Raw genomic sequence first — 288,358 nt, forward strand, 5'->3', positions numbered from 1 at the left:
CACTGCTGGACACGCGCCTCCTTTACTACTGAGACGGATATTACCATATGAATATTTAAATATGCTAGATCTAAATAATCAAATCCTAAATGTCAAAAGGCTATTGTCACATTGAATGAAGTACATTTTCGTTAAGACCATCCATGCCATGGATGCCATGCTATTTGATCTTAGAGTGACCCATCACCAAATAGTTCTAAGATTATATAGAGCGTATATTGAGAAGATTGTCATACAATAATTATGAGCTCATGTGATGGTTATTCAATCTACCGTAAAATACTTCATATTTTTCCGTATGTTTGCACGTTTTTAATGCGAATATTAGCATATTTTCTGTAAATATATTATTTTGTATTAATATCTAAGGACGCTGTGATCTTGTCATACGGACATTTCAAATAACACAGCGACTTATTACCAATTAGTAATAACTTTTGGAGTACAAATTTGGTTCTGATGTCCGCTCTATAACTAACTATATAGTTTAACGTCTTTGCCCGTCACTAACTCATCTCAAATCTAAACATCAAAAGGCATTTTTTAACAAATTGGAACTACGTAAGACGCGAACCAACTCAACTTTCTGATCAAAAGAAACAGTGATCCCAAACTCGACGGTATCTTCTAGCCAATTGGTGCCGCAGTTTCGGATTTATTTCATTTATGTGCCAAGTGAAGTTATTTTCCGCCCATTGTCCGGTACTGACACAGGAAACATTGTACAGAAGGTTCAAAATGATTTATTTGGTACGTATTAACTATGCGGCAAAAGAGTTTTGTCTGTGTTTATTTATATCTTTTGTACACCATAAGTGTTAAAAACTAACAAATATGTCGACATATGATGGCAATAGTATAAACATCGGTGGTACAAATGGCGGTCTTATCGAGGCGATCTCCACCAAACCATTGGATGGAGATGATAAAAATAGTTGAAAGGGCAGTTTAAGGTGTACGTAAAAATAATAACAATGAGATTAACGACATGTGGGATGTGGAAAATTATTGTCTCGATTGTCGTTTCTGCGCATGGGTTGATACCAAAGAGCCTCGACCAACATCTTCAAAAGCTGTCAATTGGCCGTTGGGTTGGAGGTTAGAACCAGAAGGCAGTATTGCTGGACACGGCGCGCATTGTGAGGAGATTCCTCACTTTGAATCCCTAAGCGCCGGTGGCCAGGGTCTTAAGCTTCGCCATCGGATGGTCATTTTGTTTTTAATATTTTTATATGCATGTTTTTTTTAAATATATATGTAGAAATGAAAAAAATCTTCAAAATAAAGAGAATTGACACATAATAATAATAATAGAATTTAGATACGATAAGATTTAGAACATACTACACAATTATACACATACGCTAATACAAATAATTTACAAACATCATATACATACATATATATTTAATATGAATTACATAAATAGATGAGTCGTTTACAACAGGTTCAAGAAATATGTTTTTTCTGCGGACCAATAAATTAATTCATAATGTTATAATTATGTCTTTATAATCGATTTGCAATGTCGCTTAGCATTCGGAATAATTCTATGGGTAGCCATAATCATTTAATTTTGACGACCGTCGAGAAACTTTCTCATTCATCAAAATTATATGGATTGTATTATCGAATTTGATATCTTAATTGCCGTGTCAAAGTAAAACGTGGGACAGACGCTCATGTTAATATGAGTACTTGGGGCTCGATGATCCTTTTATCTTGTGTCATCGTAAGTACGCGTACTTATAATCTCAGAGCAAGTTTTTTGGCGATCAGATCGATTTGAAATTTTGATTGTAGCTCGTCTAGGTTACAAGCAAAATTTCAAATTTTCTCGGTTTTTTTATTGCTTTGAATGAGAAACGAGCTTGCCATTTGCCTGATGGTAAGTGATACGACCGCCCATAAACAGTAGAAACACCATCTAACACCTTGAATTACAAAGTATTGTTTGGTAGTCCAGCGCTCGCCATCCTGAGACATGAGATGTTAAGTCTATTATGTCCAGTATTACACTGGCTACTTGCTCACTTTAGCGTACCCAGCGTAGTCGCTATGTCAATGAAGAAAATATTCTGTTAAGTTCTAGCGTAGTCAACGCCATGACAAAGTAAAAAACATCATAACTTCTGTACTACTTGTGTTGTGGCAGCGGTCACGCTCCCAGCCCTACACCGTTAGCTTGAAGTGTTTGGAAGTGTTATTCTTGTTCGGATACTTTTACTCTATTGTATATATGTGCGGATACAGTTCGATACGTTTCCAATTCTTTGTTATACGAACTAGTTGTTCATGACACTATCGGGAAAGTTCTGGAATTGAAAGTTGAGTATACGTTAAGGACAGCGTGGTCAATTTGTGTCAAATATCGTCAGGATATCCGAATGGTTGTGGTCAATAAACATTACAAACTTACGTAATAATAATATCAGCCTTGTATTTATATACTGTCCCATTGCTGAACACGGGCCTCCTCTACTACTGAGAGGGATTAGGCCTTAGTCCACCACGCTGGCCTAGTGCGGATTGGTAGATTCACACACCCTCAAAACTCCTATAGAGTTTCTTTACGATGTTTTCCTTCATCGTTAAAGTAAGCGATAATTCACAAAGAATACAAATAATTATGGAAAAGTCAGAGGTGTGTGCTCTTAGGTTTTGAACCTGTGGACATTCATCACAGCAGTCCGTTCCACACCCAACTAGGCAACCGTCGCTTTTTTTACGTACAATAGTCGGCATGAAATATAAGACGAACTATAGAAAATAATACTAGTAAGTGAAGATCATGGCTGGCTTAGTTTTCTAGAACGTTCTTTCTATGACAGCATTGTGAGAATACCTATTCAATAAGAATTCTCCTTAAGAATTTTTAAGGTATGTGATGTCTACAATCCCACACTAATCGTGGTGGACTCGAGAGACTTTTACCATCACATCCACCGCTACAACTCCTGTAAGCCAGAATCAGTGTCAGTATCATTATCCCGCAGCGAATTAATCAAAGCGGGAGACAAAGTAATGAAGTAGGGAATCATTTTAACCTCAAGTATAGAGAGGTTGACAACTAGAAAAGCCAAAAATTAAATGCAAGGGTCTTATCATTTGAGTTGCTAGATTTGATTACAATAATAGGTATGGCAAAAATGTCGAAGAACATGGAAATTCCGTCTTGTCTCTACAAGGTCCATGTAGTATACAACCTTAAATATAACTTGGTGCTGAACTAATCCCCAAGTCCTTTCAATAGCAAAGATACCAGTTGTGGGACAGTATATAACACAAGGCTGGTATTTTATTATATACTAGCTTTTGCCCGCGGCTCCGCTCGCGTTATAAAGTTTTTCAGGCTAAAGTTTACCGTTATAAAAGTAGTAGTTTCCCGGGAGCCTATGTTCTTCCCAGGGTCCCAAACTGTCTCCATACCAAATTTCCTCTTAATACGTTGGGTAGTTTTTGAGTTTAACACGTTCAGGCAGACAGATGCAGCGGGGGACTTTGTTTTATAATATATTTTTATAGAACTTTTTAAGAGGAACAATCACGTCATACATTATTGTTGAATTACTTTAAACGTTTACGCAGCGCACGCAACGGATGCTCTAAAAACTAATTAATAAATTTTCCCCGTTTTTGCAACATGTTTCATTACTGCTACGCTCCTATTGGTCATACTGTGATGATATATAGCCTATAGCACTCCAGAAACAAAGGGCTATTCAACACAAAAAGAATTTTTCAGTTCGAACCAGTAGTTCATGAGATTAGCTACTACTGCTCCGCTCCCATTGGGTATAGCGTGATGATATATAGCCTATAGCACTCCATGACCAAAGGGCTATTCAACACAAAAAGAATTTTTCAGTTCGAATCGGTAGTTCCTGAGATTAGTCATTACTGCTCCGCTCTTATTAGTCATAGCGTGATGATATATAACTTAGAGTACTCCACAAACAAAGGGCTATTCAACTCAAAAAGAATTTTTCAGTTCGAATCGGTAGTTCCTGAGATTAGCCATTACTGCTCCGCTCCTATTGGGTATAGCGTGATGATATATAGCCTATAGCACTCCACGAACAAAGGGCTATCCAACGCAAAAAGATTTTTTCAGTTTAGGCCGGTAGTTCCTGAGATTAGCGCAATCGAACAAACAAACAAAATCTTCAGCTTTATATAATAGTATGGATTAGACCAACTCTAATCTGTCTCATCAATATATTTAATACACTATGTGTTAATAAAATAGCTGATATTACATTGTACGTTCCTTTTGTTTGTAACAATGCCCGCTGGGTACATGTCTGAATGTAGCGCGTTTAATTTTATATGATTAGGTAAATCCCGTCTGATCGTTCTACTAAACACAATGGGGCGTCACTTCTGGCGGATATTGTATCCGTATATGAAAAGAACTAATATTTTTATTGACGCATGCACACTATTCTGAGGTGGCCTTTACGGGAGGCGAATTGCGCAATTGTCTAGATCCTCGCGTATACAGGGGTCTCATGCGATGCCTTGAAGGACCTTATTTAGAAATTGTTAATACCGGGGAATCTTATTTTGGTCCACCCGGGGCCACGTGTCGTCTTTTTTGCTTTTGTCTAGTGTTTCGCGTCGTTTAGGGCCACCATTGATACAGCTATATAATAAATTGTATTGTATATACATATTATATCTATATACCTACTCTGGTGTTGGTATTTCAAAAATAATAGCAATATATGCATTTGCGTTTATGCAAAAATTAGCAGTGCAATTCTTCCGCTAATAAAAACTTGTGGAAGCATTGTTTTGTTCCGGCTTGAAGGATATTGTAGCTTGTCTACTTATTAGGCATTGCAAGACTTGACATATAATGACTTAGAGACGACTTCAGTGAAGATCTATGCGGTATTGCATTACGAAGTTCGAACGGAGTTTTGCTTCCTCATATCGTCATTTAATTTTATATTAAAAATATCCGAAAACTCATCACATTTTTTCTATATTGTGGGTGTTTATGAGAAATCAGGGAACCTTAAGGTGCATTCGCTAGCAATGGCGAAAGAAAAATATCCGAAAAGGGACCGACATAACATATAAGTACTAATATGTATAAATACGATCTGCAAATCGTTCTGATAATAAATAGTATCTGCAGAAATTTTACATAAAGGAAAGCAGGTATCTAGTTATAAGGACTTACTTACTTGGTAGTACTCCAGTCTATGTAATAAAAAAATAAACCCGCGAAGTATGTGTTAAGAGAACCGATGCAGCGTATACAGGGTCATTATGACATTGCGTTACAAAATGAAACCACATACTCGTCTTCACCTTTGCTGACATTGTGCCAAAAATCATCCATTAATAACGAATATTTTCACCAAAAATCCTGGTTTTGCTTTCAGATTTTTTGAGCATTTTGTAGTTTAATGCGAATATGGCGGGTGCATGGACTGTATTTCTATTTAAAGTATGATGTAGCACTGCGATAAATTCTCTTAATAGTAGTAGTGACATTAGAGCGTGTAAAATTAATTTTTATTAATATTTATTTTGTTCGAAACTTGCACTTGTTTTTACATCTACAGCTAAAATAACTTATTGTAAAGTGTTATTTCCAAGTAGATAAGTATTTGGTTTCATTTAACAACGCAATTTCAAAATTACCCTGTATATTGTCACTGAATAAAAACTATCCGAATGAAAGTAGTATATTTTCGGATAATCGTCGGACACTGGCATCACTAATGTAAAATTAATAGGTAAAATAGCACGTACAGTTTGGAATGATACCAAAATTACGTACAAAGCAATTGACCTACTGAATCGACCAGAATATATTAAAACGTATTTAGTATTACGAAAAACATTGCATAGTTAACAACTTTGTGTGATTTGAATATTTATTCATTGGTGGTAGGTCTCTCATATGTGAGAGTCCGCCTGGGTAGGTACCACTGCAATGTCTATTTCTGCTGCCGGCAGTGTTGTGTTACAGATTGAAGAATATTGAAGCCAGTGTAACTACTGGACATAATGAGACTTAACATCTCATGTCTCAGGATGGCGAGCGCAGTGGAATACCAAACAATACTTTGAAATTCAATGTTGGATGGCGTTTCTACTGTTTATGGGCGGTCGTATCGCTTACCATCAGGCGAACGGCAAGCTCGTCTCGTCATTCAAAGTAATAAACTATTTACAGATTCTATTGCGGTTATTTATTTTCTCCCGACGTTTCGAAGACTGCAGCCTTCATGGTCACGAAGTGGACTGAGGTGTTGGTCTTCCGAAAGTGAAAGTTATATCTACCTACATTTTATAACTACATATTTTTTTAAATTTTAGCTGTTGACAAAACGTCGGGTGAAAATAATAATATGAATAACCGTAATAAAATCTGTAAATAGTTTTACTTCAATGTGTAACATTCGCGTAAACGTAAGAAATCATTATGTTTATATTGTTGTACTTTTACAAGGCTTTGCTTGTATTACAGTCTTTACTTTGAATAATAAGTACCTATAGCATATAACAATGAAGTCTTCTATTGGTCAAAGAATTTTGGGAATCGTATAAATTGCTTCAGAGATTAGCTCCTACGAACTTTAAACGTCACGCCTTTATCTTCAAAGGGGTAGGCAGAGATGCAACTAAGGCACCCATTATTCGCCTGTCTGTCCCGTTCTGATTTTGCCGTATCGGGCACAATTTCCAGACTCCGGGCTAATATTGCTTACAAAACCTCAATATCACTTTGCCCGACCTAGGATTCGAACTCAGGACTTCGTAGCAGTGTCGTACTGCACATGCAATACACGGAAGCAATCAAACTTTATCTTTTTATAATATTGGTATAGATACCAGATTTTGAATGCAGCTTCACTTGCATTGATGTTCGTTTTTAGAAAAATAAAAAATGAGCTCCTTGCAGGGCGAAAGGTAAAATTTTTCAAAAGGTAACTCAAGACAATATAATGCCTTGGTTAACATATCGCGGCCAATTTAACGGAAAACAAAAACTAAGACAAACGAAAATAAACCTAAAAGGGAAGCCGGTAGGAATCGAGTTATATGGACACTTCACCACTAGCGTAGAGTTCAGCCCGTTCAATTAAGACTTTTTTCTTTTTGAGTTATTCCAGCATTTGCTTACGTTTCGTTTTGTCTTTTATTGCTTTGAATGACAAGACGAGCTTGCCGTTCGCCTGATTGTAAGCGACACGACTACCCGTAAACAGTAGAAACACCATCCAACACCTTGAATTACTAAGTATTCCACTGCGCTCGCCATCTTCAGACACGAGATGTTAAGTCTTATTATGTCCAGTATTTACACTAGCTACAATGTACTTCAAATCGGAATACAACAGTGACTACACTGCTGCTTAGCGACAGAAATAGACATTGCAGTGGTAGCTACCCAGGCTCTCACATATGAGAGACCTACCACCAGTATATTAAAGTACGTAATACTTAAAAGACATTAGTACGTTAAAGGTATTGTACCCGGGCGAAGTCGCGAACAACTAGTAGTAAATAAAAGAGTGTATTGATATGACCCACATGTTTATTAGTGTGTAAAGAGTTTTAAATCATATTTTCTAGAACGAGGCCGCGCAATCATCCGGATATCCGGCCCATATACACCCGGGTGTAATGTGATAAAAATGTATTTAAACATGTACATCATTTACCCGCAAAAAAGGGATAATTCGTTTGCGAGAGTCCTAGGTACCGTCTTATTTATTTTTGCCGTCAAGCCGTCATCTAGTCTATTTCCTCCAAGAATCATAATTGTGTTGACCTTTTCTCATATGGGCACTGCAAATTACCCCATTACACCTGATGGTGAGTGCTGTGGGCTCCAATAAAATGTCGACGGACGAGAGACGATTATCCCTCGGCAGTTGACACAATTATGTCGGCCTGTTGGAACTTCTTCGTCGGAACGGCTTCACTTTCGGAAAACTTCACCCTTCGCAACTGAGTTAGTATACCATAACACTAGCAGCTTGTTGGTCTCGCAGCTATTTCTTCTAAAATAAAAGGTGTCTATCCTCCTACGTCCGAGTCGTGAAGGTTTAAGGGACTACTGAAATCTGATTTAATACGGACCCGCAATTTGTGTCAAAAAGATAAATAACTTTTCCAGTAAGTCGAAAAGCCTTATTATTTGTAAAGATTATTCTAAGAAATATAATAAGTGTATCATATTCGATTCGTACTCCTATGGTTTAGTGGCGGTGACTTAGACTTCGCAACCTTGGGTTTGATTGCATTTTTTTACACTAGCATTTTTTAAATATTGGACACTGTATAGGCCTTTCATTAGGGTTTCTAAGTAGCCTTTAGGTACCGACTACTCAAAAAACCCCTATCTCTATATAGTTTGCATTTACAAGTCATAACTGTTACGAGGTTTTTATTTTCTTTTTTTATACGTGCACTCTAATAGAGTGTCGATTGACGAGTGATGATTACCCCTCGACAGTTGACTCAATTATGCCGGCCTGTAGCCGGATATACACAGGCTGATCCCGGAACGCGACACTTACGTGGGCCACTATGGCGGGTTTTAACACCTTGTGTTTCGCTATCCGGGCGGATATAAAATATATCCTACCACCAAAGTATGGACATTTTGCGTTTAATTTAAAAAATGTAAAGGAACCTAAGTACATATTAAGCCAACTTGAGCTCGGAAACTCATCAAGTACTTTTATTTGGTCCTTTTATTTTCATATAATTTACAATTGATTTCCAGAGATAGAAGGACAAAAATGAACTTTAATGGACTAACGAAAGAATCCAATTTGCAATACATTGGCTACTCATTAATAGTTCCCATTTTCTTGAGATTGCTCTGATTTAAAAGGCAAAATTAATTCTTAATAGGAATCCAAGATCAGGGACGTAGTCGGGAACTTGTTTGGGGGACAAAATAAAATTGACTTTTCTTCGCCTAGAGTTACAAATAACTAAAGATATTTATTTTATATTGAGCTTTTTGATTTGAAGTATAATATTTATATCATCGTACGGTTTTTTTAAGTGTTTTATAAGGACATCAATTGAAATGCTTTGAAATAAATATAGGTAATGAAACAATTATTGGGACTTGTAGGTAAGGAATAAACAGATAGTTAATATGTCGGTTAATGTAAAAATAGGATCTTCTCCAATCACCTTTAACGAAATTATACTACAGTTTTGAATATTCCTTCCCCTAACTATTAGTCCTTTCGTACAATTATTATTGACGCCGCAACGGTGCTCGACGAATCAAATTCCTGTAATAGACATTGCAATGTATTGAATTTTTCAATAGTTGTGTGAATGTTAAAGCTTCTTGCGGGGCCCAAGCCCCCATTTTACCCTAAATACACACCTGTCTAAGTCAATAGAGCTTCTATAATGGATTTTAGTCTGAGGTAATGAGCTCCTATTTTTGATGTCAAAGGAGAGTAGAGAGTATTGATTTCTTTGTTTCAAAGACTTTGAAGTTAATTTAATTAAATTTAGTAATGGAGGCGGAAATGGTTCGTCTATTTGATAGTTTTAATAGATTTAATCGCAATCGTCCCCTTTGAACTGATTTCTATGTATATTATAAAACAAAGTCCCCTTTTCTGTCTGTCTGTTTGTTATAGATTTTTTCAAAATCGGAACGGATTTTTATGAAATTTGGTATAGAGATAGTTTAAGATCCTGGGAAGGTTATAGACTACATGCTATGCTATAAAAATGTATAGCGGAACTTTTGTACCGAAAAACTCCTTCACGCAGGCGAAGTCGCGAGTAAAAGCTATTTTCAATATATATTTAAATAATTGGTTTGGAAATAAGTATTATAAAATTGTAATTGAGTATTAAAAATACATGTACGTAAAGAACAATAATATATTTTTATTTTGTATATGTCGGAGTGAAAACTCTTTACTTGGTTATTTTTTTACATGACCGGTAAAGTATCACCGGTCTATATTTATTTTCCAGACAGTTATTCAATTATTGAAACACTTCTTTACTTCACTAACAATTTACTGCATAGTAACACTAGCGGAATACACAATGTGCTCGGTTCGAGCGTCCAAATAAGACTCGTACAAAAACTTCTACAAGATTCTTCTTCGTCGTTGTTCGGCCGGTCCTTATATTGACAGCAGTCGACCTCCCTCCTTTTCTAATACTTCCTCGATGTAATGATAGATGGCGCCACTATCGCTCCGGAAATTCACCAATTCAACGAATAACGAGGTGCTGCGGCGACACGGCCATTCTGAAATGCGATGCGTGCTCTGCATCGCTGGGTCATTCTCTTTCTGTAACAGAAACTCATAGCCAAGGTGTTTACTTCCACAGTATACCTCAGTCAATTTACTTGTAAGCAACATAGCTTTGGATATGGAACATGGGTTTCACGAGTATAAAAGACGCCGCTCACTCCACGCGAGTACTGGTCAAATAAAATGTGATGAACTGTTGTATTTGCGCCAGCATGGCCATACCGACAGGGGTGCAGCATGCTCTGCACCGACCTCGTTGATTCTCGAAAGTAGATTTTGATTCTGTAAGATTAGAAAGAACTTCCTCTTATTAGACAACTGTGAGCAACCCATGTTGCTTATTTTGAAAGCATTATTGCTGTAAAGCCAGTACACAAAGACATCTTTAATGCACCATTTTATTAATTTAGAATCTGTGGTGAGCACATGTCTAATCACAGTTCCACAAGGCGTCCCAACGGTATCTCAGGGTTCACTTGTGGATACATCAAGGACCCGTGGTTAGCTCAAGGGTAACACATGATTTAGCTCAGAGGTACCACTCTCCAGATATTTTATTCTCGCAGATTATTGTAAAGTACAGTACACAAAGACATCCCTAATGCACGGTTTTGTCAATTTAGAATCTGTGGTGAGCACATGTCTAACCACAGTTCCACAAAGCGTCCCAACGGTATCTCAGGGTTCACATGTGGATACATCAAGGACCCGTGGTTAGCACAAGGGTAACACATGATTAAGCTCAGAGGTACCACTCTCCAGATATTTTACTCTCATAGATTATTGTAAAAGTGTAGTTGTAAGCATTATGAAAATAATAAATGAATAATTGAATTTTAACTCAAAGCAACTTGCGTTGTTTTGTCACAGTTGTTACATAAGCAGAACTGCTAAGAAAATCAATTTTGCAAGGTTAGTAGGTTCTCGGAGGTTCTCGCAGGTTCTTCCCAATTTTGATGCTTGTACCCGCGCAGCCTGGAGCGGGTAGTTTTGCATCCGCACCCCCTGATGCGCGTACCCGCACCGCATGAGGCGCGTCTGCGCACGCCCTGAGTCGCGAACATATTTCTGCACATAAAAAAAAAACAAAAACCAAGACAGCATCATCGTTTGGCCTATTCCGACCTCAATCTCATTCATGTCGGACTTTTCAAACCCTCCCTTTTTTTTTGTATGCTGAGACGAGCTTGCCGTTCGCCTGATGGTAAGCGATACGACCGCCCATAAACAGTAAAAACACCATCCAGCACCTTGAATTACAAAGTATTCTTTGTCAACAGCAATTTTATTGCATCACAAACAAATCTACCTACAAAGTAAATCGGATATCACTTCCAATAACACATGGTAAAACTAATTCTCCTGAGATTACGGGAAAATAACTTACCCTCAAATAAGTGTTTAATTAATGAATGAATTCCTCATAGCCGAATTTTGCCACAGTGGCCAATAATCCGGTGAGACGGCAATCAGACATGACCGGAGAGTGATCAAGCCCAAGACCAACGGCTTTACGTGCTTTCCGGGGCACGGAGTTGTTACACTACTAACTACCCGACTCCGAGTTGCGACTAAAGAATTATTATTAGCTCGACCCGGAATTCGAATCCAGGACTTCAGCGCAGTAGTCGTACTCGTACTGTGTACGCATTACAATTATGCTACGAAGGTAGTTAAATAAAATAAGGGTTATGGGTCATACGATACCACACTTTCCAGGCGTCGATAAATATACTCTGCGATAGGCCAGTTAGCATCAACCGCCATTCGTCACTCACGTAGTTTAACCAAGACGCCTCCGTAGAATTTTCACACCATGCGCGGCACCCATACAGGAACGCTGTAGCAATTGGATCGCGGTACCCGCAGACATTTTATCATTCGAAGTTGCTTACACATAGCATGGTATGCTACATAGCGTAGGTATGTAGTGAACACAATCCAATTTTATGGGCATCGATTACTTATCCCAATTCTGATGTCGGAGTGAAAACTCTTTACTTGGTTATTTTTTTACATGACCGGTAAAGTATCACCGGTCTATATTTATTTTCCAGACAGTTATTCAATTATTGAAACACTTCTTTACTTCACTAACAATTTACTGCATAGTAACACTAGCGGAATACACAATGTGCTCGGTTCGAGCGTCCAAATAAGACTCGTACAAAAACTTCTACAAGATTCTTCTTCGTCGTTGTTCGGCCGGTCCTTATATTGACAGCAGTCGACCTCCCTCCTTTTCTAATACTTCCTCGATGTAATGATAGATGGCGCCACTATCGCTCCGGAAATTCACCAATTCAACGAATAACGAGGTGCTGCGGCGACATATATGACAAAGTTAAATTTAATTTTACGAATACACATTACACTAAGCTGCTAGATTCAAATGAAAATTGCATGAAGGCCATTTTAGTTATGTCGACATCTGTAAGATTATAAATTTAAAAAAATGGCGGATGTTATTAAAAAATATATTTATCTAGCACAACAGGTGTTGAACTATATTATGAAAATACAGGAAATCTTGTTTTGACTGCACAATAATAAATTATCACATACTGCATTGAGAAGCAGGATTGTAAAGAAATATAAAAGTGAAATTTTGGCTGTATGTTTGTTCTATTCTACCCTCCAGGGTAAAGGCGTGAGGATATAATATATTTAATCTCGCATCTATAGAAATGATTAACGAAGTGAGCAACTGGCTCGTCTAAGCGACACGACTGTTCAACAGTAACTACTTGATCTTTGAATTACAAAGTACTGCGTCACCCTACACTCTTCATCTTGAGACACCGTCACCACGAGACATTAGATGTTAGGTGTTAACATGGGCATATTTTTTTTTAATTTATTTATTATGGCTCTGGAAACAAATCCATTGAGCCCGTCTTCCATAAAATACAATTTCTTAGAATTATTCATGTTACAAGTTTTCTAATTTCAAACTAAAAATTACAATTCTTCAATCGTAGATCGCACATATTGGAACATTGGTCGATAAAATATCTTCTTCTTCAATAATTCTGGTACTGATTTAGAAAAAAAATATTCTGCTTCCAACATGGGCATAACTTCAAATAGTGTTGCCCCCTCACCTCCTACCACTATCGAAACACAAATAGTGATGTTCCCAAAGAATCGACTCGAAAAACACATACAACCCAAATCGAACCATTTGGAAAAAAAACATGGGCATAACTGTCGGTGGAAAGGTTGGGGAGTTGTGGTGTCGTTATTAGGGTTGAAGCTTCCCCCTCCCAAAAATAGTTTTATCGAGTAATAATTTTTATTACAAATTTTGATGATGACGACCTTTTGTTATATTTTTTCAATGATAGCGACAACTAGCTAGCTACTCTCAACTAGCGACCCGCCCCGGCTTCGCATGGGTGCAATATTTCTCCACTATTTAATGGATGTTATTATCTATTCTATATCTTCTATCTATCTATCTTCTATATCTATACTTATAATAAATTTGTAGAGAGGTCAATTCTGTACATGAAATATATTTCCAAATCAACTATCAGGGGGTGATTAGGGATCGATACTGATGCCAAAAATGCAATTAGTAAAATTTTTGTCTATCTGTCTGTCTGTCTGTATAACCATTATAGAAACAAAAACTACTCGACGGATTTTAACGAAACTTGGTACAATTATTTGTCATACTCCTGTGCTGGTTATAATATACTTTTCATCACGCTACAATTAATAGGAGCAGAGCAGTGAAGGGAAATGTTGGGAAAGCGGGAGAAGTTACTCCATTTTTTAAGCTTCCGTCGCGTGTGCAACCTTAATGGTTAAAGCTACACAGAAATCATGTATGACGGAAATGTTCTCCTTAAAATTATGTAAAAAATATCCCACGACAGCATATGTCTATCTTTTATGGTTGACTCACAATAAAACGTGTAACTCCCGATAGCTTAGCAGTTCGAAGCTTTCTCATTATATTTGTCTACTCTTACATTTATAACACTCTCAGTTATCCTTAATTAAAAAAGTTAACATTATTAAATATTCCTTAAAAAAGAATCATAAAAATCGGTATAGAAACACCAAAGTTATACATGAAATACGCTAATAATAAGCCATCACGCGTGAATACTGAATCATGCTATAAGGATTATTTTTGTATATATATATAAGGTCGCGAACGCACAGGCAGGCGGCTTGCTTGGCACCTAGAGGCTAGCGAATCACCTAGGGAGTAGCTTCGTAAAACGGACATTCTCGACCGTTCGCGACCGGCTCCATTTTTGAAGTCCGAAATCCACGCGGGCGAAGCTGCGGGCGAAGCTGCGGGCGGAAGCTGGTTATATATATAAATTCCTCTTGAATCACTCTATCTATTAAAAAAAACTGCATCAAAATCCGTTGCGTAGTTTTAAAGATTTAAGCACACATAGGGACAGAGAAAGCTACTTTGTTTTATACTATGTAGTGATACACATTTTTGTTGTTTTATTCTTTAGACTCCTGATAGTAAACCCAGTGTACTTTCATATTTATATCGTTAAATTTGGATGTTTTGTACACGGGTTATGAAGAAATTTTGGTGCTATTGGCAGGATATTTGCATCAGAATAGCGGGCGTACACAAGGTGTACTCGCCATAGTGGCCCGCGTGAGTTGTGTTCCGGGTTCAGCCTGTATATACCCAGTTTCAACAGACCGGCATAATTGTGTCGATTACGAAGGGGTAATCATCACTCGCCAATAACATTGTGTCTGGACCTCGCTATACTTATCTCGTAAAACTCTGCGTTGGAAAAATAGATAGACAATGCATATGTATTATTGACTATGCATTTCAAAAAAGCGCAATTTAAAAAAATAAAGTTCTATGTTCTATCCATACAGTTAATGATCCTGTAAAATTCTCAAAATAATTAGAATGTAAGTAAAACCGCGTGCAAAGTCTAGTCAAACCTAATTTCATAATCGTAAAGAGGGATTTGCTGTGACGGAAATGACATTCGGTACAGTTGTGAGGAAATTAAAGAAAAAACGTGCTCGATGTAGCGATAAAAATATTCAAGAAAATTTATTACACTTAGACATTTAATATAATTAGCTACATAGTTTGTTAGCGGGTGTTTTTGTACGATGACGTCGAAGTAAAACTACTATGGTTACTGGAATCACGTCCAAATAGAGTGTAGCTAGACAAAAAATGATTAACATCAGCCAATCAATACAATTATGCCGGCCTGTTCAAAATCGGATATAAATAGGGCAATAATGGAAAGCGAGACGGGTTTTACACCTTGTGTACGGTGGTTATCGAAACTTATACAAATATCTACCATCAACATTTACTTAGTATATTTACTACCAAGCAGGTATGATAGTCATCATTCTATTGCTTGAGGATTATAATTGTTAGGTATTATAATATCACCCCTGTATTATATACTGTCCTACTACTGGGCACGGGCCTCCACTACTATTGAGAGGGATTAGGCCCTAGTCCACCACGCTGGCCTAGTGCGGATTGGTACACTTCACACACCCTCGAAATTCCTACAGAGAACTTCTCAGGTATGTAGGTTTCCTCACGATGTTTTCCTTCATCGTTAAAGCAAGCGATAATTCACAAAGAATTCAAATATATTTTTTTTTAGAAAAGTCAGAGGTGTGTGCCCTTGTGTTTTGAACCTGTGGACATTCGTCTTGGCAGCTCGTTCCACAACCAACTAGACTATCGCCGCTCAGTAAATATTAGGTATGTTAGGTAAAAATATTTGGTAATTCATAAAATAATAAAATTTGAATTATGAAATGAATATATTTTTTTATGATATTACAATTCAACAGTTAAGGAAACAATATTAAATAAGTGGAACGGAGCTAATGGGAGGGATAATATAATTTAGACGATTGTCGAAATATGGAGAGTAAAGCGTGAGCTACGGTGGAGGTCAAATGCCTTGGAATCAAAAAGAATTATAGGTTTGTGTAATTTAAAAGCAATATATAGGTACTTACTAAAAATAAACAAATTTTGTTATTAAAATTAAACTATTTTTTGGATATTATGGCGGTTATAATATTTTCGTTTTCTCTCGACGTTTAGAAGACTTTGCAGCCTTCGTAGTCACGCGGGGTTCGACGACCGACAAAAAATAATTTAATTTTAATGTCTAAAATTCGCGTAAAAAAAATAATTAATTTTGTTATTCTGGAATGTGAGTGTTACTCAATGATTAAAGAGTATAGAGGATGGGTAATATGGTCACGTGACATGCGGCACATTTAATGCATAAAATGGCGCCGACTCCGCCCCTTACAATAGTGATATGCTAGTACCGAAAATTTTGTATCGACATCGAAGAATTAAAAGAGAGACAAACAAGCCCAAAAAGATCAAATACGAAAAGGGTTAGGTTCTACCATAATATAAATATAACAAACCATAATATAAACAAACAAACTGAAACTGATTTATAAGTAACAATTGTTAAAGAAAGCAGTACCTGTTGTGACAAACATCCAGTTGTGTTTGATCTATATTTGTATGTTGCACTATTCCTTGCTAAAAATTTAAGTTACAGATTAACATATTTACTTAATACATGATAAATGGAATAAGATAGCGTAGTCAGCAATTATTTGGTTGGTTTTATTTTATTTTATTATTATGCTCTTTGATCGAGAAACATAACCATGTTTCAGCAAACTAAAATCAATGAGCGTAAAGATGGTGGTTAAGATAATCAATTATAATAATTATTTGCAATAACAACAATATGATTATGTATCTATTTCCGTGCATGCAAAGGTTGCTCGAAACATAAGACCGCCAATTGTAAAAATATATCTTACATTTCATCTTTATGTTGTTTCTTTTATGTTTATCTATTCTTTTATGTAACAATTCTAATTTTATTCATAGCAATATATTAAAGTAATATTACTATTAGGTGAAGTATAATAATCATTACTATTTTACTTATCGGGAATATTGTTGGAAAACAGTTATCTTTACTCGCGTTAATTAAACGTGTGGTTTATGCATATCTTCTAAGAAATATGTAAAGAAATATGTATTTGGTGTAGGATTCCAATCACGTCGCTCAATATTCTCAATTCATTTTGCCTTGGTTTTTTAAATTTTTGGTTATCTTAAAAAAATATTCTAATTTCACTTAGTTTGTCGTTCTGGATAATACAATATTGATGTGTGCTCTAACATTCTTTCAAAGACAAAAACCGTAACTGATAAACGGGCGTCTGTTAAAATATCGATATCAATAATTTCTAAACAAATCCACCCACCCATCCCTAAGCTCGTGTGTAAACAAACATAATGATTTTAATGTGTATAAATCACGCCTAAAAGGGTCCAAAGCTTAACAAACCAGATCCACATATCATTTTAATTGATAAAAACAAATCCAAAAAGTAAATATACAAAGATATTTGCTAATTTTCGGTAAAAACAGTTACTAACCTATGAAAAGATATTTCGGGGTCTTTCTTGCGTGAATTCGATTTGCATCCTTTCACACAACACTGAGTCATTTTCGAAACTTAACAAATACACTAATAAACACACTGAACCTTTTTTTGTTGCGTTCCAAATAAGCTTTGAGTAAAAGAGATAGACATATATATTGACAATTCTGCGTCGATTTCCCTGACATAAATATAACTTATTCATATAGCTAATTTTTGAGGCCTGTCCTCTTTATATTTAGTCATTGGTGTTACTACATTTTGGTGTTACTGAAGATGAGTATGGTTCAACAACACAGGTTTAAATTCAAAGTTCTGTCTGCTTACAATGTGGTAACAAAACACGAAATGACTCCATATCGTTTTATTGTGATTGGTTGATAGAGTAACACGTGACTGACGCATTGATCTCTCCATCAATCCCAAATATCGAAACTGTACGACATCTACTTATTGTGTTGTTTTGGGACATTCTAAGGGGCTGTAGGGTGTAGAAAATTTACAGTCTTATACACTTGTTTTAGCGTTAAAATGCGCTTAATAATTGTTGGAAGAATGTTAAACATAATGTTTGTGGCATAATGTTCTTATTGCCTTTGTCTTGAGAATATAGTTTTATAGTTTTTTCTCTTTGGTAATTGGTAATGGCTGTATAGAATTTAAATTTAAATTTAAAAAGCTTTCTGTTGTTTCTTGTTCTTAGAATAAAACAGTTCGTTTGTTTGGTATCCGTGTATAATTTCAACAATAATAGTTTAAATGGCTGTCAAAAAGTCTTCGATTTCCTAGTTTAAACCCTATTAAGAGGCAAAATGGCGGGTTTTGACTTACAGCTGATCGAGTAAATTTGTGTTTTAACTGAGCATAGCTTTGTCATATCTTTATAAGTAAAACTGCAGTTGCGGCGTTTATTCTGAAGCGATCTAAATTGCTTGTCTATTAATTGACTATATCAAATGAAATTATATCATGACCACAGTCTATTAGATCTTTATTCACCTTCAAAAATTGAGGCATACCTGTATGCCGTGGTTTGAACGAATAAAATGTACAGGCAATTTTTTCGGAGAAGAAAAAAAATATTTTTACGATTATCGCTATAGAATAATTGAGCCGACATAAAACATTTCTGTTTCACTTTTACGATTATGTGTGCTGTTGCGATGATACTTCGATGGCGCAAACGTTATAAAGTCTATTTAGTAATTCATTAATACATGTCGTAGCTGCCGTGCCGTACTGACAGCCAGACGTATGATTTTTATATACGCGTGTAGTGGTGATGCGCGGAATAAGACTTTTCTAGTGTTAACTATTTTTTTTACATTTTTTTGTTTAACCTTAGTTGACTTGATAACCTTTTTTTAAGTTAATATATTATGGCAGGCTCAAAACATAATAACAAAATAATACCTAATTGTATACCACATCAGTCAAATGAATGCAAATATGTTTAAAGCTAAAAAGTAATCCCTTCCAGATAACTCCTACTTATAGAGATACCAAATATAAAAAGCTGAATAGGAAAACGTATACTTAAAAACGAAACTAAAAAAAATATAAAAAGTATATAAATAAGCATCGATGAAAAAGGCAACTATACGAAATTACGCAGTAATTGAAAAAATCTATTAAATTTTGTACTTGTTTAAACACATTTAGTGATGGAGTTTATTTTATAGATGAGGGTAACGCGTTCCACAATACAATAATCTATTTATTCTCATAATTATTGTTTATACTTACGCGAATGTTAGACATTAAAATAAAACTATATTTCTAGATTTTATCTCGGTTTTTATGTTATAATTTGCCAGACTTCAAGACACTGCGAGCTTATTCTGCGTAGATTCTCATCTAAATCCGTAAACAGTTAAATAAAAAAAAAACAAAATTGAATAATTTTAAAATGTAGGTAAATTTTGTAATGATCTCTCTTCGGATGACCAACACCTTAGTCCGCCCCGTGGCTACGAAGGATGCTAAGTCTTTAAAATATCGTGTGAAAATAATATTATAAAAAAACGCGATAAAATCCGGCATAATGATTTTATTTTAATATCTATTTATTCTCCTGAATCTCTAAAATTTGCCTATTTATTTGTTCAGAATTTAATATATTTTATTTATTTATTTTACATTTTGTACACATGGTATACAGGCGGACTTAATGCCATCGGCATTCTGTCCCAGTCAACCTTGGGGTGGTGTTTATCGCTCAGAGATTAGGATTTGGCCGGGTAACTGGAGATTCTTAGCTCTATAATAGAAACCAACATAGCTAGCAAAATGTGGCTGTAAAAAACTCTACTTGAAAAAGGTGCAAATATGTAGGTCTATTTTATAGAGATGTTTTAAAAATATGGGCCAACTCGAATATGCAATGTCGAAAACATAAATTCATGTTTTTTTATCAAAAATATAAAGGGTTCGAACCAATCGCCGACGATGGAAAAAATACAAACCTAAAACAAATTCTACATTTGTTTTTAGAATTTTTGGGTTTGGATTTCGTTTCGTAGCCATACTTCAGGCATTTTCAATATGCATTACAAAAAAATAACTTAAAAATTTATCTTTATAGATAGATGCACAAAAGAAATAAAGAAAATAAACCGCAGCAATATTTCACGTCCGACGAAAAATTAGGGTACATTTTACTCCATTCACAAAAACATTCCTGAACTAAACAGGTTTTTCTTTTAAAATAAATCCACCCGAAAAGTCACCGACGCGCACCTAAATCTCAAACGTCCATTTAAGATAAATCGGCCTTATTACAAAATGAATGAATTCAAAACTTATTGGCGACGTTTAGAAACGTTTGTTGGACTTTTGCCAAAATATTTTACGTAATGTCAAACGTTTGTTATAAAACACTTATTCAATACTTTTTATATTTTAATGGAGATATTCGGTTACAGCTTATGCCATTTGGTTTGAAGTTATATAACATCTGAGACTTTTAAAACGGTGACGCTGACACCAATAGAAGGGTCAAAGTATATTCCCTCTTATTCATAGCCGTTTTTTTATCCAAGGACAGAGTAAAGCTGTGATAACAAGTCTGTTTCTCAGTGCTGACGTCATGGCAGCCTCGCAGTGCCTAGACATAGGGCCGTTGTGATTGGCTAATATTGAGATACAAATTGAATCTAGTTGGCTGTCAGATAAAAAAAGCTGAACAAAGAGCAAGCTGTCAGATAAAGCTGAGAAACAGACTTGTTATCACAGCAATGCTCCGTCCTTAGATAAATAACGTCTATGAATAAGGGGGATTGACCATATAATAATAATAATATCGGCCATATATATACTGTGCCACTGTTGAGCACGGGCCTCCTCTACTACTGAGAGGGATTAGACCTTAGTCCACCACGCTGGCCTAGTACGGATTGGTAGACTTCACACACCCTCGAAAATTCCAATAGAGAAGTTTTTAGTTATGCAGGTTTTCTAATGGTGTGTTCCTTCACCGTTAAAGCAAGCGATAATTCACAAAGAATACACACATAATATTTTAGAAATGTCAGAGGTGTGTGCCCTTAGTATTTGAACCTGCGGACATTCGTCTCGGCAGTCCTTTCCAGAACCAACTAGGCTATCGCCGCTATTGATCATAGGCGTAGACATTATATTATTTTATTGCTTTCTAGCTTTTGCTTGCGGCTCCGCACACGTGAAAATTCCAGAATAAAAATCCCGCTTTATAGTTTCCCGGGATAAAATTGAGCCTATATTAAACTTAGACATGTAGTTATACAACGGTGAAAACTACATTCAATTCCATGCTGCGTGATGCGTGTACAAACATATTAACAGACAAAAATTCTAAAAACTAGTTTTGCCTTCTGCTTTCTAACAAAGACCCCTTATATTCATTATCCTTCAATATCAATAATATAGAGACATCGGCCTGTTTTATTATATTATGATGCAACGACCGTCTTGGCGTCGTAGTTGCATTAGGGCTGCAGTGCTGAGGCCTCAGGTTCGATCCAAGGGTCGGGCAGTGATATTGGGCTTTCTGCTCAGTATCAGCCCGGAGTCTGGAATTTGTGATGTGGCGATAGAGTCGCCCCTGTCACAAGGGACGAAATATACATGGCGGAAAGTCCAACAGTTGTATAGTAGAGAGTGGTCACTATTACAGTTCATTGCCTTCTAATCTTATATTAATAGACACTATATTTATTGATATATATCAAATTCTATGGACTGAAAGGCATGCAAATAGTAATATATTTGAAAACCCTCATACTCATATTTGCGGCGAATTTAAGTTCGTAAAATGTATACAGCATTTGAAAAGGGAATTTTGTAAGATCAAATAAAAAAAATCATACATATTATCATTTTCAAAATTAAATTAATTCACCGTCTCATTTGCGGCAAAAATCAAATAAATTTAAAGACGAAAAATAACTTGGACAATGCGCAAGAAACTGGCAATTAATTACATCGCCTGCGAATAAAGCGACACCAATTGGACATTAATAAAATACCAGTATTTATCATTCGATTGAATGAAATAAATTTAAATTGCGAACAGTAACAACTGAAATATAATATAATAATATCAGCCCTGTATTATATACTTGTCCACTGCTGAGCACGGGCCTCCTCTACTACTGAGAGGGATTAGGCCTTAGTCCACCACGCTGGCCTAGTGCGGATTGGTAGATTTCACACATCCTCGAAATTCCTATACAGAACCACTCTGTTATGCAGGTTTCGTCATTCCTTTACTGTTAAAGCAAGAGATTATTCGCAAAGAATACACATATAATTTTAGAAAAAATCAAAGGTGGGTGCCCTTGGGATTTGAACCTGCGGACATTCGTCTCGGCAGTCCGTTCCACACACAAGGCTATCGCCGCTATGAAATCTAGAGCAGTATTTAAATATTTGAGAACAAATCAAATTAATTGAAGAAATCATATTTATCGGAATAATTATCCAATCATTAACATTAATTTCATATTATTTAAATTAAGAATAAATAAATCAATTTAGGTCTGATTTTTCAATAATCAAATAAAAAAATATTAACAGAATAAATTATAACCTAAATATGAAAGTTTTTTTAATTTATTACTATTGTTTTATACAAGTAAGCTTTATATAATAGAAAATTAAGCCCTCAATATCAAACATGCAGTTAAAATACGCGGAAATAAGACATTATAAATAAAATAGCAATAACAAAAAGCCCTTAATCTTAATTATCCATTGAAATTGTTTAACTAAATATTTGAGATTGTGTGGACATTTATTATTTTCGTTGTTGGCTGTGAGCCAGAAGAATTGGGTTTAAACTAATGCGCCGTTTACGCTTGTCTCCGACGCGAATTTAAATTTGGAATATTTTAAATTGAATGTTATGGCTTCTTTTATTTTATTTCGGTTGCGTATGCTGATTTAGTTCTTACTAATAAAATTTGCAATCAAATAATTTGTGAAATCGATTTTGCAAATTATTGTGAAAATGTTTGGATATTAGATTTCTGCTATAAGACAAAATTATGTTTCTACATAAATTTTTATATGGAGAAAAAATATTTTGTTACATTTGTTTATTTTTAACTGATGAAGAATATGACGTATTTAACAAAATTTTAAAGATCGTTTTAGTTAGAGTCCGTTGAAGTATTACGTAAGTAAGCAAAGGTCCTTTCCAAATCCCTTTTCCCATGCAAACACAATAATACGGTAGAACATCGATATATATATACTACGTACTACATTTGGCGTTCCAAACATTCCCTGGGTTCAACTGAATTGAACTGCGATCCATTCAAACTGACTTTAGTATGGTCAATATTGACAGCTTGCGGTTGTGTACGGAGTGGCGCTCATGATATAAAAACTCGAATCTAAGTGTAAACCTGGATTTGAATAAAAAATATTAGTCAAATAAATAAAACTATTTGTTGTTCAAGGTAATAAATAGGTTATAACAGTGACGTTTTAGTTGCCATTTTAGTTCAGATTTTGAACAAATAGTTTATATGGACGTTCGTGTCTATAGAATATACGTCAATGCGGTATAACGTTTAAAAAATCTGTTAAAATTACTTTTTTTTATTTAATTATCAGAACATTATAAGAAATGTGAAATAAATATTGCTGAAGTAGCCACTGTACATATCCCCCTGTTAATGCTAACGTCATACTTGAACGTCCATACGTATATTTTCCCTATGTCAGCAGTAGAAATAAATGCAAAAATGCTACAGAGATATGGATAAAATTTTGTATACAGATAGATCACATCTTGGATTACTATATCATGGGATGGTTTTCATCCGGAGCTTGCACTTTTTGTTAAATATGAACATTGCGTGTATAATTTGTGTGTTGTATATTCCTTTAGGCTGGTAGGTTAGCTATGTTAGGGCTCATGTCCTCGCCGGTGAGGATCGCGACGCGTTATCCGTCTATTCCCCCTACCTGCCAGCTCGAGCTGGTTACTTCGGTTTGTACCTTGTTTTTATTACAAATTTTATTTCTAATTTAAAATGTCCATAGTTATATAAGTAATTTTAATCGTTGTTTAGAAATAATAATAATTATTCTTATTCTTTGTTTTGACGTATCATAAGTGCAAATTTGTTCGCCTACGTGATAAATAAAGTATTTTTTTTTATTATTATTTACAGGTACACACATCAGAATGTGACTTTAGTACTTTATATTAGAAATAAGAAATGTGTGTATGAATAAATAAACTATTCTAAAGAAGTTTCGCTTTAAAACACTGCAAAATACAATCCCAAGTTTTCTACTTTCCGTTGATATTCTAGAAAATACTGCAGAACATGCTACTAGTTCATTAATGCGGTTCAATCGTGAACAGAATCTCTGGATAACGTTTTATGCATCTTCGAAATGTTACCTTCATCTTATCTCACTAATATTATACATTCATTTTGACATTGCGTTTATAAATGAAACCACACACTCTTTATCTATAGCAAATTGCTAAAATCAATCATTAATGTAGGATCGAAATGTAATGTCTTATTATTTTGTTTGTACCAAATTAGTCAAACGGAACGTTTAAAAAGCGGCGATAGCCTAGTTGGGTGCGGAACGAACCGCCAAGTTCGCAGGTTCAAATCCCAAGGGCACACACCTCTGACTTTTCTAACATCATGTGTGTATTCTTTGTGAATTATCGTTCGCTTTAACAGTGAAGGAAAACATCGTGAGGAAACCTGCACATCTGAGAAGTTCTCTATAGGAATTTCGAAGGTGTGTGAAGTCTACCAATCCGCACTAGGCCAGCGTGGTGGACTAAGGCCTATTCTTCTCAATAGTAAAGGAGGCCTATGCCCAGCAGTGGGACAGTATATAATACAGGGCTGATATTATATTATTATAATGTGAAGTTGAATACAGATATGGACCGAAGGTGAGTGAAAGGGATATAAACTAGTAAAATAAGGTAGGATGGAAAGAGATAGAATGAATGCTAAGAATAAGTGAGTGCAAGAATGGGAATAAAAAAAGTTATCATAAATAAGACGTTAGACTTCACGAGTAAATTAGGGAAGGAAAAAATATTGTGTATTTAGAAATTCACCGTTTGTTTTAGCAATTATTGAACACATTAATAACGAATATTTTCCCGATAAAAATACAAATTCGTATAAGGCCAATGTGAAAGTATTTTACCAAATTAATGGCAGTTAATCATTAACGGTTTTAGAATCTAAAGTATAAAATGGCCTTGTATTAATAGGAATATATTTTAAGATTCTACAGCAGTTCTTTTATATGTGAGAAATGGAAGGTTCAGCTAAGGAAAAGAGCAGAATCTGGCATCTTGTACCAAATACAGCCTACAAAATGGCGGTGTTGATATCTAATTTTCATTAATTACTATCAATATATTCTGCACATTCGTCCACTATCCGTGAACTTGATCAGACGTACGCAAATTTTACATCTTAATTACTCCGCTCAATCGTAATTAGTACAGTCAATACTAATATCTAAAAAGTGAGTGATAAGGTTGCAATTGGTGTCAGTCATCCACGATCGTATAAGTACAGTGACTACGGCCGCACCTCTGAGTGACAAAGACAGTTGTAATTTTTCGTCTCGCTCTAACACCCGTAACTGCAAAGTGCAGTGATATTCCGAACAGTTATTTTTTTTTTCTTCTCATACCCGCCCAACTAATAAAATGAATCCCATGAGGACGCCCCCGTATGGTACTGGATCCCAGCCCGATTTATCAAAAGTACATGATCTGGATGCAAATTCTTCGGTTACCATGCGTAAGAGAAAAAATGGAGAATGAATATACAGAAGCACTTTCTAACTTTCGTTCCGAAATCATGACTACGCTAAAAGATTTCGCTCAAGACCAGAAAAGTTGTTTATCAGCTCTGTCAGCGGATGTAAAGCAAGTGATTAACCAAATAAATGCTATCAAAATATCTCAGGAAACTCTTGAACGTGAACAGGTTACATAAAAAAACAATTCAGTGAACTTCAAAATGAAAACAATCATAAACTAAAATTATTTCAGCAACAACTGGACAAATTTGATGAGAAAATATTATATTTAACGAACCATATTGGCATCATTGACCAATACGGACGTGGCAATAACTTAGAAGTTACTGGAGTACCAATAACTAATGAGGAAAATTTAAACACCATAATTCACTTATTGTCGGTTAAAATTGGCATAACACTTTCTGAGTGGGACATCGATTATATTAAACGAGTGAGAAAATACTCACCAAAACAAATTTCTGAACCACATTCTATACCTAACATCATAATAAGGTTCACTCAACGCAAAATGAAAACGGAATTTCTGGCGGCAGCTCGAGCTCGCCGTGGGTTGACTACGGCGGACCTGGGACTCACCGGACCAGCAAAACCTATCTTCATCAACGAGCATCTTACTCCGCAGAATAAGTTCCTTTATCGACAAGTCCGATTGTTAGCCAAGGAAAAAGGATTTAAATTTGTCTGGTTGAACGATAGCAAAATATTCATACGTAAATCAGAAACCACGAAAGCTTTTCTGATTGCAACGGAAAAAGATCTTGTCAAAATAAAATGACTACGTAACTTTTCATTCTCATTAATGGCTTTATTACTTTATCATATTGTTAAACAAAATGATGCAGAGTTTATCGTTGTTACGCGACGTTCAACCCATTTTACACTTAAACGCGGTGATATAAAGTGTATTATTAGTTTATATCAACTAGCGACAGACTTAAAAAAAGGATTTTTCTACCCTCTTATAAGCAACATCATTTTTGTTCATTGGATTAACTTTGGGCAAGATATATTATATAAAATCATAGTACTGAACTCAATATACTGTAGTTTTACATATTATGTTCTGGTGAGAGGTAGATGCACGGGTTGTGCACCTTCCTACCTCCGCGATTATAAAAGACGTGAGCATGTTTGTATATATTGTAACATTAATGAATGCATTATAGTTTTTGTTCGCACAAATTTTTCAATAGGGTCAAATTATCGCTTGATTACAATTTATTACTTTGTTTTATTTTAATTAACTCGATTCCAACACGTTATCTGTTTATTATCAAAACGCGAGGGGTTTACGTACCAAATCTTGGGAATTTTCAACAAATATATTAAATCACGACTTTGACGTTATATGTATTACAGAAACTTGGCTGACAACTGGTTTTTATGACTCTGAATACTTTGATAGTCGTTATATTGTATTTCGTTGCGATCGTGATCTACTCAGTACTGGATGCGCACGCGGGGGTGGCGTGTTGGTGGCAATCCGTCGAAACCTAAATCCAACGCAAGTTGACAACTTAAGTACAATTGAGCCCGTTGATGAATTATGGCTAAGTTTTTCATTGTTAAATAGTGGTTCTTACAGATCGACGGGCCAGACTACACCATTAAACGTACATATACTGTGCACATACATTCCTCATGGTCAGACACATTTTCAACAATTGAATTCATTTTTTGATAGGGTAAGTGAATACGTAAATGCACAACCAAACGATATTTTTTTAATTGTCGGAGATTTTAATGTCACACATGCGGATTGGTACTATGATGAGACCCGCGACAGCATGAATTTACACACAAATAATAATCGTTTATCCATTTCCACTGCGAATTTTATGAATTTGTCACAATTATACCAGTTTAATTCTTATTTTAATTTCAAAAATAGAATTTTAGATCTGATTTTCAGTAATTTACACTGTGAAGTTTGTACTTGTGATTTACCCATTGTAAGAGAGGACCCGCATCATAAATCGCTTACTATTAGCTTGTTGCTACAATTTCCCCAGCCTCTTATTACAAATAGTACCACAAAAAAATTGTTTTTTAAGTCAGACTTTGTTTCAATCAAAAGAGAACTTTCTTTGGTTGATTGGGATAAAGAATTCGGGAATTTTACTGACGTTAATGTGCTCACAGAACGTTTCTACACTATTTTAAATAACCTAGTCGATAGGTACGTACCACTTCGAGTCATATCTAACAACTCTAAATACCCGCCCTGGTATTCTAAATCGTTAATAAAATTGGATAAAGAAAAATGCAAATATCACAAAAAATGGAAACGTTACGGAAACTCGAATGATTATAATGCTTTTTCATTGTTAAGAAAGAGATTCCATAAATTAGAGTACCAATTGCATAAAACATATGTCATTAAAAGTGAAAGTTTAATTCGAGTAAATCCAAATTACTTTTGGACCTATGTAAAAAATAAAAAATGTAGTTTGAATGATATGCCAGCCAAAATGCTTTACCAGGGGAAATCTCTTACGGGTGGAAAAGATATATGCAACACATTTAATACATATTTTCATTCAGTATTTATCAATAACAATCGTTCTAATTCACGTAATTGCATTAGACTATATCCGACAGATAGTACAGTAAGTATAAATTCCATAAACCTGTCTTTAGACCTAACTCATAAGGAACTTAAAAAACACAAAAACAAATGTAATAACAGAATATAGACCCATTTCTAAACTCTGTATTCTCGGTAAAATATTAGAAAAAATTGTTACATCACAACTGGCATATCATTTCCGCAATCATATATCTAAAGAACAACACGGTTTCATGAAACTGCGTAGTGTAGACACGAACTTACTTACATTTACAGAATTTTTGCTGAGTGCAATGGATAAGAATCTCCAGATAGATGCCGTGTACACAGATTTTTCCAAGGCTTTCGACAAAATCAATCATGACTTATTACTGGATAAATTGTGGAAGGCCGGTATACATGGCAATCTCCTACGCTGGATCGAATCTTACATAAAAAATAGAAGTCAAGCTGTATGTATAAAAGGATACATATCTGATTTTCTTAAAATATCTTCAGGTGTACCTCAGGGGTCGCATCTTGGTCCGGTTCTCTTTACCCTTTATATAAATGATATTATTAAAGCCCTCCCAAATACACATCAATTACTATACGCTGACGATACAAAGTTGTTCAGAGCTATAAAGACTGTTGATGATTGTCTTAAAGTCCAGGCCGACATAAATAATCTGTCCAAATACTGTGAAGACAACCAGCTTTTTCTTAATAGTGATAAATGCTTTATAATTAGTTATACGCGTAAAACTAAACCTATTCATTTTCACTACACAATATTCAACCGTACATTAACTAGAGTAAAAACAATTCGGGATTTAGGTGTTACAATGGACGAAAAGTTGTCCTTTAATTTTCACATAGATAACATAATTGGGAGATCATTCAAAATGCTTGGTTTTATAAACAGATGTAGCAAACCATTTAAAAATCTTCATACCATTAAAATGTTGTATTTTGCATTTGTACGATCAATTTTAGACTTTGGGTGCCTAATATGGAGTCCATCATATAATTTACACGTTGACCGATTAGAAAGAGTCCAACGGAAGTTTATCAACATCTTAAATTATAAAAACAATTGCAATTCAAACACTTACGACGAATCATTACAAATGTACCACTTAACGTCTTTAAAAACACGCCGCTTACATTTTGATCTCCTTGTTCTATATTAAATTCTAAACGGCCTGATTGATTGTCCGGATATCTTAAGTCGTATAAATTTTATTGCAAAAAGTAGATATTTATCACACCCATCTCGTGTAAATCAACTGAATGACAAACACTTGCAATTGTTCATACCCCCTACTGCGAACAAAAACTATACCCGTAATCGTTTTCTTGTTAGAAGCTTAAACAATTATAATAAAAAATTCTGCAATACACATAATTCAGTATCAGATGTCGACATATTTTATAATTCTTTTAATAAATTCAAAAAACTCACGCTTGCCCAATTATAACAGAATATTGTATATGTGAATATTTTGAAACAATTTAAGTCATTAAATTATAATGTTGTATAACTTGATTTGCATTGCTTTCTAATTGTTATTTTTAGTAAATATTTTCTATTTCTAGAAACTAAGTAAATCTTCTACTTCTAGAAATTGAAATTGTTACCCACATAAAGCAATAATGCACGGACGTGTTGCAATATTTGTCATACACCTCTTTAATTAATTGATCTTTTTATTATTCAAGAATTTATATTGTATTATCTATGTTGTTCACGGAGACCTAAAGTATTGTAACTAACATTAACTTCTTTTCGGCACTAGAGGTCCATATCATTAGATCTATATTACTTAGGATAAGTAGCTTTGGTTATTATAAATGTACATGACTGTTTGTTGCCAAAATAAATAAAAAAAAAAAAAAAATTAATTACTATCAATATATTCTGTACATATATATAAAGCTGAAGAGTTTGTTTGAACGTGCTCATCTCGGGAACTACTAAACCAATTTTGTTTTTTTTTTTAATAGGAAGCTTACTCCTGAGTAGTGGCGGTTCTTCCAAAGAAGCCCAAAAGCCTGGCTTGCCCTAAAGTTATTTGCACAAAACGGAATATGGAACAATAATCATAATTTTACGGTCGGTACAGTAAAGATAAAAATTGCCAGGCTATGTGCCCGCGCCGGTTCGCCTCGAGCGCACCTACACACATACCAATACAATGGCTTTAGTGCTTAGGTTATTTTTTATCCCGCGTGAATATAAATTTTATATTTTCACGCGGTGAAGTCATAGATAAAAGCTAGTATCTAATCAATAGTTAATTAGTTGAAAATAAAACTATTTTACGATTTTTTTCGCGGTTTTCATATTATTATTTTCTCGCGACGTTTCGAATACTTTGCAGCCTTCATGGTCAAGGGGGTTATCCGTAAAGTCAAAGTTACAATATCTGTTATTGTAGTTAATTAGTTTTCAGTTGATTCTATTAATAGCTAAACTAATTAATTTTAATTACGTCTGGGTGTCAAAAATATAACATAATAGCGACTACCGCTATAGTGGTTCGTGTAAGTATTACGAGATCAGTCTGAGAGGACAATGTATTATACAAAGTCCTCGTTTCTGTCTGTATGTCATTTCTCAAAAGCCACTGAACGGATACGACATTTGGTATGGAGATATTTTAAGACCCTGGGAAGGTTATAGGCTACTTTCTATCCTAGGAAAATATGTATTGGGATTTTATCCCGGAAAACTCCTTCACGCGGGCGAAACCGCGAGCAAAAGCTAGTCGATATATATATTGTTCGAAAAACACAATTTTACTTTACATCTACGGTGCGAGAAATTTATTATAGTATTAAATAAAAAGATAAGTATGTGGTCTCATTTAATGACGTAATGCCAAATTATTTTATATGTGCCCATGGATTATTGAATAGTCTAATATTATTGCAATTAACGTAAGACAAGGACAGACACATTCTATCTCTGTCAGATTTGTCATGTTCATTCATGAGAGATGCGCGTGGGAGAGCTGGCAAAGAAGTGACTGATTGGATTCTTAGAAAAATATCTGGAGTGTATAATTAGAATAGGAGAAAATATTGGTTATTTGTGAGTATTACGTTTTTATTTTTTCTTACCTAACGGCGGCGTGAGGTAGCCAAACCATTATTAACTTTATACGTAAAGAACACGAAGTCGATATTGCTTTATCAAACCGCGTAAATATTTTGAAATAAACTAAATATACCGTCAGAAAGATACACGTGCAAAAATTATATGGAATGATCATTATTGCCAATTGGAAGGAATTCTCCTCAAATTTAGGGGATTTTTATGGGATATTTTTGAGATCTATTCATTTAGTTTTGGGGGGATTTCAGAAGAGTTATCTGGCAACAGTGGGTGAAATCAAGTACAGTGAAATAAATACAGTATCTTGATCTTATTCTTGTAATTTCAGAACTTATACAAATTATATGACTTACTGCCTCAGTGACGTAGTTGTAATGCGTACACAGTACGAGTACGACTACCGCGCTGAGGTCCTGGGTTCGAATCCCGGGCCGGGCCAAAAAATAGTGGCTGAGTTTTTCCATCTTAAAAATTACTCAGTTAACTCAATTAGCTCGGAGTTAAGGAAGTTGACGATGTGATACAGTGCCTCGGAAAGCACGTAAAGCCGGTGATCCTGCGCCTAATTTCTCTCCGGCTATGTCGGATCGCCGTCTCACCGGACTATGAGAGTGAAGGAACAGAGGGTGCACCTGTGTATTGCACACACACTTGTGCACTATAATATATCCTACGTACTTGGCTAATCTTCGTTGAAATTGCTAATATTTGTTCGCCGCCGCGGTCGAAATTCGACTACAAAGAAATCAATCAATATGAGACCATCAGATTACAGATCGTATTTCATAATCTTAGTTGGTATTAGTCTTCGCTACCACGTTGTCTATTTTACCACCAGGCACTGTTGTGCCACTAATTACTTAGCCAGATCAAGAAGATTCATTACTCGTAATCTCCAGAAATTCAAGTTAAAACATATATCTCTGGTTCCTGTAATGTTAACAATGTGAGTGAAAACTTCGCGAAGTGTTTCTGCGGTTGAATTTAATAATGCATGACAATGTACCCTTTGTGACATTGTTTAAAGTTCAAAATGCAGTAACAGGAGAATTATTACAACGGTGGCAGATTATTACTGTTTTAACCACAGGTTTAACTAAAATATTTATTATAGTTAACTAGGTTTTGCACGCGGCTCCGTGCGCGAAGTTTTCCCGGGATAACACAGTTGCCATCCAGAAGTAATGTAGCTTCGTATAAGTGAATATAATTTCAAAATCGGTTTAGTACCTGAGATTAGAGCGTTCAAGCAAACTTCAGCTTTTATTATAAATATTGTAGCGTAAATTCATAGTTTATATAGGCATATAGTTTTAATTTATTTAAAGTCTATAGTTCAAGCAGTCGTAATATGCAACAGTATAAAATAAAAGTGTTGTATACCAGATCCACTCTAAACACCTTAGAACAATGAACACGCATCTCATTTGCCGCCTTCTGATAACACACGTTTCCCCACAAACAATATCATTAAAATGTATTATAAGTATCAGTGGCGAATTGTGAAATTTTCCAAAAGAGAACCAGATGCATAAATATGGTTTGCAAATCGTTCTAATGATGATTAGATATAACATAAATTATGACAATATTGCACAGTAACACCAGAGTTTCTTGACCGTTCTTCTCTGGTGAGAACTGCTTTCCGAACTGGTAGAGTTAATATTGACGGAATCTAAATAATGTACAACATTTTAAGGATTCAAATAAATCATTTCATTTCATATAAAAGCGGAAACCGGTCGCAGTATGAATGCAGGATATCTTCGGCAGGTCCGTCTGGAAGTCTTTACGGGGTGCTGTGTTCAGCAGTGGACTTCATATGGCTGATGATGATGATAATTATAATTATAAGACCCATTTTTCTTTCGAATTAATAGATTTACATCGAAATATATAATATAAAATTTTAAATGACTTTAATAAATTTTGGCAGAAATAGGGTTATACGGGTACCCTTCGCCATTGTTAAGTATGGATGCAGATATATTTGAATTCTAACAAAACCAAATAAGGCAAATAGCAAAAAACCTTTATAATAAACAATTTGTACGCTTTTGTTCATGAATAGCGATATTGCATCTGTTCTTGGCACTTTATTATTAAGTTGTTGTCAGCAAGATTTTTTAATTTCCGCTGTGGAATTGTGCCTTTTGAGTGAGTTTCTAATTTAACATATTCGGAAGAAATATGGGTAATAATAGATGGTTGTGTTTTAGGTTCCAATTCTGATTTCGGTATTTTTGTATTTTTTTATAGAAGAGTTATAAACTTATAGTTATGTTTAGTTTCACCTCAACCTACCCTTGTTGAAACAACGCGTGATCTTATAAATAATATTTCAACAAACTGTGGCCTTGAGCAGCGATAGCAATTTCCGCAGGTTCAATTCCCAAGGGCACACTCTAACTATTCTAAAATTATGTGTGTATTCTTTATGAATTATCGCTTGCTGTAATGATGAAGGAAATCACCGTGGGGTGACCTGCAGCAATGCTAATATATACTGTCCCAATGCTGCTGACCCAGCATTGGGACAGTATATATTACAGGGCTGATATTATTATTATTATTAAAGATTCCAATATACCTATTTATAAATCTTTATTTTTCCGAAATTCCAATTTTCTCCGCAATAGTATTGCTCTTATCTCAGATAATTTTTTACACAAACATTTCCTCTACTTCGATGTGGTTTTGGTGTGTTTACACTCTTTAAAGCATCAAAGCTAAGTGTTTGCGTACACGGTGAATTGGAGCCATGTGTATTTAAAGATGGCGCACTGTGCAAATAATTTGCTGACTCTACCTTGTTAGTTATATTTTTAAATGATAGCTTTGAATGCGTACAAAGTCTTTTTTGCTACAAAATGAATAAATACTGTCGTACAATGCCATCTATTTGAAAATCAGATGAAAAATTACGATGTTTCTCATTAGTGCAAATTCTGGGGTATATGGCTTATGTATTCATTTAGGACATTGTCTACCCGGCTACCAAATTTTATCAAAATCCGTTCAGTTGTTTGCGTTTACTTTTAACAAACATGCAAAAATTATCGCACAATTTCGCATTTATAAAATTAGTACAACAACGTGAAAATTCAAAATCTTATTTTTCAATAAATAAAAATTTATATAGGCCTTATAATAGTGAACCAGCGAGATGGATACAATTTTCATTAATGATGTTGTTATTATAATACGCCTATCTATACATTATATGTATATATCCGATAGTGCCTGTTCATCACGCTTTAAGCCTAAACCACTGATAGGTTTTTAAAAAATTCGTTGCGGAGTAAGTTTGAACCATAAGAAAGCCTACGCTAATATTTTTCCAGAAAAGTATATAGCCTTTTTTAGTGGCTATAGTCTAGTTGGTTGTGGAATGGACTGCCGAGACGAATGTGCGCAGGTTCAAATCCCAAGGGCACACACCTCTGACTTTTCTTTGTGAATTATCGCTTGCTTAAACGGTGAAGGAAAATATCGTGAAGAAACCTGTATACCTGAGGAATTCTCTATTAGGAATTTTCGAGGATGTGTGAGGTCTACCAATCCGCACTAGGCCAGCGTGGCGGACTAAGGCCTAATCCCTCTCAGTAGTAGAGGAGGCCCGTGCCCAACAGTGGGACAGTATATAATACAGGGATGATATTATTATATAGCATATTGCAGGCAAAGCCTCGTATAACACCTAGTAAAACATAATAGCGAACATAGAAACATCCGGAAACTAAGCACTTATCTCGCGAGCATCTGTTCCCTGCGCATGTGACCGCAACGCGTGAAATTTGCCAAAACCCGAGCTAATTGGATGCCCGATGCGGATTTTGAAATATCAAATAACACTGGTTTTGGCCGCGGTTGTGCGTGAATGTTCTACTTTCATAAATCGTATTCTCAGTTTATTTAAAGAATATTCGTAAAGATAATTATACATTTGCGTAAAATAATTGGTAATTTCGCTCGTGAAATTAGCGTTTTGTAACTATTATATACATTATTTTTATTTTTAACTATTATATACATTATTATTATATACATATAAATTTTTTCGAATCATATTGACACGCTGAAATCGTTAATAAAAAAACATAACTAAAAACGTCACAAGATAGCTAAATTCGCGATTTCGTTTTCTTGGACGACATAATTATTCGAGTTTTTTAAATTTTAAAAGCAAACTACCGAATCGATTTTGAAAATAAATCTATGGGACCAATCTGGCGGTATATTCTTTCGAATAAAAAAAATAAATTCAAATCGATTCATAAATGAGCGAGATCTGAGGTAACAAACATATTCACGGTGAATTGATAACCTCCTCCTTTTTTGAAGTTGGTTAACAAAGGCTTATTTTTGCATTTTTTCTTTTGAAGCGGTATTTCCGTTGGCTAGAAATCTTCCCTCTTAATAGAGGCTACCATCCGTTCCTCTATCACTACATAGTATAAAACAAAGTCGCTTTCTCTGTCCCTTTGTATGCTTTAATCTTTAAAACTACGCAACGGATTTTGATACGGTTTTTTTTTAATAGATAGAGTGATTCAAGAGGAAGGTTTATATGTATAATAACATCCATTAAATAGTGGAGAAATACTGTTATTTTGTTATGTTATACCTGTGCGAAGCCAGAGCGTGCCGCTATGTTTTTATATACAACGTTCACAGTTTTTCTGTAGTGTATTTAGTATCAGCATTGCACACGTGCGAAGCCGGGGCGGGTCGCTAGTATTTTATAAGACTTACAACGATATCATAGAATCACATCTACCGTCGAAAGGGCAACAAAGCGATCACGACATTTGTGCCCGCGACGCGGAAATGAGTTATTTGGGGTGTCCCATTTCCTTTGATATTTGCATATTTACATAACAAATGCAATGGGGTAAGGCCTGGTGATGGTATATTTTATACTGGGTGTTGACTTAACCGACTACGACAAGGAAGGGTAATGATTTTGATATGTTTTATTATGTATGTATCATTATGGATGTATTTATGAATATTAATATATTTACTAGTGGTTGACTGCCTCGGTGGCGCAGTTGTAATTGTACATCGTGTGAAAACGAACACCGCGCTGAGGTCCTGGGTTCGAATCCCAGGCCGGACCAAAATAAAGGTGACTGGGTTTTTCCATTATAAAAAAATCCAGTCGCAACTCGGAGTACCTCGGTGGCGTAGTGGTACTGCATGTGCAGTCCGGCAGCGCTCTGAGGTTCTGAGTTCGAATCCCGGGTCGGGCAAAGTGATGTTTGGGTTTTCCTGCTCAGTATCAGCCCGGAGTTCTCAAATATTTTCAATTCAAAACTACAATAATCATAATTCTTATAATTTGTTTGACGTATCATAAGTGCAATTTGTACCTACGTGATAAATAAAGTATTTTATTTTTATTTAATTTATTTTCACAAAAAAAAAAACATGTGTGCGTCATCATTTATTTGCACAAAAAGAGCTCTCAAATATTTTCAATTTTAAATTCCATGTTGCCACTAAAACCAAGACAATGCGACCACGTAGGCAGGCTTGAATTTTTAAGTCACCTCTTGCTGGTGTCTGGTATTGCATAAACAACTCCACTCCGCGTCATCTGTTATTCAGCGCTTTCGCGCGAGCGCTCCGGGTTTATGCGAGTTTGCATTTTCGCTTCAAGCGCTGTTTTGTAATTCCACGTATAAAAATATGTTGAAATACTTAAAAATAATAGCGGTTTTTATAACAATTTGTATATTTTTAGCATAATGCGAACACATGGTTTTAATCTCTACAAAGATGGGCAGAGAAGTATTCCGTCGTGTAGATACCTTCCTAAGATCTAATGGCGGGGAGTCAGCGGGCAGATCAGAAAGACACAATTTTATTTTTGCCTAACCCGGGATTCGAAGCCCAGACCTCAGACCCGAGACCGCGTGTAACTACGCCACCTACAATCCCGACGATGGGTTAATTATACCATAGTTAAAGGTTTTTAATGATTCGAAATAGGCTTTATAATATTGAACATATGAAAATTGTGTCTCACATAGGGTGAGGTGGGGCGAGGTTCCGCTATTTTATACGTAATTCGTCCCCCGACCCAGTAAAAGGTTCAAACCATCTTTGCTTATACTAGTGGGTGTCCAACGGAGACGTGGCGGCAAACTTGCAAGAAGAACACCTGTAAGGCGCGGGTAACACAAAAAAGACGTAGGGCGCAGACAGGGCACGGACGGGACGCCGACGTAACTTTTTAAAACATATAGAAAAGACGAGGCACGGACGTGACGCTGGGCGCCGCGAGAGATGACGGTTTTCAGATATCCGATTGGCACAATAACATGTCTTCTTTCAAAGATGAAGATGTGTTAGCACTGATGTATCTCGCTTACAGAGGGTTATTGCAATACTCTGGCCCATTATAATTATAGAGAACTGGATGATTTTCAATTAAACTACAAAATTGAACGTTGAATACATAATCCCACATTTTCACTTAATATACAATGATCTTTCTCTAAACACGTCACAACTCAAGGACGCAGGTAGTTGTGTGACAGCGACGTACGAGTGCCGGCACCCGCGTCCCACCCCGCCCGCACACCCGTCGATCGGCGTTCGCGACGGTGCCCCGTCCTTTCTGTAGTATGTTTTAGAACAGGGCGCGCGTCATGACCGCGCCCTGACTTTCCTGAATGTTTTTTTTAATCTTTATTTAACGAGGTTGGTCGTTATTACACGATTATGTCGCTCCGTACGTCCATTTTTACCCATGCCTACTCACTTTTGATGATATCAAAATATTTTTTTAATAGAGCCCTAGCCCCTTCTGATACAGGAACCGACAAAAAACTATTTATACTGCCCACATTGAAGCTCAAAGTATGAGGTCCACACACTCCGACAAAACATGATATACGTCATCTCTTACTCCACAGTCAGAGCAATTCGGGGAGTCTGACGCCCGCAGTTCTGCATTGCGACGTTTCTATACATTTTGTATGAAAGGGACGCGGAAGAGACATATGTCCGCGCCCCGTCCGCGTCTTACGTCGTTTCTGTCTGTCCAACGCACAAGACGACATTTCGTTACATAAAGAATAATATACACGAAAAGTAAAATAAAAATATTAATAAAAAATACCAGACAGTAAAACCTATTAGAATACGTAGAATGTCTACCGTCATAACTATAAAAATATCTTTAAGTTTAATTTAAAAATCCGCAAACACCTGTTTATTATTAAACGTAAAGCAATTGACACTTTTCATTGAAACATTCATTTATTTAAAACCACAATATAAGCCGCATCAATAAATGTCCAAGCCGGGTTAGAAGCTCGTAAATAGTGCGTGCGCCATTTTTGTTTTAAAGCACGTGTCGTTTTTGTTACATTCGTCTTATATATAACTAGCTTTTGCTCGCAGTTCCGCTTGCGTGAAGTAGTTTTCTAAGATAGAAAGTAGTCTATACCCTTCCCAGGTTCTTAAACTATCTCTATACCAAATTTCATAAAAATCCCTTTTTTTATTTCATAAAATTCAGTAGATTTTGAGAATATCGATTATAGACAGACGGAAAAGTGGACTTTGTTTTATAATATGTATAAATATGCAAGTAATGTTTGTAAATTCTCTTTTGCCTGAGCGTAGAAAGCAAAGATATTAAACTATAAACAGCTAGTTATAGACAGAACATCAGGGCCAAATTTTTGCTCCAAAAGTTGCCAGTTGGTAATGATTGGTAATGTCCGTGTGACAAGATGACACAGCGTCCTTAGATATTACTATTAAAATACATATTTACAAAAAGTATGCTAATATTCCCATTAAGAACGTGCAAATAATGATATGGACAAATATGAAATATTTTACATTGATGTTTTGTTATTTCATTGTAGATTGAGTAACTAATACATAAGCTCAAAATATTTGTATGACAATCTTCCCAAAGTCCGCTCTTTATAATCTTAGAACTCTTTGGATATTGATAATTTTATAGAAAATCTCATGATATCATAGAAGGCGATCCCTATTAAACAGAATACAAATACTACGTAAGAATCCCTATACAGTTTTGGCTACAAATTCGAATTTAGAAAACGTTTCTTTTTAATTCCCATGCTGCCAGTGACGCAAACATCAAAAAAGTTATAAAACCTCACGCAGTTAAATATGACAAGAATAAGTCAACGTCAGAATAAAAGCGTAAGGAAAATAGAAACTGTGCATTTGGAACGTCAACAATGGTCGGAGCGGTGCCAAGATGGCCGCCGTCGGTGACGAAAATTTTACATGTTCCGGTCCATTTTCGCAATACAATTAAGCTTTGGTCACAACGTTTTTTTGGGTATTTTCTATATCAATGACTGTGTTTATACTTTTTTCGACTGCCGCGACGGCGTAATTCGCTTGCGGTACTTCGACTACTTAGTCCTAGGTTCAAGTCCCGGGTCGGGCCAAAATTTATTGTGACTGGGTTTTCTATTTTAAAAAATACTCAGTCATAGCTTGGTATCAGGAAGTTTGTGGCATGATACTCTCGTCTTTTGGAAAGCACATAAAGCCGTTATTCCTGCGCCTGATCTCTCTCCGGTCATGTCGGATTGCCGTCTCACAGGACTATGAGAGTGAAGGAACAGAAACAGCATCTACATGTGCACTGTAATATCTCTTGCGCACCTGACTGATCAATTTAGCTACAAGGGACTTGACATTTATTTATTTATTTAATTACTTGTCGGAAGGCTTACAGACTAATAACAATCTCATAAATATAAAAATAATGATAACTTAATTTGTTAATCACAAGCCTCCACATATAAATAGTCAAACACAAATACAAAAAAAAAATATGTCACCCAAAATATAACAATCGACTATAAATGGCAATATTTTATATGAATAGTATCAATATGATATGTAGTATAATGTACTATCACTCTCGACGCCGAGATGTCTTGTCTTATGACTACAGAAGTCTCTGGTTCGACCCCGGTTCCACTAATATTAGGTTTATCCGCTATCAGCTCGGAATTGTACCCGGCATATCGAACAAATAGGCTAAAATTGTGACAACTCTGTCTACGATAGACCAGAAAAAATGCACGATTGGATACGACATCGGACCGAAGGCTAAAATTGTGACATATCTTCTGTTTATGCTGCACAGGAACAAAGGCACGGTATCTGTAGAATTTTTATTTATTTATCTATTTATATGAAATGAAATGATTTATTTGAATCTGTAAAATGTTATACATTATTTAGATTCCGTCAATATTAACTCTACCACCAGTTCGGAAAGCAGTTTTCACCAGAGAAGAACGGGCAAAAACTCTGGTGTTGCTCTTTTCAATCAGTTTAGGGTAAAGACTACAGTACATGATAAAGTGAGAAGAGAAAAAAAATGTTTAGAGCAGTTCATTTACACTTTATATACACGTAAGTATATAGGCGGAGTTAATGCCAGAGGCAAAAGGATTGTTCGTGCTGGACAAGAAAAACATTCATAAAAAAACAGAGGGTCTACTCCGAAAAACGAACGTCGAAACGTCAGTCCGAAACGAAGAAACGACGAATTTCGGATTTAACTCTACTACCAAATTACTTCGGATCCGTCACAGTTCTGTAGCTTACCTTAGTGGTAGGATCAATATTCCGTATATTTTTTGGAGAAAGCAGTGGAACTTCATTCTCGCAGATGGTTTTAAAAAGGGATGGTATAAGTTCTTACAAATTCCATGTCTTAAATATTGCGATGAACGGATCGGATCCGTCGTCGAATCCGTCATCGGATCCGTAACACTTCGTAGTACCAGAATGTGCGATCCGTCATCCGAAACTACGGATTTCGTTTTTCGAAGTAGACTCTCAGGAACGCGGCAACAATCCGTGTAAAAATTCTACGTACGAACAGATTTTATTCCTATACGGGAGAGATTTCCTTTTTTATTCCTTTGTCATATAAAGTAAAACTTTGTGACATACCGATTTGACCGTGAAATCGTGGGCACAGCCAGTAACATAATTAAATAACAATAACAATATCAGCCCTGTGTATTATAAGAATACACACATAATCTTTTAGAAAAGTCAGAGGTGTGTACCCTTGGGATTTGAACCTGCGGCCATTCGTCTCGGCAGTCCGTTCCACAACCAACTAGGCTATTGCCATAATTGAATACCTATTAGTTATTATATTTTTTATTTCTTTGTATGACGAGATGAGCTTGCCGTTCGCCTGATGGTAAGCGATACGACCGCCCATAAACAGTATAAATACCAACACCTTGAATTACAAAGTATTGTTTAATATTCCACTGCGCTCGCCATCCTGAGACATGAGATGTTTAGTCTTATTACGTCCAGTAGTTACATTGACTACAATGTCCTTCTAACCGGAACACAACAGTGACTACATACTGCTACTTTGCGGCAGAAATAGACATTGCGATGGTACCTACCCAGGCTCTCACATATGAGAGACCTACCACCAGTATTATATTAATTATATTCTTCAGACACTGTGACGTCACGTTCCAGGCGTACTATCGTGTGGCCGTACCTTTATTTTCATGATAAATATTTCCAGGATGTGATATCTCGTTATTGAGTTAATTTAAGACGCTTTGAAGTTTAACATGACCATTAGTCTGGTAAAATATAGTATGTTAACCTGCGTTATAAAATAAAAAAAATATATAATATGTGCATTGTAATGAGGTACTTGAAAGAGTATAGGACCCTAATCAAACCATATAGAAGAAATCTATTACTTTCCTTAGTCTTGGTAAGTTTAAAAATAATTACGTTCGAATTCAAAATGTTAATTCATTTACTAAAAACATCCCACAAAGAAATATTTTTCATACAAAATCACAACATATATAAACAATGTAATATAGTAGACCATTCAGAATGTTCAGTTTATTTAACTCAGTGTTATTTGTAAATTATATTCCGATTGTAGTCACAATAACAATTTACAATCATTGATATATTAAAACATAAATAGTGTTGACACATCACACGCGCCTTTTGACATATAATATAACCCAAACTGACATATAAAACGAATGAACAAATTTTCACAACACGAATGCTTCAGCTATAAAACATACATCGAAACTGCCAACATTCAAAAATAACTGTTATTGCCCGAATGGCCGGCCCACGAGTGAGGATCTGTAAAAATAGTGCCACGCCGACGGAAACAAGCGCATCTTTAGTGTATTGCACGCCGCGGAACGGAAACAACCTCCTTTATATTCGCAATACGTGTGCGAATAAGAATTTCGAACGCGAATTCGAAATTCGAACGTGAAATTAAATTCCAAACAAAAAAACGTTCGTGAAATATTGAATCTCGAAGATCGGTGAATTTCGAATATGGAACGCAAACGGTGAAAGTAATTTTGAATTTCGAATGCATCTGTGAGTGCTTACCAATAATGTTAATAATTCTCGGATCAGTTTAATTTACGTATCGGATCTGCGTAAAATTAAAAAGTATGTATATAAATTTATGTTTATTTCATACTCGAGTGTTGAATTTAATTGTGCTAAAAAGGCAATTGCCACCAGTTACTTGACAGCTCTCAATTCCCTTTCAATTAATTTTGAAACAGTGACGGAAAGTTTAATACAATTTCCTATTTCAATTGAAATTTTGCTTTCCATTTTCGTCTGAGATTTAGAATTACAACGCCTTTCAGTAGTGTCAGATACTTAAGTGGCGAGTCTGAACCTCAATAATACGTCGAAACATTTCTAAATATTACTTTTTATTTGATAGCTGCCATTTTGAAAATAGTTTCTTAATGGCCAGTGTTTCCACTAAAATATTAAATGAAATTTGAGTTTATTTTTTTGCGTGATAATATAATTCGAAAATAAAACCTTTTTTATTGTTAAATGTTTTGTTTATAAACAAAATGTCATTAAGAACTCTTTTTGTGCTGTTTTAACTTTTATAAGTCGGTTAATTATCGCACAAGTTGACTGTGATGTATTAGAATTATTTTTTTTATAAGTATATCGCAAAATGACAACTGCACCTGAAGTGAAGTGGTCACTGTAAATTTTTTTTAGTTAAGAAGTTTTACTCTGAGCTATAATGCTAATCCGTAACAATCATTTTTTATTTATAATATAATATATCTAGTTATGCATTATACGTATGTTTATATTTGTATGAACGTTTGGCCTCATCAGCCATTTTATTAGACAAAAAAAAAAGTTTGAAAATCGGTCCACAATTGGCGGAGTACTCGCATAACAAACACAAAAAAGAACATACAGTCGAATTGAGAACCTCCTTTTTTGAAGTCGGTTAAAATACACTGCCTGTCTCTTTAATATAAACACTGACTTTCTAAACGTTACGGATACATAAATAACGAAGGGTCGATATAACCCGATTCTTGCCTTCCTTTTCATAATTTATTTAAAATCTTATCACAAAATTACTTGCAGATCGCATTTATGCGTATTAGAATCTATAAGTTGTGTCGACCCTTTCGGAAAATTTCAACCTTCGCTACTGATACACGAATGACTGATGACTGCCTTGGTGGCGTAGTTGTAATTCATGGTACGAGTGCGACTACCTGAGGTCTTGGGTTCGAATCCCGGGTCGAGCCAAAAAATTATTGTGGTTTTTGGAATTTAAAAATTAGTCAGTCGCAGCTCGGAGTCAGGAAGTTGGTGTGATACCCCCGTGCCTCGGAAAGCACGTAAAGCCGTTGATCCTGCGCCTGATCTCTCTCCGGTCATGTCGGATTGCCGTCTCACCGGACTTTGAGAGTGAAGGAACAGAGAGTGCTTGTGTATTGAGCACACACTTGTGCACTATAATATCTCCATACTTTGCTGATCTCCGTTGAGATTGGCCGCCATGGCCGAAAATTTGGTTAGGAAGGAATCAATCACACTACCAATATGTGGTAAGGGTATTCATATGAACCACAGACGAAAGAAATTGGGACAAACAGCTTTATAAATTAAAAAAAATACAATGTAGGTCTATTGTATGTCATTTAGTGCATACGTTTCAGCAAACGTGTAAATAAATCACCCTGTATAAAAATAATTAAGACATTCCTAAAATCTTACTTTGCAGGTGTGAGTGTGTGCCAGTGATGCGCGAGTGACGTGGTGGTAGTGACGTAGCGTGACGTCATCATGGAGCCGACCGCGCTACCCCTGGAGGATGAAGAGCGGCCGCAGCAAGGCTCCTCGACCGGCAGCGGATCGTCATCTGGAACCGGATATTACGGGCATAAGAATGGTGAGTTTTTTTTTAGGTTATTTTCCGTATAGCTGCTCCTCATGGCTTGGCATGGGTAGCAAGGATTACTTCGATCTTCGATTCTTCATGAGGTCCGATCCTTGTCAAACTTCACAGGATATATTGGGTTACGGTTTCAAATAAATTAAGATTGAGTAAGCTTCTATAAGCGCAGCATCAGACGTCCACCCACGAGGTGGACAAAAGACCTCAAAAAGTCGCAGGAGGTCGCTGGATGCGGACAGCTTCCAATAGGTCGATCTGAAGTCTTTGGAGGAGGCCCATGTTCAGCAGTGGACATCCTGCAGCTGATGATGATTTCTATAATTGAATTAGTGGAGTACATCAGTACGTTTGTTACATTGTGTTATGCAGAGAAAAAAATTAATGCCTATTCTACTGACAGTGTCAAGAACACTTTCCTTTTTAAATATAACTTAAAATATAAATATACTTTTTACTGGTGGGTCTCTCATATGTGAGAGTCCACCTGGGTAGGTACCACTGCAAAGTCTATTTCTAGCCGCCAAGCAGTAGTGTGTAGTCACTGTTGTGTTCCGGTTTGAAGGACATTGTAGCCAGTATAACTACTGGACATAATAAGACTTAACATCTCACGTCTCAGAATGGCGAGCGCAGTGGAATACCAAACAATACTTTGTAATTCAAGGTGTTGGGTGGTGTTTACTGTTTATGGGCGGTCGTATCGCTTACCCGCAGTTGAACGGCCATCTGGTCTCGTCATTCAAAGATGAGACGAGTGCCGAAGCAAGCTTCCCGAGACCGTAAAAAAAATACCAAGATAGTAACATACAGACTTACCCAAGCTTCAATATAATAACAGCATGGATGATAAACAAACAGAAACTCCAAGAGACGCATGGCTACATAGTTGGTTGGTTAGATTTATTTGTGTGCGAAACTTCGGCCGACTTCCAGATTGTTTATGGCGTCTTGCGAACTGTTTCGTGCTGAAATGTATTTTTTATAGATGTATATCATCACCCCTTTTTATTTTAGGTAGGCAGAGGTGTAACACCTTTTTTAATATATTAGCTCCTACGTAATAATTGCGAGATTATTGAATAATCAGATTTCAGACTTCATGCACTGACTAGAACATCGTAATATCACTTCATAAAAATACTTTAATAATTATGTAATAATGTAGGTAGATGTTGTAAGACTTTTCGGATCACCAACACCTCAATTCCTCCCGTGACCATGAAGGCTGCAGTCTTCGAAACATCGGAAGAAAAACATAATATAAAAAGCGCGATACCATCTCAAAAAATTGTTTTATTTTTAAGAAACCTTTACCGATAGTGCATAAATTTCTGCTCGCTGTACTGGTATCATTTTGTTGGTGCATTTCCGCCGTAGCGTGACATGCCCTCTCAGTAGACCGGCATGATGTCGAATGGCATCGAAAGCTCTCAGTTGCCTTCGATACTTTATCTGGACGGCCTCGGCTTTAGCATCAGGTGCAGTACAGTCAATTTGTCACCTTCAAAAAATGGTGACACACGTGGTAGGATATATTTATATCCGCCCGGATAGCGGCCGCCGTACACAAGGTGTTGAAACCCGTAGCGACCCACGTTTGCGTTCCGTGACCATTCTGTGTATATCTGGTTCAAATCCGCTACACGCTTGCCACCAAACTTCATGTTGCGCTCCACAATGCTAAAGATAGGATTAGGTGGCGCAACTTAATCAAAAGGAAGATTACTCCATGTTCAGGGCATCACGACCCTCAGCAAAGAGGATTACGATGCGAGGAGGAGGATCTGGTTCAAACAGGCCATAAATGGTCGACAAATGAGGGGTAATCATCTCTCGTCAAGTCGACTATTAGACCTCATTCCACTTACCATCAGGTGCGGTGAGGTCACTTTGGCATGCCCTTATAAAAAAGGGGGTTATTTCCTTTATCACACGATCAAGAGTTATTTGCTCATGGCATTTTCTGGTACCTTTATATAGCTAATTTAAGTTTCTCAGTGGTCATCAAAAGCTCATTATTATGCCGAAACACGAGCAGAGTCACGGTATGGACGTATTACGTGAAAACTTTTCGAGGGCAGAAACATATTTTACCAAATTGCTGGCTCACTATTACAAAGTAGAATGTTATTTTATATTTATGTTACAAAAATAAGATGAAAAATTTTCTCACACGTACAACACGCATTAATCCCCACTTTTCGCCAAGCGTGTTCCGTCCCATGATGTGATGGAGGCGAGCCTATCGCCATATCGGGCACAAATTCAAGACTCCGGGCTGATACTGAAGAAAATATCCAAATATCACTTTGCCCGACCCGGGTTTCGAACCCAGGACCTCAGAGTGCTGTTATACCGCGCATACAGTACAAATAGGCAACCGAGAAATTCGTGAAAAAAAAATCAAGTAGGTGAAAATTAGAAGACAATAATTCAAGGTTCCCCCTTCATAGCTTTCGGGTTAATGGTAATTTTCATTGAAAAAGACCTAGAATTATGTGATGTACCTATATAATTCAATTTGCATCAAATATCATCATCATCAGTCACATAAAGTCCACTGTTGAACATAGGCCTCCCCTAAAGCTTTCCAGACGGACCTGTCACAATGTAAAATGTAAAATATCACGTCATGGGACGTAAAACACACGGCGGAAATTGGGTACATTAGTTGTGCCTCTGCCGACGCCTTCGGGGATAAAAGACATGAAAGCGTCTTACATTTTTATTTTTATTGTTTTGAATGATGAGACGAGCTTGCCATTCGCTCATAAACAGTAGAAACACCATCCAACACCTTGAATAATAAAGTATTGTTTGGTATTCCACTGCGCTCGCCATCCTGACATGAGATGTTAAAATATGTCCAATAGTTACACTGGCTACAATGTCCTTCAAACCGGAACACAACAGTGACTACACACTACTTTGCGGCAGAAATAAACATTGCGGTGGTACCCAGGCGGACTCCCACATATGAGAAACCTTCCCACTGGCACTAGTAACTTTATAATTTGACCCCCATACTCATAGACGTTTTTTATCTAAGGACGGAGCAAAGCTATGATAACAAGTCTGTTTTTCAGTGCTGACAGCATGGCAGGCTTTGCAGTCCGTAGACATAGGACCGTTGTGATTGGCTACTATTGTTGTATCTCAATATTAGCCAGTCACAACGGCCCTACGTCTGTTTCACAATGCCGATGGGCACTGAGAAACAGACTTGTTATCAGAGCCTTACTCAATCTGTAGATAAAAAACGTCTATAAATAAGGGGGTTAGTGTACAGAGTGGACTTAGCTGAATACTTTACCTAGTTGCGCTTCTACCTACCTTGTACTAGCATATTAGTACCAAAGCATTCGAAAGTCGTTAAGGCAGGTGTAGGAAACTGCGTCACGGCACATTAATCCCATTGTGGGATTCAGGCCACTTCAATTACCGGGAATTAATCTCCCATTCCGATTTTCTAAGACTTTTACTGATTCAAATGGGGCAATTCGGTTATAAATTTAATTAATGACTATACATAAATTCTATGGGGCGACTTATCGCTATACATAGTAAAATTATATATGCAAAAGTAAAATTTCTGATTTATGCAATGGCTAGTAGCAAAGGGTGAAATTTTCCGAAGCAAAAACAAAATGTAGGTACTTAATACAAATTATAATACGATTTTAGACCGCTATGCTGTAAATATTAATTATTTATTAGCTAATATCATTTGTTTTAATAGTTTGCTTACATATATTACGAAAAAGAAGCCGGTAGGAATCCACTTGTATGGACCCTTTATTTTATTTTTTTAGGCATAACTACAGAGTATAAATTATAATTATACAAAAAAGGATGCATAGCTATATAATAGTGTTAACAGTGCTAAATTCCGATAGAAGCTACGCACAAAATTACAATTTGAAACACTAAATTACAAATAAAGCAGTTTTTAAATGCTATACGATTGTATTGTAGAATGATTATTCTAGTTAGACATTTGCTTTGCAACCAATGACTCAATCACTAGACCAATTGTAATGAATTTTAACAATAACTTACTTTAAGCCCGAAGTTATAAGGCTCCTTTTATTAAACAATATTTCTAACTGCTTCCTGTTTGATTAATTTCGTTGCGGGATAATGACATATTAGTTTTCCCTGAGACTCGTCGAGCTTCACTGCTCGGTGTCATAATGCGTGCCACTGCTGATCCCGGCTTAGAGGAGTTGTAGTGGTGAGTGTGAGGGCGGGAAAGTCTCTACACAATCTCTCCAAATGTCTATTTCTACCGCCAAGCAGCAGTGTTTAGTCACTGTTTTGTTCCGATTTGAAGGGCATTGGAGCCAGTGTAACTACTGAACATAGTTTAACATCTCATGTCTCAAGATGGCGAGAGCAGTGGAATACCAAACAATACTTTGTAATTCAAGGTGTTGGATGGTATTTCTACTGTTTATGGGCGGTCGTATCGCTTACCAACTGACGAATGACAAGCTCGTCTCGTCATTTAAATCAATAAAAACAAATCACACGAAGACGCTTGCAAACGCTATTTTTACAAAACAATTCGTCAAAACGTTGTGACCATGAGCCCCGAAGCGGGATATCTTCAATAATACACTTTTCCTAAAACAAAATTAACTATAATACTGAGGGTAAATGACATTTAACTCGTACAGAATGAACGGATACAGATTCCGGGACAATGTTTATCACTCCCTAAGGAACATGCTCGTTCAGCCAACAGAGTACAACTTTGATCGTCCATGCATTGTTTGATGAAACAGTTCTCATAGGGATGCGGTTTTGTTAAATTTTGATTCATAATCAACGTTCTATTAATTTGTGGTTTTGATTTTTATAAAATTTTGATTAGAAAAGTGACAAATAATTAATGCAAAATGAAATGTATTATAAAATGGCGGTTAAATATACTTCCTTTTTTTAGTATTACCGTCGTAAATAAAAACTACGCGTGCGATTTTTGATAATGTTGGAAGCAATCAAACATTCTGATTTACTTTATTAATAAAGATTTTCAGATGTTACGCACGAATAAATAATATTAAAAAACATTTTAATTACCGTGACATTCACGCGAGAAATTAAATGAAAAAATATTATATTCGCGTGTATTATGTGATTACAAGCGAAATGTCAAAATTAATTATAATACGATGAAAATATAAAAGATATTTGTTTATTTTATAAATTAAAACGTGACGATTTACATTTAATCACATTATTCAAACAATTAATTCGTATTTATTTTATAAAACACCCAAATACGTGACGATCCTTTTAATTATGTAAACATTTTATCACGTTATAAATTATAATCCTTTACGAGATGATAAATAAATAAAAATATCCGAGCATTTCTCGCTACTATTTCTAAACGTATAAATTATATGGAGACGTTTATAGCAATCCGGAAGTTTTTGCCATTATCTCTATGATTATTTTCAGCGTTAGGATTAGAGGAGGGCAGGGTGTTGTGACTAACGACGCGACGTCGTATGAGGATGTTATTGGTAATTCGTTTTTGTGTTTGTCCGTTTGCAAATTAATGGTATTGTTAGGTTTGTATGGACTGTTTTGATACAAGGTTGGTGAAAATAAAATTTATTTTGTTTATGCTTTGCGTTGTTGTTTAGTTTTGGGTTGTTACTATTATTTACTAGGCGAGTAACTACCTCGTTTTTTGTCTTATGAATATATACAAGTGAGCTGTCTCTTAACAATAACACCGCCTGAATTTTGAACTACAAATCACTGCGTAGCATAGCATTGCATTTGTCACAGTGAGACGATAAATATGAAGGCTCATAATGCGCCATAGTTTAATTGTCCACAATGAGCCCACAATATTTCTATTTAGTTACATATATATGACCAAGGACAGAACTTGATTCAGGAAATGCACTATCAAAATAGTAAAATATCCGCACTATCTGAATCGCTTTGTGCCTTTGATCAGCCAACTTGTCATTTGGCGGACATATCCGACAGCCACGAGGCGGAACCGGCAAAACCGGTGGAATTAATGGAGCTGTTACGGAATATTTTAGTATTGGGGCTGCAAGTTGTTACAAATTTGAAGTCATTTGTAAGGGGAGATTGTAGAGGAAAAACTTTAAATATTTGTAATATTTTTTTTATATGGTATTTTAAAATACGAGGTGAGTCTGTTTGAATGTTACCGCTTTGTTTATTATTACCGCCAAGCAGTGGACTGGCATTTTTCGGTTGATAAGAAATTGACTGCGGCTCCATCCGGTTGAAAAACTTTATTCGGGATAAATATTTTTCTGGGATAATCAGTAGCCTATAGCACTTATAGGGTAATGTAACTTATTATTAGGAAAAAAAATCAAAATCATGTTTCGCGCCGCTATCCTAGCCGATGACGTCGGGCGTTTCCGGAAGTATTCGGCGCGGGCAGGCTGGAAGAAGAGAAGCTATGTCACGCGGCGAGCATTCTATCATTCTCTCTGGTTGCACGTAGTCAAAAATGTCTAAAATTGTATTCTGTACATATTTTTTTTAATATAATGTTTAATACGGTAAAAAGAAGGTTTAACAATCGGTTAAGTAGTTCCCAAGATTAGCGAGTGAAAACAAACTTTTCTGATTTGTATATATTATAGTCATTGTACTAGGAATTGCAAACAAAAATTCCTAATCTACCGAAGAAATCGCCTTTACGGGACTCAAATTAAATTGCAACGCACTTCTTACATTGCGTGTCGCACTGACCTATCAGATCTTTTTTATTAATAAGCCGTTATTATGTAAATATAGCTAATTATGTTGCTTGTTCAGATTTTGTGGTGATATGGTTTTATGGGATTCGTTTATTTTGGGGTTCTTTATTTGGTAGAAGGTAATGATATATAATGTATATGCAGAGACATTTTGACATTGCATTACTAAATGAAACCACCAAAAATCATTCATTAATAACTTATATACCTAGTCTTGCCATAAATATTGTAATAAAGAAAAAAGAAAATTGTTAACTGCAAATAACATTTATTACTTTTACAGTGTGTCAGTTTAATACATAAATATAAAACAATTAAAAATATAAAAAGCTTATTCGAAGTGGTCTCCATTGGCTGCTATACAGTCCTTTTAAACGATGAGGCCAGTTATCAATAGAAGCACGCACTCTTTCCATGGGAAAATTCTTCACTGCCAATCGTATAGATTGTTTTAGGGACTCCAAATTATCATGGCGTTTAGAGCAAGCTGTACTCTCTAAAACTGACCACAAATCATAATCCAGCGGATTAAGATCGGGACTAGACGACGGCCAGTCTTCAGCTCTGATGAAGTCCGAAACGTTCGATTCCAACCAAGACTGCGTGGACCGAGCTTTATGACCCGGCGCCGAGTCTTGCTGGAAGGACCATACTTGGTTATTGAACATGGTGATGTTAAGGGGCTTAACTACCTTCTCAAGAATGGTATCTTGATACACTTGTGCCGATGTTTTGATACCTTTTCACAAAAATATGGCTCAGTCACTCCTTCATAGCTAACACCCCACCAAACCATCACTGAAGTCGGATAATGTCCACGTTGCACTCTGTCGACTAATTGGGAAGCTTCCTTAGAGCTTTGAGCATAAATACGGTCATTTTGTTTGTTAAAATGTTGCTCAATTGTAAAAATTTTCTCATCCGTAAACAAAATTTTTCTGTGACCTCCCTTTGCGTACCGCTTCAGTAGTTGTTTCGATTTTACCACCCTATTCTTCTTTAAATTATCAGTTAAGAAATGGCCAGTGCGTCTCTTATAGGCTGCAAGTCCTAAGTCATCTTTTAAAATACGCGACATGGTTCTAGGTGCTATCTTCATTTCCCGAGATAAAATCTTTTGCTTTCGGACAGGATTTCTTCGAATTCTTTCCCTTACTGCTTTGACCACCTTTTTCGTACGAACACTACGTGGACGGCCAGATCTTTTTCTGTCACAAACAGAGGAGGTCTCATTGTACCTATTAATAGCCCGGTACACAAACATTTTACTAATACCAAGTGTATGGAGAGTTTTAAAAATTGCATTTGGCTCCATACCTACTTTGTGTAATGCTATCACAGCGATTCGGTTCTCTTTATCACCCCACACCATTTTAATATCGCAAAATATTTTACAATGTATTGGCGCCAAAATGAGAAAACACAATGAACAATCGTATAAAAATGACAGATTCGAAATTCAAATGTAATATTTTTTTATAATTAAGTGTAACAGTATTTATGGCCAGACTAAGTATGTACCAAAAATTCTAATTTTAGCTTTCTGATTTTTTTGATTTTTTTGTAGTTTAATGCGAATATGACGTGTGCGTGAGTGTATTTCTGACTAAAAGTATGTTGTTGCCGCTGACACGAATTCTCTTAGAATAGTAGTAGTGGTATTAGGGCGTGTAAAATTTAAATTAGTTTTCATTAATATTGATTTTGTTCGAAATGTACATTTTATTTTACATCTACGGCTCAAGTAACTTATTGTAAAGTGTTATTTCCAAGTAGATAAGTATGCGATTTCATCTAGTAACGGAATGTCAAAATGAACCTGTGTATAATACTTTCAGAATGAACTTGAAAGAATAATTATAATAATTTGCAATGACTTTATTTTAGTTATTTTTAGCACACTTCTTTACTTGCTTCGCCGAGAGTTCGTATTTATGAAAGACTGGATCACAGATTATCAACAATTTTAAAAAACTAGTGATGCGACTGAAATGTCGCACAACCAAACTTTCAACTAGAGATGTGACATTGACAAATAAACGTAACACATATAAAATTGTAAATTTTTCGAGTCCGAATTAAATATTTTTCGAAAAAAAATTGGTAGACGCGAAGAATAAAGGAACTTAAAAATAACTTTTATTTTTTTCCTGTTTGTTGAAATGTCCGCTAATGTATCATGATAAAACGGCAGATAAAAGTTAAACAAAAATAATTATAAAGAGACTGAATTTAAAGGTTAGATAATTCAATAACTTTATTAACGCAACTGCAATTTTAGTCTGTCCGTGTTATGTTTTATCCAACAAATAAATTATCTAGAGTTTGAAAAATCAACCCCAAGATAAATTATGGACAGTCAGATAAGACCTATGAGAAGTCAGTGTTATTTATAAATTATATTAAAACTAGAAATTAATATTTTATAAATCTTGAAAATATCAAAAGCCGATCTTAATGAACTAAAATGAACAATAAGAAAGGAATGCACTACAAAATTAAATATGAAACAATAAAAAGCGGAATAAAATTTCAAATGAAATAAGCTGGGAATTATTCATTTGAATTAATAAACGGACACGAACAGTCAAAGGTGAAAGTAATCCGTTGTTTCCCTTGTTCCATAGCGTGCATAGTATTTCATTATCCGGAGTTAATTTTAAACAGTATTTTTAAAGGCCTTATTAAAAAAAAAAACACTGACGTACATTCTATACACACAAAATTCCATATAAACTATTTGTTCAAAATCTGAACTAAAATGGCGACCAAAACTTTACTGTGATACTCTATATATTCACTTGAACAACAAATAATTTTACTTATTTGATTAATATTTTTTATCCAAATCCAAATTTACACTTAGACTCGAGTTCTTATATCATGAACGCCACTCCTTACACAACCACAAGCTGTCAATATTGAACATACTAAATGGATATCAGTTCAAATCAGATGATTACAATGAATGTTCGGAACACCAAATTTAATACGTAGTACATATTATAGCGATGGTTAAAAATATTTTTTATCTTTTCATCTTTATGCAACCCTAACTTTTACTCGCGGCTCCGCCCGCGTCAGAGTTTGTCCAGAATAAAAGTTCCGGGATAATAAGTAGCCTATATCTTTCCCAGGGTCTCAAACTCTCCATACCAATTTCCTCGAAAACCATTCCGTAATTTTTGGATTATCGCATTCTTCGCGGCGAAGGACGTTTTGTAATATGATTTTGGTATTATCAACTCTATAAATATTCGCATACATTTTGGCGGCTTGATTAAAGGGTTTGGCGCGATTGACCCATATAACGGGGGGCGTTATGAGGGTGCGTAGGGGGCGACAGGGGGGCGTGGGGAGGGCGTAATTGTGGACAGGGGTGTAATACGAATTGTTAATGTGGCCGAACGAAACTGTGACCAAGTTGAATTCACCGCGATTTTTTTCTCTTTTTAACCTATCTATATTATGCGTCGTCGTTTCATATTTATTGTAATTCTGGCGTGGTTGTATCACTGTTGTGCTGTAGTCTCGGGTTCGATTACCGGGTCAGGTAGTATTATTGGGTTTTTGTATTCAGTTCGGAGTCTGGAAATGTACCTGAAATGGCGATAGGCTCGCTCCTACACAACATGGGCGACAATTGAATGTCCTGGTTGCACCACTACTTACCCCTTAAGGGATAAGGGTGATTCGTGTCAATGCGTTTTGTTTGTGACTTTTTCATGTGTAGTTTTTGTTAACACGCGTGAGTAGCCGAACGTAGATAAAGTAGAAAAAAGGCAAATAAAAAAAAAACGTAGTCTGGAATTAGATCCCTCGGCTAAGCAATGCACAAGTTATATTGAAATGAATTTTAATACAATACACTTTTATAAACACCATTTACCGAAAATCCATGTAATTTCTGCCTACCCTCGAAATAATTTACAACATAAGTCGCTACAAGTTGATTAATAACTTAATTTGCTTCTACAACTTTACGTTTCACTTAAAAATGTACAGCCTTTAAGTTAATTAAAATATACATCATAGTTTTCTAGCAATCTAAATTAAAATATTTCTAGCATTAATCAAAGCAGCGCTGTTTATTTCAAAGTAGACTAATAAAAAAGTCTTTCCTATTTTTAAGTTGGCAACACGAGTCTTCTATATATTAATACGTGAAGAAAAATTTTTGCATCCTTTTTTGAGCTCATTGCGTACACGGAGGTTTGAGATTTGTATAATTAAAGTTCATCTAGTGGATTCTAGGAAGAAATTACAGTATAATATGTTAAGTATAGACAGAACATCAGGCCCAAATTATTGCTCCAAAACTTATTACCCAATTAGTAATAAGTGGCTGTCTTATTTGAAATGTCCATATGATAAGATGTCACATCCGTTAATACAAAAATATTTATAGGAAACTAGCGACCCGCCCCGGCTTCGCACGGGTGCAATGCTGATACTAAATACACTACAGAAAAACTGTGAAAGTTGTATATAAAAACATAGCGGCCCGCTCTGGCTTCGCACGGGTATAACATAACAATTAACAGTATTTCTCCACTATTTAATGGATGTTATTATACATATAAACCTTCTGCTTGAATCACTCTATCTATTAAAAAAAACCGCATCAAAATCCGTTGCGTAGTTTTAAAGATTTAAGCATACAAAGGGACATAGGGACAGAGAAAGCGACTCTGTTTTATACTATGTAGTGATATGCTAATACTCGCATTAAAAACGTGCAAATTATGGAAAAAATATGTATTTTACATTGATATTTAGCTATTTTATGGTAGATTGAGTAACCGTCACATAAGCGCAAACTCTGCATGAAATAGTATTCCGTATGTCAATATTTTTTTGTATTAAACGCGACGCGGTGCGTTTCGTCCTTGCAAGGTCACAACCAACAATTTAATAATAACTATACGTTGTATACGTTGTATTAGAACATTTCAACTCCGTATTAGATCTATAACGCAAACCCTCAAGGAACAATATTTTATCATTGAAAGAAAGTAACGCGAAATTATTTTTCTATACCGTTTATTCGCAACGTGACCGATAAAAAGAGCATTATAATTTTCTTGTTTATGCTAATGTCAGTAAAGGTCGAACCGACCAGTATAACTGGAGCTCTGTTGTGTTTTCACCCAATATAAAGCTTTTTAGATGAGGTCACGTTAAGAATTTTGCATATCGAAGAGTGATAGGCCGAAAGAGAACCCAATACAACGTATTAGTACTACTAACATGCATAAAATAGTATTGACATAGTCCATCGGATTAGCAAGCTGCAGGCAGGGCAGGGCACATAGCTCGCAGAACTGATGGCCGATGAGGCAAGAAGGTTCTAGAGTGGAGGCCACGAACAGGGCAGCGTCGAACGTCCACCCACGAGGAAAAATGACCTAATAAAAGTCACAGAAGGTCGCTGAATGCCGGCCGCTTTCAATAAATCGGTTTGGAAATATTTGGGGGAGGCCCATGTTCAGCAGTCGACATCCTGCGGCTGATGATGATGAATATGCATAAATGCGGTTTTTTAATCGTTCACAGATAATTAGATTTGACGTAAACTACAAAAGGGAAGCAGATCGGGTTATGTGGACCCTTCGCCACGGTTGTTTTTTACAATTTGAGGTTATATGTGTATTGTTAGGAACTAACGATTTTGATTAAAACCACAAGAAACATCACTGACTACAGAAATACTTATACTACACCAACCAACCGTCCGGTACGACTGTCATTGACCGACTGCCTAGTTCTGTCAAAAGTTCAGTGTCTTATAGCTAAAAGTTTCATAAATACCCTCACAAAAATATTTTTATACTAACAATATTGATATTGTATTGCTGCTTAATTATCTTTAGTTTTAACAGAGAAGGAAGTCATCGTGAAGGAAATAATTAACATGTTATTTTAGATTATTATCTTACTAATATTATATATGCGAAAGATTGCGAAATTATTTAAATGTTTGTTAGAAGTAAATACAGAAACAGCTGCACGGATTTGGATGAATTTAAGTACACAGGTAGGTCGGGTCCTGGATTAACTCATAAGCTACTTTTGATCCCGGTAATTTGCTCCCGTAGGAAATAAATGGGTTTTTAATCTAATTTTTAAATAGATGGCGCTAGCGACGTTTCAACGCCATAGATTGTAGTGATTTAGGGATTTTGTAGCGAGACTATTCACGCGAGCGATGCCACGAGTAAAACTTAGTACGTATTTATTTCGAATGTATATGAATAAAATATATATTATGTAGTCGCCAAACCGCACTAATGAATTCAAAAACAAAATGAAATGGAGTGATAATAATTCCATGCATTTCAATTCGTAAATTAGGCGGTGATGTGCATAGTTCTTCATGATATGATTTTATATTACTTTAAAATATATTTGTATAGAACGTAAAAAGTTTTTTTTTATAGTATTATAACTTATTGTCAGTAAACGGCATAAAATATGAGTGAAAATTTCAAAATGGCGCGCGATAAATTGACGTTGTCAAAACGAACCGCGCTTTCTCGGGTGGTACGTGTGAAAATTATATATTTAGTTCCAGGATATTTTATTACGCTCCTTTTTAAAAACGTTATGTTTTGTCATAAAAACTTTTTGTGGAGCTTTATTATCCTCATTTGCATAGCATCACGCCTTTTTCCACTTTCCGGGGTTAGTACAGATGTTGGTAGATACATTTCGTCAGTTATGTTATGACCCATGTTAGAGAAAAACTTGTTGCTATCACAAACCTAACATCAGTTCAGCCAGGAATCAGACCCAGCGCAGCAATCCTACCGGAATATAACTACACCACCCTTTTTAAAATATACTCTTATTATGAACACTTTTTGCAAATTATTTCATTTTATTTTCTAACTAAATCATTTTAAGCCGTGCATTATAAGCCAAGAATAATGAAAATTCATGCATAATATTTAGCGGTAAAATTATTCTAAGAAATACTCTTGAAGATAATTAACTTTGACGTGTCCTTGCTCAAACTGCGCATACAGTTATGACATGACAATCATAGTGACATTTTGCCGAAGCGTGGCAGATGCTTGATTAGCCGCTTTTAATAGAAATGTACGCTATCGTTATTAATGATAGAGTATAATTTACATTGTACTAATATTATGCAAGTTCGTAAAGATGTTTGTATGTTGGTTAGTATCGTCGAAACTGCTTAACGGATTTAATACACGGTTAGACCACGTCTTGGACACCACAGAAGCTATGTAATTGCTATTCTTGTCAGGTAATTATTGATACAATTTTTTATCTATAAAAATTATCAACCAATTATATCTAAATGTTATATACAACCTCTTTTTTCAAAAACCTGTATTTCAGTTTTAACCGTTCAAAAAAGAATACATTATCTGAGCATTATACAATCTACAATATAAAACCTCTTTACATTTAAAAAAAGAAAACATTCCGTCAAAACATAAAACCTCTTTTTATTTTTTACTTCACTATTCTCAACAAAATGCAAAGGGCCACTCCAGCCTGGTCATTGAATATTCGGAGACGCAACACGATGTAGATTATATCTTATTTGAATATAATAAACGTAACACAGCTTTGTAAATATTCATACAATCAGAACGGATTATGCAAATGAGATAGGACGTTGACGCTCGATACGCGATCCGCGTCCCTCGCCTTTATAAGTGAATTTTGCTTTGTAATTGCTGTTTAGCGACGCCATGTTTCTTTTTTATGTGCCATTATTTATTGGCATTATTAGTGTTTCCTTTGCGTGATTGTTTTTTTTATTACGTCTATTGAGTATTGACGTATAAATATTTACTGCTTTAAGATATTATTTATAGTGTTTTTTTGCGCATTAATCTATTTATTTCCACTTTATTTAGATCTAGAGCTGTAGACTGGAAGCCGATGAGTTTATTTATACTGCCAAGCACAGTTGTGTTCCAATTTTAAAATAATTTATAGACAGTGTCATAATTCAGAATTATCGAATATTTCTGGGTGACCGCAGTTGGCATGCAGAGCGTTGTAAATCAAAATTTTGGTAATTTCACTACTGTTGGTGCGAAATAGTATAAGTTATGATCAAATTACTGGTATTTGTAGGATATATTTTATATCCGCCCAGATAGCAACCACCGTACACAAGGTGTTAAAACCCGCTATAGTGGCTCACGTAAGTGTTGCCTTCCGAGATCAGCCCGTGTATATCCAGTTTTAACGGGCCGGCATAATTGTGTCAAGGTGTAATCATCTCTCGTCAGTCAACGTTCTATTGGATTCCACTTCACTTACCATCACGTGCAGAGGGATCATTTTACAAAAAAGAAAAATAAAAAAAACTAGCAAGTATAACTTGAACAAGAAAATAAAAATCCTCGACATGTCGACACAATTTGTACTGATATTAACTTTAAAACGAAAAAGAAAAATTGGCGCTGCCGAAGCAAGTTTTTTATTTTCCAAGTCAGGCTATATACAACAAAACAAAATATGTATCAAAACATAAAATACTTCCAGCGCAAGTAAAACTTCCGAGGCTTGCGAGACGCAGCCGTATTTCGAAAACAAGGTATGGCACATTATTTTCATTTTAAACTAATAACAATGTGAAAAGTTCAGTGGAAACTGCTCCGGTAATTTCCACGGAAAGTGGTTTTCTTTTGTTTATAACGAGTCTTGAAATTTATTAATATAATATATAATAATATCGGACCTGTATTATACACTGTGCCACTGTTGGGCACGGGCCTCCTCTACTACTAAGAGGGATTATGTCTTAGTCCACCAGATGGCCTAGTGCGGATTGGTAGACTTCACACACCCTCGAAAATTCCTATAGAGAATTTCTTAGGTACGCAGGTTTCTTCCCGATGTTTTCCTTCACCGTTAAAGCGAACGATAAATTCATAACGAATACAAACATGATTTTAGAAAAGTCAGAGGTGTGTGCCCTTGGTATTCGAACCTGCGGAAATTGGTCTTGACAGACCGGTTCACACCCAACTAAGCTATCGCCGCTTTTCTTTCGTAAAATTTATTATCCAATCAAAAACATTAATGATTAAGACTCAAGTTCAATATATTTGCCTTGGTTGTTGACTTCAACGACAAAAGAACTGAGATCTAATTATGGGTCCCAAGTACAATGATCAGTCCTGAAATTTATCTATAATACAAAATATTTTATAAAAACTTTAAATTTCATTTTTTCTTATAATTTAGGATAATATATTGAAGCCTAAGTTCTGACTAGGCTAGGTCTAATATACCTTTAAAACAGTTATGGAAGATCCCTATGTTGATCGCTAGTTTCTACCAGCGAGTAAACATTTCGGATGCTGCTGCTTTAGAATTTGCGAAGGCTAAAATATATAAGTGTGTACGCAATACACAGGTGTACTTTCTGTTCTGAAAAGACAACAATCCGACATGAATAGAGACAGATCAGGCGCAGGACCAACAGCTTTACTTTCTAAGACACGGGGATATAATACAGCCAACTTTCTGACTCCGAGCTGCGACTGAGTAATTTTAAAATGAAAAAACTCAGTCGCAATCATTTTCTTCTCGACCCGGCTTTGCTATGCAGGGAAGTGGACAATTAATATTTCCAACTCCTCCCTATCTTTCTTGATTAATTTCGTTGCGGGATAATGACATATTAGTTTTCCCCGAGACTCGCCGAGCTTCACTGCTCGGTGTCATGCGTGCCACTGCTGATCCTGGCTTACAGGAGTTGTAGTGGTGAGTGTGAGGGCGGGAAAGTCTCTGATCCGAGATTCGGATCCGAGATGTCAACGCGGTAATTGTACTAATACCGCGTACATAATACAACTTCGCCACGGAGTGAGTAGTACCATCTCTATAATCTTTTTATAAAATGACTAGATTTTGCTGGCAGCTTCAGAAGTACAGAAGTTTTCCGGGATAAAACTCCCGCTGTATATTTTCCCGGGAAAATATACAGGGAAAGTAACCTTCTAGGGTCTTAAACTATCTCCATACCAAATTTCAGAAAAATCCGTTCAGTACAATTTGAGAAAATCGATAACACATAGACAGAAGAGGGGATTTTATTGTATAATATTCTATTCATTAAGACACATCGATATATATGTACTACGTACTAGATTTGGCGTTCCGAACGATCACTGTGTTCAACTGAATTGAACTACAATCCGTTCAAACTGACATTAGTATGGTCAATATTGTCAGCTTGTGGTTGTGGACGGTGTGGCGATCATGATATAAGAACTCGAGTCGAAGTGTAAACCTAGATTTGAATAAAAAATATTAGCCAAATAATTAAAATTATTTATATTTCAAGTGAATAATTAGGATATAACGGTGACGTTTTGGTTGCCATTTTAATTCAGATTTTGTACAAATAGATTATATGGAATGTGTCTATAGAATATACGTCAATGTTAACATAGCTCCACTATTTTTAAACAATTTGCCACAACTACGTTTTAAACAACCTTGTCACTCCAACGTGTGGTCAGGCGAGCGTGTTTCGGTACAAATCGTTGAATTAATTATAATGAAACCTTTTTGTACTGCTGTGGCTCTGTTACGTGTAATATGAAGTAATGTTTCCGGACCTGATTTGCATAGGCAAAGAGGTTTTATAAATGACTTGTGATTTAATTATTTTGATCAACGTTTATACTTTTTTTTTATATTTGCACGTTAAAGTAACCCCACTATACCTGATGGTAAGTGGAGTGGGGTCCAATAGAATGTCGACTGACGAGAGATGATTACTCCTTGACAGTCGACACAATTATGCTAGGCCGTTGAAACTACTGGTGGTCTTTCATATATGAGCGTCCGCCTGAGTAGGTACCACCACAATGTCCATTTCTGCTGTCTAGCAGCAGTGTGTAGTCAATGTTGTGTTCCGGTTTGAAGGATATTGTAGCCAGTGTAACTGAACATAATGAGAGTTAACATCTCATGTCTCAGGATGGTGGGAGCGGTGGAATGCCAAACAATACTTTGTAATCCAAAGTGTTGGATGCCGTTTCTACTGTTTATGGGCGGTCGTATTGTTTACCATCAAGCGAACGGCATGGACCTCTCGTCATTCAAAAAAATAAAAAAATAATAATACAGATTGGTGCTATCAGTACACCCGTTTTTGCCAAGTGTATTCCGTCCCATGATATGAGAAAGGGCGAGCCTTATCGACCTCTATCACATCACTTACCGTAATATAAGCGGGTACAATGCGTATTTATAAGAATCCATTATTTGGATAGTTAACTGTATTTCGTGTGACAAAAAACCTCAACCAAAGAATCAGGAAAAATAAAGAGAACAATAAAAATATTCGTTTGTATTGTGTTTATAAACAAACAAATTGACGCCCCATCTGATCTCATTATGAATTCGGTTGGACAATAAAACAAATTGAGTACATGAGACCTTAATTAACGTAGGCTACAGGTTTAAAATATTATTAGTTTCTGCAGCGACTTTATTTAAAACTACCTGACCCGACAGACGTTGTCCCGTCTTAACTATGAATTTGAGCGCGCATTCTGTCAATCGTTGACAGTTATATAAAATTAATATTATCGTTAAGTTTTCTTAAATTTTCAAATTTTCCGCGCAATTTTTTGAATTTTTCTTTCATAAGAACCTTCTCCTGACAATAAACAAACACAACAAAAAAAAAGTGAAATCAGTCCAGCCGTTCACGCGTGATGGCGTGACCAAGGGAAATAGGGATTCATTTTTATATATATAGATTCGTTATTCATGGATGATTTTTGGCGAAATGTTAGTTGAGTTAAAAACGAGTATTTCGGTTCATTTTTTAATGCAAAATCATCCAATATACTTATGTATTAAGGACGCTCGTATCTACTTGCGCATACGTCGTTAAATCCCATCAACGTGCTAATCTTAAACAGTGCCAACATCCAATTTGCTCCACATAAACCCAAATGTTCCATTTTAATATCAAAATTTATTACCACGCCAAGATTTCCTATCAAAGCCATGTATTACTTTGTAAGAAGTAATAAAATTTTCTTTTATACGCCATTCGGGCTCTAAGGTGTGCGGAAGGATGACTTTCTTATTCGTGTTTATTTCTTACTTTCGTATAAATGAATGTATTTTGTCCTTTTGATAATTGGAATTTATATTATCATCGCTCAGTATGTCGACTTTACAAAAAGCAAGAGGTTATCAATTCGATTTTTTTCGACCTAAAAATTTGGAACCCCGTGATGGGGGTATCTGGTGTATTTAGACACTTCACACTACAAATACATTTTGCACTTCAAATACCTGTGTATTAATTTTGAATCGTTTACTTTATAATTTAACGGTCGGCTCTACGGGTGTAGTAAGGTTTTAATATCTTGAAGAATATAAAAAAAAAACTACAAATTAGTAGTTTATTGTCATTCATATCCATTGTAATAAAAAAGAGAAGATTGTCAGTCTTAACAAGTCTAAAACCAAGCAATTGTAAGTTGAACAAACTTTATTTCAAGGGGGTTGTTTGAACCCCTAATAGTCACCCTGGTAATGCTCATGCTCGGACCACACTGAGTGATTCAAATGAAAACAATACTGTGTTATATAAAATATCAAATGAGTAATGACGTAACAAAAAATATTTTACGTAAACACGTATACAAAATTGAAACAGCCCCATGCAAATATCAACTAAATAACCAACTAAGGTTTCATCGGAAAGTTCCTTCTAACTGGGGCTCAACCTAACAACTTTGAGCTTTCGCGAGCTTAGCGGGCTTCCGTGAAAGCCCTGTGTGCACGTCTACATAACTTTAGCTCTTAGTTATTTTAATAAGTAGGGATTATAGCTCTCAATGTTGAATTTTACTGTATCCATTATCAATTAGTTCTTAGTTTTTAGTACCCAGACTTCGTGTGGTAGTCATGTCTACAGATCTAGGACACATTACAATCTAATTCCATGACTATCTGCAAATAAAGCTACAAGCATTGTATTCAGAAGCGAAATTCTGCTTCTTGATGAGGGTAAATAATCTGAAGTAAGTATAGTTGTCGTTGTGGTAGGAAACGGCTGCCGTAGGCAACGGCTTGAACCAATTGGCATTACTTTAGTCCATGGACGGTGGATGCTGCTTACGATCAGGCGGACCGCTCGCTCGTTTGCCTACTAAGGCAATAAAAAAGCTGGTCTGATGTCAGACAAATAGTTCCTGTGACTTCAGTCATGCTCTTTTACTTCTTCTTCTTCTTGGTCAGGAACTCTTGACAGAGTGTTTATGGCTCTCTCTATCGTGATACATGGAAAGTTGTGATGACCCGCTATAGCGGCCCACGTGAGTCGCGTTCCAGGATCAGCCTGTGTTTATCCAGGTCCAACAGGCTGGCATGATTGTGTCGACTGATGAGGGAGACTCATGATTTGTCAGTCAGTCAACATTCTATTGGAAGCTATTCCACTTACCATCAGGTGCAGTTCGCTTTGCCGTTCATGTGCAAATAAAAACAATTGTAGGCGTCGTTAGTCTTCTTGGCAAGTTCTCAGCTCTGCTAATTCTTTTCCATTTTTATCGGTTAGTAGAACTGCGTAGTGAGTACACATTCTGTCATGGAAGACTTCTTACGAATATTATAAATGTATTATGAAAATATTTGGATATTTGTTAGAACTAGCTCCAGAAACAACTGAACAATTTAGATGAATAGACACACGGGTAGACCATGTCGTGGATTATTATATACGCTACTTTTATCTCCGTAATTTGCTCCCATGGGAAATAAGGACTTTTGTAGCGGGAAGGGCGTTTTAAGTTGCCAAGTCCCGAGCTACAGCTATTCATAATACGCTAGGCTAGTGTATAATTGTTCTCATAATCATAGTCCAGATAGTCACCATCATATACTGAGTGTAAAACTAGTTACTGGTGGTAGGTCTCTCATATGTAAGAGTCCGCCTGGGTAGGTACCACCGCAATGTCTTTTTCTGCCCCCAAGCAGCAGTGTGTAGTTAGTTGTGCTCCGTTTTGAAGGACATTGTAGCCACTGTAACTACTGGACATAATGAGACTTAACATCTCATGTCTCAGGATGGCGAGCGCAGTGGCAAACCAAACAATACTTTGTATTTCAAAGTGTTGTGTTGGGTGGTGTTTCTACTGTTTATGGGCGGTCATATCGCTTACCATCAGGCGAACGGCAAGCTCGTCTCATCATTCAAAGCAATTCAAATGGTTAAAGTAACTCTTATAAGAATGTCGCATTCGGTGTATATATAGATATTCCTATTGAAAATGTATCATCGAGGGATCATCTCTCGTCAGTCGATACTCGGCCTGGACGCAATCCACTTACCATCAGCTGCAGCGAAGTCACTCGTGCCCGTATAAAGTTCCCGATACAAAACAACGCAGTCCTTCAAACGTTCCGATTGATTTATCACCCGTTTGATGTTTCGTTGTATTTTGAGTTCTATTTTCACTGACATAATGATCTATACATATGGAACAGTCGACGCCTTTAATGTTCACAATATTTTCAGAGCGCCAAATAATATTCCCTTTCATCATTTGTAATTCATTTCTCGTCACTTTCGATGTTTTCGTGTTATTTTTTTATGATGTCATCGATGTACTCAAGGTTCTTTTGCTGGTTACAAACCTCTACTGCTGAGGTATATTAGGTCTTAGTCCACCACGCTGGACTATTGCGATTTGGACTTCTCATATCTTTTGAATACTAAGGTTCAGTTCGCCACATAACTAAATGAAGAAATTCTCAACTGAAAATCCTCTTAACATGTTAAATTTATTGTTGTTTCTTCTTTGCGCGAAGTACGCGAAGTAAATCTCTTTTATTTTATTTTAGTGAAGTGAAAAAAAAATGGTACGAATACAAAAGTGTGTAAATGATTTAATATTTTGAATTTGTTCAACTACTTATGTGTCTGACTTTTTTTTATAAGTGCACAGGAAAGTGACCGCACCGCACCTGATGGAGCAGACTGGGGTTAATAGAATATCAACTAACGGAAAGTTATCCCTCAGCAATCGACACAATTATGCCGGCCTGTTGGAACCGAATATACACAGGCTGATCCCGGAACGCGTCACTTACGTGGGCCGCTATGGCGGGTTTCAACACCGTGTACTGTGGCTATCCCGGCAGATATAAAATATATATCTCCACAAGCAAAATGACTGTACATGACTTTCCTTGCGATATTTCTCCACTAAACCAGAGACATTGTTACCGAATAAACCAGATGTAGCGTAGTAATATAATCTAAAATTAGGGAATGAAACATAGTTGGGATTAAGGAGAACTTTGCATTGTACGTGAAACAGTCTGCAGCCAACGCTGTAAACGAATTTGAAATTATAAACGATGTAATAACCATAAAACAATTAACTACAAAGTATAAAAGCTAACAATGTCGGAGTAAATAAAAGAGGAAATTGTGTTTTCAATTTACCGCCTTAATAAAGTGGTTGGGAAGAGAACAAAATAAAAAAATTGCAATTATGGAACACTGGCTTCAAAGGGTCATTTTGGCATTACGTTACTAAATTAAACCACATGATTATGAACTTGAAAATAACACTACAATAAGGATGACCTGTAGATGTGAAATGATTTGATGTTTACGCTAATGTTAGACATTAAACTAAAACTATTTTACGGATTTTATCGCGTTTTTGTTTATTATTTCCTGACATTTCGAAGACTGCACCCTTCGTGATGGCTAGGGGAAATCATCTCTTCAATCGACATTCTATTGGACCTCAATCCACTTAGTGCAATCCACTTATAAAACCTATAGCGCGAGTATGTTCGTCCCGTCATTCAAATTCAATGAAAAACCGTTGTTCATCGAATTAACGCAGGCAATAATCTTCTATTTTATTAGCACTATATTACTGTGATACAAACAAGATGTGTTCGGTCGACAGTAAAATGTTTATGGGTATTTTGTTTCGTAAAAATAGTAACTGTTTATTTGGAATTTATTACTCTGGGTTAGTTTCAGCATCGATTTGATTTCGAAAGTACGATTGTAGTACTTTTTTTTATTGTTGAATGAATGACGACCTTGCCGTTCGCGTGATGGTAAGCGATACGACGATAAACAGTAGAAACACTGATCCAACACTATTAATTACAAAGTATTGTTTGGTATTCCACTGCGCTCGTCATTCTGAGACATGAGATGTTAAGTCTTATTATGTCCAGTAGTTACACTGGCTACAATGTTCTTCAAACCAGAATGCAAAAGTGTGAAAATAATGCCAACAATTTCCTCGTCAACTATGATTCTGTTTAGACGAGGCAATTTTGTTTTTAAAAATCGCATATGCGAGTTGAGAAAATTGCTTCGTCTATTTGAAGTGTTAGATTATCTTTTGTGTCACCCAACAAATAAAATAATGTTTCAAAGAAATTTTTCTTAGGTGACCTTACAAACCCACTCAAAACAAACATAAAATTTAATAAGGATGGTGACAAAGAAGTTAAATTATGTTCAGACAAGAAAACATAAATCAGATGTATAAAACATTTTCAAAATGTTTCCTCCAATTTCTAGATAGGTGATAAAAGTCAGGTGTCGTCAACCAGTCAAAGAAAATAATTCAGGTGTCGTAAATCCAAAATACAAGCGTGTTACCGACATCGTAATATTTAGATCAAAGAGTCTTGATTGTGTTATTAAAATCTTGATTTACGTTTGAGCGTATATTGTAAGCCGTCGTAAATGTTGTATACCCCTGGGTATTTTGACAGCAATTTTAATAAAGATAAATAAAAAATAACAAATTCTTTTTTACTGCATGATTAATTTTTATTTTTTTGTGTTTTGTTTTTTTTTATTTCATAATTTAATTACTCACTACCACAAATATGACTTGTTAAAGGTCTTATCGTCACATAACGTCTACCACAAAAATGACTTGTTAAAGGTCACATAACGTCAGCTAATATAAATATACAAATTAGTATAATCCAATATGACCCAACTATAATTAAATTACCGATCAAAGGCCACGGTCAGAAAATTCTGGAAATATCCAATATTGACATTCCACTAACCACTCGTGATTGATGGTTTCGTGTCATTTTTCAGGGTACTGTTTAGTGAGAAACCATTTTACCATACTAGTAGGTAATAGTGATAATCTCATGACGTAGATTTTTATCAATAACTAGTTGATCCGACAGACGTTGTCCCGTCTTAACTATGGTATTGCAGCGCGCATTCTGTCAATCGCTGACAGTTATTTCAAACAATTGACAGTTATATAAAATTAATCGTTAAGTTTTCTTAAATATTCTAATTTTTCGCGTAATTTTTTGAATTTTTCTTTCATAAGAACCTTCTCCTGGTAAATAACAAACAACAAAAAAATTTGAGAAATCGGTCCAGCCGTTCACGCGTGATGGCGTGACCAAGGGAAATAGGGATTCATTTTTATATATATAGACTTTGGCTGCGGGTTCGTCTTCGAAAACTAGTGTGTTACAACATTTTTCCCGCGTAAATCCCGACCCACGAGATTTTTTACAACCACGTGACCTATTCAACAGTAATCGTTATATTTCAGTCAATATACATAAAACTGTAATGTAATATTAACTTAAAACTTCCTCAAGAATTGCTCTATATTTTAGTAAAAAAAGGACAAAATCCGTTTAGTAGATTTTAAGGACAGCTTTTGAGAACTTTGTTTTATAATATGTAGAGATAGATTTTTGCCTGCGGCTCCGCCCGCGTGACTAAGTTTTCTCGGGATAAAAGTAGCCTATAGCAGGAGTATTGTAGCTTCCTATTAGTGAAAAAAAATTCTAAATCTTTCTAGTAGTTCCTGACATCAGCGCGTTCAATAAAACACTGTCACGATTAGCACAAGTTGAGACGCGACTTTTTGCATTTATAATTTTATAATGTTGCTATTTTTAATAAGTAAGTAGATATATTTTATATCCGCCCAGAAAGCGACCACCGTACACAAATTTTAAAACCCGCCTTAGTAGCCCCCGTGTGTCGCGTTCCGGGATCAGCCTGTGTATATCCGGATCCAACAGGCCGGCATAATTGTGTCGACTGTTGACGGGTAATCGTCTGTCGTCAGTCGACATTCCATTAGACTCCACTCTACTTACCATTAGGTGCAGACGTGCCACTTTGTCGTCCACGTATTAAAAAAAAAAGATAAAACAAGAAACGGATTTAAATTTTTATTGTAATATAAAAAATATCTACTTCGAAAGAATTAAGACTGAACTTAATAAGTACTCTGTATTTCAAATACAATGTCGACTGATAGCAAAACGACTTCGACACTTAAAAATTATTTACGCAGTTATTTTTACTTCTATATTTAATTTAACCGTGTGTGCGGATGTCAGATTTTTATTTCTTCAAGAATTGGAAGACAAAAAAATTTACTTGGCTAGAATACAAAAGGCAGGCGGCCAATTTATTATAAATAATCTTGTGGTTATCAGATCTATCATAATAATTTTCGGGTTACTTTATTATTTTGAAAAGTAAATTGCCTGTGTACTGATTTGTTTAAAGAATGGAGGTTGTAATTGAATTTACAATTAGTTTATTTAAACAAAAGGCAATAATGTCACTTTCAAATAAAAAAAATTAGAGACATCGAAATATATGTACTACGTACTAGATTTGGCGTTCCGAACATTCACTGTGTTCAGCTTAATTGAACTGCAATCCATACAACTGCTTTAGTATGGTGTCAATATTGACAGCTTGTTGTGTACGAAGTGGCGCTCATGATATAAGAACTCGAGTCTAATAAAACCTGGATGTGAATAAATATTACTCAAATAAGTAAAATTATTTGTTGTTCAAGTGAATAAATAGGTGACGTTTTGGTCGCCATTTTAGTTCAGATTTTGAACAAAAGATTACATGGACGTTCGTGTCTATAGAATACACGTCAATGGTTAGAGAAATATTCATTATTGGAGATCTTTTTTTTATCGGACCCCGCAGTCAATACCGGGTGAAATTTGTGAATGGGATAATGAAATTCTCGGGCTAAGCGTCTGCAGGGGCCTGGAGGAACGTTGGGAGGGGCCATCTGGGGAAGGAAGTGTGGAAGAAAGAGAAGGAAACTTCTTAGTATCAGAGGACGAGAAAAGGCCAGAAAATGTTCTCGATCTATCATAGGCCTCAATGTGAATTGGCAACCATGAGGTATACACACTTAACTCTGTGCCTAGGGCCGCGACAATAGGGGACCGTCCTGTGTTTGATATTGTACATTATTCTATATGTAATGGTTAATAATACGAAAAAGAAACCCTCCTGCGAAAACTCCATTAAAATTGGTTAAAAAATGAGTCAGTAATTCATATTTCAAATATTACTATGTGCCGAAGTGGGAATATCGCTTCATCTCTTTCTTTCGCACGCGTCGTAATGCCCGATGACGTCACACGTGGGTATTGCGCCTCTTTTCTGTTTCTTGTTACTTACCCCTTCTACCGAAATTGAAAGACTTGACTGTTGATTTTTTACCGGATTTAAATAATTCTTTCTGTGTTATAATTTATATAACGCAAATAATTGATAATAATAAAGAACAAAAATGAGTCCGGTCCCCTATTATCTCGCATGGGCGTGCATTCGGTGTGGAGACTGAGCTCACCAGAATTGCCTCTGGATCGGTATTAGATTTGGCACACGCCGGATTCAATCCCGATATATTTGTGTTACACTGCCACAAATCGTTGAATAACAAAATATTTTATGTGATTGAACGATCTTTCGCTCGCGTTGAAAATTAAAAATATTTACTATTTATCAGATTTTATCGCAGTTTACATATTTTTATTTTCTCCCAACGTTTCGAAGACTTTACAGCTTTCGTGGTCACGGGGAGAACTGAGGTGTTGGTGGTGTTGAACTACGAGGGCTGCAAAGTCTTCGAAACGTCGGCAGAAAACCCAAATATTAAAACTTTAACGCGTAAATATAAAAAATCATTAAACAAAAAAAAAATACATAATTTAAAAAAGGATGTTATCTAAGCGACTTTTGTCAGACAATATAAATATTAACATAAATATCAATATTTTATAATCATAATACGTTTAAAATGTACTGAACCTCTCAAAAGCAATAATATCAACCCTTACCTATTAATCACCCAAAATACATAAGTGGGTAAGGAAATGACGGGTCAACGCGACCCCAATGATGGGACCAACCCTTCAATTAGGGATTAAGAAGTCATTCAGAAGGAATTAATCAGTTCAAGAGTGTAAAGAACACGGTTAGGGTTTTTGGAAATTAAATTAAGTTTTCGACCCTTGGTGCGTGTAAAGGGTTGAAATATGTAAATTTTTAGGTGAAGAGATAATCTCGGATTCTTTTATTTTACATTTACAGTGTTACTTATTTTAAAGTGTGATGTTGCGACGAATTCTCTTAGAGAAGTAGTAGTGACATTAGGGCGTGTATAATCAAAGTTACTTTGTATTGATGTTTATTTTGTTCGAAACATACATTTTTTATTTTACATCTACAATAATCAAGTAACTTATTTTAAAGTGTTATTTACATGAACAATATAAGTATGTGGTTTCATTTAGTAACTCAATGTCATAATGATATAAGCATAACTAAATTCTTATTTATTACCCCCTTATTCATAGACGTTATTTATCTAAGGACGGGGCAAAGCTGTGATAACAAGTATTGTTGTATCTCAATATTAGTCAATTACAACGGCCCTATGTCTACGCACTGCGAAGGCTGCCATATGCACCACTGAGAAACCGACTTGTAATCACAGCAATGCTCCGTCCTTAGATAAAAAACGTCTATAAATACGTAAGTCAATAAATCATATCAGTCAAATCATTATGCGTGATGAGAGGTGGGCAGAACCCTTCGGTAAGACAGTAGGCCATTAAACGATTACCACGATTGCCTGAAGGTACGGGCTTACTAATATCTTTACTACTTGTTTAATTGGAGGGTAGTTGAGAGTTTCTTGTGTAAAATTTTGTAATATAGCTATTAGGCGTAGTTACATGAAGAGCACACTTGTCTGTTAATTAAAAAGTATTTTGATTTGAAATATAACTACGGATTTTATCGGGTTAATCATATTATTATTTTCTCCCAATGTATTTTGAGTTAACGTCTAACTAACTAGTAAAACTAGTAAAACGTAGTACTAACTTTTGATCGCGGCTTCGCTCGCGTGATGGAGTTTTCCGGGATAAAGGTCCCGCTAAAAGAAGTATCCGATTTAATTATATTTGTTTCATTATTTTGGCATCTTATGTATCTTATATCTTTAGCATATACTTTCACATAAAAGGTAGATATATTCTGTCGCGGACTTTTATTTAGAAATATTTAAGACAAACAATCCTACGGTACATCACCTTTGTTTACCTCCACCAGGCTTAGGTAGCATACGCAAAGATAGCAACTTACTTGATATGTATATATTATGACCAAATTACACAAAATCATTATAAATTGTAACTAGCGTGGCTTCGCCCGTGTGAATTATTTTTCCCGGGATAAAATGTCTATGTCCTTTCCAGGGTTTCAAACTATCACTATACCAAATGTCGTCGAAATCTATTCGTAGATGAGGTTATTGTATTCAGATAGACAGACGCGGCGGGGGACTTTGTCTTACAATATTTAAATTATTATTAAGACTTAGCATCTATGTTACTTGAGATTCTAAGAAGCAATGAATTTAGTCGTGAAGAAGCAAAGTAACTTTGACAAAATGTTACCTTCTTAGGGATAATATTATGATGTTATATTTTTCTTTACCTTTGACAAATAAGTATTCAGTAACTTAGCAGATAACGTGATTCATTTATTTTGTGAATTAAAAACTAGTGGTGTATAAAGTTTAGAAGTTTGCGCCGTATAACTTTCTAATTATATTTTTATTTGAAACATAGCATGGGCTATAATTCTTAAGAATTACGCTATCTACCAAGCCCTCAAATACGACAATGATTGTACTATGGTGCTTGACGGCATAAATGAACATTGCAGTTTTTACCCACCTTGTCTTTTGCATACGAGACGTACTGCCTATGAATGTGTGCTATGCTACCCATTAGAGCAGCTATACTCTAAGTGTGTTCCGCGGAACCCTAGGGTTCCGTTATACCTCTGTCGGGGTTCCGCAAGAATTTAGAAAAAAAAATCAATACACCTCTCTCAATAATAATTAGTAACTGTTACATTGTACTTTTATTATGCTGATTAATAAAAAATACACTTATAAAAACAATTGTTTTATTGTAGGGTTCCATCAAGTATTTTGCTTCCCAAAAGGGTTCCGTCATTTAAAAAGTTTGAGAACCACTGCATTAGAGGCATACCAAAACAGTGCTGGTGGTAGGATATTTGCATCTGGCCGGATAGCGTCATAGTGAACCAGGCCGGCATAATTGTGGTGACTGGCGAGGGATAATCTTTAATTAGTCCATACTATCCAGAACCCACTCCGCTTACCATCAGGTGAAGTTGGTAACTTTGCTGTGTCCGTATTTAATAGAAAAGTTGTATAATTTAGTAGTTCTTTTATACTAGCTCCTTATTTCGTACACACTCATACTCACACACACACATACACTCACTCACACGCACACACAGTCTTACATACAACACCGTTCTCATTACGTTAATTTTTATTTTTATTTTGTAATTTTTACCTTCTTTTAAATTTATTATTTTAACTATGTATTTGCTTGAAATTATTATTTCTTGTAAGCGGCGATAGCCTAGTTGGTTGTGGAACGGACTGCCGAGACGAATGTCCGCAGGTTCAAATCCCAAGGGCACACACCTCTGGTTTTTCTAAAAAAATTATGTGTGTATTCTTTGTGAATTATCGCTTTCTTTAACGGTGAAGGAAAACATCGTGAGGAAACCTGCATACCTGAGAAGTTCTCTATAGGAATTTCGAGGGTGTGTGAAGTCTACAAATCCGCACTAAGCCAGCGTGGTGGACTAAGGCCTAATCCCTCTCAGTAGTAGAGGAGGCTCGTGCTCAGCAGTGGGCAAGTATATAATACAGGGCTGATATTATTATTATTATTATTTCTTGTTCTTAATCATTTGTAACTATTCCTTTCGAAAGTGGGGGCTGTTAACTGCAACACAGTTAGATTAACTAACTAGTGCAGTTAGCAACTATCTACCGTACCTATTTCATGTGTGTTTTGGTATCTAATAAATAATAATTTACTAGTTGACCCGTCAGACGTTGTCCCGTCTTAACTATGAATGTGCAGCGCGCATTCTGTCAATCACTGACAGTTATTTCAAACAATTGACAGTTTTATAAAATTAATATTTTCGTTAAGTTTTCTTAAATATTCTAATTTGCCGCGCAATTTTTTGAATTTTTTCTTTCATAAAAATCTTCTGACAATAACAAACACAACAAAAAAAATCGGTCCAGCCGTTCACGCGTGATGCGATGACCAAGGGAAATAGAGATTCATTTTTATATATATAGATTATTAAGGCGGAGCTCTAGAACTAAGAGATTAAATATAAACAAACTTCGATCACAATAACATATTTAAAATAATTTCTCCTGCGCCGTAAAATAAAGTTCCTAACAAGCTTTATATATTACAAAGTTTGCAGTTGGGAAATTTTTAATGTTGCCCTAATATGGAAGTTTCCGTCGTGTTCGAAAACAAAACTTCAGGCGGAAGGTACATTGCGGTTTGGCAAAACAATAGAAAAAATACTTTGAACCGGGAAGCGGTTTGGGCTGGGTTTTGATTTTCGCATTTACAACATATTTTCAACCACAGACAATAAACTATATAGTTAGTTATAGACTGAACATCAGGGCCAAATTTTTGCTCTAAAAGTTTTTGGTTTTTTTTTTTTTTTAATTTAAATTGTACATTATGCCAAATTCAAGTTAGGCTTCCAAAAGTTATTACCAATTGGTGGTAAATCGCTGTCTTATTTTAAATCTCCGTATATCAAGATGTCATAGCGTCCTTAGATATTAATACAAAAATAAATATATTTACAGAAAATATATAGTGTAATGAGATGAAAATTGGTGTGCGTGCAGTGCAGGGGATGGAATGGTGCAGATGAGGATGAGGTCGTTGACTGCGGTGATGTTGAGCGGGGCGACAAGAATAAACACCAATATGATTCGACGGACACTATAATTAATGAATGATAACACAGAGTGTTGTGTCCCACCAGGTGGAAGCGCAACCCCCTTGCCGTTACTACAGGGAATAGTCCCACGCAGTGGAAGCTAATTCCTACTTTAAGAGAAAGCAAATATATTAAACAAGATAGTGTCGTATAATTTCTTTCATCTTTTTTTAAACTAGGAAATAATGCTTCCAGACGTCATGTTTCGCCAGAGAATCTTGACATCACAATGTATAAATTACTCGTTCCGTTGTAGCGCCATCTCTTGACGATGGGATGGAACAAGTTTTAATTTCCGATGTGTTACAATAGATGTTTTGCTATTTCACGGTAGTTTAAGTAACCATTACATATCCGCAAAATTTTTGTATGACAATCTTTCCAATGTCCGTTCTTAATCTTAGAACTGTTTATTTTCAATTGTCCTGAATGTTATTTAAATAAGGCTACAAATTTAAAACCGGGTTTGTTAATTTCTCATAATATAACGTACAACCATCGTTAGGGGCCGTTCAGGGATTACGTAACGCAATTATTGAAGATTTCTGACCCCCCCCCCCCCTCCAAAAGTTATGTAACTCTAAGGTGTCATTGTGTGGGTAATATTCACAATTATTTTACGCAAAAATCCGGAAAGTCGCTAAAATACCTATGTTATTGTTTTAAAATAAAAAAAAAAAAATGTTACACAACCTTTTGTACGAGACCCCCCCTCCTTTTTTAATTTTCCCTTTTAATTGGGAGGGCAGAGGTTACCAGCCCATAGAGACTCGTCATTAATCGTGTTTTCAATGTAATTCAGTACGTTAAGGCCTAAGCAAAGTCTCCATATTTTTATCCATGTTTAGTGTTATATAAATTAGATTACAGCTAAGTCTTCGTTTTAATTTTTTCCTGTTTTAAGTTTTCTGGCCGAAGCCATGGTGGCGAAATAATCTTGGCCTACATAGTTCTTTCGTAAGAAGGTAAAGAGACTTTTCCTCATACAGCCACGAGCATAGCATATAATAACCTGGCATTAATTTCATAATAATTAAGAAATTCCATTTGCGCACAAACCACTTATAGAAAATCAGCTTAAAAAACAATTAATATGAGTGCAGCACTATGCAATATTCCCGCAAATGTCAAATTTTGAGGTTATGAAATGTCCATCACTGGCCCCATTAGTCACACTTAAAAATTAATCTAAATAACTAGTTGAACATTTAATTTATTTGATTAGAACATAGTTCTTAAAGATAATGGAAAAGCCTTAATTAAAAACCCGCATTCATTTATAAAATATTGCATTTTACTTGAACAAACTCAGGCCTTTGAAATATCGTGTGAAAGAGCGCGGGTAAACACGAAAAGGTTTACTATTTTAATTATTTTAAAATAATGGCTCTGTGGAGAGTGATTATGTTTAGTTTGTCATTTTGAGCGGTTATTTACATATTCTGTGACTTGTTTATGTTTATTTTAGGATTATAATGATAAATTGATTTGGATATAGCTCCCTTGAGTGAAGAATATTAAATTGTTATCTTTTTTTAATGGAAAATGTCGAAACTTTTTTTCTATTCTCTAGACAAAATAAAAAAAATACTTTTTGTACTTGGCTTGTGGATAATGTTTATATTTTTTTTAACATTCAAAAGTACCGGCTAAAGTCATAAACCATACAGCCAAGTTGCGTTTTTAAGTTTAAATTCTTATTCGACCAAATAATCGAATAAATATAGATAAATTTTTAACGAAAAAATTAAACATATTAACATAATATTTTTTTTATACGGATACAGCGAAGTGTCTCCACTGCACCTATCAAGCCTATTGGAATCCAAATATAGTGTTGAATAATATTAACGCGTGCAATATTTCAATTTAATAAGCGGCGATAGTCTAGTTGGTTGTGGAATGGACTGCCGAGGCGAATGCCTGCAGGTTCAAATCCCGAGGACCCACACCTCTGACTTTTCTGAAAAATTATGTGTGTATACTTTGTGAATTATCGCTTGCTTTAACGGTGAAGGAAAACATCACGAGGAAACCTGCACACCTGAATAATTCTTTATAGGAATTTTGAGGGTGTGTGTAGTCGACCAATCCGCACTAGGCCAGCGTGGTGGATTAAGCCCTCTCAGCAGTAGAGGAGGCCCGTGCCCAACAGTGGGACAGTATATAATACAGGGCTGATATTATTATTATTACAATATTTCAACATAAGGTGAAGGGGCCTATTCCATCTACAGGAGCATATCCGTCTTTTTGCAGCTACACGCCTGTAGTACGCCTACTAATCAAAAAGCAATTTTGATAGCCGTATAGGTAAATAAGGGATATTTCTAACTCTTACCTATACGGCTATCTAAGCTATCCTTTCAATAGTGCACCTGTAATTGCAAAAAAACTGATTCACATAGACGGAAAAGGGCCCCTGGATCTTTATGAACCATTCAGTAATCTAAAAACAAGGAATTGTGCCGCATTATACTTCTATTTGAGAATAAAGGTATGTCCAAAGTTGTTCGGTTAATGATGGGTTTGGCATCGTGCCGCGAATGTATGACCAACGGGGACTTACTACGAGAATTGAAATATTAATTATTAAGTGTTGCCCGCACCGTCTACCTTAAATATGCTTATGAAATCTCTTAATAGTACGTGTTTTTTAAATCTCAGCTAACATGAAAGACGTAAAGTATAAAGTCCTATTGTATATTATTTTAATAGTATTATAAATGCAAAAATTAAGATCGATGATTTTATTTTTTCCTTTGAATGACGTATTATTTGGTATTCCACTGCAATCGTCATCCTGACAATTGAAATGTTAGATTTTATGTCCAGTAGTTACACTGGCTACAATGTCCTCCAAACTGGAACACAACTGTGACTACATACTGCTGCTTAGCGGCAGAATAGACATTGCGGTGGTACCTACCCAGGCAGACGCTCATATATGAGAGACCACCAGGAGTTTCAACAGCCTCACATACGAAAGACCTATCACCAGTATATACAATGGACATAGTTAGGCCACATTCAAAGATATACTTCAGTAAATATTCCCACAAATAACCTGAACTTATGCGAGGCTCAATCCAGATCTTTGAGAGGCCTTTTACCCCATTGCCGATGAAAGCTATGTTACTCTGTGTCCCTTGCAAGCGTTAGACCTTAGTAGGTTCCCTGGTTCGCCACAGAGGCCGCCACTAACCCTAAAAGTTTCATAGTAGCACCCCCTCAATAACCATCTGTTACACCTGTCGCCCATCTTTTAATCTTATTTCATCGCTTTGATAGATCGTCAGTAGACAGACAACTGTGTATATTTAGACTTGTGATTTCTTGTACATGATAGCGAATGAGTAATTAAGTACAGTGCAATCGCTTGATCATGGCCGATGTCACGAGTGGCGATAAAGGCGTCGTTACTGGCCAGAAGAAGAACTGAAGACAAATACAGAGGGTACTGCCGTGCTAAGCTATAAAGCGATATCTCAAAAAGATCAAAATCTTGATTTTTATGTCTTCAGATAGCTTAAAGAAATACCCATCTAATGAACTTACCTTAATAACGGTATCTTGTTTAGAACTTGTTAAAAAAACCTTAAAAGAGGATCTCTATCTCAGTTTTACACATAATATTAACAAAACGTCGATTATCTCGAAATAAGGTTTCCCTGACATACCACTTTTGTACTTAGCACGGCAGAGCAGGTTGTGATTAACTTCAAATTTGCGAAGACGAAATGGCCTTACTGTATTTACTTGAGAACTGAAAACCATTTTTATTATACGTGCTCGATAGTGACCCAACTGCACCTGATGGTAAGTGGAGAGGGATCTAATAGAACGTCGACTGAAATCAAAGAACCGTTAAAATCTATAAATATTATTAAACAAATCCCCCAAAAGCTATATGTCTGTATGTGATCGATTTTCTCAAAATCTACTGAACGGATTTTTGTACGGTTTTTACTAAAACATAGTGCAATTCTTGAGGAAGGTTTAGGGGTTACGTACCTTACGATTTTATGTAAATTGACCGAAACATAACGATTACTGTTGAAAAGGTCGCGTGGTTGTAAAAATCATGTGTTTTGGGATTTACGCGGGAAAAATTTGTCACATATTGATTTCCACGTGGACGAAGCCGCGGGCACAGCTAGTATACTACTACTTAGATACGTTACCTACAAGTTTGTACGAAATTATTGTCTATCTCGCACTTGGCCGGGTTTTTTAATAAATTTCTAAATTCATCCTGCAACATCACCTCTAGGACAATCATTCTGAAATCCTATCTCCATAACACCACAACAAAAGCGGAAATATTCCCAAATAAGTTCTTTGGCGGCCATTTCTACAAAATATTAAGTGTCATCCAGTAAAACGCCTTTTATGTTAGAAGGAAACAATTTCTCGCGACTCGTTTTGCCTTGACATCAATTCGGAAGTTGGATCGTCTATTCTCTATGACGTCTCTGTCTTTTGTTAATGGAATTGTGGCACCCTCTTTGGCGTGGTCCACGCGATTGGGTCTTGAGTTCTATTTTCAGTTAGGGCTATTTTTTTTTAACTCCCTTGTTGAAACATAAATCTAGTTTTATATTCAGTCTTATATTTAGAATATACTGGACTTATGGTGCAACCAATTGTTTATTGTTATGTAATAATGTGTTCCTCCTGTGAAGGCCTGTTATTAAAACAGCACTGCAGCAATTACTTACTGAATTGTTATAAATAACTATGTAAGGTGTATATTTTGTTGGCTGTTCAAATAAATAAATAAAGTATGTTCGATAGGGAATCTCTCAGTCAGGGTTAACTTTATCAACACATTGAGCAAAAATTCAAATTCTGGGTACATCTGTTTATGCAAAATGTATGAAGGAAACTGAGACAGTCGCTAATTAAAAAAAAAATAATGCCAGCGCATATTTGGTGGAACACAGCTCAGATTTTCTACTGTCAAACTATTATTAACATTGTATTCATTGAAATTATATTCAAAATTAATTAACACAACATATAATGCAATTATGTGTCAAATTATGTGTGTTCTTTGTGAATAACCGCTTGCTTTAACGGCGAAGGAAAATATCGTGAGGAAGCATGCATACCTTGTGTGTGGTGTGTGAAGTCTACCAAACCGCACCAGGCCAGCGTGGTGGACTAAGGTCTAGTCCCTCTCAGTAGTGGAGGTGGCCCGTGCCCAGCAGTGAAACAGTATATACAAAACTGATATCATCATCATTATCATCAACGACAAAATCATTTAATCCAATAAATTTCACAGACGTTCGTTTATTAGTGAGTAAATAATCTAAATCAAATAGACACTAATGGTAAATAAACAGAGCATTGTAATATTTACTCTCCTAGTTCTAGCTTATTTATGTTGTTGCTTGGATGACAAATTGGTACATTTGTATATGCTTCCGAGTATTTATTATTAGCGACTTAACCGCCTTTTATTTTCCCCTGAGATAATTCTCGCTCGGTCTTCAAAACGAATGAACTCCCATACATGAGGGAACATTTGTCGCGGCCCTAGGCACACAGTTCAGTAGGTATACCACATGGTTGAAACTACACATTGAGGACTATGAGGGCTCGGGACTTCCTGGCCTTCGCCCTGGGGCCGTTCAAGTATTACGTAACGCAATTTATGAAGATTTTTGACCCCCAATGTAACGCGCCGTAACATTTTCCAGTACGTTCCCTACCCCCTCCAAAAGTTACGTAACTCTACATTTTTTTTTTCTAATATTCACAATTATTTCACACAAAATACTGGAAAGTCTCTAAAATATCTTTGTTATTTTTTTTTAAATTAAAAAAAAATGTTACATAACGCTTTATACGAAATTTCCCTCCTGCTCCTGTAAAGCATCGTAACGTTTTACAAGAACCGTTCTCCCGCCCAGATTGCGTTACGTAATATTTGGACGGCTCCCCTCCGCCCATACTAAGAAGGTTCCTTTTCCTTCCCTCACACTTCTCTTGCCCAGATATCCCCTCCTAACTTTCCTCCAGGGCCCTGCAGTAGCTAAGCCGGGGGATTCCAGTATCCCATTCAAAAGTTTCCGCCAGTGGTTGATAGCGGGGCCCGATATTAAAAAAAAAGAACACCTTTTAGCATATAAAGAGATGTTATAACCCGCCATAGCCCACGTGAGTGTGTCGTCTTCCGGGATCAGCCTGTGTATATTTGTTGCAAGGCCGGCATAATTGTATCGACTGACGAGGAGTGATCTCTCGTCATTCTATTGAACCCAACTCCGCTTACCATCAGGTCCGAGATCAGCCTGTCTATATATTGATATTTGTTTCAAGGCCGGCATGATTGTGTCGACTGACGAGGAGTGATCTCTCGTCATTCTATTGAACCCAACTTCGCTTACCATCAGGTACAGTGGGATCACTTCTGATACCCGTATAAAAATATATATTCTCTAGGGCACGGGTGGCCAACTTGGTAAGACCCAAGGTCTACTTTTCACTGATGATACTCTGTGCGATCTACCAAGCTACATACATCTTGAAATCTTAAATGAAACAACATAGTTCAGCACACAATTTATTATTATTTTGATTAAAAAATAATACAAATCGATGCGTGCAGCAGTTAGTGATTAGGTATGTTGCGCGGTCTGTTCTACGTATTTATATTTTTGCCCTGCCACGATCGACTGGACTTGTTGTGGCGATCGACCAGTTGATCGCGATCGACCGGTTGGCCACCCCTGCTCTAAGGCTAGTCAAAACAGTGATTAAAGGTAAGTAAGAATTTTATTAATTTAATTCGTAAGAAGGTAAATAATTAATTGACTTTCATCATACTTCATTGCGAAACTTTGTTCAGTTGTTTGAAAGTTTATTGCAAGTAAAAGTTATTGCAAAACGGATTTTATAGAAGTTGTAGGGAAAAGTTAATAAGTTTTACTGTTGAGTAATATATTTTATTAAAATAATCAAAATGTGTTATTTCCAATTTAACTTGTAACTAAAAGTGATGATTTAAGAATAATAAGATTTTAGGCAAAGATTCTTTAAAAAAGCGACGATAGCCTAGTTAGAAACGGTCTGCCGAGACGAATATCCGTAAGTTCGTCAAGGGCCCACACGATCACGGGGAACTGTGGTGTTGGTCGTCCAAAAAATCAGTTACACTATCTATGTATCTACATTTTACAATTATACATTAATCATAAAAATAGTTTTGTTTCAATTACAATAATAAATAATCAATGCGTGCGATAATGCACTGTTTTTGAAAACCAAATTCAATATAGATGCCATATTTATGTTTTTACTCAAATATATTTGATTTTTGGTATAGTAAGATTCCAAGAATCGTAGCCCACTCGATTAAAAATTCGTCAACCCGCATCAAATATCGGATTGTTCCTTTTTTAAACCGGAACGAATGAAAAGGTAAATACGAGTGTTGCAAAACATTTTTTCTTTTTTTACCGTTGTGTTGCCAATTTCGACGGAATTTTGAACCGTTATTTAATTATTTTTTTATTCGTTTCTAACTACAATATAGTTCGAGTTCAGAATAAGTAATGCTTTAGTTATGTGCTACAATACTAAAACGATTTTGATGTACGAACTCAACTATTTTTAATATTATTCCTATTTAATAATGCGATGTCAAAGTGACCCTGTATACAAATGTTATTATAGCTTCCAATACGGAATAATGCCGCCATAAATAAAAGCAGATGTCACCAACAGGTGTTACATCGTTCAAAACGCATTACGGACACACGTATTGTTCGTGTGTAGACGTGAGAGTGAAGCTAATGTCTCTCTTTCTGTCGTCAGTGGCATCAGAATAGTAATGTACTCTTCTATTTAACTGAAGCTAAGATATAGGAAAGCGTTTCTACCATTGACGTATATTCTATAGACACGAACGTCCATATTAACTATTTGTTCAAAATCTGAACTAAAATGGCAAAACGTCACTGTTATAACCTACTAGCTTTTGCCCGCGGCTCCGCCCGCGTTATAAAGTTTTTCGGGCTAAAGTTTTCCGTTATAAAAGTCACGCTATATATTTTCCCGGGAGCCTATGTTCTTCCCAGGGTCTCAAACTGTCTCCATACCAAATTTTATCCTAATACGTTGGGTAGTTTTTGAGTTTAACACGTTCGGGCAGACCGATGCAGCGGGGGACTTTGTTTTATGATATATTTTTGTAGAACTTTTTAAGAGGAACAATCCCGTCATACATTATTGTTGCATAACTTTAACCGTTTACGCAGCGCACGCAACAGAAGCTCTCAAAACTAATAAATTGTCCCCGTTTTTGCATCATGTTTCATTACTGCTCCGCTCCTATTGGTCATAGCGTGACGATATATAACCTATAGCACTCCAGGAACAAAGGGCTATCCAACACAAAAATATTTTTTCAGTTCGAACTGGTAGTTCCTGAGATTAGCGATTACTGCTCCGCTCCTATTGGGCATAACGTGATGATATATATAGCCTATAGCATTCCAGGAACAAAGGGCTATCCAACACAAAAAGAATTATTCAGTTCAAACTCCTAGTTTCTGAGATTAGCCATTACTGCTCTGCTCCTATTGGTCATAGCGTGATGATATATAGCCTATAGCACTTCACGAACAAAGGGCTATCCAACACAAAAATAATTATTCAGTTTAAACTCCTAGTTTCTGAGATTAGCCATTACTGCTCTGCTCCTATTGGTCATAGCGTGATGATATATAGCCTATAGCACTTCACGAACAAAGGGCTATCCAATACAAAATATTTTTTTTAGTTCGAACCGGTAGTTCCTGAGATTAGCCATTACTGCTCTGCTCCTATTGGGTATAGCGTGATGATATATAGTCTATAGCACTCCACGCACAAAAGGCTATCCAACGCAAAAAGAATTTTTCAGTTTGGACCAGTAGTTCCTGAGATTAGCCATTACTGCTCCGCTCCTATTGGGTATAGCGTGATGATATATAGCCTATAGCACTCCACGAACAAAGGGCTATCCAACGCAAAAGAATTTTTCAATTCGGACCGGTAGTTCCTGAGATTAGGCATTACTGCTCCGCTCCTATTGGGTATAGCGTGATGATATATAGCCTATAGCACTCCACGAACAAAGGGCTATCCAACGCAAAAAGAATTTTTCAGTTCGGACCGGTAGTTCCTCAGATTAGCGCGTTCAAACAAACAAACAAACAAACAAACAAACAAACTCTTCAGCTTTATATAATAGTATAGATATAATAGTATAGATTTAATCACTTTTTTTTTTTTTTTTTTTTTTTTTACGTAGGTAAATCGTCAGTTGACTATCTCCCGCCTTGGGATGGGCGGGAGGGCGTGTCAGACTTTTACCGACTAAGAACCTACGGTGTTCCCATCCTTTGCCTATGTGCCTAGGTCCAAGATCCGGTGGCATTGAGACCTAGGCAGGCACCGGCCCTAAAGGGCCCCGCAAATTACTCTGACACTGCTCTTCGAGGCGCGCGTGGAACACTACGCGCCGAACACACGGAAGCCGTTGGGGTGTTTCGGGCGACGGGCTACCCAATGCTCGTCACCCGACGGTCCGCGCCTACGGAGGCCGACGATCCTCAGCAGACGTTCGACGCCCGCGTCTTGTGCGTCTGCCGTGGCGGATGGGACGTTGGGCGCTTTGGCGCCGTATCCGCTCCGCCACCTCCTTTGCGAGCATCACATCCTCGCAGAAGGAGGTGACTGCGTCCCACTCTCTCGCCCCGGAGCATGGCTTCTACCAGGCCCCGACGCGAGAGGTCTCCGCCACCGATGGCCGTTGTGAGAACACGGCGGGGCTCAGCCCAAGCTGGGCACACCTCCACCGTATGCTCCACCGTGTCCTCCGGCCGATCCGCACAGTAAAAACACGCGGGCGTATCCTCCACCCGGATCCGATACAGGTACCTGCCGAAGCAGCCGTGACCGGTCAGTACCTGCGTCGTCCGGAATGAGAGGACGCCGTGACGTCTCGTCAGCCACACCTCGAAGAGGGGACTTACCGCCGCTATAGTGGCGTGCCCAGCCAAGGGTTGCGACAGTCGTTGTCGCCATTCCGCCATGAGGTTCTGCCGGAGCTCCGTCCGCCGCGCGGCAATTTGTCGCGGTAGCGGAGCTACGCCCCGGCTATGCGCCTCCCCGCGCCACACATACAGTGACGCAAGGACCTTCGCCTCGAGACCCCATGGCGGTAGTCCGGCAAGGAGGCCCGCCGCCTCGCAGGAGATCGTGCGGTATCCCCGTATCAGCCGTATGGCCATCGCTCTTTGTGGCGCGTTCAGAAAGCGGCCTTGCCGCCGCGCCACAGCTGCGGACCACACGGGGAGATTTAATCACTTGAACAACAAATAATTTTACTTACTTATTTGACTAATGTTTTATTCAAATCCAGGTTTGCACTTAGTCTAGCGTTTTTATATAATGAACGCCACTCCGTACATAACCACAAGCTGTCAATATTGACCATACTAAAATCAGTTTGAATGGATGACAGTTCAATTCAGTTGAACACAGTGAATGTTCGGAACGCTAAATCTAGTACGTAGTACATATATTTCTATATTATACAGGGTCATTTTGACACTGTTACTAAATGAAACCACATACTTATCTTTTTGGAAATAATACTTTACAATAAGTTACTTGAGCCGTAGATATTAAAATAAAAAAGGTGTGTATTTCGAACAACATAAATATAATTAAACAATCATTGTAATTTTACACATCCTAGTCACTGTCATTACTCTCAGGAGACTCGTTGCAGCGAAAACATCCAACTTACAGTCAAATATACACTCACGCACACGCCATATTCACAATAAACTATAAAATGATAGAAAAACCAGAAAAGTAAAAATGGGATTTTTGGTGAAAATATATGACATTAGTGGATGATTTTTGGCATGATGTTAGCGGAGGTAAGACAGAGCATATGTTATCAATTATTAACGTTATGTCAAACTGGCCCTGTACATATGAGCTCATAGAGGATAGGCAGAATTTGATCAATTTGATTACATCAATAACTGTTCAAATAATAGGAGCGTTCAGTTTTATTTGTGGTGCTTTACATCTGACCTTTTCGGTAGTAAATGTCAAAGTAAAGAATGCCTTTTGTAGTTCATAATTTTGTCTACCGCTTTGCTATGCAAGTTGAAAATATATTTCCGACTCCTCCCTATCCTATTTTATTAATTTAGTTAGGGGCTAAGACTGCCTTGGTGATGTAGTTATACTGCATGCAGCGCTCTGAGATCCTGGGTTCGAATCGCAAGTGAGGCAAAGTGATCTTTGGATTTTTCTGCTCAGTATCAGCCCAGAGTCTGAAATTTGAGCCTGATATGATGATAGGCTCGCCCCCTATCACATCATGGGACGAAACACACTTAGCGAAAAGTGGGGGTGCCCTGGTTGCGCCTCTACATACCCTTTCGTCGATAAATGTGTGGTGTGTTTGTGTGCGCGCGTGTGTGTATGTGTGTGTGTTAAGACCAATTAGTTTTCCCTTAGACTCGCCGAGCTAGATTATGTTGCGTGTTAGAATTATTATTTAATTTTAATCATAAATAGTTTAGAAAGACTATTAACAAAAATCGTAATTTATACTTGATAAAAAATAACCTTCAGCAACTAGATCACAAAACATGAAGGGAACACTAAATTCCTAATGGTTTATTTTCATGGCTCGTTAACTCTATCGTTATTGCGCGTGCGGGATGTTTTTAAACACAGTATAATGATTAATAAAAATGGTTTCTACAGGCAGGCCATATGGCATAACTAAACGAAAATCTCTTGTAAATACATAACTTATTGAACACCACATAAGTAAAAGAAAAAAACGCACAAGTCATTTACCTTGCATTAGATCAACAGCTACCAATAGCATAATATATACCTATTGGGATACAAGTTCAAATTCACTAACAACTCCATATTTGTTTAGTTTTTTTTTATTTTATTGCTTTGATTGGTGGGACGAGCTTGCCGTTCGCCTGATGGTAAGCGATACGACCGCCCATAAACAGTAGAAACACCATACAACACCTCGAATAACAAAGTATTGTTTGTTATTCCACTGCGCTCGCCATCCTGAGACGTGAGATGTTAAGTTTCATTATGGCCAGTAGTTACACCGGCTTCAATGTCCTTCAAACCGGAATACAATAGTGACTACACACTGCTGTTTGGCGTCAGAAATAGACATTGCGGTGGTACCCACCCAGACGGACTCTCGCATATGATAGCTACCACCAGTAAAAGATACATGATTGAGATAAACTTGCCTGAATGAATCTACCTAAATTTTAACACCAATATTCTTACCTCTATAACAATGACACAATCACATTGACCCGAAACTGAACTATTGACGCCATACTAAACATTTAAAAAAAATCTTAAAACCGTAATAGCTAAAACTTAAGATAAAACCCTAATATCTGAACCTAAAGCTTTTAAATAAGGCAAAGCTTCCGTTGGCCATGACGCCTCAACAATATTTCAAAGTCAATTTAGCTGGAAGGTCGGCAATCTATCAAAATTAGTTGAACGTTTTAGGGCGGGCCCAAAAGCGCGGTTCGGGGTCCAAATGCTTTATTAGAGCTTATACTGATTAAAGGTTTAGGTCTGCTGAAAAAGCTATGTAAGTGGGACATTTCTTTTAATAGAAATGACGCGACAAACAAGCCGCTTGCCCAAGGCCGTCGCCAAGAAGGGACAGGGAGGGGCAGCTGCCCCCCGTCTAGAGATTCTAAAAATGTTGTCAAATGTGAAACCAACCAAAGTCCTAAAAGTCTTTCACTTGACTCGAATAAATTCACCAATTTCATTCCGAATATTCCGTATGCTCAGTCTGCTTTATGTTATTGTTAACGCGGGAGAGGGGGAGTAGGGGAGGGATGTGAGCTCTCGACTTAACCTACAATTCATCCTTTTCTCATTCTCCATGTTAACTTGATGAATTTTTAGTGAGGAAGACATAGATTTATGTAATAAATTTATTATAACAAAATTATGCAAACAAAATATAACATAGAATGTAATAGTGAGCCAGCGAAATACTAATTCCTCTTTTTGTTAATAATGCATCAACTATTTCTAATGAGACTATACTGTTTCATTAGATTAGTAGAGTATGCCATTTATATACTTTTTAATAATTAATTATGCCATTATGTTTTTGATTAATTATATGTGTATTCTCTGTTAATTATCGCTGCGTACCTAAGAAGTTCTCTAAAGGAATTTTGAAATTTGAAGGTGTGTGAAGTCTACCAATCCGCACTAGGCTAGTGTGTTGGACTAAGGCCTGTTCCTCTCAGTAGTAGAGAAGGTCCATGCCTAGTATTAAGACAGTATATAATACAGGCCAGACATTATTATTATATTGCGGGTAGGAGACACAAGTAACACATAAAAAATATGTGTAACAAAATTTTCGTAAATTTTAAAACACCAATTACTTTACCTCGCCACATGACATTTGCGTAAAAAATGACCAAAAACAAGCCGGACATTAAAAAATCTCTGGCGAGGTATAAACCAAGATTAAACAAGGTCCTCTCACCCAAAACAAAGGGAAAAAGCGTATAGCGTGAGTTCAACTTTCGGACTACGGGTTCCGCTTACATGGTCATTTTGAGATTGCGTTATTAAACGAAACCACATACTTATCTACTTGGAAATAACACTTTACAATAAGTTACTTGAGCTGTAGATGTAAAATAAAATACTTAAAGTTTCGAACAAAATCAATATTTATAAAAAGTAATTTTAATTTTCCGCGGCCTAATGCCAGTACTCAAACAGAATTCGTCGTAGCGGCAATATCGTACTTTTTGTCAGAAATACACTCCCGCACACTCCATATTCACATTAAACTACAAAATTATCATAAAATTAGAAAACTAAAATCATTTTTGATGTAAATATTGATATTAATGGATGATTTTTGGCGCATTATCAGCAAAGGTAGACGAGTATGTGGTTTCATTTAGTAACGTAATCTCACAATGACCCTGTATATTCATTATTTATAAAGATATCTAACTAAAGGCCTATATCTCAATGTTGAATTTAACGTAAATTACAGTTCAGGTTAAAGGGCCTTATTCCGTCCTCTCGGGCATATCCGTCTTTAAATAATTACGGACGTTCTAATCGAAAGACAGCTTTGACGGCCGTATAGGTAAATAAGGGATTTTTGACTCTCTTACTTATACGGCTATCTAAGCTGTGCTTCGAATAGATCGCCCGTAATTGCAAAAAGACGGATTTGCCCCTATAGACGGAATAGGGAATTAATTATGAATGTATTCTTTTCTTTATTTGGAGTATGAGTTTTATTTGCATAATAATTTCTTATGTTTACGGTTTGTACTTCGGGAAGATATCAAAGTCCATGGTCTCCCTGAGCAGGATGCAAAAGACCGGTTGAAATGGAATGATTGCAGTAGAAAGACCCTAGCACTAGACCTAGACTAGGATAACGCCTAGCAGAAGAGGAGTATCCCAGAGTTTCTTGCCCATTCTTCTCTGGTGATAACTGCTTTCCGAACTGTTGATAGAGTTAATATTGACGGAATCTAAATAATGTATAACATTTTACAGATTCAAATAAATAATTTCATTTTATTAAAATTTGGAACCCTAAAAATGTCACCATTAAGGTCATTTTTTTATCAACCAAAAACCAGCGTCAAACTCAATGGTTTTATTGTGAAACTTTGCCGGCGAAATTATAGCAAGTAATTTTTCATTGTGCACAATTCAAGTTTAGATTTGGTGGGTTGAAAGTTGAGTATTGTGGAATTGGTTTTGACTTCCGGCCAAGGGTCTTGCTTGAGGGCTTGAACATAATTTTTCAAATTAAGGTCCGTTTCTTGTTATTTTTTAACCGATTTTAAAAAAAGGAGGTAGTGTATATTTAAAATATTTTTTTATCTTAGAACTCAGTTATTTTTTAATAGATTTGGATTTTTTTAATTTGATTGAATGTACTTCCAGATAAGTTTCATAGAATTGTTTTCAAAATCGTTTTAGTAATTTGATATTTAAACTAAAATTACTGGAATCAGTATATCGTCCAAGTAAACGGATTTGCCAATTTTACTTTGCTGTGATTATTTCAGTAGTGTTTCTGCGATGGATTTGGTTGGATCTACTTCTTATCTATATCTATACTATTATATAAATGTGAGGAGTTTGTTCCATTGTTTGAACGCGCTAATCTCAGGAACTACTGGTTCGAATGGAAAAATCCTTTAAGTGTTGGATAGTCTATTTATCGAGGAAGGTTATAGCATCGCTATAACCAATAGGAGCGGAGCATTAATGAAAAATGTTGCAATAACGAGGTCAATTTATTGTTTTAAAAACTACTCTAAAGTGCGCTGCCTAAACGGTGCAATTTATGCATTAATAATGTATGGCGGTATTGTTCCCTTTAAAAAGATCTATGACATTTTTACCCTAATTCCATCATTTGACGGTGATCCAGTTCAATCGAAAACGAAGTGTCGCATTCCAGGATCAGTGTGTATATATTCCAACAGACCGGCATAATTGTGTCGATTGTTGAGGGCTAATCATCTCTCGTCAATTTACATTCTATTATACCCTCTACTCTACTTACCATCAGTTGCTGTAGTACAATCTTTGCTGTCCTGTATAAAATATATATATTTTTTGGCACAAAGTTAACCGTCTTTCCAGCTAAAACCCCTCCATTCGACTCTCTCTCCCTAATACCGAAGATCACGGGATACGCAAGAGCATGCAACCCTCGCAAGAAAAGGATAGAGACCTAGTATATAAACTGCTGTGTGCTAGAACTAGACAATGCCTTACTTTAGAGAGATTCTCATAGTAGACACCTATTACAAACATTTTTGCTCACCAATAAAATGTTAGGTCAGCGATTCAAATTTGACCTTTCGATAAATTATTCAAAAGGAGTAAGTTTAAGACGTCGTAATCGTAAAATAAAGTACACACGGACATAACAATTCACAAGTTTTTAGGAGCCTTAACCCTTTGAGCCTTTCTTTGCGGACTTATCGTGCCTTAATATGAATGGACGAGATCCCAGTTTTATGTGTCTTACACATAGTTGTCGCGTTTGGCGAGCGTTTGACCCAACTTTGAGTAGATAGCAGAATATTCGTTTTCATTTCTATAGCAATATGTCTATTCATATCAGGAAATAATAGCTTAATTGGTAGCAGCCGGGAGGTGCCAGTAACCCATTCGCAGGCACTCCCGGTCTTGACAATGGGGAAATTAGGAAGTCTAGCACTAACAATGCTAAACTCTTCGGGCAATGGATATAGCAGGTTCGTACTGAAAAATAAAATTGGTAGCTAATGAAAGTAGACAGGCAGCCCGCCAACCGACATGGTAGTGTGGAGTTAAATACAATACGAATTCATAAAAAAAATTGTTAGAAGTACACGAGCGATTCGTTGTATAAATTAGTTATATCAATCTACTGTTCTACGTCTAAATTATATCTCCTAGAGTCTTAATACCCTTTTGTATTATAAGGCACTCTAAAGACGCTATCAACTGTGGCGTTTTCACTCAATTAAAAGACAGGCACCTTCTTTAAAATGGGCGGAGAGGAGAATAAAGGGAATCATTCGCGAGCCTTGATAGGCCTCAATGTGACTATACAACCAAAAGGTGTACACAATGTGCCCAGGGCCGCGGCAAATGTCCCCTAGTGCAAGGGCGTGCATTCGAGGCGGAGACCAAGTGCACGAGAATTTCGCAGGGGGGGACGGGCTTCATTAGACACTAGGTTGGTACTGACTCACCATACTAAAGCAGACGCGACCTATATTTGCCTACCCTCTGCTACAAATAAACACCAAAAAGGGATAAATAAATATCACCTTTAATCCAAATTTCGTTCGCGCAATCTCTGCGAAATCACGTATTCATATTAAATACAAATTGCCCCCGAGCAGCTCGTTGACCCGTTTTATTTTTCAATCAGTCTTCTCAAACCAATTTTATTCACTAAACCGTAAATTTATTGAATAATCAAATCTATTATTCCGTTCGAACATCCGCCATATTTTTTGCCCGTGTGTATCGTGAAGACGGAGTACAAAAATGTACTCTTGTGTTAAAAAAAATAGAGTTGTGTTTTGTTTGTATGTGTTGTACGTATATTTATTTTTATTCGTATTGGATATCCTTTTGTTTATCTGTATCGGAGTTTTTTTCATTTTTCACTTTTTTTTCAGTTTGCTTTTGATTTTTCGATTTCTTTTACTCATGCATTGCACAAAGTGTAATCAAGAATATTCGTTGTATCGATATTTGCCGCCATGTTTAATTATTCTCTATTACCTCTATATTGTATCTTCTAATTACTTTTTTGTATCAACTGTGTATAAAGTATGATACGTATAATCAGAATATGAAGTATGTATATGAGACAAGCGGCGATAGCCTAGTTAGGTGTGGAACGGACTGCCGAGACGAATGTCCGCAGGTTCAAATCCCAAGGGCGCAAACCTCTGACTTTTCTAAAAAAATCATGTGTGTATTCTTTGTGAATTTATCGTTCGCTTTAACGGTGAAGGAAAACATCGTGAGGAAACCTGCACATCTGAGAAGTTCTCTATAGGAATTTCGAAGGTGTGTGAAGTCTACCAATCCGCACTAGGCCAGCGTGGTGGACGAAGGCCTAATCCCTCTCAGTAGTCTAGGAGGCCCGTGCTCGGCAGTGGGCAAGTATATAATACAAGGCTGATATTACTATTATTATATGAGACAGCCTTAACTAATGAGAGGTTCTTGGGGCAAATCTTTAGGAGATCGTTTTACCTGGTTGCCGAAAGAGGGTAATCTTTATTCTTCATGCTTCTTGGAAGCACGAAGCCACCCGAAGCGTGAGACCCTGGACAGTAGTGGCAAAGGATAAATTCTTCCGAAAGGAGACCCGACACAACATGTAAGTACTAATAATAATCCCCTCCTAGCCGAATTTCGACCACGGCGGCCAATCCCAACGGAGATGAGCCAGGTACGCAGGAGATATTATAGTACACAAGTGTGTGCGCAATACACAAGCACTCTCTGTTCCTTCACTTTCATAGTTCGGTGAGACGGCAATCCGACATGACGACGGAGAGATCAGGCGGAGGACCAACGGCTTTACGTGCTTTCAGAGGCACGGGGGTAATACACCGACAACTTCCTGACTCCGAGCTGCGATTGAGTAATTTTTAAGGTGGAAAAACCCAGTCACAATTATTTTTGCTCGACCTGGGATTTGAACCCATTCTTGTACCATGTACAATTACAACTGCCACCGAGGCAGTTAAGTACTAATAATATGCATCAACTCAATCGTTCTACTGATGATTAGATTAACATAAATACGAAAGGGTAGGCAGGTCATATGGACCCTTCGACAGTGCTGGACAGTTGTTCCATTTTCCAAATCCATACAAACTTGTAGATAATGCCTCAAAAAATAAGGTTTTCAGATTATTTCCCTTTATATATACTGTAAGATATTTGTTAAACACTCTTTTTATAGTAAACATTATATTAGCAAAAATAAAATTCCAGAATACAATTTTAGACATTTTTTGACAACGTCCAACCAGAGACTTTTTTTAAATTTTGATTTTCCCTTTATTATTGGGAAGGCAAAGGGTTCTAGCCCATACAGCCTCGACATTAATAACCAACCAGAGAGAATAATAGAATAGTCACCGCGTGACATATCTTCTCTTCTGCCAGCCTACCCGCGCAGCCGAATGCTTCCGGAAACGCCCGATGTCATCGGCTAGGATAGCGGTGCTTAACACATTGCTTCTTGGCAAATTTCATTATTCTAGATCAACTGGTTGGGTTTGGGTTAAATATTTTTTATTTTCATTTGACCTTTTAGGTTTTTATTCCCTTTTAAAATCACAAAATATGCGACAATAACTGTAATATCTTTTGATCGCGTTGATTTACTAGTTTTATTTTTTCACTTAAACGGGACATAGACCTAAATACTTAATATATTCAACTTGATACCTCTACGCGTTTCTGAGAAAACGATTCTTTACAGACAGACAGACGGAAGTTTTATTTTTTCATTGAATGGAGCCGTAGACCCTAATATTTGATATATGTACTATTTAACTTGATACCTCTACGCATTCTTGAGAAAAATAATCTTTACAGACAGACAGACGGACGGACGGACGATAAACTAATCCCACAAGGGTTCCTTTTTACGCCGGAACCCTAAAAATAACCTTATAATCATCGAATATTTCAGTCTTCAATTTCTTTTCTTAATTCTTTACATTTATCTTTACACAAAAACCAAGTTCATTCAAGCAATAACTTAAGTTCGCTCTAGTTTAAATCTACGCGGTCCATTGAGCAAGATCCCGAGGGTAACAAGATCCTAACTTATATTGAGACCCTTGTAAATAACAGGTTAAGAAACGTCGGAACAATGTGTAATATATTTAAATTAAACTATTTTACGGATATTATCGCGGTTTTAATATTTTACTTTTTCCCGACGTTTCGAAGACTGCAGCCTTCATGGTCACGGGATGGACTGAGGTGTTGTTCATCCGCAAAGTCAGTTACAATATCTACCTACACTTTACAATTATACAACTTTTTAAAATTTTTCGCTGTTGGTGGTCAGATCTACGCAGAATGAGCTCACAGTGTCTTGAAGTCTGCCGGTCTTTTGGGTTCCGATTTAATTTAACATTCGCGTAAACATAAGTAATCATTATAGTGTGAAATATATTTTGATATAGAAAATTGAGATTCGGTATTTTACCAACTGTCATAGGTTTTACTATTTTGGGTGTTTTATAATGCTGGACGCCCGGATAGCGACCACCGTACACCAGGTGTTAAAACCGGTGATAGTGGCCCACGTAATGTCGCGTTCCGGGACAACTTGTGTATATCCGGCACCAACAGGCCGGCATAATTGTGTCGACTGTCGAGAGGTAATCATCTCTCGTCAATCGATATTATATTGGACCCCAGTGGCATAGGGTCCATATAATCCGATTCCTGCCGACTTTTTATGAACAATTATAATTATCATTAGGACGATTTGCAGACCGCATTTATGCATATAGCGGCGATAACCTAGTGAGCGGCGATAGCCTAGTTGGGTGTGGAACAGACTGCCAAGACGAATGTCCACAGGTTCAAATCCCAAGGGCACACACCTCAGACTTTTCTAAAAAATCATGTGTGTATTCTTTGTGAATTTATCGTTCGCTTTAACGGTGAAGGAAAACATCGTGAGGAAACCTGCACATCTGAGAAGTTCTCTATAGGAATTTCGAAGGTGTGTGAAGTCTACCAATCCGCACTAGGCCAGCGTGGTGGACTAAGGCCTAATCCCTCTCAGTAGTAGAGGAGGCCCGTGCTCAGCAGTGAGCAAGTATATAATACATGGCTGATATTATTATATTATTATTACATATTTATACATATTAAATGCCTGCCTCGGTGGCGTAGTTGTACTGCATGCGCGGTACAGCAGCGCTCTGAGGTCCTGGGTTCGAATCCCGGGTCGGGCAAAATGATATTTGGGTTTTTCTGCTCAGTATCAGCCCGGAGTTTGGAATTTGAGCCCGATATGGCGATAGGCTCGCCCCCTACCACATCATGGGACGAAACACACTTGGCGAGAAGTGGGTGCCATGGTTGCGCCTCTGCATACCCCTTCGGGGATAAAATGTCTGATGTGTGTGTGTGTGTGTATACATATTAGTACCTATATGTTGTGTCGCTTTCCCTTCTGGAAAATTTCACCTTTCGCCATTGTTAGACCCCAATCCACATACCATCAGGTGCAGCGGGGACCCTTTGCCCTGTAATTATATAAAAAAAATATCGGATCAGACAGGGTAGGGACAGACCACAATTACCCTTAAATAAATGTACACGTGGATTAAGACCAAAATATATATGAATTACGAAGTAATTAAGGTCCTTTATATAACAAACGGCCTTGAGAGTTTGTCCCATACATTTACAGCGCATGCGTTACGAGCAGGAATATGACGTATAGAAATACGAATATTTTTTTTTTATAATTTTATGTGTTTTTGAAAAAATTAAACTACCTTAAGGTGGTAGCTCAAGGTCCATTTTCATACATTTTGTTTCGGCTTTAATCTGGGTAACTAAACAAGTATTGGCAAGTAAAGAATTTAAATTCACGTCTAGTTAGTGATTAGTTCTCGCAGTTGAAAGAAAAATGTAAAAATAATTAATAATCATGGATATTTCTGCCTTTAAAATTTCGTCATATTAAATTTTAAAGGCCGAAATATCCATGATTATTAATTATTTTTACATTTTTCTTTCAACTGCGAGATTAATTTCTTTACTTGCCAATACTTGTTTAGTTACCCAGATTAAAGCCGAAACAAAATGTATGAAAATGGACCTTGAGCTACCACCTTAATATTTCTTATTAAATTGTCTATATTAATGTTGGTTAGAAAAGAAAATGTTTAGGAGATGCGCGGAAACTACAATGTCGAACATTTTATTATTAAATTAATGAAACAATATCAAAGTATTAAAATTATTATTGGATAATAAATATTAAAGGTGTAATCAAATTATATAAATACCTCTCAAGTTTTTTTTTGTGGCTGCAACATTTTCTTCTCGTCACTTGTGTTTCAATTACGGTGCATGTATTTTTTTATAAAACGTGTTACAACACAATTCTTACTAATTTATCATTAAAAGTCCAAGAATTAAAAATTATTTGATAAAAACAAAACACTTTTCTTGCAGTTGAAAAATACGTTAATTTATTTTACCTAAAAAATAAATACAGTAAAATGACGTAGTCTAAAATTCCGTTCATATTTAAAGGAACAAAATCAAAAAACGTATTTAATATAAAAGTTTGTTTCCTCGTAGTGACGAGAGTTTTAACTCCATCGGGAAACGAACAAAATTTCATCGCATAACTAGACTTATGCGATAGTAAAATCTAAGTGAGAATCAGAGAATTTTGTATGTGAAAAGATATTGCAGTTTTACGACTAAGGCGCCGCGCAGCTGCTGTCCGTTAGCCATATAACATAATAGCCCCAACATAATCAAAATATACATTTTTCATACAATTTCTATGCAATACAGATCTGATTTACTGGTGGTACCTGGGTAGGTACCACAATGTCTATTTCTGCCGTCAAGCAGCAGTGTGTAGTCACTGTTGTGTTCCGGTTTGAAGGACATTATAGCCAGTGTAACTACTGGACATAATGAAACTTTACATCTCATGTCTCAGGATGGCGAGCGCAGTGGAATACCAAACAATACTTTATAATTCAAGGTGTTGGATGGTGTTTCTACTGTTTATGGGAGGTCGTATCGATTACCATCAGACGGACGGCAAGCTCCTCTCGTCATTCAAAGCTATTAAAAAAAAACCGATATTATAAAATACTGGATTATCGTGTATAATATGAGTTACTTTTTATTAGGAACTATACGAGTTGAAACAAGTAGTATCTACAGTTTTTTGTTTAAAGAAAAAAAACAATGCAGTCAAAATGAATTACATTAGTGAGAAGGTTGCGAAATAACAAATCAAATATTTACAAATGAATATTCTATTACGTTCTAAATTCAAATTACAATTTGCCAACCAGAGACAAAAAAAATTACAGTTATTTTTTAAGCCTTGACAAAGCCACACCTGTACTCATTAAATCTGGACCAACATTTCCAACCAGTTCTACCGACTGCAGCTTTTAGCCCGGTTATTAAAATATTTACATGCGTGCGAGCAATGCAATTTGTTAACACGAAATAGGGGCAGAATCTAAAAAATAAAACGTTGAAATGGAACAATATTCCTTGTGCGCGACATTTTTATGCAGTTTTAAAGCGTACAAAGTTTTACAAGGGGGTTATATTTTATTTTGATTATATATAGCGACCCGCCCCGGCTTCGGACGGGTGCAATGCTGATACTAAATACACTACAGAAAAACTGTGAACGTTGTATATAAAAACATAGCGGCCCGCTCTGACTTCGCACGAGTATAATATAACAAAATAACAGTATTTCTCCACTATTTAATGGATGTTATTATACATATAAACCTTCCTCTTGAATCACTCTATGTATTAAAAAAAATCGCATCAAAATCCGTTGCGTAGTTTTAAAGATTTAAGCACACATAGGGACAGAGAAAGCGACTTTGTTTTATACTATGTAGTGATAGCGAACAAGGTAATGTTTACGTGGTTTATGAATGTACTGCTGAATAATTTGAGTTAATATACTGCAATATGTATTTTTTATACAAGCGACTTGGAACAGCGCGGTGCGTTCGCGTAATAAACAAATTGCTTAGTAATATTAGGGACTCCTGGAAGGAATGGGATGAACTGGAAATATAATGCATGTAACACGCTTTCTGGACTAGAAGTGGACTAAAAGAGTAACAACATGGAAGGGACGATGGACCGGTCTAAGGCACCGCCATCTTGGGTTCAATAAGTTTCTCAATTACAAAGGACTTTTGCAATTGTAGAACATTGAAGGACTTACAAAGAAAACCAAGAAAGGGAAGACCTAACTAAAGCGTCAATAAAACACTGCGGTCGGAAGCTAACTGATTTATTAAAAAGTACCGGCAATTACAATCGGGTGCCTACCACTTATACAATCTACATACTTATACCTAAGTTTGTAAGATCTATGCGCTCGAGGCGTTACAATATCTTACACTAACACTAGATGAAATAAAGACAATAAAAAGATAGGTCCAAACTGGATTAAAATAGCCAAATCTAGAGGAGATCGGTTAGCGTTGGAAGATGCTTTTGCCTGTGTAGAGGTTCTTGGAAAGGGAAAAACATAAAATCAAAGTAAAATGATTATTATTTAAATATTTTTTTTTTATTATAAGTTATAATTAATATCTACCCTGTAATCAGCTTGTACGGAATAAAAGACATTGTATATTTTTTTTATTTTTATTATTATTAGCGACTCTACGCAGTTTTATCCTGCAAAGAAGAAATCTAGCCAATTTTTTCAGATTTATTGTATCCATTATTTCGCTTGACGATTGTTTTACTAACATATTATTTTAATTGTTCCCAGGTAAGAAACATCTCCAAAAAAAATCGAGGTAAAAATAAAATTATTATCAAAAAATATAAGTATGTATATACTATTTACCCAGGGTATTTATAGACCTTTGGTTATAAGCATTTTATAAAAATATATATTTGTATTGAAATATAGTACTGTTATATCAAGAGGGTCAGAATTTAAATTCACTACGGTGACCTATTGAAATTTATTTTAAAATTCATTCAACTTTTCATAGAAAATTTCCCTTTAATATTTCCTTTTACTTTACAGCGATAACACACTTGAACACTTGACACTATTCAATTTATTACTTCTAAAATTGTCTCATAGATGTCGCACTTTACTTCAAAAAGTCAATACTGTTAGCATCGGACCTACTATCAAGAAATACTTCTTTTAAAACTGATTATTACTTTACAAAATACATATACAGGGTCATTGTAACATTGCGTTACTAAATGAAACCACATACTTATATTCTTATAAATAACCTTACAATAAGTTACTCGAACCGTAGATGTAAAAAATAACTTTTGAACACAATAAATAAGTATTTTTGGTAGAGGTCGCCTCGAGCGATAAGACCGCCATTTTTGCCAATGTATTAACTATTTTCATCATATGTATACATATTTCTTTATTTTTTTTAACACTTATGGTGTACAAAAAAGATATAAATAAATAAATAACTATTCAAAAAATAATTTTAATTTTGAATGTCCTAATGCTACTACTACTACTCTAAGAATTCGGCAAAATCACACTTTCACTCAGAAATACACACAACATATTGACACTGTAGTACAAAATGTTCAATAAATCAGGAAAAAAAGAGATTTGTGGTGAATACATCTGTTATTCATGGATATTTTTTGGTACAATATTAGCAGAGATAAAGATAAGTAAGTATTTTTTATTAATATGTTAACATGACCCTCTATAAACATAGTTTACATACCCACAAGATCTAAATATTCTTTAACTTTATATGCATTCAATTACCCATTGTTTGTATTTATATTTACAAATACATTTACTTTAATAATTAAGTCCTTTAGTGGGCTTAATAACTGCAAAACAGTTTACCTAAACTAGTTATTATGCTGGGCCTCCTCTACTACTGAGAGGGATTAGGCCTTAGTCCACCACGCTGGCCTAGTGCCGATTGGTGAACTTCACACACCCTGAAAATTTTCTTTAGAGAACTTCTCAGGTATGCAGGTTTCCTTACTATGTTTTCACCGTTAAAGCAAGCGATAATTCAAAAAGAGTGCACACATATTTTTTTAAGTCAGAAGTGTTTGCCCTTGGGATTTGAACCTGCGGACATTTGTCTTTACTGGTGGGAGGTCTCTCATATGTGAGAGTCCGCCTGGGTACGTACCACCGCAATGTCTATTTCTGCCGAATAGCAACGTGGTGTAGTCACTGTTGTGTTCCGGTTTAAAGGACATTGTAGCCAGTGTAACTACTGGACATGATGAAACTTAACATCTCACGTCTCAGGATGGCGAGCGCAGTGGAATACCAAACAATACTTTGTAATTCAAGATGTTGGATGGTGTTTCTACTATTTATGTGCGGTCGTATCGCTTACCATCAGGCGAAAGACAAGCTCGTCTCGTCATTCAAAGCAATAAAAAAAAGTCTCTGCAATCTCCACACTCAGACAATCGCCGATTTTAACCTTTATGAACCATTAAATCCTAATTGAGATGGCTCGATCTAATCCACCATGATAGTTGCATGGTAGTTGTGTTGCGGAACGGCTGGCTTTGTGCACTGCGCAACGACTCACAGTGCGCATTGTTCAAATAGCTTCACAGTTTATTCTTAGGTTGATGGTAAAGTGGCAGCTATATGAAATCTGGGTCATAGGTTCATTTTGAAAATTTTGTTTAAGATCAAGTTTTATTGTCAGAAGCTTATAGATTTTTTATGTTTATTCAAATGTTAGATATCGAAATTAAAATAGTTTTAGGATTTTATCACGTTTTTGGATGATAAATGTAGGTAGATATCATAACATTTGACGTTTCGGACAACCTACACCTCAGTCCGGCCCGGGTCTATGAAGGCTGTAAAAAAATTAATAGTTATTATATTATGATTATATTTGAAATTAGCAAATAGAAAAATGATATAGGTACGCTTTGAAAGCGGCGATAGCCTAGTTGTGGAACGGACTGCCGAGACGAATGTCCGCAGGTTCAAATCCCAAGGGCACACACCCCTGACGTTTTTATAAAATTATGTGTGTATTCTTTGTGAATTATCGCTTGCTTTAACGGTGAATGAACACTTCGTGAGGAAACCTGCATACCTGAGAAATTCTCTATAGGAATTTTCGAGTGTGTGTGAAGTCTACCAATCCGCACTAGGCCAGCGTGGTGGTCTAAGGCCTAATCCCTCTCAGTAGTAGAGGAGGCCTGTGCCCAACAGTGGGACAGTATATAATACAGGGCTGATATTATTATATATTATTATTACGCTTTGAAATATATCTGGGCGACACAATGTTTTTATAATTATGAATTATGATAGTACATTCTGCAGCCTGCACAAGAGTAATACGTAGGATGAATAACCAAACTAACGCCTTGATACACCAACCAATCACCAACTCGGTTAGATTTTTATGAAATTTTGGTCCACTGCGCCATCTCCAACAAACGAGATTACGTCGGAGTTTGAAACGATTTGACGAGTGTCCACTGGAATAGATGTTTTGATTTTATGCTTAAACTTAGAATTAAATTATTGTGTATTGCATTGCATGATAGGTCCGGCCGAACTGATTATAGTGACGTTAATATTGTAAAAATGTAGGAGATTCCCTATCTATATACAGGAGGATAAGAGACTGATTTATTGCTATCTCTCTCACTCTTGCTGGCAAGAAGGGCAGGGTGTAAGCGACGTTTTACCTGAGCCGAAGTTGGACCTTAAGAAATGGATGAGGACATGTTCTATCTCTGGACCTCCGCTTGACACTACTTTCTGGGACACCCTGTATATAGTAAAGGGAGCGCACAAAAAAAAAATATTATTGTATTTCGCACCGTGTTTTAATTCGACATAATATTTAACGGTTCATAGGCTAATTGACTTAAGCGATATTATTTTCGAAAAAATTATCCCATGATCAAAAACGGAGAAAAAAGGTGAATTGAAAAGAAAAATGTTTATAATTAAAATAGTTTCATGGTTTATAAACTAGAACTAGACTCGCTTTTCATATCTGCATTCATTATAGCTTATAGTTGTACATGTGAATTGTGACAGCACCCTAAAATCTTTTTCTAACAAAAAACAGATCTAAATGTTCGACACGGCGCGACTCGGGCGTGACGAAATCGCTCCAAACCTTTTTTATCTTAACTTCGACGGCACTAAATGACTAGGTTCAGTTTGTTAGAATATTTCCTATTTCCAGGACATGGCATGCTTTTATTTCTTTATTCATACGGTATTATAACTAATACCGATGATCTCTTCTTAATATTTAGGTACAGGCCGATACATTAGAAGTGGAGCATACAGAAAGGGTACGGTTAGAAAAAAAAATACTAGGATTTTAAATCTTAATTATTTGTTGTTTACGCGAATGTTAGACATTTAATAAAACTATTTTTCGGATTTTGTCGTGGTTTTTATATTACAATTTTCTCCTGACGTTTCGAAGACTTTGCAGCCTTTGTGGTCACGGGACGGATTGGTGACGTAACACAATAGTTTTATTTCAATAACCTTAGATCTCTAGAAAGTAAATAGCTACAAGAATATCGCTTATAGTGCACACAGAAAACGCGCGCACGTTACAAAAGTCGCAACTCTGTTGAAATTCAATATTGTTGTCTGCTAAGTTACTAGGGATTTAGGAACAGCAAAAGTTTCAAGGAAATAATGAAGAAACAGATCTGCAATGTTAAGTTTTTATTCTGTTATTGTGAAGTACACTGTATTTGATCACATTTACACATATTATAAAACAAAGTTCCCCTTTCTATCTGTCTGTAAGTTATCGATTTTTTCAAAATCTACTGAACGGAATTTTATGAAATTTGGTATGGAGATAGTTTAAGACCCTGGGAAGGTTAGAAGTATAGACTTTCTATCCCGAAAAACTTTTTCACACGAAGACGTGAGCAAAAGTTAATTCCATATAAAATTTGAAAAGGGTAACATAATTGTCATTATCATTGTTCCCTCTCAGTAGTAGAGGAGGCCCGTGCTCAGCAGTGGGCAAGTATATAATACAGGGCTGATATTATTATTATTATTATAACATAATTGTCGAGTAGAGACCACGTGGAGCAAGCGCAGCGTTGAACATCCGCCCGCTGGATGGAGAGACGACTGGATATCGCAGAAACACGCTGGAAGCATGCTGTTTGTTTTTAAATTGTAAGTGGAGTGGATTCCAATAGAATGTCGACCGATGAGAGGTGATTGTCTTTTTTTTATACTGGCAAGACAAAGTAAACCCACTGGACCTGATGGTAAGTGGAGTGGGTTCCAATAGAATGTCGACTGACGAGAGATGATTACCCCTCGACAGTCGACACAATTATACCGGCCTGATTGAGCCGGAAATACACAGGCTGATCCCACAACGCGACACTTACGTGGGCCACTATGGCGGGTTTTAACACCTTGTGGTAGTGGCTATCCTGGCGGATTTAAAATATATCCTACCGCCACTAAAAATCTACAAATCAATGTACCCAGACGGAATCTCACAAACTATACATACATACATAATATCTCTGCCTCTAGGGGTAGGCAGAGACTATGGATTGCCTCTTTGCACGATTCTGGTATACTTCTCTAGCTTCCTTCACCTTCATTAATCATGCATTCCCGCCGGTTCAGTGGACTTTTGACCTGGCCTTTACTGAGAATGTCAGATATCTGACATTCGAAGGTTCGGCGCGGTCGACCCCTACCGGCTCTTCCATCCACATTCGCCTTATAAACCCTCTTTATCAGTCTCTTATCATGCATCCTCTCCAAATGCCACCACCTTAGCATATGCTAAGGTACTAAGGATGCAAACTATAGATTAAAACTAAATAGAAGTAACAACACGCCTCGCCCATTCTACACTTCCATTACGTCAGAAATTATGTATTTTCATAACACTCAAAGTCAATCCAACCGAAACTAAACGTGCAGATGTTAAAATTGAATGAGTGCCAAGATGGTTTGTTAATAAAAATAATCTATAAAACACATGTAGTTTAGTTATAAAACGATTTGTTTTGGCTGTACGAAGACCGTGACCTTAAACGCGATTTAACTAAAAAAATTAGAACAGTTGTTCTATATAGTAATAATTCCTTCATAACAGATTTTCGGCCATCGAGGCAGATCTCAATGGAGATCAGTCAGGTATACAGGAAATATTATAGTACACAAGAGTGTGCGCAATACACAAGCACTCTCTGTTTCTTCACTCTCACTGTCCGGTGAGACAGCAATCCGACATGACCGGAGAGAGATCAGGCGCAGGACCAACAGCTTTACGTGCTTTTCGAGGCACGGGGGTATCACACCGCCAACTTTCCCACTCCTAGCTGCTACTGAGTAATTTTTAGAATGGTAAAACCCAGTCACATTTATTTTGATAGACCATGTCCTAGATTAGCATGTAGATTTTATCCAGGTAATTAGCTAAAGTAATAATCTAAATTATTATTAGATTATATTTTGTAATATTTAGGATAAGCCCTGTGTCAGCTGTCAAAGTAACATGTCTGAAGGTTGGGAGCGTGATAAATATAGATGAGTACTATCGATTTTGTTATAATTTAATCGATTAAAACATGTTTGGATCGATAATTAATAGTACCAAAATAAATAAAATATCAGAGAAATTAACTAGTTGTAAATAAAATGTATGTTTTTCGTCGTTTTTATTTACATATGTATTCCGTAAATGGCACATAGCATCTCTCATTCCACTATAAGAATCCAGCAAAGTCGCAAAAAATACCTACTCTTTTACAAGCAACAAATTTTTTACATTTTGTTAATACATTTATAACGAAATTCCACACATTATTATAATAAAAAATTAGTAACATAAAATCTAATGGCTACCGCAAATAAACACAAATTGAAAGCATTTCCGTCTTAAATACAATGAAATAAATATCAATGATTTATTTAATGTTCCACTATGAACTATAAAGGTCCGTTCACATGTACCACAAGCAAACCACAACGCAGCGAGAGAACGCGCTCGAGGTTGTCATGTGGTTGATATCACCCACACGGTTGAATTCGGCGGCAAAATATTCCGCGTATGGAGCTGTTTATTGTTATAAGAATACTAGCTATGCTCGCGACTTCGCTCGCGTGGAAATAAGTATGTCACAAAGATTTTCCCGTGTATATCCCGACCCACGAGATTTGTTACACACACGACTTCTTCAACAGTAATCGTTATATTCCAATCAATTTACATAAAACCGTAATGTACTGACCTAAACCTTCCTCAAGAATTTCACTATATTTAAGTAAAAACCGTACAAAAGTCCGTTCAGTAGATTTTGAGGAAATCGATCACATACATACAGACAGACAGAGCTTTTGCGGACGTTCTTTTAATATGTATAGAGATAATCGTAGATTTCGACCCAATCGTAGCCACGTTTTTATTGATTTTTTATCGCGATTTTTATATTATAATTTATTCCCGACGTTTCGAAGACTTTGCAACCTTCGCGGTCACGGGTGACTTGACCGCGAAAGCGAGACACTTGAAGCTCATTCTGCAAACCGGACCACCAACAGCTAAAATAAAAAAAATAAATAAATTAGTTTGATATTGTAACTTTGACTTTTCGGATGACAGACACCATAGTAGGCAACAGTCTTCGAAACGTCGGGGAAAAATTATATTATAAAAACCGCGCTAAAATCCGCAAAATAGTTTAATTTGAATGTCTAACATTCGCGTAAACATAAGAAATCATTGTACGGACGAATTTCGACCACTCAACGACCACTATTTGAAATAAATCTCCCGCCACCCTCAAAATGGCGGCGTTTAGCGATAGATTAACAATTTTGACATTTATTGTTAATTCAAAATGGCGCGCACCTGCGACAGGCCCTTGGGAACTAACGATTGTCAGTTTCGTTTTAGTTTATAGGGGAATATAGTGTAATCTGCTTATAAGTTTGGGAAGATGTTTCGATGTTCAAACAGTTTGATATCTATATAAATATAAATGAATCACCAAAATGTTTGTACGCGCATAAATTCCAAACGACTGCGCCAAATTGGATAAATCTTTCTTCTAAGTGTTCGTTATTGTCAAGAGAAGGTTTATGTGACAAAAAAATAAGAGTAAATACTTAAAAATCTCAGAAAAGTGAGTGTGCGAATGAGACAGATAAAAATATATCGGTACGAAGTTCCCGGGTTAACCAGTTTGTAATAAATAATCACGGAAACCGGATAATATTTAAGGTGACCACTGAAAATCAACGCTGTGCTGTGAGTCATCGCAGCGCAGCATTATACTGAGCGGCCGTCTACCTGTCATGGCTACGGAATGCAGCATCACATTGTATATCTATATATAATAAAATGAATCCCTATTTCCCTTGGTCACGCCATCACAAGTCAAGGAAATATTTTTAATTCAACAATTCCCTGTTCATTTTACAGTACTTCAACAAAACTGACTAGAATTTTAGGGTACAATGAAATATCAGAGCCAAAATATTCGAGCACCACTTGGCTATGTAGGTATTGTTGTCGCGAGTTCTTCAAACTACAGTGCGCAAAAAGGTTTTAGTCAAAAGTTTAAAAAAGAGGAACAAAGCGAAGTAAAACTGTATAGTGTTTGTAGTTGAATAGAGTTTTAATAATTCGTAAAAAAGTTTTATTCAGCCTAAAATCTGACTAGGGTTTGGATGAAAATCATAGTCAAACGCTTGCTGTTTTGCTTATGCTGATCTAGATCCTATTGGCACTGTTGTGGTGGGACATATACCATCCACACTGTGAGTATCTGAGTGCGCATGTCTGTAGGTACTCACCCAACTATAAAATTCCTCAAAACTGTATTTTCATTTTGGTTTTTTCGTTTTATATAATTTTTAATATTAAGTTATTTACTGTAATTTATGTTTACCACCCAATCTGTGGCGAATAAATGTTTTTTTTTATTTCTTTTTTAAATGTTCGAAATTTAAAAAGAGATCTATTGATCTATTGGGTTTTGCTCGCGGCTCCACTCGCTTAGATAAGCTTTTCAGGGATAAGAATGCATCTTTATATGTATATTCCCGATATAAAAGGGAGTCTTTATTTTAAGTTAGACTTCATGTAATAATCGGTGAAAACTACATTGAATTGTATAGAACAGTTTTTATGTGATGAGCGCATAAACATACAGACAGACAGACAAAAAATCTAAAAACTGTTTTGACTTTTGTTGCTCTAATAAAGACGCCCCATAGTATTATTTTTTCAATATCTATAATGCACAGAGAGACTGTTGTAATTGTATTAAAAGTATTACGGGTGGTAGGTCACTTATATGTGAGTCTGCCTGGGTAGGTACCACCACAATGTTTATTTTTGCCGTCAAGCAGCAGTGTGTAGTCACTGTTGTGTTCCGGTTTGAGGACATTGTAGCCAGTGTAACTACTCGACATAATGAGACTTAACATCTCATGTCTCAGTATGGCGAGCGCAGAGGAATACCAAACAATACTTTGAAATTCAAGTATTGGATGGTGTTTATACTGGTTATGGGCGGTCGTATCGCTTACCTTCAGGCGAACGACAAGCTCGTCTCGTCATACAAAGCACTAAAAGAAATTTTAGATTTGATTCTTTTGCGCAGAAGTGCTACAAACATACAAAATGTTCAAAAATAAATTTGATCGTAAGCTCTTGAAATTTAATGTATATTATCATAATGAGGAGTTGAAATTTTTGCCATTTATCGGACTTCAAACTTCGACAGTTCGAAGTCAAAAGTCATACTGGCCAGAGAGCTATAATCTTTATTTCACCCGAGTATCAAACCGGACACCTCAGCATCCGACCACGCAGGCAACTTTGCACATAAATTTATTTTGACCCGTCAAAAAGCCAAGAAAATTGTTACACGTCAAAACGAATGCGTGACGTAATTTTAACAAAACATCTCCAGCTCAGAAGTCGCCTGGGTAAATAAACAAGCACTTTATGTGTTTTTGTATGGGGTAAGGCATGAGCGGGCGCGTTTTGTACCCGTGTGACACACCGCTACGGCTGATAGTAATGATAAATCCTGCAAAAGAGGATTTATTTTGGATTTGTTTTGGAAAATACTCTGCTCGCCATCCTCCAAGCCACTTGTTTCACGTAAAAGTTGAATTTTGTTTGGTGGTCGGCTTATATGGTGTGATGATGATAAACGCCTTTGGATTCATAATCGTTTATTTCTTTATAATTAGGTGTTTTAAAGTAGGCAGCCATCGTAGCCATTCCTCCAAAGAGTAGTCCTCTTATATTGATACACATGATAAGTCTTAACAAGGGCCGCCAAAGGGAGGCAGGTAGGGGCAGCTGCCCCCTGGCCCCTCTAGAGGTTCTAAAACTCGAATGAATTTACCAATTCCATTCCTAATATTCCGTTCGCTCAATTACGCTCTGCTCCATGCTATTGTTAAAGTGGGAGGCACATGTGCTCTCGACTTTACCAACAATTCATACGTTTCTCATTCTCCATATCAACTTGCCCCCCCTCCCATGGGTCATCAGCTGGCGACGCTCTTGAGTCTCGTACATACATGACATTTAGTGCAAAAAGGAGTGATTATATCACATAAGGAAGTTCCATTACAGTAGAATACCATACTGTCATCTTTCGGGAATTTTCGTAATAATTTGTCGCAATTTCTTAGTCAAACCGCCATCGCCTCTCCCCTACGCCACGATGCAACGCCCGATTTGCATCCGGCTCGAACGACGCAAGCGCACCCGGATGAATTATTCAACAACCGGCAAAATATTTATCCGGCAGCTTTCACGCGCTTACCTGCTTCATATACCGGGGTTATGACGTCACATTTACATTTTACCCGGCTTGTTTGCCCGGGTTGCTTATACAAAATCGTCTTAAAAAGTTTTTCTATCATGCTACAAAATGAATGAAGTAGTCGGCAATGAATATACATCCAGCATACAGTAATCGAGAGTATAATATTTAAATAGAGATATGTATAATATTTACCAGGGAAAATAATTGAATCTATTAAAGCTGTTCTCTGATTAGAATACCCGTAATAAGACGGATATGCCCCGTAGACGGAATAAGACCCACTATACTTAATATAGTGCAATGTGTAATATTTACCAACAATATCTGAACATTGCTGCCCAAATATTATGACAACTGCAAAGATAGGTTGTTTTAACATCCAATTATCTTCAGATTATGTCTAACATACTCTTCCTCTACTACTGAGAGGGATTAGGCCTTAGTCTACCACGCTGGCCTAGTGCAGATTGGTAGACTTCACACACCCTCGAAAATCCTATAGAGAACTTCTCAGGTATGCAGGTTTCCTCACGATGTTTTCCTTCACCGTTAAAGCAAGCGATAATTCACAAAGATCTATATTTTCGAATTTATAATATTTATAAGATATAAGCATTAAACTGTTTATTTTAAATTGGTGGTATACAAGTTCCTAAATAACCTTAAGAAGTAAACAATTACTAAAAGCGCATTTCAACTTACATTAATCACCGCAATGAGCTCAATATATATAAACTTCAAGCCACAATCAACCGTAAGCCGTTAACAATATAACGGAAATTTGATTGGGGCAAATTATGCGAGCGTTTAACGGGCAATCATAAAACGGTATTAATAAAGCGATGTTCCAATTAGATTGTACTGACCTGACTGTACTATGAAATCGGTTTAATCGGCCTGACTGTACAGTATGGAAATTTCGATATTGACTGCAAATTAATCCTTTGTTGTTGAAATCGATTAATAGTTCCGACGCGTTCCGCTAGATGTCGTTAAATTAAAGAAGGGATAACACTTTTCAAAATTACAAACATTAACATCTCATATTTCAAGATGGCGAGCGCAATGAAATACCGAACAATACTATGTAATTCAAGGTGTTTGATAGTGTTAATACTGTTTATGGGCGGTCGTATGGCTTACCATCAGGCGAACGGCAAGCTCGTCTCGTCATTCAAAGGAACTTAAAAAAAACTAGACTGAAATACATCTATGAACACAATCCTGAGTCTCATAATACCTAGAAATAAACATTACAATGGTACCCATACTCTAATAGATACAGTGCGAGATTTATATTTTTTATGAGTGTAGGCCACTTTATTTCCGCCGCCTTATGTAGGTAGGTATATGTACGTATGAAGGTTTCTAAAATACATAATAATTTTCCATTTGTTTGTATTATCGAAGGCACTAAAGTTAAATAAACGAATGATTAAATCGAGTAAGCGACCTCTGAAATCCGCCGCCCCTAAGAGGCTGCCGCCCATAGGCCGTGGCCTATACGGCGTATTTACAAATCCAAGACTGAAAAGATACCTACAAGTTTTTTACCTACTAGCTTTGGCGCGCGACTCCGTCTGCATGTAAAAGTTTATGCAGGATATAAATCTTCTTATTGAAGGGCGTCGCCAAGAGGGGGCAGGGAGGGGCAGCTATACCCCCCTAGAGGATCTAAAACTCGAATGAATTCACTAATTGCATTCCTAATGTTCCATACACTCAATTACGCTCTGCTCTATGTTATTGTTAAAGCGGGAGAGTGGGAGGCACATGTGCTCTCGACTTTACCTACATTTCATACTTTTCTAATTCTCCATAACAACTTGCATCCCCCCCCCCCCCCATCAGCTGCCGACGCTCTTGTTCCTATTACTGAAATAATTGCCATAATCAGTGCAATAATTAGTCCCTAAAAAGTAGAAATAAAGAAACTCACAATTGTCCTCTTTATAGATTAAACAGTAATTATTTAAAATACATGAAACACAACCGAGTAATGTGGCATTTTGTATTGTGTAAGGTGACCGCGCTAAATGTTGCCCAACACGATGTTACTCGCTTGCAATTTATAATGTAAAGCATTTATGACACGATAAATTTGTTGTCTCATATGTCGCTGGGATAGTAGAAAATAAAGTGTTTGTTACAATGTCTAGAATAATAATGTTCTTGTTAATTCAAATCTGAATGCTACCTTGCTTATCATTAAATGCAGTACAGTGGCGAAAGATGAAATTTTCTGTAAAGGAATCCGACATAATATAGGAATTAATGTGATTAGATTCTACATAAATTCTACGTATAGAAAAACTTGCAGGAATTAGTTTATATGGACCCTTTGGCAATAATGCAGAACGTTACATTTAAAAAAAAATATAAGAAAAAAATCATGTCCGTAATATTTGTTTGTTTAAAATATGACCGAGTCGGCCCTAAAAACCCTAAGAGAGTATTTTAAAAAACGAACGCGCACTATATACACTTTGAAATCAATTATAAACACTTATGCGTTATTTAAATTTGGAACCTGAATACTGGTTTTCGTGATTTACCGTTATTTGAATTCAAATGTGGAATTTTGTTATTCACCGAGCAGGTCACCTAATAATTACTGTCATATCGGCTTATAGATATTCAACTCACTGTAGCATATTCTATAGACACGTCCATATAAACTATTTGTTCAAAATCTGAACTAATTTTACTTATTTAACTAATATTTTTTATTCAAATCCAGGTTTACATTTCGACTCGAGTTCTTATATCATGAACGCCACTCCGTACATAACCACAAGCTATCAATATTGACCATACTAAAGTCAGTTTGAATGGATTGCAGTTCAATTCAGATGAACAAAGTGAATGTCCGGAACGCCAAATCTAGTACGTAGTACATTTATATCGATGTTCAGCTATATTTCCCTCGAGTATTTCAGAAAACGCCCTATTCTGAACATCACCTACAACACATTAAATATACGCGAATCTAAATTCATAATGAATTAACGATGTCACCCGCTCCACGGACCTGCATGATTTAATATTATTAATGCTAAGATCAACGCGCATTAGCAACTAAGTACTCGGCGACGTGTCGTAATTATTTTGCTGGCACGCTCGTTTTAACGGCCCATTAGATTCCTAACGCTTACCTTGTGTTCATGTTTTGTGTATATAAAAACTTATAACGGAGAAGTCGATAGTATGGATAAGAGTCTGCAAAAGAAGTAACATGTGTGAGTGACAGGCTTGTACAAAGCTGAACTTAATGCATTATATCTGTCCCTTTCTAACGCCTATATGTGATGGTTACTAGTGAGTGTTGTATCACACTATATACTGTGTAGACTGCCTCGATGGCGCACTTGTATGCGGCATGACTGTAGTGCAAATGTTTCTTCGTTTCCGGGTCGGGCAAAATGATATTAAGTTTTCCTTCCAATATCAGTCCGGTGTGTTGAGTTTGTACTGGATCGCTTCCTATCACATATTAGGACGGAATACACTCGACGGAAAGTGGACGCACCAGTTTCGCCCCTGCCTACCCTTTTGGGGATAAAAGGCGAGTGTCTATAGAAAAATCCAAAATCACTTTTTCCGACCCGGGATTTGAACTCTAAACGTCATCACTCCAGTCTTAAAGCCCAATCAGTTATAAACTTAAATATATTCAATCAACACATTTTTGTAAAATTTAGAATACAACAAAATCTTTCAATAAAGAAATTGACTTATTATTGCTACACTAGTATACTTTAACTTAGCTATGTATATACAACTGCTCCACTCACAAAATATCGCTATACTTTTACACCGAGGTTTTTATTGCTCAAAAATGCTGTACATTGCCCAACTGTAGTTTAAAAATAAAAGTTAGTTGAAAGCCAACGGGTCGATTTAAAGCTGGCTATAAACGCTAAGGGGCGGAAATAAGGACCCCTTTTATTTCCACTGCATATTTTAATATTCATAGAAACAGTTATGTTACCGAAGTAAGTTCATGTTTGGTGTATGTTTTGCGAAATGACTTATTTTTTTATCTGATAGTGGCATTGGAAATTTTTATACAGCCGTTTGGTTGCTATGGGAACTTGGCATTATTAATACTATTTCATTTACAAGCATAGAAGTTATCTATATACATATATATATAAAATCATCCCTATTTCCCTTGGTCACGCTATCACGCGTGAACGGCTGGACCGACATCACAATTTTTTTTTGTAGTATGTTCTATTGTCAGTAAAAGGTTCTCATGAAAGAAAAAAATCAAAAAATTGCGCGGGATATTAGAAAATTTAAGAATACTTAACGAAAATATTAATTTTATATAACTCTCAATTGTTTGGAATAACTTTCAGCGATTGACAGAATGCGCGCTGCAAATTCATAGTTAAGACGGGACAACGTCTGTCGGGTCAACTAGTTTTTAATACTATTAAATAACAAGCATAGAAGTTATACTATTATATTTGAGTGTGAACCGTCTTTGACAGCAAGAAATTTAATAGCGATTCCATCTGACACAAGTATAACGAAACTAAATTGTGTTTGCGCGTTGACAAGTTGTAACATTTGACATTAATTTGCTTTTTAATTCGGCATCATAGAGATGACCGTGGCCGACAAGCCGATCTTAGCAACGTAATATTTGTCTAGTTCTTTTCAACGGCTTTGTCCTATTTGAAAAAATAGGATAAGTATACAGGATCATTTTGACATTGCGTTACTAAATAAAACCACATACCTATCTACTTGGAATAACACTTTACAATAAATTATTTGAGCCGTAGATGTAAAATAGAAAAGTGTAACTTTCGGACAAAATAAATATTAATAAAAAATAATTTTAATTTTACGCGCCCTAAAGCCATAGTACTCTAAGAGAATTCGTCGCAGCGGCAACATCATAGTTTCAGTCAGAAATACACCCACGCACACGTCATATTCGCATTAAACTACAAAACGATCAAAAAATCAGAAAATTAAAACCAGGATTTTTGGTGAAAATGTTCGTTATTAATGGATGATTTTTGGCACAATGTCAGCAAAGGTGAAGACGAATATGTGGTTTCATTTAGTAACGCAATGTCAAAATGACCCTGTACGGATAATTTACACTCCTATGCTTGTTATTGTTCTGAGATTTATTTGGAACATTGGCTGCATTCACACTTACAGGAAAACAATTTCTGGCCGAAACGTCAAAACTGCAATCGTTTTGTGGCAAAGATATGCCTTTAAATTGTTCAGCGACGTTTCTTTGTTATCCAGCGGTGTGGAAACTTAGGCGTCATGGGCCGACGCGACGTCGCCACGTCAAGAGCGGGGGCGACATCTAATATTGCTGGTAGGACATTTTATATCCGCCCTGATCTTGGATTCCAATTTTAATATTGTATTTTAAAACAGAGCATTCTCTAGGAACTATTAATGACTAGCCAATGTATTGCAAATTGAATTCTTTCGTTAGTCCATCAAAGTTTAATTTTGTCTTTCTATCTCTGGAATTCAATTGTAAATTATCTGAAAATAAAAGGACCAAATAATATATTTCCTAGCTCAAGCTGGATTAAAATGTACTTAGGTTACTGTATTTTTTTAAATTAAACGCAATATATCCATAATTAGCTGGTGGTAGGATATATTTTATATCCGCCCGGATAGCGACCACCGTACACAAATGTTAAAACCTGCCATAGTGGCACACGTGTGTCGCGTTCCGGGATTAGCCTGTGTATATCCAGTTCCAATAGGCCGGCATGATAAGGAACCAGCCTATGTTTGATTTTGTTCATTATTCTATATGTAATGGTTAATAACACGAAAAAGAAGCACTCCTGCAAAAATTGCATAAACATTGGTTAAAAAATTAACTAGTAATTCATATTTCCAATATTGTAACGTGCAGAAGTGGGCGCGTTGTGGGAATATCGCTTCATCTCTTTCTTTCACACGCGTCGTAATTTCCGATGACGTCAAATGTCGGTATTCCATCTCTTTTCTGTTTCTTGTTAATTACCCCTTCCACCGACATTCAAAGACTTATAACTTGTTGATTTTTTACCGGATTTTAATAATTCCTTTTGTGTTATAATTTATATAACGTTAATATTTGATAATAGTAAAGAACAAAAATGAGTCCCAATGGTACCCAATTGTGTCGACTGTCAAGGGTTAATCATTTCTCATCAGTCAACATTTTATTGGGCCCCACTCCACTTACCATCAGATGCAGTGGAGTCACTTTACCACATTTGTATAAATATAGACTTTAAAATTTTCGGTTCCAAAACGACTATAAAACCACGGTGTATACATTAAATTTTATTTTCATTCTTTTTTCCCGCCATCCCCTCTCTCTTACAACTGGTCTTTAAACTGAAGAATTACATGCAACGTCACAGGTTAGGGTGTCACGCGCCGCCGGTCCGCGTGAATTGTACACAGGATTTACAACACGCCTAAACGTTAACGTGTTGCGTGACGTTCTTGTAGACTTACCCCATTATTCATAGACGTTATTTATCTAAGGACGGATCATAGCTGTGATAACAAGTCTGTTTCTCAGCCTTATCTGACAGCTTGCTCTTTGTTCAGCTTTGTTTAACTGACAGCCAACTAGATTGAAGTTGTATCTCAATAGCCAATCACAACGGATCTATGTCTACGCACTGCGAAGGCTGACATGCCGTCAGCACAGAGAAACATACTTGTTATCACAGCTTGCTCCGTCCTTAGATAAATAACGTCTATGAATAAGGGAATTAGAATTTAACGCACAATACGAAAGTACGTGTCAAACTGTGATTGGACAAGAGACGAACACGTGACTAACGCATTGGCCTCTCGACCAATCAGAAATCAAACAAACAAACGAATCTACATATCGTCCTGATTATGTTGCTGTATTCTAGTGTGATGGTACTGACTAGTATTCTTAAAGTCAAAGGCGGCCTTTGGAGGAGGTAAGAAGGCTAGCAGCCCGGGGCCTCGTGGTGCCTTGGAGGACCTTTTCTTTGCGATCTGACCGACGCAATTGTTACAATCGGGGAACTTTTTTGTCCCGCCCGGGGCCCCGCGTTGCCGAAGAGGCGCTACTGGTCATAGTTTATGGGTAGTCGTGATGCAACAGGCAGGTGACTTAATTGTATATTCAATTAATTGTATAAAATTTAATTATACATTACTTATGTACAGTCACAAAAGTAGCTCCAACACATAAACTTCAATCGAAATATTCTTCTTTTTATATTAATTTTAACCATTTAAAATTTATTTTAGGGAAAAACGCTTGTTTATTTTTTCCAGTTTTGTGGCTAACTGTACAGTTACCTATTACAAGTGTTGAATTAACAATTACCTAAAACAAACAGAATTTCCTAAGCAACATAAATAACAAGGTATAATTACAATTATAATCAGTTAATCTTCTATTAATTCTCGTAACAAATTAATAATGCTTCAGAATCAATTAAACTCTCGTTATTTGATTACAATTATGATACAGTATGTAATTAGAATCCTAATTATTATCAGGGTTCCCCGGGACCCATTATTTTGAACTTCATCTGGCCATTATACACAAGATCATTTTGACATTGCGTTATTAAATGAAACCACATACTTATCTACTTGAAAATAACACTGTACAATAAGTTACTTGAGCCGTAAATATAGAATAATAAAGTGTAAGTTTCGAACGATATAAAGATTATTAAATAGTCATTTTAATTTTACACGTCCTAATGCCATTACTATTATTCCAATATAATTCGTCACAGCGGCAACATCATACTTTCAGTCAGAAATACACTCATGCATACGCCATTTTCGCATTAAATTACAAAATGATCAAAAAATCAGAAAATTAAAACCAGGTATTTTCGTGAAAATATTAGTTTTTAATGGATGATTTTTGGCACAATGTCAGCAAAGGTAACGAGTATATGGTTTCATAGTAACGCAATGTCAAAATGACCCTGTATAAGCGACTTCACTACGTAGTATAAAACAAAGTCGCTTTCTCTGTCCCTATGTGTGCTTAAATCTTTAAAACTACGCAATGGATTTTGATGCGGTTTTTTTAATAGATAAAGTGATTCAAGAGGAAGGTTTATATGTATAATAATAACATCCATTAAACAGTCATCATTGCTCCCGTGCGAAGCCGGGGCGGGTCGCTAGTTATTTATATAATAATTAAATAATTCCATGTTCCTTGCAGTGGTGAAGGGTAATATTTTCCGAAAGAGAACCAGACACAACTTATAGGTACTAATATGCATAAATAATTTTCTACGCATGCTGTGTTCACGTGTTTAAAATGTCCTTTTCACATATGATTAGTCCCCTCCTCCTTGCGTCGATTAACCTCAAGGTTGAGGGTCGTGACCTTGCTGAAGAACTTTTGTTCGGACTATGTTTCGCCACCTTGTCCTATCTTCGGCGGCGCGAAAGGCTTCGCAAACTGTGGTGTCTAACGTGGACCGGAACTGGTCATATGGTATATGATTAGTATGTAAGTTTAAAATTTGTATAAGCTTGCCAAAAAAAAGCATTCATTTGGTGAACTAAATAAAAAAAATGCGATCTACAAATAGTTCTAATGATAATTAGATTTTACATGAATTATAAAAGAGAAGCCGGCAGGAATCGGGTTAATGGATCCTTCGCCACTGACCATGACTAATCATAAGTACAACTATGTTCGCGTACGTGAAGAATAAACCATTTTTTTTTATTAATTTATATTTTGATTTGAATGTAATTTTTTGCGAATGAATGAATGAATGAATTTGAAGCGAAATCAAACAGGCAGCCCAAGACCGTGCGGCATGGAGAGTCACTGTGGATGCCTTATGCTCCATCAAGGAGACATATGTAGGACTTAAATGATGACTTAATGAATTTATATTTTGCCTCGGCGGCATAGTTGTATAGTACGACTGGAGTGCTGTTTCAAGTTCGACTGCTGGGTCCGGCAAAGTGATATTGGGTTTTCTTTGTACCCTCACTCCCCAGAGGAGGTCTTGGGAGAGGCGAACCGGGCAACCAGGGCCTCGCGCTTACAGGGGCCCCACGCAGGGCCTTGAACTTTTTTACGATATTACCGATGAAGCTTTAAAACCAGGGAACTTTTTTGATCCGTCCAAATCCACGCTTGGTTTTTTGCTTTCGCCTGAAGCCTCGCATCGGTAAAGCCATTTTCGCCCCTAGTTACATAATGGCACGGAATACACTTGGCGAAAAGTAAGAAATAAAAACGTTTATTATTAGGTTTACTTAGTGATATGTTCCGCAGTTACGCCTCTGCCTATCCCTTCAGGGATAAAAAAGGCGTATATGTTATAAATTGATTAAAAGTTTTTTCTATTCGGGCACAAATAACCCTTCAAGGATCTGTAATGTTACTTCAAGGCGACAGAACATGGTTAAGTTTTATTATTATGAATATTTAATGTCCGTGGTCGATAGAGACCACTTTACATTGACCGATAAACTGGCCCGTTAAGTGCCATAAAATATATGTTTGAAGTTCTGAATTTCTATAAATTAATATAACAGTTAAACGGCAATAGCCAAATTGGTTGTGGAACGGACTGTCGAGACGAATGTCCGCAGGTTCAAATCCCAAAGGCACACACTACTGACTTCTAAAAAAATATGTGTGTATTCTTTGTGAATTATCGATTGCTTTAACGGTGAAGTAAAACATCGTCAGGAAACCTGCATACCGAAGAAGCTGTCTACAGGAATTTCGAGGGTGTGTGAAATCTACCAATTCGCACTAGGCCAGCGTGGTGGACTAAGGCCTAATCCCTCTCAGTAGTAGAGGAGGCCCGTGCCCGACAGTGAGACAGTATATAATACAGGGCTGATATTATATATAACAGTGGATGAAATTTTCCGAAAGGCCTTCACAACTTATAGGTACTAATACGCGTTAATGCGATCTGGCAATCTTTCTAATGATAGATTTCATATTAATTACGTAAAAAAGCAATCGGGTTATAATCCTTCGCCACTGATGCTAATAATGTGGAAAGTTTTTAAATACTGTATAAAAAAATATAAGTAAAAAGTTCAGCTTTAAAAATATTTTAAATTAACAAATTTCTTGTTTATTAAGCATACTTACCGACGTGTTTAAAGTTCAAAATTCACAAAAAATATAAGTAAAAAGTTCAGCTTTAAAAATATTTTAAATTAACATATTTCTTTTTTAATAAACATATTTACCGACGCTTAAAGTTCAAAATTCCATAAAAAAATACTTTTAAAATTCTAGTGTAACTTTGTTTCGTCTCGATAATTTATTCAAAACAAAGAAGAAGACAACTCATTAATATTTTATTGTTGAATCATTAACTTCCAAAAGTTCTGTGTTTGAACGTCTTTAGTTTAGGAATTGCATTATTTATTGAAAATTCAATCGTCACGGTGTCTTCTGAGGAGAAATGAAATTAAGGAGGTTTCTGTTAAAACGCGTGAACTTGTTATTACATTATACATACTTTCTATCAGCCAAATAATGAACAAGAAAATTAAAAAATAAAATAAATTCTTCCCTGCCAAATTTCGGCCACGGTGATCAATTTCATCAGAGATCAGCCAGGTACGCAGGAGATATTATAGTGCACAAAAGAGTGCGCAATACACAAGCACTCTCTGTACCTTCACTCTCATAGTCCGGTGAGACGGCAATCCGACATGACCTTCGGCCATGGCCAATTGTCAACGGAGTTCAGCCAAGTACACCGGAGATATTATATTGTACAAGTGTGTGCGCATTACACAGGTGCACTCTCTGTTCCTTCACTTTCATCGAGCTTCTCGTGCATTCTCGCGAAAGTTATGTATCTCAACTATAGATATCAAGCAATAAAATAAATTCAGATGCTACAATACAAACAATCTAAAACTGGTTATAACCGGATAGCGTCGGTTTGGTTACTCGCGCTGTCCGGCACGGAGGACCGTGTAACTGGCTCGAACTAGTTAGAACTAGTTTCGGACGCTGTGCGGAGACAACTGAGTTCCGGCGCGTTGCCTACCTGTTCAGTTGTTAACGATGTGGTTTTAATGGATATATTTGATTGCATTATTGTTCACTGTTTTTCTGGTTTAAAGGATTATAGAAGTAATTAATTGGGAGGCGGGGGTGTCAGTCAAGACCTCTTCTACAATCTTTAATGCTAATAATGTCTTTATCGTCGTCACCGATGAGGATTGCGACGCGTTCATTCCTTTATCATTATTAAGGTTATATACATGAATCGATATACATGTACTATGTACTAGATTTCACGTTCGGAACATTCACTGTGTTCTAATGAATTGAACTGCAATCCATTCAATCTGACTAGTATGGCCAATACTGACAGCTTGTGGTTGTGAACGAAATAGCGCTTATGATATAAGAACTTGAGTGTAAGTGTAATTGGATTTGAATATAAATTTTTATTCAAATCCAATTTTAGCCAATAAGTAAGATTATTTGTTGTTCAAGTAAATAAATAGGTTACAATAGTGACGTTTTGGGTGCCATTTTAGTTCAGATTTTAAACAAATAGTTTACATTAGAGACGTTCGTGTCTATAGAATATACTTCAATGTATACATGTATTTTATTTCTTCTTTCCTGCCTGCCCGAGTTAGGTTTTTTGTTTACTTTGTACTTTTTCATCTTTTTATGTCCAATATAAAATGTCTGTAGTATATAACTATCGACTTAATTTGAGCATAATTAAATATTCTCATGTACCTTGACTTATAAGTGTAACTTTGTTCGCCTACGTGATGAATAATGCATTTTATTTTAAATAGAAAACAAGAAATGCATGGGAATGACATCCAAGCGGTAGACGTATCGATCGTCGAGGCGTCTTGACCACAGCCCCTGTGCATTATGGGATCTAATGCATTGCTTTTCAAACGGGGGGTGCCCCCAGAAGGGTGGTCTGATAACATCTAAAGAGGGGCGTTAATATAGATTTTGTCAATCTATTTCCCTCGGGAACAGTACTTTTTTCTGGATGTAAGGTACCAGATCTCATGTCCTGATAACCAAACGGGAGATGCCCCCCGAAGGGTAGTCTGACATCATGTAAAGAGTTGTCAATTGTTATTGTCAATCTATTTCCCTCTTGAACAGTACTTTTTTCTCGATGAAAGTTACCAGATCTCATGTTTTGACAACGTATATGCAAATTTCATGATCATCAGTTTGAGTAGTAATGGTGTGAAGGAATGATTAAAAAACTCAGTTTTATGATATTAATTACGATATTTGGTGAGCCTCCTAGCTACCTCTCCCTTGCATTGAGGGGGGGGGGCATCATTTTTATATTAGGCAGGAGGGAGCGTGGCAATAAATACTTTGGGAACCTCTGTTGTAATGTATTAGGGTGACAGCGCGGTGCAAGCCATAGAGTTCTTTTTTATTTAGTTTGGATGGTGTTTCTGCTGTTAATGGGGCAGTCGTATCCAATGGCGTTACTATGGCTGGCTTGGACAAAGTGAGCTTCAGAGGCTCCATTTTTTTTTAATTTACTGTTTTTTGTACATTGTGACCTTTGACGTATATTCTATAGACACGAACGTCCTTATAAACCATTTGTTCAAAATCTGAACTAAAATGGCAACCAAAACGTCACTATTATAATCTATCTATTCACTTGAATAACAAATAATTTCACTTATTTGACAAATATTTTTTATTCATATCCAGGTTTGCACTTATACTTGCGTTTTTATATTATGAGCGCCACTCCGTACACAACAACAAGCATTAATACTGAAACCATACTAAAATCAGTTTGAATGGATGACAGTTAAATTCAATTGAACACAGTGAATGTTCGGAACGCCAAATCTAGTACCTAGTACATATATACCGATGAATGGGATAAAAAAGATCAATGGAAAAAGTCTACATACATAACAAATTTTCATGCTAAGAAGGGCCTTATTTGATTAATGTGACACGAGCCTTTAACAGTGTAGTTACGCCACTGATTGTGTCGCTTACCACCTGTAACCAGAAGAACATGTTGCTAGTTGCGTTACTTATTCGTACATTTTAAAATTAAGTAAGTCTCCACACAACACGCCGCTTGTTTTATATTACGAGGAGGATTGTAGGTGTCGTGTATGTTTAATGTTAATGATGAGTATAGATGAAAGCAGACAGCGGGGATAGCTACTATCTGAATACAAACACATCACGCATTTATCCCCAATAGGGTATGCAGAGGCGCATACAGGGTACACTTTCGCCAAGTGTGTTTCGTCCCATGCTGTGATGGGGGCCGAGACTATCGCCATATCGGGCACAAATTCCAGACTCAGGACTGATACTGAGCAGAAAAACCCGAAATATAATTTTGCCCGACCCGTGATTCGAACCCAGAACCTCAGCGCTGCCGTACCGCGCATGCAGTACAACTACGCCACCGAGGACGTCTACTATTTGAATATAATTCTCTACATACACTACTATCAAGCTGCTACTGCTAGTAAGTTAATCTAAACCGGGCTGATATTTAGCCGAAAAACCTAAAATATCACTTTAACCGACCCAGAATTCGAACCCAGGACCTCAGCGCTGCCGTACCGCGCCTGCAGTACAACTACACTACCGGAACGTCTACTATTTGAATATAATTCTCTACATACACTACTATCAAGCTGCTACTGCTAGTAAGTTAATATAAAATTAAACAAAAGAATACAAATTCACATAAGCTCAAGTCAGGTCAGGGTCAAACCGCATTGTCACAAACTGACCTCAAAGGACAAAGCAACACCCTCATCTGACTGATTAAAACTTTTGAGGGACTCGACCGATAGTTCCTTATCTGCACGAAGCCCGAAGCCCGCAGCCCGAAACTGGTTGGAGTCGGATGCTTTGATATCTGTACAACTAATGGGTAAAGGAAGATATTTGTCTAGAAATAAATAAAGCAACGGCTGGATGATTTTGGATGAATTTTGATATGCTGATAGATTATGTCCTGTATTAATATACAGGTTCATTTTGACATAACGTTCTAAAATGAAACCATGTACTCGTTGTCGCTTTGCTGACATTCTGCCAAAAATCATCCTTTAAAAACGAATATAAAAATCTTATAAGTAATAAAAATCCTGCTTTTAGTTTCCTGATTTATTGATCATTTTGGAGTTAAGTAGTAGAGGAGGCCCGTGCTCAGCAGTGGGCAAGTATATAATACAGGGCTGATATTATTATTGGAGTTAAGAGCGAATATAGTGAGTGCGTGGGTGTATTTTTGACTGAAAGTATGATGTTGCCGCTGCGACAAATTCACTTATAGTAGTAGTAGTGGTATTAGGTCCGTTAAATTAAAATTACTTTTTGTAAATATTTATTTTGTTCGAAACTGACACTTATTTTACATTTATAGCTCAGTTAACTCATTGTAAAGTGTTCTTCAAGAAGATAAGTATATGGTTTCATTTAGTAACGCAATGTCAAAATGACCCTGTATAGTGGCATTGTTATTCGGGAAATATACAGGGCCACACAGAGTAAAATCTTCCGCAGAATAATCACTTATTGTGTACACATCTGCGATAAAATGTAACCGATATTATAGAAATGGAAATTAATTTATTTTCCAAAAATTACACTTATTATAAAAATTAACAAGGATGTCCACACTAGGCTATGCTTGTATCGCGATCATCAAAACATAGACGAAAAGAACAAACCATAAAAGCTAAAACCATAAACTTTAAAAGTAAGTTTCATCAGTTGGCAATTTGAATAATCGCAAATACGTATAACTGAGTTCCGGGTAATCGGGTCTCTACTAATAATATTAACAAATAATATGAATACTCTAATATGTTCCTTCAATGTGCCAAATTTCATCGAATTCTTTTCTACCTCCTATTATTATGTTTTAGATTTTAATTCAATATGTTGTTAATGGTAAATGCTGTGTTCATCTATTAGCAGCACACATATCAGATGCTGTACCTTAAGCCTTTTTTTAATATTGATTGGTGTAATATGTAGTGCTGTTGGTGTACCTTGTTACAAATAAATAAATAGAAATCCGTTCTGCGATTTCTACTTTTACTTCCAATTTTTTTTTTAACATGGCCCTACTACATGCCCCCCTTGTCTGCCAAGGGCCGGCTTGTACAAACATGGATTTTTGGGTAAGCGTTCTAGACGCTCGCAACCCTTGAAAATTAAGCGACCATACTGAAGGCAACCATAGCCTAGTCGGTTGTGGAACGGTCTGCCGAGACGAATGTCCGCAGGTTCAAATCCCAAGGGCACACACCTCTGACTTTTCTAAAGTTATGTGTGTATTCTTTGTAAATTGTCGCTTGCTTTAACGGTGAAGGAAAACATCGTGCGGAAACCTGCATATCTGAGAACTTCTCTATAAGAATTTCGAGAGTGTGTGAAGTCTACCAATCCGCACTAGGCCAGAGTGGTCGACTAAGGCCTAATCCCTCTCAGTAGTAGAGGAGGCCCGTACCCAATAGTGGGACAGTATATAATACAGGACTGATATTATTATTATATACTAAAGGCAACCCACTATGGATTACGAGCCTCGGCTCAGGACGGTCGCTGGGAGAGGATGAGAGATCAAATATTTGGAATTAGCGTACTAAACAATCTATCTGTTACCGTATACGTCACGCGGGCCGGAACTCTTAGAAAGGTTGGGGGAGACGGGGAATGCGGCGAGGACAGAGCTGCAGTCTTCTGAAAAGTAAGAGTTTCAAGAACTCGTTTTTACGACGAATAGCCAGAGTGATATGCTCTGGGTCTCTCAGAGCAAAACATCCAAATAGAATCACAATTATTTGCAACTGGACAACATCTAATGTGTCAGGATGGCGAGCGCAGTGGAATACCAAACAATACTTTGTAATTCAAGGTGTTGGATGGTGTTGCTGTTTATGGGCGGTCCTATGCGCTGCTTATCAGGCGAACGGCAAGCTCGGTAAAAAAAAAATTGTACGATTTTGGCCGCCACGAGTTCCACACATAAGTCAGTAAATACAGAACTGCACCTCATATCAAATTACTGTACACGTCTCATGTTATATTCACAAAACTATGTTATTCTGTTGAAACACGAGGCTTGATATTTTATTTCAGTTGCTGGCCATGCCGTAATCCGACGGGAAATTGACGGCGGTCACGCGCCAGCCGAAAACACACCTAAAACAACGTGCACAAAGTTCAAATCTGGGCGACGAATTAATTTAAAGTTTGAAACTGGATCGTGGTTCGGCCGAGTTATAGCCTTTCATTGTTAAATATTTAACTTGAGTACAAGTAATTAGTACTTGAATGGGAACTGTAGGTTGTGTATGAATTTGTTGAACATAGTTTCGGAACTGATGGTCCGTAAAAGTAGAGGGCAAAAGAGCGCGTAGACGCAATCCAATACAATGGTTCGATGGAGGGTCTACTTCGGAAAACCAATGTCGAAACATCGGTCCGAAACGAAGAAGCGACGAACTTCGGATTTAACTTTACTACCAAATTACTTCGGATCCGTCACCATTCTGTACCTTACCTTAGTGGTAGGATTAATTTCATGTATATTTTTTGGAGAAAGCAGTGGATCTTTATCCTCGCAAATGGTTTTAAAAATTATAATTTCTTACAAATGCCATGTCTGAAATATTGCGATGAACGGATCGGATCCGTAACACTTCGTAGTAACAAAATGATCAGTCATCCGAAACTACGGATTTCGTTTTTCGAAGTAGACCCTAAGCTGCGCACCACACTTGATTTATCTATATAGGATGCAATACAGATGGCCAACAGTCGGTCTCGATGGCTGATATCATATGACTGATGCTGGTGAGAGGTGGTCACGACCCTCAGAACTGGAGAGAACAACGCAAGGAGGAGTTTCACCCGCGACAATGTTTCGTAAAAGCTCATAAAATTTTGACTACATTACTCTGAAAACTACCAATGAAAGTCTCGTCAAATTCGGTTCAGCCGTTATCGATACTAGCCTAGCAAAACATGTCATGATTGTCTGGCTACCATAACCTAATTAAAATCATGATATCTTTTGATTTTAATAAAATTGGGTCAACACACCTTTACAGGCATATTGAAGGATTCAATTGGCATAGCTATTGCGAGCGGCAACGTGACAATGGTAAATAAATTATATTTCCATACATATTTTTTTTTATTTATTACACACACAACATCACGCATTTATCCCCGAAGAGATGCAGAGGCGCAACCATGGCACCCACTTTTCGCCAAGTGTGTTCCGTCCCATGATACGATAGGAGGTGAGCCTATCGCCAAATCGGGCACAAATTCCAGACTCCGGGCTGATACTGAGCAGAAAAACCCAAATAATCACTTTGCCCGACCCGGGATTCGAACCCAGGACCTCAGGATTCGAGCCCAGAGCGCTATCGTACCACGCATGCACTACAACTACGCCACCAGGGCAGTATTTCTATTTATTTATTTTCATTTATTTTTTTTTTAATTACGATATAATCGTAATTTGAAAATTACTTAATCTTTACACTATGCTCGCAGACCTCTATCGCAAAGATAAATAATAATATAATATAATAATATGAGCCCTGTATTATATACTGTCCCACTGGGCACAGGCCTCCTCTACTACTGAGAGGCCTTAGTCCACCACGCCGGCCTAATGCGGCTTGTTAGACTTCACATGCTGGTCTAATTTGGCAAGTGTGAAGTGTGAAGCAAAGATAATTGAGTGGTTACAATTGCATTTTTTTTTATTTTATTCCTGTCCGTGGAAACCAGTCCTTCAGACGCATACATAAATTATTTTACTTAACTAAATAAAGGTTCTTGCGCAACAACGTTTGTATTGCCAATTTTTATTGTTTAACTAGCTGACCCAAGAGACGTTGTCCCGTCTTAACGTTCTATGAATTTGCAGCGCGCATTCTGTCAATCGCTGAAAATTATTTCAAACAATTTACAGTTATACAACAATCATATTTTCGTTAAGTTAAATTTTCTAATTTTCCGCGCAATTTTTAGAATTTTTTCTTTCATAAGATCCTTCTCCTGACAATAAAAATCACAACAAAAAAAATAGTGAAGTCGGTCCAGCCGTTCACGCGTGATGGCGTGACCAAGGGAAATAGGGATTCATTTTTATATATATAGATTATTACTTATACTTTTAAAATAAACTTGTTCACGGGCGTAGACTTGTTTTAGCATCGAAGCTTCAAAAATAGATTAAAACTTTCACTGGTTGTAGGTGTTGTTGTTGTTTGTTTGTTTGTTGTTGTCTCTAATATGTGAGAGTCCGCCTGGGTAGGTTCCACGGCAATGTCTATTTTAGCCGTCAAGCAGCAGTGTGTAGTCACTGTTGTGCTTCGGTTTAAATATTGTAGCCAGTGTAAATCTGGACATATAAGACTTGGCATCTCATGTCTTATGGCGAGCGCAATGGAATACCGAACAATACTTTGTAATTAAAGGTGTTGGATGGTGTTTCTACTGTTTAGGGGTATCGCTTACCATCAGGCGAAAGCTCGTTTCATCATTAAAAAAGAAATGAGCATTGAACTAATTAAAAAAAAATAACAGAAGATTGTCAGTCTTAAAAAGTTTTAAATCAATCAATTGTTAATTGAACAAACTTTATTTGGGATGTATGGGTTAAGGCCCATCCCCCCCCCCCTGGCTACGCCTACGAACTGGCTACAAGGTTTCCAAACAACCGCCCGCTACCATTAGCACCACGCGACGTATTTCGTTGAGCAATAATAACAGTTATGTTTGAGTTGGCAACTCCAACAAATCGCTCACTCAGCGCCGGGACGGACAAACAGCCCGGTACACCGGCACTGTGCTAACAATAACCAATATTGTGCTGTAGATTCATCAGTATTCTTCAGGTTATGAGCGTGAGATACTTATAATTTCCCTTGAATTAGGGCCGAAAGAGGTGCAACTCAGTTCCGATTTTAAGTGTGTTATCAGATGAAACGCTGTCAAATTACGGTCGGAATATTAAGATAGAGAATATTTAGCTGGTGGTAGGATATATTTTATATCCGCCCGGATAGCGACCACCGTACACAAAATCTTAAAACTCGCTATAATGGCCCAGGTAAGTGTCGCGTTCTGGAATCAGCCTGTATATATCTGATTCCCACAGGTCAGCATAATTGTGTCGACTGTCGAGGGAAAATCATGTCAGTCTCGTCAGAAATTTGGCACACAGAAAGATCATGTCTGGTTTAACGTATAGGTTTTTTATCCCGCGAATTTGCTCCCGTGGGAAATAATTTAACTTTTTAATATGATTTTTCAAATAGATAAGCATCGTACCTATGGCGCTATAGCTTGCCAGTTATTTAGGCTTTTTTGTAGCGAAAAAGAATTATCACGCAGGCGAAGCCGTGAGCAACACCTAGTCGTACATGAATAACCTGCTATATGGAAGCTAGCGGCTTGTTCGTCTTGACATTTAATTGCAAAACAAATGCAATGATTTGCTTCCATCGCTCTATATGTACAACGTACTAGATTTAGCGTTCCGAACATTCACTGTGTTCACCTGAATTGAACTGCAATACATTTGAAGTGACTTTAGTATGGTCAATATTGACAGTTTGTGGTTGTGTACAGAGTGGCGCTCATGATATAAAAACTCGAGTCTACGTGTAAATCATTTTTTATACTTAGACTCGAGTGTAAATAAAAAATACTAATCAAATAAGTAAAATTATTTGTTGTTCAAGTGAATAAATAGGTTATAACAGTGACGTTTTGGTCGCCATTTTAGTTCAGATTTTGAACAAATAGTTTATATGGACGTTCGTGGTTATATAATATACGTCAATTTTTGCCTTCTATCTACCCCTTAAGATGCAGCCGTGAACGTCTCTTCGCCTTTAACTACGTAGACCGTAGTAATCTTAACTGAAAAATACATTAATCAAATAAAACAACTTCGAACACCTTCGAGACTCGAGTACTAACTTCCACAATGTCCCCTGGGACCTTCAAGATAATTAAATTTGCAACAGTTTCCTTGCACTACTCTTTGTTGTCTTCCACTGTTATTTCACTGGCTATTATACTTTTTCAAAGATATTTTTTGTTGGTTCGTTCGGCTTTACAATACTTATACAGTTATAATGTGCTTAATTTGCTAATCTTAAGTCACTTTTCGTTTAAATTATGTACATGTAGAGTTTTCCTAACTTGGGCTTACATCATAGCTATAATTTATAATATTTAAATTATTGTAATCATAGTGTTAAGTCTGCTGGAAAACCTAATAAATAAATAAATACAGGGTAACTGATTAAGTAAATTGTTTTGATAAATTAAAATTATTTGATAAATGAAACTACGTAATCTTTACCTCTGGCAATATTGTGTTAAATATCATCTTATAATAACGAATGAATAATTTCACCAATAAGCCTGATTTTTTCGTTTTTCTGAAAATTTTGTAGATTAGTGCGAATGTGGCGTGTGCGTGAGTGTATTTCTGATAGAAAGTGTGATGTTGCCGCTGCGACGAATCCTCTTAGAGTAGCAGCAGTGGCATTAGGGCATGTTGAATTAATATTACTTTTTATTGATATTTATTTTGTTCAAAACATGCATTTTTTATATTACATCTACGGTCCAAGTATCTTATTGTTAAATATTTTTGAGAATATAAGTATGTGGTTTCATTTAGTAAGGCAATGACAAAATGACCCTGTATATTGTATCTTGTATACTTAATATTCTGGATATCCCAACATTAAATAAGTATATCCAGACCTTATTGACCCTAAAGGTAACCAAAGAATTTTGGGGGTAAGGGGGTCAGTACCAATTACTTCTCCCTTCATTCAATTTTAGACCCTCAGAGCTTACAATAGTCCTCCAATTAATACTAACATCACAATCAAATTCGAACATAAACATTAATGCACTCCCGGCTAAACATAAATGTATTAAGAAATCAACGACCCCCCCCCCCCTCCCTTACGTGCTAGGGGCCTAAATAAGTCCCCTAACTAAAACGAATATCACCAAAAAATTAATTATAAACATTAACTTATTTATACGCTGGCTGAAAGTGCAAATGGGGCTTGGGTCATCACATGTTGCTCCATAGCTTTAAGGGCCTAAGTCTGCTAATTGAAACCAGCCTCGGATCTAAAGGGGGCCAAACCGGGGCCCATGCCCCGGGCGGCAAATTCAAACTAAGATGAATATCCAACTCATCACTTACGCAACTTTGACTACTGAGACGTCCAGTACATTAAACACATAAATGATTTTCTGCGGGGCCCGAAATAGTGATGAAGGTAAAAATATAGGTGGGTGGGGACGGCATTTAGCAAATTTTGCCCCACCTTGAAAAAAATCAAGAACCGACTGATTGAAACCTACCCACTGCCCGCTGAAATAGCGACCCCGCACAACACCGCATAACCCGCCATGTTTGAGTTGCAAACTATCAGGACTATGCCTGCGCTATGCTTTTTTAACTAGTTTTTATCGTGGCTTTGCACGCAGAGTTTTGAAATAAAAATCGTGCTCGGAAATTATAGTTGTTTGTTATTTACTTGGCAATCGAGAGGGAAGTAAGTCAAAAACTGTGAACTGTTATTATATGTACAACTAGCTGACCCGACAGACGTTGTCCCGTCTTAACTATGAATTTGCAGCGCGCATTCTGTCAATCGCTGAAATTAACTTTTCTTAGGGAATTCTAGGTTGGACAATGTGATATTAGTTTATTACTGTCAGTATTACCGCGCAGTCCGGAATTTGTGCCCATTACGGCGACAAAATACTCCTATCACATCATAGAATGGAAGACCGGGACGAAAAGTGCCTGCCCCGATAGCACCTCATCAGTATCACCTCATATTCAGGAAATTGTGCCCATTATAGCTACAGAGTATCCCCTATCACATCACGGGACAGAACACATGCGAAACGTGGGTATCTATGTCCACCTTAGTGTTGCCCAAATTCAGTCTTGGTCTTGCAGTCTTGGTCTTGTTTTTGCGTCTTTGCAAGACCAAAACCAAGAACAAGACCGCGTATTTTTAGCAAGACCAAGACCAAGACTGACCGTGCAAGACTTGAGCAAGAACAAGACATAGCCTGCAAGACTCTTGCGTCTTGCAGCTAGGACTTAGCGCTATTTCACTGAGTAGTTAGGTGTAACAGTTCGGTGTATAGGTAGGTACGCTTAGGAATTCTATGAGACGCAAAAACTGTATCAAAGAATATGAAAAACTGGACCTATGCGCATTACGACTAATACCATAAACATAGCGAATAAAAAATATCTATTAAAATCAAACTGAGTGCATGCATAGCTATGTTTTAACCATCGGCACTTTGATAATGCGGCATCAAAGGTTTTGTACTTACTTCTCAAAGAAATTTGCCGCTTTTCGGAAGTACATGGTTATGATACACGCGCCGGCGGCTTCTTTTGAAATCTAAAACAATCGTTGCCGCCACGCCGAAATCATAACATTTGACACTATTTGATTGCCGCCATAGGGCGTAGGTATACTCATGCAAAATAATTTCGAATTTTAAGAGTACCTACAGGTGTTCCAAAGAATAAATAAGTTTCAGAGTGCTTAGAATGAAAATGAATACATTATACTGATCACGCAAGTAGTATTATGATTGGGATAAAATGGTAAGGATAGCCCGACTAGAAATTTAAAAGTGCGACCAATGGGGCCCCTCTTGGGCTTCCCTCTTGGGGCCCACTTTGGGATGTCACGCAAAGCCCTCTTGGGCCCCCATTGGGAAATCTCAAATGGGCCCCCATTGGGAAATCCCAAATGGGGCCCAATTGGGAAATCCCCATCAGATCCCAATCTAAATTTATAAAAAATCTAAAATTTCAAAAAATTAAAAATAATTTTGAATTACGGACTCTAATGGTACTATAACTTTATATTTCGATTAGAAAGTGAACTATTGGTTGAATGCATCCTTGTCGTCAGTTGGGCTCGAACTCGGGTCCTCTTGATCATCAGTCGTTCACGTTACCACTGGTCCAAGCGGGAATATTACATTCATCGCTTTATTTGATGTACATCGAATCAACTAGATGATATTACTAATATTGCGGTTAAATGTTTAATATTTGTTTCTGTTTTTCGTTTATCTTAGTTAGATTTATACAAGCCGAACTATTAGCATTAATTTACTATTTCAACGTTGGGATTTCCCACTTAAATGCCACTCAAGCCCCAAGTAGGAAAAGTAAACAATAATTTTTCATTTTTACTTTGGGATTTTCCCACTTTGGCCCCACTCGGGTCCCAATTGGGAAATATTAATAATAATTTTTCATTTTTACTTTGGGATACAATGATAAATCGTAAAACTCTTTTATTAAATTTCTTATAAGTTGAAGGTTCAATCTCTTTCTAGACAGATAAGTATTGTTCTTTAAAAATACAGTCAAGTTATTGTAATTAATTTGTTTTTTTACATGTTTTAGCAAATGTAAGCTTATAAATCATAAATGTTTATTAAGAAACAGTTACTTCCATGGAAAACGACATATAGGTCAGTTGATTTTTCGAATTTCTTATCAAATCTTCAGTTATTTATTAATCTGCTTGATCTTTACTATGGCTATGTTAATTCAAGCTCACAATGTTCCAATTCTAATACGTTTTTCTAAGATTTAAAGTAAACTTTAATAAATAGTAATAGACTAATAGGTAATTGCAAGACTTGCAAGACTCTTGCTGCAAGACCAAGACCAAGACCAAGACTGGGAGCGCAAGACCAAGACCAAGACCAAGATCAGGTGTATTGGCGCAAGACCAAGACCAAGACTGGCTAAGTCTCGTCTTGTTCTTGCATTTGGGCAACACTAGTCCACCTCAGCCTCCCCCTTCAGAGATATAGGTTTCAGTCAACAATATCATTTACAATATGAACCGAAAACTAAACGTACATTTTGCATCATCGCTACGTTAAAAACTCCTAAACCATGCCACAAAACGTATCACTGACGCACACACTCCACTTCCGGTGAAAGCTGACGCGAAGCAAAGCCTAATTGGCTCTCGCAGGAACGATTTACACACGCCATGATAGAAAGCTTCGCTGAAATGAATTTAAAAAAGTGTGTCAAGAAATTCGTTTCATATGCGGACCGCTTTCAGCATTTTCATATTCAAATTCAAGCACAAGATATGATGGAGTGATTGTATTATAAGAAAGTTTTAGTGGAAGAATAACGATTAATAATAATAATAATAAGGCGCATTATGAGGAGATTCCTCACTTTAAATACCTAACCACCGGTGGCCTATGAAAAATCTCGGAACATACCGTCCCACTGCTGGGCACGGGCCTCCTCTACTACTGAGAGGGATTAGACCTTAGTCCACCACGCTGGCCTAGTGCGGATTGGCCGACTTGATACACCTTCAAAATTCCTATAGAAAATCTCTCACGTATGCAGGTCTCCTCACAATGTTTTCCTTCACTGTTAAAGCAAGCGATAATTTACAAAGAATACACACATAACCCAGTCATATTAGGGGTTTCACCTCGGAATGAAAGATAATAAGCTGGAAATTGGTAAGAACCTTTGTTTTGTCGCCCTAAATATTGTCTCAAGTCACAAATGCTATCGTGTCCGCGTCTTAAGATATTGAAGGTCAAAGGTCACAAAAAATGATTTTTCGCGAATATCTCGGTTCCTATTGCTTAAATGATATTTTCACCTATCATCTAAGTTGTAGAGTATAAAATTCTCTACAACTTTTGTCTAAACTTTTTTTTTATACGATCAACCGTTTTTGAGGTAGAGCGCGAAGAGTGCGCAGCGTACAGTCATATATGAGCTAATGCAGGGTCAAGCGTGAGTTACGGTTATCAGTACGTTGTATAAAGTCAATTATTGACAGAAAAAATTATAATTATTAAGCAATGCCCATTATTTCTGTACTTATTATTAATTATTTATATTTAATTATTCAACTATAGTATATTATGAATTCTGGATTATCTATTTTAATTATATTTTAAAATAAAAAGACAGTAAGGAAATATATTTTAGATATACCTTTATTTTTCATTAAATATGGCATGTTATACATTTATTAAAATGTGAGTTTAAATATTAAAATAATTTGTGAATCGAATGAAATTGCGAATGGAAGCTAGTTATCTTCTTCTTCGTCGTATTCTTCTTGTTGTCGCTCTAAAATATTCAATTCATTGTCATCATCCTCATTATCGGTCATATTCATTTCCAAACCTTCTAGAATTTCAGGATCGTTTTTTGTGACCTTTGACCTTCAATATCTTAAGACGCGGACACGATAGCATTTGTGACTTGAGACAATATTTAGGGCGACAAAACAAAGGTTTTTACCAATTTCCAGCTTATTATCTTTCATTCCGAGGTTGACCCCTTTTTTTACCTAATTTCACTGGGCTAACATAATTTTAGAAAAGTCACAGTTGTGTGCCCTTGGGATTTGAACCAGCAGACATTAGTATCAGCAGTCCATTCCACAAACAACTAGGCTATTGCTGCTTAAGTAACAGTATATATTTTTATATTTGGTTACTTCTACTTAAGCTTTCATACGAAGAACGAAAACTTAAAAAGTATATAAAAAATACTTACCAAAGCTAACGACCTGTTTCCGAATGAATCGCCAATTATTTCGCTTGGTTTATTAACTATTGAACCGTGAATTTGTTTAGTTAATTTATAATTTATTTCTTTATATTCAAGATGTAAACAACCTCTATATATTGACAAGTCTTAGATGTTGGTAATATTTTAATTTATTTTTTTACCGCCTCAGTGTAGTTGTTACGGTACGATTGCAGTGCTGAGATCTCGGGTTCGATTCCCGGGTCAGGCAAAATGATTTGGATTTTTCTATTCAGTATCAAACATAGCTTTGTTTACATAGTTTACCATCTGCGCATACGCATAAAAATATCTCAACAACGGTAGCTAAGGCAAACTCTTAGTTGCCAGGCTGCAACCGGCATAACAGTTGCATGATATGAAAACTGAACTAATTTTCAGTCACTTAACAAATGAAGCGTAACGTTCGATATTTAATAAAAAATTCTTAAATCGAAATTCAAATTCCACCCCATTTAATATCAACCAGATGTTAGTGTTTATCCTGGCGGCTAATTCTGGAAGTCGTTAGCGATGGTAATTATCGTGTTCTACAACATCGCACCACTAATGAACGCTGTTCAATCCTTAATGTACACAGATACCGGCTAACGAGTTGCATCTCGCGTTATTATTGCTGTGTTTACATGTTCGAACGGGCTCGGAATAAGGATAATATTTGACATTTGAAATTTAGAATTGAAGTTTGAATTTAGAACAATTTGTTTATTTTTTTCGTCTAATTTAACTGTGCCAGTATGTAATAAAAATACTGAAGGGTCACTTTAGTATCAAACAACCCCTATTCTAACATTTCCATATTATAGTATTATCAGTAAAGCTCTCTGACAGTATAAAGGGAGACATAATAGACCTCATCTACTTAAGATAGACAGATTGTATGACAAATGAGACGCAGCTGGAGCGGGGGCGGGGCTCGGGTAATCTACAGGAGCATGTCAAGTAGTGGATAGCTTTATATACATAAACATCTTGTTTGCCCGAAGGGGGACTGATGCTACAAAATCAACCACGGATGGATGAGTATGATTCTGTATACTATCTTAATGTGATTGGAGAGATGTATTCAAAGTGCTTATTGATACGAATATTTTGGATTATATGGCGTAAATAGGAAACTTCGTTCATTGCAGAAAGGAAAACAAAGACCCCATAATATATGTATACTTGTTACTGTCCTAAATATTTTTTTTTTTATTTTTTTTTTTATCTCAAATTGATTCCTTCCGAGGCGGCGGCAAACCTCAACAGGGATCAGTCTAGTATGCAGGAGATATTATAATGAACATGTGTGTGCGCAATACAGAGGTGCACTCCTATTCCTTCACTATCATAATCCGGTGAGATAGCAATCCGTTCAGATCAGGCGCAAGACCGACGGCTTTGGATGCTTTTCGCGGCACGGGGGTATCACACCGCCAAATTTCTGACTGATCTGCGATTGACTAATTTTTAAGATGGTAAAACTCAGCCAAAATTATTTTTGACCCCACTCGGGATTCGAGCCCAGGACCTCAGCGCGGTAGTCGTACTCGTATCTTATACATTTATAAGTACGCTACCGATACAGTTAATTTATTAGATCAAGCATAAAGCTACTAAATAACACAATAAGAAATTTAAACAATTTACAAAGACCACTTCTAAAAATGACTGCCTCGGTGGCGTAGTTGTATTGCATGTCCGGTACAATAGCACTCTGAGGTCCTGGGTTCGAATCCCGGGTCGGGCAAAGTGATATTTGGGTTTTTCTGCTCAGTATCAGCCCGGAGTCTGGAAATTGTGCCCGATATGGCGTTAGGCTCGCCCCCTATCACATCATGGGACGGAACATACTTGGCGAAAAGTGGGTGCCCTAGTTACGCCTCTGCATACCCCTTCGGGGATAAAATGCGTGATGTTATTTATGTACTTCTAAAAATGGACGGGAAAACATAACCTAATTGTATGACCGTTCGTACTTCAGCGATTTATAAAATCATAAACATTTTGGCATTCACAAACCAAATTCCTTTGCCGTTTGGAGTGTTCGATGAAAAACAATACGGGATCAGAGGTGAGAGATTTGGCGCGCAAATGACAGCTGTCAAACGGGGATTAAAGATGGCGGACGCGCGGGACAGCTGTGACGTTCTAAATAAATAATGGGTCTGTGATTTATTGTACGGTTTTCCTGTATAGGTGATATCGTAAAATGTATTAAATTTTAGATTCCGTAACTGGAGTTGTGAAATCACTGGGGAATTTAATTAATTCAGCATCTGTCATCTACACTCAATTCCCTGCGTTTACTCAGAAAAAAATATCCTTATTATTCAACTCAAATTTGTATAGGAAAAATAATTTCGAACGTAAGAATGAACAAACCAACAAAGAAACTCGAATTTTATTGCAATACTTCATTAAATATTACTTTTTTAAATATAACATCGTAGTAAAACCTTTGCTGACTACAGCCTTCCTCTCTTTGTGCATACTCTGGAAATAAACTTACTTCTTTCGCTACAGAAAAAAACATATCTAAATAAAACAGCGGAGTTTTCATAGAAATAGACTAGGTTTATTTGTTAGTAGAGACCTGCCCCGATTGCCCATAATTATCTATAGATGGCTAGTGGTCCGATCAGTCCGAGTTCACAGGATCTGCCTAATCCGAAGAGATACAAAAAAAATATTAAATTCACTCAAGCCTCGTTGGAGTCCATTGGGAACGTACATGCACACATAGATTATCCAAAATAAAAATACATTTAACGTATTTTTTTTTGATGCATTTATCTTTGATTAAGAACATACATAGTTATTTAGTAGCAATTATATTGACTGCCTCGGTGGCGTAGTTGTACTGCATGCGAGGTAGGGCAGCAGTCTGAAGTCCTGGGTTCGAGTCCCGGGTCGAGCACAGTGATATTTGGTTTTTCTGCTCAGTATCAGCCTGAAGTCTGGAATTTGTGCTCGATATGGCGATAGGCTTGCCTCCTATCACATCATGGGACGGCAGATTTGGCGAAAAATGGGTGCCCTAGTTATGCCCTTCGGAGATAAATGCGTGATGTGTGTGTGTGTGTGTGTGTGTGTATGTGTGTTTGATTATGATAGCCCAAAATATTGACAAAAACTACACATAATATTCCAACTTTTAGCTTTTTTAAAGGCAGGTACATACACACCATGTTCCCAATTCCTTTTACCTTTTATAACATAAAATAAATCACTACGAAATACGTCCGTTATTTTTTCAATAAACTGAGTAATATTTACATAAAAATCACAGCATTTCCTTCCATACAAAAACAATATACAAATCATTCAGACACGCTTGAGTTGCTCCATTACGTTCATAACAAAGAGAATTTTTTCCTTTAAAAATTCCATTTAAAATATTGTAAAATTTACTGCTGGCAAGCTTTACGACGCGAAATTGGCAACATTAATTACTGTGGAATGACAGTAGGTTATAAAATCGAGCGGTAGTGTCTATTTTAAATTTATTCTTTAGAATTTTATTTGTATTGCAAGGAAGGAATTCTTCGGAACGGAATTTTATGTTCAATTTGCAATTATTAATTAAATACTTTGATACGTGTTGTGGACTAGATTGGCTTTCAGGCTTCTCTTTATAGAGAATTTAATTTTCATTAGAACGGTTTAATAATAACATGAGCCCTATATTATATACTGTCCCACTGATGGGCACGGGCCTCCTCTTCAACGGAGAGGGATTAGACCTTAGTCCACCACGCTGGCCTAGTGCGGATTAGTAGAATTCACACACCCTCAAAATTCCTATAGAGAACTTCTCACATATACAGATTTCCTCACAATGTTTTCCTTCACCGTTAAAGCGAGCGATAATTCACAAACAATGTACACATAATTATTTAAAAAAATCAGAGGTGTGTGCTCTTGGGATTTGAACCTACGGACAGTCGTCTCGACCGTCCGTTCCACACCCAACTAGGCTATCGCTTTTTTTTACGTTCATGCATATTAGTACCTATATATTGTGTCGGGTTCGATTATGGAAAATTTCACATTACGCCACTGTTGCTTTGATTACCGACTGGCAACTTCGCAGTGTCTGTTCGGATCCGCGTATTGCTAATTTTCAATAGACTATTTATATCCACCTAGATAACGAAAAACCGTGCACAAGATGTAAAACCATGGTGGTCCACGTAAGTGTCGCCTTCCGGAATTTGCCTTTGTATGCCGTATTCAAACCGGCATAATTGTGTCGACTGCCGAGGGGTAATCATGTCTCACCAGTCGACGTTCTATTGGAATATAAATCTATACTATTATATAAAGCTGAAGAGTTTGTTTGTTTGTTTGTTTGTTTGTTTGTTTGTTTGTTTGTTTGTTTGAACGCGCTAATCTCAGGAACTACCGGTCCAAACTGAAAAAATCTTTTTGCGTTGGATAGCCCTATGTTCGTGGAGTGCTATAGGCTATATATCATCACGCTATACCCAATAGGAGCGGAGCAGTAATGCCTAATCTCAGGAACTACCGGTCCGAACTGAAAAAATCTTTTTGCGTTGGATAGCCCTTTGTTCGTGGAGTGCTATAGGCTATATATCATCACGCTATACCCAATAGGAGCGGAGCAGTAATGGTTTATTCTCAGGAACTACCGGTCCAAACTGAAAAATTATTTTTGCGTTGGATAGCCCTATGTTCGTGGAGTGCTATACGCTATATATCATCACGCTATACCCAATAGAAGCGGAGCAGTAATGCCTAATCTCAGGAACTACCGGTCCGAACTGAAAAATTCTTTTGCGTTGGATAGCCCTTTGTTCGTGGAGTGCTATAGGCTATATATCATCACGCTATACCCAATAGGAGCGGAGCAGTAATGGTTAATCTCAGGAACTACCGGTCCAAACTGAAAAAATGTTTGCGTTGGATAGCCTTTTGTTCGTGGAGTGCTATAGGCTATATATCATCACGCTATACCCAATAGGAGCAGAGCAGTAATGGCTAATCTCAGGAACTACCGGTTCGAACTAAAAAAATCATTTTGTATTGGATAGCCCTTTGTTCGTGAAGTGCTATAGGCTATATATCATCACGCTATGACCAATAGGAGCAGAGCAGTAATGGCTAATCTCAGAAACTAGGAGTTTGAACTGAATAATTCTTTTTTTGTTGGATAGCCCTTTGTTCCTGGAATGCTATAGGCTATATATATCATCACGCTATGCCCAATAGGGAGCGGAGCAGTAATCGCTAATCTCAGGAACTACCGGTTCGAACTGAAAAAAATATTTTTGTGTTGGATAGCCCTTTGTTCCTGGAGTGCTATAGGTTATATATCGTCACGCTATGACCAATAGGAGCGGAGCAGTAATGAAACATGATGCAAAAACGGGGACAATTTATTAGTTTTGAGAGCTTCTGTTGCGTGCGCTGCGTAAACGGTTAAAGTTATGCAACAATAATGTATGACGGGATTGTTCCTCTTAAAAAGTTCTACAAAATTATATCATAAAACAAAGTCCCCGCTGCATCGGTCTGCCCGAACGTGTTAAACTCAAAAACTACCCAACGTATTAGGATAAAATTTGGTATGGAGACAGTTTGAGACCCTGGGAAGAACATAGGCTCCCGGGAAAATATATAGCGTGACTTTTATAACGGAAAACTTTAGCCTGAAAAACTTTATAACGCGGGCGGAGCCGCGGGCAAAAGCTAGTTATGTAATATTTCTTTTCTTTTATGTACGTCGTGGTTGTGATCGTAAAAGAATATCTTTAAAATTCTCATGTACCGTGACTTATCATGAGTGCAACTATGTTCGCCTACGTGATGAATAAAGCATTTTATTTAAATATATATATATATATATATATATATATATATATATATATATATATATATATATATATATATATATATATATATATAATATCAGCCCTGTATTATATACTTGCCCACTGCTGAGCACGGGCCTCCTCTACTACTGAGAGGGATTAGACCTTAGTTCACCACGCTGGCCTAGTGCGGATTGGTAGACTTCACACACTTTCGAAATTCCTATAGAGAACTTCTCAGATGTGCAGGTTTCCTCACGATATTTTCCTTCACCGTTAAAGCGAACGATAAATTCACAAAGAATACACACATGATTTTTAGAAAAGTCAGAGGTGTGTGCCCTTGGGATTGGAACCTGCGGACATTCGTCTTGCCGTACGTTCCACACCCAACTAGGCTATCGCCGCTTTTTAAAAGTAAAAATATCACCTGGCACTCCCCATAATTCTACCATGCTTAACAAATCCTTAGGGCACAATGCGTTTGCCTGGGATGTGAAATACAAGTAGCGTGTCCGAGACATTGACAAATTCTAAACAATGGTTACTAAACGTGATCTCTGTAACAGGCGCATATGGCGTTGGAAACGTTGTGTTTGGAGTTTTCCAATTCGTAGTTTTGTATGTATCCGGCTATAACAGGACGGCATAATTATGTCGACTGCCGAGGGATAATAATCTCTCGTCAGTCGACATTCTATTGGACTCCACTCTACTTACCATTAGGTGCAGTGGTAAAGTTCGCGTTATAATTCGCACTCTTAATAAGATAATGACCCATTTCAAAATTGTTAATTTGTGGAAGTCGTCGGAAAACTAATTTTTGTTTGCTTTTTCTTGAAGTTGCTATAAAATTGAACTTATTAAAGATAGATAAAAAATGACACCTATAACATGAAAAAAGGGAAAAAACTAAAAGGTCACAAACAGAAATTAGTTGTTTGACGATTCCCACAAATTGGCAATTTTGGAATGAGTCCTTATTTTATTAAGAGTGCGATATGGACTTTTCGCCACTGAACGTATACTTTCAATAGTTTTTAAAGATGTTTGTATGATAACGAAGCGGCGATAGCCTAGTTGGGTGTGGAACGGACTGCCGAGACGAATGTCCGCAGGTTCAAATCCCAAGGGCACACACCTCTGAATTTTCTAAAATCATGTGTGTATTCTTTGTGAATTATCGTTCGCTTTAACGGTGAAGGAAAACATCGTGAGGAAACCTGCACAACTGAGAAGTTCTCTATGGGAATTTCGAATGTGTGTGAAGTCTACCAACCCGCACTAGGCCAGCGTGGTGGACTAAGGCCTAAACCCTCTAAGTAGTAGAGGAGGCCCGTGCTCAGCAGTGGGCAAGTATATAATACAGGGCTGATATTATTATTATTATTATTATTGTATGTTAGAAATAAACGCAGTAACCACTGCATTGATATATCTATCTACTGAATATCCAGATATTTATATGTTCTTTGTCCATAGGTGAATGGCGCGGGGAGAGGAGGATGCTGGACATAACGCGAGACAAGCCCGTCAAGGTGTGCGTGAGAGTAGTCGTGCCAGTCAGAGATCACCCTAAAGTAAGTACAAATAAAATTCATTTTCAAATTCATGAATAGCTTAGGCCTGATTTTTACACGTCGTATAATGAGAACACTTTTTTTATGATTTTAAAATTTTATTTACGGATATTGTCATTATTTTAGTAAATAATAATTAGGTTTAAAACGTAACTCAGTGATCTATTACTTCTTTGAAAGGTTAAGTCTCCTAAAATGTTTTCTGTTTCGTGTTCAATAAATAGTATGGTACTCTCAATAATAACATCCCAGTCACAATATACAAAACTTGTGTTGAGGATATTTTGAGCCACTAAAATTACCCTAAAACACCTGAAGGTAAGCGGACTTGGGATCTAAATAGAATGCGGACTGACAAGAGTTGTTTATTAGTCGGCAGTCGACAATATTTTGTCACATATACACAGGCTGATCCCATAGAATAAAAAAAAATATTTACTATTGTGCAAGACACCTTTATTAAGATAAAAATAAAAATATGAAGACTTAATTCACTAACTTGGCTCCACAATTGCCTAAACATATTTCGCCCTGATGCATTGGCTATAAATCCACTAAATGTAAACGTCAAGCATCAAGGTATCGTAACACGCATGAAAAATTACACTGTTTTTGTTGCGTGGCGTTAGGCTGTCCGTAAACTGAACGATAGATAATATAAATTGATTTCACTCACATATAGAGCCTCGTCGACAGTTTTCAGAAATAAAGCTGAGACGCAGTAAAAAAATTGAAAACTACCTATATTTTCATGGAATATTTAGGTAAAATTTAAACAGATTGTTACAAACTTACCCATGCCGGCTTGCCTTCCAAGCTTTCCACAAATAACTATGTATTATATACATAAAATCACAGTATCAGTAGCGTAAAATACAAATAATTGTTTATATTTATTTAAATAATTAATATATTTCACCGTTTATTTCTAACAATTATCAAAACATTTTCCCAAACGTTCACATTTATAAGTAAATTAAAAATCAAGATTATTTTACCGCTATTTTCAATAATCGCCTCAAACGCTATTTTAGATCTATCTCAAAAATAGACCAATCAGAACAGAGTATTTTTGACAAGCTTACAAAGGAATTATTTTGATTGGTTCATTCTCAAAATCGGATTGAAGATAGAGATTGGGATCGTTTATTGAAGTCGGAAGATTGCACAACGATCAACGTTTGTAGCCAACCTAACTCACGTTACAGCGATCCGACATGCCTATTTTTCTTCCCCTCGTGGCATTGTTGGGCAAGAAATATGCCCATCTCGCTCTGTTACGTGACTACGAATCGAGGTGTCGATGCGTATATTGGCTTATGATAAATTGTATACAAATTATTTAGAGTGGAAATACACGTATATTATATATTTTGTCCATGGCTACTCCCGTCATAGCTTTATGAGAATGAAAAGTGTGATTTTTCGTCCTTTAAACACTAATATACAAATTACTTTAACCATTTTAAAGTATAATTAGGGGCCTTACATGCCCTACGGGGGAGATTATATCTGTATGTTTGCAATTACGGGCGTCTAATCGAAAGACAGCTTTGTTGGTCGTATAGGTAAATAAAGATTTTTCGACTCTTATAAGTTAAAATATTTTGCGGATTTTTTCGAGGTTTTTTTACTACTATTATCTATCGTCCTTTCGAGGACTTTGCAACCTTCTTCTTCTTATATGGCTATTAAAGCTGACCTTCAATTAAAACTGTTGTAATTGCAAAGAGACGGATAGACCAATAGAGTCCTCTGAACTTATTATCTTTTACACGCGCATTTCTACATAGAACACGTGCAGTGTGCACACGTGTGCAAATCCCTTCTTACCAAACTATTCGGAAACCAATTTAGTTCTTTTTTTTTCCCTTAGGAAGCTATCCTATTATTACTGGAAAAAAAAATAAAGTACATACACATACCACAAACAAAGGGGCGCAACTAATGCACCTACTTTTCACTATATGCATTCCGTCCCAATACGTGATAGGAGGCGAGCCTATCGCCATATAAGATACAAGTTCCACACTCCGAGCTGATACTGAAAAGAAAAACCGAACATAACTTTGCCAGATTCGGGATTAGAACCCAAGACTTCATAGCAAATCTCATATCGCGCACACAATACAATTACGCCACTAAGGCAGTAAAGTAACTCCTAAAATTTGCATATGCACACAAACTATTCACCTTTACTTAACTTAAATATCCCTGAAAGCAAAACATCCCTTAACCAACCATGAAATCCAATATCATTCGGAGATGCAAAATTTATTTCCCATAGTTACTGAAACCTAACGTAATCTGGTGAAATTCGCAAGCACTCGGTTTATCGAGCCACGTTTGAAAGATTTACCCATTCAATGAACGAATGAATGGATGAATGAGTGAATGGATGAATCGATGTGGTATGATCACGAATAATCAGCTTTGACCGTACGCTCTCCTATTTCATGCAGAAGGTGCGTTTCACCTTTCGAATTCTTAACAAGGTATATGGAATACCAAAGAATATGAACGCAAAATTATTGAAAGTATTTATAGGTTTTATTGGAAACTAATTTTCTGAAATCCGTCCGTGCAAAAGAACTCTAACCAAAGTTTTAAGTAAATTTAAAATTATGTTAAAATTACAAATTTTTTTACGATATTTGATATGATATCTATATATATTATAAAACAAAGTACCCAAAAGCTATCTGTATGTTATAAATTTTCACAAAATCTGCACGGATTTTTGTTTTACTAAAAATAGTGCAATTCTTAAGAAAAGTTTAGGCGCTTTTTTTTAACCTATTATTCCAGCTGGGTTATATGGACCTTTCGCCACTGTAAAACACACTAAGTCGTCCTCCTTTATATGTATAGCAGTGGCAAAGGGTGAAATGGTATGAAAGGGAAACTCGAAAGTTCTTATTATTTTATTTTAGTTAACAAAACTGGGTACAATATTATTTTAAAATTATATAAAGCAGTACATGCGAACACAGGGTGCGTAGCGATAACATTGTGCCCTTCCAAATGTGAACACTACATGCGAAATGGGCTTGCGTTTACTTAAACAAGTCAGTCAAAATACTGATCAGATTTCTAATTAATCATAGTATTCCTGCTTAAACTCTAAAGAACATACATCACACGTATTTCTTTTTAAATGAGGCTAAACAATCAAGGCGGAACACATGTATGTCTTATAAGTATTAAGTAATGTGCATAAATGCAATTTGAAGATAGTTGTAATGATATTTAATTCGCTTTTATATAAATTACGAAAGGGAAGTCGGCAGGAATAGGGTTATATGGACCTTTCGCTACTGATGACTGATTTATGATATTATTAAGCAAGAGACGCTATACTGGTAGTACGTCTCATATGTGAGAGTCCGCCTGGGTAGGTACCACCGCAATGTCTATTTATACTGCCAAGAAGCAGTGTGTTGTCACTGTTGTGTTCCGGTTTGAAGGATATTGTAGCCAGTGTAACTACTGGACATAATGAGACAACATCTCATGTCTCAGGGAGCGCAGTGGAATACCAAACAATACTTTGTAATTCAAGGTGTTGGATGGTGTTTCTACTGTTTATGGGCGGTCGTATCGCTTACCATCAGGCGAACGGCAAGCTCGTTCCGTCATTCAAAGCAATAAAAAAAATAGCAGTACTTTATAATTTTCAGTTTAATTTGCTACTTAACTAGTAGCTGAGCAACTTGCTCGTGTATCATCCAATGCAATAAAAATACATTCCTTTCCCTTGAGAATCGAAATGCCCGAATACCTTACAAAACGAATGTACTGTTTATAATCCGTAAAATATATCTGCAAATACAAACAAAACTACGTAGAACCAAGTCTTAACGTTAAAAGACTTATTAATATTTTATTTTGAACCGAAAGAAACGCGCCAAAGGTCGGTGGGCATTAGCTCCGACCCTCAAGACATCATGTTAATGGAATTACCTTCGGACGGTCTCGGATAAACTCGGAATGGTATATTTTATTTTCAAAATAACGCCCACCTACGCCGTAGCTCCGTAGCGTCGTAGCATCGTAGCACTTCTACGAAAGTTCGTAGACAAGTTACGTTTGTAATCTTATTTCTTTATATCCCAAGTTTGATTTTGTTATTAACTACATGAGTGGATTTCTTGAATAACATTTTACGCATAGCAGTAATGATTTATTTAATTATTTTTTCCTATTATAGGAAAGTAACTAACAAAATTACTTAGTTAATGTCGAACTGAAAATTTCTCTTAATTTGTGATAATTAAGGATATAACCAGATTATTGCCGACTTCCCTTTCGTAATTTATTTAAAATCTAATCATGAGAAAGATTTGTAGACCGCATTTATACAAATACCTATATATTGTGTCCCTTTCGGAAAACTTCACCCTTCACCAATAATGCACATCATTTTATGAATTTGGTGAAAATATAATTTCTTTATTCTAGACTCGAACGCTCCATTTCGTATGCGTAGGCGGTCCTTAAAACTCGAAACTTGATAAAGGTCGTATAGGTTTAATAAAATATAAAAGCGCCCACTCAAGTATCCGCTAAGCCAGCGCGTGGGCAGTGAAACATCTGCCACCCAACTGGAACTAACTTTTTGAATTAATATATTAGTCAGATAGAACCCAAAATTGATTTATTGGTCTAGTGGAGAGGTTATCAGTGGCAAAGAGTTAATATTTCCAAAAGGGATACCGACATAAGAATAGATACTAATGTGGGAAACGGAACGTGATTCGTGGGAGTGAGAGAGATGCAGTGGCGAAGGGTGAAATTTTTCAAAAGGTAACCCGGTGTGAAAATCTTGGCGTCAGTTAAGATATCGGAGGCAATTTATGGGAAAACAAAAACTAAGACAACGAATTAGTCTTGATTCGAAATCGACTAACGTTGACATACCTACTAAATTACCTATTATGCGTAAATAATTGAAACATTTATAAAATCGAACAATAAATGTAGATAATTCTCCTTCCTTTAATCGCAAATATAAGTACTTACCTATTAATTTGTTATAACAGCAACAAAAGTAAGTATTAAAATTATAACCACACTACCTCCAAATAAGTATCTGTTTTTTTTTCAAAATAAAACTTTAAATGTAATTACCCCATATAGAAATAGGTATCACGATCGCCAAACAGACCAACAGTTTAAAGGTACTTACATGATAAACGTATATAATTATCAATTTAAATAATCAAGAAAGGTTATTCGTTAAGTTTTGCTTGTATCGTTTTAAATTCAGTAAAATATAATAAGTACTTAAGTATTTATTTTTTTCTAACACACATTTTGTGTCTAAAATCAAAAACTTTCAGATCTACTTTTAATATTGAACCATCTAAATACTAATATGTGAAATTACAGACTAATAATATACTTACGTAAAGGTAGACATTAAACTGATCACAGGTAGTTAATTCCATTATAATACACATTTACTTGTAGTTTCTAAATAAACAAAGCGCTGGTAACTAAATATCAGAAAACTATCAAAAAATAAAATGAATATGACAATTTACAAACACTGCAACTTGGTAGCATAATAAATTATGACGTTTAATGGACGTAAAAAGTGACAACTATACAAAGTCGGTTAACGTGAAGCCGAAAATGCTCGGGTTCCCTTTGCCCATATCTTCCGCGCGATTCCGACAAACACTGACATAGAAAGTCATACAAAGTGCTGCCATCTATATTAAAAAACATACTACGACATTAAGCCGCTTGACAGCGGGTTACCTTACGCCAGTGGCGTCACAATTTCACTTTGGTAACGGAATTTCTGGGGAACTAAATACAAGGTGCGTCATCTAACGTTATTTAAAATAGGTAATCTATATCGATTAAATTAACAAACAACGGGCTATTCGCCGATAGATGTCATTATTAAGTGATCATTAATTAATAAGTTAAGCTATTATAATTATTGTCCACTGTCTGGTATGTTGTAAATTTATATTAGCCTATTAATAAATATTTTGTTTAGTATCACCGAAAACCTAAAAGGGAAGCCGGTGGGAATCGGCTTATATGGACGCTTCGCCACTGGAGAGATGTATGGGAAAGAGGGAGAAAGGGGATAGGGAGACAAGATGGCGTGTGCGTAGTCAGGGGAGTAACACGTAATTTTATAAAGACGTAGTTTATTTTGATTTCATTAAAGTGATTTACATGAAGACGGCTGTGGCGAAGGGTGAAATTTTTCAAAAGATAACACGAAGTAAAAAAATTACGATCGTTAATATCGCTGCCAATTTAATAGAAAACATAAACTAAAACAAACGTAAATGAACCTAAAAGGGAAGCCGGTAGAAATCGGATTGTATGGACGCCTCGCCATTGAAAGACGGTGTTTTTTTTCTCGGCATTATATCCCACACTAATGCACGAATGTGATCTGCAAAGCGTTCTGTTGATTATTATATGCTATATAAAGAGAAGCCGGTAGGAATCGGATTATATGGACGCCTCGCCATTGGAAGACGGTGTTTTTTGTCTCGGCATTATATCCCACACTAATGCACGAATGTTGTCTGCAAATCGTTCTGTTGATAATTATATTCTAAATAAAGGGAAGCCGATAGGAATCGGATTATATGGACCCGTAGCCATTGCTGTGTTATAAATAATTTCTAGCAAAGAAATGCTATATGTCGGTTTTATGTTATCGTCACTGGTGTTTTATAAAAATACAAATACGTTAGAAAGTTATATGCGTGTACCAAAATCTATCAGAAAAAATAAAATATATCCCGATTTCCCTTGTTCACGCCATAACGCGTGAACGGCTGGACTGATTTCACAATTTTTTTTGTTGTGTTTGTTATTGTCAGGAGAAGGTTCTTATGAAAGAAAAATTCAAAAAATTGCGCGGAAAATTAGAAACTTTCAGAATACTTAACGAAAATATTAATTTTATATAACTGTCAATTGTTTGAAATAACTGTCAGCGATTGACAGAATGCGCGCTGCAAATTCATAGTTAAGACGGGGCAACGTCTGTCGGGTCAGCTAGTATATAATTATAATCTAACAGCGTATTTTAGCTGCAAATGAAAGATGTCCTAGATATAGGATTTGTTTAAATTCATGACTTGCTTTTGCTCCCGGCACTACTACTAAAGTACTCCGGGTAGAAAGTAGACTATGTACTTCCCTGGATCTCAAACTATCTGTATACAAAATTTCAAAGTAATCCGTTGGGAAGTTTTTGAGTTTATTGTGTTCAGACAGGCAGACGAATGCGGCGCGAACTTTGTTTTATTTATATATTTTTTTACACTTTTTAGAGGAACAATCCCGGCATACATGGTTATTGCATAACCGTTACGTTAATGCAACGCAAGCTCTCAACATTTTACATTGACGCTCCGCTCCAATTGGTCTTAGCGTAATGTTATATAGCATCTAACGTTCCTTTATAAATGGGCTACCCAACATTAAAATTATTTTGCAATTCGAACCAGTAGTTTCAGAGATTAGCGCGTTCAAACAACCAAACTCTTTAGTTTTATATCATATACATTAGATGCCTCCAAATGGTTTAACCGTACATTACACTACATTTTAGGGACATCGACAATTATTTTTATGAGTTTCAATTTAGACCAAAATGCTTCATAATGAAACCCAGAACATATTTCGCTACTTGATAGTTATCACAATAAAATATGGATTGTATTGTATAAGGTAGCTTATACGTAAACAAAAATTAAGTAAATAAGTGATTCCTAATCGAATTTCGGCCACGGCGTCCAATCTCAACAGGGATCAACCAAGTACGCAAGAGATATTATAAGGCACGAGTGTGCGCAATACATAAGCACTCTGTGTTCCTTCACTCTCATAGTCCGGTGAGACGGCAATCCGATATGACAAGAGAGATCAGGCACAGGACCATCAGCTTTACTGTCCGTGGCACGGAGTATCACACCAACTTTCTGACTTCGAGCTGCGACTGAGTATTTTTTAAAATGAAAAAACCTAGGCGCAATTATTTTGGCCCGACCCGGGATTCCAACTCAAAACCTCAGTGCGGTCGAAACACTCGTACCATGTGCAACTACATCTACGCCACTAAGGCTGTCAAAGGGCCACTTGGGGTGTATTACGTCGGTACACGAAACCCTCGTCGAAGCACCCGCATACGTCTTGCTGTTATCTCCATGCTTGTCATTTGCATGCTGCATATCAGGGGCATGATTCTCTACGACAATGTCGAACTTGTAACACGGCGTGTTTCGTTAACTTCGCGTTATGACTGTGTAAGAGTATTCTGGATGCTAATTTGACATTTCATGAACACGATAAGGTGTGACACATCCGCCTTACGGGCATGTTACGAATTGTCAAAATAACGTGCGGTAATCCAGCGCGTCTATGCGCGTTTAGACAAATTAATTATTTAGATACAACGACTGTATAATTTCTATTGACGATAGTATCCTCTTTACATCGTGAAAACTCAAATATAATATTCTACCTTATCAGAAACAAAAACAAACATAAATCCTAAATGATCGAATTAATATTCAAACCTATGTTTTTGTATCTTGATAGTCAAATTTGTGTTATGGGCTCAACGGTGAAAAATAAGCTACTTTACTACTGGCAACCCGACTTTTGACAACAATTGAGGTCAATCAAGTTTATTTTTTATTACTTCGATGTAATATTTCTATTAGTAAATAGATAGGCAAACAAATATAAAACACTAATGAAGTATTAATTAATTATGTACATTACAATTCATACTATGTAGTTTCTTTGTGGTGAAAGTTTTGTACCTATAAAGTTTGATAACAATAAAGATTATTGAAGAAATTTTTACTAGTTATACATTATTGTTGTTATAAGTAATTGGTAGACATCTTAATCAAGGGCTTAGCCAGCTTTAAATTAAATATCAAAATCTTCAAAATATGAATATCGATCCAGGGAAACAAAGCAAAAATTTCATGTAGGTAATCCCAATCATTTTAAACAATTACATACAAAAGTATGTAATCATGTTGAATCTAAAATTGGTTGTACAAACACTTCCTTTTTTATTTTAGGAGACCAAAGGCATCTTACATTGAATACTAATGTTAACAAAACTGATAATATCAAATGTAATAATAAAATTATTTACTTTTACAGGATAGTGAATGTAATGCAAGATATTCCAAATAAATAATAGTAAAATATACTCAGTTTTAACAACACATTATCTTTGTTTTATTTTTTATTTGTTGTTCAGTCTTAGATAACAAGTAAAATTTCTATACATGAGTTTGAATGTTTGTTAATTAATCAGTTTCACCTTAATAACTAAATGAATGTGTATGAAATATGGTACTCAGGCAGTGAGCTGTGGATTGAATATAGTACTTTTTATTCCAAAAAGATTAATGCCGGTTGAGCGACTAATAGAAGTTACTAGGTAATAGAGCTATAATTTTTTAAAAATAACGTTTAATAGGCAATATACACTTGTTTTAATTATTGGTGGTAAGTCTGTTATATGTGAATGTCTGTCTTGATAGTTATAAGGTGTCTACGGCAATATCTGTTTCTATAGCCAAGTTAAACTGTGTCCATGCACTGATATGTACCAGTTTAGAGGAAATTGTAACTAGCGTAATTACTTTATAAGACCTAAAATCTTTGTCTCATTCTGAAAACCTACTGTGGAACGTCACATAGTGCTTTGCAATTCAAAGTTCCGGATGGCATTGTAACTGTTTATGGGCGGTCGTATCGCTTATCATCAGATAAACGGCATCCTCGTCACATTATTTAACTAAATAAAAAAAAAATTGAGTTAATGCCCTAACGATTTTGCAACAAATTTTATGATGGAAGGTCCGTAGAATTCCTCTTAATATACGTTGTTAGCGCCAATTTAGCACAAACTGCATTAGCACAACAGCATTTACTATTACTCATATAACAGCATTCGTGTAAAATCTTCAGTAGCATTAAATATATCAATTCAATAAAATTTTTAAAATGTGGCTTTAGTAAACAAATCAAGTAAATAAGTCTATGACATTGACATTTGACAATCATTTTGAAGTTATATTTTTTCGTTTGAAAACAATCACAGTCTACAGAAATTTCTTTAAATTATTTTTATATTCCTTTCATGTTTCTTACATTTAAGTATATACAAAAATGGGATTAAATAAAGTTTGGCAGTGATTTATTCGAGTTACATCATTTAATATCACGAATACAAACAAAAAAAAGCCTTTTCAAAAAAACCGATACTTGCCGATTCGAGGGGATGAAAGATTTCTGAACGCATTAACACATCGTAATATAAAAAATATTAAGCATAGACAACCTATCGTACGGCATACACAATACCTATTTTTCAATTACACATCGTGGCGCGTGTATGAAACGCGTTTGTGTTTAGAGCTTGTTTTGACAACACGCGTTTACGGTGTGTTTTCGCGAGTAGCATAGGGAATCAACCTACAGATGTCTTTGATATTAGGCTCCGTAGAATGAAGTTGGTATGAATATGAAGTTAAACATGATATCTATACATATTACAAAATAAAGTCCCCAAAAGCTGTCTGTATGTGATCGATTTTCTCAAAATCTACTGAACGGATTTTTGTACGGTTTTTACTAAAAGATAGTGCAATTCTTGAGGAAGTTTTAAGCTAATGTTATATTACGGTGTTATGTAAATTGATTGAAATATAACGATTACTGTTGCAGAGGTCACGTGGTTGTAAAAAATCTCGTGGGTTGGGATTTACGCGGGAAAACTTTGTGGCACTCTGATTTCCACGCGGACGAAGCCCCGGGCACACTTTGTATTATCTAAACAGTTTCAGTATGTCACTAAGGGCGTGTTTCACTTCTGAGTAAGTACTCAACACATAAATGTATAAGCCGACCAAATACAAAAGTCACTCTAATGTACGGTCCCCAATAAATGGTAATAAAATGAGTACTATCTACATTGGCTGTTTAATATGATTATTTTTGAATAAAATATGCTTGAAACTTGTGAAACAGCTCTACATGTATGTACTTTTATTTATGGCTTGAAATAATTGTATAAAAAAGGACTGACAGGGAGGACCCCCGTGACCATGAAGGTTGCAAACTCTTCGAAACGTCGGAAGAAAACTAAAATAATTAAAACCGCGATAAAATCCAAAAAAATAGTTTAATTTCAATATTTAACATTCACGTAAACATAAGAAATAATTATAAAGATTTTTATTTTATGAATGTATGGATAATATTTTGTATTTTCAGTCTAGAAGTTATATTTACTAAGATTAACTAATCTCTGATTCTTAGCAAACGTGTTTAATAAAGCTTCTTGTAGTTCCAAATTAGTCTAGACGAGATCTGCTACGTCTCGCCAGAATTCATTGTGGTTTACGTGATTTAAGAAACAAACAAAAAGTATAAAATAAATATTCACAACTTCGCCCGCAGTATCTCCTTTGGAGTAAAAGATGTACAATAAATGTTGCCAGATAAAAATGAACTTATACTTTAATCCGAAATATCTTTGAACCAAGCAAAGTGTAAATGGTGTTAACGACTTTACCGGTGTCAAATATTTTTCTAGGGTGAAAGAACACGAAATAATGTTACAGGCGAAATTAATTTAAAAGAAATTACACATATAGTCATTTTGGCATTGCGTTACTAAATAAAAACACATACTCATCTTCACCTTTGCTGACATTGTGCCAAAAATCATCCATTAACCCGTGAGGTAGCTGAATGTTTGCCGGCAAAACGAATATTTTCACCAAAAATGGTTTCAGTTTTCTGATTTTCTGATCATTTTGTAGTTTAGCAATATACAGGTGCACTCTCTGTTCCTTCACTCGCATAGTCCGGTGAGACGACAAGCCGACAAGTCCTGAGAGAGATCAGGCGCAGGACAAACCGCTTTACTTGCCTTTCTAGGCACGGGGGTATCACACCGCCAACTTTCTGACTCCAAGCTGCGACATAGTTTTTGTTTTGTGAAGATGGAAAAACCTAATTATTCATTCACAATTATTTTGGCCCGACCTGGGATTCAAATACAGATAAATATCGATATATTTACTACGTACTAGATTTGGCGTTTCGAACATTCACTGTCTTCAACTGAATTGAACTGCAATCCATTCAAACTGACTTTAGTATGGTCAATATTGACAGCATGTGATTGTGTACGGAGTGGCGATCATGATATAAGAACTCGAGTCGAAATGTAAACCTGGATTTGAATAAAAAATATTAGTCAAATAAGTTAAAATAATTGTTATTCAAGTGAATAAATATATATAACAGTGACGGTTGCCATTTTAGTTCAGATTTTGAACAAATAGCTTATGGACGTTCATGTCTATAGAAAATACGTCAATGTTTAAATCAAATAGTTAAATCGCTCAACTTTACGATCGTTAATTTAAGTCAATACCGCCGCAGGACAAAAAACACTCAGGATTTATAACGCGTTAAATATAGCTCCGTATACGGTTTCATAACTGACATTCGCAGGCGTTACAACGTCACCCACTTTATGTCTGGTGTTAGCGACAAACTGACGGCGATTTATTTACAGTCACAGAAAAATGATCCCTCTGCACCTGATAGTAAGTGGAGTTTGGTCCAATAGAAAGTCGACTGGTGAAAGATGATAACCTATCATCGACAATAATGCTGACATGTTCGATCGCTCTCGGAACGTGATACCCTTAACCCGGCGAGCATGTGGCGGGGTATGTCATACCCCCCATGTTAATTACTGGCGTATATTTTTTGCGCCTGACTTTCTAACTTATAGTCTCTTTGAGTAGCTGGAGTTACAGGGTTGCGGAAGGTAATAGTGGCGTGATCACAGTGTCGCGGCAACCTGCATTCGAGTTACACGCTTGCAAACTGAGTTCGGGTACGTGATACCCCGCCTCATAGCTGGTGTGACAAAAACTAAAATTGCTTTTTCTGCTATTTTAACTTATTTTCTTTGTTTAATTGTAGATTTTAATAGAAAATGGATGTTGAAAATAGAAAAAAACAACTTCGGTCCATGATAGAAGATGTGCTTACTAGAACAGGGTTTCGCAAACTTTTATTTAGTGCGGACCGCTAATGCCACCTTATGCGACCTTTTTTGCGACCAAAGTCGTAATGTTTGGGTTGATGTTGTTCAGTTGGATTCTTAAATTTGTTTTTACTAGCAGTTTACTTCTGTATTTATTTTTTAGATATACAAGAGTGCAAAAGCGTGCACTTTATAGTTTTTTCTTTTAACTTTTATTTTACTTGCGGATCCCCTGAGAGGGGCCCACGGGCCCCCAGGGGTCCTATGTTTCGTGAAAATCAGGGCAAAGACACTAAATGGACCGATTTCATCCGTAACTTAGGCTTGGCTTTAGTTTACGAACACCTGAAGATGTGAAATGACAAAAAATATATATTCCGATTTATATACGTCAGAGAATTTCTTCCCAGATCAACGAATCACTTTCATCGACTCAAAATGTTCCTGGTCATTTTATTAGATGTAGAGATTACCCCAACAAAAATAATCATAAGACAAAATACTCATGAACAAGCTGAGGAAAGGCTATTAGTGTGGAGCATGCAACGTTTTTTTGCAAAAACTGCACAGATTTTATCTCCAGTTCCTAAGATGTTCCTAAATGTTTTTTGTGATTTTTTTTAGTTTATAAAGATAATTATTTCATATTCTATCATACTATTAAGTTTTTTTTTATCATAAAACTGGTTTTACTTTAGTTCCTTTTAGTTTTTAAGAGACTGAAAGTGTTTGTTTGAAATTCAAAGTGACTTATTTCCATCGAGGTAAAAAAATAAAATTGTTAAAATGGCGCGATTGTTTTATTTCCAATGCGTTATGATGGTATTGTCTTATTATACCAAAAAATAAATAGTATAATACTTCTTCAGAAACAAGTTTTATAGCCAATTTTTTTAAGGGGTATGTCATACCCTGCCTCATACTCCTTGTTACATTTTTTCACCACACGCTCGCCGGGTTAAATGGGTCACTATGGGTTTTAACATTTAACGTGTTTTAACACCTTAATATTATATCCTACAACCAACAAAAAAACAACATTACTATAATCAATAACTATAATTATTATTATAATCATTACTATAATTACATTACCATAATATACTTTCAGTAGCAACTTTATTTGTGTAAAATCCGTGTTTTGGGATAAGTAGCTTATAGCGTCTTGTTAGAGTTTTATGTTAGTGAAAGATTTTCAGAATTGGTTATTTTAGAAATAAGTGTTTTATAAAAAACACTCTATAATAAATTACAATTATATCTTTTACTTGATTTAATCCCATAGTAATGAAGAATCGACTCATTTTTGTAAACACAAAAAAAATCGACTTAGGTATTATGTTTGATTCAAAGCTTCTCTAATAGATCAAATTCCATATTATAACGATTCGTGTTCTCTTCCACGCAAAATATTATCTGATTTGAAAGATCCCAAGGTCCGACACGGATAGAACTATATTAAGAAATCTGTCAAAAACAAAAATGTCAAACCGAACAAATTGATATTATTTATTTTATTTTTTTTTTTTATTTATTTATTTATACATGATATATTATAACGCCATAACAATTAATACTAATGCGATGTTAATCTTAACAATTTATTTCAATACATATATGAGCCTTTTCTGTGAATTCTGACAGGTTACATAACATAAATATATCCAAGCTCTGGGATATACTATTAGAAACGTCAAGTAATTTCTTGACCTCTGAATCCACACCAGGAACTTCCAGCTCGAAACAACTATACAACTAATCAAAAAGCAATAAATGGCAAGCGAAATTGAACTCTGTCGCTTGCCCCTTACACCAACCACTCGAGTGGCAACCGGCGTGTGTACTGAGCTCTCGACTCGGACGCTATCACACGATACCTCTGATACGCATTACCCCTAATTGTGTACCAAAGCCGATTGTTCGCATTTTTGATGGTCAATAAATCAGCCCTGTATTATATACTGTTCCACTGTTGGGCACGGGCCTCCTCTACTACTGAAAGGGATTAGGGCTTAGTCCACCACGCTGGCCCAGTGCGGATTGGTAGACTTCACACACCCTCGAAAATTCCTATAGAGAATTTCTCAGGTATGCAGGTTTCCTCACGATGTTTTCCTTCACCGCTAAAGCAAGCGATAATTCACAAAGATATACACACATAATTTTTTAGAAAAGTCAGAGGTGTGTGTCCTTGGGATTTGAATCTGCGGACATTCGTCCCGGCAGTCCGTTCCACAACCAACTAGGCTATCGCCGCTATGTTTGATGGTCAAAGTAGAGTCAGATTGTAGACATTACAGTTTGCTATAAATATGCGCATCTGTAATCGTCTCATTCTCTCCTTGTGACCTTCCTGAGCCGAAGTTCGTGACAAGCTGCCCTCAATATGGTCGCTTTTATTTCCAAGGGCTGCGAGTGACTAAAGCGCTCACTCAAGAGTCCGATAGGTTGTATAAGCTGGTCTTTGCCTGGCTAACAAACGTAGTATAATGTAAAAAAGAATATGTAGACATCTATCCACCTCGTGAGTCCATCACCGACGCTGCACTTGCCAGTTTTCCACATATTGCAACTTTTCAAAATTCGGATGATATTTCTGGTTATGGACAGATGCTAAATATCAGGCGAGCGGCTTGCACGTTTGCAATTGTATCTTATTTACAGTCACAACAAAGTGACGTCATTCAACTTGGTGGTAAGCGGAGTGGGATCCAAATAGTGATGACTTTTTTTATGGTACATGGACACAAGAGGATACGGTTCATCTGATGCTAGGTATCATGGTCTTTAAACATCTGCAATACCAGGAGACATAGAGACACGTTACCGGCCTTTTAGGTGGAAATACGTTGTTTTTGAAGGCTACAGTTGTTTATCACCTCACCAGTCGACATAATTATGCCGGCCTGTTTGAACAAAAACAAAGTAAACATGTTTCAATTTGTATCGACAGATGTTTGTTACTTTAGCCTTAATCGACAATCAATATATTGTTACACATTTGTATATAAATATGGCCATTAGTTCTTGAATGAATAGTGTATTGCTTCTCTAAAGCTATTGTTACAATCTTTGTTATATTCCACTTCATAGATTATGAATTTATTATTAATTAAAATAATACCATCTTACGAGTAATTATTCAAGAGATGAAAACACAGTATTAGTATTCAGAGAAAATCAAGAATTAATAAATATGAAATTCGTCCATTTGCCCATTACAAACATCTTTAGTTATAATTGTGAGTGACTCTGTTTGTTATACTTCTACGGCTGAACTATTGAATGTGATTTTGATGATATTTGGTATGGAGTTAGTGTGAGACATTGGGAAAGATATAGGCAAAGATATTAGGTAGGTCTCTCATATGTGAGAGCCCGGGTAGATGGCATCGCAATGTCTATTTCCGTCGCCAAGCAACAGTGTCTAGTCACCGTTGTGTTCCGTCTTGAAGGACATTGTAACCAGTGTTACTAATGGACATAATAAGACTTAACATCTCATGTCTCAGGATGGCGAGCGCAGTGGAATACCAAACAATACTGTAAATTCAAGGTGTTGGATGATCTTTCTACAGTTTATGGGCGGTCATATCGCTTACCATCAGGCGAAAAGCAAGTTCGTCTCGTTATTCAAAGCAAAAAAAAAACGTATGGGTCGTACCTACCTTCATTTTTAAAGTCGTTTAAAATAGAATTTCTTACTCAGCGCTAAGTCGGCACCTTCAAACAACCATCTCACTCTCCAAATAGACGAGGCTTAGTCACGGGGTGTTATTGTACGCCGTTTACCGACGGATCTAATGCAGAGATAGATTAACATAATCCTGGTCTTGCTCGCCTTTGAGAATTTGAGTAATTAATTTTAATGTACCTTTTCAACAATACGGTTTTGTCTGTACTAATGTTTATCAAGCCTTTTACGTCCCGCGCCGAGATCTTAGGCTCGAATTAGCGTTGCCAGATGTCCCGTATTTAGAAGGACGTCCCGTATTTTAGGCACATTTTAAAATGTCCCGGCGGGACATACTCTGTCCCGTAAATCGATTTGCGATTGACAAGTACTCACGCATGCATACTTCGCATACATATCAATACGACTCGGTTTTAATGAATTTAATAAAAAGCGAGTTGATACCTGTTTTTAATTACGATTATAGTTGTATTGATTGTTACAAATATTAACATAACATAACAAAATATGTTAAACCTTACTCGACCGTCGAAAAAATATTTAATTAATTAAAAATGTCACAAAATAATTTTGTTTCTTGTTTGTAGATTAAAAACTGTAATCACGTATTTTTTGCCCATTTAAGAATTTGTCCCTTATAGGCTGAAAAAAATTGTAACCCTTGTTCGAATACACGGTCAGGCCAATAATAATAGTAACTAGGATCATCTTAAAAATTACTCTATCATAGCCCAAAGTCAGGAAGCTGGCGGTGTGATACCCCATGCCTTGTAAAGCACGTAAAGCCGTTGGTCCTGCGCCTGATCTCTCTCCGGTCATGTCGGATTGCCGTCTCACCGGACTATGAGAGTGAAGGAACAGAAAGTGCTTGTGTATTGCGCACACTCGTATACTATAATATTTCCTGCGTACCCGATTGATCTCCGTTGAGATTGGCCTTTGGATATTCTGCTAGGATGGATTCATTATCTTGTCAATTCGAGTTAATCTCTCTGTAATACCTAAAAGCCTAAAATGCACCTATAATTCATAATTATCTGAATTCTAGTTAGTAAATTACAAGCGCTATCGAGCGAGCTCTGGTCGGATATAATCCCTAATTTATCATTCACTTATCGAAATTTATTGCGAAAAAGTTTCTAAATTATCTAAAATAATCACTTTGTTAGACGCAGTGATTTTTTAAGGATTTATTAGGTTTGTGTGCGTAGTTTGTTAATGGATTTCTGTATCCACTAGTGATAAATTAAATATAGAAACTGAAAATACGTTAACTTAGTTTAATTTAATGATTTCTTATGTTTACGCGAATGTTTTTACATATAAAAATTAAAGGGATTTCGGATTTTATCGCGATTTTAATGTTTTAGTTTTCTCACGACGTTTCGAAGACTGTAGCCTTCGTGGTCACTGGGGGGGACTGAGGTGTTGTTCATCCGTAAAGTCAAAGTTACAATATCTACCTACATTCTACAATTATACAACATTTTTTTTTTCATTTTAGCTGTTGGTGGTCCAATCTACGCAGAATGAGTGAATGAAATGAATTAGTTTAATTTAGTTTTTGCTGGTGGTAGGATATGTTTATATCCGCCCAGATAGCGAACACCGTACACAAGATGTTAAAACCCGCCATAGTGGCCCACATAAGTGTGTCACGTTCCGGGATCAGCCTGTGCATATCCGAAAAATTCTCTAGTAGTGGCATTAGGGCGTGTACAATTAAAATTATTTTTATTAGTATATATTTTGTTCAAACTTACACATTTTTATTTTTCATCTACGGTTCGAGTAACTTACTATAAAATAATAGCTTTTGCCCGCGGATTCGCCTGCGTGAAGGAGTTTTCCGGGATAAGAGTCCCGGTATATTTTCCCGGGATAAATAGCCTATAACCTTTCCAGGGTCTTAAACTATCTTCATACCAAATTTCATAAAAATCCGTTCAATTGATTTTAAGAAAGCGATAATATACAGACAGACAGAGAAGGGGACTTTGTTTTATCACTACATAGTATAAAACAAAGTCGCTTTCTCTGTCCCTATGTATGCTTAAATCTTTAAAACTACGCAACGGATTTTGATGCGGTTTTTTTTAATTAATAGAGTGATTCAAGAGGAAGGTTTATATGTATAATAACATCCATTAAATAGTGGAGAAATACTGTTATTTTGTTATGTTATACCCGTGCGAAGCCAGAGCGGGCCGCTATGTTTTTATGTACAACGTTCACAGTTTTTCTGTAGTGTATTTAGTATCAGCATTGCACCCGTGCGAAGCCGGGGCGGGTCGCTAGTAAATGTATATTGTATAGATTATTTTTAAGAAGATAAAAACGTGGTTTCATTTAATAACACAATATCAATGTGTCCTCATATTCCGTTAGCAAAGTAAAACAGTACGTAAAATCAATAATCTCTGTCTACCCCAGTACAACACAAACATACTTGTTATAAATTCCGTAACTAAGCACTAACGACCTTCTCCCACAATAAAAACGTTTAAACAAGTTAAGTCTCGTTAAACATTTTCAAAAGAACTACTATTTATCTTTACTTGTATTGACAGTGACATACTTTAACATATTCGTGTTAAATGATGTGTTAATACTGTCTAAAGATATTCTCTATACTATGTTAATGTTTGTGAGTGATAGCACTTTTCAATGGATTAATATGAATTGTTGAATAACCCCCTTATTCATAGACGTTATTTATCAAAGGAGCATTGCTGTAATAACAAGTCTTTTTCTCAGCTTTGTTTATCTGACAGCCAATTAGATTCAAGTTATCAATATTAGCCAATCACAACGGCCCTAAGTCTACGCACCGCGAAGGGTGCCATGCCGTCAGCACTGAGAAACATACTTGTTATCACAGCAATGCTCCGTCCTTATATAAAAAACGTCTATGAATAAGGGGGTAAGTTTTTTTATAAACTTATATGGCTACCACCGGGAAGGATTGGCAGACGATTCCGCTACTGGTTGGTGCACACTAGCCGGTTACATACTGTAACATTTCGGTGGCCTACCAACACATACCGCGATGTACAAGCTTTTGACACATTAGAATTTATGTCGTATTCCTACTAGATAAGCTTGAATGTCCTTTGGTAAAATTTAAATCCCCAGCCATTCTATTCTGGTGTACGTAGGCCGGTAGACTTCAAAGATCGAGAAAGTTCTATCTGACGGTGTATGTTTTTTAACTAGTTAAAATGAACTATGGTGCTTGGAATTATGAAGGCAGGCAAAATCACGTGTAGAACGAATATTACAAATATGAAAGGTAGATTAATGTATGACAGAAAGTGCTGAACGAATTCGAATAAATTTGACAACCTTTAAAACCTTGGAATTCTACAATAAGCTAATTTTTACCCTATAAAAGTATAGAGACCTTTATACTAACAAGATTTACTCAAACAATACCACGAATAAAAAATAAACTTAAAACTCGAATTGAGTGGGAAATTACTGGTGGTAGGTCTCTCATATGTGAGAGACCGCCTGGGTAAGTACCACCGCAATGTCTATTTTTGCCGCTAAGCAGCAGTATGTAGTTACTGTTGTGTTCCGGTTTGAAGAACATTGTAGCCAGTGTAACTACTGAATAAGACTTTACATCTCTGATCTCATGTCTCAGGTCATGAGTGGTCAGTGGAATACCAAACAATACTTCGTCATTCGAGGTGTTGGATGGTGTTTCTATTGGTTATGGGCGGTCGCATTGTTTACTATCAGGCGAACGGCAAGCTCATCTCGTCATTCAAAGCAATAAAAAAAATAATCCTGTCAAAAATAAGCAACGTAAAACATTGGCGTATATTCTACCGATGTAAATCGTATTAGAGAACAAATACTAGTTCTCGATACTGCCAATTAAACAAATAAAGCGCTTTATAACAAGCTTGCACACGGATTTGTGCTAGACGGCCGATTGTTTACAGCGCTAATTGTGTTGACAACTTGGATACATCTGTCTCGGGAGACTGGGAAGAATCGGGAATAAGGGACATATATTTCGAAGTTTGTTGCATACACTCACTCACACGTGAATGTGAGTAAACATCACGCCTTATTCGAAGAGATAGGCAGAGGTAACCAGGGCACCTATTTACAATTTTGTACTTTCTAAACCTGTGTTAATGTCTTATTTAAGTTTGTTACTTATATTACTAGAGACCAGATTGTATGCAATTGCATATTTTCATATACATTTATAATCATATTTAGGCAGAGGTAACCAGGGCACCTATTTACAATTTTGTATTTTTTAAATCAGTGCTAATGGCTTATTTTGGTGTCTTGATTATTAGTAGAGACCGGATTATATGCAATTGCAATTTTCATATGCATTTATCATATTGTTTCATTTAGTAACGCAATGTCAAAATGACCCTATATATACAGAGTCCAATATTATCACAATTTTGTTCCTTCCAATGAATTCCTAATGAAGTTCCAATCAAAGATAAAATCATCGTATGTAATAAAAGAAATAGACGTCTGTCCAGCGATCAATTAACAGATTGGGGCGAAATAACACAGGCCAGTGGATCGGCCGCAATTATCTTACACCACGCTGCGCTGCGGAAATCAACAGTCGAATAACTGTGGAGTTTCTTGTTATAACAATATTTGTAGCTGACGAGTTGCTTGAAGGTCCATATTTTTAATTTTGATTAAATTTAATTTAAAAACATTAATATATTTCCATTTGTTTGCCTTCTATGACGAGACGAGCTTATCGTTTATATGGTAAGGGTACGCCCATAAACAGTAGAAACGCCATCCCACAACGTGAATTACAAAGTATTGTTTGGTATTCCACTGCGCTCGCCATACTGAGACATGAAACGTTAAGTTTAATATGTTCAGTAGTTACACTGGCTACAATGCCCTTCAAACCGAAACACAAAGGTGACTACAGTCTGCTGCTTGGCGGCAGAAATAGCCATTGCGGTGGTACCTACCTACCACTACCTAGAAACCTACCACCAGTAAATCCCAGTAAATCTTTGTATTGTTTTAGTATTAATTAACAAATTTGATATTTTTTCATATTATCCCATACTTTCGAATTGCCAGCGAAGTTAATCCCTAGTTTAATTTTTAATTTTTAAATATAAAATATAATAACTAAACGCATTGTATGCATTTAAAAACCTTTAAAGCCAGCCACCAGGCGTATCCAAGTAATAGTTACCCTACTACACACCAACTCTTCCTCCTTGCCAATATCTTACTAATTTACTTACCTTTGAATAATAATTTATCGCTTTTTTTTACAATATTGTAGAACACAATTCAAGTTACATTAAAATAAACAAACCCTGTTTGCAAGTTACTATTATTGCACCAAAAAAAAGATAAATCTGATCTAAAAAAAATACATCAAAATAATTTGTAAGCGACTCCACAGTCTTTCCTTTTCCAGCACTATCCCTGGGGCACTCCGAGAGACCATTGGTTAGGGCGAGAAATTAAAATGTACAGACCGACGTCGGGAATCGATGAATTATATATAAGCTTTAGTGTAGAAATCAATAGCTAATATTGAATGAGAATATTTCCTTTCAATTAAATTATTATAAACGAAAGTAAGGTTAATAAAAGAAAGTATAGCGGCGATAGCCTAGTTGGGTGTGGAACGGACTGCCAAGACGAAAATCCGCAGGTTCAAATCTCAAGGGTACACACCTCTGACTTTTCTAAAAATCATGTGTGTATTCTTTGTGAATTTATCGTTCGCTTTAACGGTGAAGGAAAACATCGTGAGGAAACCTGCACATCTGAGAAGTTCTCTATAGGAATTTCGAAGGTGTGTGAAGTCTACCAATCCGCACTAGGCCAGCGTGGTGGACTAAGGCCTAATCCCTCTCAGTAGTAGAGGAGGCCCGTGCTCAGCAGTGGGCAAGTATATAATATAGGGCTGATATTATTATTATTAAAAGAAAGTGTAGAAGTTATTTGCGCGGTGATATATAATGACTGCTTCGGTGGCGTAGTCGTACTGCTCTGATCGTGGGTACGAATCCCAAGTCGGGGACAGTGATATTTGGGTTTTTATGCTCAGTATCAGCTCGGAGTCTGGAATTTGTACCCGATCACATCATCATGAAACATTTGGTGAAATGTGGGTGCTTTAGTTGCACCTATGCATACCCTATCGTGGATAAAAGCGTGATAATATGTGTGTGTGTGTGCGTGCGTGCGCGCTTGCGTCCGAACCTACGTGCGTGCGTGTATGTGATATTTTTACCATTAAATTACAAGACGTGCAAACCGCTCGCTGATGCTAAGTGCAACAAAGCAATATAGTAACGTACAGAAGTTTGAATTATAAAGTACTGCGTTGTATTCTGCGCTCGGCAGCCTGAGACAAGATGCTAAGACTCGTAATACCCAGTTATTACTCTGGCTACAATGTTTTTCAAACCGGAACACAACACATTTGCTTGGCTTAGAAATAGGCATTACTGTTACCAAGCAGAACCTCGCAAACAAGACCTGTCTCTTGGTTACTCATCAGTGGCCATCCTGAACCGACGTAACCCGTTAGTGGGTTGCCCTCAGCATGGTCGCTTAATTTTCAAGAGTTGCGAGCACCTAAAGCGCCTACCCGAAGGTCCGGTGTGTTTGTATAGGCCAACCCCCCCCCCCCCTCTCACCCTATGTGAGACATTAATTTCACACCCATTTTTGATAATTAAATACACCAATTCGAAACATTTGAAAAAAAAACCCTTGTAAGGTTACCAAAAGTATGTCTTATTAAAAAAATCAAAATCATAGTGTAGAGCAGGGATGGCGAACCAATGGCACATGTGCCAGTGTTGGCACATTACAAAATAATTCGGACACGTGCGTAATCTAACCAAAATACCCAACATGGGTCATCAAAAAAGTCGCTAAAACGGCACTATGATAGATATAACCCAGTGTTTCCCAACATGGGGCCCACGCCTCACAGGGGGGCAATTTAAACAGAATTTTCAGTTTTTCATTATACGTTTTGAAATTTTACTTACGATGTTTTGATAACAATTTGATAGTAATTTCTTCCTAAAACTTGTCCTTTATATTTTAAGGGAACAAAACAATTATTAAAGGTTAAAAATTATGTATGGTGGGCTTAAGAATTTTAGAAATGTTAAGGTGGAGCATGGCCTAAAAAAGGTTGGGAAATACTGATATAACCGGTCCTGGATGCCACGCTACAGGCTTTTTTATATATAAATAGCTAGCTGACCCGACAGACGTTGTCCTATCTTAACTACGTATGCACGCGCGCATTCTGTTGATCGCTGACAGTTATTTCAAACCATTGACAGTTATGTAAAATTAATATTGTCGCTAAGTTTTCATAAATTTTCTAATTTTCCGCGCAATTTTTTTAATTGTTTCTTTCATAAGAACCTTCTCCTGACAATAACAAACAACAACAAAAAATAGTGAAATCGGTCCAGCCGTTCACGCGTGATGGCGTGACCAAGGGAAATAGGGATTCATTTTTATATATAAAGATTAATAAAGAATGAATAAATGACACATTAACCATTAAAGGTTCTCCAATCTTGGTCTAGTGTGTAGTCAATGCACTACTAACCCTTGACCACTCTTGCTCGCTACTAGTCCTAAAATTCTCACAAAATTTAACTTCAAACATAAATTCTCTACGTCGAAGTCAGCGGAATCAAGCGAAGGGTAAAAGGATTCCCATTTTAAATAAACGAGTTGTTTTAAACTCACTCCCTGGGGAATATAAAGGATAGAAAAGGATTGACTCATAACATTTTTACCAAAGGAGTGGATGCAGATGTAAATTTAAAAATAAAAAGAGATTAAAAGAAACCCATTTTATTTCGAATACGTAATTATTAGTGTAGAGGATACTGCATTTTAATAAAGATATCAAAAGTCTCATTGCTTGATAGATGCAAATATTTTTTAGATTCAACTCGGTCCACGGTTCAAATTCCAAATTGAACAATAACATATCTTAGATTATAATGTATTGCATGGTGTCGCTGTATTTGACGCCCATGGCATTATATATTCAACTAGAACATACTCGAGCCCGCCCGCGAGAAAAAAAACAGAATAAAAGTCCCACTTTACATTTTCCCGGGATAAAAATTTGCCCATAGCATTCAGGAATTATGTAGTTTTCCCATTACTGATAAAAAATGGAGAGTTTAGTAGTTCCTGAGATTAGCGCCTTCAAATAAACAAACTTTCCAGCTTTATATATTTTTTTTATTTAAAATCAGCAATAGTATAAATTAGCAGGTATACCAATCAGTATTTCAAACCTAAACACAGAAATAGGCATTTGCTAGTATCCGCCAGGATAGCGAACACCGTATACAAAGCGTAAAATCTGCTATATTGGCCCACGTGTGACGCATTCCCGGATCAGCCTGTGTACATCCCGCTACAAACCGGTATAATTGTATCGACCAACGAGGGATAATCATCTCTTGTCAGTCACTATCCGGACCCTACTCCACTTACCATCAGGTACAGTGAAATCAGTTTGCAGAGACTGTATAAAAAGACAATAAGTCTCATCTTGCCACATTATTTTTATTGCTTTGAATGACGAGACGAGCTTGCCGTTCACCTGATAGTAAGCGATACGACCGCTCACAAACAGTATAAACACCATCCAACACATTAAATTACAAAGTATTGTTTGATATTCCATTGCGCTCGCCATAGGACTTGAGATGTTAAGTCTTATTATGTCCAGTTGTGAAGTATACCAATCCGTACTAGACCAGCGTGGTGGACTAATGCCTAATCCCTCTCAGTAGTAGAGGAGGCCCGTGCCCAGCAGTGGGACAGTATATAATACAGGGCTGATGATAATGATGATGATGTCCAGTAGTTACACTGGTTACAACACATATAGACTTAATACCTACCTCTAACTGATGACAGAATCACGGCAATCACCCTGGCCAATCTAACTGGACCAATTATGGTAAATTTATATTAATTAGATCAAATTAAATCAATTGTTCGCTGGTAATTTCGGTAATTGGATGTCACTGATAGTTAACATAAATAAACGGAAGGCAGAAAGGCTTGAGTGACTTGTCACCACTCAGTAAAAAGTTATAAGAAAGAAATTAATTGAAAAATCTGTTACTTGCACCTGCACCCGTGTTTAATGAATATAGTAATAGATGCTCAGTTTCGTTCTGGAGCGCGATATCAGCTGAAATACTGTTAAATTAAAGTCAGAATCTTAAGATCGTGGTTATTTACTATATTATTCTATACTACTAGTTTTTAGGCGCGGCTTCACCTGCGTGGTGGAGTTTTTCTGGATAAAAGTCCCGCTATATATTTTTCCCAGGATAGAAAGTAGCCTATAACCTTCCCAGGGTCTTAAACTATCTCCATACTAAATTTCATAAAAATCTGTTCAGTACATTTTGAGAAAATCGATAACATACAGATAGGCAGAAAAGGGGACTTTGTTTTATAATATGTATAAATTACATAAAGCTGAAGAGATTGTTTGTTTAAACTCGCTAATCATAGGAACTACTGGTCCGAATTGAGAAATTCTTTTAGTGTTGGATACTCCACTTATCGAGGAAGGCTATAGGCTAGACATCATCACGCTATGACTAATAAGAGCGGAGCAGTAGCGAAAACTGTTGCAAAAACGGTGAAAATTAAGTTTGAGAGATTCTGTTGCGTGCTTTGCTAATTACATCGTCAAATTGGGCACAAATGTCAATCTCCACTGAGTAGAAAAACCCAATAACACTTTGTGTGACCCAGGACCTCAGAGCGCTGCCGTACCGCGCATGCAGCACATTACGCCACCAAGGCAGTCTATTTAACAAGAATCTAATAACCTTCTTGTTCGCAGTTTAACTTCGTGGGCAAACTACTTGGACCGAAGGGCAACTCATTAAAGCGTCTTCAAGAGGACACCATGTGCAAAATGGCCGTTCTAGGCCGAGGGTCCATGAAGGACCGCCAAAAGGTATTTAATTTCATTTATTAAAGGTCTGACAGAGGTCTGTAATTTCGCGTCTAGACGGGGATAATCTTGTGAGATTTTTTGTTACATACTAAAAGGTTAGATTATACTTATAATTTATAAGCCAACAGAGAATTTATTATGAATGTATATTACGTATAAATGGTAGCAGTTTGATTATTGGAACGCAATTCTAGAGACGAGCGTCAGATGAAATAACGTGGGCAGCAGTTTATTACAGCATATTTTGACATCGGATTGACTTTGGAAATATTTATTATTAACGAAGTAGCAATCACACCTCATAATACAGTATTCTGTACAACATGAATAGCGAATATAATTTATTTATATTTGATGTTTCCAAATATGTTTATAGAGCGCAAGTCAGTGAATCTACTGCACCTGAGGGTAAGTAGAATGTCCAAATAGTGTCGAGTGAGGATTATCCCACGCCAGTCTACACAATTATGTCTGTTCTAATCGGATATGTATAGGCTGATCCCAGAACGCGACATATGTACAAGGTGTTAAAACCCGCCATAGTGGTTTACGTAAGTGTGTCGCGTTCCGGGATCAACCTGTATACATCGAGTTCCAACAGGCCGGCATAATTGTATCGACTACCAAGGGGTAATCATCTCTCATCAGTCGACATTGTAATTGGCCAATCCCAATCAGGTGCAGTGTCACTTTGCTGTGTACGAATAAAAAAGAACAAGGACTAAGGCAAATCCAACCTACAGCCTTTACTCATAAGGTATTCAATCCAGGGTTTTTGTAGGAGGAGGAGCTGCGTGTGTCAGGAGATCCGAAGTTCGCGCACCTGTCCGACGAGCTGCACGTGGAGATCAGCGCGTTTGCTACGCCCGCTGAGGCTCATGCCAGAATCGCGTACGCTCTGGCTGAATTGAGGAGGTTCCTTGTGCCTGTGAGTAAAATAATTATCTCTACTAATTTATACATACACACACTCACTATTTTTATCCTCTAGGGAGTAGACAAAGACTCAACTGGTGCAGCCACTTTTCGCTGTGTTGTGCCTGTGTATATTCGAGTCCAAACTAGACCGGCATAATTGTGTCAACTGGCATGGATTAATCGTTCAGGGACGGTTCCGAGCAGCTATCTTAGTGATCAAGATACCCCGGGGCTGTCCCGTATGAACCGTAGAAGGGCACCGCGAGTTTTGGTTGATATGCTGGTGTAGGGTATACATGGGTTAGGGATTCGGATGATGTTATACTCCCGAGTGTCGACATAAGACCGGTGAAACCAACATTACCATCCCACTCGCCCTCCAAGTGGTGGTAGCGATGACGCGTTTATTGCCCGCGGGAAAGACGAAGGATTAATCGTCAATCAACACTATCTGGACCCAACTCTGCTTACCATGTGCAGGTGAACCACTATGCCGTGACTTTAAAAAATAAATCCGAACGATACCAAAACATAAGTTTAATTTAATTGTCAATATACTCGAGCTGGTCTTCGAAACAGCTGAAGCGATTTTGAAGGGATATTCATTTCCGAGCATTTGTGGTGTCTTGGTGTAGAAACGTGGTCTAAGGTTCGAAATAAAAGAAGACATTTCAAGCCAGTTTATGTTTCCATTTATTAGTATCACAAAAATATAAAATATTGTAACTAAAATACTAAGACACATCACGAATTTATCCCCGAAGAAGTATGCAGAGGTGCAACCAGGGCACCGAATTTTCGCCAAGTTTGCTCGGTCCCATGATGTGATAGGGGAGAGGGAGTCTATCGCCATATCGAGCACAAATTTCAGACTCCGGGCTGATACTGCGCAGAGAAACCCTAATAATGCTGACACAAGATATAAATGTTATTACACACTACACATTTAACATTACATTTCACAATATTGTAGGATAATGTAGGTATTTTATAAAAAAAAGACTTAAAACAAATATATATAAAACATAAATAAGTTTATAATTTCCCACGTAAATAAACACTCATATAAAAACCACAAAATCGACCATTTTATAAATAACTTTCGATACAATGGATATTAAGATAGAATCTCATGTTAAAAGGATATATCGTGTATAATGCGATATTGAACGCATAACCGATATTGTATTGTTCCCTTCGCATAATAGTGTTTGTGAGGGGCGAATAAAGCCTATTTAGGTGATAAAAATATTTTGTAAATAACCCTTCCGTTCGCTTATAATATCAGTGTAATACAGGGTCATTTTGACGTTGCGCTATTAAATTAAACCACATTATCTACTTGGAAATAACATTTAACAATCAATTACTTGAGCCGTAGATGTAAAATGAAAAATTGTAAGTTTCGAATAAAATAAGTATTAATAAAAGGTATTTTTAATTTTATGCGCCTTAATGTCACTACTACTACTTTAAGAGAACTCGTCGCAGCGGCAACATCATACTTTCAGTCAGAAATACACTAACGCAGACTCCATATTGGCATTAAACTACAAAATGATAAAAAAATCAGAAAGTTAAAACCAAGATTTTTCGCGAAAATATTTGTTATAAATGGATGATTTTTGACACAATTTCAGCAAAGGTGAAGACGAGTATGTGGTTTCATTTACTAACGCAATGTCAAAATGACTCTGTATAGAGCTGATATTATTATTACATATTTCTTCACCCATGGAACTTTTTGAACATACATAGATTCTAGCAATTTATTCGAACAGTAAAAATCTCCGAAGAAAATCAGACTGAATGCTAAAACGTATGCAAGCCAAGACAATATAATTTACGAGCGGACAGGTCCCAAGCGTCGTGACGTTTATAGTTCGTCCACCTGTTCTTTTATGTCGCTTTCATACCTTTATTGAAAACTTGAAGTTTTGACAACTCTATTGGGCTGTTGGCGGGACAAAGAGTGAGGAGTTGGTGCAGCTGCGTGCTATTTCGTGACTCTGTCTCTCAGCCAGTAAGTTGTTTTACGATGGCGACTTATGAAACCGTCTCAAACTATCATACATCGGCAAGACATTTTTAACGTGTTAAAAATTACTTATCGCTTCCACCACGGGGAGGTGAGTGGAAAAGATTTTTTTATTGCTTTGAATGACGAGACGAGCTTGCCGTTCGCCTTATGGTAAGCGATACGACCGTCCATAAATAGTAAAAACACAATCCAACATTGAATTACAAAGTATTGTTTGGTATTCAACTGCGCTCGCTATACTGAGACATGAGATGTTAAGTCTTATTATGCCCAGTAGTTAATGTTCTTCAAACTGGAACACAACAGTGACTACACACTGCTGCTTGGCGGCAGACATAGACATCACGGTAGTACCTACCCAGGCGGACTCTCACATAATGAAAGACCTACCTACCATCAATAAATGTTGGCATCGCCGGGTTTAGGATCCAATGTCAATCGGGAGTATAACATCGAGCGGACATTGAACCGACTTAAGTTTCAAAAACATCTTTAGCTGAGCAGTGGCGAAAGGTGAAATCCGAAAAGCAACCCGACACAACATATAGGTATTAATAGGCATAGATAAATAATGAAATATAATAATATCAGCCCTTATTATATACTAGTTTATAATAAGTGCACATAGTATATGTATAGGTATTAAATTTTTAATAATTTAATTTTAGTTAAGAAATAATGATATCCTTTGTTTTATAGAGTTTATATTTGTTAAATTTTATGTTTAAAATTTTTGTTAATGAAAATGTAAGTGTTTTGGTGTCAGTACTGTAAACTTACATTAATTTGTGATAAATAAATAAATAAATCTCACTGCAGAATATATGCATAAATATGTCTGCAAATCATTCTGATAATAATTAGATTCTACACAAAGAGAAGCCGCTAGGAATCGATTAATATGAACCCTTCACCACTGTCGATGAGACCATCAAGAATGTTCCATGATACTCATTGCAATAGCCTATCGCTATATCAGCGACAAAACTCCTCCCCGGGCAACTGTATTTTTTATAATCGAAAAAGTCATTATAATTGTTGGAAGTAATTAGTATAAATGTTCTGAGTTATTTATAAAATTAAGTAAAAAAATTGTGTTATTGACACGAGTGTTTATTTCAGAGTAAGTAACTAAGCAAACAACAAAACAACAACATTCAAATATTTATAAAATAGAACACATACAAAATAATAACACAACAAAGGTTACATTAACAACAATAATAATTGTTCGTTTGGGAATCGAACCCAAACCTCACAGATCTGTAACTTTAAAGACAGTACCAACTTCTTGCAGACAATTGCTAACTTAATAAACCGTCAGTATCTATGCCGAATGTTTCTCAGCCGCAGTAACGTCTACGCGTCGCCTTAAATCTCTAAAGTACTCGACAGCAGCTTAAAGCACTTCCGTTTCCTTACGCTATCATTTCTATAAAATATCTCGAGGAAACTGGATTATTAAACGGCACTCATCGCTCTGAGTTACGTCTCGCAAAACTAGGAAATTCTGATGTTTATCATCCAAATTCAAGATGGTTCCGTGAAACTCAAGCTTATTTGCTTCTCTGAAATATGTAGCAGCACAATGTTTTGCTAGCTGCTCCACTCGTGGAACTTTACCATTATGTACTTTATCAAGATAAAATTATACAGTGTTTTGACATTGCGTTAAAAACGAAACAAGTCTGCAAGAGATTGCCTTGTAAGATCGCCATTTGTACTTTTTTCTTTTCTTGTGCTATTATTTTTGGCTGTACAATAAAGTGCAATATATAAATAAATATTCGTCTTTGTTATGTACGTAAATGAACTGAAATGATTTATTTGGATCCGTAAAATGTTATGCATTATTTAGATTCCGTCAATATTAACTCTACCACCAGTTCGGAAAGCAGTTCTCACCAGAGAAGAACGGGCATGAAACTCTGGTGTTGCTCTTTTCAAAATCAGTTTAAGATAAAGACTACAGTACATGATAAAGAGAGGAGAAAAAAACAATTGTTTTTTATTATTGTTTAGAGCAGTTCATTTAAATGCTCGTAAAATATGGAATAAGTTAATTTAAATATTCATATGAGTGCATAACCCTCTCAGGAATTATGAATTTTCTTTTTATTATGCTTATAGGTATAAGTATAGCGTGCTATATACACGCCTCTGTAGATGCAATAATAAATCAGTACGCTGCGAGCCAGCATTCATAACACTCGTGTTGTATTGTATACCTAACTAGCGACCCCGGCTTCGCACGGGTGCAATATTTCTCCACTATTTAATGGATGTTATTATACATAAAAAACCTTCCTCTTGAATCACTCTATTAAAAAAACCGCATCAAAATCCGTTGCGTAGTTTTAAAGATTTAACCACACATAGGGACAGAGAAAGCGACTTTGTTTTATACTACGTAGTGATAGTGCTTACTTCAGCTAACATTGTACCAAAAATCATCAAAGAATCGCTCGTCAGACGACATTCTATTGGACCCCACTCCACTTACAAGGTGCAGTGGGGTGCTACCCCGTACCCTTAAAAAAAAAACCAACTATAGTGGTCCACGAAGTATGTCGCGTTTCGGCATCAGCCTGTATATGTCCGGTTCAAACAAGCTGGCATAATTATGGCAACGAATAATCATCTCTGTTCAGCCAAACTCTATTCAATCCCACGTAAAGCATCTGGTGTAGCAAAATCACTTCGCCGTGTTTATATAAAAATAGTAATCAGTAACTTTATAGCAGGTTATACAATCGCATCAATACAAATTTCATCTCTCACAGCTATCAGATCCGTAAATATTGGCATTCACTCAAACTCAGCACGATCGCAATTATGCGATCTATTTTTAATTAGGCAAATACACTTCAAGTTAATTTCGCAGCGACGAGCGAATGCGTTTGTTGGAAATATTTGCCAACATCGTTGGCTGGTGTGCTCCATATATCAAGCCATCATACTCACGCCTTTATCTCTTATAGGGTAGGCAGCAGTGCCAAAGAGTCCATATAAGCCCATTACTGCCGGCTTCCCTTTCGAAGTTTATGTAAAATCTAATTAGAATGATTTGCAGACGCCATTAGTACCTATTAGTATGCATATGTTGTGACGGGTTGCCTTTTGCAAAATTTCACCTTTCACCACTGGTAGGCACTTGTGGCAACCACTTTTTGTATATTCCGTCCCATAGTGGGAATCGTGTCATTGTCAGGCACAAATTCACCATACCGGACTGATACAAAAGCAATATCACATATCCCAACCCGGAGGTCGAACCCACGGCCCTAGCACGGTCCAACCGCAATACAACTGGGCCATTGAAGTATATCATTCCATGTTATAATTTTGCCGGATATTTATGAGCTCTGTAGTGCAACAGAAATGGCTTTGCAATTTTACGATGCATCCGACATACCTGTATGAATTTTTATGACTACTTACAGAAACGGAATGGATGTACTAAAAAGTATGGTTCTAAAGTGTTGTATGAAATATAGAATGTTATCTATAGGTATATAGATATGAATATTGAATCCGCAAACTGCATTGGTGGCGTAGTTGTAGGTATATGGTACGAGTAGGAATATAACGTTGAGATCCTGGAGTCGAATCCCGGGTCGGGCTAAAATAATTGTGGGTTTTTCTGTCTTAAAAATTACTTAGTCGCAGCTCGGAGTCAGTTGACGGTTTGATACCCTCGTGGCTCGGAAAGCACGTAAAGCCTTTGGTCCTGCGAGATCTGTCTTCGGATATGTCGGATCGCCGTCTCACCGGACTATGAGAATGAAGGAACAGATAATGCACCTGTGTATTGCGCACACACTTGTGCCACATATCTTCTGTACTTCGCTGATCTCCGTTGAGATTGGCCGCTGTGACCGAAATTCGACTAGGACGGATTCATTCATTAAAATATATATCAATTTTTGTTGTGTTTCTATTATCAGGACGACGTTAGTATCAAAGAATAATTATAAAAAATCAGCAGAAAAAAACGCTAATTTTGAAAAATCTACTTAAACGTTGGCAATTTGGGTGATCTTTTTGAATTAAATCTCCAAAATCACTTACTGATTTCAGTGATTTTTTTTGTTAGTATTATTAGTTCCGGCTAGAATCATAGGATTATTATAGACCCTACAAGTATCGCTATTATCGAGAATTAAAATATGATAGGTTGCTTCCTTAAAATGCGGTCTGTGGCAGGTCGTCTGCTGGACCCACTGATATCATGACGTATGTGAAAGTATACGAGGATGATGCGAAGTTTGCAGAAGTTGAACGGGTTTGAGTGAAGTTTTCACACAGAGATAGTCCTTTTTATCCCAAACAAAACATAGCAATATTACCACGCACGGAGAAAGCCTCGAGTGATAGTCTCAAATATGTATGCACCTGCTAAATAAAATACCGCGACGACTATGAAATATTTAATTAACTGCCTTGGCCAGCAGGTTTTGACTGCCTTGATGGCGTAGTTGTATTGCATACGCGGTACGACAGCGCTCCGAGGTCCTGGGTTTCGAATCCGGGTAGGGCAAAATGATATTTGGGTTTTTCTGCTCAGTATCAGCTCGTAGTCTAGAATTTGTGCTCGATATGGCGATAGGCTCGCCCCTTATCACATCATGGGACGGAACACACTTGGCGAAAAGTGGGTGCTCTGGTTGCGTCTCTGCATACCCCTTCGGGGATAAATGCGTGATGTTGTGTGTGTGTGTAAATATTTAATTATCTGGAATTTTCTCACAATCCATCCCCGCCATACCGTTTAAGCAGGTAGGGACACGCAACGGTCACGTACGACGAATCCCGTTTACTGTCCACATCCGCACAGAATAAACAACGGCATATTTACCACACGTGCCGCGTCTAATAGATTTCTATGTGTTTTATTATGTAGGTATTGTGCTTGTGTTTTACTTTCTCTAAGGCTAACATTTGCGTAGTTTGTGCTGAAGAATCGTTTAGTCACTTAGCAGTATTTTTTCCTCTTGGAAAATACAAATTAAAATTTGCTTTTAAGTTCACAAGCCCTTTGTTAACTGCATTATATAGACAGACATTATTTTACGTGCCATAGTCCTCTTGAGTTAAATTCTCATTTTAATGTGTTTATTATTTTATTTAAAATTATAATAATATGTATAATAACATATCAACCCTATATTATATACTGTGCCACTGTTGGGCCTCCTCTACTACTGAGAGGGATTAGGCCTTAGTCCACCACGCTGGCCTAGTAGGTACAGATTAATAGACTTCACACGCTCTTAAAATTCCTATATATAATTTCTCAGGTAAGCAGGTTTCCTCACGATGTTTTCCTTCACCGTTAAAGCAAGCAATAATTTACAAAGAATGTGCCCTTTTGTTTTGAACCTACGGACATTCGTGTCGGCAGTCCGTTTCATGCCCAAATAGGCTATGGCCGCTATAGTTGTCTGAAATTGTTTTTTCAACGTCTCTCTCTTACAATATACCACTTCAGTCATTTCACTACAACGTTACCTCAGCGTTAACTTGTTTGTATCAGATGACCCAGACGCTCTCTACTCTAATCTGATCTGTTGCAGGACTACAACGACGACATCAGACAAGAGCAGATGCTAGAAATGCAGATCCTGTCCTCGCAGACCGAGCAGAGGAGGCTCACCCCTCCAGACTCCTCGAGGAGTGGCAGCGAGGAAACACTGCCTCTGCGAGATACACATAAGCAAAGGGTAAATATAAATTTGCTGGTAGGTCTCTCATATGTGAGAGTCTGCCTGGATAGGTGCCATGTAACACATATCACACATCATTGCTGATGGTAGGATATACTTTATATCCACCCAGATAGCGGTCACCGTACACAATGTTTTGAAACCCGCCATAGTGTCCCAAGTGTGTTGTCTTCCGAGATCAGGCGGCGGCTAGGACTAATTTATTGGCAAAAGCGGCTTTCACCCGAGCGATTAGGGCCATTAATGAGGTACATGCCAAAACAGATATTTTGGCATGTAAGTGGAGTGAATTGGCAAAGATTTTGTTATTTATTCTCTGTTACACCTAATAATTAGTATTTAATAATTTTATGTTTTATTTTGTTCAATGTTTTTAATATGTTTATGATTGTTTTGTTTTTTGTTTTATACTTGTTTTTTTTTTTATTTTAATTAATATTAGTTACCCCACATTGTCGCATTGGAATAGTTCTGTTATGACTGTGTGTGAGAAAAAGAAAATTAAAAAAAATAAATAATAATAATTAGCCTGTGTATATCCGGTTCCAACAGGAGGGCATAATTGTGTCGACTACAGGGATAATCATCTCTCGTCTGACATTCTATTGGACCCCACTCCACTTACTATCAGCAGCGGGGTCACTTTGCCGTATAAAAAAATATATTTAATAACCCCAGATTGCATTATCCACTTTATTGCATGTCCTATTTTATGTCCTAAGCGACAAGACGAGCACAAAAAGCCTTTTGCGTGTTACTTCTGCTCTTACATAGGCTTTGAAAATACGCCTCATATAATCCCGATTCCTCAGATCACAGGAGTGCAGCCTTCGCCTGCGCCAGCGACCTTGCCTGGTGGTATCGCGGTGAACCACGGGGCGACCGCTCGAGACTTCTCACCACCAGCCCCGACCCCTGCCCCGGACCATCTCGCTGCACATCATCAGGTAAGCATGTCTCCAATCTGCATCTCATGAGGTATACCTGCAACATTATTTAATGGGTACACCATACAAAAAATGAACGTGACAAATACAGAATCTTCTATCATTCGCGTAAACATAAGAAATCATTACAGAATCTTCTCTTTTCAGTCAGTTAACTTTTTTGAAGATGCGGTCATAAAATTGATTGCAATATGTTTCTGTTCAAAGACACTATCGCTTAGTTGTTTGGACTTTACTTATCAGTTATTTGGAAATAAAATATTGACTGCTGCCACGCTGATTGACCTACATCCATTTTTAATAAACTATCTCAATCTTAATCTGATTCCGAATGAACCAATCAAAATAACTCATTTGTAAGCATGTCAAAAAATCTTTGTTCTGATTGATCCATTTTTGACAGGTTGAAAAGAGCGATTAGGATTATTTATTGAAAATGGCGGCTATGCAACATTCTTTTAACGCAAAACTTTGACTACGTTCAAAAGACGGAGAAATATGTGCTAATTCCAAATATATATAAACTCAATGTCGCAAATAATGTCGCTTAAGTTAATTAGCATGCCAATAAGCCATATTTTTTAATCAAGACATTGCAAGTTTAAGAAACTATTTTAATCACACGGTTTCCTCATAAATTTCTTAGAAGACTAATGTACAATTCTTTCATTCCTCGTCGAGAAACTTTCTTATATATACTATTTTTTTAACAAACAAAAAGTTTTAGTTTTCACTAACTAAACTCACGGACGACATAAATAACAAAGTAGTTTGCTAACAAACCAGACGTCTTACTTTCAATCTTACGTAAAAACATTTATACCAAAGATATATATTCACTTGTATTTGATTTTCTACACTGGACTCTAAAAATCTGAAAGCTAAATTGTTTTTAACTCCTACAACTAACTAGAGAATTATGTAATAGGGAATGTGCACGAACTTCAGGTGGCTGCAAAAACTGATACAAGCGCCACAGTGTAGCTAAAAAAGGGCCTTTCCCACCTATAATAATTTCTATTTAATATATTTTTAAAAAGCGGCGATAGCCTAGTTGGGTGTGGAACGGACTGCCAAGACGAATGTCCGCAGGTTCAAATCCCAAGGGCACACACCTCTGACTTTTCTAAAATCATGTGTGTATTCTTTGTGAATTTATCGTTCGCTTTAACGGTGAAGGAAAACATCGTGAGGAAACATGCATATCTGAGACGTCCTCTATAGGAATTTCGAAGGTGTGTGAAGTCTACCAATCCGCACAAGACCAGCGTGGTGGACTAAGGCCTAATCCCTCTCAGTAGTATAGGAGGCCCGTGCTCAGCAGTGGGCAAGTATATAATACAGGGCTGATATTATTATTATTAATTTATATTTTTAATAAATGTTAGTATATAGGTTCCGATCGATTATTATTGACAGACAGCGTGGCTTGAATATGTTTTTTTAGATGGGAAGCAATTATTTGGATGTTATTGTTGTAAATGAGTTTATGTTTACCTAATTACAGATTTGCTTACATTGAATTTAACGAACAAACTTATTTATTATTACAAATTACATTATGAGATATTTCTCAATGATTTTGGAAGTCATACTTATGTAAGTTTTTATATCGTTTATTTTTGCAAATTACATTTGTCAATGTTTTTAGAATTCGCCCTGATGTGTGTCTTTTAAATGTTTATGGAATTTTGTCGCTTAACACATAACTTTGGAATAAATAGGTCTTGAATACGTCATAAAATTTTACACAATTGAATTTATAATTTTTTACGTGTTGGGCCATCAGATATACAAAATTATATTATCAACAAATGTAATGTTATTTTTCACCTCTTTTAATCTGTACACTACAACCTATACATAGGACAACTCTACAATGCATATTTTGCGATAATAAGTATTAATAGATAAGGTTCAGATTGCCCCACTAAATGGCAGCTATTTCGTCGTGCACGTTCCCTATAAGAATTGATTACACATACAATAACACCATATACTTGCACTCTATACTTCTGTCTTTAGATAGGTACTTTATACTATATAAGATCAGGGGCCCTATTCCGTTTATGGGGACAAAACCGTCTTATTGTAATGAATAATGTAATCGAAGGACAACTTTGACGGCCGTATAGGTAAGTAGGGGATTTTTGACTCTCTTACTTGTTACCGAAGCTGTCCTTCGAATAGAACGCCCGTAATTGCAAAAAGACGGACTTCCCCTCCTAGACGGAATAGGGCCACCTGATCTTAGTATATACTACATAATTTATACTATTTAAAGTATAAAGTACTTATTAGTGTTAATTTGCTATTTTGAAATGAATATTTGCCATTGCCTACAGCCGGCCCCAACTCCTGAACTGTGGCAGCATCAAATGGTATTTATCACTAACCCCAAGGTCTAAACAAAAACAATCCTATATTATGTCTTCTTTTGGGTAGATACCACCGGACCCATAGCGTTGAGAAACTATGAGCAAAAGTCAAGTCCTGTGAGGGTTGCATGTACCATCGACATCAGAGGAGAAGCATGAGGAGATTGTCTCCCTAGAAATAAAACTCCTTAAATCAACCCGTTAATTTATAGTCTCAACCCTTACAAAGTTCCTGGGCCTGTTTCCTTTAAGATCTTAGCTGATAGAAAGCGTGGCTGTGTGTGATATCCAGGTCATGTGTTTGGTACTCTTGGCAAGCGTATTACTATGACTATGTATATAAGACGACATACAGTATCTGCCACACGTAGTTCGGCGTGGTAGGTCTAAACTCGACGTGATTATATTTTATATCCGTCCGGATAGCGACCACGGTACACAAGGTGTTAAAACCCGGAATAGTAGCCCACGTGTGTCGCGTTCCGGGATCAGCCTGAGTATATCTGGTTCCATCAGGTCAGCATAATTGTATCGACTGCCAGGTGTAATCATCTCTCGTCAGTCGACGTTCTATTGGAACCCACTTCACTTACCATCAGATGCAGTGGAGTCACTTTGAAGTGCTCGTATAAAAATAGTAAAAACATCGCACCCAACCACGCTTTCCACCTAGCGGGGCCTTAGAAGAATGCAGATTAAGTTCTGTTCGAAACATCCCTAGTTTAGAGACCCAGAAAGCATACCTTAACCTAGATTTAGTACTTCATTGTGATAAGTTTTTGTCGCAGTTGGCTGCCGGTCACACGGGTCACGGTATGCTGGTCGGAGGGGGAGTCCTGCAGCAGCCCCCCACCCACCACCTGCTCACACAGAATTCCATACTTGGTGAGTACTTACATCCATATAAAAAAAAATATTTTAAATAATTGTGACTACATTTTTCCATTATATAAATATACTTAGTCGCAGCTCGGAGTCAAGAAGTTGACGGTGTGATAGTCATATGGAATGGCCGTCTCACCGAACTATGAGAATGAAGGAACAGAGAGTGCAGGGTATTGCGCACACGTTTGTGCACGATAATATCTCCTGCGTATCAGGCTGACCTCCATTAAGATTGGCTACCCTGGCCGATATGCGGCTAGGAGAGATTCATTCACTACTAAACTATTTACTTGACTACTAGTATCAACGCCTCTGAGTCGAATTTGATCTGAAGTGTGAAGAGTTTGGAATTTTAATAACATCCCCTCCATTAAAATAGTTTATAGTCTAATAACATCGAAATTTCGCTTCATATAATGATAAAAGGTAGTTTATAGTATCTATTTACCGAACTTTTTTTCAACGCTAGTAAATGCGTCGAAATCCATTCAATCATTTTAGAGTAATAGCGCATACAATCACATCGAGTTTATTTTTAAGAAATCGTAAATACTGCCCGTATACCATACTGTAGATTTTAGCTTGTTTTTTTGCTGTTTCATCGAAAGTTCTTTTTTCGAATGTTATTTTTCACCGCTTCTGACCTTTTCCTCGTTTGTTTCTACTGTTTATTTTTTCAGTCTCATCTTTTCTTCTGATTGCACCTCTCCCAAATTTATCGTTTTTATATTTCGATGTATTTAAAATTTCAAATATACATTCCGATATCTCATTCATTAGTTTTCGTAGGGTTTCGTTGCAATTACTCTTCATAACTCGGGCACAAGGTTACTAATAAAATAATTACGGGTAATAATTAACAGACGGTCGTTCGTGAGACTGGCGAGGGATTTCAGCTGCAGTTAACATTTAATTAATTACGTTTCTCGTTAACATAGTCGATACACATTCGCTTGTAGACGATTGTGTAGTTTACTCACACTGTGTACTTGAAGTCTGTAAACAGTGTAAGATTTATGTGTTTTCGTTAGGTATCAATGTTTGAAGTACATACACTTATTTTTATGACTGCTTCGGTGGCCTAGTTGTAATTGTACACGGTACAAATACGACTACCGCGCTAAGGTCCAGGGTTCGAATCCCGGGTAGAGCCAAAATAATTGTGACTGGGTTTTTTCATCTTAAAATATTAATTAGTCACAGCTAGGAGTCAGGAAGTTGGCGGTGTGACCCCTGTGCCTCGTAAAGCGCGTATAGCCGTTGGTTCTGCGCCTGATCCCTCTCCGGTCATGTCGGATTGCCGTCTCACCGGACTGAACCGAAAGAACAGAGAGTGCTTGTGTGTGGCGCACACACTTGTGCACTATAATATCTCCTGCGTGCGTGGCTGATCTCCATTAAGATTGGCCGCCGTGGCCAAAAATTCGACTAGGAGATTACATTTTCATTTTTCATTTCATTCATACTTATACTATACCTTGTGTGAGCAGTGGACCTCGTACTTTGGGTTTCAATTTGGACATTATAAATAGTTTTTTGTTGGTTCCTGCATCGGAAGGAAGAATATATTTTGAAACCGTGAAAACTGAGTGAACACTGACGAAAGCGGACGTAACAAGCTCCTTTAATAAAAATAAAACAAAAACAATACCTTCACAAAACAAAGGAAAAAGTGTTCCATCCAATCCAAATTATTTTTTTGCCTGTATCGTTTATACGACAATTCTGCCAATGTCAAGTTTAAAAAGCAGAAGGCACAGAAGTTAAATGCATCTATATATATTATATATACTACGTACCAGATTTGGCGTTTTGAACATTCACTGCGTTCAACTGATGTGAACTGCAATCCAGTCAAACTGACTATAATATGGTAAATATTGACAGCTTCTACCGAATGATCCTCATGGTGTAAGAACTCGAGTCTAAGTGTAAACCTGGATTTCAATAAAACATATTAGTCAAATAAGTAAAATTATTTGTTGTTCACAGTGACGTTTTGGTTGCCATTTTAGTTCAGATTTTGAACAAATAGTTTATACAGACGTTCGTGTCTATTGAATATACGTCAATAGTTTTATTTTATTTTATTTTATTAAGACATAGCTACAGAGTATAAATTATAATTATATAAAAAAATAAAGTATATAATAGTATTAACAGTGCTAAATTCAAACTTCGATAAAAGCTACGCTCATCATTATAATTCAAAACACAAAATTAAATAACTGCTATACAATCACTCTAATTAGATTTTTTTATATAACTATTTATATGTATGTAAAAAAGTCTTCGGCTAGGTGAATATGTAATTCTGTAGATAAACATCATGTTTGACATTGACGCATCGTTTGGAGGAATTGACATATTTTAAGCAGTATGAACAAAAAATACGGTCAGTATTTTTCATCGAGGCGTTGTTAATGTAATAGTCTCAATTGGGAAGATTTCGAGTATTCAATTTGTTTTTATGGCATATCAAAATTATAAATCATTGTTAGTTGTGTCAAGTTAATGAGCTAAAAGAATCTTGGCCCGAAAGTGTTAACTCGCTCAAATAAAAAAAAAACCATGAAACTTAATTCTAGACCGACTTATCTTATTAAATTACTAAGCATGAGAAATTAACATCAAATCTGCTAATTGTCACAATAAAACTCATTAAGAAAACTGAAATTGTATCCTCTGAAGAACCCGTATAACAATATAACCTTAATTTAATATACTTACTAATACGCCGCAGATACCATCGGCTCTGTATGAGGTACTAACTAATCTAACAGAGGCACTAACTAATACACCCCAGATACTTCCTGACACATTGGAGATACTAACAATCCAATAGAAGTATATAGTACCATCTGATATAATGGAGGTACTAACTAATCTACCGGATCTGGAGATAGACACCTCAGAGGTACTAACTGACACAGGGAAGCACTAACTGACACGGGAAGGTACTAACTGAGGCAGGAAGGTGCTAACTCACAAATGGAGGTACTAACTAACACAGAAAGGTACTAACTGATACAGGGAGGTACTAACTGACACAGGAAAGTACTAACTTGTACAGTGAGGTAGTGACTGACATAGGAAGGTACTAACTGACACGCGGATGTACTAACTGTTCCACCAGAGCTTCTAACACATCTGGAGATTCTAACGAATACAAAGGTACTAACATTCTAACCGTACTAACAGGTGGAGGCGACATCCTGGGCCTCAGCAGCCCGATGCTGGGCGGGGTTCTGCATGCCCACCCTGCCATGCGCGGCGTCAAGCCCGCCGCGGTACACGCGCTCGCAACGCAAGGTCGGTACGTCGATTTTGTTTCCCTTAGGAATATGATAGGGAATGTGATAGGTCTTTTAACAGCCACATTAATAGATGAACAAATTCATAAGAGGTTAAAACTCGCCATAGTGGCCCAGTTAAGTGTCGCTTCCGGGATCAGCCTGTGTATATCCGGTTTCAACAGGCCGGCGTAATTGTCTCGACTGTCGAGTGGTAATCATCGCTCGTCAGTCGACATTCTATTAAACTCCCACTCTACCTACCATCATGTGACATGAGGTCACTTTGCCGTGTCTAAAAAACAACAAATGGCGTATACTCGTTAATTTTATTGAAATATTTTAACTTTGTGTTATTTTTGGAAAGAATACAAAAATGCACGCGATTTAGATTTTTTTAATTTGTTCTGCTACTTATGTGGATGGCTGTAATTCTCCGAAATAACAAGTAGACTCTACAGTCTATAATATTATGTACCTAAGCAAAGGAGACCAATCACCATCATCAACGCATGATCTCCCTACAGTCTTGACCTCCCTCAGTCCCTTCCCTCAGTCGAGACCTAAAAGGGCCCGCGAAAACTTCCCCTTCTTTACCCATGTGCAGATCCTACAAAGATGCCATTCCTACAAAGATGTCTTCCCCCATTTCCTTCCCAATATTCGGCGGGGCCACAGCGCTTACTAAATCGGGAGTTCAACTGTATCCCGTTTGCAGGGTATACGAGATAAACACAGTAATTTCTTCTAAAGGAACCCTACCTGATCTAACAAATAACAAAATAAAACAACTTTTCACATTATATTTTATTCTATAAGTCTATATACTGAGCTCTACACTATTCCCAAAATCGATTAAAACGAAACAATAAACTATTCCTTTATCCAACCTACAGACGTAGCCAAATAGCGGACCCCTTCCACTGTCCTTCTACCCAGAAATAAAGCTAGTTCAACAAAAAAAATTTACTGATAGATTGCAAATATCTGTAATTCTTTTAAAATGAATATGTCATTCTGTCTGATTCTAAAATCTAACTGTGCTCGCGTCCTATTATTCCTAAAACATAGTTCAAACCGCGAAACAAACTCAAAGCTTGTCGCAGTTCAAAGATCCATGAATGAACGATCAAAGGAACCAAACCGTGAATCTAATTGAAACGTCTCGGAGACATTGTACTAATTGGAAACCATTTGGTATGGATTTGGGAAGCAAAAAAGATACGGTTCTGCGATAGTTTGTGGAGTTAGTGGCTGATTGCGGCATCGGTTTTTCAACGTCGCGTATTTAATTAGAAACTGGTCTTTTGCTTTTTCTGGATGATATTTTAAATTAGAAACGGGTTTTATTATTGGTATTCTGACAGCACGGGTAATGGGTATATTTTTACAGCATTTATCATGAATATTTATGGTACAAAGACATTTATAATGTAACCACGATAAAATCCGAAAATAGTTGTATTCCAATGTCTAACATTCCCTTAAACATAACAAATCATTATACAAACAAAAAATAAAATTCGGACATAATACAGAAATTCAATTGCCCTTCATACTTGGACGCCCTGGGGTGCCGGAACTGAGAATTTAATTATAAATTTCATATATAGAATATAGCTAGGCAGTTGATAAGGAAATTTCGGAGATTTCATTCTCATTGAGGTTTCCTGTTATAAATTATTAAGTGATTGAAATAGCTACACCCAAATGAGGAACAAAGCGAATTATCGGGATAGCATTTATATAGATACCAATATAATAGTAAGTATTATTTTATCGGAGTTACTAGCTTATGCTCGTGGCCTTGCCCGCTTGAAGGAGTTTTCCGGAGTAAAAGTCCCACTAAATATTTTCCCGGAATAGAAAGTAGCCTATAACCTTCCCAGGGTCTTAAACTATCTCCATATCAAATTTCATAAAAATCCGTTCAGTAGATTTTGAAAAAATCGATAACATACAGAGAGAAATGGGGTCTTTGTTTTATAATATGTATAGATAGATTTGAGAATTATTCTGGGAGGTTTTTGGTAATAATTTTTACGTAATATGTGACGTGTTTGCCATTAATTTATGGCAAGATGAAATGAGACGAGCTGGTATTTGGTCTCGTTTATAATAACATATAGTTAATAAGGGTATATCTGTTATTATATAACCATCTCACATATCTATATATAATCAAGTACAAATCAACCTTTTATACATAAGTAAAAATGTATATATAAAAAAGTTTTTATATCCAAGGAATTATACTAATATTCATAGCCCGCAATTGCGTATATTCTGCATCCACATCCGTATCTGCAATAATCGTAATAAAATGACGAGCAATTTTTCAAAACTCTTAACGCTGTACAAAATCCCCAATTACCCTTATAATGCCAAGATACCTTCAACAAAACGCATGTAGACGCCATATTGGACAGGTGCGGCTGGTGGGGCGGTTGCGAGCGCTCGCAAGCGGCCGCTGTTGGGCGGCGCGCGGGCGGCCATGTCGCCGACTAAGCGCGCTGTGATGACGCTCCTTGCGCGTGCGCGGGCCGCGACGCATAAGCAAGCGACTTGGCCGGCGCCTCATGAGTGAGTATTGCTAATCATTTTAGAGTATAGCTTGACTAAGACCCGCAGCCAAGATACCTATCCACAATCGTTAACGCTAACGTTAAATATGTATATCGACGGTTGAAAGGCTTAGTGATTTAAGCGACATTTCTTTTCAAAAAAAATAAATAGGTTAAAAAAAAAACAAAATGCGTATTTTTTTTTTCAAAAAAAATTTAACATGTCTTCAAAAAAAAATTTAATAGGTTAAGATCACATAAAAAAATGTGCTGATTTTGAATATGTATGAAAATTAGAGTCGCAAATTAATGTCGCTTGAGACAATTAGGCATTCACCCGACGATAAAATATTATGGTAGCGATACGCTTATACGATGTCGTTTCCATTGTTTTGTTAACGTTTGTAATAATACATCTTGGCTACGACCTCCGCAAATAATAGTGATTTTTGATTATTGTATCCGCGAATGTGTGCCCGCTATGGCGATAGGCTTTCGAAAAGTGGGCGCACTAGGTCCACCTCTGCCTACCCCTTGGGGGATAAAAGACTTGAGTATGCTTGTTACAATTCCTTACAATACAATAATTAACCACTCCAGTTCAAAATGTAATGGAAAAGAAGTAGAAACAATGATCCAATTACTATGTACTAAGAATAAAATTTTGGTACATTACAAAATGACACTTCCGACCATGTTCTAAATTACAAGTTTAATACTCATAATTGAAATGGAATACGCGAGACATTATGTGTCTCCCCTTTAATTAAGAGACAATAAAAGAGGTGTTATTGGATATATTCTTAGTCATAGTATCATTAGAAGTTTAGGTTAAATTTAAATAACTTAATTTTAAGGTTAGATTGTTAATATAATAATACTACAGTTGCGAAGGGTCCATATAACCCGGCTGTCGATTTCCCTTTCGTAATCCATATAAAATCTATCATTAGAAAGCAATTTTCAGACCACAGATATGCATATTATTATACTTTTATTTCCCCCTACCTGCCTGCCCGAACTGGTTACCTACTTCGGTTTGTACCTTGTTTTAAATATAAATGTATCCCTAATTTAAAATGTCCAAGTTATATAAGTAATTATAATTGTTGTTTAGAAATAATAATAATTACACTTATAAATTGTTTTGACGTATCATAAGTGCAACTTTGTTCGCCAACGTGATAAATAAAGTATTTTATTTTATTAGTACCTATATGTTGTGTCGGATCCCTTTCAGAATATTTCACACTTCGCCACTGATATTCTACATACAGTCGGTATATCACAGAAAAAGTACTCATTTTAAATCAACTGACTTCCCCCCAATCGAACCACAACATACTTTACACAATATAAAGTTCATTCAATGGAAATTAATATATGCGGTTTGGTAATTTCGCACAAATTCATTTCGATATATACATTTATAACAATTATAATTAAAAACCACACGATAACGATACACAATATGATAGCTCTAATAATCACTAACCACATCTGAATTTATTTAGGCATTCGAAATGTTCAAATAAACTCTACATTTCACATAAAGTTAAACAGATCTGTGGAACAATTTTTATATTGAATGATGAGGAAGCAAGCCACTAATAGCTATAGTAAAATTCACCTCAAAACATCAGTGGCGAAGGGAATTTTTTGAAAAGAGAACTCGACGCAAGATAATATTTATTTATTTTGAGAGTTTACAACAGAGAACACACATTACATTATTTTCACATATAGCAGTGTAACGGCAGAAGATAGCTGTGTTTCTCTACTTATAGTAAACTACACCGTGCATCATAACTTACATGTTATAAGTAATTTTTGAATTTAAAAGATTATTATTATGTTGTATCTTTCCTGCGGGAAATCACGGCATAAAGGCCGGTCCTTTTGGAAGGCTTGCGTGGGGACATGGATCCAACACGTAGAGGCCCCTTTAAGATACATTAGTCTAGATGAGGTTTATACGTCATATTGCGAATACTCTCTCTGTATGTACTTATGGAGGAAATACAGCCAAAGACAGCGCTTGCAAGGTGCAGGGACCATTGCAGAAAAGATGGGAATTATACTGGGTCTATGGATGGGATCTAGCTAGATTCCATAACGAGTCTCAATCAATAACCCAGCAACCCGTCCAGCTGGACTGGTTGCTGGGCTATTGATTGAGACAACGGGACAATATTATCATTATTATTATTATTTGTTTTTTTAATTTAATTATTTTTAAAGTTAATATTAATTTGCATGGTTATCTTTAAAGTGATCCAGCAATAGACTGTTGAATGTAGACATGGTATAATATGGGTACTAATATGCATAAATGCTGTCTGCAAATCCTCCTAATGATAATTAGATTATACATAAATTAAGAAAGGGAAGGCAGGAATCTTGTTATATGTACCTTCGCCACTGCCAAACATAATGGTAACTAAAATGTAAACCTGAATTACTGTCAGTTATATCATAATAATATAATATCAGCCCTGTATTATATACTGTCCCACTGGGCACGGGTCTCTTCTATTACTAAGAGGGATTAGACCTTACCACGCTGGCCTAGTACGGTAGAGCTCACACGACTTCAAAATTCCTATAAAGAATTTATCAGGTATGCAGGTTTGCTCACTATGTTTTCCTTCACCGTTAAAGCAAGCGATAATTTACAAAGAATACACATAATTTTTAGAAAAGTCATAGGTGTATGCCCTTGGGATTTAAACCTGCATACATAAGTCTCGGCAGTCCGTTCCACACCCAACTAGGCTATCGCCGCAGTCAGCGGTCAGCTAATTAGGAAATATATGCCGAATGTTCATTGGGGTGAATAAACAGGGGACTGGACAACGTGCCGCGAGCCACGCCGTGCATTGTTTAGCCGGATTTACTAGTACTATGTTTATGCAGAGTAATTCAAAAGAGCGGTATATAACATTTGTGGTTTGCTTGTGGTGGAAGTTTCTAGAGAATTTATATAACTCTTTTATTGATCTACAAAATTTCATTTTTCAATTTTTCAACATACTCAAATGTTTATTTATGACACTATCTAAAATAACGAACTCCATATTTTTCCTTTTTTAAAATTCAGATATTTTCATTCATGATTTTCAGTTCGAATTTTATTTTATTCTAAAACGTCTTAAATACCAAATGGCGTCATCTATACGGCTCAGGACGTAATGGCCTTTACTTTGCAGTAAAAAAAGTGAAAAGTAACAGTTGTGAGGTACCTATAATGACATTTACATTTGCCATTGACAAATGACAGTTTATTTATTAGTTTTTGAAATAGTAATGTGAGCCAAGAAAACTTTTTGATTCAACCGTAGGTACTTATATTGTCATGTTTCCTCTCGATGTTTTCTTTCACCGTTAAAGCAAGATAATTCACAAAAAATACACACATATTTTTTTAGAAAAAGTCAGTAGTGTGTGCTTTTGGGATTTGAACCTGCGAACATTCGTCTCGGCAGTCCGTTCCACACCCAACTAGGCTATAATTAAATCAAAAACTCTTTACAGAATCAAATGTGACACAGTACACGCACACACACAGCCACAGACACACACACACGCACAACTACTAAAACTATGCGACTTCACACAGCCCGTGTTGAACTGCATATTGACGGAAGACAGTGAAGGAACACTACTCAACTTAGAACAATTGAACTAAAAAAACTAGAAAATGTAGGTACACTTCACAAATAGGTAAGATATCTAAAATTACTTTAACGTCGCAGGAGAGCTTCCAAACTACGTATATTTCTTGGTACATTTAACAGAAAAAAAATTATAAGTAATCTTTTCGATCAATTCTTTCTTTGTTCAATAATAACATAACAAAAAAATATATAAAAACATAATAAAATATTTATATTATTTAGATAACACTTTATGCATATATTAATTATTTTCCCACGTAAATTGACCTATCTATAATTTGATCTTTTAAAAATATCAAGTCTTATTTTTAGATTACTAAAGAATGATATGTATGTTACTCAAATCATAGATTTTTATGCCTGTACATAAATTTTTTTGGAAAATATTAATAGCACATGTTACTAATGGTATTTTACTTTGCTGGTGATAGGTCTCTCATATATGAGAGTTTTTCTGAATAGGGCCCACCGTAATGTCTATTTCTGCCGCCAAGCAGCAGTGTGTAGTCACTCTTGTGTTCCGATTTGAAGAACATTGTAGCCAGTGAAATTACTGGACATAATAAGACTTAACATCTCATGTCTCAGAATGGCGAGCGCAGTGGAATACCAAGCAATACATTGTAATTGTGTTGGATGGTGTTTCTACTGTTTACTCGTCGTATCGCTTACCATCAAACGGCAAGCTCGTCTCGTCATTCAAAGCAATAAAAACTTAGTTAATCAATTATAATTTTATATTCATGTACATTAACTTTTTTTTGTTTTTTTTATAATTTTTTTTTAATTTTTTAAAAATAACAACTTAAAATATGTATAAACCTACTATTATCCATAAGTTTTTGTTTGCAATGCGCCAATTGTAATGCGCCCTGTATTATGCAATCCTTGTTAATTAATACGTGGAAAATGTCGTTCATTGTATATTTAACTATATTCTGTCAACTTCATCCTATCTTATGTATAATGTAATATACAATCGTTTGTTTTAGCCAATAAATAAAATAAAAAAAGAATAATATACTAAATTGTTTTTTTTTGCAGGCACACGGCTCTCCTGCCCCTCATCAGAGATGAATTCGTCACAGGAGTGGGAGTTAACATAAACCTAGCGTAACTTTATACCGTAAATAGTCAAATTTCATTAGCATAAGTTTAGTTACTGTAGAATAAATCGATTAGTATCGATACTGTCTTGTGTTACACGCAATCGAATATGTTATGCAACGTCGATTATTTTGTATCGATTATTTTCTCATCGATTATTATTCAGAGGTTCTCAACTCGTAGCTGGCTTCGTTCCAAATATGAAATATTTCCGACACCAGCTATCGCCTTTTAGTAATGCAAATGGATTTTACAGAGATGTTTTGAACCCAAAGTTGAGTACCTCTGTAATATTTATAAGAGCAGTACATGATATATTAATTGAGGTACATTATTTAGACCTATCACAAAATGTTGATGCCTCTTTATGCCCGATAAAAAGGTAAGTAAGTCTCTCTTAAACAACATATTCTGGGTACAGGCTTCTGCCGTATAAAAGCGTAAGTGGCAAAAGGGATTAATCCGAAAATAAGTTCCTACTTCTTAAAAAAATTACCTACTAAATGCCATGTACTGCATCTTTTAAATATTTTAAATACCCAAGTACCTTGTTATTACGACCTTCGTGATGTTACCATGGTTACAATTTAAAATACCCTTAAATTCATTCTAAGTTTACCCGAACATAATTAAGAGCTATACGTCGTGTGTGTTATTTAGCACAAATTAGCGATCAATAAAACTGTAGTATAGTAACCGCACTACCGAATAACAATAACGATGTTCAGTAACGGTCGATAACTATTGCAATTGTCAATTAAGACAGAGTACGACAAATAAATTTTTTCACGGGTACAAGATGACCCCACTACATCTGATGGTAAGTGGAGTGGGGTCCAATAGAATGCCGACTAACGAGAGATGATTACCCCTCGACAGTCGACACGATTATGTCGTCCTGTTGGAACCGGATATACACAGGCCGATTCCGGAACGCGACACACTTACGTGGGCCACTATGCCGAGTTTTAACACCTTGTATATGGTAGTATTTATTTGGATTAATGGGAAAAAAACTATCTCAATAGTTCCAAACAACATTACATTAACAAAAAATTAACTTTTTAAACATCCAAAAAGGTTTCAAACATTCTTTAAATCCTCAACTATGTGTTCATGAAAAATAACCGTTTTTATATTCGAAAAATTCAAATTTCGAACGTTACTTTACAAACAGGGTCGGATTTAGGGCATCAACAGTAACCCATGACCCGCATCACGAATGTCGTAATAAAAAAACAATTTATTTCTAGTCAATTTAAAGTAAACCCCATAAGCTTGTGTAGAGGAACACGATGGTTAATGTCCCATGCCTTCGACGTGAACTGTGTACATACACATAGATTAGGTACATAAATACATATATCTACATATAATAATAATAAAAAATTGATTATAATTGTATGGATTGATATTTTCTGGATTTAATTCTGTTAAACGTAAAAGAAAAAAAATGATTTTTACGTCCCACTTCTACCAAGAAAATATATAAAAAAAAATTTACGTCATTACATTTATTCAAGCATAGGGTTAACTGCAGCGAACTTGATACCAAGTGATTAACTCCTCCTAATTTATAGTTATTTAATGATGCGAGACAACAAACTACAATTGCAACAATTACGCCGGCCTGCTTACCCGCAAATTTTAATAGAAATTTCCAATCACTTTTTTCGACCTCTCAGAAATGGACCAATCAGACCAAAGGTTTTTTGGCATTCTTACAAATGAGTTATTTTGATTGGTTCATTCTCGGAATCGGTTTGAAGACTGAGATTGGGATCGTTTATTGAAATCGGCTGTAAATCGGGCACCGGCAAATTCCAGAATGCATGTCAGTAATCTAACTAAATCCAGTAATTATGAATAAATCAGCCTTTGCACTCCACAACAATAAATAACATTGACGTATATTCTATAGACACGAACGTCTATATAAACTATTTGTTCAAAATCTGAACTAAAATGGCAACCAAAACGTCACTATTATAACCTATTTATTCACTTGAACAACAAATAATTTTACTTATTTGACTAAACTTTTTATTCATATCCAGGTTTATACTTAGACTCGAGTTCTTATATTATGAGCGCCACTTCGTATATAACCACACGATATCAATGTTGAAGTCATACTAAAGTCAAGTGTACGGATTGCATTACAGTTGAGCCGAACACAGTGAGTGTACGGAACGCCAGATCTATTACGTAGTACATAATATATAACGATGATAAGTAAAGTGTCTTTTTGACTGTATTTAATTTTTGAAATGTAAATTTGACATTTTTACGCAAACATAAAAAGACATTAATGGCAGCTCACCAATTCGCGAAAACAAATATTTAATTCAAGATAGGACAACGGTTTTATCAAACATTTTATTCTCTTCATTACTGGTGTCTTTACGGTGTTAAAAAATCCTTATAAAAAGGTTATCTACTATCGTTGGCAAGTTTACGTTTCAATTTGAATAAATTATTTGCACAGGGCCGTATCTAGAACTATTGAGGGGAGCAAAAATGTTTTTTTTCATTGGGATGAAATGATTTATTTAAAATTGAACTATTCAAATGTTAAGCATTATTTCATTATCATCATCAGCCACATAAAGTCCACTGCTGAACATAGGCCTCCCCCAACGATTTCCAGACATACATCTCCATACATTATTTAAATTCAGTCAGTATTTTCTCTTTTAACATTTCGTAAAGCAGTTCTCACGAGAAAAGAAATGGCAAAAAACTCTTTTACTGGTGTTATGTTTCTCGTATGCGAAAACCTGTCTTATAGATACAATCACAACGTCTATTTTAGACCAAATAGTAGTGTTGTGTTCCGATTTTAACGACATCTAGGGATTAACTTATTGAGTATAGAATAGCAGACATTTTCTTTTTATACAAGCCCACGCAAAATAACCACATCAGCACCTGATGGTAATGGATTAAAGTCCAATAGAATATCGACTGACGAGAGATGATTACCCCTTAGTCGACACAATAATGCCGACCTGTTGGACCGGATATACACAGGCTAATCATGTGACAAATTTACGTGGGGCACTATAGCGGGTTTTAACACCTTGTGTACGGTGGTCGCTATCCGTGCGAATATAAAATATCCTACCACCAGCAAATTATTATTCGTGTCATCTCAATTTCTGATTAAAAACCTTGTTACTTCTACGGACATATTATTACATAAGTTACGGATAGAGGCACAAGTCGTGAGCACATTCATATTTAGTCAGTATGACATCCAACGCTATGATGTTTTGCGAAATTGATTCTTCAATCGATGCTCGTTATCTATTGTAGTTACACGCGCCATTCCCACCACAGTTATTTTTTTTTTCCTAAGGTTTCGGACTGGTATATTTTTTAAATTATCAAACGGGTGTGAAATTTGTGTCTCACATACGGCGAGGAGGGGGTGCGAGGTTCTGCTATTTGATATGTAATTCGTCCCCAATGTTCATCAGTTCATGACTTGTTATACTAAACCTACAAAAAAATGTAATATCTTTATGAAGTTAATGCGTTACGAAAGGAGATATGGGTCAACTATTAATAGATTTATATTGCAGAAAATATCTATCCATACGTATATATGTACTATGATATAAGTCAAAATCGATACGAAAATTAAACCTTAATATAAAAAAGCAACTCTTGTGGAAAACACGTTATGTGAAATTATGTGTTTACATTTTTGGTTGAAACTTATTCTAAACTATATCTTATTGCAGTATTAAAATATATACTAAAACTGTAATATAAATGTATATATTTACTTAATGCCTGAGTTTATTTTACCGTTCAGAAACTCATGAAATATTTATCATTTGGAGTCTGCAGTTTCATCGTGTTTTCTCAGTAAACTTTGACTTATGTCTCAGTATATTTCGAAATAAAAACACCGCTTACAAATACACTTATAAACTTATCATCACACCTAAAATATTTTATAAGATTGCCAATACCAGTTGACAATGTTATAGTGGCACTTATTTGGCCTATTTATAGGAAAATAAACTTTATATAAATAAAAAGAAAATTCATTTCGCTTAACGAAACTACAAATAAGTCTTGTAGAATATCGCCAATGAAAATACAACACTCTTGGCATTCTTTATCAGGCACATTGTTTTGCTCGTGCACCGGGAGTTCCACTCAAGATTTACCGTGTTCAAATATCTTATTTCAGATTAAATAGGTATTAAACGTTTCTTAAAATTAAATGCTGTCGAGCGTCCATTGGGCAGTAAACTATGCTATAAATAATTTCAAAATATTTGAAAATTGGTTCTGGTAAAATAAGATATACTTACTTTTCACAAAAAAGGTTGCAAATATTTTTTACCAACTAAAAAATCCAGGGACGGACTTGGAAACCAAGCCTGCTCACTGCACCCCCCATACAAAGGTATGACTAAAGATTAGGGCTTTTAGAGGTAATATGTGTAGAAAAGGATCAGAAACTGTGTTAAAAACTACCAATATTTGACAAATTGTTCGTCAACTTTGTGTATAATAGACTAAGATGACGAAAGAAATGTTTTTAATCTACCAACATTTAAAAATTACGAAAGGACATTTTCAAATATTTTGAGACGTAAAAAAACCTTTTATAATTAAATGGAGTATTAAAGTGTGTTTAAATTAAGATATTTAATATTAAAAAATAATTGATGTAAACTTAAATAATTGCTTAAACCTCGTAATATGTGTTTTGTGATATGTAGATAGTGAAAATCTCTCTCAAAATTGTAGTCATAGAGAAAAAAAGATATAACACCAACATTCTTTTATATATTGTATATGTGTAAAAAATGTATTTTCCAAAGCTACACATATTGAAAAACTACAAAAAAAAGTTTTTTTATCTTTTTAATTTTTTTTTAATTACCCAAATGTAACAAAGGATTATGAGATATTCGAAAGGTTCTGGAAACAGAACATAAATGGATGGTTTAATAACATATCGTTATTTGTACATATTGAAGTACATATGGAAATATTTGTAACAGATGCAAAATTTTATAACTCAAAACTCATTAATAACGAAATTGTGACGAAAAAGTACTATTTACATGATAAACTTGCCTTTTTAATATTATTTTTTTCACAGTTTCCATTTTTTTTTCCTAAAACCTAATTCAAACTGCATCTGAGGTAGGGAATTAAAATAATTTGAACAGTATTGATATAAAACAAACTATAAAGAGCTATTTAACCAAAGAAAGAACGTGTTTTAGCATCGATTCTAAGATAAAGTATTATATGTATGATTTTAAATTATTTGTATTAGTTTGAGTTGGGTTGGAGTCATATTATGTAATAAGGTTGATTTTTCAATAATGCATTTTCAATCCTCATGCTAATCTTGCTCGAAGGACCAAATATAAATTGTACAGTAGCTTGATTGGCAAAAGGAAAATATATTTTCCCCCAATTATTAAACATGAAATCTATTTTAACAAGCCATGGAAACTTTATCAAAGTTCGACAAACATTGGATCCAATTGGTCTAAATGTTGACGGTCTTCGAGTATTTGTCCAGACGACTCCAATGTTTGGACAAACATCTTGGATCATTTGATATTTTTAATTGCAACTCAAATAGAACCCAAGTGCGAATGTACTGTATTAGGAACAACAGAAAACTGTATGTAAAATATTCTATGTATTTGTGCTTTTTGTTAATAAAATTATCTATAAATATTTTCGTTGTTTTATTACTACTCAGGGATGGCGAAAGAATTGCACGCGTGTCATAAGTGACACGTAACAATAGTTCGAATATACGAGTAATATGCAATTAATATACAGGGTCATTTTAACATGGCGTTACTAAATGAAACCACATACTTATATACTTGCATATAATACTACAATAAGTTACTTGAGCCGTAGATGTAAAATAAAAAGGTTTAAGTTTCGAACAAAATAAATAATAAGTAATTTTAATTGTACGCGCCCTAATGCCACTAATACTACTCTCTAAGAGAATTCGTTGCAGCGGCAACATCATACTTTCAGTCAGAAATACACATAACGCCATATTCGCATTAAACTACAAAATGATCAAAAAATCAGAAAACTAAAACCAGGATTTTTGGTAAAAATATTAGTTATTAATGGATGATTTTTTGCACAATCTCCAAAGGTGAAGACGAGTATGATTTCATTTAGTAACGCAATGTCAAAGTGACCCTGTATGTATCATTCTTTGGGCGTCAGTTTGTTTAACATTGGGTGCAGTAAAGTCACTTTGCGGATCACCAAAAACAAACGTCGTTGGGTCATAAAAAAGTCCTGGATGGTACTTTACAAGCCATGTGCTTTTTTTATTAAAGTGGTATATTAACCAGTTCGCCATCCTTGCCCTAGCTTTTATTTTTGCGTGAAATATATCACTGCGTGGCCGTGGCTGCGTGGCTGGCCTAATCCCTCTCAGTAGTAGAGGAGGCCCGTGCCCTACAGTGGAACAGAATATAATACAGGGCTGATATTACTTATATCACTGTGTTGAACTGAATGCGCAGTACAGCAGCGCTCTGAGGTCCTGGGTTCGAATTCCGGGTCGAGCAAAGTGATTTTTGGTTTTTCTGCTCAATATCAGCCTGGAGTCTGGAATTTGTGCCCGATATGGCGATAGGCTCCCCCCTATCACATCATGGGACGGAACACACTTGGCGAACAGTGGGTGCCCTAGTTGCGCCTCTGCATACCCTTTCGGGGATAAATGCGTGAGGTGTGTATGTTTTGTTAGTTTTTAAATATATAAAAAAATACCAATGTGGCAGAAAATGGACAAGCGCGAGGTTGACTCGTGCCGACTTCTGCAAACAACTTTGCAGGTAAGGTATCTAAGTATATAAGTACGTATTAAAGGATTTTAGATTTTTCCTTTATACGTGCTGTAAGCAAGAAACTCATACACTTCTTAGCTATAAGCCATGAAGTTGCTTACCAAATTTCATGATTGTAGGTCAAAGGGAACTACCATACAGATTTTGATTCCTTTATAAAATCTCAACATATAAGACATAAACGGTCACATCTTATGATCGCGTTGACTTATAAGTTTGATTTTTTCACAACTGAAAGAAATTATAGACTGTAGTACTTGACATAAATTTCAACTTGATACCTCTATGGGTTTTAGAGAAAAAGGATTTTTACAGAAAGGCGTCACGGATATTGTAGCCAGTATAACTACTAGACATTAAAGGCTTAACATCTCAAGTCCTATGGCGAGCGCAGTGGAATACCAAACAATACTTTGTAATTGAAGGTGTTGGAAGGTGTTTCTACTGGTTAATAGGCTGTCGTATCACTCATCATCAGGCGAAAGACAAGCTGCTCTTATCATTCAAATAAATAATAATAATCATCATCATCATCAATTGAATGCCTGGTGGAGACCATCAAGGAATAGTTGTATATCTTCATTAAAAGCGGTTTATATTATGATTTATGATGCGAAGAATATTCATGTATTGAGTTGCAACCGCTGTACATTGTGGTGATTGCTTTTAATAGCAGTTTGAATATGGAATGCATTCGTAAACTTATGGAAACAACATTATGGAAACAAATCAATGAAGCAAAGAGAATTATAATGCGATGAATTAATAAATAATAACTTATACTTGTATTGTAAAATGCACATTAGAATTTAAGAAATTAATATTATTGTGACTGGAGTCCTGAACTCCTTGCTTTGATATTGTTTTATAAAAGTAGAAGCGTGATGCTTATAGTTAAATTGTACACTTGTTCGCATTGCCTACGGAAAGCCCAAGGTAATCAAAGATGATATAAATGGCTGGTGATAGGATATTATAAATAAACTGTAAAACCCACCATAGTGGCTCACGTAAGTGTGTCGCGTTCCGGGATCGACTTTGCATATCCGGTTCCAACAGGCCGGCATAATTGTGTCGACTGTCAAGAGACTCTCTCGTCAGTCGACATTCTTTTGGACCCCATTCCACTTACCGTCAGGTGCACTGGGGTCACTATGCCTTGGCCTTATGAAAACCCAGCAATAGTTATGACATCCGTGCCAACACATAGATAGCCAAACCAATCACTGATTCAAAAAATATTACAGCAACAAATAGTATAAATTACAATTAAAGTTATATCCATTATAATAATTAAATAAACATTTCGATTCGTGATTTACAATTGTAATTAATTTGCATCGCAATGAGTGTTTTTGTAATTAATTTCGCACCATTTAATCACTAGTATTTGTAAACTGTGCATACATGAATGATAGCTTTTTAACTATTAAAAAAATACTAATTTGAATAATACAATACCTTTTTAAGTTCATTAAAAAATCATTAACAATAATGGATTAAAATCTGTTTGAGCCAGACATTAAACTGTTTAAGTTAGTTATAAACCGAACATCGTAGCCATATTTTTGCTCCAAAACTTACAAATTGGTAATAAGTCGCTGTCTTATTTGAAATGTCGTGTGACAAGATGTTTCAGCGCCTTAGACAAACCATATATTTACAGAAAGTATGGTAATATGCGCAGTAAAAACGTGCAAATCATGATACGGAAAAAATATGAAGCATTTTACATTGGATTTTTGCTATTTCACGGTGGATTGAGTAACCATCACATAAGCGCAAAATTTTGATATGACAATCATCTCAATGTGCGTTCCATATAATCTTAGAACTCTTTGTTTTCAGCAAATGTCGATAGCAAAAATCAAACGTGAGAAAAAACATTTTCTAAGAATGTTTATCTCATTTCATATACAACGTATTTCAAACATTTGAATAAATAATTTATGATTGACATTGATTTGAATGAATAGTGTAGTAAATATTTATATAAAAGTCAATCAATCAATAAATTCAATTATCGGTTATCAATATTGTACATGATTTAGCATTGACGTAAATAAACGAGCTGCGAAATTACGATAACTATTTTCTATAATAGATTAGTCCATGAATTTATAAAGACATTTAAAAATTATATATTGTACTCGAGAAATTGTGTTCAAGTTATTGATGTATATTCTATAGACACGAACGTCCATATAAGCTATTTGTTCAAAATCTGAACTAAAATGGCAAACAAAATGGCACTGTTATAACATATTTATTCACTCAAACAACAAATAATTATACTTATTTGACTAATACTTTTTATTCAAATCCAAGTTTACACTTAGACTCGAGGTCTTATATCATGAGCGCCACTCCGTACACAACCACAAGCTGTCAATATTGACCGTACTAAAGTCAGTTTGAATGTTCAGTTCAAATCAGTTGAACAAAGTGAATGTTCGGAACGCCAAATCTAGTACGTAGTACATATACATCAATGGTTAAAGTGATCAAGTGAACGGCAAGCTCGTCTAATCATTCAAAGCAATAAAAAAAACACAGACTTTGCTAACGATAATTCTTCTAATATGAGTAATCGGCACATCACTACATAGTATAAAACAAAGTCGCTTTCTCTGTCCCTATGTATGCTTAAATCTTTAAAACTACGCAACAGATTTTGATGCGGTTTTTTTTAGAGTGATTCAAGAGGAAGGTTTATATGTATAATAACATCCATTAAATAGTGGAGAAATACTGTTATTTTGTTATGTTATACCCGTGCGAAGCCAGAGCGGGCCGCTATGTTTTTATATACAACGTTCACAGTTTTTCTGTAGTGTATTTAGTATCAGCATTGCACCCGTGCGAAGCCGGGGCGGGTCGCTAGTTTCTGTAATAAAAATAAGTTAGTTGTTCATATTTATGTGGTCAAGGCTCCGTTTATCAACACAAGGCGACCATAACTCAACATGTTTGTATGAAAAACAGGCCTATTGAATGTTGTTTTATTGGGATTATGAGAATTGTTTTCGGGAGGTTTTTGTTGATATTTTGCGCAACGTAAGACACATAATTAATATTGTAGCGGCGATAGCCTAGTTGAGTGTGGAATGGAATGTCGAGACGATAGTCCGCAGGTTCAAATCCCAACGGCACACCCTTCTGATTTTTTAAAATTTTATGTGTATTCTTTGTGAATTATCGCTTGCTTTAACGGTGAAGAAAAACATCGTGAGGAAAACTGCATTAGTTCCCTATAGGAATTTTGAGGGTGTGAGAATTTTACCAAACCATACTAAACCAGTGCGGTGGACTAAGGCCTTATCCGTCTCAATACTAGAGGAGGCCCGTGCTCAGCAGTGGGACAGCATATAATACAGGACTGATATTTATAATATACTAGTTGACCCGACAGACCATGTCCCGTCCTAACTATGAATTTGCAGCGCGCATTCTGTCAATCGCTGACAGTTATTTCGAACAATTGACAGTTATATAAAATTAATATCTTCGTTAAGTTTTCCTAAATTTTCTAATATTCGGCGCAATTTTTTGATTTTTCCCTTTCATAATATTCTTCTCCTGACAATAACAAACACAACAAAAAATAGAGAAATCGGTCCAGCCGTTCACGCGTGATGGCGTGACCAAGGGAAATGGGGATTCATCTTTATGTATAGATATGTATATCTGTATTTGGGCAATCCTTCATATCTATCTATAGTCGAGTACCTAATTATAGTTATTAGATTACGTATACAGGATTATTTTGACATTGTGTTAATAAATTAAACCACATAATCGCCTTTACCTTTGGTAACGCTGTGCCAAAAACCATCCAAGAATATCGGATATTTTCAACAAACATCCTGGTAAATTTCAGTATTTTTGGTCATTTTGTTGTTTAGTGCGTATATTGTATGTGCGTGAGTGTATTTCTTACTGAAAGTGTGATGGCGTTACGACGAATTCTCTTGGAGTAGTAGTGGCATTAACGCGTGTAAAATAAAATTATTTTTATTGATATTTGTTTTGTTCGAAACTAACACTTTTATTTTACATCTACGGTTCAAGTATAAGTGTTATTTTCAAAACGATTAGTACGTGGTTTCATTTAGTAACGTAATATCAAAATGACCCTATATAATATGCTTTTCTTTCCCGGAAAATATTTTCACACGTCCAAACCAACAGACATAAAATCAAAACATTTTAAAAGCAATACACTACAAGTTTGAAATGTATTGTAACACCATAAAATCCAAACAATGTAACAAAACGCTACATTAAAGAACCTTAACTATATTTCAAATGGCACAAACAGGTACTCCATTTAGTTGCGAACAAATATTTTGTGCTCGTAGAGATGTCAACCATCAAATATCGATAAAGTCGACATCATTAAACTCGAAATGATATTAATGAGAACCAAATAAGGTATTATAAACAAATGAGTATCGATAATAACAAGCTATTAGCAATGATATACTTCTTTTTGTTATTTGGTATATTTGTATTCGCCGGGATAGCCATCGTAGACAAGTTGTAGGACTTGGTATAATAGTCATCGTCGTGTGACGTTCGGAGATCAGCCATGATTTAATGTCTGTAGGCTCAAAATCTAAGGGCATTCTTCTTTGCCCTTCCATTTTGGTTCAAAATTGAAGGTATGTGAAATATCCCAATCCGCACTAGGTCTGCATGGATGAGTAAAACCTCAATCCCTCTCAATAGTAGCAGAAGGCTCATGCCCAACAGTGGGATAGTAGTACAGGACTGATATTATATAATAATATAATTATAACGCAACACTAGTATTCCAGATATTACATAAGTATTTAGAAGATAACAATGTTATCCAACGAATAGGAAATGTTATTATAGTTATAATACCACTGCCTCGGTGGCGTAGTTGTACTGCATGCGCAGTGTGGCAGCGCTCTGGGTTGTTGGATTCGAATCCGGGATTAGACAAAGTGATATTTAGGTATTTCTGCTCAGTATCAGCGCGGAGTCTGAAATTTGTACCCAATATGGCGATAGTCTCGCCCCCTACAGGACGGAACATACTTGGTGAAAAATGGGTACTCTTGTTGCGCTTCTACATACCCCTTCGGGGATAAATGCGTGATGTCTGTTTTATAATACTGACAACAGTAAGTGGCCATTTTTAGATATAATTTGGTGATCAAATATCCAGCGACACCTACGCTCGCAGAATCGATTCAATAGTCTCATTAATTCGCTCGCTAACACTGCGTCCAGTAGAAATAAACCACGACGTGCCGAATCATTAAACTAGCAATAAATGCGATTTGGTGCGCTGCAATTTTGCCTTCGAGGCAACTCAATCTAAAACATTTAAGTCGGTAGTTGACTCCTTATTTTGATATAATCATCAAAAATATATGTTATCCAAAATCTAGTGCAAAAAGAATTTTCGAAATCTACAAAATAGTAAATATAGTTATAAAGCTTTGAAATTTGATGAAATGGGTAGCTGTCAATAAACAAAAGTAGTAAACTGTGACGTCACCGAGTGTCATCGGCCATAATACTGCATGTGTGAGAAAGAAATAGCGCGATAACTTCACCATGCCCTCAATTTTGCTCAGAACAATATTTCAACTAGATATGCATAACTACTTTAGTTCTCAACCAATTCTTATTCTATTTACAAAGAATATCTTTTTCATTTCATTTTCTATGATATATAAGAATGTGATAATTCAAGCGCATTACAAAATATTGCCAGACAACTGGTACTGCATACATTTCATTAAAACTATTTAGCGGATTTTACCGGCCACGAAGGTTGCAACGTCTTCGTAACGTCGGGAGAAAAATAGAATATAAAACCGCGATAAAATACAAAATATAGTTTTATTCAAATGTCTAACATTCACGTAAATATAAGAAATCGTTTAGTCTTACACTGATTTTTTTATTGAATTTGCTTTGAATGACAAGACGAGCTTGCCGTTCGAGTAATGGTAAGCGATACGTTCGCCCATAAACAGTAGTAACACCATCCAACACCTTGAATTACAAAGTATTGTTTAGTATTCCACTGCGCTCGCCATCCTCAGACATTATAAAATGTGCTGCTCTCTTATGGTATATTATCTCCGCTGGTAATGTCCTGCAAACCATATTATAATCATGCTTACAATGCAGCTCGACAGCAAGAATAGACAATGAAATCCTTCCTCTTCATATATACAGACATAATAATTAGACCTAATAATTTCTTTCAAAAAGAATTTGATTAAAAAAGATTATTTGGAAAATACGTGTTTTGTATCTGGTGTTTTAAATACCATTTTCTAATATATTTTTGTCCCAATTGCTATACTTACATGTTTTTGTAACTTGTTTATTAAGTCATTTTATGCGGTATTTCATCTCTGTATACTGAGTATTAAAAGACGGCAATGTTTCCTTACCCCCTTATTCATAAACGTTTTTTATCTAAGGACGGAGTAAAGCTGTGATAACAAGCCTGTTTCTCAGTGCCCAACGGCACTGAGAAATAGGCATAGGGCCGTTGTGATTGGTTATTATTGTTGTATTTCAATATTAGCCAATCACAACGGCCCTACGTTTACGCATTGCGAAGACTGCCATGCCGTCAGCACTGAGAAACAGACTTGTTATCACAGCCTTACTCGATCGTTCGATAAAAAACGTCTATGAATAAGGGGGTTAGTGTTTTGTTTTTATTAATAGAAGGATTATACTAGAATATAGTTTTTCATTACAGTTATGTTTTTATTAATAGAGGGAGGAGTATACTTTCTAATAACATATTTCTAATAACAAATCTGCTTCATTTATAGATCTAAAGTTTGAATAACGCCTACAATAAACACAATATCTATAATGTCTAATAAAGTTTCAAATTAGATCATGAAGCCAAAAATAAACTCAAATAAGGAAATAACATTTTCATTTAACATAACCGACGAAACACTAATATTTATTCTTTAGTAAATTGTGAATATAATCGAAAAACAAATAACACAATGCTTAACTATTTTATAAATAATAATGAACACAAACCTTTATTTCTATAGGTACTAACTTTTGCTCGTAGCTTCGCCCACGTGAAGGAGTTGTCCAGAATAAAAGTCCCGCTATATATTTTCCCGGGATATAAGTCTATAACCTTCCCAGGGTCTTAAACTATCTCCATACCAAATTTCATAAAAATCCGTTCAATAGATTTTGAGTAAATCGATAACATACAGAAGATAGAAATGGGGACTCTGTTTTATAATATAAATAGATAGATAGTATAGTAACAAATAAAACTATCGATATAAGCACATCACAAGTTCACACGTCATCCCTAGAGAATAACCGATAAACACCGACAGCGATGGAAATATTCAAATCAGTTGAAAGTGTCGAAGAATCAATCGTCAAGGGGCTTCGCTATCGATATCTTAAGCTCTTTGACGTCACTACGTAAATAGAATTCCTTTATATTTTATTCTTTTTTAATTTTTCTTTTTAAAACTTATTCAACTGCATTTGAAAAAGAATACTGGTCAGATATAAAAATACGTTATCTCTTGAATTACAGCACATTTGCAGTAAATACATTTAATTGGTAACGTAAATTAAGCACACGGATAGATAAATAAAATTGCAAATACAAAAAGAAATTTCCAAATTGGTTAATAAATAGCGAAATTCTGAAGTAACAAAAAATTTTAAAGAATATAAGTACGTGAAATTAAAATCCTTTTTTTTAAGTCTGTTCACAAGTTTAACTGCCTTGATGGCGTAGTTGTACTGCATGCGCGGTACGATAGCGCTCTGAGGTCCTGGGTTCGAATCCCGGGTCGGGTAAAGTGATATTTGGGTTTTTCTTCTCAGTATCGGCTCGGAGTCTGGAATTTGTGCCTGATATGGCGATAGGCTCGCCCACTATCACATCATGGGACTCAACACACTTGGCGATAATTGGGTGCCATGGTTGCGCCTCTGCATACATATAGGATAAATGCGGGATGTATGTGTGTGTGTGTGTGTTCACAAGCTGGTAAAGAGTGCCTCGGTGACGCAGTTTGATTGCGTGCTCAATACGACTACCACTCTAAGGTCTCAGGACAGCCAGTGTTATTGGAGTTTCTTCTGCTCATCAACCCGAAGTCGGAAATGTATGCCCGATATCATGATGGACTCGCTTCCTATCACATCACGGGACGGAACAAGCTTGGTGAAAAATGCGTGACGTGGTTGCACCTCTGCCTACCCCTTCTAGGATAAGGCGTGTTGTGCATTTGTGTAAATTGGTAGACATTGTGTATTGTGTGAGTGTAATATTTAAATAGTATCGTCTCCATGGATATCTAGGGTGATCTAGTTACGTCTCTGCGTACCCCTTACAAAAAGCCAAATTTATTTTACCTTGACTTGACCGATATCAAGTTAAAACTTTGATACCGGTCATATAGAACAAAATTTGTTAAAATGGATATCAGTATGTATTCTAATTTTCAGAGTCAATTATTAATTTTTATGCTAAATTTATTGTTTTAGTAATGTAATTTTATATAGCATTATTATTCTAGAATTTATTGGTACTTTTTAATATGCAATTTAAAATTATATAAATTGCTTATTGAGTCATACATACCAAGCGCGCTGTGGTCATGTATACTTTGTAATGACACTTAGCCTTAATAATATGTACCTCAATGTTTTGGATTTTATCAATGTACATTACTTTAATAATCCTATAAATAAATAAAACTAAGAAAGAAGTTCTGTCCACCCCTCCTGGACTCCTTAGATCACAAGAACAGTTCCAAAGTTAAACTCAAAACTTTCCACTTAAAATACCAACTAACACAATCACCTTCAAGGTTGAACTTAGCGCTTAACTGAAACGTTTGGCAGTTAAACTAACTACTTCAGTTGTTCCTAACTGACATTATGCATTTAACGAGTAAACATAGAGTTTAACGTACTAGTTTCAGGACGTGGTCTCTATATTATGGAGCTACTAGTTGCGCCCGTGGCTTCGGCCGTGTGCAAATCAGTGTGTCGCGAACAGATCAATCATTTAAAGTGCTTACGAATGACTTATTCTGAATTGCGTTAAGCAACGTTTTTAGTGACATTAAGTTCAATGTATATTTTAAATTAGCTTTTCAATGTTTTTTTAATCTAGTTCAGGTACCAGCAGAATTACCAGCGTTTTGCTCCCTGGAGCAAAGAATATTGCTGAGCTGGGGCCTGATTGCGGCTGCAATATCTCACAAATGGATATTTACGCAATTATATCTAAACTAGCTGTCCCGGCAGACGTTGTCCTGTCTTAACTATGAATTTGCAGCGCGCATTCGGTCAATCGCTGACAATTATTTCAAAAATTGACAGTTATATAAAATTAATATTTTCATTAAGTTTTCTTAAATTTTCTAATTTTCCGCGCAATTTTTTGAATTTTTTTTCATAAGAACCTTCTCCTGACAATAACAAACACAACAAAAAAAATAGTGAAATCGGTCCAGCCGTTCACGCGTGATGGCGTGACCAATGGAAATAGGGATTCATTTTTATATATATAGATTATAATTTCTAAAGACATAGTAATCATTAGTGGCTGATTTATATGCCAATTACAAGAATACACATTACACAACTATATCTAAATTACATGTTAACTTAAGTAATAAAAAAACAAATACTAACTAAAATGAATTAAATTATGTAATATGTAACATGATTACAAAAGGATAGTAGTTTTAAAGTATGATGCTACTGCGACGAATTCTCTTAGAGTAGTGGCTTTAGAGGGCGTAAAATTATAATTACTTTTTATTAATATTTATTCTGTTCGAAACTTACACTTTTTTATTTTATATCTACGGCTCAAGTAACTTATTGTAAAGTATTATTTCCAAGTAGATAAGTATATGGTTTTAATTAATTCGTTATCTTACCTTATGGGCGATTCTAATTTATTTTGAATGCTATTTACTATAATTAAAAAGGTGCGAAATGTACATACAGGCGGCAATAGCCTAGTTGGGTGTGAAACGGACTGCTGAGACGAATAAAATGTAGAAAAACATTGTGAAGATACTCTCGAGAAATTCTCTATAGGAATTTTGAGGGTGTGTGAAGTCTACCAATCCGCACTAGGCCAGCGTGGTGGACTAAGGCCTAATCCCTCTCAGTAGTAGAGAATACCCGTGCCCAGCAGTGGTAAATAATACAGGGCTGATATTATTATAATATTATTACACAACTATCGTTGGAAACAGAATTTAACAATGTGTTATAACAAATTGGACTAAATTAAGTTGTTTATTTCCGTTGCAGGTGAACCTAGCTTACACGCGTTGGGTAAAGTTTGAACCAACTTTGCACTGTATCGTACATAATTAAATATATCATCGCTTAAGAAACATTAACTAGGAAGTCGGCGGCATAATTAAGTTTCAAACTAGGCCTTGATACAGGTTCAGGCAAGTGCTTAGAGATGGCGTTGTTATAAGTTTTTGTATCAGCTACACATTAATTGACATATTAGGCAAGCTTACCAGGAATCAACTTCGGCACGTTATAAAAACAGATAGGTTTTTGAATCATAACGAAAAAATAATAAAAAAATTGGAGACAATTTTTCTGTTGCCTAGATATATTTAAATCATACTTTATAATTCTAAATATAATCTTATAGTGTTGCTTCTGTTTATGGGCGGTTGTATCGCTTACCACCAGACGAGCGGCATGCTCGTCTCGTCATTTAACTGCAATAAAAAAGTCACAAACTCCCAACACGGTGTATTCGATAATAAACTAATAACAAATACTATTATATTATCAATTCTATATTACAATGTTATTAAATAAAAATAACCTCTAAATTCTCACCAACATGAAACTAAGTATCAGGAACCCTTTGATAAACCATTTTCATAGCGCAAAGGTCTTGTAAAGGAGCTCAGAATAACGAGCGCCATAAAAATGATAACTCGGATGTCAAGCTCGTACTTAATAAGGCTGCTATCAGACGAGTTTCATACTTCATAAGCACACCACACAGCACCACAAGCACAGAACTACACTATTGAGATGTTAGATGTTAGTGGTTGTTACCCTGAGATGTTAAATCTCATGTACGTGTAAATAGCAAGGGTGCAATGTGTATTTAATAAGATGTTGAGGTTTGGTAACTTATTAATGTTTTTCACAAATTAATGTTTGTAAATGTTCGTCACTTTTAATGTTAAATTAATGTTAAGATACCGAGGGCTGAACCCAACTGCCTCGGTAATCGACTGTTTTACAACTAATACGCTACTGAAAAAATAATTTTTTTACGTAAATGCGCCGTGTACGTTTATGCTAACTAAGGTATTCGGTCATATTATCCGAACAAATATGATGAAAAGAATAAAAACATTGCAAGCTATTTGAGGTGAAAATGAATTAATCTCTCCTAGACGAATTTTGGCCACAGCGGCTAAACTCAACGGAAATCAGCCACGCAGGAGATATTATAAAGTACTAATGCGTGTGCAATATACAAGCACTCTCTGTTCCTTCATCCGGTGAGACGGCAATCCGACATAGCCGGAGAAAGATAGATCCCTTTGCCTGGAATTCGAACTGAGACCTCAAACATACAGTAACATCGCGAATGGAATACTACGTCCCTGAGGCACTCATTCATCCGTATATATCCGGATAATCGGGTTATCCGGGCATTTATCACACGAAACGCAACAGCAAGCTGACCTTTAATTTTATTGTAACAGCTAGTGGTACCCCAGTCGAGCCAGGATATTCATGCTCTTACTCGCACTACGACTAAGAAACAATTATTAAAAAACTATTCACTTTCATTATAAGAGCCTGATTATAAATTCAGGAAATACGTAGATACATTGACGTATATTCTATAGACACAAACGTCCATATAAACTATTTGTTTAAAATCTGAACTAAAATGGCACCCAAAATGTCAGTTATAACCTATTTGAACAACAAATAATTTGACTAATATTTTTTATTCAAATCCAGGTTTACGCTTAGACTCAAGTTCTTATATTATGAGCGACACTCCGTACACAACCACAAACTGTAAATATTGACCATACTAGTCAGTTTGAATGGATTGCAGTTCAATTCAGTTGAACGCAGTGAAAGTTCGATACGCCAAATCTAGTACGTAGTACATATATATCGATGCGTAGACTACGCATGACTCCACATACTAAATTATGTACTTAGTCTGGCCATAAATACTGTTACACTTAATTATAAAAAAATATTACATTTGAATTTCGAATCTGTCATTTTTATACGATTGTTCATTGTGTTTTCTCATTTTGGCGCCAATACATTGTAAAATATTTTGCGATATTAAAATGGTGTGGGGTGATAAAGAGAACCGAATCGCTGTGATAGCATTACACAAAGTAGGTATGGAGCCAAATGCAATTTTTAAAACTCTCCATACACTTGGTATTAGTAAAATGTTTGTGTACCGGGCTATTAATAGGTACAATGAGACCTCCTCTGTTTGTGACAGAAAAGATCTGGCCGTCCACGTAGTGTTCGTACGAAAAAAGGTGGTCAAAGCAGTAAGGGAAAGAATTCGAAGAAATCCTGTCCGAAAGCAAAAGATTTTATCTCGGGAAATGAAGATAGCACCTAGAACCATGTCGCGTATTTTAAAAGATGACTTAGGACTTGCAGCCTATAAGAGACGCACTGGCCATTTCTTAACTGATAATTTAAAGAAGAATAGGGTGGTAAAATCGAAACAACTACTGAAGCGGTACGCAAAGGGAGGTCACAGAAAAATTTTGTTTACGGATGAGAAAATTTTTACAATTGAGCAACATTTTAACAAACAAAATGACCGTATTTATGCTCAAAGCTCTAAGGAAGCTTCCCAATTAGTCGACAGAGTGCAACGTGGACATTATCCGACTTCAGTGATGGTTTGGTGGGGTGTTAGCTATGAAGGAGTGACTGAGCCATATTTTTGTGAAAAGGTATCAAAACATCGGCACAAGTGTATCAAGATACCATTCTTGAGAAGGTAGTTAAGCCCCTTAACATCACCATGTTCAATAACCAAGTATGGTCCTTCCAGCAAGACTCGGCGCCGGGTCATAAAGCTCGGTCCACGCAGTCTTGGTTGGAATCGAACGTTTCGGACTTCATCAGAGCTGAAGACTGGCCGTCGTCTAGTCCCGATCTTAATCCGCTGGATTATGATTTGTGGTCAGTTTTAGAGAGTACAGCTTGCTCTAAACGCCATGATAATTTGGAGTCCCTAAAACAATCTATACGATTGGCAGTGAAGAATTTTCCCATGGAAAGAGTGCGTGCTTCTATTGATAACTGGCCTCATCGTTTAAAGGACTGTATTGCAGCCAATGGAGACCACTTCGAATAAGCTTTTTATATTTTTAATTGTTTTATATTTATGTATTAAACTGACACACTGTAAAAGTAATAAATGTTATTTGCAGTTAACAATTTTCTTTTTTCTTTATTACAATATTTATGGCAAGACTAGGTATATAAACACGCAGTTACTGCACGCTGTGAACATAGAATATATCCAGAAAGTTCCATATTCATAGGTTATCGACTGGCGATACGGGTCGGAAGCGGGGCGGAGGTCGCACTATCGCGACTCGGCACCTTCCTGAACCACCTGTGAGAAATATCTCGTTATAGGGAAAATAAGGTAGTTTTAACTTTATATTTACTTAAAAAATATATAGATGGTGATTGGATATTTGTGTCCGTTGTATAGCGACTGTATACAAGGCTAAAAGCCGACATAGTGGCCCACATAAATGTCGCGTTTCGGGACCAGCCCGTGCAACACTATTTTCAAATATCGATCTATACATATTATAAACAAAAGTCCCCAAAAGCTGTTTGGCTGTAATATTTTTTTTTAAAATCTACTGAACGGATTTTTGTACAGTTTTTACTAAAAGTTATTCCAATTCTTAAGGAACGTTTAGGTTAATAGTACATTACGGTTATATGTTAATTGACTGAAATCGACGGTCCCTACGTATCGAATAAGTATCGAATCTGAAAAATTGCATTTTGTAGACGCAATACTTTGCGTAGGGACTGTCGAATATACATCGCTTGTTTAGTGTTTATTACCATGGCGATAAGCACTTCGATCTTTATTATCTTAAATAAATGCAGTTTATTTTAATAAGGACCGTCGAAATATAACGAATACTGTTGAAGAGGTTGCGTGGTTGTAAAAAATCCCGAGGGTCAGGATTTACGCGGGAAAACCTTAGTCAAACGCTGAATTATTGGCATAATTGTGTCGACTGAAAACTTACCTTATTATAACCGTCTCTCGTCAGTCGACTTTATACTTGGTCTCTACTCCACTTACCATCAGTTGCAGGGAGTTTAGGCCATTATATATATATTATATATGATATTATCAGCTCTGTATCATATACTTGCCCACTGCTGAGCACGGGCCCCCTCTACTACTGAGAGGGATTAGGCCTTAGTCCACCACGCTGGCCTAGTGTGGATTGGTAGACTTCACACACCTTCGAAATTCCTATAGAGTACTTCTCAGATGTGCAGGTTTCCTCACGATGTTTTCCTTCACCGTTAAAGCGAACGATAAATTCACGAAGAATACACACATGATTTTAGAAAAGTCAGAGGTGTGTGCCCTTGCGATTTGAACCTGCGGACATTCGTCTTGGCAGTCCTTTCCACGCCCAACTAGGCTATCCCCGCTTTTTCATGCCATTTGCTTAGGCCACGCTTTTTTTAGGCCATGTCCGAATAAAAAAATATATAGGTCTATAAAAATCAATAAAGGTTTATTATTATGATTCAAATCATCATCGATCAAGGCTTAACGGCGAAAATGTGTCAAAAAACACATACAGCATTCGTGTAATTCGTACGTGATCGAATTGTGAATTCCATCGGTTTTGATTAATATCTGATTGGTGATACATTTGGTACAAGCGTGAGATGTAGCGTTTAAAGGCAGTTTTAATACAGGCAAATCATTTTCATTCTGAAATGCGATGTAGATGAGACGCGACAGACAGACAGACAAGACAACATCTTAAGATAGATTGCCTTGGTAGCGTACTAATCAATGACGGCATCTTAAGATAGCCTTGGCGGCGTAGTTGTACTGCATGCGTGGTACGGCAGCGCTCTGAGGTCCTGGGTCCGAATCCCGGGTTGGGCAAAATTATATTTAGATTTTTCTCAATATCAGTCCGGAGTCTGGAATTTGTGGGTATAGCGATAGGGTTGCCGAAAAGTGATGCCGATGTGAAACAGAAAATTGGAAATGGTGAGTTTTAATATTTACAATTCATAACTATATAGTATAGGAGAGGATATGCTTATATCACCGAAAGATACCATAGCTAATGATTTTATGTTGACGCGAACGTCAGACATAGAAATAAAACTAGTTTTTGATTTTTCGTAAATACAATAGATCAGATTTATACCACCTAAAGCTAATGATTTCTTATGTTTACGCGAACGTTGGACATCGAAAAAACTACTTTTCGGATTTAATCGCGGTTTTTTATATTTTAATTTTCTCCAGACATTTCCAAGACAGCAGCCTTTAGGTCACAGAGCGGACTGATGTGTTTGTAAAGCATCCCTAGCACATCTACGCAGAGTTAGAATTTAAACTCACATAAAAAACGAATGCAACTCGCTTCCGCCATGCTTTGGGCCACACGCGTTTACTCAGAGACCAAAATTAATTTGCTTTTAGTCTGTTACGTAAATAACATGGATATGAACACGCTAGCGCTACCGCTCAGTCGGCAAACTAAACGATGTCCATTTCGGAAACCATTTAGCGTTACATTGGTAATTTGAATCTTAAAGCCGTATTAATAGATCACAATCTCGCTCTCGTGTGATATCAACTGTGAGAGTGTAAATTAAATTCAGCATCTTAAGATCAGAATTCAACCATTTAGCGTGACATTGGTAATTTGAGTCTTAAAGCCGTATTAATAGGTTACAATCTCGCTCTTAAGTGCTATATCATCTGAGAGAGTGTAAATTAAATTCAACGTCTTAAGATCAGAATTCAACCATTTAGCGTTACATTGGTAATTTGAGTGTTAAAGCCGAATTAATAGATCACAATCTCGCTCTTAAGTGCTATATCAACTGAAAGGGTGTCAAATTAAAATTAACATCTTAAGATCAGATATCAACATCTCAAATGGTGTAAGTCAAAAAAGATTTTGATAGAGAAATTCGTTGAATACATAGCGTCGACTCTTGGCAACAAGCTCTCAAATAACAGCTTAAGTTTAGTTTATTACATAGTTCTGTTTTCAGCCTCGGTGGCGTAGTTGTGTTACGACTTCAGTGCTGAGGTTCGGGTTCGATCCCCGGGTCAGTCAAAGTAATATTGGGTTTTTTAACTAAACGATCCTGTAATCTGGAATTCGTGCCCGATGTGGCATCTCCCCTCCATCTAGTGCATATTCAAAGTATATGCACTAGTTATGCGTCTACCTACCCCTTTGGCGATAAAAGTGTGTCACTGTTTAAAATTTTACCTACTCAAAGGTGAATTTAGTTTCTTATAGGGCCCATATTATTAAGATCTTCTCATGAATACGTCACTCAAAGGAGGGCGCTATTGTCGAGAAACACAAAAAATTGTTAGTTGCCGAAGTCTCCGCGAACATTTATCTTCTTTATTCCCCTCCGCCCATTCTAGGAAGTTCCTATCCTATCCCAACTCTTCCTTCCCACTTTCCACCAGACGCCTGCAGTCGCAAAGCCAGGGCATTCCAGTACCCGTTTGCAGGTTTCCCCCGTTGTTAATTGCAACGCCTACTAAAACAAACAAGAAAACACTATCATAGTACATTTAAATATATTTTTATAGAGAACAATAGAAGTGGCGAACAAAAGTAATGCGAAAGAAGAGCAATATCGAACAAAACCACGCTAGACGCAGTAAATCAAACACAATTGCTCGCACGCACTCGCTAGTGATGTTATGTGATTGTAAATGATGAATGAATTCATGTGTATCGATCTAAAACTTACCAACACCCTTAGAATGGTTTTGCTGGTGGAAATATTTTATAGCTGCCCGGATAGCGACCGCTGTACACAAGGTGTTAAAACCCGCCGTAGTGGCTCAGGTGTGTCGTGGATCAGCCTGTGTATATCCGGTTCCAACAGTCCGGCTTAATAAGTCGACTGTCGGCGGCTAATCATCTCTATGTTGACATTCTACTGGACCAAACTCCACTCACTTTGCCATGCTTGTAAAAGTTATATTATTTTATGTTATTGTAGTATTGTAAAATATATTTAGGTCGTACTAACTTTACAGGTCTAAGGGTCCTGTTTGCACTGTTGTGTTCCGGTATCAAGGACATCGTAGCCTAATTACTGAGCAATATAAGATTTAACATCTTATAAATAAATAAATAATGCTTTATTCATCACGTAGGCGAACATAGTTGCACTTATCATAAGTCAAGGTACATGACGATACGGTTAAGTTACTTAATTGAAGTCGTTTTTATAACCAAACACATTTTATATTTTGCATAAAATAAATTAACGACGATTAAGCGACGATAGCCTAGTTGGTTGTGGAACGGACTGCCAAGACGAATGTCCGCAGGTTCAAATCCCAAGGGCACACACCTCTGACTTTTCTAAAATCATGTGTGTAATCTTTGTGAATTTATCGTTCGATTTAACGGTGAAGGAAAACATCGTGAGGAAACCTGCACATCTGAGAAGTTCTCTATAGGAATTTCGAAGGTGTGTGAAGTCTACCAATCCGCACTAGGCCAGCGTGGTGGACTAAGGCCTAATCCCTCTCAGTAGTAGAGGAGGCCCGTGCTCAGCAGTGGGCAAGTATATAATACAGGGCTGATATTATTATTATTATTATAAATTAACGACTAGAAGGTAAACAAGGAAACCAGCTTGGTCTGCCAGGAAAGAATAAATAAAAAAATATTGAGTGTAGTTGAGTGACAAGCGCAAAATGCCACACAGTACTATGAAATTCAAAGTCCCGTATGCTTCTGTTTATAGCCGGTCGTATCGCTTACCATTACCCGAACGGCAACTTCCTCTTGCCCTTGAGTTGCAAACTCTACTTACTACCAAACATCTTTACAGAATTCATTAATATAGAAATAGACAACACAACTGCTCGGACAGTCCTTTACTAATGTGTAGTTTGCAAAAAAATATATAATATACTAGCTTTTTCTCGCGGCTTCGCCCGCGTGAAGTAGTTTTGGAGGATAAAAGTCCCGCTATGTATTTTCCCGGGATAGAAAGTACCCTATAACCTTCCCAGGGCTTTAAACTATCTCCATACCAAATTTCATAAAAATCCGTTTAGTAGATTTTGAGGAAATCGATTACATACAGACAGAAAAGGGAACTTTGTTTTATAATATGTATAAATATGGAAAGGAGTTTGAAACTCATATCAAACAAAATGTTGTTAGTACATACTAGATTTGGCGTTCCAAACAGTCACTGTATTCAACTGAATTGAACTGCAATACATTCAAACTGACTTGTATGGTGTCAATATTGACAGCTTGTGGTTGTGTACGGAGTGGCGCTCATGATATTGGAACTCGAGTCTAAGTGTAAACCTGGATGTGAATAAAAATATTAACCAAGTTAGTAAAATTATTTGGTGTTTAACTGAATAAATAGGTTACAACAGTGACGTTTTGTAGCCATTTTAGTTCAGATTTTGAACAAATAGTTTATATAGACGTTCGTGTCTATAGAATATACGTAAATTGATATTGATAAAAAAAAATCCAACATGCCCATCTTAAAAACGTGTTCATAAAATGCCTTATCACTGGGCGCATCCCTAGTTCTATCGTTGGGATATATCTTTCGCGGGATGATAAATGGTGCGGGAATTGTGGCGGCACCAGGTGGACCTCCAGAGAGCTTATAAGCTCTGATGTAATGAATTGAGGCCACCGTTTTTCATAGTTTTATGGGTTATAGTTTTTGTATTTACAAACACATTGAAGTGGGTTTTGCGTATAGCGTGACATTAGAGTAAAAAAGTCTTTATTACTTGAGGTTTAAGTTTCTTTATAAATGTCACCAAAATCGATTTAGATAATGTGAAAGAAAAGGCTGATCCTATTTAGCTGATCGCATTTATAATATATTTAATTATCCAATAATGACTTGGGTTACAATGAGAATATAATCTAACTTCACAATAGTACTTATACTTAATAGAACAACGACGATTGTACGACTAGCGTCGAGTCGAGTTTACCGTCGTCGATTACTTGGGTTAGAATAATAATAAAATCTAAGTTAACAATAGTACCTACTTATAATAGTACGACGACATTGTACGACTTGCTCTTTGAGGTCTTGGATCCGAATTCCTGTTCGAGCAAACTAATATTAAGTTGTTTTCTCAGTACCAGTACGGGGTCTGGAATATGTGCCCGATTTGACTAAAAAACTGGCTTCTTACTACTTCATAGGACGAAACACACACGACGAAAAATGCATGCCTTAGTTGCGCCTCTGCCCACCCCTTTGTGGGTTGAATAAAGCGTAAGTGTGTGTGGAATTATACAAATGTTTTCATTAAAAATAAGTTACTGGAGAAACTTCATACTAGTGTTGACAATTAATATTTCCAACTTGGCCCTATATTTCTATTTGATTAATTTCGTAGCGGGATAATAACATATTAGTTTTCCCTGAGACTCGCCGAGCTTCACTGCTCGTTGTAATAATGCGTGCCACTGCTGATCCCGGCTTACAGGAGTTGTAGTGGTGGATGTGAGGGCGGGAAAGTCCCTAGTGTTGACATTTTCAATGATATACAAGGTCATTTATGACATTGCATTACTAAATGAAACCACTTGCTTATCTACTTGGAAATAACACTTTACAATAAGTTACTTAAGCCGTAGATGTAAAATAAAAACTGTAAGTTTCGAACAAAATAAATATGAAAAAAGGTAATTTTAATTTTACGCGCCCTAATGCCACTACTACTACTCTTAAAGAATTTGTCGCAGCTGCATCATACTTTCTGTCAGAAATACACTCACGCACACGCCATATTCGCATTAAACTACATAATAATCAAAAAAACAGAAAACTAAAACCAGGAATTTTGGTGAAAATATATGTTATTAATGGATGATTTTTGGCACAATGTTAGCAAAGGTGAAGACGAATATGTAGTTTCATTTAGTAACGCAATGTCAAAATGACCCTGTATAATTACCGTCTGTGCGTTGCGTAATATGTATACACCACTATTTTCAGGGTTTATTTTTATTTATTATTACAATACATTTTTTTCTTGAATTGCCATCTTCTGCACTTTTAAAACCGTTTGCAAAATAATAAAACACAATAAACCTGAATCGTGAAACGCAACGAAAATCGTGAACGCCCTCTACCTCACAATTATGAAGCAGCCGTAATATCAATTGGCACAAAAACCCAACAAGTAGGCTCTCTATTTCCATATATATTATAATTCTCTTTGCTTGTACAGGGCCCTTATTCTGTATGATAGTGTAAACGCGTTACGCGGCCGTGTCATGTTATCTTCGAGAAATGTGCGTGGAATGGTATACTGTAAGCCAAATTTCTATAGTCCTAAACATGACGCGTTGTGTTACGTGCTTGTTACGCACTGTTAAAATAACGTGCGGGATAGAGAATAAGGCCCCAGCTTCTCCATCCAAACTGTCCATTTATTGCCGCGATGCTCTTCATTACTATCGGGAAAAACAAGGACTACGTTTGCACACTTGGAAGATAAATAAGGCTTTTACGCACTAATTAACCGCTTGAGCGACGGTACCCGGACGATAGGGCGCAGGCTCTGTTACAGCGTGATAAAACGTCAACTTAATTATTTCATAATAAGACGCTAAATTGCTTTTGCTTCCAATATGCTTTGGAAACGCCATCTGCCAGCACTTTACCTTTTCAGAGATCATTTTACCACGAACTTGTGCGCTCTGGAATGAACTTCCTTCCACGGTGTTTCCTGGGCGTTATGACCTGTCCTTCTACGAACGAGGTTAAATAAAAAAAATCACGATAAGCAGCGGCTTGGTTGTTCTCCTGGCACTGCCGACGTCCATGGGCAACGGTAACCACTTACCATCAGGTGGACCGTTAGCTTGTATGCCGTCGGCAGCAATAAATAAAATGCTTTAACTCAATTGATGATTTCTTAATATGATAATAAATTTAATGTTGTGAAAGTAATGTAATGAATATAATGTGATTGATGTAGTAACTGATGTAAACTACTGCCCTTATATTGAATATTATTTTCGGCCAAATAATTTTGCACGTCCTGTGAGGGTAGAACATGGCGAAACTTTCATCTTCACATAACACATGAATCGATATATGTAACATGAATCGATATATATGTACTACGCACTAGATTTGGCGTTCCAAACATTCAGTATGTTTAACTGAATTGAACTGCAATCCATTCAAACTGACTTTAGTATGGTCAATATTGACAGCTTGTGGTTGTATACGGAGTGGCGCTCATGATAGAAGAACTCGAGTCTAAGTGTAAACCTGGATTTAAATAAAAATTTTAGTCAAATAAGTCAAATTATTTGTTGTTCAAATTAATAAATAGGTTATAACAGTGAAGTTTTGGTTGCCATTTTAGTTCAAATTTTAAACAAATAGTTTATACGGACGTTCGTGTCTATAGAATATACGTCCATTGTAATATGCATATGACCTGTTTTCAGCAAATAAATGATTTTATTTGATTTTAAAAACTTTATCAATACATTAGTAAACAATTAAGTAAAAATAAATATGAACTAGGACTAATCAGACAACACAATGGTTGCCGGAACCAAGGGAACAAGCCTACGTACAGGACATAATAAATACTGCATGATAAATTGCTCTTCTAAGTTGAGTTGGTGTCTCATTCGATCGCTTTATTTCTCATATACCCTGTATGCAAACCCATAGCACTGATGAGCTTCTCATGTTTCACTCGAGGGAATCCTTTGGTGAGTATATAATCCTTTTTATCTATCCTATAGTATCTCGCCTATTCATCTAGGTGTAGTTTTTGTGTTCTGTGACGCAGCCATATTCTCAGCTGGTAGAAGGGCAGCGGCATTGTTGGATTGAGACCCATTACTGTCTGGTCTGATCCTCTTTTAGCCAGCTCACCAGCTGCGTCGTTTCCTAGACCCACTATGTGCTTTGTATACTACTTTACTTTTAGTCTACCCGCCGACACTGGCACCCTACCCTATCCCACCGCCCGCCGCTCCACCGCGTGCTCTCACCTTAATATCGGCAAACACAACATTTCCATTAACGCAGCTCGTTAGCATGTCATTAATGCTCGATCATTCGGCAACATGTCCGCAACTCGCCAAACTAGTTTCATACAACTAAGAATACGATAATATTGAGTATATTTATAGATTTGATATAACCAAATACAAATCACGCCTTTATCACTGAAGGGGTAAGCAGAGGTGTAACCAGAGCACCTATTTTTTGGTATGTGTTTTCCATCCCTTAATTCATGAAGCATCGGAATGTTTGCCGGCAAACATTCCGATGCTTTAAGTGTGTGATAACTCGCGCACGAATTTTCGATTCCGAATGTCTAATAACATACTTATTTTTCAATTAACATTTGAGTATATCGACCTTTTTTGTTTTTCATTACTAGTTATTACTTTTTAAATCACAATTATTTTTTTTTAATGACGAGACGAGCTTGCCTTTCGCCTGATGCGATACGACCGCCCAGAAACAGTAGAAACACCTTGAATTACAAGGTATTGTTTGGTATTCCACTGCTAAAATGTTCAACTAGTTTTGTGCCTGTACATCTGAGTACTCACAGCCGTTTCAATAAACGATCCCAATCTCAATCTTCAATCCGAGTTTTCAGAATGAATCAATCAAAATAACTAATTTGTAGACATATAAAAAAAAATGTGATTGGTCCATTTTTGAGATAGGAAAAATTAAATAGAATCGTTTGTTGAAAATGGCTGTTAGACGGTAAAAGTAACAAATTAATGGACGTACTTTCTAATAAAGGCGTATATTGCTACAATATGGAACGCAACGTCTCTACAATGTTATTCAAAAATAACCTCATCTCCAACAAACATAATGTCCATTATATCTAGTCAGAGAGAAAAATCCTCAATAAAATATTATTTGAACAAATAGCGCTTAATAATTCTCTTCGCGTGCTGACACGGATGCAATGACCATTTTCAGCTGACCTACAAGACCTGCCTTTATTACTTACAAAGTGTTTCACGCCAGAGGTCTTCTGGAACTGGACACTCTTCACCACTTAATAGGTAATCAGATCATGTTTATTGAGATATATAACAGTACAACATTCTTTGTTAAAACAATATAAATAACATATTTAAGCTTGAGTAACAGCTTCATGAAGAACATAGCCTTTTAGGAATAGTTATGTAGTATCAGTGGCCCTACCGTCTACGGGGGTATGTATATCCGTCTGTTTGCAATTACATGTGTTCTAATCGAAGGGCAGCTTTAATAACCGTATAGGTAAATAGGTAATTTTTTGAGTCTCTTACCTATAGCAACCTTCGTACACAAGATGTTAAAACCCGCCATAGTCCACGTAAGTGCGTCGCGTTCCAGGATCAACCGGTGTATATCCGGTTCCAAGAGGCCGGCATAATTGTGTCGACTGCCGACGAGTAATCATCTCTCGTCAGTCGACATTCTATTGGACCCGACTCCATTTACCATCATGTGCAGTTGGGATCTCTTTGCTGTGCACGTAAGCAAAAAACATTTCAAGTAAGAGTAGATCAATCTATATACAAAACTCTATATTATCCATTTTTGAGGACATTGCATGCATGGAGAAGTGAGATTTGACATCAAAATTTATATTATAGAGGAGTGCAGAAAAATAAAATTTTGTATATGTGTTTCAAATATATCAAATTTGACAGTCTAATTTCAACCAGTAGATTACCACTGGTAGTATATTTAATAACTTAAAAGGTGCGCCTCGCTCTATCATTGACGCTGAGACGCTCCTACGAACACTCCCCCCCCCCCTCCATCCCCTCCTGCCGAAGAGAGTCACCGCGGCGTTTCAGTATATTAAATAACTATTATAATTACAAGAGTTACAACATTTATTAACTGTAAGAGAATAAATAAAACACAGTAATCAATTATCATTTTTATCTAACATTTGCATAAAATTACAAAAATCATCTACCTATTTTACTTTCTATTCTACTCAGCAATTGTTTAATAACCTCTATTTCTAACGACATTTGGTCTACTTTCACATTCAACATTTCCACGGAAGACTTCGACTCCTCAACATAGGATTTAGTTTGATTTTTGATTTCTACCACAGCATCATCTATCTCTCCAAGACGTTTCGTTATATCGTCTCCTCGTTTCACAAGTCTATCTTTTATGAGATCTGGAGTTTCCATTTGCTTATCTCCATCTTTCTTTTCTTTCACTATTATTTCATGAATCTCATCCATCATGTTATTGAAACGTTGGAAATCTTTCTCATCGTCCATTTGTTTCTTTTGGAATTGTGCTGTGTTAAATATCGCGTCTTTTAACCTCGACGGTAAGACTTTTAGAATACTTCCATCTTGGTTTCCCTGGACTGAGCGTCATAATGTTGTTCACTTTTCGTTTATTCTTTAGTCTACTATTAACTTTTTTTGGGAGTATTTTGTTAAACAATTTGTTATACACTAAAGTATCTAAAGTGCTTAGAAATTCGACTTGTTTTGCTAATCTTCTTATGTTTCCTAATACTTCAAGATCGTTTATATCATTTACTGCCACGCCTACTAATAAGTTCATTAGCACTATAGCTGCTAGTATCAAAAATATCAAGAATATAAGTCGAACTACTATAAGAGATGTCGCTAGCTCTTTCGAATGTTCCTCGTCGAAGAGTGCTACGTAATCAAATTCTGACGTCATCATTACTATAGTTTTGACGAGTGCAGCCCAAGGACCCTCGAAAGGTATTTGAGAACGGAACTGTATCATGAAACTGAGTGAGAAACCGATGACAAGGAACGCGAATGTCAGAAGGATCTGAAAATCAAAAAATATAGCTAGTCTTAAAGAAACTTAGGATTATAAATAAAAATATAATGTTTAATGTACTTGATGCAGGAGTAAAAGGACATGTTAATATTTATTTATTATTTGAATTTTAAAATATCTTAATATCATGTCAACTTTTCTTTCCTCTAATAAAAAATATCATTTAGACATTTTAAGAATAAAAAGAAGATAAATAACACAGAGAAGTCAAATAGGCGATACTAAATCAACAAATTATTTTACCTTAACAACGTTTGAAGCGACCTTCCCAAACATAAGCACATAGTATCCCCAGTTCGGGAACCTGGATAGCAGGAACATCATCTCCAACCAGGACAGGAGGAGAGCCAGTGTCGCCACGTGCCTGGGCCAGTCTGCCTCATTCAAAGGTACCACTACCACTGCGTATGGCAAAATAACTGCTAAACCTAACGAACCGAACTTCACCCACGTTTCCAGTTGAAGGAAATATCTGCTGCTCTTTACATTCATGTAGAGAAGTTCCTGTAAATTTAATGAGGATATTTTAACATTTATCAAATATTTAAATAATATACTTTTACTGTTTGTATATAGTTGGTATGAAGAAATGGTAATCTATACTAATATATAAAGCTGTAGAGTTTGTTTTACTGAAGCTATTTTTAATCTTTTTTACTAATACGAAAGCTACATTACTCGTGAGTGGCATAGGCTGCTTTTTATCACTAGAAAATATGAATACCGGAAAAAAATCACTCTGACGGAGCTGCAGGCAAAAGCTAATCAAGAATAAAAAGCAAAGAAATATAAAGTAACACATTAACCAAGAGTTGGTATCAGTCACTATCGAATTCTCGAAATATCGAATTCTAGAAAGTCAAATATTCAGCTTCATGATTAAAAATATGGCTGATGTTAAATATCTCACCTGCAATAGAATAAGTAAAATCGTGACGTAAACAACATAGCTCCAAGTTGTAGAATTCAACCAATCAGGTGTCTTATCGTTAGTGTCTCTGTAGAAGAACACTGAAACTGTAAACACCGTGAGTGACGTCACGAAGAACCCGTAAAGACCTATAATTGCGTAGAAAAATGGCAGCAATGCCTTCCATTTGAGATACAAAAAACTCTCTACCAAAGGATGGACAAGCAACCTTTTCTGGCTGTAACGATTGCCAGTTTTCAACAAAGCCTCTATGACTTTCATCTGTTCCATCTCGCATACATTAGGCATCAGAATACTAAAGTCTACTGTGATAACGCAACTCGGATCTTGAAGATCCTGGCCATTACTTGAAATGTACGAATCAAACACTTCTTCCATGAAATCAGTTGGTTTTGGCAAGTTATTTATGATCATATCTATTGCTGTTCTTTTGAATTTCTTCGGCCCATCTGTATACCCTGATAAGTCAGCACCTTCTTTGAGAAGTAATGTGATAACGTCTCGACAGCCATGATGGCTTGCTGTGTGTATCGGAAACCATCCAAGACTGTTCACTTCATGGATTATTGTTTTATCAAATTGTACTAAAATCTTTGCTATATTAACGTGGTTTTTGACAGCAGCAATATGCAAAGGTGTTGATGCTTTATGAGGATTGCAAGTCGTTCTTAAACGTACATCAGCTTTCTTAGAAAGAAGCAGTTTAACGCACTCCGCATGGTTGTTGGATACTGCAAAATGTATTGGACCGAATCCTCTTCTATCATCAGCGGATAAGGCGTTTATCATAGCATCCGTCATAGCATCATCGTATTCTAGTAAGACTTTAAGTATTTCTAGTTCGCCGTAGTCAGCTGCCACGTGTAATACGTTGACATCTCCTGGTAAAGTTATTTTCATAGACGCTCCTTCATCGAGAATCCGTTTTACACATTCTAATCGACCATGAATGATTGCTTTGTATAACGCAGTCTCTCCTTCTTCGTTTTGATAGTCTAGAGCATCTTTCTTTTTGGCTACACTGAGTATTTCGTTAAGGACGTCGATGTTGCCTAGAGCTGCCGCTGAATGTATTGGCGTTTCACCATCGTTTGCCTGAAAATAATATATGTTAAATCTTTAAAGAAATATTGTACTTTAGCTATTGTTTTGTATGTTCTATCTCAAATTCAATCTCTTTGTAGTATAGATGACACTATTAAACCACTGAATTATAAGTGTTAAGGTAATGCAATAAATTCCTTTTTACCTTCAAAGTGACATCAGCCCCGGCCTCCAGAGCAATACAGACGCCTGGAACCCATGCAGCTTCCACAGCTGCCTGTAGTACTGTATGACCTTCCTTATCTTTAACATCTACTACCGCGGCCATAGGATCCATGTTGATGTAATCGTAGTTTGCTAGAAGCTAGAATTAAACATTGACTTCAAATAATTTCTAAAACGTATATGTATAGAATATTGATACTGATAAAGATACTAAACATCCCATCAGGTACAGTGGCTTCAATTTACTGTATTGGAAATACTAACTACCATGTCAAGTAAAAAACAATCCCAAACCAACTATACCTGCAAATGTTCCTCCAACTGCTTCTTGACGCAAACATGCAGCGGCGTCAGACCAGCTCTGTTTAAGCGGTTGATGGAAGCACCAGCGTCCAGCAGCTCGCGGATGGCTTCCAGGTTCTCCAGCTCTACTGCCGTGTGGAGAGGAGTGTCCATGAACGCAGGAGCCCGTTTATTCATCGTGTTGTATTTACCACCAGCTTTGATTAGCATTTTGATTACTTCTGGTAAACTGTGGATTTAGATTTAGAAGTGAAAAATATGGACTGCATCGATGGCGTTGTATTGCGTGATACCTCGCTCTGAGGTCTGGGGTTCGAATCTCTGGTCAGGCATAATGATATTGGGTATTTTCTCAGTATCAGCCTGAACTCTGGAATATGTGCCCGATATGGGAATAGATTCGCTCCCAACATGGTATAAAATACACTGTGAGTGCACTAGTTTCGCCTCTGCCAACCCCTTAGGGGCAAATGGCGTGACTGCGTTAAAAAGATCCAATCCTTTGGATACGGAAAGTTATGTACGCCTGGTAAACTTATAGTATGTCTATACTAATATATAAAGCTGAAAAGTTTGTTTGAGCGCGTTAATCTCAGGAACAACTAAACCGATTTAGAAAATTTTTTTACTAATAGAATGTTACATAATTCCTAAATGCTATAGGCTACTTTATGGCGGTTTCATATATGATTTAATGAGACTAAACGAGGAATTCAAAATATTCTTACTGTTTAGGACTAATTTCCTTGTTGTAATAAAATGCTGATCCAGCGACGTCGAGAGCCGTTCTACCTTCAGCGTCACAAATGTTGGGATCAGCACCAGCTGCCAGTAATAGTCTCGTGCAATGACGTCTGATGCAGGAGCTCGCGACGTGCAGTGGCGTCCAGCCTGGTTGGAACATCTGTTGAGATGTCAGTTATCAGTCGTGAAGGATTAAATTTTTCAAAGGAAATCCCGAGGAAGCGTTATAACCTAGTTGGTAGTGGAACGCACTGCCGAAACGAATATCCGCAGGTTCAAATCCAAAGAGCACACACCTCCGACTTTTCTAAAAATTGATGTGTGTATTCTTTGTGAATTATCGCTTGCTTTAAAATTCTCTATAGAAATTTTCGAGGGTGTGTGAAGTCTACCAACCCGCACTAGACCAGCGTGGTGGACTAAAGCCCTCTCAATAGTAGAAGAAGCCCGTGCCCAACAGTGGGACAGTATATAATACAGGGCTGATATTATAATCATTAATTATATAACTCGAGGCAAAAAACAACTGCCTTGGTTAAAATATCGCGGCCAATTTAACAGAAAACAAAATTTAGAATAAACCTAAAAGGGCAGCCGGTGAGACTTGGTTGTGGACGTTCTCCACTGTCAGATACCAACGGTGACAACCACATTTCGCAGTGAGCCTTCTCACCTCAGATTCTCACGCAGTACTTTGTAATTCAAAGTTCTCTACGGCGTTGCTATTATTTATGGCCGGACCTATCGCTTACCATCAAGCAAGCAGCATGCTCTACTCATCATCCAACTGCAATAAACAAAAAAACATCAACAGATTCTTACTTCACTCAGGCTTCCTTTGATATCTCTGCATTCATGGTCTATGTTGTCTTTCCAAGTTTTAGGGAGGGCGGCATTGACCTCTCCGAGGTCACATCTGACGTTAGTCATCTCTCTTATGTATGGACATAGCTTCCTGACGTCGTCTTCAGTTTCCGAGGACATGCTTTCATCCCCTACTCTGTCTTGCATGTCTGTGAAAAGAATGAATCATTTAGATGGGGAAAATATATTTCTTTAATCAATGTGTACTGCCGTGCTAAGGGCAAAAGCGGTATGTCAGGGAAACCTTATTTCGAGATAATCGAAGTCTTGTAAATATAGTTTTATAGTTTTGTATGTAGAACTGAGATAGTTCGAAGGTTTTTTTAACAAATTCTAAACAAGACACCTTTATTAAGGTTATAGCTTAAGGTCCATTTTTCATACATTTTGTTTCACCTTTAATCTGGGTAACTAAACAAGTATTGACAAGTAAAGAATTTAAATTCACGTCTAGTTAGTGATTAGTTCTCGCAGTTGAAAGAAAAACGTAAAAATAATTAATATGCATGGATATTTCGGCCTTTAAAATTTAATACGACGAAATTTAAATTCTTTACTTGTCAATACTTGTTTAGTTACCCAGATTAAAGGTGAAACAAAATGTATGAAAAATGGACCTTAAGCTATAACCTTAAGGTAAGTTCATTAGATGGGTATTTCTTTAAGCTATCCGAGGACATAAAAATCAAAATTTTGATTTTTTTGAAATGCCGCTTTTGAGCTTAGCACGGCAGTATAGTATCACAAGACTTGAAATATTTACTCATCAGGCTGAAGATAAACACACACTCACGCGTTTTATCCCCACAAGTATAGGCAGAGGTGCAACTGGCGCACCCACATTTCACGCTATGTATTCCACCCCATGGTGCAATAGGAGGCGAACCTATCGCCATATCGGGCACAAAATCCAGACTCCGGACTGATACTAAGTTGAGACCCAATATCACCTTGCCCGACCCGGGAATCGAACCCCAGACATGAGCAGTCGTACCATAATACGCCACCGAGGCAAACAAGTGGAAGATATTCATAAGTAGATTACCTCACTGAATAATATAATTAATATCAAAACAAGTATATAGCCTATTTTATTCATAAAGGTATAACATAGATATCCGGAAAATAAATAAAAAATCTGCCTTTTGATGTATCGCTAAGAAATGAAATTATAAGGTCAAGGGATCCTATTCCGTCTATATCCGTCTTATTGCAATTACTGGCGATCTAATCGAAGGACAGCTTTGACAGCCGGATAAATTACCGTTTGAAGTAAATTTAGGTTTTATACTATTCATTACTATAAACGCTGTTCTTGAAGAGGGCCCCTTGACCTTAATAAAAAAAGTCAGATTACAGTACTTAAAAGGACGTTAACAGTAAAACCCTTTAATACGAAGCTGCCTGTGTTTTTTCGCAAAAAGTTACAAGAAATCAAGACAACGTATGTTATTACCAGACAACCTACAGTTTTCTGATTACATAACGAATCATGAATAATTTTAGGAGTACCAAAGGAAATACTCATAATTATTATTATAATAGTACCTCTTTATGTGGATGCTGGCTGGATAAATATAAGTTCTTATTTTTTCTTTTTTATTATTAAAACCTGACTTGACCTATAATTCTCTTTGCTGCTGACAGATCACAATTATATGTTTCCATGTGTTAATTCTCTTTGATCATATTTTTACTTGAGACTTGAGTATTGCGATATATTATTTTGTATAAAATGGAAATCGCTCAGAATTTCATGGTAAGTAATAAGAACAATATTACTTCTATTGTATTTGTAGCCCCCGTCGTAATAGAATCAATTAGTGTATGTACGGTCCTCATGGACTTCAAAACGACTGGAGCATTTTCAACGTAAGTTTTATGTAATCTTCAAATTATCTGTATGGTCCTGTGAAGTATGGTAAAAATCAGACCATAAGTTTTTTTTTTATTCCCTTAGTAGGCAAACGAGCAAGCGGTCCACCTGATGGTAAGCAGCATCTACCGCTCATGGACTTTGCAAACCCAGAGGCACAGCCAAGCCGTTGCCTATTGGGAGGCGAGCACTCTTTTTAAGCCTCGTTTTAAATGCACAAGTCACAGCACGGGGGTAGACCAATGTAGAGAGTTCATGTCAAAGTAAAACAAAACGAACACACATCATTTATCCCCGAAAGGGTATGCAAAGGCGCAACCAGAGTACCGACTTTTCGCCAAGTATGTTCCGTCCCATGATGTGATAGGAGGCGAGCCTATCGCCATATCAGGCACAAATGGCAAACTCAGGACTAATACTAAGCAGAAAAATCCGAATATCAATTTGCCCTACCCGTGATTCCAACCCTGGACCTCAGAGCGCTGCCGTACCGTTTCGTTCTAAAGTAATGTAGTATATTCATGCTATAAACAATTACTGCTACCCAGGCGAATTCAACCCGACTCACTAGTTTATGAAATTAGTATAATTCCTTTAATTCCCAGGGTCCAGGAGCTACCAATACCATGCTGCGAATCAATGAGAATGGTAACGTAGTGGGGACCATCATTGTCAACTGCGAAGGTAAACCTAATCCTTGAAAATAAGAAGGGACAGTCTGACTTGGCCGTACCATAGAAAATTTGTTATTAGGGACTGATTTTGATCTATCTATACTATTATATAAAGCTGAATAGTTTGTTTGTTTAAACGCGTTAATCTCAGGAACTACTGGTTCGAATATAAAAATACTTTTAGTATTGGATAGCCTATTTATCGAGGAAGGTTATAGGCTATATAAAATTACGCTATGACTAATAGGAGCGGAGCAGTAATGAGAAATGTTGCATAAAAGGGCAAAATTTCTCTGCATTATAATAGTAAATTTTGCAAAAAATCGGAACCTTCGCACTAAGATAAAGCCTCTGCGATCCGTCCCATATTTACCCAAATTTTTATAATACTGTCGCCTGATGGTGCGCATAAACAGCCACTTTGAATTACAAATTGTACACAAGACTGATATATTAAGAAAATGGTGGCAGCATGTTGCAATCATCTTGTAGGTAATTACGTCTATTAGTTGTTGCTGTGCACCGTTACATGTACAAATTGCCCGGCCACATTACGTATAAATTGTTTGCTATTATTCTCGGAAAATTACTCTACTTGAAACTGTTTCTGTTTATCGTTGGCATGCTTGCTTCTGGACAGATGGTTAAGTTGGCTGAAGCTTTGTATTGTGATAAGTTGTTTCTTCTATTGGATGAGGGTATCTGTTTCTGTTTTTTTTTTTTTTGTATCGGACCCCGCTGTCAATATCGGGGCAAAACTGTGAATGTGATACTGGAATCCGCTGGCTTAGCAACTGTGGGGTCCTGGAGGAAAGTTGGGAGGGGATAGATGGGACAGAAGTGTGGGGGAAGGAGAAGGAATTCTCTTAGGGTGGGAGACGGCCAGGAAATGTGCACGAGCCCTTTTAATCCTCAATGTGTATTGACAACCATGAGGTATACACACTGAACTGTGTGCCAGGATCGTAACAAATATCCTTTCGTGCATGGGCGTGCATTTGGTGTGGAGACCAAGCGCACAACAATTGCCTAGGACCGAGGAGTGATTATCGCTTGCTTTAACAGTGAAGAAAAATATCGTCAGGAAAGCCGCATACCTGAGAAGTACTCTAAGAATTTTTTAGAGTATGAGAAGTCTGCCAATCTGCACTAGGCTAGCGTGGTGCACTAAGGCCATCTTCAATCCCACTCAGTTATAAAGGAGGCTCGTGCTCAGCAGCGGGACAGTATAGGGCTGATATTATTATAACTAACCATACTAAATATGATTACAGGTTTCCCAGAGACTACAACTCTGGATAGTTTGACGGCTGCCACTTATTCTTCGCACATGAGAAGCCTCTCGCATCATGCCTCTAACGCGCTTAAGGAAATTGTAAGTTTTTTTAAAGAAGAAGATACGCAAACTACGATTTGATCAGTCCTGCTGTAATTCCAGGTTTGAATTGAGCATTCAGGAATAATGTAACTCGTGACATCGGTTCCAACGGGCCGGCATAATTGTGTCGACTGTCGAGGGGTAATCATCACTTGTCAGTCGACATTCTATTGGACTCTACTCCACTTACCATCAGGTTCAGTAGGGTTACTTTGCCATTTCCGTATGGATTAAAAAAAATTGTCAGCCCAAGACATTGGCTATGACAAACTTGGGTACCTACCCCTAGAAATACTAGTAGTATTAAGGATAATAGTTTATACTGAGTTTTTTTAAGTAGAATTAAGTCTGTACGTAATTTTTTAATTAAAGCTGAGCTAGTCTCGAAAGTAACTGCTCTTATTCTAAAAATTCTTTCAGTATTTAAAATTGAAATCACGTACACACACTCACAGCTTGTTTCTTCGAAGGGATAGGCAGAGACGCATCAAGTATACTCTCTACCGTATGTATTCCTTATCATGATATGATAGAGGGCGAGCCCATCGCGATATCGACCAAAAACTCCAGACTCCGGGCTGATACTGAGTAGAAAAACTCAATATCACATTACCTGACCCGGGGATCGAATTAGAGAGAGTTAGAGATGAGTTCAAACAAAAAAAAATCAGATTTATGTTTGATATTAGAACTGTACTTCCGAGCAATACAATTTGATTACGAACTCTCATCGCTTAACGGTTTTATCCGTTATTTTCTCTGCACTTTCAGGACGTCACCGATGAACTGGTGGTGTTGAGGCTGGTCTCCAGGAAGACAGAGGCCGTGGTGGCTCCCGACCCTGAGTTCCACCTCATCGTCGTCATGAGGAATTAATATTCAATGATATTGGAGTGTTAAACGAAAATTTTAAAAAAATCTAATATAAACATTCAGAAAAAAGTCATTTTTAGTAATATACTAGGTTTTCTCGTACCATCGCCTGCATAAAAAGGTTTCAAGAATAAAATCCCGGGATAGAAAGTAGCCTATGTACTTCTCAGGGACTCTCAACTATCTACATGCCAAATTTCATTGAAATCCATTGGCAAGTTTTGACGCGGCGGGGGACTTTGTTTTATAATATATTTTTTAGATTTTTTTAAGAGGAACAATTCCTTCATACAACATTATTGCTTAACTTTAACCATTTATGCAGCGCACGCAACGGATGCTCTCAAAAGGAATAAACTTTCATAGCATACAGTCAACAGTCAGTCAATTGTCATAGCGTGTTGTTATATATGTAGCCTTCCTCAATGGGCTATCCAACACTAAAAGGATTGAATTAGAACCAGTATTTACTGAGATTAGCGCGTTCAAACAAACAATTTCTTTAGCTTTAAATAGTATAGATTAAACTAAATTTAAGATTTTCCTAAGAATCTAAATAAAATGACTGTTGCATTGCGAAGGATGTGTTTTATGCATCTTTCAGGGCCCATTCAGTATTCGCTTATACAACATTATTTATTCTTTTTATACCATAAAGCCTAACACCTAAATTAGATTTTGGAGTAAAGGATCACATCAAAATACAAAAATAATAAGTACTTAAATCTCACGTAGAATTGAAAGATCAAACACACCGCCTGTGCCGCCACATGGAGCGAGCGGGACGTGTGCAGGGCCGCGGGATGAGGAAGGGAATGCTTGTAACGGTCGGCTGTAGCAGTAGGTATCAGGGAGCGACTGACATGCGCCGGATATTTGTTAATACAAAAGGTAACCTTGACAAAATTTAAATATGTTTTTGGGTTAAAATAAAACGTATGTTCGTTGCAATGGATTATGCTACTAATTCTCGATAAACTAATTTCGGTTTTCTAATCTTATACTAAAAATGATGTTGTATAGGTTTGTGAAATGTTATAAGCAATAAGTGAGTAAATATTCATATATCTGGAACTAGGCCGACGAAAACATCTTACAGATAAGCATTGAAGTGATTGATAAGTAATCTTTGATCTTTCCCGAAAAGTGAAGATTGTCGCCCTCAGAAATATTCAATCATATTACAGAATATTACGCCTCCACACATAGTGTAGGCAGAGATTATGGGTTGCCACTTTTCTCGATGCTGGCTTACTTCTTTCACTTTAACTATCATTAGCAGTATTGTATATTATATCCTTTGTACAAAGGTCTTACATGTCAGAAGGACTAAAATTATAAGACAATCATAGCTAGATATATTGAAAATAAACCATAAAAATAAATTTTAAAATAAAACTAATTGACGAATTTTATCGCGGTTATTTACCCTATAATTTTCTCCCGACGTTTCGAAGACTCCATCTTTCATGGCCACGGGGGACACCGGTCCAAAAAAAATATAATAAAGAATCGCAGTAAAATCCGTAAAATAGTTTTATTTCACGAGGTTACGAGTTCATATGCCAAGTCGGGCAGAGTCATATAAGGCAGTTCCAGTATCTGTCCGCGAATTTGTGCTCGATATGGCGATAGGCTCGCCCCCTACATCAACATGGGACAGAACACACAGCCGAAAAGTGGGTGCCCTGGTTGAAACTCTGCCTACACCTTCGGCGATAAAGGGTATGTTGTGATTTCGGTGTTTGTATCCACTACATTATTTTTCACAAAAATACTGCCTGGACGTGTTTCCAATTAAAATTATAATTAAAAGAGTTGTTCAGAGGAAAAATGATGTGTTTGCTATCCAATTTATATTTAAAACCTTTTAATTATATATTTGTTTTCCTATAATTCTCTGTTAGTTTTACCTTATAATACGCGTACAATATTTTCAACTAATGTAAAAATTATATACGGATAGAAGTATTTCTCCCACTAGTTTCGAGCTCTTTCGAGCATGATATTGACATACCCTGAGAACATATACTTTGTAACCCATACAGTCTTACTTATAAAAAAACCGCCAAGATGCTTAGTTAAAACACAAATTTACTCGATCAACTGTAAGGCAAACACCGCCATCTTGCCTCTTAATAAAGTTTAAAATAGGAAACCGGTGATGTTTTTGTCAGCTATTTAAGCAATTCCTAATCACCTCAACACTAAAACAAGTTTAAACAAGACTAATAATCGAGTTAGCTGTTGAGCGTACGTTAAATGATACTTTTATTTGCTAGAATGTGGTCAGCGCAGACCTGGATCTTAATTTTTTTCAAGGCGACGCAAAATCTAGAAAATGCCGCCCCCATCCTGTATTTTTTACCTTTGTCATCACCATCATTTCGGGCCCCGCGGAAAATAATGTATGTGTTTAATGTACTGGACGTGCCACTAATCAAAGATGCGGTCATGATGAGTTGAGTATTTGCCTGCTGTGTTTGAATTTGCCGCTCTCCGAATTCGCCGCCCGGAGCATGGGCATCGGCTTGCCCCCCCTCTAGATCCGGGGCTGGGTCCGCGCAACACAGTTCTAAGGTTATACAGAGCGGACATTGGCAAGATTCTCATGCAGAAATTTTACGCTCATGCGAAGGTTACGCAATCTACCGCGGAATGCCAAACAACATTGTCATATACTTTATGTATTTTTCCAAATCGTGATTAGCACGTTTTTAATACACATATTAGCATATTGTCTGTAAATATGTTATTTTTGTATTAATATCTAAGGACGCTATGACATCGTGTCTTAAAGCCATTCCAAATAAGACAGCGACTTATTACCAATGGTAATAACTTTTGGAGCACGGTCCTGATGACTAACTGTTTATGTCTTTGGCGCAACACATTCTTACAACACTTTAAGCACAATTTTTTGTAACATTTCCGAGTAGCCTCCTCGACATCAACTGTTAAATGTTATATAGACTAGACTTGAGAATCAAACCCAAGACCTATCAGCCCACAGCACCTACAGACCAAAAAGGTACTCTATCAGGATCTTACCTTCAGGAAAGTCCAGGAGTATAGCCACCTGTCTCGCGTTGCCAGCCAACGCTGCAAGATGAAGAGGTGTTCTTCCCAACCGGTCAATCCGAAGTTTCTCAGCTCCGAACTTGACGAGCAGGCCGAGCGCGTCTCCGCCTATCAGCGCCGCCATGTGGCAAGCGGAGACCAGGTCCAGCCGGCAGGTGGCGTTGGGGTTTGCTCCAGAATTTAAAAGCCTACAAATTGAAGTGGCTATTTGCATAAACAAAGGTTTTTTTTACTCTATAGTAAAGTTAGTCAAAAATGTTAGAGATGGCTAAAGACCTTTAAAATACTAAAAAAGAACCGGATTTTTTAAATATAAAACTAAACTAAGATAAAGTTTGTATTAATAGAAGACAATGTTTGGATCTATACTTTGCTTATGGAAAGCTCATACTTTTTGATTACTGCTCAAGAATATTAACGCAAGCGGAACCATGCCCAAAACAAGTCTATGTTATACGTTTAGCTTTCTTACTTTTCCACCTGCTCCACATCATGACCCTCAATGGCCTCCAGGAGTTCAGTATTCAGCCTCCTCAGTCTCCTATCGCCACGTCTCCAAGGCTTGCTCATGGTGCTGGCAGACTCTCCCACTGGAGTATTGTGGACTGTGGATGACACTGATGATGGCGTCATGTCCGGGAGCGTCAGTTTCGGTAGCTGCCTTGCGTTCCTGGAAGATTTAGGTTATAATTTCTGTCTACCCTCTTTAGTTCATTGGATTTTTTTAAGACCAGGTTTGGGAGAAGTTGTAGAGACGTATCATCTTTTTAACTATTTCTTTTTGACATTGAGTATTATGAGACCGGACTCTACTTAATGTCGAGTCTACAATTCCATGCAAATCTCAGTGGAGTTACTGCTGGTCATGGGCAGTCATATTGAGACTGCGGCAATTACTTATTGTTTCATGTAACAAATAAATATATATGGTGTATGTTTTATTAGTAGTCCAAATAAAATAAATAAATACTTAAACGAGTCTAAGCTATACATCTGAAAATAAAATTCGGTGTAGTAACGAATCTGCCTATTTCTAGAAAGGTAAAAGATACTATGGTTGATGTGTTTTCTTACTGCGTGGTATTCACGAGACCAAGATGCCTGGGTCTTGGCGGACGAGCTCGGCTGATGCTGCTGCCATCTCCGTCACCAAGGAGCGGTCGGCGGTTCTCATCGTCTTCCCCTTCTTCAGTGATGCCGGTTTCTACATCTAAGAAAATCAAAGGAATAAAAATACAGAAAAAAACAATATTTGGTTTTCTTGTATGCGAAAGTCCTTTTAAATCTGTGTTTATTATCGCAGTGTTTATTTTGATTGCCACGGTGGCGTGGTTATAATGCGTACGCGGTACGGCTATGAGTCTCACACGCTTGATCATTATGAAAGAAAGAAAATATTTATTTGTAACAAGCAAAATTACATAATATAGGTAATTACAAATTTAATACACTTAAATCTATTTGCTCGTCACAAAAGCGAACCCAGCTCAGCATATGCTGATAAAAAACCAGCGCTGATCTTCCGCTGGGCCGTTTTGTGATGCCACGGGCGCCAAAGGCATAAACATTACAAAACTAAGAGCTAACGAGCATCATGCCCCGTGCAAATCATGCACCAAAATGCATGGGGGAATGAGTAGACATCCAGATTACAAAGGTAAGTAAATCAATTTTATAAAACATATACAGCGCACCTGGTTGACCTTCGTTAATATTGGCCGCCGCGCTTTGGCTGAAATTCGGCTAGGAGAGGTACATTCATTTTCACCTGAAGTGGTGTGCTTGCAATGTTTTTTTTATTTTGGTCTGATATCATGAGATTTAAAATCTAAGTTCTCAGAGTGACGATTGCAATAGTAGAGTTCCATGCTTTCTAATTTAAAGAAGGTATGCTCCCAATATTCATGGGTAGACTTTAGAACACCACATAAGGAAAAAGAAAGACATTGTTCGGACGTGAGATACGAAACATAACATATTTTAAGACTGGTGGTGGGTCTCTGAGAGTGAGTCCGCCTGGGTAGGTACCACCGTAATGTCTATTTCTGTCGCCAAGCAGAAGTGTGTAGTCACTGTTGTGTTCCGGTTTGAAGAACATTGTAGCTAGTGTAACTAATTGACATCTCATGTCTCGGGGTGGCGAGCGCAATGTAATACCAAACAATATTTTGTAACTCAAGGTGTTGGATGTGTTTCTACTGTTTATAGGCGGTCGTATCGCTTACCATCAGGCGAACAGTATAATCTTCTCGTCATTCAAAGTCATAAAAACTTTATTTAAATGTAGTTTCCTGTACAGCCAATATATTATTAAACCGAAGACATGTATTTGATGACGCCCGCAATATTGCAGTTGTAATTTATTCCAACTTCCCTAAATATAGAGTATGACGCGAAGTGACGTCATGATACTCCAAATGCTTTTTATATTTGCTGCAGTGACTACAAGACTCGTTAGCTCAGTAGGTAAGAGCGCCGATATAAACATTTGCTTGACCATCGGAGGGCGGAGGTTCAAATCCTTCACGAGTCAGATATTTTTTGGCGAGAATTTGAAACAATATTTTATATGTGTGTATTCTTTGTTGTAAGACACACATAATTGCTTGCTTTAACGGTGAAGGAAAATATTGTGAGGAAACCTGCATACCTGAGAAGTCCTCTATAGGAATTTTGATGGTGTGTGAAGTCTACCAATCCGCACAAGGCCAGCGTGGTGGATTAAGGCCAAATCGCTGTCACTAGTAAAGAAGGCCTGTGCCCAGCAGTGAGACAGTATATAATTCAGGACTGATATTATTATATAAAGTGTGGGTCACTTATTTCTTACGCAAAATAATTCAATATTCATACACAAATCTCTTAATCGCTTAATTATTAATGACACTTAAGATTTTGTTTGAAAGTGCTAAGCTGCAAAAATAATAATCTGATTATGATAATTTCTCAGTATTATACTAATATACAGGGTCATTTTGACATTGCGTTATTACTAATTTACATGAAACCCTCAGATAAAACCACATACTCGTCTTCACCTTTGTTGACATTGTGCCAAAAATCATTCATTAATAACGAATATTTTCACCAAAAATCCTGGTTTTAGTTTTCTGATTTTTTTATCATTTTGTAGTTTAATGCGAATATGCCATGTGTGTAAGTTTATATCTGACTGAAAATATGACGTTGCCGCTGCGACGAATTCTTTTAAAGTAATAGTAATGGTATTAGGGCGCGTAAAATTAAAATTACTTTTTATTCATATTTATTTTGTTCGAAACTTGCACTTTTTTGTTTTAAATCTACGGCTTAGTAACTTATTATAACGTATTCTTTCCAAGTAGATAAGTATGTTGTTCCATTTAGAAACGCAACGTCAAATGACCATGTATATACCAAAAACTGACATATACATGGGCGGAACTACAAGCATAGGTAGTAAAATATGTTAATTAAGTAATATATTTTGTTTAAATACCCTCTAGGAAACAACGTAGATATCAATCCTCGTGTACACATTACACATCACATAATGAATACTCTTTTTTAAAACTTAAACCTAACTCGTAAGGCACTGTTAAGGAAAATTCTCACGAAACATGTGATGCTAGTCATCTCATGGTTATACTAACAGGCGTGAAGGCCACGCTGAGAATTGTTTGAATTTTAATTATCGATTTCGTATCGATTATAATCGATTTGAAATTGATTTAATCGATTTTGACATATGTACTATCGTTGCTTACAGATCTGATCTTACAGATATTACTATAGAGATAGTTTAGGCTATAGTTACTCATTATTCAATAGAGATTGATTTCTCTTGGTGGTAAAAAACTTATGCAAAACCTCTGACCTATAAACCCATCTCAAATTATTATTTTTTTATTTGATTTTCATGTTAGCAAAGAATATTATTATCTTTAAAATCTCTTCAAAGTATATGAAACAGTGGCAAATGGTGAAATTTTCTGAAAAGGAAGCCACACAACATATAAGTACTAGTAATATGCATATCTGTCATCTGAAATTTGTTTTCTAATGATAATTAGATTTTACATAAATTACGAAAATAAAGCTGGCAGGAATCGGATTATATGGACCATTCGCCACTGATAAGAAGGCAATAAATGTATCGAATAACAAAATCGATTTACTGTTAATCGCAATACGGAAAAATCGCTATTCAACAATGATTGGCAGCTCTATCATTTGCAAACAATCATATCTAATTTTATACCTGTTTTGGCTCTTAGATAAACAATTCTTTATGATATTAGTTAGAGTTTTTTTTTATATAAATTAGTGATTAGTATTTAGTTGGCACTTGTTTATTGTTTATACATTATCGTTTGCTTTAACCATTGAAAAAAATATCGTGAGGAAACGTATATATCTAAGAATCTTATATAGTGTTATCTAGCAAAAATTCTCCTGTCTTTTCTAGTAAGTACCGTCAGCCACAAAAGTAGTTGAACTAATTCAAAACTAAAAATCTCCAACATAATTTTGATTCTGGCACATTTTTTTTTTCATAAGTTAAACTAAAAAGTAACTTTATTTTAGAGAAAGAAAAATAAATTCTTTGATTATATTTAACATACGTGATAACATATAGCACTAAGACGTGGCCTCAAACTATGACCCATATAAGAAAACTCATAGTCGCTCAGCGGGTTATGCAGAAGGCTATGCTTGATGTTTCGCTCCTCGTGATCGAACCAGAAATGAGGAGATCCGTAAACGAAAGTGACCGACATAGCCCATCGGATTAGCAAGTTAAAGTGGCAGGCTAGGGCACATAGCTCGTAGAACTGATGGCCGATAGGGCAAGAAGGTTCTGTGGTGGAGGTAACGAACTGGCTAGCGCAGCGTTGGACGTCCACCCACGAGGTGGACAGATGACCTCATTAAAGTCGCAGGCGGTCGCTGGATGCGACCCGCTTACAATAGATCAATCTGGAAATCTTTGAGGGAAGCCCATGTTCAGCAGTGGACATCCTGATGATGATGATGACTTAACGTTAGATGATTAAATTTGAAGTTAGTTTAGTCTGTGGCTGAGTGTACTATTCCAACCGCACTATAACGCAACGACTTTGTTCGCTCAACCGGTAGATTGTCCCGAGAAGGAATTTCAAGAAAAACACAATATTGGCTCATTCCTATCCAGATCCTAGATTGTTGAGTCTTATGTTTTAAGTAATAAGATATGTTTTTGTTAATATTAAACGTGTGTCCGCATTTAACTTAGAGAATTAATAACGATTTTTTATTACACGCGAATATGACATTGAAATAAAATAATTTATCGGAATACGTCGTGATATTTATATTATAATTTTCTCGCAACGTTTCGAAGACTTTGCAGCCTTTAAGGACTATCAACAGCTAAGTTCAAAATTTTACATTACTGTAAAATATTAGTTACATTTAGGTTGCAGTCTTTGAAATGTCGGTAGAAAATAATAATATAAAAATCACACGGCACGGAATACACAGGCGACAATGCATACAGAGTTTGCACCTCCGCCTACCACTTTAGTGATAAAGGCGTGAAATGTATATTATAACAGTAAACCACTAATAACAATAATAATTATCAGTAATTGAGTTAAAAAGGTAATCATTGTTAAATAATGCGTTGATTTGCGAATCAGTGCAACAAAACATTGATAAGATTAATTTGTTACTTAAAATATTTACTGTGTGATTTATATTTACCTATAAGTATATGTATATTATAAAATAATAATATTAATATGTATTATATACTGTTTCATGCTGGACACGGGCCTCCTCTACTACTGAGAGGGATTCGGCCTATAATATACTAAAATGCTACTTTCCTTCAAAAACACAAAAAAAAACTTAAGAACATCATCATTGTTTAAGTCAGTAAAAATGAAATGGTCAACCTGAAATAGACTACACACTGCACGCACACGACGCTATTCTCAAAATCAAAATATAAAAAATACTTACCACAAAATAATACTTCAATTGACAATAATTTTCTCTCTGTTGTCCTTAAGTACACATTTCGCGTGAGACGCGGAATCTCCTCAAGATTTAGTCGCCGGCATAAGGAACCGGGAAGCTTAATCTAATTGGTCCATAATTTAAGGAAATTTTGTCTCGAAAAATTCTTTAAGATTAACCTAACATTTTTTTGAGCTAAAATTTTACGAATAAAACTCAGATCTAATACAGCGAAGACCATATCAAAGTTTTAGATGACAGCTTGATATATAACATTGTTACACCCTCACGCCTTTTATACTTGAGGGGGTAGTCAGAGACGCAACTGGTGCACGCATTTTCTATACTACGTATTCCATGTCACAATGTGATAGGGGCCTATCGCCATATAAGACAAATTTCAGACTCCAGGCTGATACTGAGTAGAAAAACCCAATTTCACTGCCCGACCCGGGATCTAATCCGATACCTCAGCACTGCTGACGCACCGTAATACAACTACGCCACAGAGGCAGTATAACGCTCACATATGAACATACAACACCACCGCTCAATGATAGTAAAACAAAAATAATGGAGTTTACACGAGTCTTCACAATGTGAGAATATACTACTACTACTATTAACAAATGAATGATTCCTTCTTAACCGAATTTCGGCAGCGACGGCCAATCTAAACGGAAATCAGCCAAGTATGCAGGAGATATCATCTCAAGTCTCAGGATGGCGAGCGTAATGAAATACCAAACAATACTTTGTAATTCAAGGTGTTGGGTGGTGTTTCTACTGTTTATGGGCGGTCGTATCGCTTACCATCAGGCGATCGTCAAGCTCGTCTCGTCATTCAAAGCAATAACAAAAACTATAATGATTTCTTATAATGTTAGAGATAAATAATCGGTGTTAGTATTTTATTTTCTCCCGACGTTTCAAAGACTTTGCAGCCTTCATGGTCACGGGGGGGGACTGAACTGAAATACTAACACCGCGATAGAATCCGAAAATTAGTTTAATTTCAATAACAAAAACTTATTTTTGCTTCTCCCGCAGCTTTGCGTCGTTTAGGGCCACCACTATAAATACATACGGAATATATTAAAAACACTTACCTTTATAAGACATTATCCGTAAATTATTTCACAACATGTTAACAACACAGTCACTCCTCGCACACTACTGGCCGCACATGATTACTTATCAGTTTCCTTTTAATTCAAGAGTTACGGTGATAAGAATATTACGATTTTTATTTTGGTTTGCACTTGGTATAGTCTGTGGTATGTAGGTTGAATTGGGTATATTCTGATTCAGCAATAGAGTTGATAGAGCAGTGGCGAAATTTTACGAGAGCGAATTCAACATATAGGTTCTGATACGCATAAGTGCGATCTACAAATCGCTTTAATAATAATTAGATTCTATATAAATTTTACATAAACGGAAGCCGACAGGAATAAATAAAATAAAATACTTTATTTATCACGTAGGCGAACATAGTTGCACTTATGATACGTCAAAACAAATCATAAGAATAATTATTATGATTTCTAAACAACTATTTAAATTACTTATATAAGTATGGACACTTTAAATAATTAGGGATAAAATTTATAATGAATCGGGTTATATACTTAGACCCTTCGCCATTGGTATAAATAATAGTACAATGTCTTTTAAATAATCTTGTTTATTAGTCACACCTAATACCACTAGATATATAGAGACAGCCACAAGTCGCGTTCCAAGGACAACCAATGTAACCCTAAATATAACATAAAATAGACTAGTTTAATTCAAAAAGAAAGTCACAGGCGTTCATTAAATTACCAATTCTTCGCAATAATGCATGTTTACGGGAATGCTCGCATTGAAATATAATTTTATTTTCGGATCTTATCGGGAAAAGGTGGGAGCGTGTTTCGCGGTTCGGAACAGTTTTGTACTCGCTTGATTTATAATTTTAGCTCTCCCTTGTATATTCTTACGTGATATCTTGACACGTATGAGATTGTAATCGACATCCCTTCAAGAAATTCGATGATATGATCTTGCGCGCTTGGTTTTCAAATTCTCCAACCGGCGTATTTTGTTAACAAGTTTCAGACCATAATGGTTTGCATAATGATTTCTCATACCCGAATGTTGTTGACATTTAGATGATTCATCATCAGCCACAGAAAATCCAGTAATAATACCCCCCCTCCCCCCTCCATGTTCATAGGTAAACTTGTCTAAAATATCCCGCCACCTTTATCAAACCGTCTAAAACAGTGATTATTTATAGTTATGGATGTAGATGGATATATCAATGCATGTATCAAAGTGTTGATAAAACGATGACGCTAAAGGTATCTCGAAGGACATCGCGTAAATATTTGTTAATCTTATCTGATAAGGCATCGGATATAGGCAATTATAATAATTGAACTTATGTACAAAGTATAGCGCATTAGATCTGCTGGGTAGGTACAGTACAGTATAAGGTTTATTTTATATGTGAGAGTTTCTCTTATATGTGAGAGTCCGCCTGGGTAGGTACCACCGCAACCGCAGGGGCGGCTGCGGTCGCAGACTAGACACTTATACGTCAGAGGAAGCCCGCAGCCGTCCCTAATGCGCCGAAGAGGGCCACCGCTGAGTTTTAGCTGGTAGGCCGTGCATAGGTTAAGTTGTATATAGGGTTAGGGACTCGGCCCGGCGGTCGCCTGAAGGTCACCATCAAATCCGGGCGGCTCAACGCCGGGCCGTAAGGCACGGTTACCCCAGCATAACCGCTCAGTCGCCCCCCACGAAGGCTGGGCGGTAGTAATAAGGCACTTTCTCCGCGAAACCAAAAAAAAAAAAAAAAAAAAAAAAAGGTACCACCGCAATGTATATTGCTGCCGCCAAGCAGCAGTGTGTAGTCACTGTTGTGTTAAGTCTGAAGAACATTGTAGCCAGTTTAACTACTGAACATAATAAGTCTTAACGTCTCATGTCTCAGGATGGCGAGCGCAGTGGAATACCAAACAATACTTTGTAATTCAAGGTATTGGATGGTGTTTCTACTGTTTATGGGCGATCATATCGCTTATCATTAGGCGAACGGCAAGCTCGTTTCTGGGAAAGTACTGTAATTTAAGACACAAATACTTCTATTAAATACTTTACTTTTATGAAATAAAATGAAAAATAGGTCATCAAAATATAGCAGAAATAACATTTGAAAATAATGTCTGTAACAATGGACGCATAAACTCCTCCAAGGGACCTTCGGCCGAGTTGGCCGGCCTTTTATTTGTTCAGAAGATAAACATCAGCCTTTGAATGTAAACTGAACATCGCTGACGGCATGTACTAAGCGTCCTCGTCTAGTACTCGCGTACAAAGACATTAAACATGATAGTTATAGATCGGACTTTAGGACCAAATTTGTGCTATAAGTTATTACCAATTGGTAAGAAGTCGTTAGCCGAAGCGGCGATAGCCTAGTTGGGTATGGAACGGACTGCCAAGACGAATGTCCACAGGTTCAACTCCCAAGCAAGCACAAGCAAGCAAGCACACACCTCTGACTTTTCTAAATCATGTGTGTATACTTTGTGAATTTATCGTTAGCTTTGACGGCGAAAGAAAACTTCGTGAGGAAACCTGCACATCTGAGAAGTTGTCTATAGGAATTTCGAAGGTGTGTGAAGTCTACCAATCCACACTAGGCCAGCGTGGTGGACTAAGACCTAATCCCTCTAAGTAGTAGAAGAGGCCCGTGCTCAGCAGTGGACAAGTATATATTACAGGGCTGATATTATTATTATATTATTATAATAAGTCGTTGTATTATTTGATATATCCGTGTAACAAGATGCCTCAGCTTTCTTAGATATTAATACAATAACATATTTACAGAAAGTATGCTAAAATACGCATCAAAAACATGCAAATAATGATATGAAAAAAATATATAATATTTGACATAGGTGTTTTGCTATTTATTTCACGTTCGCTTGAGGAATCGCATGTGGAAAAGCTTTTGTATGACAATCTTCTCAATGTCCGCTCTATATAATCTTAGAATTCTTTACTTACTTATAACGTCACTTGATATTGTTTTACACACATAAGCACGCGCGCAGACGCACACACACACACCTTTTATCCCCGAACAGGTAGGCAGAAACGCAACGTTTGCACCCACTGCTCGTCGTACGTATTCCAATTTTCATCCCATAATGTGATAGGGGGCGAGCGCACCCCCTTTTGAGCACGAATTCTAATTTCAAATGTGTTTTGTCAAATCAAAAAACTCTTAAATATCGCTGAAAAAATTATCTATGGTGACCTCAAACAAAACAGCTCGATAAAAAATTATGGTTTAAAACTTGTTTTACGCTGTTTATGGTAAGGTATTTCTATGTAAGGTTATGACATTACTGCTATGAAAGATGGGTGTAAGGAGGGACCGAAGAATTGAAGCGAAAAAACTTAACATTCTCAGAAGAAATAGCTACCGTAATATGCCTATTAAAGATGGTAGGGAAAACATTCTCAGAAGAAATAGCTACCATAAGATGCCTATAAGAGATGGTAGTAAGGCCTTAGCAGAAGAATTAAGCAAACAACTCAACTTTGCCTGCAGAAATAGCTTACCATCAGCAAGATCCTTCATTTGTCAATTATATTATAACAGATATATTCATTCGAGTTTAGATCATAGTAGCTAGCCACAATGATAGGGGCTATGCGAACTTAAAGCCGGAGACTTAAGTCTGGTTTAATCTAACTTTGAGGCTCTGTTTACTTTTATGTATAACATATTATTATGATGCGTTATGTCGCTTTGATACTAAATAAAGTTTTATTACGATTTAAAATGTTTGGACTTTTACGGTTGATTTTTCCAAACGACAATAAATTTAAAAATAATGAAATAGACTGCCGAAACGACGGTCTGCTGGTCCAAAATCCGACGAATGATTTTTCAAAGTTACATGAGTATTGTTAATCAATTGTTTTATTTAACGGTGAACGAAAAGGTCTTGAGGCATGTACTAATTTCGAAGGTATGTAAAGTCTAACGCACTAAGACAACGTGGTGGACTAAGGCGTAAACCCTCTCAGTAGTAGAAGAGGATCATACTCAGCAGTGGTATAATATGTATCAATGGCGAAATTATGATTAGAGCATTCTTTTAAATACTTTTAAGGTATCAATATCAAAAAAGTTTTTGTAAATGGAATTGGAAGGAGCAGGCCCGGCCACAACGCACCCCCGTGTGTTTTAATATTAAGAGTAATAAGTTTTAACTCCAGTCATAATTTTCAATCGCAGTAACACTCTTGTTTTTACCTATATCTAAGTTTCGAGGTGTTTGGCAACTCTTATCGTTTTTACTTTAGTTGTTAATTTTAATTTCCCAATTCATGAAGAAGTCACCATCATATTTACAGGCTGCCTAATATGGCGATAGACTCGCTCACTATCACATCATGGGACGGAACACACTTGGTGAAAAGTGGGTACCTTGGTTGCGCCTCTGCTTATTAATGCGTAATAATGTGTATGTGTAATTCCTAACCTCAAACTTTTTTAGGAGCGGGCCCATCCGCAATACACTTCCGTATGTTTTCATAGTTACAGTAAAAACAAAAGCGGTCGGATGATGGAATACCTGTGTTTTTGCACATATTATAGGAAACTTTGATTGCCCTGTTACCGTAGTTCGGCTCGCGTAAAACATTTAGAAATATTTTGCGGTATTTATAACTTTGAGCTTTCAACTTAACCACATGAATTGCCGGCGTATTTGCTTATGGTGTTTGCATGCATTTATCTAAGGAATCCGCGTCGAAAATAGTTTTAGATTTAAAATCATTTTACGTCTTTTTTACAATATTTTTTTTTTAATAAACGTGGAGTTTTTCAATCTGCTTTGTCGCTATGTAATAGGTATATTCCTACTTACTTAACATTGGACGAGTATTTTATTCTATAGATACATTAACTGCATTGCAGCAGTTCATTGCATTTCATTTATTATTGGAAGCCAACAAGTCATAGGTAGGTATACTATAGATATTATTTTTAGCTATTATGTAAATTAATAAGTACTAAATTGCTGCCTATCTTAATTACAGGCTGCCGACGCTTGCAAATATTAAGAAACAAACAATTAGCTGTAAAGTATAATTTCATTTGCTTTTTACAAACAGAAATAATACCAAAAACAAGTAAGTAATCAGCACAAACACAGACGAAATTAAATTTTAATCTTCATTACCACAGTATCGCCGATGACATCTAGTACTTCGCTATATATTATTCATTCCGCCGGTCCGACAACGGACTTTGTTTTAAAATGCATCAAGACAGAGCCTCGGTCCGGCCTCATAAAATATTAGCACATTGTACCTACCGTACATAAAATCGGGATCAAAATTTTCAGGAACGCGACACGAACACTTTTAATGTTTTATTAGGTTGTAAGGTGCTGGCACATTGGTTGTTTCCTTTACCTATACAAAATGGCGGGATTTAATATCTATTTTCTGAGATCTATTTTAATCATTATTTTTAAATATGACTTGGCAGTATGGTGTTTCACCTTAGCCGAATCCGCATGGAACGTAATTAAAGAAAAAATGTTAACTATGAGAAGTCAAGTATAATGACCAAATATAAACTTTAATAATAAAAGAAGAAAAAATTATATAACATGCAGCCATTTCATTTCCCACCAAAAAGAATGGTCTGAATTATTGAACTATTGCGTCAATGTAAAGGGCCCTTAGATCAAACAAAACTTATTTTAGTATTCATGAATTATTAAGATCAGAGTTAGATAACTTGAAATCTGTTCTAACTTAGGCCGGTTTATTGAACAAGTCCTAGAATTTATTACCTATTTACCCGACAGCGCGAAGGATGGTAATGTTTTATTAAGAATATAGCAGTCGAAGACCTAAGTATACCGCAATAGTAGATAGGAATTTCAACGTTTGGCAACCGTCACACGGTAAAAATATAAAGTACTCACATCACCCAAACGAAGTTATGAGTTTCTCCTGCGCTCCATCAATGCACGCCTTTGCTTGATCATAAACAAGCAAGGTTCTATAATCAATTGATTTATATCATTTTGTAATTTACTATGACATCCAACACATAATTACAGATATAATTTCAACTGGGAATCCAGCCATTGTTGCACCGGCGATGAATTTCGTGTCCATCCGTATGAGGGCGCGGCGGACCGTAAAATATGGCGGGAAGAAACGTTTCAGTTGGTGACAAATGTGTTCGAATTTTGAATTTCCTTTTCTCTTGGCTTTACTACCAACACACGAATAAATTATTACACCTTTAAAAGAAACGTTTACGAAGACAGATACGGAACCTTTGATTATCTTTCAGATATAATGTTGAATCTCAAAATTATTAACTCATATTTGGTTTTCGGAACAAATTATTTTATATTAGGAATAATTAAAATATTAGATTTTAATAAAATTTTAACGACGTAAAATGTTTTTTAAAATAAAAACGCCTTAGGTTCAAAGCCGTTCCATAACGCCACAAAATCTTACCCAACCTCGAAATTAAACCTAGATCTTTCGATTCTAGTCTAAAACACACCTACTAAACCACGACGAATTGTTACTGATATAAATTAGTATCTATATTAAACACAACACATTAAAGTTTTAGTTATTGAACACAATTTACTTCGCGTTAAGTTATATTAACAATTGTTATCTAATCATCGTATTGTTAGTTAAACAATGAGTTTATTGTGCCGTATCGTTTAATCTACTTTTGCTGTGAAACTCATGAGTTCAGTACCCTAGTGCCTCTATTTTGCTGGTGGTAGGATATATTTTATATCCGCCCGGATAGCGACCTCTATACACGGTATTAAAACCCGTTGTAGCCCATGTAAGTGTGTCGCATTCCGGGATCAGCCTACGTATATCTAGTTCTAACAGGCCGGCATAATTATGTCGACTATCGAGGGGTAATCAACTATAGTCAGTCGATATTCTATTGGACCCCACTCCACTTACCATCAGGTCAGTGGGATCACTTTGCCTTGAAAAAACTCACACCTTCATCCCCGAGGTAGGCAGAAGTGGAACTAATACTCCTATTTCTTGTCATTTATATCCCATGATGTGGTATTGCAAGCCTTTTTCATATTTCTCAGAAATCTAGATGAACAAAGCCGCTAGCCAAACATATTCAATAAATAAAATATAATTCTTCTTGTAGTGACTCCAACTAGTGAAGATTGGCAGTCAGCTCAGCACATCTTCTTTTGTCCTTTGCAAGGCAAAATATTAAAAATATAATATCAAAAGTAAATGACGAGAACTTTTATATTTAGTTAGAAAGCCACTACACCGCAGAAGCTGTTTTACAAAGAATTTAAACGACACGACTTAAGATTTAATCCTGTTAAAATGTTTATCGTTCCGTTGAAAATGTCGTGCTGGCTGAATGTTGAGTAGTGCTGCCCTAATATTTTCTCGGCTTTTAAATAAAATATTAGCTCAGCACTGAACATGAGGGCTTATTTTTGGGTACCGTTGAGTTAACCTGAAAACTTTGTTAGATATTTTTTCTTCAATGCGGGAAACAGGTGGTGATAGGTCTCTCATATGTGAGAGTTCGCCTGAGTAGGTACCACTGCAATGTCTATTTCTGCCACTAAGCAGTAGTAGTCACTGTTGTGTTCCGGTTTGAAGGATATTGTAGCCAATGTAACTACTGGACATAATAAGACGTAACATCTCATGTCTCAGTATGGCGAGTGCAGTGGAATACCAAACAATACTTCGTAATTCAAGGTTTTGGATGGTGTTTCTACTATGTATGGGCAGTCGCTTACCATCAGGCGAACGGCAAGCTCGTCTCGTCATTCAAAGTAAGAAAAAAAACCGCTTATAGCGACATCGAAGGGATCACCGAACTGACGCTATATCCGATAGACGTTATGATCGGTACGCTTTTATATGCATTTATTTAAAGAGACCTTACTATTTAGTCGTTATAAACGATGCGTCGCTATAACCGGAGTCATTATAACTGGTTTCTACTGAACTTATTTACAGCTAGTTTACACTTTGAAATACCAAAACACATACAATTACATTTTATTTAAAACTAAGATTATTATCCGAAAAGATTTTTATTTTATTTAAACCTAGCGCTTCAGCTTCGCACCGGATAGCGAAGTTAGTGCTCAAATCCCTATTTAGCCAGATTACTGGTGGTGTGTTGGCGTCAAAACTTCGCAGGATCACCGCTTACCTAATCTGAAAACTCAATATTGCCAAAATAAATAAATTGAAATTGTTCCAGCCATTTTGGGTACTGAACATACATACTACGTACGTACATTAATTATATCTATACTAATATTACAAAAAGGAAACGTTTGTAGGTTTGTGTAACCTAATGTCTGAGACTACTGAACCGATTTTGAAAATTCTTTCACTAATAGGAAGCTATATTACTCCTGAGTGCCATAGAATATGTATCCCAGGAAAACTTTTAAATGCGTGGAGCCTCGGGCAAAAGCTCGTAGTTAATATAAGTGTCGATAAGCTCGCCCCCTATCACATTATGGGACGGAACTAACTTGGCGAAAAGTGAATGCCCCGGAAGCGCCTCTACATACCCCTTTGGGGATGAATGCGTGATATTATATGTGAAATATAAGTGTGACATACGGAATCACCATATCCACAAAAATACACGCTTAGCGAAAAAATTTCCAGTTTTAAAATTCATCGTATGCTCGTACAGCTCGTAGAACGATTGATACGAGTCCAGCATTACCAAGTGATGCATTAGCATTATCCCTCAAGAAACTATTTTTCTGATCAAACAGACTTGCCGGATAAGATTTTTCAAACTCGCCTTATATACTTACATCTGAATTAGAAAACGAGTAAGCCGCTGGCCTTGTCGTAAGCAATAAAAGCGCCTATAAACATATCGGAGGTTCTATATAACCCAATTCTTGCCGACTTCTCTTTAAGTAGGATTTATGTAGAATCTATCATTAGAACGGATTGCAGACAGCATTTATGCATATTAGTACTTATATGTTATCTCGGGTCCCCTTTCGCAAATTTCATCTTTCGCCACTGAATCATATAGAACTCAAAACAGCAGTTTTGACCTAAAAAAGTACATCAGGATTGTTGGATATCTTCTTACGTCGTAAGAAGCCCTGCTGTTGAAATAATTCCGTAGACCATCGAGCCAATATCTCCATTTGTTACTAGAACTACCTCGACGTATATTTACGCATGCTTAAAACAACAGTGAGCATAGAATGTAGCAAAAAAAACATGGCTTTGCTCCGCGTCGTTTTATTCTAATTGGTTGAGAAACGAACACGTGACCGACGCATCGGTCTCTCGACCAATCACAAACCTCAAAATCAAACAACACCGACTTACAAGTCGCGTTGTTTTGGGGCTGTACTTCTCCAATTGTCAACGGCCTGTCTTTGAAACATCAAGTAACATTTATTTGTATTTTACAAACTACAACGAAGTAAAATTTATAAGTATGTATTTTACTAACTACAATGTCCTGCAACGAAGACTTTGTTACCATTAAATACAATGCACTAATGTTAATGTAATATGAATGGTAACATGAAAACAAACTGTAATTTTGTTCGGTCTTATAACATAGCAATCCCATATATATTTCCGCTCATAGCAATCTCCTAGCCTGATCGCTCAATTGTGCGAAAAGAAAATGCATTCAGCTATTCCTGCAGTATATTAAAATGCCTCGGTGTCCAGGTAAATACCAAGCCACATGATATTACAAATTCCGATGCGAAATGAACCGTTAAAGATCAGAACATGGCGTCTGATAGCCTATTGAAGGACGCTCGAGTTGTTTAAGATGTTCTTAATAACATTTTAGTGCGGAGGTATATAAAAAAATGAAATCCTTTAGACGACGATTTACAGTAGATTACAAGTCTATTTTTACAGATTACATTTATTTTAAGAAATACTCTACTGTATACAGTTTCACTGAGGCTGATTTATTTGTTCCTTTGCTTCAGCCAAGATTAACAAACTATTTTAGACAAAAATATCTGTGAAAATTTTTCATTTTGCATCATCCGTGTTTTTTATAACAGCAGATCCGTGTCAGATCATTAGACGAAATAAAAGTCTGAAAAGAAGGTCATAGTTTCTCCCCTGTTTAATTAATTCGAAATAAAGACATACATCACAAAAAGTGATGTTTGCATGATGATGGCATGTAAGCAAACCTCGCAAACATCTGCCGCGTGGTGTCTGGAAATAAAGGTTGTTACTGAATTTAAGTCTCTATGTCGTTTGCAGTCGGCGTAGTTTATATAACAGAAACTAAGAGTCGTTGCCATGTTGCGGTGAAATATGAAACTAATTTCTAGTACTGACAACGGTAACTTACGAAAAAGCCAATATAAACAAGCTTATTTATTTTGCTAGTCAGGCTATGCCTTTATGCGGATCATTGGCGTTTTCATGTGTGCACATTTATATTTCTGTACTAATTCTTTAATTATAATTGTATATCAATCACTCAGTATACCAACTCTTTCTCGACAGTGTTCAACGAGTTTAAAATACGCCATCTAGATAGGGCTAAAGTAAACTTATTGCAAAGAACATCAGAACTCAAGCCATGTACATGTTTATTACAGCGTCATCTATTCGCGCCATCGTGAAAAGTAAATTTTATATTACATACTCTACTGGTACTAACTTCTACTAATAGATGGCGTATATGATAAATGTTTCTTATTCTAATAATACTGTTTCGATTTTAAATATCTAGGCAGCTACCACACTGACCTAGTGCAGATTAATAGGTATAGATACATTTCTATCATCGAAATCCGTATGAAAATTTCTGGAGTCCTATTCCTACCCCACTTTTACTACCCTAGCTTCGTATTATTACCCCACATTTTAACATGTATTCATAGTGTACGTTGGCGAACCCTGGACACCCTCGAATTTATGGATAATTCTCAGATATGGAGGTTTCCTAGCATCGTTAAAGCGAAAAATAATTTGAAAAACAATACACACGTAACTTCGAACAGTCAGAAATGCCTTGGTTTTAAACTTGCAAACAATCATCTCGGCGGACCGTTCCATTACCTGCTAGACTGTAAAATATAAAAGTACATTCTTGTAAAATTATTTATTTTTAATATTCTTATCAATGAGTTTTGTTTTGTGGCGAGCGTGTTGTATAACTATGATGTTGAACTCAGGATCCGGTGCCACCATGATCTCTATTTTCTTAGTATTTATTCGCATCACTATAACCGCGTCGAACGGATCCTGAAAAATACAGAGCTACAACCAGTTTGTATGAACATTAACTGTAAAAGCGATTAAATTAAAGCCATAAGAATTGCCACAACATGAATTCGGTAAATTAAGGGCCATGAGAATTGTCGCAACACATACTTCGTTAAAGTAAAAGTCACAAGTTGTCACAAAACAAACGTTGTTAAAGTAAAGGCCATGAGAGTTGTCACAACACAAACATCGCGTAAGTGAGGGCTATAAGACTTGTCACAACTCAAACTTCGCTATAGCAAAGGCCATAAAAGTTGTCACAACATAAACTTCGCTAAAATAAAATCCATAAGAATTGTCACAACATAAACATCGCTAAAGTAAGATCCATAAGAGTAACCACAACACAAACGTTATACTTTCGACAAAAGAACAATTTATTTGACTGATACTGTCAAAACAGAAATTAACTAGTATTGTATCGTGAGTGACCGAATATATGGGGGTTTAAAGAACACCACCTCCCTCCAATTACCTTCCTTAGGTCGACAATTATGATAAAACTCAGTATGGTTCGATCCATTTTCTACGTCAAAAGGTACATACATTCATTCTGTGTATCCAGTTCAAAAAAGAAAAATACAAAAATCAACTAAACTACTAGGTATTAAGATTTAAATAACAAACCAATTCTTTAATATAGTTCTGCGCCATGTTTCCATATCTATTGAACGATAATCCATAATTCGTGGCTGTAGTTAGACTAACGTTTGTTAATATTGGAGCACCTGAAAAGTAATTCTGCTTTTTACTAATATCATACAAAAAAATAATACCGCCTTTAAAAACCACTAAAAAACAATTTATCATAGGCTTTAAGCGGCTTATGGTTTTGCCGCCGCTGTAGAAGAACAGATGGTTGCGTTCCTCTATGGAAGGGGAAGATCTCCAATCAGGCAGAGGTTGCGCCTTACCGGCCGCGGCCCCACCGACGGTTCCTATTCGGAAAGGTATATATACTGCGCGTCGTGCAAATTCTGCTATCGCTAGCCAGTATCGTCTGTCGCCATCTAACGTGATTAGTATGTATTATCACAATTATGTCTATGCCATATCGGTCTTCTCGTAGTTCCATTGAAGTCGAATAGATGGCGGTGATATGTATTGTGCCGCCACAAACTATATACTGGTTACCAATTTTGGAGTCGGCGCCTAATTGAAATTGCTAGTTAAGCTAAATAATCATAATGTATAATACCTTCTTTATTAGTCATAATAACGCCCTCCACGGACTCGTCTTCCATTATTCTATCTATTATAGGATTTACCGTATTTATTGTAGCACTCTGTAAACAAATTAAGCATATTAAATAATTACTAGACTTGGGTCGTGACTTGCAAAATCTCGATTTTTTATCAAAGTAAAGCGAAAATTTTATGTAAGTAGTCCCAATTTTGTTACTTCAATTTGCTAGTGGTAGGATATATTTTATATCCGCCCAGATAGCGACCATCGTACACAAGGTGTTAAAACCCGCCACAGTGGCCCACGTAAGTATGCAGATAAAGAATATTTCGATTCAAATCAATTTGTAACTGTATTCCGTCCCATTATGTCATAGCAAGTTTATCGTCATGATTGATTACTTCCTAACCAAATTTCGGCCTCGGCGGCCAGTCTCAATGGATATCAGCCAGGTACGCGAAACTATAGTGCACAAGTGTGTGCGCAATATACATCTCTCTCTGTTCTTTCACTTTCATAGTCCTGTGAGACGGCAGTCCGACATAACCGAAGAGAGATCAGGCGCAGGACCAACGTCAATTTCCTGACACAGAGCTGCGACTGAGTTTTTTTTTTTTAAACGCAAAATCCCAGTTGTATTTGTTTTAGCTCGACCCAGGATTCAAACCTAGGACTCAGCGCGGTAGACGTTCTCGTACCGTGTACAATTACAACTACGCCACCGAGTTTAATTAACGGTCTATAAAAATCATTTAAATATTTTTTTATCCAATTCATAATCACTAATTATTTCTTAAATATCCTTTCTTACAGTCTTGGCTAACCATTCATCACGAGTATCCTTTAACAGGTTGGTTGAGATTTTCATTTTCATTCACAGATAGCTGAAGAGGCAAGATTGTATGTTAAAGTGTACAAAACTGTATAATTAATAGTGGCCGCCTTACACCAAATAGGCGAAAATCGACCGTATTTTAATTGAATGTTGGAAGTGTAGAACCGAGATTCTTATATCATAGTAATGTGAAATATCAGCCCTGTATTATATAATGTCTCACAGTGGCGAAGAGTAAATTTTTTCAAAAGGTAACCCGAGGCAAAAAAAATATTTAGTTAACATATCGTGGCTAAGTTAACAGAATAAAAGACAAACGTAAATAAATCTAGAAGATTAGCCGTATGGGTCGTATGGACGCTTCGCCATTGCTGACCCAATGCTGGGCACGGGCCTCCTCTACTACTTAGAGGGATAAGGCGTTAGTTCACCACACTAGCCTAGTGTAGCATACACGTACTCTTGAAACTCCTATAGAAAACTCAGGTATGCAGGTTACCTCACGATGTTTTCCTTCACCGTTAAAGCAAGCCGTAATTCACTAAGAATATACACTTAACTTTAGAAAAGCCAGAGAGCCCCTAGGTTTTGGAGCTACAGACATTCGTCTCGGCAGTCCGTTCCACTTCGAACTATGGACTACGTATATCAAATATTTCTCATCCAACAATGTATTACCTGTTATCTCTTCTTAATTTTATGAAGACAGTAATCTACCAAAACTGATCCGTGACCGCCTAGATCTCGATTGTCACTGTAACTCCAAACGTGACCATCTCGTTTTATCCCTAGGCCGGTATCTAAAGTTGGTTCATCAGGGTTTCTCGATATTTATCTATGTTTACATTTAAAGTTAATGGTAAAGGATTAGTGATTTTTAAACTAATTGTTGCCCGCGGCTTTGCTCATGTAAAAAAATTACCAGAATAAAAGTGCCACTGTATATTTTCCCAGAATAGCCTATGGCATTTTTAGGGTTCCGTACCACAAAAGGAAAAACGGAACTCTTAGGATGACTTTGTTGTCAGTCTGTCCGTCCGTCTGTCAAGACCCTTTTTCTCAGAAATGCGTAGAGATATTAAGCTGAAATTTACATCAAATACTCAGATCTATAATACCTTTAAGCTGTAACAAAATCAAACTTCTATGTCAACGCAATCAAAAGAAACAGCAATTTAAGCCGCATATTTTCAAACTCACAACTACTCGCAAGGGAATCAAAACCTAAAGGGTACTTCCAGTCCTGGAATCTCGAAACTTGGCATGAAGCAAGGTTTTATAGCACATATAAAGGAAAAATTCCGAAAACCTTAATTTTTAGAGCTATATCTTTAATTTATGCTCCTCCAGCTTTCCGTATTGTAATGTTAAGGATTTCATTTTGCAATAAAAATACCATAACTATGACTCGATTGTCACGATGAGGATTTACTTACCTACAGGTTTGTACGCAACCCTCGGTGCGCGACTCGCACTTGGCCGGTTTTTTTAAGAAATCAGTTAAACTTTATTCTCGCAGATGGTTTTAAAAAGTATAATTATAAGTTCTTACAAATTCCATGACTGAAATATTGCAATGAACGGATCGAATCCGTAACACTTCGCAGTAACAAAACGTGCGATCCGTCATCCGAAACTACGGATTTCGTTTTTCGAAGTAGACCGTCAGGCTCGAAGGCCAAACGGCGCCCGAACGCGAACATTCGGCCACCCTCAGCTACCGCTCAGCCTAACCGGTTGGGGTACTATGTCATGCGCTAGCTATTTAATATAAAAATTCCGTTGACCCGTTCGGCCGTTTGTTGACGCTTATTAATTTATACAATTATACAATTCGAGGTTACAAATAATATTACACCATTAATTGAAATATTATACTTTGATTATTATTGTTACGTATTAAGTTTTGTACATATACCTTATTCATAAACGTTATTTATCTAAGGACAGAGCATTGCTGTGATAACAAGTCTGTTTCTCAGTGCTGACGGCATGGCAGCCTTCACAGTGCGTAGACATAGAGCCGTTGTGATTGGCTAATATTGAGATACAACTTTAATCTAATTGGCTGTCAGATCAACAAAGCTGAACAAACAGCAAGCTGTCAGATAAACAAAGCTGAGAAACAGACTCGTTATCACAGGAATACTCCGTCCTTAGATAAATAACGTTTATGAATAGAGGCGATAGTTTTTTAATTATGAATTTAAATATTTAGGTCTAGATGTAAGTTAATATAAATTTAGATGTCATTTAGACTAAGGTTTTTTATGCAATTTTACTCTTACTAAATAAAAGTAGCTCCGATACAAGGAATGCACGCGGCCGTGTGCAAGTCAGTGATGTATAAGACGCAATCGAGAACGATAACTACAAGCGATATTGAAGCGAATGCTGTGTATTGTATTTGAGTACTTGAGTATTGCAGTGTTAATTCACGTGCTGTTGTGTTTGTGTTTTTGTTTGTGTGAGTGTGTTTATTAAGTGTTTCCGTAGTTAGTAAAGTGTTGTTTTGTAAGTACTATTGGTATTTACATTATCTGTTGAGAACCCTAGCAAGTAACAATAGTATAAATACTAGATCAAAATATATTATTGTATATTTCATTTTATCTGTCACGAAGTTATAATTTATTGGATCATACGCCATAAGGAAAACAGGGCTCTATTTATGAAGAGGAACTTGTTAAAATCATGCATAAGTTAACGTTGTTTAATATGCTTAAATGCAAACGAGGAGAGGATGAAGAGGAATCGTCAGGTATGGTAATCACTACATAGTATACAACAAAGTCGCTTTCTCTGTCCCTTTGTATGCTTAGATCTTTAAAACTTCGCAACGGATTTAGATGCGGTTTTTTTTAATAGATAGAGTGATTCAAGAGGAAGGTTTGTATGTATAAAAACATCCTATAAATAGTGGAGAAATACTGTTATTTTGTTATGTTATACCCGTGCGAAGCCAGAGCGGGCCGCTATGTTTTTATATACAACGTTCACAGTTTTTCTGTAGTGTATTTAGTATCAGCATTGCACCCGTGCGAAGCCGGGGCGGTTCGCTAGTATTATACATATACTAGCTGACCCGACGAACTTCGTATCGCCTAACAGTCAACATATTGACATTAATATTTATACGATACTAACGTCACTCAATTGTTTTGCCTTCCCGCAACCCCTCCACTAACAATTAAACTTTATGGTATGGTGTTAAAGTTCAATTTAACTTTTAAGTATTATTACGAATATTTTGTATAGGAATATAGAAAAGTGTTGTATATAGACTTTTTCAGGCATTCTTTTTAATTTTTTCTCTCCGTAAAAACCATCTCCGTACTTTAAGGAATATTATAGAAAAAGAATTAGCGAAATCGGTTCAGCTGATCTCGAGATTTGCACTTGGCAAGACATTCAGCGATCGTTTTTTATATTATAGAATTAGCTTCGAATTACTTTTTTAGAATATTACACACACACACAACATCACGCATTTATCCTCGAAGGTGTATGCAGAGGCGCATCCATGGCACCCACTTTTCGCCAAATGTGTTCCGTCCCATGATGTGATAGGGGGCAAGCCTATCGCCATATCGGCACAAATTCCTGACTCCGAGCTGATACTAAGCGAAAATACCCAAATATCACTTTGCCCGAACCGGGATTCGAACTCAGGACCTCATAGCGCTGTCGTACCGCGCATGCAGTACAACTACGCCACTGAAGCAGTCAATTAATTAAATTTAATTTCGCAAGACTTAAACGGCCATCTAATATGTATTCATTACCTCGCATGTGGTAAAAGCGAAATTAAAGTTTGTTATAACTGCGTTGTCCTACTAGTCCATCGAAATGTAACTTTTCAATGGACTGTACGGTGTTAGGACAGGTGCCGTAGTAAAAGATTCAACTTCTAATCAAACATATAATTCTTTTTATGTTGAGTATAATGGCAAATCCTTAACAAACATTACAATTCTTTAATTTCTAACTTATTGTTTACTCAAACTTGTTATAAAGCGGCGATTGCCTAGTTGGTTGTGGAACGGACTGCCGCGACGAATGTCCGCAGGTTCAGTCATTGTCGCAGGTGTGTGTGTGAAATTAAATTTTGTTTATTTATTTTCAGAAAATAATTTGCTACAACACGAAGATGTGTCGTTGGAGCTTGAAGAGGTGATAACAAGTGGAAAGGATAATCTTAACTCGATTTCTAGTAGTCAGTGCGAAACGGGGTAAGTCACACAATGCTAAACTGGTGAGGGTACCGCATGTTTATCCAAATAGCTGCATTTCTATTACGTAAGGGTAGGGCTGCCATCCTTCCGAAATTCCCCAGATTCAACCTAGTTTGAAGGTCATCAGAGAAAATCCATTTCTTCTTATAGATAAGCGATAAATATATTAAATTGTAGTTAAAAAATTATTCATAATAACCCGCATGTATAAGAATAAAAATTATATCAATTTTTTTTGTTGCAAAATATATTTTTTCAGAGGAGCCCGGGGAAAATTCCATGTTTCACCAAAATGTCCAGGATTTTTGCCATGTCGACAATTTAGGAGATGACAGTCCTACGTAAGGGGCACGCACGGTTTTACTCACATGCATCATGAATAGGAAAACGTAAACATGCATGCAAGTTGTTTCCCGCGTTTATTGTCGAAGTAGCGGCAGAGGTGCAGCCTGATTACTCAACTCGTCTGCTTACAATTGCATATATTATTAAATGTGTCAATTTAGAGTACTTTATACATATATGTTGCAGTTTGTTTTCCTTGTATTAATAAAACTAGCTTTTGCTCGCGGTTTTCCCCGCGTAAAGAAGTTTTCCGGAATATAAGTAATTTATGGCTCATTATTTCGGTCGTAGTAGCTTCCACATAAAAGGTAGATATATTCTGTCGCAAACTTTTATTTAGAACTACTTAAGACAAACAATTCTACGGTACGTGATTTTTGTCTAACTCCAACGGTTTAGGCAGCGTACGCCAAGATAGCAATTTTTTTTCCGACTTACTTGATACGTATCGTTATATTATGACCAAATTACACAAAATCATTATAAATTGTAGCCTATATGTTATTCTGATGTATACCCAATATTACTAATAATCCGTTTAGTAATTTTTTCATAAAAGAGGAACAAACATTCATAAATACATCCTCACAAACTTTCGCATTTATTGTATTAGTAGGATACATATCAGAATTATTCATAGGAGGTAAAACTAGGAAATAAACAATATTGTGATTTAATATACATATATAATACTTTTATCAATAACTATAAATAGTATTTACTATTAAAACTAAACTTAATATTATAAATGAGGTAATTTATGAAAATGTTTGAAAATGTTTGCCAAGATCCTCTTCGACAATCGTAGTTAATAATGGTGTATTTCCATACGACAAGCCTGTCGCTAGGAGATGCCATTCCTATATATAACGTTAATGATAACGATTGTAGAAAGTAGTATCCGACTGAAATTCGGTTTCGGTTGTAAAAACCAATTTCGGTCAGACACTAGTAGAGAGTCATCTCGGCTATGCTGTGGCGTAGCTTGTCATACTAGGTCCTTCAGAGCAGTGCGATCATTTGAGCGCCCGGTTAGTTTAATGTATGTATTTGCCAAGAGGCCCTCAAGCTCAGAGGCCCCGTATCAGTGATAAAGCTGATACGGCGGAAGCTACGCCCCTGCGGCTACAGCACCTGACGAGGCACTTTCGCTCCCGTACACAAATTACAGCTAGAATTTCGAGTTAAGTACCTAACAGTTTATAATTTTTTTTCCATAGATCTCCTTCCAAAGTTGAAGTACAAGTCCAAGTCCATTGTGATGGCCACACTCAAGATCCTGGGTTGGCAAAGAACTCAACGCTGGAAAGCAACAAACGTAATGAGAGGTTTCAAAGAGGACTCGATACCAAACTTCTTGACGCTATCAAACGCAAAGATGATCAAGAAGTCCAAAGGTAGTACTCCTCAAGACTCGTGCGCTAATAAGATCTCCAAAGGGACACAGGCTACAATAGTGCATCTACTTTTCTTCAAAACAGGAATCTCTGCTCGGCAGTCGCATCGCAACCCAACTATATCGAGATAGTATATTTAGCCGTGGATATCTTCCTTCCTCGTATACCATCAGCTTAGGGACCGTTCAATTATTACGTAACGTAATTTGGAGGGGAGCGGGGTCTCCTAAAACGTTACGATGCGTTACAGGGGCGGCAGGGTTCGTATCGTTATGTAACATTGTTTTTTTTATTTTAAAATAATAACAAAGGTATTTTAGCAACTTTCCCGTACTTCACGTGACATAATTAGAATATTAGAAAAAAATATCACTTTAGAGTTACGTAACTTTTGGAGAGGGGGCGGGGCGTACAGGAAAACGTTACGACGCGTTACATGAGGCAGTAGAGATCTAAAAAAGCTAAAATAATTGCGTTACGTAATACTTGAACGGTCCCTTAGCTCTCCAAAAGCGGTATACATTTAACGTAAATTGCGATTCACAGAGATTCCCTATACTTAGCTTTGATTGATACAAATGAACAGTTCTTTATTATACGCTATAGTATACTAAAAATAGCTTTTGGTAGGATATTTGTATCCGTCTGGATAGCGATCACAGTAGAATTGTAGTATCACAGTAGAATTGTAAGAACTACTATGGTTGGTCACAAACCGCCAGGACAGTCGATTAGAAAGAATCATCTCTCATAAGTTAATACCTGAACATCTCCCTATTTTCCACCAAGAGCAGTGGAGTCACTTTGTTATTGCTTGAAATGACGAGACGAGCTTGCCGTTCGCCTGATGGTAAGCGATACGACCGCCAATCAACAGAAAAAACACTATCCAACATCTTGAATTACAAAATATTTCTTAGTATTTCACTGCGCTCGCCATACTGAGACATGAGATGCTATATCTTATTATGTCCAGTAGTTACACTGGCTACAATGTCCTTCAAACCGGAACACAACAGTGACTACACACTTGCTTAGCGGCAGTAATAGACATTGCGGTGATACCTATCCAGGCGGACTCACATAAATGACTTACCACCAGTAAAGTCACTGCGTACGTATAAAAACGACAATATACTCAAGAATCTTACGCGCTGTATAGTAAGCAGTATCACTATAAGCATCCTCTTGACATCGCTAATTATGAAAATCCGACTCATTTCAAGCTTTTATCAGTCTCCTGGAGCAGGGTGCGGATCCCAACGCGGTGTGCCACGACGGGTGCATCTCCGCGTGCCACCTGGCAGCGCTCGCGGGTGGCGAGGCGCTGTCTCTGCTGCACGCGCGGCACGCCAAATTGATGTGCTACGACCTGTTCGGCAGGACGCCGCTGCACTTCGCCGCCTGGGAGGGAAACATCGCCCAGGTTGCGCTTCTTCTTGATATCCCTAAAGGTATACTCGATTTATATCCCCATATTATTCCTAAAATTTTAAGCAAATAATGTGATGATTTACTAAATATTCTTCGACAATTATCGCTCGCGTAGCGGTCAAGGAAAACAACATACGTAAGAATTTTGAAGGTATATGAAGCCTGTTAACTCGAACAAGGTCTGTGTAGGAGATTCAACATAAATCCTCTAGTAATAGAGGCCCGTTAGAACCAGTGGAGGGTGGATTAATAAAATGGTAGTTTATCAAGAAATATATCATAGACATACGAGTATGCCTTCTTATAGAGATATTTTTAAGGCGGGCACAGCAAAGTGACTACTGTACCTGATGGTAAGTGGAGTAGGGTCCATTAGAATGTCGACTGACGAGAGATGATTGCCCCTCGGCAGTTCACACAATTGTGCCGGCATGTTGGAACCGGATATACACAGGCTGATACCGGAACGCAACACAGGTACTTACGGGGGCACTATGGCGGATTTTAATACCATGTGAACCCTCCCCCCCACCCCCCAAGGCAATTGTTGTGCGCTCAGTCTCCACACCGAATGCACGCTCATGCACGGGGGACATTTGTCACGGCCCTAGGCACAGAGTTAAGTGTGTAAACCTCATGGTTGTAAGTACACATTGAGGCCTATGAGGGACTCCTATAAGGGACTACTCCATCCTAATACATCCTCTTCCTTCCCCTTCTTTCCTCCCCTATTTCTCCTCTTCCTCTCTTCCTCCAGGGCCCTGCAGTCGCCAAGCCGGGGGGAACCAGTATACCGTTCGCAGGTTTCCCTGGGGTGTCTGTAGGGTCTGTACTTTAAAAAAACAACACCATGTGTGAGGTGGTCTGTATCCAGCTGGATAATATACTTTTATAATGGAAACATTGATATTATAAACGTGGCATCTTATTGTTTCAGACATACGGGTCAAAATAAAACATCCGTTGTCTCAGGACGTGCTAGAAGAAATAAGAGCTAATAACAGTCAATTTCAAGATTTGGCTAATAAACGTTGTATGTTGGGCGAAGTTACATCCGAGCATTTGGAAGAGTTAGAAGAAATCATAGGCAGGCATCGGTTCTCAAAAGATGTAAGAACATGTTTTATATCCGAGCGGGTACCAACCACCGTAAAATGTGTTAAAACCCGCCATACAGGCCAATGTAAGTGTGACGCGTTCCGGGATCAGCCTGTGTATATCCGGTTCCAACGGGCCGGCATAATTGTGTCGACTGTTGAGGACTAATCTCTCGTCAGTCGACATTATATAGGACCCCCCTCCACTTACCATCAGGTGTGGTGGGGTTACTTTTTCAGGCACGTATAATGAACACTGACATACTTTGCGTCACATACTGCATTGGGTTAAATTAAACGCCACAAGACTTTATTAGGCAATGTTTATAAAAGCCTGAACTGTTGTGCTCAGGAATTAAACATTTGTATTTATTTTTTTTATTTGCCACTTAACAACTATTTTTACAGGGTAGCCTTAATACAGTAGTGTTGATTTTCTTATGATACTACTTACTTATACTATACTATAAAATTATCCTTAAACCTATATTAACAATGTTTAAAAACTAAGTACTATAACAAATTAAATATAGAGATATCTTAGTGAAATCACTCAGAGTACACAAAAATATATAAATTTTTTCTGCAACATCGTTAAGCGTGCTCAAGGCGCGTGTGATAGGTGCCTTATTAAGCAAATTGGTCCTTCCACGCGGCACCACCAGCAGCCACGGTCGTCTCCTCCTACCTAGGTAATTGTCAGGCACGGAAAACTTCACCGCTTCAAGCAAACCGGGGTCGTCGATCTTGCCACGTATTAACTTAAACAAGTATGTTACCAATGCTAGTTCTCGCCTAGTTCCCAATTCGTCGTAACCTACCATACCTAGTATAAACAAATTCGGATACATAAACGGATAACTATCGTATACGTATCCTTCAAATCGTAGTGCATAAATATACTTACATATTGCAGCTCCCGGTGATACTAATGGGCTGGACTCCGCTACATGCGGCAAGTGTGAATGCTCGCGACGAGTGCGTGCGACTCCTGCTCGCTGCAGGCTCGGACCCGAATGCTCGCGACGACAAGGGACGTTCGCCGCTAGACGTGGTCGGCTTCATGCATTACTGCGGCCGAGAAATAAATCCAAACGAGTAAGATTTTATATTATATTGAAGTAGGTAGTAACCGGCAAGTGTGACTGCCTCGGCGGAGTAGTTGTAATTCTACACGCTACGAGTACAACGACCGTGCTAAGGTCCTGGCTTCGAATCCCGGGTAGGGCCGAAATAATTGTGACTGGATTTTTTCATCTTAAAAATTACTCAGTCGCAACTGAATCAGGAAATTAGCGGTGTGATTGATACCCCCGTGCCCCAGAAAGCTCGTAAAGCCGTTGGTCCTGCATCTGATCTCTCTCCGGTCATGTCGGATTGTCGTCTCACCGGAATATGTGAGTGAAGGAACAGAGGGAGCACCTGTGTATTGCACATACTAGTGCACTATAATATCTCCAGCATACTTGGCTGATTAGCTGGCTGATCACCTTGGTCGAGATTGGCCGCCATGGCCGAAATTCGGTTAGGAAGAAAAAAAAACGGGCAAATTAGGCATTCATTGACCTAACATTTGATGTTGGACTCGATAGCAACAGCTACTACGGTTAGCGTGTACCAACCGATTATAGTCAATAAGATTTTTTTTACTAAAAAATATTGATTACAATATTGATAAATACCGATAAATGAATTATTTATTTTTTTACTGTAACATGAATAAAACTGAGAATTCCTTCTAGGTTTGCGAATGTAATCCACCAACTACTTGAAACAAATCCTGCGAGCAGTAATAATGAAATAAAATTATCACATACTCCGCTCCACACGGCGGTAGAGGTGGAAAGTATTGAAGCCATAACAGACTTGCTGGCCTTTGGAGCGTCAGTGTGTAGCCAGAATCAAGACGGACTGACGCCACTGCATCTTTGCGTTATGAAGAAATTAAAAAAGCATCTACAGGTATGACATATTCGCGTTATCGTCTTGAAATAATGACAATCGACATTTCATTTTTTCAACATACTCAAATGTTTATATTTTATGAAACTAGATCTAAAATTATGAGACACATATTTTAACTTTTTTCACCGTTCAGATATTTTCATTCATGATTTCCACTTTGAATTTTGTTTTATTCTAAAACGACGTAAGCACCAAATGACGTCACATATACGGCTCGAGACGTAGTGACCTCAGCTTTGCAGAAAAACAAGAAGTGAGGTGACAGTTTTTTTTCTTTCTTTCTCTCTCTCTCTTTTGAAAGTGACAGCTGTGACGGACCTATTGTATAAAAGAAAGATTGAACGTAATAATCTAGTTTATTGGTCTCTGGCAATAACTATGACGGACCTATTGTAATATTGACATTTGACATTGGTAAATGACAGTGCCTTAGTTTTTTTTTAATAAAAAGTAAAGTGAACCAAGGAACAACTTCATTTTAACTGTATGTGTGACGTCATCAAGCATTTTTTAGTTTAAATTTTTTTTAAAAGTATTAAAAAAATATTAAAAATATATAATCGAACTCAGAGTAGAAAAATTAAGGAACGGTATTTTTGTTTTAGGCACGTTTACATTTTGAAATGTCAATTATTTTTGTTCACCAATAATTTCACAAGATGATGATTTTGGCAAACAAATGTATTCTGATAAGTTGATTTCGATCAAAACCCATAACGGTAAACTGAATAAAAGCTCCCTAGGCCTAATTCAGTGTTATACGTACCGGTCTCACGCTATCCTGACTAAACCGGAATAGTCGCTAAAACTAGCTTGGCACAGTGCTTTCCGTACCCTCGGGAACATATTGCTGTACATAAAATGGGGTCTCAGCATGAAAATATTAAGGAGACACCTCAGGCAGCTTCCTTTAAAGGCTTCATACAACCAGTGTTACTTAGAAACACTCATTTCACAACTACTTGGTGAAATATCTATTCATATTATAGTATCATTCACGCCTATTATCCCTGTAGTAGGTAGAGCCGGAACTGGTGTACCCACTTTCCCCTGTATGTATTCCGTCCCATGATATGATATGGGGGGACAACTGTACCATGCAAAAATTCCAGACTCCTGACTGATACAGAGTCATAAATATCACTGCTGGACCTGATCCAAGAGTTCAGCACTGCAGGCGTATTATAATCTTGAATAGAAAATAAAATAAAATTGAATCATGTTTGTCGTTACTTACAGAAGCTGGGTATTGGTATTAAACATTTTAAAAATGCATACTAATTTCAGATTTTCGTTAAAAACGACAAACACAACGCTTTAGTTACAACCGTGGATCTAGTCGGCAGGACAATCCTACACACAGCAGTGCTCTCCAATTGGAGTACAGGAGTTTGTATCGCTCTGGCAGAAGGGGCGGATCCATTAGCTTTGGTAATAACTTATATTATTCATATCCCAAGGATTGACGTCAAACGAATGTATGCTTTCCGTAATACGAAATTAGGTTCCGGTTTGACAGTTATTCTTGTTCAATATAAGACGACTTTCATCATCAAACAATCGTCATGAAGGAATGTGAAAGCGCAGTGCATAGCATGTTTTCTATGCTCCTAATTATGGGCAGTAGTAGTGCTCACGAGAAGACGAGGAACCAGGTTGTCTCATAATTTAATCGTGAAAAATCAGTCCATGCAACTTTAGAAGAACATCGCGAGGAAACCTTGTGGGGGTACCTAAGTTAGTTAATAAGATTTATATGTGAAATCAACCCGCACTAGGCCCATTTAGTGAAATGAAGTCTAAACCTTCTCAGTAGTAGAGGAGGTCGAAGCTCAGCAGTGACTAGAATATAATATAGGGCTGGTATTATTTTTATTGATTTACTTTCGAAGTGAATCGGTGTTAGTTTAATCGGTGCATTATACACGGGATAGGAACGCGACTCTAAACATGCCTTTTACGTGGCCCTTTTACATCTTCCAGCATTTTATACCTGAGAGATACAGTTCCGCTGTCTATATACTTCAAACGATTGTAAAAATTTTGCAATATAATAATAATATCAGCCCTGTATTATATACTGTCCTACTGTTGGGCACGGGCCTCCTCTACTACTGAGAGGGATTAGGCATTAGTCCACCACGCTGGCCTAGTGCGGATTGGTAGACTTCACACACCTTCGAAATTCCTATAGAGGACTTCTCTGGTGTGCAGGTTTCCCCACGGTGTTTTCCTTCACCGTTAAAGCGAGCGATAATTCACAACGAATACACACATATTTTTTTAGAAAAGTCGGAGTGTGTGCCCTTGGTATTTGAACCAACGGACATTCGCTTCGGCAGTCCGATCCACAACCGACTAGGCTATCGCCGCTTTTTTCATAACTCCATTATAATCATTAATTAATTTTAGGCACATGACGGAGAATCTCCATTCCATTTAGCTGCAGCCCTTGGCAACCTAAATATCGTCAACGAGATACTGAGCGTCGTTGATATCAAAAATAATATTAACATCAAAAATATGCATAGCCAAACCCCACTTTTTAAAGCAGTTGACAATGGGCATACTAATTGTGTTATAAAACTCCTTAAATGTGGAGCATCTATCACAGTAACTACGGGTCAAGGGATGAATGTATTACACGTCGCTGCTAAACGAGGTTATCACGATATATTAAACATATTACTTGATCATAACGACGCTGACACTAAAGAACTAATAGACTCACAAATTGAAAACTGTAAACAAAAATTCGGTCCAATACATTTTGCCGTTTGGCACAACCACCCAGAATGCGTTAAACTACTTCTAACAAAAAACGCTTCCGTCTTGATGAATTCGAGTGGCGTCAATATGGTTATCACTCCCTTACACCTAGCAGCCCTGAAAAATAATGTGGAAATAGCAAAGATTCTGATCGAATTCAATGCAGCGACAATACACGAAGTTGATTATTTTGGATTCACACCACTGCACGCAGCAAGCTACTGCGCAAGCCGGAAGGTGGTCATATTTCTTCTAAAACAAGGCGCTAATTTAGCAGCCATTACTAGAGAGAAAAAAGTAATTACAAAAACATCTGTGGATATGATCATGAAAAACATGTCGCAACCCACTGATTTCATGGAGGAAGTGTTTGACTCTTGCATTCACGGTAACGATTTAAATCTTCACGATTCTAACTGCAAAGTAACTGTCGATTACAGCATATTACTTCCCGATTTTGGGGATAAATTTCTCGCCGATATAGAGTCTAAAACGTACAAAATTGAACAAATGAGTGTGATAGAGGCAATCATCGGTTCCGGAAACAGACAAAACCAGAATAGATTGCTGCTTCACCCTCTAATACAAAGCTTTCTTTGGTTGAAATGGAGAGCGCTGTCGCCGTTTTTTTATTGTATGATTATAGTATACATCTGGTTCGCAATATCTTTTACAGGATTTCTTTTATCAACTCTCTTAGCGAATCACACAAATTTGACTACTCCTTACACTTCAAACGACAATAATACGAACAGCACTAGTTTTAACACATCAAACGTCAATGACGCGAACGGAATCATTTCTTACACTCCAACCTCAAACATATGGTTCCAAATATTAAGGTGGCCACTGATATTACTAGTTATACAAGTAAGTATAATTATAATAATAGTAATAATAATATCAGCCCTGTATTATATACTTGCCCACTGCTGAGTACGGGCCTCCTCTACTACTGAGAGGGATTAGGCCTTAGTCCACCACACTGGCCTAGTGCGGATTGGTAGACTTCACACACCTTCGAATTCCTATACAGAACTTCTCAGATGTGCAGGTTGCCTCACAATGTTTCCTTCACCGTTAAAGCGAACGATAAATTCACAAAGAACACACATGATTTTAGAAAAGTCAGAGGTGTGTGCCCGTGGGATTTGAACCTGCGGACATTCGTCTTGGCAGTCCGTTCCACACCCAACTAGGCTATGGCCGCTTTTAAGTATAATTGCATTAATAAATTTCAAAATATATTTAATGAATGTGATCTACATTTTATCTTAAGACCAGAAGCCCTCCAGCGTGTTTTTTATGTATGGGCACGAAAAAGTAAGCCCTTTTAGCCGCCTCCGGTCTGTTTGTATTATTTGCTGCGCTCGAAATCACTTATAAGTTACATAATACATGTTGAGTTTTACTAACTTATGCTTACATACATTATAGCTATAAGTTATAATTTTTTTCATGATTGTAATCGTAGTGTTAAGTCTGCTGGAAAATCTAATAAATAAACAAATAAATAGGTCACCCTAGTTCTAAGGGTGCGAAATGTTGCCGTTACAACTAATTCTCTCAGAGTAGTAGTGGCAGTAGGGCGCGTAAAATTAAATTACTTTCATAAATATTGATTTTGTTCGAAACTTAGACATTTTTATTTTACATCTACGGCTCAAGTAACATATTTTAACGTGTTATTTCCAAGTAGATAAACATGTGGTTTCATTTAGTAACGCAATATAAAAATGACCCGGTATAGTTTCATAGCAAAATGTTCGTTACAGGAGATATTTCATTACAAGTACTCGAAGAAATATGTGACACAATTGGAGAGCTGGTTGAAATTGTGTCTTATTTACTTAATCATATACCTTATTTCTTACAATAAGTCTTCATCGGACACAATTACGTACCGAAATGCAGCTGCAATAGCTATGCTTCTGTCTTGGATACAGCTGATGTTTTTCTTATCCGGATCTCCTACATACGGATACTATGTTCCGATGTTCAGGATGGTATCTTTGAACATGGTTAAGGTAAGGTTTCTGCTTAAAACACTTAAAATAGTTGTACCATTCTTAGAGGCGAGAAAATATGTTACTTCATAATATCAAATAGGGTATTTAGAAACTGCAAAATTTTTTCCCCTATTCATAGACGTTTTTTATCTAAGGACGGAGTAAAGCTGAGATACAACAATATTAGCTAATCACAACGGTCCTATAGCTACGCACTGCGAAGGCTGCCATGCCGTTAGCAATGAGAAACAAACTTCTTACCACAGCTTTACTCCGTCCTTAGATAAAAAACGTCTATGAATAAGGGGGTTTGTTTCTTAGTAGCTAGTTAGACAACAAATAGGATTGCTACGTACACTCTCAAGCATGCCATAATTAATTCTCAGACTGTTATAGAACCTTATACCCGTGCTAACTTTTCTTAACAGTACTACGCGAGCTGATTTGCGGAACCATAGTTGTGTATCCTCTTTCATCGTGGCCAGAACAAAAATTTTTGGAAGTTGTTACCATTAGGCCGTAAACTATTTTGCCTGCACAGGTTTTCCCTCTTTTTACGGTTTCGTAACTCAAAAGGAAACCCTATAGGATCACTTTGTTGTCCGTCTGTCCGTCTGTCTGTCTAGACAGTTGACAGACGTCAAGTCCCTCTGTCTAAGCAACGCGTACAGGTATCAACTTAAATACTCGCGTTCTACTGTAAGGGAATCAAACGTGTAAGTTTATATAGCATATTTCTGCATATTTTGAAATTTCACAAGGGAATCAAAACATATAGGGTACTTTCCATTAACCTAGAATGGTGAAAATAGACAAGAAGCAATGTCTTATAGTACAAGTAAAGGGAAAAATCTACAAGCCGTATATATATTAGTATAACATAAAAAAGCTAGTTGGTACGGAACCTGCAGTTCGCGAGACCAACTCGCACTTGAGCGTTTTTTATCATAGGTATTAACTCTTAAGTTTTATTTTTACCATTTCCTAAAGAATACATACAAGTTTTCAATACAGCTATTCTAAACTGATCTTTTTTCAGGTTCTCCTGACCTTCGGATTTCTAATCATTGGCTTCTCACTCAGTTTTATGATCGTGTTCCATGCAGAGGAACCGTTTGAAAACCCTTTCGCCGCCATCATCAAGACCATGGTGATGATGACGTCAGAATTTGATTATGAGAATCTCATGGGTAAAATAAAAGAAAATGAAGGATTAACACCATTTCTTATCCCTGTTCGTGTCGTCTTCGTAGGCTTCCTGATATTCACTGCAATAGTCCTCATGAACTTGATGGTCGGTGTGGCTGTCAACGACTTACAAAACCTGGAGTTTCTAGGCAATATAGGGAAAACCGAAAAACAAGTGGAATTTTTATCTTTCCTCGAAAACGTGAAGAATTTTTTGCGCTGCAACAGGCTTATAGCTTATTGCTTTCCTATAACGAAGAAGACAGTAAAAAAGAGCATTATTCTAGGTACAAACGAGCTGTCGTGTAAATATTTTAATAAGTTACCATCACACCTGAGGGACTCTATATTTGATATTGCTCTGAGACACAAACGACAAAGAGATGAATTGCTCGGTTCTAAAACTTACAACACGAAACTTGATGAAATTTACAAAGTCATTGTAAAAAATTCTAAACAAGATGAACTATGCAGTTCTCCTGAACCAATGGAGGAGGAGGGACAAAATAAAAATCAACACATCAAAGAAGAAATAAACGCTACGCAAAGCATAGAATCACTTATAACAGAACTAAAACTACATCTTGACTCTCGTTTTAAACAAAATCAGAATTCAATCGAATTACTCAATATAAAAATAGACAATATACTCAATAAATTAAACATGTAGATGTAAAGAACTGATGTATGCGACGTATCACGAACCAAAAGAAACCTTTTTCATAAACCATTACAAACCAAACAATAATTCAGCTTCATATTCCAAGGTGTTAAAACCCGCCATAGAGACCCACGTAATGGCTGCCATACATGCTACGGTCCATCGGAAAGGTCCACCGGTGCAGGTATGCCTGCGCCGGTAGACCGCAATCTGTGTGGGAATAGACCTGTGCAGATTTTTGAGCCTGTGCAGGCGACCGGCGCAGAATCGAAAATCAATACTTTCAATTGATACCTGCGCAGGCATACCTGCACAGATGACCTCTCCGGTAGACCGTAGCGTGTATGGCTTGCATAAGTGTGTCGCGTTCCGAGATTAACCTGTGAATATCTGGTACCAACAGGTCGGCATAATTGTGTCGACTGTCGAAGGGTAATCATCTCTCGTCAGTCGACATTCTATTGGACCCCACTCCACTTACCATCAGATGCAGTGAAGTCACTCTGCCGTGAGCGAATAAAAAAAGAAAAAAATATGCTGTTGAAAAGACTGTCTCGGTGGCGTATTTGTATTGCGTGCAAAGTACAATATTGCTTTAAGATTCTGTTTATGCTGTCATTCCCAAGTTCGAATACTGGGTTGAGAAATGTGGTACTGGGTTTTCTGCTCAATATCAGCAAGGATTTATTATAGAAGATATTATTTTAAAAGAGTGTCTGGTTGCACCTCTGCCTATCTCTTGGATTTAAAGGCGAGCGGAATTTTTTTTTATTATTAAAATACCAGTGATGTAATCTGCTTTGCTATTGCAAAATAAAAGACTCGATCAGTGAACCAATGAAACTAAGGAAATAGAAAGATGAATTACAGGAATACACATTGAATTAAACAAAGATGTAAAATAAATTAGAATAAGATGTCATTTTCAACGTTATTAAAACAACTTTAATTTTTTGTTTTTTTTTTTCACTTTACCTCCATGTTTGGGTCACACAGGCCAGATGTAACATTGTGCTGTATTTTTCCAGTAGGCTCTTCCCGCAGGAAAGATCCAATATAATAATATAACTAATCTACTCGACTAACAGGAAAGATACAACATAATAATGATAATAATCTACTCGACTAAATGTTAAAGCATGTAGGTATTTTTAACAAATTATTTCACAAACTTAAGGATATATTTTCATAAACACCTATTAAATTTAGCTTAACTCATCTTTTATACTTAGGGTGACGGTTGGGCGCGAGGTTCCGGTATTTGATATGTAACCCACCCGCCTAATGTTAGAGGCTAGGGCTTGTTAGGTAGTCACTAAGTCGACACTAGACTTCAAGATAACTGGATAATAGGCAGAATTTTGTTGGCTCACATGAGTCTCTTACATTTTTGCACTAATTTAATTTTTATATCACATTTATCAAGTATTTTTCAGTAAAAAAAAACAATAATAATCCCGAAAGATAAATCAAAGGAGAACCATGAATTAAATCGTTTATAATTTAATTCATCTTTTCGATTAGGTATTTTTAATTTAAGATGTAGGTAGTTAATTCAAAAATGTTTATTATGTAAGTAAATAAAAATATATTTCATCTTTTGTAACATGAAATTTTTAAATCTCGTTTCACAAACTTTGCAATAGTGTATCATGATTTGTCTAAAATAAAAACCACAAATATAAACAAACCGTATTATTTTAAATATTTACTTAGTTTTTGTCATGAAGTTGATATAAAAGTTCATAATAATTCTGTGGGTTTCGTATTTTTAAGATTAAAGCGCAATAGGGGACCGTAATACGAAAAAGAAGCTATCCCGCGAAAACTGCATAAAAATTGTTTAAAAATGAGCCAGTAATTCGTATCTCAAATATTGCTATGTGCAGAAGTGAGCGCGTTGTGGGAATATCTCTTCATCTCTTTCTTTAGCACGTATAGTAATTCCCTTGACGTCAAATGTGGGTATTGCGCCTCTTTTCTGTTCCTTATTACTTACCCCTTCCACCGAAATTCAAAGACGGTATAACTTGTTAATTTTTTACCGGAAAACAAAAACAATCCGTTGCCCTATTATTAAGGGAATGCAAATATAAAATAAACAAATTTTATGTTTCTAATAAAACACGCTTGTGAAATTGAGTAAAATATTTTTTTTACAATTTTTAATCGAATGAAATATTATTGTTGATTTTTTGTACAATTATGATAAAAAGTACACTCAGGCCGAAATTAATGTACATGTTACTAAAAAGACCTTCTTGTTTTCCTTTCTTTTTATTGCATTGCATGACGAGATGAGCTTGCCGTTCGCCTGATGGTAAGCGATACGCCCGCCCATAAACAGTAGAAACACCATCCAACATCTTGAATTACAAATTATTGTTTGGTATTCCACTGCGCTCGCCATCCTGAGACATGAGATGTTATATATTATTATGTCCAGTAGTTACACTTGCTACAATTTCCTTCAACTGGAACACAACAGAAACTATTATTTGGCAGCAGAAATAGAAAATGCGGTGGTACCTATCCAGGCGGTCATATATGAGAGACCAGTAAAGTAAATTCATAAATTTTTAATTCACGCATTTGGCCTTCATCCGCATATACATTAATTTGCTGACTCTACCTTCAACAAATTATTTCCGCATAGTATTTTGCTTCTTTTGCCTCTTGACTTTATGCACGACACAGGCAGTGAACCCCGGTCCCGCAGCGGCCAAGATCTCCACTGACTTCGTCTCAACTCTGAACGCGACCAGCTCATCATGAATATCCTAAGCATTGTGGAATTTTGTTGATTTATCACTTATAATAATATAATAATAATATTAGCCCTGTATTAGTACACTGTCCGACTGCTGGGCACGGGTCTCTTCTGCTACTGAGATGGATTAGGCCTTAATCCACCACGCTGGCCTAGTGCGGATTGGAAGACTCCACACACCCTCAAAATTCCTAAAAAGAACTTCTCAGGTATGCAGGTTTCCTCACGAAGTTTTCCTTCACCGTTGAAGCAAGCGATAATTCACAAAGAATAATAATAATTTTTTTTAGAAATTTCAAACTCTTTGAGGGATCTTATGTTGGTTTATTCGTGCTATAAGTCCCACAGAGGTACCCCCGGGCTGGGATTCAATCCCAAGACGAGTGATGATCGAGTCTTAACATCAACTTAATATCAACCCTAAGCAAATTCCATCATAGCAGTTTAAAGTAATCATTTTCCATAGGTTCGCTATAGTTTGGTGGTGATTGAATAATTATAATTGAAGACACAAGAATGATAAAAAAAAATCAAGTTGGCGATGATGCCTAAAAACTTTGTTGGTCCAATCGGTCTGATTTATTATTATCGCCGGGTTTTTAGAGTCATGGATTACGATTTTGGGGTCGAATTGTTCCGTTCAAATCTTGCTAATGAATTTTAATAAATAAAAAATGAATCAATATTAAAAAATAAACTCAAAACAGGCTTGTATTAAGTTTTAAATTAGTTTAGCAACTTATGTCGCTGACTGCAAATGTTACCAATTCTGTGACCGCCCGGTGTATAGCAGAAGTTAGCTGAGGTAGTTTGGTAGATGCTACTTGCGCCATTGTTTCTGGCAAAGTGTACATTTCAGAAAAACCTGCAAATGAGCAAAATATATAATATTTTCCATTGATCAGTAACTGATTAATATTTTTCATTGATCAGTAATTGAAGCTCTAGCGGCGTTTGTAGATAGATGCCCCTGTGGAGGAACAGATGGCTGCGTTCCTCTATGGAAAGGAAAGATAAAAGGTGGAGGTATATATGCTGCGCGTCGCGTAATTTCTGCTACCGCAAGTCAGTACCTTCTATCGCCATCTAGCGTGATAGCTGTGCGTTACCACCACAATTATGTGAATACCATATCGGTCTTCTCCTATTCAAACCTATACAACAGTTTCTGCGTTTTAACATTCAAACATCTGAAGACAGAAAGAAACATTCATTCGCACAATATAATGGGACACACACAAACATTTATAACAAGATCTTAAAAACACAAATAAATAAAGAGTACGGACAACGTGCATTTCAGCTCTAAATACCAAACAAATAAATACCATTTCGTATGAATAAAACTCCGACCACACTGTGGCACACGCAGATCCTATTAATTGCCTTCACTGTTCTCTCTCCGAAGTCCTGGATAGAAAAGAAGTATAAAGTCGTAAATTAATTGTTATATATGTAGTTATAAGTATAGCGTGCTGCGTACACGCCCTTGTCGATGGGCTAATAAATCAGTGCGTTACGAGCCAGCGTTTGTTTCACTCGTGTCCCGTATTGCATACTTAACAGTGGCGACGAGTACCCACACAAAAAAGGAAGAAAAAATCATGGCTACTTTTGGCATTTTGTCTAGTTTTGATCATTCCATACAAGAATGGAAAGCGTATAAATGTAGACTATCACAGTGGTTTATCGCGAATGATATCGACGAGAATCTGATGCGACGGGAAAAAGACGAGCAATTTTGCTGAGCGCACTCACGGAGGCCACCTACAAATTGGCTTCAGACCTCGCCTTACCTAAGGATCTACAAGACGTTCCTTATGAAGACATAATCAAGATACTTGATGATCACTTTACACCCAAAAAGTGCGGGTTTAGTGAGCGACAAAAGTTTTACTCCTCTGTACAACAACAGGGTGAAACACATCAGCAGTGGGCAGCGCGATTGCGGGGACTTACTGCTGACTACGGATTCACCAACGTGGAGGAAATACTGCGCGATCGATTTGTCTTGGGGATGCTGGCTGAACCCGAAAAGGAGAAATTGTTTAGCCACGACATGAAATCCTTAACATTGGCGAAGGCAGTACAAGTAGCTGGGAGCATACGGTCTGCACAGGCTGGTGCCGCGACCACAGCCGTTCCCGAGCGCACGACGCCACAGGTGTTCCAGATCAAGCGCCGCGAGGGCGACGGCAACGAAACACTTCATACGGGAAAAGAAAAGTGTTCAGTGTGCGGTCGTTCTAATCATAATTCTACCCAGTGCCGGTTTATTAACTATAAATGCAAGAAGTGTTTTAAAAAAGGTCATTTACGTAATGTGTGCAAAGGAATTGTTGTAAAAAGACTCGGAAAAGTTTTATATTTAATAAAAGATGTAGTGCATTTAAAGTTATTAAAAAAGCACAAAAATCAAATTATTTTGTTCCGAGGCGACCAGGTTGCCGAAAGTTATGACTATATGGATGGCGATAACTACGATGAAAGTGAGCAGTGCGCCACCGTCGCGCCTAACTCGCCCTCGACTGTGAGGGAAGAGGAACCGAGGCCGGAGGACGTGGACACGCGGTCATTGTTGTCGTCACCTTCAACAGAGGTGCCTCCCTCAAGGAGTACTGTTAGACTATTGCGACCGATTCCTAGAGTTAATTATAAGGTGTAAAATTGTTATTTTTAAAAGTATAGTATAAATATTTCTTTGTATTGTGTCCTTTTGAAGGGGAGAAGGTGTTATATATGTAGTTATAAGTATAGCGTGCTGCGTACACGCCCTTGTCGATGGGCTAATAAATCAGTGCGTTACGAGCCAGCGTTTGTTTCACTCGTGTCCCGTATTGCATACTTAACATTAATAATCTAAAGACACATTTAATTAATCCATTAAATCATTTTAAACAGAGACGTAATAAAAGTCGAAGGAGGCCGGTGGAAGCGGACTTCCGATAGGTCGATCTGGAAGTCTTTGGGGGAGGCCAATATTCAGCAAGGAACATTAACGTAATATGAAAAACAATATGCAAACCCACACCTAAAAAAACGGAGAAACTAATAAGCCTTTTTTGTTATTAAAGTAAATAAATACGTTTTACCGATTTTTTGTGCTGTGAGACATTGCTTCTTAGCAAATTTAATAATTCTAGGTCAACGGAAAATAACCCATAGATTTTAATTCCCTTGTGAAATCGCATAATATGTACTCATCATATCTTTATATTTTCACAGCTGAAAGATCTAGATTATAGATCCGAATACACTACGAATACACTCCAATTTACTACAGCTGGTGTTCCATGAATAAACTATAACTGGAGTTATATAAAAATAAATAACTGAGCTCCATATTTTAAAGATGCAACCGTTATTTTTAAGTGTACCTGGAAACGCGTACCAGCACCGTGCGTTTCGAAAGAACATTTTTATCACACACGTGTGCACTCTGGAATGAAATTCGTTCTACCGTGTTTCCTTGGCGTTGGAACATATCCTTCTTCAAACGAGGTTTAGCAAAGTTTTATGGGATTTAGCAGCTTGTTAGTGCTCAACCATTGCCGATGTCTATTAGCGACTGACCACTTACCATCAGGTGGGCTGTTAATTCGTCAGCCTAAATTTAAAAAAACTAAAAGGTTTGTATTTAATATGTACTAAAAAGCTTTTAATTAAATTGCAACATATGACTACGTACAAAATTTAATAATAAAGAAACAATTAAAAAGTTATAGTATATTTTTACATTACAACTCAAAAAACAAGCGACAACATGATGGGCCATGTAAGGAACCGGGCTAACTTCGGTCACACTACCTTATTATAAATATTGTATTATTGGCAGTTTTATTGTATAATTGAGCAAACAAACAAGTGGATTATCTAGATATGAAAAGTGATCAGCGCCACCTATGAACAAAAATCCACAACACTAGAAGCGTTTTTAATAGTTCCGAATGAGATAGCGGTCCGTAGACATAACAGTGGCATCTACCTGATTTCTCACGTACGAGAAATCAATCTCCAGTGAAACGTATTTTAGATTGACTGGTAGAGAATGGTTGGTAATAAATACACTTGAAATTGTAAATAAATAAATAATATTACTAAATCATAAGATACTAACTTTGGGCATATCTCTTTTGCGTATTTTCTTTTTATAAGATCGTAACATATTATTAATATAAAGTTAATCAAAAATATTTTTATAAAATTAAACGTTATAAAAATATATACGTTAAAGTTTGATCCAGTAGGCTCCGTATTTTTTTCAGAGAATAAACATTTTATTACACTTTCAAAAAGGTGGAAGTTCTAGAGTCAAGGGAAATTTAGGCCAATTTTTTTTTGATAGAAATAATACCTTCGCAAACTTCTTTTTTTTTAATGAAATGAATATATACTGATTATATGCCGATTCATTCATTTTCGATGATAAATGCGATAGCAACTCTTTTAAAATTTAATTAAGTAGGAAAATTTATAAATTTGTTCAAAAACGGGTCAATGTGGCGATACGAAAACATACAGTTAAACAAACTGCTTTAAAAGAGTGAACGCTACATTACAAAAATGAAAAACCAGCCTTAAAAAATAAAAATATATTTAAAATATCGTTCAATGATATTAATTACAAGATCCTATTGCACACAAAAATGATCTATTTTAAGATTTTTTCAATGTGATAACAAACGTACTATTATGTGATTTGATTTGACGCCCTTATAAAAAAGTATTTATTGATATAATATTTAAACTAATAAAACCAGTCTACGGACATTCGCTTACGTTTGAGAATTGGCATCTAAAATCGGCTTTAGACCTCGATAATTCCTTCATTTCCAACCCCTTTTAATTTATTAAGTATGCTATCCGTTTTAATATTAAAAAGTTCAATAGTTCTTTCAAAATGCAAGTCAAGTTGTTTCTTTAATTCAGCTACAATCAATTCCATATCTTGCTTTCCATTTTGTTGTTCCTCTATTAACACTTTAGTATTACTCAATTCTTCCTCTTTAGAACGTTTTACAATAGCTTTATAAATCTCATTGAGTTTAGTATTGTAAGTTTTCGTGTCGTGCTCTACATCTGTGTGTCGTTTTTGTTCTTGAGCTATTTCAAATATAGATTCCCTTATATGCCTCGGTAATTTCCTATAGTATTTACAGGATCGCTCGCTTGGACATAAAGTTATCTTCTTCTCAACTATAAACTTTTTGAGAATACACGCCGGCAGAAGTCTATGCAGGCGGAGATATTTCCTTATATTTTCGAGGAAAGCCAAAAATTCCACTTGCTTTTCAGTCTTCCTTATGTTGCCTAGAAACTCCAGGTTTTGTAAGTCGTTGACAGCCACACCGACCATCAAGTTCATGAGGACTATTGCGGTGAAAATCAAAAAGCCTAGGAAAATGATACGAACAGGAATGAGGGACGGTGCTAGTCCCTTCTTTTCTTTTATGTTATCTATGAGGTCGTCGTAGTCGAACTCTGATGCCATCATCACCATGGTCTTGACGAGAGCGGCAAAAGGATTTTCAAAAGGCCCCTCCGCGTGAAACTCTATCATGAATCCGAGTGAGAATCCGATTATAAGGAATCCGAAGGTCAGAAGAATCTGAAATAATGGAGAGTTTGGAGTACAAGCGAACAGATTTTGATTTTGTATATTAAAGAAGTAATAAATAAAAATCTATAGAATTATTACCATGATGTAATTAGTGGCATGGACTTAATGTATTTTTTTTAAACGTGCACGCAAAGTAAACACACTGCACCTGATGGTAAGTGGAGTGGGGTTTAATAAAATGTCGACTGACGAGAGATGATTACCCCTCGGTAGTTGATACAATTATGCAGGCCGGTTGGAACTGGATATACACAGGCTGGTCTCGGGACGCGACAAATTTACGCGTGCAACTATGGCGGGTTTTAATATCGTGTATACAATGGTTGCTATCCGGGCCGATATAAAATATATCCTACCACCAGCAATATACACCAGTAACTAAAAACATTACTTGCTAATCTTTTTTTAGGCCTTATAAATATCTTACCTTGACCACTTTTGAAGATACCTGGCTAAACATCGGCACATAGTATCCCCAATTTGGAAATCCGGACAGCAGAAACATCAGCTCCACCCAAGAGAGAAGCAAAGCTAATGCAGCTACATTCCTGTACCAAACCTTATCCAAATACCTAACATCGTGGTACATCATGAGGATTATGGCTAGAAAAATAGTTGACAATTTTACCCAAGTCTCGAATTGTCCGAAATATCTTCGCGAGAATTTATAGTAAAACAACTCCTGTAACAAATATAAAGTATTATCCCCTTATTCATAGACGTTATTTATCTAACGCATGGAGCATTGCTGTGATAACAAGTCTGTTTCTAAGCTTTGTTTATCTGACAGCTTGCTGTTTGTTCAACTTTGTTTATCTGATATCCAACTAGATTCAAGTTGTATCTCAATATTAGCCAATCACAACAGCCCTATGTCTATGCACTGCGAAGGCTGCCATGCCGTCGGCACTGAGAAACGAACTTGTTACCACAGTAATGCTCCGTCCTTAGATAAATAACGTTTATGAATAAGGGAGTGAGCGATGAATGCTTAACGAACTACAAAAATTGAATTTTGTAAGCAAATTCTTCAAACAAATTAGGCGAATGATAATCCTTTTTTTTAATAAATACTCCTTTGATTAGATATAATAGAAAATAGATAGATAGTGGCTTAGCTGACAGTGTCTCTGGTATTTGTTCGTATTATATTTGACGACTGCCATTTATTTAAGACTGCTGCTTCCTCAGAACAAGAACAAGCATAGAAGGAATCTAAATTCCCCTTATATACTTATCCTATTTTTTCAAATAGGCCAAAACCGTTGAAAAGAACGAGACGAATATTATGTTGCTAAGGTCGGCTTGCGTACACTTTAAAATAATCAAATGGTTACCTTTGGTCCTCTTTATGATGCCGAATTAAAAAGCAAATAAAATGTCAAATGTTCCAACTTGCCAATCACAAAACAATGTCACAAACGCGCCCACACAATTTAGTTACGTTATACTTCAGCGCGTACTTTTCTAAAGTGGCTACATGTTGTGTAAAATTATTGTTGTTAATTTTAATAAATACACAGTGCTGTTTAAGTAAGATATAGCCCTAGGAACAAGCAATGGCCTGCGTTATTGTGGGGTGTAAATCTCATTCTTCTCGTAAAGAAAATGAAATTGAAATCATCAGCTTCCATCGGTGAGTAAACAAAAAATCTAATATATTTGCTTAAACCCTGTACATAAGTGCAAAAAGTGTTATTAATTATACTTTATTATGCTCTAGTCATATTATAATCTGCTGTTGGCCATTCGATCCAGTCATTATTAAGTATTTTTCATTTTTACCAATTTACGTAGTCGTGTTCAATAGTGTTGTGCTGCATATTCTTTCGATAACATAAATGTTGGTATATTGTAGTTTACTATTTTGCATAAATTGCCTTTTACTTTCAATATACGGTGGTATAGTGGTAAAAGCCACTTGGAAACCGTGCGCGAAGGCTGGGGTCGAGGAAACTATCTGATTTTCATAGTGTGTTTCATACAATGTATTTTATTGCAGATTCTCTACAGATGATGCTATGAGGCAAAAATGGACCGTTGCCATAGCTCGTCCCAATTGGCATTGGAAAAAACAGCGCCGTGTTTGCTCTAAGCATTTCGACAAAGTTTTATTAACATTGAAATAAGTTATCAAACATATGTGACATGAATGATACCGCTGTGTTTTAATTTTACTGTCCCATTTTAGTAGCTTCTGTCAAATCCCACCTCTTGGGTATCTTTTAATGCCTAAGAAAGTCAGAAAAGAACAGAAGGCGTACTGGCTTTCTCCTAGAAGAAATTCCGGCCGATTTCTTGTTTGTTACTTACAGCGGTTTCCATTCCTTCCGAAATTTCTAACAGTTTCTTAATTTAATAATCTAAATGCTAAACCATTTTTGTGTTTAGTAAATGACGTTTCGGAAGGCATGGAAACTGTTGTAAATAGCAAATGAAAATTGGACAAAATTTAGCTCGAAGAACGCCGGTAGTTCTATAGTTTATTGTAATTTAACAGCTTTTTACCGAGTGCTTTTATATACCCAGACTTTTTTTGGTTCTTGAATACCAAATCAGGGTTTTGATATCTTTTTTTAGCTTTTAACTAAAATAGCAATTTGCAACGGTTTGTAGTTGACTGACCGAAAAGTGTTTATTTTAGCAGGTCTGTGAATTTACCATAGCCGATAGACAAAGCATCTATCGATATCGATAAGATGTCAGAAGGGATCGCAACACAATTAAATTTCTTGCTGTCTAAGACAAAGTACACTCAAATGTCATAGTGTTACTTCTATGCTTGTCATTGTTCTGAGGCTGCTTCTGAGTAAAAAAAATATTGTGTGACAGAGTATCATTTATTATCCATTTTTTGTTTTATTTTAGTGTACAATAAAACTATGAAATAAAATAAATAAATGCTATTGGTCACAATGTATAAGCCGATCAAATATAAAAGTCACACTCTAAAGTATGCTCTAAAATTAATGACAGTGGCATTAGCTTTTCATACGATAACTGAACTATATCTGTCGCTAAGCAGCAGTGTTTAGTTACTGTTGTGTTCTGGTTTCAAGGACATTGTAGCCAGCGTAACTACTGGACATATAAGACTTAACATTTCACGTCTCAGGATGGCGAGCGCAGTGGAATACCAAACAATACTTTGTAATTCCAAGGTGTTGGATGGTATTTCTACTGTTTATGAGCGGTCGTATCGCTTACCATCAGGCGTTCGGCAAGCTCGTCTCGTCATTCAAAGCAATAAAAAAAAATACTGTTGTAAATAGCACTGTTGTTGTGTTGTGTTGCGGTTTGAAGAACATTGCAGCCAATGTCAAATCAGTATGCGTGTCAGTGTCAGCCAAAAATACTTACCTGTACAACCAGTATGCTCAGTGCAGCGAAGGTGATCGAGGCCCATGGTCCCGAATCATAAGTGTATGGAATAGATTTCTCTGTATCCGTGTCATAGAATGTAGACAATACAAAACCAGTCAAAGCTATCACGAACGCAATGTACACTATAATGATCATGCAAAAAAACGGCAATAACGCCCTCCATTTCAAACACAGGAAGCTTTCTATTAGAGGATGAAGCAGCAGTCTATTCTGCTTTTGTCTGTTCCCGGAGCCGATGATCGCATCTACCACCGTCATCTGTCCCATGTTATGATTAATAGGTAATGTATAATCAGGTAAGGTTTTGGAAAGTGCATCTTTGGTATCAGTTATCAAAATGCTGTAATCAACAGTGACTTGATATTGAGGCTCGTGTAGGTTCAAATCGTTGTCATGGATGCAAGAGTCGAACACTTCTTCCATAAATTCAGTCGGCTTGGACAAATTATTCATGATCATTTCCATTGCTGTTTTTCTTAACATCGTCTGCCCACGAGTAATAGTTGCCAAGTTAGCCCCTTCCTTTAGAAGAAAGAATATCACGTCCCGACTTTTGTAATGACTTGCTGTGTGTAATGGAGTCCATCCTAGATTATTGACTTCGTGCACTATCGCCGTACTAAATTTTAGTAGGATCTTTGCAATTTCCAAATTATTTTTCATTGCAGCTATATGTAGGGGAGTGGACAACTTATCTGGACCACACAAAGTCTTTAGAATTAGGCAAGCATTTTTTGAAAGAAGTAGTTTAACGCATTCTGGGTGATTATTCCAGACGGCAAAATGTATTGGGCCGAAACCTTTACCGTCATGAGCAGTTCTTGAGTTAATTATATCTGTTGTGACAGTGTAGCTACGTTCAAGTAAGAGTTTCAGAACGTCCGCGTGGCCTAGTTTAGCAGCGACGTGTATTACATTCATTTTTTGAGACGCAGTTTCAGATATCGACGCTCCGTACTTAAGAAGCTTTCTAACGCATTCAGTATGTCCTTTTTCAACTGCTTTGAAAAGGGCCGTTTTGTGTACTGCATTTTTGAAGTTAATATTTTCTCTGACACCATTGGCCTCGATGATTTCGCTGAAAATGTCGACGTTGCCTAGAGCTGCAGCTAAATGGAATGGCGTTTCTCCATATTGTGCCTGAAATCATTGAAATTGATGCAATAGATTAAAATATTATGTACGATGAAATTTAAGTAAGATGCCAAGCTAAAAACCTTGTGAGGAATACATCGCCCCCCAAAAAACATCTATACTTAATATAAAACAAAGTCCCCTTTTCTGTCTGTCTGTATGTTATCGATTTTCTCAAAATCTACTGAACGGATTTTTATGAAATTTTGTATGGAAATAAT

General features: G+C 36.6%; 6 protein-coding genes and 1 long non-coding RNA gene across 15 annotated transcripts in view; 3 read left to right on the forward strand and 4 right to left on the reverse strand.

Moving 5' to 3' along the window:
- Positions 1-42,938: 42,938 nt before the first annotated feature.
- LOC115445883 (KH domain-containing, RNA-binding, signal transduction-associated protein 2) lies at positions 42,939-199,114 on the forward strand. Of its 5 annotated transcripts, none has more exons than XM_037442113.1 (11): positions 42,939-43,234; positions 44,847-45,014; positions 143,251-143,348; positions 170,028-170,144; positions 170,926-171,072; positions 178,680-178,826; positions 179,642-179,776; positions 182,943-183,039; positions 186,241-186,355; positions 188,762-188,915; positions 193,618-199,114. In XM_037442113.1, exons 2-10 carry the CDS (start codon positions 44,909-44,911, stop codon positions 188,838-188,840), a joined length of 1,041 nt encoding a protein of 346 aa, XP_037298010.1. In that variant the 5' UTR covers positions 42,939-43,234; positions 44,847-44,908; the 3' UTR covers positions 188,841-188,915; positions 193,618-199,114. The 5 variants fall into 5 exon arrangements, with proteins under 5 accessions (XP_037298010.1, XP_037298000.1, XP_037298004.1 ...); XM_037442103.1 differs by lacking the exon at positions 186,241-186,355 and adding an exon at positions 192,431-192,598 and having other exon boundaries at positions 193,618-193,710; XM_037442107.1 differs by lacking the exon at positions 186,241-186,355 and adding an exon at positions 192,431-192,598 and having other exon boundaries at positions 42,939-43,159; positions 193,618-193,710.
- Positions 183,334-184,915, reverse strand: LOC115445884. The gene is made up of 3 exons (XR_003938865.2): positions 184,839-184,915; positions 184,517-184,585; positions 183,334-184,035 (listed from the first exon to the last, which is right to left on the reverse strand). It is a non-coding gene; the product is annotated as an uncharacterized LOC115445884 (long non-coding RNA).
- Positions 199,115-224,887: 25,773 nt separating the features above from the next.
- On the reverse strand, positions 224,888-244,975 carry LOC115445885 (transient receptor potential channel pyrexia). Its single transcript, XM_030172373.2, is given in 12 exon segments — positions 224,888-225,277; positions 225,279-225,749; positions 226,005-226,265; positions 226,672-227,787; positions 227,942-228,100; positions 228,265-228,493; positions 228,993-229,168; positions 229,831-230,021; positions 237,725-237,942; positions 238,227-238,424; positions 238,829-238,964; positions 244,846-244,975. Coding segments are annotated over 12 exon segments (3,558 nt in total). The 5' UTR covers positions 244,859-244,975.
- Positions 231,545-234,723, forward strand: LOC115445886 (dynein light chain roadblock-type 2). The gene is made up of 4 exons (XM_030172375.2): positions 231,545-231,631; positions 232,354-232,432; positions 233,697-233,797; positions 234,572-234,723. The coding sequence occupies exons 1-4, from the start codon at positions 231,608-231,610 to the stop codon at positions 234,674-234,676; spliced, it is 309 nt and encodes a 102-aa protein (XP_030028235.1). The 5' UTR covers positions 231,545-231,607; the 3' UTR covers positions 234,677-234,723.
- Positions 244,976-255,929: 10,954 nt separating the features above from the next.
- Positions 255,930-258,910, reverse strand: LOC115445897 (dynein light chain roadblock-type 1). Its single transcript, XM_030172387.2, has 5 exons — positions 258,808-258,910; positions 258,106-258,178; positions 257,307-257,394; positions 256,736-256,836; positions 255,930-256,087 (listed from the first exon to the last, which is right to left on the reverse strand). The coding sequence occupies exons 2-5, from the start codon at positions 258,166-258,168 to the stop codon at positions 255,941-255,943; spliced, it is 399 nt and encodes a 132-aa protein (XP_030028247.1). The 5' UTR covers positions 258,169-258,178; positions 258,808-258,910; the 3' UTR covers positions 255,930-255,940.
- Positions 258,911-260,557: 1,647 nt separating this feature from the next.
- LOC115445900 (ankyrin-1) lies at positions 260,558-276,184 on the forward strand. 2 transcript variants are annotated; one of them, XM_030172391.2, is made up of 12 exons: positions 260,558-260,890; positions 262,256-262,361; positions 263,930-264,106; positions 265,343-265,560; positions 266,478-266,650; positions 267,554-267,735; positions 268,380-268,599; positions 269,890-270,033; positions 271,015-271,759; positions 272,048-272,241; positions 273,147-273,398; positions 274,420-276,184. In XM_030172391.2, exons 1-12 carry the CDS (start codon positions 260,824-260,826, stop codon positions 275,236-275,238), a joined length of 3,297 nt encoding a protein of 1,098 aa, XP_030028251.1. In that variant the 5' UTR covers positions 260,558-260,823; the 3' UTR covers positions 275,239-276,184. The 2 variants fall into 2 exon arrangements, with proteins under 2 accessions (XP_030028251.1, XP_030028250.1); XM_030172390.2 differs by having other exon boundaries at positions 271,015-272,241.
- Positions 276,185-282,576: 6,392 nt separating this feature from the next.
- The window catches only part of LOC115445901 (transient receptor potential channel pyrexia), a 16,342-nt gene continuing 10,560 nt past the window's right edge, over positions 282,577-288,358 (reverse strand). For 3 of the 4 annotated variants that reach the window (XM_030172397.2, XM_030172395.2, XM_030172396.2), the window contains exons 11-13: positions 286,980-288,143; positions 284,047-284,301; positions 282,577-283,607 (exon numbers count right to left, since the gene is read on the reverse strand). In XM_030172397.2, the coding sequence (XP_030028257.2) occupies positions 282,807-283,607; positions 284,047-284,301; positions 286,980-288,143 (2,220 nt within the window). In that variant the 3' untranslated portion in view covers positions 282,577-282,806. The remainder of the gene's footprint in view (positions 283,608-284,046; positions 284,302-286,979; positions 288,144-288,358) is intronic. The other variant, XM_037440358.1, reaches the window with a different exon arrangement.

The sequence above is a fragment of the Manduca sexta genome, chromosome 4 (genome assembly GCF_014839805.1).
Source record: "Manduca sexta isolate Smith_Timp_Sample1 chromosome 4, JHU_Msex_v1.0, whole genome shotgun sequence".
Lineage (NCBI taxonomy): Eukaryota > Metazoa > Arthropoda > Insecta > Lepidoptera > Sphingidae > Manduca > Manduca sexta.

What these genes read in the sequence shown, in the direction of transcription:
- LOC115445886 (XM_030172375.2), top strand. Translation starts at nt 231,608, where the DNA reads ATGGAAATCGCTCAGAATTTCATG. An exon ending in CATCATTGTCAACTGCGAAG is followed by an intron (nt 232,433 to 233,696) that starts GTAAACCTAATC and finishes ATATGATTACAG; the next exon opens with GTTTCCCAGAGACTACAACT. An exon ending in CTAACGCGCTTAAGGAAATT is followed by an intron (nt 233,798 to 234,571) that starts GTAAGTTTTTTT and finishes CTGCACTTTCAG; the next exon opens with GACGTCACCGATGAACTGGT.
- LOC115445897 (XM_030172387.2), bottom strand. Translation starts at nt 258,168, where the DNA reads ATGAAAATGAAAATCTCAACCAACCTGTTAAAGGATACTCGTGATGAA. An exon ending in ATGAATGGTTAGCCAAGACT is followed by an intron (nt 257,395 to 258,105) that starts GTAAGAAAGGAT and finishes ATTTGTTTACAG; the next exon opens with AGTGCTACAATAAATACGGT. An exon ending in TATTATGACTAATAAAGAAG is followed by an intron (nt 256,837 to 257,306) that starts GTATTATACATT and finishes ATTACTTTTCAG; the next exon opens with GTGCTCCAATATTAACAAAC.
- LOC115445883 (XM_037442103.1), top strand. Translation starts at nt 44,909, where the DNA reads ATGGAGCCGACCGCGCTACCCCTGGAGGATGAAGAGCGGCCGCAGCAA. An exon ending in TGAGGAGGTTCCTTGTGCCT is followed by an intron (nt 171,073 to 178,679) that starts GTGAGTAAAATA and finishes GATCTGTTGCAG; the next exon opens with GACTACAACGACGACATCAG. An exon ending in ATCTCGCTGCACATCATCAG is followed by an intron (nt 179,777 to 182,942) that starts GTAAGCATGTCT and finishes TTTTTGTCGCAG; the next exon opens with TTGGCTGCCGGTCACACGGG.
- LOC115445900 (XM_030172390.2), top strand. Translation starts at nt 260,824, where the DNA reads ATGCATAAGTTAACGTTGTTTAATATGCTTAAATGCAAACGAGGAGAG. An exon ending in AATTAAAAAAGCATCTACAG is followed by an intron (nt 268,600 to 269,889) that starts GTATGACATATT and finishes TACTAATTTCAG; the next exon opens with ATTTTCGTTAAAAACGACAA. An exon ending in TATCTTTGAACATGGTTAAG is followed by an intron (nt 273,399 to 274,419) that starts GTAAGGTTTCTG and finishes ATCTTTTTTCAG; the next exon opens with GTTCTCCTGACCTTCGGATT.